Here is a 273311-nt window from a genome sequence, read left to right as displayed (position 1 = left end):
ATATATATATATATCAGAGGATGGCAGATGTGGAGAAACCTCAAATTCAGCCCTGCGCTGTCCAGGCCTCGTCACAGCTCCCTTTCCAGCTCCTTTTGCCTCCCTGCCCCGGGTTGCCCTTCCCAGCCTTGGAAGTCCAAGGTAGCTTTAAAAGAAGGCCTGTTTTTTCCGTAGGGGACTCGAGGTTGAGGCCGCTCCGCAGCTGCAAAGGTCGGACCTCTGGGACTCAGGCCCGCGCACGAGCCGGTAGCCTCCCGTTCGGCCGGCAGGTGGCAGCACCTTCCCGGGCTGGGCCAGCCTCGGCGGCGAGCGCTCACCGAACTGCTCCTAACTTCCCTTCTCTCAGGCCGCGGGCAGCCTCCGACTTCTGCCTAGTGGCTGCCGCGGGAGTTCAGGCCGGGTAGGCGCGGAGGCTCTGCCTGACGCCGGGCGCTAATTTAAAAGCTGCGTTGTTCGCCCAAGTCCTCTGAACCTGAACTGCGGGCCCCGGGTGCCAAGAGGTGTCCCCCACCCTACCTACCGCGACGGTGACCGGCGGGGGACCCTGCAGCCTCCGAATTCCGTTCCCTCACTTTGGGCCTCAGCACCTGGCGGCACGGAGCAGTCACGACACCAGTGAGGGTGCAGACGCGCACGCCTTCTGGTGGGGGACGAAGGGCACTGGCAGGCCTCTAAAACACCCGCACTCCGAGGCCCAGCTGGCCCGAGGGTAATTCGCAGAGTTCAGTTATCTCCTTGAAATCTCCCTGCTGAGTGAGGGAGACAGGTCCAGAATTTTACAGAGGCTCAGAGGTTGAGCCGGGGCCCAAGTAGCCAACAGGTGTAACCATCAAGCTTCTGGACTCCCAGTACAGTGCTCCTCCGGCTATCTTCACTGCTCCTATTAATACACTTTGGCTCTTTAGTACTTGACAACTCTTCTTAAGATGTTCATTCTATCTCTGTCCTCATGGGGGAGTTGGAGAGGTAGGGGAAGGTTTGGGACATTCCTTGATGAGCCTCGTGGCTAGAAATTGAATGGAAGCAGTATGGCAGTATCTGCTGAGCGCCTTTAGTTCTCACAAAGGCACTTTAGGTCAGAAGGAAACAGTCTTAGGGCAGGAGGGGGAATGTGGTGGCAGTGATGACTTCAGGTTAGGTAGGCATATAGCAGTGGGCAGGGAGACCCTCCCCCCAGCGACACAGCGAGAAAGAAGGAGCAAAACGAAGGAGGTGATGCGGTGCTATAGGTTGCTTTCCTTCCAGGAAAGGATAGATGTGGCTGGTGGTTCCTCGTCCCACCTGCAGAGCTGAGGCTGCACCCAGCTGGGACCCAAACCGCCTCTCTTTGCTCCCCACCTTCCCTTCCCCTCCCAGTCACTCAGATTCCAATACAATTTCCAGCTAACCAGCATGTCGATAGAACAAGTCGGGCGGCTGGATTGCTGGCCAATTACAGGAAATCATTCTGCTCCATAGCTCAGCGTTCAGGGAGGGAGGGAGGGTGGGAATTCGAGGGAGCAGGCGCTCAGCTTGCAGGCTGGGAACGGGCTTCAGGCAGAAGGCTGGGAGTGCTGCAGCCCCACCACCCCCGGAGGCGGGGTGGCGGGTGGGGAGGCTCCTGGGGACAGTTCAGCTCTAGGCTTATCCTCAGCCTTCTGTGGAGCTCTGGATCCAACTTCTGTGTGGTGGGGAGATTGGTGCCCCAAGCCACTAAGAGAGAGAGAACTGGGAGCTGAGGGTGGATGAGGAGGGTCTGAGAATCAAGGGATAGAAGGGAATAGATAGGATAGAAAGAGATAGAAGCTAAGATGGTGGTACCACCCTCTCCCAGAGCCCTGTGCACCGAGGAGTGGGCGTCTGAGGGCCTCGAGGCTGGGGCCCACAGGCAAGACCTGTGTTCTCACAGCCGGATGTGGGCCAAGGGGTACCTAGGAGGACAGGGGAAGGGATCGACGGGGTGGGGGTCACAGCCTGCAGCTGAGTGAATTAGCAGCAGCCTTGCCTGGTGAAGGAGTGAGTCTTCCACCCCAGAAGGTGAGACACAGAAATGTGGGAGAGGCCAAGGGCCCCCTTCCTCACCTTCTCAGCTCCCACCTCTGGTCCTCAAGAAAATTTCACCCAGATGAAAGAAACTCAACTCCCTTCCTCTTTCCATGGGTCTGAATCTCCCTCAGCCTTCTCTGCCAACCTCAATGCCTCTTCGCCAGCCCCCACCCCTTCCCATCACATCCCTCCCAGAACTGTCCCTGTGCCTCAGACTGAGCTACCCTGGCTGACCAGAGTTGCTCCGCCTCCAGCCCAACGCTGAGCTCTTCTTCCCAGCCCTTCCCCTCTATCTTCAAAGGACTGGAAGATCCTTGAGGAAGAGAAACTTCCCTGTGGGCTAACTTTACCCAGTGAATGGCTATTGCTGTTTGTCTTGAATCCCAAACATTATGCCTATAATCTCAGCAATTTTGGAGGCCTATGCAGGCGGATCACAAGGTTGGGAGTTCAAGACCAGCCTGACCAACAGAGTGAAACCCCATCTCTACTAAAAATACAAAAATTAGCTGGGCATGGTGATGCATGCCTGTAGTCCCAGCTACAGGTGAGGGAGGAGAATCGCTTAAACCCAGGAGTTGGAGGCTGCAGTGAGCTGAGATTGCCCCACTGCACTCCAGCCTAGGCAACAGAGGGACACTTTGTATCAAAAAAAAAAAAGTAATTGTGACCCAATGATCTCCTTCTCTGCTCCAGGCTGTGGCCACCTCCCAGGCCCCCTCTCCAACCCCCCAGGATCTCACTGCCCTTCTCCTAATTCCAAGCCCTCCGTTTCACAACCTCCAGGGTTGGGTTCTGGGATGGATTCACTGGTAGCTCTTTGGCCAACCAAGAGTAGACAGGTGGACAGACATGGGAGAGAAGACGGGCCTCAGTGCCCAGTGCACCCAGCACCCAGCGGCTCTCAGAAAAGACCTGAGTCATTGCACCCAACAGCAAGGCCATCTTCCAAGTTTCTCTGGAGAGGTGCGTGGGGAGAGCAGGATCAGCGCCCCGCGACCCCTCCTTCCCCGGGTTGTCTAGCTGAGTACACAGGCTCACAGTCTGCGTGGAGGTGTTGGGACTGCCCCTGTGTGTGACCCCCGCTTGACACAAGGTGACCGCCCCTCCACTCAGCTGAGCTAGGCTCCCGGGCTCCTAGCGCCGCCTCCGCTGTCCCTCCCTCGGGCGATGCCTCCCGCGGGCCGGGCGCCCAGTGCTCGGCGATCCGGAAGAGGGCGCCCGCCCGGCCCCCATCAGCCGCGTCCCCGCCCGGCGCACCGCTCTCGCCAGCCTGCGGGCTCCGCGACATCGATCGGTCCTCAGGGACCTGGGCGAGCCGCCTCCCCACCCCTCGTTTTTCGCTTTTAATTGAAGTTTGTTTGACCAGAGCGCGGAGCGGGCAAAGGCAGAAACCAAATATTTAGTTGCTGCAAATTGGCACCTCCAGATCAATTACCCGGCCGGTGTCAGGGCCTGCGCCGCCCCCCGCGCCCCGTGGAATCTCAATGCTGCGCTGCCCCCGCCCGGGCCGCCCTCCTCCATTCCGCTGCACGTTTCTCATCAGCTCCTGCCATGCATCACCCGTGGCCGCAAGGGAACAGATTTTCAATGGGAAAAGTTCCCCAGGAGGGTCCTCGTTGCTGATTCCCTCCGCGCCCTGCGCAGTCTGGTCCCCGCTCCCACCTGGCCTGTCTGATGGGGACAGCCGATGAGTGGAGTGAGCAAGCAAGGATTTGGGGTCAGGCAGACCAGGCCCGGTCCTAGGAACTCCCCTTACCCGTTCGGTGACCTTGGCGAAGTTACTTACGTTCCCTGAGCCTCGGAGTACCCCCAAAACATGGGGGCTCAAGCTTCACCTTGTGGGATCAACAGCACGGAGGGACAGCACCCTGCCCAGGGCTGGCACGTAGTGGCTTTCCACAGATATTAGTTCTTACCCTGGTACCGGGTAAAATAGGTTCTAGAATGAAGTGAGGGACAGTGAGTTTGAGGCGACTCAACCAAGCCACTGAAAAATACCAAAGGGAAAGCAGGAGACAGCCAGCGTCCCCTGTGTCCCTGGTAGGGGCAGGACAGATCCCAGGACCCTGGGCGAGCTCCAGCAGGGAGAGTCCTTAGCCCCAGCGCAAGTGCATCTGGGCACAACTAGTAGAGAAGCCACTTTTCCAGTACCGGGGTGGAGAGTGAGAGAGCCATGATCCCAAGGCTTCGGCCAGGGAAGGAGGAGGGAGGGATCTGAAGAAGGTCACCAAGGGCTCCTGATTCCTGCCAAGCTGAGTTCCAGGAGGCCAGCCCTAGGGCAGAGGGCGGGGGCGGGGTGGGGGGGTGGCAATCAGGACAGTTGGGCTGAAACGGAGGCTTTGCCTTCTCCTGGCTACATGTTGCTAGTAAAGTACTTAATCTCAGTTTTCCCATGTGTAAAATGGGGCTGACACCCTCTACCTCCCAGAGCATTTGTGAGGAGTAAATGATGTCTGGGAGAGGGGTGGAAACTCACAACCCGCATGAAGAAGATGGGGACAAGTTTGTGTGGGAGGTGTCTCCTTTTCCAGGCTCAAGACCGCTCCCAGCCCAAGAGCCCCCTAGGGAACTGGCATCAGATGCTCAGCCTGGCATTTTTAATTGGCTGCTCTGCCAGAGTGACAAGACCTCTGGGAGGGAGGAGAGGTTAGGGGAAGACTGTGAACCTCAGGCTTCGTGCTTTGAGAGCCCTTTTTAAAGAACGAGGCTCCTCCCCGACCAGCACCACCCCGCTGCTATCCCACTTGCAGCCTCTCAGTGCTGAGTCGGCCCCACCTGGAGGAAAGTTCTTTTCCCATCAAATCCTGAGTCCAGGTGGAAAGGCAAGGTTGACGTGGAATCCAGAGCCTCAGTTCCCTGCCAATAGGAAGCAAACTCACTCCTTGATTTTCCCACCTATGAAATGGGACCACAGCCAGTAATTATGAGGTGCTATTTGAACTAGTGGTAATCTCTTTTTTTCTTATTATTTTTATTATTTTTAGAGATAAGGTCTCACTCTGTTGCCCAAAGGGGAGTGCAGCAGAGCCATCAGAGCTCACTGTAACCTTCAACTTCTAGGCTCAAGTGACTCTCCTGAATAGCTAGGACTACAGATGAGTACCACCATGCTTGGCTAATTTTTTTTTAGAGACAGGATCTTGCCTTGTTGCCCGGGCTGGTTTCAAACTCCTGGACTCAAGTGATCATCCTGCCTCAACCTCCCAAAATGCTGGGATTACAGGCATGAGCCACCACACCCAGCCTGACGGGTGACCTTAGAGGCTGCTGAATCCATTGCCTTGCCTTCTACACTCACTTCTACCCACTTCACCCCCACCTGCAACAGGATTAGCTCTGCTGGCAAAACAACCCCACCAGCCTCTTTGGGGATGGCAGCCCACCATTTATCAAGCCAGGAAGTTCTTCTGACAGTCTACCTTAAATCTCTCATGGCTTCCCTCAGGGAAAATTGAAAGAACGAATAGCAAAAAGATAAATGCTTATAGATAGGCAATGCCACACTATTTAAAAAAATACCTCCAAAGAGGGTGGGGGGGCGGGAATTACCTTCGGACACAATGCTCTTTACACTAAACATCTTGGCGATAAATATAGCTGTGTAATTCTTTTTTCTCCTTGGCAGAGAGAAAGGCTGAGCCTGGGCAAAAAGGCAGAGGGACCCAGAAATATAAATCAATATGTGACTTTAATATATGTGCTCTCAGTGTCTGTGTGTGCTGGGGGATTATTAGTAACCTTGATTTTAGCTCAGTGTCCATGTGAGGCGGGGAGATGTGTGGCCCCCAGGGAGGAGAAGAGAAATTAGGAAGCCAAATTCTTCTCCTGATTGACACCTGGGTAAACATTATCCTGGCAGAAGGGGAAGAAAAGAAGATCAATGCTGGGTATTTTTATCACGTTCCAGGGACAGATTGGGGGGGGGAATTAAAGAAACAGTCCCCTACCATCACTGAATATATCTGTCTTCAAAGAGTAGGTAGATGCGGTGGAACCCAGGAGGAGGAGCATCGGTGGGAGAGAAACAGACATGTCCCAGGGAGCAGTGGCCGTTGCTTCTTCTGCCCTAATGTGTGTGAGTGGCAGCAGGTACAAAGGAGCCTTGCTTTGGTGGCAAGGCGAAGGCACCAGCTTTGAGGGAGACTCATAGATCACAGAATCTAACTCAGATCAGACTCCAGCTTCAACAGAGGCCCAAGAGGCATTTGTCTTCATGGGATTTGTCAGGGGGCTGTTTCTAGTGGAAGATTCCTAGAGTGTGGGGAGGGGGTAGTGGCTGCAGCAGGGGCTGGGGGTGGTGAGTGACTGAGGCTGGGTCAGTGCCCATGGGGCAGCCGCAACACCTCAGATCTAGATTGTCTCAGATCTAGAATCAGGAATATCTGGCCTCCACCCGTTCCTGGCTGTATGACCTTGACCAAGTCATCTGACCTCATAGAGTCTCACCTTCCTTATCTGTAAAATAAAAGCAGGCACCCCCTATCGCACTGGTCTCAGAGTTTCTTAATGCGATTATAAAAAATGCTGGACAGGGAGGGCTGAGCGGCTATTACTATCTGGGGCAACACTGCCCTTAGAAATATACTGTGAGCCACATATGCACTTAAAAATGTTTTTTTCGGCCAGGTGCGGTGGCTCACGCCTATAATCCCAGCACTTTGGGAGGCCGAGGCAGGTGGATCACGAGGTCAAGAGATCGAGACCATCCTGGTCAACAAGGTGAAACCCCATCTCTACTAAGAAAAAAAAAATACAAAAATTAGCTGGGCATGGTGGTGCGTACCTGTAGTCCCAGCTACTTGGGAGGCTGAGGCAGAATTGCTTGAACCCAGAAGACAGAGGTTGCAGTGAGCCGAGATCGTGCCATTGCACTCCAGTCTGGGTAACAACAGCGAAACTCCATCTCAAAAAAAAAAAAATTTTTTTTTTTTTAATTAATTTGTTTTAGAGACAAGTTCTCCCTCTGCGGCCCAGGCCACAGTGCAGTGGCACAATCATAGCTCATTGCGGCCTCAGCCTCCTGGGCTCAAGCAATCCTTTCACCTTAGCCTCCTGAGCGCCTGGCTAGTTTTTGGTTTTTGGTTTTGTTTCTGTTTTTTTGAGACAGAGTCTTGCTCTGTAGCCCAGCTGGAGTGTAGTGGTGCAATCTTGGCTCACTGCAACCTCTGCCTCCCAGGGTCAAGCCATTCTCCTGCCTCAGCCTCCCAAGTAGCCAGGATTACAGGTGCCTGCCACCATACCTGGCTAAGTTTTGTATTTTTAGTAGAGATGGGGTTTCACCATGTTGCCCAGGCTGGTCTTGAACTCCTGACCTCATGATCCACCTGCCTTGGCCTCCCAAAGTGTTGAGATTACAAGAATGAGCCACTGCACTCAGCCCATATATGTACTGTTAAATGTTCTAATGGCCACTTTTAAAAAGTAAAAACAGGCCAGGAATGGTCTTCACACCTGTAATCCTAATACTTTGGGAGGCTGAGGCAGGAGGATCAGTTCAAGACCAGCCTGGGCAACATAAGGATATGTCATGTCTATGGAAAAATTATCCAGGAGTGGTGGCACATCTGTAGTCTCAGCTACATGAGAGGCTGAGCTGAGCTGAGAGTATCACTTGAGCCCAGGAGGCTGAAGCTGTAGTGAGCTGTGACCTTACCACTGCACTCTGGGCAACAGAGTGAGACCCTGTCTGAAAAAAAAAAGGGTCACCAGGCATGGTGGCTCACACCTGTAATCCCAGCACTTTGGGAGACCGAGGTGGATGGATCACAAGGTCAGGAGTTCAAGACCAGCCTAGCCTGGCCAATATGGTAAAACCCTGTCTCTACTAAAAATACAAAAATTAGCTGGGCATGGTTGTGCAAACCTGTAGTCCCAGCTACACAGGAAGCTGAGGAAGGAGAATTGCTTGAACCCGGGAGGTGGCAGTGAGCTGAAATTGTGCCACTGCACTCCAGCCTGGCAACAAAGCGAGACTCCGTCTCGAAAACAAAACAAAAAGGTAAAAAGAAACACTTCAAATTAATTCAAATTATATATATTATATATATATATATTTTTTTTTAGACGGAGTTTCGCTCTTGTTACCCAGGCTGGAGTACAATGGCATGATCTTGGCTCACTGCAACCTCCGCCTCCTGGGTTCAAGCAATTCTCCTGCCTCAGCCTCCCGAGTAGCTGGGACTACAGGTGCACACCACCATGCCCGGCTAATTTTTTGCTAATTTTTGTATTTTTAGTAGAGATGGTGTTTTACCATGTTGGTCAGGTTGGTCTCGAACTCCTGACCTCGTGATCTACCCGCCTCAGCCTCCCAAAGTGCTAGGATTACAGGCATGAGCCACTACACCCAGCCTATTATTATTATTATTATTATTATTATTATTTTGAGACAGAGTTTCACTCTTGTTGCCCAGGTTGGAGTCAAACCTCAGCTCATCGCAACCTCCGCCTCCTGGGTTCAAGCGATTCTCCTGCCTCAGCCTCCCGAGTAGCTGGGATTACAGGCATGCACCACCATGCCCGGCTAATTTTGTATTTTTAGTAGAGATGGGCTTTTTCCATGATGGTCAGGCTGGTCTGGAACTCCCGACCTCAGGTGATCCACCCGCCTCGGCCTCTCAAAGTGCTGGGATTACAGGTGTGAGGCACCACGCCCAGCCTCAAATATTTTTCAACTTAACCCAGTATATCTAAAATATCATCATTTCAGCATGTGGCACTAGCCACATTCCAAGTGCCCTGAAGCCACACGTTTGGGCCAGCACAGATCTGGAATGAGAAGCCCACAGGATAGGAGCTTCTGCCCAGACCTCTGCCCACCGCCCCACTCCGTGACAGTGAGGAGGGACCTCTGGAGGCAGAAGGTGAAGTGAGCCCCTGAGAAATACAAGGCAGAGCCCCCGTTTTGCTGTGGGCGGGGGCAACTAACTTTCTGGTATCTCAGGTATTACAGTGCCCAAGCAGGGGCTCTCTCCGGAGGGCAGAATAAATAACGGCCAGTTCACCAGCGTAGGGGCGGGGCTGGGGTATATACTGAGCTCCCCTTTCTGGAGCCCCCTGACAAAGTCCCCTAGAACAGTTGGTTTGGAGGGAGGAGCCTGACAGCTGGGCTTAGGAACTTCTCATTCCATCAGCGCCCAGTCTTCTGGCTGAAGCATCTAAGGTAAGGCCCCTCTCAGAGATGCACCATCTCTGCAATGGGAATAGCTGTGATCAAAGGCTGTAAAGAGGTTTCTTACACAAAAACATTAAAAGCCATGAACGCATGTGAGGAAAAGAGAAAGTGAGGAGCGGGGGAGGGAGAGGATTCCCTTCCAAAGCCACCCCTCCCTTGGTTGGCTATTGCTGGCTGTGCCCCCAGGGTCTGCAGAGGCCCTCCAACTTCGGGAGGAGGCTGGAGAAAGAGGGTACGAGGGGAGGCCCAGAAAGGATGTGATTTTCTGAGAGCCACACAGCACACCCAGCAGTGAGTGAGCTGGACATGCTGGGGTGGGGCCAGGATACCCAGGCCCTCCTACTCAGCTGCTCTAGGCGCGAGGATTTGTGGGAAGGAGTGGACGGGGCTATGTCAGGGCAATGTGAAGGCAGCCCAGGGCTGGCAGGGAGGCCCTCTGGGTCTAGCCTGACATTTTCTGCTGAAGCCAGAGAAGGGGACCCAGAAACCTGGATCTCTCACACCTAAGCCAGATGATCCTGTGCCCAAGTGGCCTCAGACCCTACTTCCCACTGGTCTTCCCTGAACTAGCTGCACAATTGCCCTGCCTGGGGGAGAATGTGGAGAGAAGCACCAGGCTACCCCAGGACCAAGCCCCCAGCCCACCTGCCAGGTCCTGAGAGCCACAGTGAGCCCTCAATTCTTTTAATTTTTTAATTTTTTTAGATTCATTCTTTCCAGGCTGGTGTAAAGCAGCTAGATCTAGGCTCACTGCAACCTCCACCCATCCCCCCAGGTTCAAGCAATTCTCCTGCCTCAGCCTCCCAGGTAGCTGGGATTCCAGGCACCCCTCACTATAACTGGCTAATTTTTGTCTTTTTAGTAGAAACCGCATTTTGTCATGTTGGCCAGACTGATCTTGAACACCTGACCTCAGATGATCCACTTGCCTCAATCTCCCAAAGCGCTTGGATTACAGACATGAGCCACTGTCGAGCCCGAGCTATATCTTTTGTGGTCTCTGCAACTAAGGGATAGATCTGGGATTTAATTTTTTTTTTTTTTTTTTTTTGAAGACAGGGTTTCCCTCTGTCACCCAGGCTGGAGTGCAGTGGCATGAACATGGCTCACTGCAGCCTCAATCTCCTGGGCTCAAGAGATCCTTCTACCTCAGCCTCCAAAGTAGCTGGGACCACAGGCACGCACCACCACACCCAGCTAATTTTTTGTATCTTTGGTAGAGATCAGATTTTGCCATGTTCCCCAGGCTGGTCTCGAACTCCTGGGCTCAAATGATCTTGCCTCCGCCTCTCAAAGGGCTGGTGTGAGCCACCTCGGCCTCTTCGTTTATTCATTTATTTATTTACACAGGCTCTTGCTCTGTCATCCAGGATGGAATGCAGTGGCATGATCATAGCTCACTGCAGTCTGCAACTGCTGAGCTCAAGTGAGCCTCCCTCCTCAGCCTCGAGAGCAACTAGGACTACAGGCGCATGCCACCACACCAGCTCATTTTTTTATGTTTTTGTACAGATGGGGCCTTGCAATGTTGCCCAGGCTGATCTCGAACTCCTGGCCTCAAGTAATTCTCCCACCTCAGCCTCCCAAAGTGCTGGGATGAGCGGCGTGAGGCACTGCTCCTGGCCTTTCTTCTTGTTTCAGATTTCTCCCTTCTTGGTTCCATCCTACAAAGAACTATTTCCACAGACTTCCTCTCTGTACAGCTGTTTTCAGCCTATTCCTCTCAGATAGAGACTCCCCAGATACAGTGGTTCCTACTGTCTACCAAATTCCCTTTCTTTCTCTATTTTGTTTTGTTTTGCTTTTTTGAGTTGGAGTCTCACTCTATTGCCCAGGCTGGAGTGCAGTGGCGAGATCTTGGTTCACTGCAACCTCCACCTCCCAGGTGCAAGTGATTCTCCTGCCCGAGACTCCCAGGTAGCTGGGATTACAGGCGCCCGCCACCATGCTCGGCTGATTTTTGTATTTTTAGTAGTGATGGAGTTTCACCATGTTGGCAAGTCTGGCCTCAGACTCCTAACCTGAAGTGATCTGCCCACCTCAGCCTCCCAAAGTGCTAGGATTAGAGGCTCGAGCCACCACGTCCGGCCCAAATTGCCTTCAAACTCCTTGGTTCAGCATTCCAAGAGCCTTTCACCATCAAGCCCTTTCCCCCAGACACAAACAGGAACCTTGCTTCCAGCCCAACTTGCTGTGCCAACTGGCCCTGCCTAAGGCAGCCCAGCCTCCCTGCCTTTGCCTGGGCATTTTCTCCTCCTGCAACATGCTTCTTCCTCTCCATACCTACTTCTACTGATTGAAATCCATCCATTCTGCAAGGCCTGGCTCAAATGCCACCTCTTTTGGGAACCCTTACCAGGTAACCTCAACAGAAATGCCTGCCCTCCTCTGATCCATCTCCCATAGCTCCTTGCATGTCCCAGGCCCTGGATCTTTCTCTCTCACAGCCTCAGACTTCCGGTCAGCCTCTGGAGATGGAAGCCCTTGGAGGGCAGAGCTATCCGGGCTGTCTGTGAGTTCTCTCAGAATCCATTTCCCACCATCACACTTTCTGTCCTGAGCACTCCCCACCCCAAGGTAACGCCAAGGTGGGAAATGAGAAAAAAATAGATGAAACAACATTTTGTGCACCACATTGTAAACCCCGCTCAGGCACTCCCCTCCTCCCAATATACTTACTGGTCTCCCGCCCACCCTTGACTCTGTTCCTTCTGGCTCCTCCCCATACACCCAGTCCAGATGTCTAAGCCTGAGCAGCTCACCTGGAAAGACCCTGTGTCTGTCTCCACCTCTGAGGCTGGGTCTCTGTCTGTGCTGCCAGTAGACCTCTGGCCTCCCCCATCAGACTGGGACCACTGGGAATATGAGGATCTACCTTTTTTTGTCTTTGTCTCCTTTTCACAATCCATTCAGTGAAGGATTTCAAACAGCTTTGGAGACACATGTGACAAGATAAAAAATGAGAGAGGAAGCTGGAGGTGGGAGAGGTCCTACTTCCTCCTCCCCCAGGCTCTGTCTCTGGCACCTTGCCAAGGGCACCTTTCAGAGCAACCCATCACAGGACTTTGTTGGGATCATTCATCCTCCTTTCCAGCGCCCTCCTCCCTTGCCGACCCACCAGGCTCTGCTGCCAGCTCAGGCCCTGCCAGCCCAGGCCCTGCCAGCCCCAGCTCACCTTCCAGTGCCTCTCGCTCCAGCTCTCTCCTTCTCCCACGCCATCTGCAAGCACAGCACATCACAGCTGTCTGATTAACTCAATTGATTAATTAAGCTCTAATGAGAGCCATGGCTCACCCCTACAGCTGCTGACCGGGAGGCCAGCCGTGCCCGGAAGGGCACTGAGGCTGCAGGCATGGTCTTATGAGGGCCCAGGGAAGGCAGCTCAGTGGCTGGTGCCACTGAGCCAGTTGGGGGGCACAAAGCTTGCCTATGGCTAGGTCTCCCCAAAAGCCCCCATAGTGAGGCGTGGGCAGAAGGGTTACCCCCTCAGCCAATCAGTCAGTTCCAGGATGGCACATCTGGCACCAACCCTGCTGAAGGCAGGGAGGGCAGAGCGGATATTGATTAGCTGAGAGGTGCAGGAAGGGGACTAGATTCCTTCAAAGCCCCACCTTGACTCCCAGGGCTTAGAGTGCCCCAGGCCCAAGAGTAGTGACTGTGGGGAAGCTGGGCACTGGCCAGAGGAGCCAAACTTAGCCCTGTCAGCAGCCACCAGCCCTGTGGTTTCTTCCATCCCAACTTCCAGCCACGTGGTGACGATACCCCCACCCAGCTTCTGGCTTCCAATCCAGATAGTCACAAGGACTCTGCAGAGCAGGTCCTCACTTCCCGTTCCTCCCACCTCCAGCCTTCCTCACCACCTGCCCACCGACCCACCCCGCCCCCAAGCTCTGTCCCTTGTCTGGGATAGGGGACAAATGCCCTCCACTAGCAACAATCATTGGCTGGACACAATGGCTCGTGCCTGTAATTCCAGCACTTAATCATGCCTTAATCCTTGGCCTCAGGAGGCTGAGGTGGGAGGATCAGTCGAGGCCAGGAGTTCAAGACCAGCCTAGGCAACACAGCAAGGCCTCCGTCTCTACACAAAATTAAAAAAAAAAAAATTAGCTGGTAAGGTTGTTCACACTTGTAATCCCAGCTACTCAGGAGACTGTGCCTAGGAGTTTGAGGCTGCAGTGAGCTGTGATTATAGCACTGCACTCCAGCCTGGGCAAGGGTGGAATCTTGTCTCAAAAAAATTAAAAAAACAGGCCAGATGTGGTGGCTCATGCCTATAATTGCAGCACTTTGGGAGGCCGAGGCAGGAAGATCGCACAGTCAAGAGATTGAGACCATCCTGGCCAACTCTACTAAACCCATCTCTACTAAAATACAAAAACAGCCGATCGTGGTGGCACACACCTATAGTCCCAGCTACTTGGGAGGCTGAGGAAGGAGAATCGCTTGAACCCGGGAGGTGGAGGTTGCAGTGAGCGGAGACATCTCCACTGCACTCCAGCCTGGCGACAGAGCAAGACTCCGTTTCAAAAACCAAAAAAACAAAAACAACAACAAAAAAAAACACGAAAAGAACAATCATCAGTTAAGTGGGATTTTCCATCTTACAAACACCCCCATGTCCATTCTTCCCCAGAATCTCACCAGGCAAACTGAGCCAGTAGCTCATGCTAGAGGTGAGGAAACTGAGACCTCAACTTGCCCAAGATCACACCCAGGAGCTTCCTGCTTCCCAGACTTTGCATTTGTCTTGAGTCCCGCACTCCTGTTCAGCTTTGAGACGTCAGCTTAGCGCTCACTTCAGCCAGATGCCCCGTCCCCCAGCCACAGGTGAGGGCCCACTCTTGTGTTCACTTGCTCAAACCTGCCATGGGCCCATGAGTGGGCTCCGTCTATACCTCCTGATCCCAGCACCCTGCTCAGGGCCTCACAAGCAATAGGGACATAAAGAATATTTAGGCCGGGTGCAGTGGCTCACGCCTGTAATCCCAGCACTTTGAGAGGCCAAGGCAGGCGGATCACAAGGTCAGGAGTTCGAGACCAGCATGGCCAATATGGTGAAACCCTGTCTCTACTAAAAATACAAAACTTAGCCAGGCATGGTGGTAGGCACCTGTAGTTCCCAGCTACTTGGGAGGCTGAGGGAGGAGAATTGCTTGAACCTGTAGACAGAGGTTTCAGTGAGCTGAGATTGCATCACTGCACTCCAGCTTGAGCAACAGAGCCAGACTCCGTCTCAGAAAAAAGAGAATATAAAAAAGAATAGAGTGGAGGAAAGAAAGGAAGGAGGGAAGAAATGAATGAGTCACACATGGCAGATATTCTGAGCCCCAGTTGAATGCTGCGAGGAAGGACATGGAGGAGGACCCGGCAGGGCTGCCCAGTCTGGGCATGTCAGCTGTTGATGTACGGGGAGCCCCTGCTGCACAGCCCGCTGGTCCAGGGATCACACAGATAGTCCCATCCCCTCCCTGCTGCAGAGAGGATAGGGTGGCAGCAGGAAACCTAGGAGATGGCTGAGGAAGATGGGCAGAGCAGGATAGGGTGGGGAGGGCCCGGGAGTCAGGAAACTTGTAGGAGAGATGACAGCAGTGGCTGGGCCAGGCACAGTGGCTCACGCCTATAATCCCAGAACTTTGGGAGACTGAGGCTGGTGAATCACCTGAGATCAGGAGTTTGAGACCAGCCTGCCAACATGGTGAAACCCTGTCTCTGCTAAAAATACAAAAATTAGCCAGGTGCGGTGGCATGCGCCTGTAGTCCCAGCTACTCAGGAGGCTGAGACAGAAGAATCGCTTGAACCGGCGAGGCAGAGGTTGCAGTGAGCCGAGATCGTGCCACTGTACTCCAGCCTGGGCAACAAAGCAAAACTCTGTCTCAGGGGGAAAAAAAAAAAAAGCAGTGGCTGGAGACCTGGGTAGGAGTCCTGGCCTTGCTTGACCTCTCTGGGGGACTACGAGCATGTGGCCTCCCAGTCTGGCCCGTGAATCGAAAGTCTGATGGCATGGACTCTGGCCTGTTGTCCTGTTGAAGCCTGGGAGTTCTATAACCCCAAGAGAGGCCTGTGACTAGAGGGAGGCAGTGAGATGGTGATGGACAGTAGGAAGGGGTTGCAACATCCCCTATTGCTGGTGGTGAGAGGGGTGATCACAGCCAGTAGCCTCTGGGCCCCACAAAGAGCCCCCACCACTCCCCCCAGCTCCTCTTCTGTCGCTGCCCCTCAGATTCAATTACCAGCTCAGCTTTCAAATCGGGCTCCAGCCAGTAACTTTACTGGAGAAAATGATTATGTGATTATTTCAACCTTGCTCCAAACACTGTTTTAATTGGATCTGGGAAAAGGCGATTTGGGCAGCAGGGGAGTCGCGCGGGGGTGGGAGAAGCATGGGAATGTCAGGCAGGAGCCCTGCCCGCCCATGAGGTCCAGAGGGCGGACAGGACTGCTTCCCAGTCCCCTACCTCTCCCCAGGCCCTCCACGCTCATCCTATATCCAGGGTAAGCCTTAGCCAGAAAGAGAAAATGGGTGTGGGGGGAAAGGCTTCCAGGTAAGTGGGTTGTGGGGGGGTTGGAGGGGACAGGTTCCTAGCAGCCTGTCTCCTGCCCAAAGCAGCCCTCAGCCACTTTGAAAACTACTTTTCTGCCAATCTCCCTCCCTTCTCTGCCCCCAGTCCCAGCCCACCTGGAGTAGACTTTTGCTGCAGCACTAGCTCGAGGAAGCAGAGTTGGAAAGAACATTTTATTTTCCAGGATTCAGGAGGGCCTTCAAAAAGGATTTGGGTTTATCTGCTTCTGGGATCACCCTTTCTTTCTGCTAGACACATGATTGGCATTTGTTTGAACATATGCTAACCTTTCTGAGCTTTGGTTTTCCCATCTGTCAAACAGAGGGTCCTAGGTGACCCCCAAGACCCCTCCCGGGAAGGAAGGAAGCCAGCTGTGCTGGTGGGCCCCGTGCCCTGGCTTGCCATGAGACTAGACAAGTCCAACTCCTTGGTGGCGAGTTCTGCAGGGGCTTGTAGGCGCCAAGCCTTGTAGAGCCCATCTGCCTGGCAGCCAAAGATGTCCCTCCCCACCCCGAGCCAGAGCTCGGCCAGGTGCCAGGGGTGAGAGTGGGCCTGGAACTGGGGCAGGAAGGGAGGGGTGGGGTGTGCCTGAAAGGTTGAGGGGTGAGGAGGAAGGACACAACTTCATGGTCTTGAGGTCTGGTTTTCTCAGGGCTCTCTCTAACTCCTTTCTCCACACCTTAACAAACACCACGTCAACACTTTTTTAAAAATTATTTTGTTTAGAGATGAGGTCTTGCTCTCTTACCCAGGCTGGAGTGCATTGGCTTTGTCATAGCTCACTGCAGCCTCTACCTCCTGGGCTCAAGCAACTCTCCTGCCTCAGCCTCCTGAGAAGCTGAGACTACAGGTACACACCACCATGCCTAGCTAATATTTTTAATTTTTTGTAGAAATGGGGTCTTACCCATTTCTTGGTGGTTGGAGGGGTGGTGAGGGAGCCACATTCCTGCTATGAGTAGCACATTTTCCAAAATGGCACCTTTTAAGGCATTAAACCTTACAACCATCTACATGATGGGAACCAACCCAAATGCCCATCGATGATAGACTGGACAGGGAAATGTGGCACATATACACCATGGAATATTATGCAGCAATCAAAAGCGATGAGTTCCTGTCCTTTGTGGGGACATGGATGAACCTGGAGAACATCATTCTCAGCAAACTGACACAAGAACAGAAAATGAAATACCACATGTTCTCACTCATAAGCGGGTGATGAACAATGAGAACACATGGACACAGGGAAGGGAGTACTACACACAAGGGTCGGTTGGGGGGAATAGGGGAGGGACAGCGGTGGGTGGGAAGTTGGGGAGAGATAGCATGGGGAGAAATGCCAGATATAGGTGAAGGGGAGGAAGGCAGCAAATCACACTGCCACATGTGTACCTATGCAACTATCTTGCATGTTCTTCACATGTACCCCAAAACCTAAAATGCAATTAAAAAAAAAAAGAAATGGAGTCTTACTATGTTGCCCAGGCTGGTCTTGACCTCCTGAGCGCAAGTGATCCTCCCACCTTGGCCTTATAAAATGCTGGAATTACAAGTATATGCCACGGTGCCCAACCAACACTTTTTAAATATTTCTTATTTTTTGAGAGATAGAGTCTTGCTCTGTAACTCAGGGTGGAGTGCAGTAGCCCAGTCATGGCTCACTGTGACTTCGAACTCCTGGGCTTAAGTGATCCACTTGCCTCAGTCAACACTTTTTTAAAAAATCGCTTAGGTGGCTCATGTCCCTAATCTCAGGACTTTGGGAGGTTGAGGCTGAGGCTGATGGATCACTTGAGCGCAGGAGTTTGATACCAGCCTGGGCAAGGTTAGGAGACCTAGTCTCTACAAAAAGTTAAGAAATTTAAAAATGTAGCTGGGTGGATGGCCATGGTGGCTCATGCCTGTAATCCCAGAACTTTGGGAGGCAGAGGCAGGCAGATCCCGAGGTCAGGAGATTGAGATCAGCCTGGCTAACACAGGGAAACCCCCTCTCTACTAAAAATACAAAAAAAAAAAAAAAAATTAGCCAGGCATGGTTGTGTATGCCTGTAGTCCCAGCTACTCAGGGGACTGGTGCAGAAGAATCACTTGAATCTGGGAGGCAGAAGTTGCAGTGAGCCGAGATTGTGCCACTGCACTCCAGCCTGGGAGACAGAGCGAGGTTCAAAAAAAAAAAAAAAAAATTTAGCTGGGCATGGTGGTGCATGCCTGTAGTCCCAGCTACTCAGGAGGCTAAGATAGGAGGATCACTTGAGCCTGGGAGGTCAAGGCTGCAGTGAGCTGTGATGGTACCACTATACTCCAGCCTGGGCAACAGACTGAGAACATATATATATATATATGTGTGTGTGTGTGTGTGTGTGTGTATGTACGTATGTTTTAATGCCTTAAAAGGTGCCATTTTGGAAAATGTGCTACTCATAGCAGGAATGTGGCTCCCTCACCACCCCCCCAACCACCAAGACATGGGCACTGAGACTGCAGGGAAGACTGGGAAGACCCCAGCCTCAGCACCCACCCACCATCAACAAGCATCACTGGGCACGGGTGAAGAGACAGCCAGGCAGGCGCAAAGAGGACAGAAGGTGTTGGTTAAATTCGCTTGCCAGGTATTGAGCATTTATTGGGTTTGTGGCACAGGGCCAGTGCCTCTCCAATCTGGTTTGGGAGACGGGACACCCTCTTCTTAGAAGTCATTTAAAACCCTGAGACAGCAGTAGAGATGGCTCAGAAACGAAGCCCTCATTCTCAATAGAATGGAGCCCGGGCAGACTTCCTGAAGGAGGCAGTTTCAAGGAAGTCTCAACGTGGTTTGGCTGAGGGGAGGTTGGTGGGCATTCTGAAGAACCAAACAGCAGAGATGCCCAGGGAGAAAGGGGAGTGGGGAGAGAGGAGAGGAGGAGAGAAGGTAGCTGTGAGATGCTTGCCTCTGCCTCTGACATCCCCTAACGCGGGGAATTATAATTTCCATTTTACAGACAGGTTCAGACTTTTGTCAGGGTCACATGCAGCCAGGCGGGGACTGAAAGCAAGCTCTGCCAGTGCCCTGACCCTGTCCTTTCTCCAGCATCACCTTGCCTCTCCGGGATCCAGCCGGCCTCATGCTGAGGCACCAGCAGGCAGAAGCAGAGGGCTCAGCTGGGGATGAGAAGGCCAGTTCCTGAGAATTTCTGGGACCCACGAATAAGATCTGAGACAAACAGGACCCCAGCCCTTCAGGCGAGCACCTGCCTGAAGGGCAGGGGTCTCAAAGGCGTGGATCACGGGAAAATTATATTGTCAAAGAAGAAAACCAGTTCTGCCATCCCTCCTTCACTCATTAATTTCTGGGGAAGTATTAGCTGTCAGCAAGCAGCAGCCCTCCAATTCAAATTACAGAGTTTGAATTCTTAATTTCTCCTAATCCATCAGTGAGCTGCCTTCCTGGGCTAATATTAGCAGCATTGGTGAGGCTTATAACAGTCATTGATGTCTCCAGTCATCTGAAAAAAGCGCTAATCAACAGGCCTGGGCCTGGGGCATGGGCCCCCTAGAGGCAGGGACCCCATCTCCACTCCCCAGCTGCCCCCAGTCTTCAGGAAGAGAGTGTGGAGTTTTACAAAGGTCCCTGGAGAGACAGAAAGAGAGAGAGCAACGGAGAGGTGGGGCAGAAGGAATCAGAGCCTGTGAGAGGTTTGGAACAAGGACGAGAGGGAGGGAGAGGGGAAAGACAAAATTAGTGAGACCAAAAGAGGTGGAGGCAGAGTGATGGAGAGACTGAGCCAGAGGCCCAAAGAAATGGATGGAGCCCGAGCTGGAGAAGAGGGAAGGACCTTTGACCTAGAGTCAAAGCAACCCTCATGCAGACTCTGTGCAGGGAGAAAACACAGTGAAGCAAAACCAAAATGCTATGGGACTCCCAGGGTGTCATGGGAACTGTGGTGTTCCATGGATAACATGGCCCCCATACCACTGGGCCCACCAGTCCACACTGCCTCTAGGAGTTCTGGATCAGGCACCTTGTCTCAAATCACAGCTCAAAGACCTCCTCCACCAGGAAGACTTCTTGCTTTCTGTCCACCAGCACTAATTTTTTTTTTTTTTTGAGTTGGAGTCTCATTCTGTCACCCAGCCTGGAGTGCAGTGGCGAGATCTCAGTTCACTGCAACCTCCACCTGCCAGGATCAAGTGATCCTCGTGCCTCAGCCTCCTGAATAGCTGGGATTACAGGCGCATGCCAGAACACCCAGTTAATTTTTGTATTTTTAGGTAGAGGGAGGTTTTGCCATATTGGCCAGGCTGGTCTCGAACTCCTGGCCTCAAATGATCCTTCGGCCTCAGCCCACTGGCGCTATCTCTTCACTGTTGGGCAGTAACACTCTCTCCTGGTCCTGAAGACACTCTGTGCTTCTCTCTCCATGCAGGTGGGAAGAATGTGGGAGACGAGGCTAGGCTGAGCACTGTATGTGCACTTTATTTTTCTGAGACGGAGTCTCACTCTGTCACCCAGGCTGGAGTGCAGTGGCACGATCTTGGCTCACTGCAACCTCCGTCCGCCTCCTGGGTTCAAGCAATTCTCCTGCCTCAGGCTCCCGAGTAGCTGGAATTACAGACATCCACCACCACGCAGCTAATTTTTATATTTTTGGTAGAGACGGGGTCTTACCGTATTGGCCAGGCTTGTCTCGAACTCCTAATCTCAAGTGATTCACCCGCCTTGGCCTCCCAAAGTGCTAGGATTACAGGTGTGAGCCACTGCACCTGGCCAGTACAGACTATTATTACCCCCATTTAATGCATGAGGAAACACACCTTAAGTCACTTACCCAAAGTCATTGAATCCCAGCCAGGTGACTCCAAAGCAAAGCACTTAACACCACATTGGAGAATCTTGGAAAACCCCAGTGAGTGGTGTAGGTGCAGTCCTCATCCTTGTTGAACTACCAAAGGCTGAAGGACATGCCAGCTCTGCCCTATGACTTCTTCACATGACTCCAGTTCCATCAGCCAGTCTTCTTACTAACATCCAAGTAGCCTCAGACCCTCCGCCCCCATCCAACCTATCCTGTCCATCCACCTGCCTTTCCATCTCACTGAATCCAGGCCTTCACCTGGGCAGGCCCAGCTCAAGTCAGGCTTTCAGCTGGAAGCCTTCCCCTGCCCGCTAGCTCCATGGCCTGTCCCTCCCCGACCCAGTCTTTGTCCTTTCTGTGAATTTCCTGCCTCCTCAGCAAGTTCTGAGCCTCTCCATGCACAGCGAGGTGCCCTCTGATGTCCTAGGACCCAGCTTTGCCCGGGTGTGTGCTCAGTAAATATTTGTGGACTTATCAACTGATTGATTAGTGAAGACAGGAGACCTGGGACAAAGATGCCTGAGAACTCAGCAGTGTCCACCTCTCAGCATGGGCCCTGGGGAGGTGTTGGGGAGTCTGACACACACAGGTGGGGACTCCATGTCCCAGCAGTGTGAATGGCCAGGTGTCAGCACTCCCCACTGCCTGCAGGTGACCCTGTCTCCCCAGGGCGGGAGGATTTGAGGATGTGCATGGAGGAGAGGGAATTTGGGAAGGGAATTTGCCAGGCTCTGCCCAGGCACCAGGGTGGGAGGTAGATTCTAGGGTCTTCTCCGAGTTGAGATATCTCTCCCCACTCCCTTTGCTGTGCCTTCTTCTCCCCCAACCCTGATTTGAGAAGCTGGGCCTGAATAGAACTATTTTGGGCCAAACCTCTGAATTATGCATGGTCTGGCCAGTAAGCCGGCTCTTCCTGACCAGTGGCAGTGGGGGTTGGGGAGTAGAGTGATCACTGCATTTCACTTTCCATGTAAGTGTCTGAGTTTGTGCAGGTGCCAGGCCGAGTGTGATGGGGTAGCATACATATGTGTGTGTAGATTTTACGACTAAGGGACTGTGAATGTGCATGGGTCCACAGGAAGGAGCTATGGAGTCCCAGAGACATCTTCCTTCTCTTGGAGGCTCTAGGATGGTGGGTCCCTGGGCTCAGTACCCTGTGGTTCCCAAATTTGTGTGTCTGGGCAGGATGGGAACAGGACGACTTGGGTCATCATCCTGTTCCCATCCTGCCCCTGCCTTGGCTGCCCATGGGATCCTCAGGAGCTAGAGGTACAGAAAAGAGATATCAACCCATTAGGGCCAGATCCAGGAGAGGTGAAAGAGAGGCCATTAACTGCCTGAAAATATTAGGTTGATGCAAAAGTTATTGCAGTTTTTGTCATTGAAACTAATGACAAATTACTTTTGCACCAGCCTAATAATAGCAGTAATGACCACCATGAGTTGAGGACCTCCTCTGGGTCTAGGCATTTTAGATATATTAATTGAGTTAAATGTCACAATGCCTCTACATGCTAGGTACTTTTACCCCCATTTTATTGATAAGGAAACTAAGGGTCAGAAAGACTAAGTAACTTGTTCAAGAGTGCACGACATGGAACTAATAGAATCAAGATATTTTTTCTTTTTTATTGAGACGGAGTCTTGCACTTATTGCCCAGACTGGAGTGCAGTGGTGCAATCTTGGCTCACTGCAAACCCCACCTCCCAGGCTCAAGCAATTCTCCTTCTCAGCCTCCCAAGTAGCTGGAATTACAGGAGCTTGCCACCATGCTAATTTTTGTATTTTTTGTAGAGACAGGGTTTCATCATGTTGGCCAAGCTGGTCCTGAACTCCTGAGGTCCTCAGGCCTCCCAAAATGCTGGGATTATAGACATGAGCCACTGTGCCTGGCCTAGAATCAAGATTTAAACAGCTAAGAAAATAAGGTAAGCCTTATCCTGGGAGAAACTATTTGCAATACATATATCTGACAAAGAAATTGTATCCAGCAAACTCTTACAATTCAATAGGAACAAGACAAACAATCCCATTGTAAAAGGGTCAGAAGAAGAGATACAATGGCCAGTATGTGCATAAAAATATTCAATATTATTCGTTATCAGGGAAATGCAAATTAAATCCACAATGAGATACATTGCACAGCCTTTGGAATACTGACCATGGTAAGTGTTGATGAGGTTGTGGAGCAACTGGAACTCTCACATGATGATAATGGAAATATACAATAGTGCAACTACTTCAGAAAACAATTTGTCAGTTTCTTGAAATGTTAAGCATACAATAACCACATGATTCAGTTATTCCACTCTTAGGTGTTTAATCAAGAAAAAGGAAAATATATACAAAGACTTGTATGACACATGCTCATGGTAGCTTTATTCACAACAACTGAAAACCTGGAAACAAGACAAATGTGCATCAACAAGCGGCCAGATTGCTATATGTGCAAACAATGGGATACTTCTGAGCAACAAAAAAGAGTAAACTACTGCCATAAAAACAAGGATGAATCTCATCAACATTCTGCTCAGTTAAAGCAGCCAGAAACCAAGAGTGCATATTACATAATTCCATTTGTATGAAACTCCAGAAAAGACAAATCTAATCCATAGTGACAGAAAGCAGATCAGTGGTTGCCGAGAGCTGGGGGAAGGGTGGGTAACTACTGGGAAGAGGCACAGGGGAGCTTTTTGGGATGATGCAGATGCTCTATATCTTTATTTTAGTGGGAGTTATATGTGTCTATAAATTTGTCAAAACTCATCAAACTGAACACTTAAAATGTGTACATTTTATTCTATGTAAATTATACTCAATAACGTTGAAAAAAGAAACCAAGCAAACTGAGCTGAACTCCACATCTGTAACTTATGCCCTGTGTATCTCAAGATAGTGGGAAGGGAGTCTTGGGCATCTAGGGCCCCTTTGAAGAAGAGAAAGCTTTACCGTACATATAGGCAAGGAAACAAAGAGAGAGAGAGAATGAGATAAAAGAAGAGAAATGGTTGTGGTTATTTGGAATTAACTACCCACCCCCAGTGGGAAGGAAGCATCCAGCTCCCCAGTGCCTTACTGGCCCACACTGCCCCAGGCTCTCTATGACTTTCCTTGCAACCTGAGGGACTGACCACCCCAGGAAGTGTCTAGCCTTCTGCTGGGACCCCTCCCTAAACCCTCCTAAAGGTGACACCTTACAGCTTCCTCAAACAGCATCCTGACTGGCAGATCAGGAATTCCTAGGGAGTCAAAGTTTTGTTTCCCTTCACCGGGCCAAGCCTACCCCTGCTCATCCTTCTGGGAGCCTCTCCCACTCATCACCCAGGGGACTAATGTGGGCCCCCAGTGCAGCATGGGCACACTGCTCTGGGACAGGTACCAGGCTTACCCACCCAGGGACCCCAAGCATGTCCAGGAGGGGCTGGCTGGCCAGGCAGAAGGCCAGCGTGCTGGTGCTCCTGGCCCTTGGTCTTACTTGCTGTTATCAATCATTGATGAATGCCTGTTAAGTGCTCAGCTTTGAGCCTGCAATTCCTCTGTTAACCCACCAGGCAAAGGCCCAACGAGGCCAGAGCTCTTACTGCCCTCACTTCACAGATGAGGATGCTGTGGCACAGAGAAGGTAAGTAAAGTCACACAGCAGGTGGAAGGGAAGCTGACAGTAGCCAGTGCTGTTCATTTCCTAGCAATTCTTGTACCAGCTTCCCTTGAATCCCTTGGAGGGTTTTTTTAACAATTCAGATTCCTAACCAACATGGAGAAACCCCATCTCTACTAAAAATACAAAATTAGCTGGGCCTGGTGGTGTATGCATGTAATCCCAGCTACTCAGCAGGCTGAGGCAGGAGAATTGCTTGAACCCAGGAGGCGGAGGTTGCAGTGAGCTGAGATCGCACCATTGCACTCCACCCTGGACAACAAGAATGAAACTCCATCTCAGAAAAAAAAGAAATTCAGATTCCTGAGTCTGTGCTTTGTCCCTATCTCCTCTAGGCTCTCAGGGGTCCATACCCTCTATTCCCAGCTAGAGGATAAGCCTGCCCCCTGCAGGGGCCTCTGGGCTTCGGCTCCCCTAGACCAGCCCCTGTACTGAGCACTGGGCTCTGAGTGGCTGGGCAGTGCCAGTGCATCTAACTGAGAAGGGGGGACAGGGCTGAACTTAGTCAGGACCAGTTAGGGTTAGGGGACCAGCTGGGAAATGAGATCTACAAATAGCAGCAAATCATTCATTGATTTCCATCCTGTTCCGAGGAGGCCCAGGACCAGCAGGAACAGGATTGGTTTTGAACTAAAGTAGGAAGGGCAGCTTAGTTTAGGGCAGACAGGCAAAGTCAGGAAGCAGGACACCCAGGACCCTGAGTCTCATGTAGGTATGAGGGCCTTGGCTGTGTCCTGTGGAAATGGTACCCCTCCTCTGTCCACCCTGGGGATGCAGGTTCCTGGAAGATAGTGGCCCCCAGCTTCACCTGGTTGACCAGCAAGTCAGGAAGGGCTGGGAAAATGCAAAAGAAAAAGGTTTCACTGCCAAAATTGCCTGCTTTTCCAAAATGGTCCATATTTCAAACCTCTTGCCCCATCTCTCCCTTAAGCACACACAATCCCATACCATATGCTCATATGGGGATCAGAAAGAATCTTCATGCCTTAAAAGGGCATTTGAGGCCAGGTGCAGTGACTCATGCCTATAATCCCAGCACTTTGGGAGGCAGAAGCAAGTGGACCATTTGAGGTCAGGAATTCGAGACCAGCCTGACTAAGATGGTGAAATCCTGTCTCTACTAAAAATACAAAAATCAGCCAGGTGTGGTGGTGCGCACCGGTAGTCCCAGCTACTCAGGAGGCTGATGCAGGAGAGTCACTTGAACCTGTGAGGAGGAGGCTGCAGTGAGCCAAGATCCTGCCATTGCACTCCAGCCTGGGCAACGAAGGGAGACTCCATCTCAAAAAAATAAAATACAAAAATAACAGGAAAGGGCATTTTAGAGGTCCCTCAACCACCACTCCTCTTGAGCTTCTTCCATTTCCTCCCTGTACTTTGGCTCCTGGGAGTTGGTTCTGTTGCCCACGTTCCCACCATCCCTGCTCTGCCTTTGCTGTTCCCTCTGCCTGGAATGCCTTCCCTCCTCTCCATGAAGCCGTGTCCTGGGGAGTCCTGAAGACCCAAAGTAACTGCTGCCTCCTGCTGAAGCCTTCTGAGCTGTCTGAAGCCTCCTGAGTTCTACCTCCCTTAAACTCCGTGGTCTATACCATGCAACCTCACTCCTGCTGTCTTTGAGAGTGTGTGTGTGTGTCGGGGGGGCGGGTGTGTGTCTACACATAGAGGATCAGTGAATGCTGCACTCCTGTGATTTCTTGGACAATGGTTCCATCTCCTTCACTGGATAGAAAGGACCTGGCCATCATGATCCACATCTTACCCATCCCCCTCACCCCCACCCCTGCAAGAGACAGCAGAGCAGGCAGCTGCTGCCTGGTCAGCATTAGACTCTGAGCATCAGAGACTCTGGCAGCCAGAGGAACCACTGGGGCATCTCATCTCCTTCCCACCAACTCAGAACGTTCTCATGATAGAGGATAGTCCTTGCATCACTCTAGGAGTTTCTGTCCTATCATCTGGAAGTAGCTAGCGGAAGAGGATGGGCATTTGATGTCTGGCCTGCTTCCAGTTTACTCATCTCCCCAAGCTCTTTGTGCTTCTCCCATCTGCCCTCTTTCCTGAGCCAGTGGCCCTGAGCAGCCTTCCAGGTCCTGAGCCCTGCTGGCTTCAGGCCACGATATGAGTCCAGAACCCAAGCAGACAGTGACTCTCCCTGGGTCTCCAAGGCAGGCTGAAGAGCAGAAAAAGGACCCAGAATCCAGAAGTCATTGCCACTGGGCTCAGCCTTGTTTCAGCTCCAGACAAGCCTGGGGGCCTGTGGTGGTGCCCTCGAGAGGACAAAGGGAGCCCAAAGATCACCCCGTAGGGCAACTGATGGCAGCACCATTCCTCAGAGGAAGAACTGAGCCTCCTTATTGAATGATGGGGAAACTGAGGCCTGGGGAAGGGACATGACTTAGCCATGGCATGTCAGAGTCAATCCAGCAGCCAGTTTCTCCCTGAACATATGGAGTCTCCTGGGCCTGGCTCCAAGGTCGGCAGCAGGCAGGGATTACAGTTAGCACATGAAGATCCCCAGGTTGGCCCCACAGAGGACAAGGGTGGACAGAGAGTCTCCCAACCCTGAGGCCAGGGCCAGGCCACAGCTTCCAGAGACAGAGTGATTTCCTGCCACTCAGCCCCTGGGCCCAGAGCAGCTACTGCCTCATCTAATGAATGGCTCTGGTCTGCGTCTTTGATGAAGGGGGATCAGGAGCTGCTCTGCTTGAGCCTCCAAGTCTCTGTGGAGCTCTCCATTAAGCAGGGGCAGCCAGGAGGGGTCAGGAGGGGCCGAGGCAGCACAGAGGGCCAATGTGCTGAGAACTGCAACCGCTTCCCACCTCTCAGCCTCCTTTCTGCCCTAACCATTTCTTTTCTTTTCTTTCTTTTTTTTTTGAGATGGAGTTTTGCTCTTGTTACCCAGGCTGGAGTGCAATAGCACAATCTTGGCTCACTGCAACCTCCACCTCCTGGGTTCAAGCAATTCTCCTGCCTCAGCCTCCTGAGTAGCTGGGGTTACAGGCATGCACCACCACACCCAGCTAATTTTTGTATTTTTAGTAGAGACGGGGTTTCACCACGTTGGCCAGGTTGGTCTTGAACTCCTGACCTCAGGTGATCTGCCTGCTTTGGCCTCCCAAAATGATGGGATTACAGGCATGAGCCACCGCACTTGGCCTGCCCTGGCCATTTCTTAACTCTTTGTTCCCTCCTCCCCTTGCTCCCAGGCTCTCCTTCCTCTTTGCCTTTCCAGGCCTCCTCTGCCTCCCCTTTCTCCTCCAGCCTGCCCCATCCTCTGCAGTGAAGAAAATTCTTCCCACCCCAACTCTGGGGCAGCTGTGCAGTACTGGCTGGTAGGAGTTGATAGGGCCTGGTGATAAGGAGAGGGACAGATCTAGACACCGGACAGCTCCACCACTAGCCAACTGGACAAGTCCCAGGAGCTGAAGGAGGTTCACATTAGCTCCAGCCAGTGCCAGGGAAATCCAGCTGTAGCCAACAGCCATCTGAAGAGTTTCTGGCAACACACAGGGGTCCAACAGGAAGTGACAGATGATGATGATCAGTGATTAGGGGATCCTTTTTGGATAGATGGGCCGGGAGAGTGGTTAGGGACAGGTGATTTGGGGTGGTCCATGAGAGGACGTCTGTAATGAAGGTCATCATTGGATGTTGGTTATAGTGATGTCAGTGATGGGTGGTCGTGTCAGGCAGTTGGTGCTGGTTGTGCTTCCATATTACTGTTGGGCCATCAAGCTGATCAGTGGATGGTTGAGGAGACATTAGACACTTGGCTGGGCCTGAACCATCAGTGTTAGGAGGTTGGATTGGGTCAGTGGGTGGTCAGTACTTTGGAGGATGATCAGTCTTGGCTAGACAGTGGTAAGAGGTTGATGTTGGGTCATCAGTATTTGGAGGCTGGGATAAGGGTTTCAGTCCCACATCCCTATGGCATGACACTCCCTCTCCCACTCTGAATGGGGCCTGAACAGCCTAAGCAGCTCTGTGCTCAGCCCCAGTTTCCCTGCCCTCATGTCTTCCTCCAGCCCCAGGCTATCCTCCTGGCTTAGCCAAAGTAAAGCTGTCTGGAGGCAGAGGTGGAGGCTTGGTCTCCTGGGATCCTGGCAGGCTGGAAGGCAGGGCCAGGTCCCTGGAAGTGCTGCATGGGACATGGGGGATGGACTGGGCAAGAAGTCGAAGTACTTAGGGATGCAGCAAAGCTCCGCAGGGGGGATGGGGCCTGCGAGGCCAGGATGCTTATTGATGAATTGATTCCCATTATTGATGCTGCTTGGAGAAGTTTGGAAAGACGGAGCTGAGGGAGAGGACACGGTGCTCCTGGAGAAAGCCATGGCACAGCTAGGCCACTCAGAATACAAATGAGACCGCCTGCTCGTCTGCGAGGCCCTTCACAGCTGGGGCCTGCACCAAGGCATGCGGTGAGCTGCAGATGTGGGAGTACCCTAGCGCTGGGCAAGCAGCAGTGTTGCAGGCAGATGAGCGGGAGCATTGGGTTTCCATGGCACAGTCACAGGGAGACGAATTTTGTCTTCCTCTGAGGATGGTTTCTCCAAAAGCAGGTCATTCTCCATAAGAGAGAGCTTCCCTACTTCAGGAGGCAGAGTGTCCCAGCAGAGTCTAGAAGACCTCCCTCTCAAGAAAGATGGCCTTTGAGGTACCCCTCTCCCACAGCCCTGACACTGTATTGTCAGGAGGGTCCCGTTCATTGTGTGAGTGGTGGGAAAGGGCCATACCCAGCCAGGGGCTTATGGATGCTCACCACAAAGATACAGAGGGTAGCTGCTCTGATGACCATTGCTCTGATGACCAGACTGCTAAGGGGCCAGGCAGAGGGAAGGGGGCCGCTTGGGCAGAGCTGAACCCATCTGATAGCACATCACTACAAGGGAAGTCTCATGGGTCCCCAGGCAGGAGCCAGGAAGGGACAGAGTAACTCATTGCTGAGAGATGGGGTTGGGGTTGGAGTCAGGGGGATGTTTTAGGATGGAGCCAGTGCTGGGGCTGCTGTGGTCATCTGATCCCAGGGGTAGAGGCTGGAGGGGGACAATCTGATGGCAATCTCAGCCTTAGGTGAATGTCCACTCTGATGGAGAAGACTCAATCCCTGCCCTGGACGCTCCAGTGTGATAAGAGTAATTGCTTTGGGAAACCCTCAAATCTAAAGTGGGAGGCAGTACCTGCCTTGAGAGTGTCCATTGCTTGGAGGACAAGAGGCAGGCTGTCCTGAATGGAGCAGATGTGCCAGGGAGATGGGCCTGAAATGTGAGGCAGGAATGTGGAGGCCAGCACTGCCCCAAGTCTGCAGTTGAGATGGACTGAGACCCAGGCATGCTGACTTCCTGATCCAGCTTCCCAAGGCTGACCTAAATTCACTCCCATTGGTGATGACATAGCCTGACCCACCTTCTGTGTGTGCCACTCTGGGCTCCACTAGGTTCCTGATGAATTACTGAAGATACTCAGCCCAGCAGGAGGCCAGGGCTGCTGCTGCCTGGCAGAGAGGTGGAGTCTCCAGGTGGGCCTCCCCTCTACTGTGCACATGTGCACACCACATACACCATGACCTCCTCCAGGTGGGACTGGCCTTGTCTACATCACCGCCCTCCACCCCAGCACCCATCCACAGGAAGTCTCCAGGGGAACTTAGCCTCAGAAGATGGACAACTCCCTCTGTGTCAGGCCTGGGTCTTCTGTGCAGCTGTGTCAAAAACTTGCTGTGTGAAAATAGACAAGTCCCTTTCCCTCTGTCCCTCTGGACAATGAATGGGTTGGACCCAATGGCCTCTCAGGTCCCTGCAAGCACTGAACCTCTCTGAGCAGGAGTGATGAAGAGCAGTCTCTGCTTGAGGCTCTACCGTTTGGCAACACATGACTTCAGGCAATGATTTAGCCTCCTGGAGCCTCAGTTTCCTGTAAAATGGGCACAAGAAAAAAAATAATGCTCACAAGAGCTGAACCTGCCTCCTGGGACTGCTGGGACGATTCAGTGAGACAAAGCCAGTCAAGTGATTGATACAGTGCCTGGCAAATAATATGTGCCTGGCAAATAGTATGTGCCTGATAAATGCCACTTATGGCCACTGTTATGGCTATTTTCCTCCCTTTATAGCCCCTCTCTGGACCCCACTCCCCCTTCTCCAGGCAGCTATGCCGCAGCTGGCCTTCTGCCTGATTCTTGTCCCATTGGATCAAGCTCCCACACAGCCCACCACCCATTTCTGTAAGTACCACCTTCCCCCAGCCCCGCTTCCCAGGGACAAGGCTGCAAAGCCCCCTCCCTATGCCTCGTAAGCACTGAGAGGGCCCTCCCATCTCAGCCCCCTTCTCCTGCAATTATGTAGAGTAAACAAGAGCAGCTGATGGGGAAGGAGTTGCTATTAGCTTAACCTTTCGGGACTGGAGCTGCTGGGATGAGATGGGGAGGCCATGGGGAGGGGGCTCCTGAAGCAGGTGGAGCTGGGGGAGGGAGGCAGAGGAAAGGAGGTGGAGGGGGCTGCTCCCTATGAGCCACTAATGGATAGGATGCAGGCCCAGAAAAAGCAGGAAAAGGAACAGAATGAAAGGAAGTCATTAAAATGGAATTAAGGAGACTAGAACAAAAAAAAGGCATGAAAGAAGTGGGAGACAGAGGAAAGGCTGGGAAAACAAAGCTCCAGACAGCTGTGCAGAGAGCTCCTTGTCCTGTTCCTCACACCACCCAGCCCCTCGCACCCAGTGGGGTGGGACATGAAAAGCATTAGAAAGGAGTACTCTGCCTGACACTGTAGAGAATTATAGACTGAAGATTACCTGAGCTGCAAGAGATCTCAGCTCTCAGACACCTCCTGGTCTAGCTCTCCCATTTTACAGATGGAGAAACCAAGGCCTAGAGAGAGCTTTGCCTTTCCCAAGTCCCAGTCAATGTTGGCGGGAACTGGGTGAACATTCAGGGCCCTCACTTGGGACCCTGAGCTCCTCCACCTACACCACCTCCCATCTGTCTATCCATGAATCCATCCATCTGTCCCTCCAACTGCTTGGGGCACACAAGTTGTCACTCAGCCAGAGCTGGGTGGGTCACTGAGGTCCCCAGCTTGGAGGGACTCAGATATGGTGAGAGTGACCCACATAAATAAGGAAATGACACACAGGGGCAAGAGTCCTACAAAGAGAGTTCCCACCAGGTATCACATGATTGCCTCAGTAGGTAAATTTATTTATTTATTTAGATGGAATCTCACTCTGTTGCCTAGGCTGGAGTGCAGTGGCACTATCTTGGCTCACTGCAACCTCTACCTCCCCAGTTTAAGTGATTCTCCTGCCTCAGCCTCCCCAGTAGATGGGACTACAGTCAGGCACCACCAGGCCCAGCTAATTTTTGTATTTTTAGCAGAGATGGGGTTTCACCATGTTTGCCACAGTGGTCTCGAACTCCTGACCCCAGGCAACTGCTCTCCTTGGCCTCCCAAAGTGCTGGGATTACAGGTGTGAGCCACTGCGCCTGGCTGGTTAATTTATTATTATTAAAGTGTGTTGATATCTGCAGTGAACAAATATCTCCTTCTGTGTGAATCAGAAAGGCTTCGGGGAGGAGGTGACTTCGATCTGGGGCTTAAAGGACGAACTGGAGGAACGTGAGCACTGCAATTTTCCCAGCAGAGCCAAGCTAAGGTTCTGGGAGAAGCTGGGGGTTCAGAGGGGCTCTGACTGTCCCTCCTTCTCCCCTTCTCTTTGAGTTCTGGGAGGGAGGATGAAGCAGGTGTGCAAGAGGGTGGAGAGGGACCTTTTCCTTGAGGTGGAAGGGGTGATAGGTAAGGTTGGTCGGTCCTGTGCAGTTGGTCAGGCACTGCAGAGGGGGTGACCAGGAGTGGTCAGATACTGAATGGAGGTTTGTGCCTACCTTTCTCCCCCCATGTCTCTGTTTCTCTCATCCCCAGCTCTTGTGGGCTAGCCAAGGCAGGGACAAGCGGGACTCCCAGATCTTCAGGAGGCCTGGGTGAGAGCCCCTCGGCCTGACCTCCAGTGGGCCAACCACCAGGACTCACTGTGCCCCTTCATCCCCCATCCCACTCAGGGGGGTGAGGGAGGCAACAGGGATGGAGATGGTTGTGGGCGGGGGAGGCCCGACTCACACTTAGCCCAGAGCCTCGGCAAGACAGCAAGGAATATTTTTAGGAGCTCATTAAATAGGGAAGAAAGAAAAGGAAGGGAAGGAAGGAAGACAAGGATTATGCATTATTTTTCATCCAAGTGACAGCTCTGAGCATCTCCACTGGAACTGTCATGCAAAAGAAATGGCATGTCTAATATTATGGAACCAGTGTGAGTGTGTACGTGTGTGTGCCCATATGTGTGTGCCACCCATGTGCAACTGTGGGGCAGGGCCCACGGGTGAGCCCGTGCGGGTGGCACTGGGTGAGGGTGCTTGTGTGCGCAGCTGCATGTGAGCACAAGGAGGCCGGGACTGCAACTGTGGGAGAAAGTGCGAAACTGTGTGTAATGGGCCGTGTAGACCGCGTCCAACTCTGTGTAATTGGGTGTATGTAACTCTGGGTGCGTGAGACATCACTGGAAAGCCTTATCCCCGGAGCTGTGGGGCGGGAGGGGCACAGTCACAGGTGAGGGAGCAGCCAGCGTGTGTGGCTGTGGGGAGTGCACAAACAGGAGGTGGAGAGTAGGTGCAGAGGGGATTCTGGGTCAACCCCCAGGAGGCAGTGAGGAAACAGAGAGAGGGCAAAGGGGGACACCAGGCCCACCTGTCCTTGTCCTGAAGGGAAGCAGTGGCTGGAGGCCTCCCTTCCCACTCCCATGCACACTGTCCTCTCGTCTGCCCTGGCTGACTGTGGGGTGGGAAGGGCATGGCCCCACTGATGTAAATTCAAAGTTCTCTTCAATTGAGCTTGATTTGGTAGGAGCTTCATAAAGATGATGGCATTGAATTTCCAGGACACCCTGGTGAGGTAGGTAACTATTATTATTACCATTTGATGAGCAAAGTATGCCTGAGAGTCAAGCTCAAAACTTCACTGATATCACGGAAGCCAGTGGGAAGCAAAGCTGAGGTTTGTGTTTATTTTGTATAATTATATGTTATTTATTTATTTTTGAGACAGGGTTTTGCTTTGCTGCCTAGACTGGAGTGCAGGGACTCAATGATGGCTCACTGTGGCCTGGACCTTCTGGGCTCAGCAATCCCTCCTCCCCTAGTGCTCACTCCCCTCCCCCAGTGTCTGGGACTACAGGTGTGCAACATCACCGCCATATAATTTTTTTTTTTTTTTTTGAGACAGAGTCTTGCTCTGTCGCCCAGGCTGGAGTGCAATGGCCCGATCTCCGCTCACTGCAACCTCACCTTCTGGTTTCAAGCAATTCTCGTGCCTCAGCCTCCCGAGTAGCTGGGATTACAGGATTATTAGTCACACCTGGCTAATTTTTTTGAATTGATTTTCTGTGGGGGTGGGCAGGAGGTAGCGGGGGCAGGGAGGCGGGGGGTGGTTCACCATGTTGGCCAAGCTGGTCTCAAACTCCTGACTTCAAGCAATCTGCCAGATTTGGCCTTCCAAAGTGCTGAGATTACTGGCACCAGTCTCCGCGTTCTGCAGGCCAGCTGAGATTTGCATCTGAGTCTCCAGGTGGCTTCTCAGGACTGGCGGAATTGAGCACAGGAAGGGAGGTTAGTGAAGGAGGCTAGGGGGTTGGGAGCCTTCCCAGGGGTTCTGTGGGGCGGGTCTAGGGGGCCTGTCTGGATGGCAGGTACCGGTGTGTGGGAAAGAGACGGCGAGGGCCCTGGAGAGCTGTGGGGACGGGCCGGCGCTGGCCAGCCCAGCACGTTGAGATTCGCTTCTGTCAGCGTCGAACTGCGGCGCAGGCCCTGCCGACTCGGTAACTAAAGCCAGCCTCGTAAGTGGCTAATTGATTTCTGTTCCCTGATTAAATGTGCAGCACTTTACATGGCAGCAGAAGGAGGTCAGCGCTCCCCCCCCACTTCTCCAGCGCCGCGTGCGGAGAGACAAAGAAATTGATTTTCCAATCGATGCTCTGAGCAATGATTAAATGTTCTCTGCACAGCGGGCCTAATGAGTCCCCAAGGGGCGTGCCGGCCCTTTAATTAGAGACTCCCACGGGGACCTGGGATGTGGGCTGCCCCGGAGTGAGCCAGGGAGTAGGACTCGCCCCCAGGGATCGGTGGCCTGGGCCTCTGAGAGATGCTGTCTGGGGCCCCTGGGCATAGAGACCCCATGGAGACCGCTGGGCAGGGGGACCCCATAGAGTAGCTCCTGGGCTGAGAGGCCCCATGGAGGGGCTCCTGAGCTGAGCCCTCAAGGAAGAACCTGGCTACAAAGGTTAGAGGCTGGAGGCCCCCCGAGTGAATGCACAGACCCACCCATGTGAGCATGAGCCAGGCACGCATCGCCCCCCACCCCAACCAGAAAACAGTCCCAGGCCAAGGCCTCCCTGTCCTCTGACCCCGAGCATCCAAGCAACCAGCAGCCCCTGCCGTCACTTCAGCTCCCCCATCGGCGGCGGTGGCGGAGACTCACTCAGACAGGAAATGAATCCCCTCTAAGCCGCTGCTGCGTTCTCCTCACCCAGCTGCCCCATTGGAGGAGCCGACTGAAGACTTTAGAAATTCAAATGAGGCTCTCGGGGGAAAGCTGGGCTTAAACATTCCCCTGCGCAGGCGGCTTTATTGAAGGAATAAACTATATTTGCAAAGTAAGATATTGAGGCTGTCAGTTTCTCTTAGGGATATAATGAGATCCTGGGAAGGTGGGAGGCCGGCAGGATGGAGCTCCCAAGGGCGGGAGCCCCAGCCAGGAGCTGGAGTAAGCGGGCCCACCCGGCCAGGCAGAGCCCCGCCCCACTGTTACCAGCGCCACCGGGAGCCTAACATCCTCCCCCAGGCCACCATCCCACCTCTGCTGTCAGAGCTCCTAAGAGATGGTGGCCTGTGCGGAGAAGGCAGGAAGATAGAATGGCTTTGCCAATCCCTGGAAACCCCAGGACAGTGGAGCCTCCGGAGGTCTCCTGCCCAATTTACCAGCTGTGCCCCATGGAGAGAGCTCGGCTCAGGAGACAGGAAGAGAGAGCAAGGATGGAACTAAGACTATAATGTGGGGCTGTGGCTGAACCTAGGCTCTCCTCATTTTTAAGTTGTTTTTTTTTTTTTTTTTTTTCCCAGAGTGGAGTGCTGGAGAGTTCAGGAAGGCCAAGAGGAATTTTCAGGGCACTAGAGAGGAGAGCTGAAGGTTGGGGTCACCTGTCCCTGCTTACCATTAAAAAGTGAGGCAACAGAGTCTGTGCCTAGTCTGCCTTCTTTTTTTTTTTTAAGAGAAAAAGAAGGGAAAAAAAGAAAAAGAGGGAAAAAGGAATATTACTTCATTCCTAAAATGGGTTTCAATAATGGCCGATCAATATTTTGAGTGTTTAAAGTGGTTAATGCATATTTTATGTAATGGAGACCTCTATTGTGTTTATTTGTTCTGGCTCTGAGTTCAAGTCCTGGATATCGTTATCAATTTGTTGTCTCGTTGAATCTAAATCTCATTATGTGTCTTATGTATCTGGGTGTTAAGATCTCTTATTGTTACATTAATCCTTTTACCCTTGCATCCTTGTAGCTTTGAAATCTATTTTATTAAGTGTGAGAATTGCAACTCCTGCTTTTTATTTATTTATTTTTGCTCTCCATTTGGTTGGTGAGTTTTTTTCCATCCCCTTGTTTTGAGTCTTTGTATATCTTTAGATATATCGTTAGATTTTGTGGATAATGTATATTTTGTGTGTTTAAAATGGAGAGCTCTATTGAGTTTATTTGTTCTGGATCCATTTTTAAGTTTTTAAAATAGAGATGGGGAGAAGAGGGTGGGGCAATAAAAATAAAATAGAGATGGGTTCTTGCTATGTTGCCCAGGCTGGTCTCGAACTCCTGGGCTCAAGCGATCTTCCCACCTCAGCCTCCCAAAGTGCTGGGATTACAGGTGTGACCCACCGTGCCTGGCCAAGCCTCTGCTATTTTGTGAGCTGTGTGACCTTGGGCACATTACTCAATCTCTCTGTGGCTCTGCTATCTCTAAAATATTATTGGAAGGATTAAATGAGTTATTACACAGAAGGTGCTTAGCATGTACCTATTTTATGGGTGATGCTCAATAAATAGCTTTTATTAAAGAGTTGGGGGCAGGAGACAGACATGGTGACTCACATCTGTAATCCCAGCAATTTGAGAGGCTGAGGTGGGAAGATCACTTGAGCCCAGGAGTTTGATACAAGCCTGAGTAACCAGCAAGACCCCATCTCTACAAAAAATTAAAACATTAGCCAGATATGGTGGCATGTGCCTATAGTCCTAGCTACTTGGGATGTTGAGGTGGGACAATCACCTGAGCCCAGGAGTTTAAGACTATAGTGGGCTGTCATCATGCCCCTCCACTCCAGCCTGGGTAACAGAATGAGACCCTGTCTCTTTAAAAAAAAGAAAAGAAAAAACCCAAAGAGTTGGTGGGGAGACACAAAGGAAGGTAGTAATCAGTCAACCTCCCCTCCATCCAGGAGTTCCTATCCAACTCTGACCATCCCAGAGTACTGAAATGGGAAAAGATCCCTCGTCCCTCTCACAGGGCGAGCAACAGGATTGGCTGGCTTCTTCAGTGCCCTGCCTGCCACTACTCAAACCTCTAGGGAAACACACAGATGGGCTTCGACCCCATGGCAGTGTCTAGGGGTGAATGCTTACAGCTCCTAAAGCCCCAGTGGGCATGTGCTATCGTGTGCTCTTTTAGTTTTGCCATTTAAGACAGCTTGTGTTACCAGCTCAATTAGACGCTCTACCTTGTCGAAAGGAGGGAGGGCTTTCTGTATCTCAGGGTTCTTGCCCTGGTGTACCAGAGGAGTCAGATCACCCATGGGCTTGGAGAGCAAGTGCAAGATTTTATTGAGTGGAAATAGTTCTCAGCAGATGGGGAAGCCAGAAGGGAGATGGTTTTCTCCTGGAGTTAGGCTGCTTCCTTCTGGCTGCCTCAGCCAAACTCTGCCTCGTTCCACTGGTCAATGCTCGATGGCCTGCCATCGTGCCAGAACCTGTCAGCGCATTCCTTTCAAAGTCCAGCAGCCCGTGTGGTCTTCCTCTGACATGCTCCTCTCAATATCCAACCCCCTGTGTGTGTGCCTGCCAGGATTTGGGAATTTTTATAGGCACAGGATGGGGGTGTGACAGGCTGGGGTGGTCTTGGGAAATGCAACATTTGGGAAGGAAATGTCTATCCTCGCCTAGATCCATGGGTGTGGAGCCCTAGCCAGGAACCATGCCTTCCTGTACCCAGCACTTCCCTTACCCATTTCTGTATCATTTTAAGGGCCCATGCTCTTCCCTTCCCAGCATTTTCCTTCTGTATCAGTATCACTACCCCTCTACCATTTCTTCTATCACCACCACCACCATCACCACAACCACCACCACCATTGCCACAACCAATACGCCCACCTCCATCACTACTACCAACATCACCACCTCCATCACCACAATCACCACCACCATCTCCATCACAACCAATACCACGACATTCATCACCACTACCAATATTACCACCACCATCACCACAACCAATACCACCACCTCCATCACCACTCCATTACCCAGACTTAGATACGAGCCAGACACATAGCTTTGAGATAGGAGAAATGGTGCAGAGGGCTCAGAGGGAGTGGAACTAGGTGAGATGAGTCCCAGAAGGCTTCCTGCAGGAGGGAGCCTTTGGACAATGCGGAGCCTGGGCACAATTCTTACTCTTTCTTCCCTTTTTCACTAACTGCTAGTGGGTCAAGGTAGAGCTACTCATTCTTTTTTTTTAAGCAGGAAACTAAGGTCTGAGACCAGAAAAGGAATGGGAAAACAATATGCCTGGATCCCCAAGCTCACCACCTCAGAGCTCAGCCAGAGAGGAGACAGTGGAGGAATGCCAGCCCCCATCACCCCGCTTCAGCGCCAGTCAGAGCTGCCGCAGCAAGGTGCTCAGGCCAGGGGAGACCCACAGCCAGATCTGGGAGAGGAGGTGTCAGGTTTAATGAGCTGGCCAGGGCTGGGCTGTCTGTCACTCTCACTCTGAGGCTGGAGGGGAGATTGGAGTTGACAGTGTGCAGGGCCAGAGGACAGCAGATCCAGAGCCTACCCTAGGGACCTGAGAAGGTCTGGCTCTGGGCCTCTTTCATGGCTGTGAGCCTCTGCAATGTACTGTGGTCTTTGCAGCCTTCTCAGTGAGACCCTAGCCCTTGGTGATGAGAAGGCTGCTGAGACCTCTGGGTGCAGTTGAAATGTCTAGGTTCTGCTTCTAACTGCTGCATGACCTTTGGCAAATTACCTGACCTCTCTGGATCTCCATTTCTCCTACCGTGAAATCTGGGTGGCAGCATGATGGCATAGAAAAGAAAGGTGGATTAGAAGTTAAAGGACCCAGGTTTTAAATATCTCTCCATAGGCCAGGTGCAGTGGCTCATGCCCATAATCCCAGCACTTTGGGAGGCTGAGATGGGCAGATCACTTGAGGTCAGGAGTTCGAGACCAACATGGCAAAACCTCATCTCTACTAAAAGTACAAAAATTAGCTGGGTATGGTGGCGGGTGTCTGTAATCCCAGCTACTTGGGAGGCTGAGGTAGGAGAATCACTTGAACCCAGGAGGCAGAGGTTGCAATGAGCTGAGCTGAGATCACACCACTGCATTCCAGCCTGGGTGACAGAGTGAGACTCACTCTCAAAAAAAATAAAAAAAGAAAAACTCTCCTTGCCTCTGACCAGGTCATTTGATATTTGGTCTCAGTGTCCTTATCTGCAAAAGGAGATAGTAGCCTCAGGGCATTGCTGTGAAAAGGAGGTGAGCACCATGGCCCTGGCATATAGCTGGCCTTCGGGGATTCACTGAAACGGAGCTCTCTTCTAGCTCTCAAACTCTGAGCATGGGATTTTGAAATGAACTCCCAGCACCATCACCACCTCCTCCACCATCTCTACCACCACTATCACCTCCATGGCTACCATCATTATCACCAATGCTACCAACTCCATCACCACCACCACCACAATTACCACCTCCATTATCTCTACCTCCACCATCACCTCCATCATCACCACCAATGCCATCATTACCAACACCACTCCATCACCACCACCATCACCTCCATCACTACCACCACCACCACCTCCATCACCACCATTACCACCTCCACCATTACCACCTTCACCATCTCTACCACCACCATTACTTCCATCACCTCCATCACCACCACCAATACCCTCATAATCAACACCACCTCCATTACCACCACCTTCACCACCACCTCCATCACCACCACCATCACTACCACCACCATCACCACCTCCACCATCTCTACCACCACCATCACCTCCATCAGTACTACCAATATTATGACCACCACCATCACTATCCCCCCACCACCTCTATCACCATCACCATCATTACTACCACCACCTCCATCACCATCAACACTACCAGTACCATCATTACCACCACCACCTCCTCCATCACGACCACCAATATCATCATCACCACCACCACTTCCATCACCACCACCATTTTCGTAACCACCAGACTCACAATATGCTTTTACGAACTTGAATGCCAGAGAAAGAAGATACTGAGTAAAGAAAGGGGCTGTTTCTCTGGAGTGTTCAGGTGGTTCAGTGGCAAAGCCAGGCCTCTTAACCCTCTACCCCTCAAATAAATGCAGGGAAGCCTGCATAAAACATGTGCTGGGAAGACAGCATAAAACATAGATTAATGGCGCATGGAATGCTGGGTCCTCCTGCACCCTCCACACTCCCTAAGCTTCCTCTTCCTGCCTGTGAGGAGAAACACAGCATATAGCACTGGCAAAGGGGCAGGGAAAGGTGCCAGCACTGGTCGAGGCCCTACTGTGTACCAGGCACCTTCTTTGGTGATATATATACTTACAAAGCCAATGGTACCCTGGTGATGGGTATTATTTACTGCATTTTACAGAAAAGTAAACTGTGACTCAGAGAGATGAAGCAATTTGCCTAAGGTCACCTGGCCAGCGAGTGTCCAAGCTGAGATTCAGTTTCACATTCATACTTCTCCCGTTACCAGATGGCCTGATTTTTAGGGAAAGCAAACCTGCAGAGGCAGGAGAGGGATGGGAAGATGTTGATCCTGGAACGTGAGAAGGCTTTTGGGTGATTTCCAAGTGTTCTGTTGGAAGAGCCCCATGTCTGGATCCCCAGGCTGGGCACTCTGATGCTGCTCTCTGGCCGCTTGGGGGAATCACATTTTGCTGTGCATTCGTTTGGTTTTGATCAACTCTAAACACTATGTACGCAAGAACCTTGTCTGGGTTTTTTACCGGCTCCCAGGACACAGCTCAGAACCTGGCACTCCGATGAGCAATGGTTGTTGAGTAAATACATGAATGAACCTGTGAAAGCATGAATCAATCAGGACGTCAAAACCTGGATGGAAAGCTGCACTGCTGATTAAAAAAGCAGGAAAACAGCAGTCAAGGCAATTTTCCCTGCTTTGTATTATGATTCTTTCTTCGCCTTACTGATTTTATAGAAATGGTTGTTCTCAGATTGCAGAGCACAAACTGGCTGACTGATGCCCCAAAACGAATACCCTGAGACCAACCCAAGGTGAGAAGGATGATTATTTAACACAGCACCCAGGGGCATGGGATGTGAGGTCATTATTCTCGTGCATGGTAAAGCAGATGAAATAAAAATGTATGCCCAAAACAAGCTGGGCTCCTCATAGTGGCTTCTTTCCCCAACTCCCTCAAGTCCCTGTCTCATTCACCAGTTCCTGTCCCTGTCTAGCAGGTCCTGGATGCTTGGGAGCAGAGAGTTGGCCCATTCTCCCCAAGCCCAACTTCAAGGTCCAGGGACCTGCGCAAGATCTGGTTAACACTGCTCGCCTTTTCGGGAGCGGGGCAATGGCTCCCCTGCTCTCTACTGTGACACTGAGAGGCAAGAGCTGCCAGGCAGATCCCTGGTTTCATCTGGGCCCCTGTGGGTGATGAGATGGGCAGTGATGGGTGAGCTGGCAGCCTGGCTGGAGTGGCATGGCCAGCCGCCCTGGGCACTGTCTTCCCTGCTTGTCACCACTCCTGGCTGCCCAAGCAGCAGAGCAAAGCCACAGTGACAAGATCCAGAAGGGAAAGGCTCCAGCTGGGGGCGGTGCTGGTCTCATGGCCACTAGAACAGCAATGTGACAGCTTCTCATCTGGGTGGAGGGGCCTCAATCCCCACCCCCACCCCCTCTGGCTCGACCCTTGTCTGTCTCGATTTCTTTGCCTTGCCCTTGTCTCTGCCTTGCTTCTATCAGCTTTGAATGGCCCTTGGTCCATGCCTCTCTCCCTCTCTCCTCTCTCTTCCTCACTCCCTGACTTCAGGACCTATTCCCTCTTGCTCCCTACAAGCACACCCACACACACACACATACACATGCTCATACCCCACCTCAGACAGGAAACACAACTTTCCCTCTCAGGATGTGTGTTAAGATGTATGGGGAGTGGCTGGGATCTGGGCCCCCAAGTGGGTCTGTGAGCATGAGCTGGTGTGTGTGCAAAGGTGTGAGCCTATGAGAGAGTTGATACTGGACGTGGGAGTTGGAGAGCGTGTGTGTACATGTGTGAGTGTGACAGTAAAGTGTTGAAAGAGTGGGGGTGGGGGTCAATGTGGCCTTGGCCATGTGAGCACACAGGTGAGCTGTGGCGAGGGTGGAAGGATGTGAGTGACGGAGTGTGGAAGCGGAGCCCAGGGCAGATGGACACACGCATCCTTCAAGCTCGTGTTCCTGGATATAGTGGCTGTGGGCCCCATACCCTGCTTGATCACCCGCTCTTTGTCATCCTGGGCTCCCTCAAATCAGGCCAGGGTGTGGGAAGCAGGAGTGAAGCTGCTGAGCTCCGGGCAGGGCCCTGCCCGCTCCCTGGGCCTGTCAGCCACTGATCTGTTCCATGTTCCTATAAATATTTACAAATCCCAGCTGCTGAGGAGCAAGACATCCTCTGCCAGCTGGGGCTCCCAGCCTGGAAACTGGCGGGGAGGGAGCTAGCAAGCGAGAAGCACGGGGGAGGGGAGGTGGGACTGCACTGGAGACTGGAGAGGCAGGCGTCCAGGACTCCTGAGTTCTGCTCCTAGTTTTGCCAAAGGTTGGCCTGGGTGCCTGAGTATGTCTTCATCAGGAAATGTAGAGCCAGAAATACCTTCCCAGATAATGTCCAAAACCTGCCCCACCACTACAGACAGCCAACCTCCTGCCTTCTAGTCATGTCTCTCAATGAGGGGCAAAGAGAGGGATCTTCTCATTTTCTTTTGTTTTGTTGAGACAAGGTCTTGCCATGTTGCCCAGGCTGTGATCTCAAACTCCCGGCTTCAAACAATCCTGCCTCTGCCTCCCAAAGCACTGGGATTACAGGGATGAGCCACCACACCTGGCCTCTTCTTACTTTTAACATGACACAGGAAATTTTCCTGGAGTCCCTGGAGGGTGTTACCTCTTTGAACTCAAAATCCCTGGACCCACAATCAATCCATCAGGCTCTTTCTAGATTGGAAGCTGGAGAACCTGCAGCTCAGTGACCCCCATCACAAGAGCCCCCTCTGTAGCCCCTGATGGGAACTAACATATTTTTTTCTGGCCTCACCCCCACCCCCAGCCAGCTCTGACACTTCTGGAACTGGGCTGGTTGTGAGAATCTGGAGGAGAGTGAGATGGGACCTGTGGGGAGGACTCAGTCACCCCAGCCTGTCAACACTTGGCCCAGGCTGGTGGTCAGACACCTGGAGAACCAGCCCCAGAGAGCTTCCTTTCTCAGGCAGAGAATGATTCTTGATTATTGGTCCTCTATCCCCAGTGCCCAGGAAGGTGCCAGGCACACCACAGGTCTTTGGGCATTTATGTGGCATCATCAGCCATATGCCTGGATTTCCAAATCGAGCTTTCCCAATAGCACTTGGTGGCAAACTCCAACTCCTAGTTTCTGAAGGCATGTGCCTGAGGAATGGCACCACAATGCCCAGATGTCCTGGGCCTCCCAGTTCAGGCAAGCCCAGCCTGGATGCAGAAACTCCTGACGGTGAGAGCCGAGATCTCTTTCTCTGCCTTGGCTGGAATTTCAGTTATTAATGTTGAGCCCTCCTTGTCCCCAGTGGGACATCCCTTTGCCTTGCCCAGGTAGTGCCTATATCCTGGTCTAGATTTTCCCCAAGAAGTGAGACCCTGGGAAGGACCTAAAGTGGGAGATAAATCAGGCAAAGGAAACCCCATGACAAAGGGGCTCTGGCTGCTGTGTGGGACACCCCCTGGAAACTCGCCCCTAATGGGGCATCAAAGTCAGGCAGGCAGGGGCTGCTGCTCTGCCAGAGGCTAGAAGCTGGGACTGTGCTTCCTATCTTACTCTCAGGATCCAGGTCAGCTGTTTTCCCTCGGGTGGGGGAGACTAACCCTTCCAATTTTATAAAATGAGAAGAGCTGAGGCCATGCTCAGTCTGCCACTTTTGAGTCCAGAGCTATGATGAGGTGGAGAGGGAGAAGGCACGGGCAGTTGGGGACAAAGAAGGGGGCTCAGGGGCTGGGCATTTTCCTTGGCAAAAGTCAACTGGCCCCACCACTGAGAAAACTCTGACCTTCTCAGCTGCCAGGGAGGAAAAGCAGGGACTCGAGAGGAGGGAACAGGAAGAGGGGACAGCCTGATGTTCTGTGCTCTGGAAGAGAAGTCTGATGATGGCAGTGGCATGCGAAGGGTTAAGAATATTCCTAAAATAGCCAAGCCAGAGCCTAAGCCAGCCGGCTAGTGCCTCTCCCAGAGAGCAGATCTATAGCGGGAAAAGTCAGCCCGATCTGCGTGCCCCCACTACCCTGCCTAATGCCTGGCTCGGGTTGCTAATTAAGCCTCCCACCCTACCACCTCCACCAACCCCTCCCGTCCTAGTGGGGGCAGGGTAGGAGTGAGCAGAGGGGCCAAGTCTTCCCAAATGACAGGGAATTCCCCCTGGGACCAGGAGCCCTGTGGCCCAGCAGCCCTCCATCCACACCCCTGGCCAGGGTCAGGGATGGGGGTACACAGATGGACAGACAGGCAAGCTGCAGGCCTGTGCATAGGAGCAAGACTGCTAGGACACAGCAGCCAAGTTTTCCTGCCCCCACACATGCTTGGTCAGCCCTGACTAGGGGGAACCTCCAAGAAGCTCATAAAACATCAGCTTCTCCTAGCTGTGTCCCCTCTGCTTGGGGCATCTTGGGATGAGGTTGGGGCAGGAATGGGGCAGGAGAGCCCCTCTAAAGAACAAACCACATCTCTGTTTCAGGGGCAGGACCAGCTACATAACTTGTCGGACCCGGTCAGAACTGAAAATGTGGTCTGTTGTTCAAAAAGCATTAAGAATCTCAAGGCGGTGAGGGCAGAGCATTAAACCAAGTTCAGGTCCCTTTTGTGTGTGGGGCCCTTGCCACCAGCAGGGGGCGGATCTATGAAGCTGGCCCTGTACAGGAGTTTGGTTTAATCAACATTTACTAAGCACCAACTGCTCAGCTCTTCTGGCTCTGCTGCACCAGAGACCCCCCTCTCTGACCCTGTCCCCAAATGTATGGAAATGAGGTATTCAAAGATCCCTCTCTCAACATGGAAGAGAGCTGGGTCACCCCCAACCCTGGCTGATTGGGGCTCTGCAAGGGTACTGCTGCAGCCATAGTTCCAACCACACACACCCAGCTGTTAGACCCCCTGAGCCTCACCCTCCATGCCCACCCTCAGAGGCTCTGTGGGGATCCTGCCCCAAGCACAGAGGCCAGCAATCAGCTCTCCTCCTCTCACCCTGGGGTCTCACCCATCCTGGAAAGAGCCCTTGGGATTCCCACTTAGCTCTGCCTCAGTTGCCTCTATCACCTTAGGCGAGCTATTTCCCTTCTCAGGGCCTCAGTTTCCCTGTCTGTCGAGGGAGGTATCTCTAAGACCTCTTCAGATCTTAAGTCCTATGACCTCCTGAAGTGGGAAGAAGGGACATTTTTCCTAGAAGGGACAGGACTTCCAAAGAGGAAGCTTTCTGGGGAGTAGGAGGCTTTCTCCCTGATGCCCCCCCACCTCCTCAGACTCAGAAATCAGGAAGACCAGCTGCTCCTGACTAGCCCTGGATCCTCTGCCTCCCTGCACCTTACCTTGGAGGGGGGCTGGGGGCTGGTGGGTGTGGAGAGTCCAGGCCTGTGGGAGGGGGCGGGGAGGCTGCGGACCATGCTGGCCAGGAGGGGCTTTCTCTGCCGACTTTGCAGGAGGCTTAGCATAATTGCACCGCCTGTCACTCCTGCGTCCTGCTATCTGTCTCTCCAGCTGACCCGGCACACCTGCCATTATATTGGTTCCTGTTGGAACTGCTAAGCCTCATCACTTATACATGCAGCTGGGAACCTCAGGCTGGGCTGAGGGGAGATGGCCCCTCCCATTAGGTCTCTGCCTCCCTCCCATGGGATCTTTTCAGAGCTGTGTCCCTGGAACTGAATTTGGAATGGGCAGCAGAGAGCCGCCAATCAGAATGGGTAAGGAGGACCCCTAGGACTGGGCAGGGCCTCAAAACCCCCAGACATAAGGCTCAGATTTCTCTGGTGAGAGAGCCATAAGAAAACCTGCCTGTGACCTGGGTACTTGGGCTCTGCCACCTGAACCCCACTCTGTCCTCCTCAGGAGATGGGGCTGGGAAGAGAGGCCCCTGGACAAGGTCCCCTCATCAACTTCTGAGACTTGGTCCAGACTCAGGAGTTCTGAGACCCAGCCTAGTTTACGCCATTGAGGTATACCCTGACCCCCACCCCAAATGCAACTCAACTTCCATTCTCCCACACTTTCTGACCAAAGGCCCCCTCTCCAAAAGGATGCTGAAATGATGGAGGGTTTTCACAAGAAGCATCTGGAAATGTCTGAATTCAAAAGTCATGTTGGGGTTTGAAATATTTTAATGGGCCGGGCGCGGTGGCTCACGCCTGTAATCGCAGCACTTTGGGAGGTTGAGGTGGGAGATTGAGACCATCCTGGCCAGCATGGTGAAACCCCATCTCTACTAAAATACCAAAAATTTGCCCGTGTGGTGGCTGGCGCCTTAGTCCCAGCTACTCAGGAGGCAGAGACAAGAGAATCACTTGAACCCAAGAAGCGGAGGTTGCAGTGAGCTGAGCTTGTGCCACTGCACTCCAGCCTGGACAAGAGAGTGAGACTATGTCTAAAAAAAAAATTTAATGAATGCCAGTGGTGAGCTGTCTTTTATGTAAGAAACACAGCCTCTCAGAGCTGCCCCAGAAAATTACACAGCCCAGAGAAAGAAATGGATGAGCGTGATGAGACATCCCTGAACACGAATGGCAAACTGGTAGCCTCACTGGGCCTTGAGAGCTAGTCTCTGCCTCCTGGTGCCCAGCTCCTCATCCTGCCCATGCCAGGGCTGTAGCAGAGTGACTTCAACCAGAAAACAAAAATGTGCCTTTTATACTCCTGGGCCTTGACCCTTTCCTTGTCTTCCCACCAGCTGTGTGCCTGCTGACCCAGGTAGAATGGAGATGGGAAGAGACTCCATCTGCGGTCAAAGTGACCTCAGTTCTAATCCTGCTCTCCCTCTTACCAGCTGTTTGATCTTGGGCAAGTCACCGAAACTCTCTTAGCCTCAGCATCCTTGTCTCCCATGTGGAGATTATGCTTATTCCTTAGACTTCTGGTGAGGGGTAAGTGAAAGAGAGTATGTAAAGCACCTGGCACATATCAGTACCCAGGCAACAGCAGCAGCACCCATCCATCCTTCATTCAATAAACATCTCAAGATCCTTCCAGAAGCCTGGAAGTCTCCTGCCCCCTACCCCATCCTCAACCCCATCCCCATCCAATTTGTCAATAAGTCAGGCAATTCCACCTCCTACCTTCCCAAGTCAGGCCACCATCAGCTCTCACCTGAACCACTGCAGCTGCCTGGTACTAAGTCTCCCTACCAGCACACGATTTTAAGCCTTCCTCCTCACAGTAGCCAGAGTGATCATTCTAATCTGAAAAACCTAATTATATTACTCATCACTTAACACCTGCCAGTAATTTCTTTTTCTTTTCTTTTTTTTTTTTTTTTTGAGACAGAGTCTCACTCTATCACCCATGCTGGAGTGCAATGGTGTGATCTCGGTTCAATGCAACCTCCACCTCCCAGGTTCAAACAATTCTCTTGCCTCAGCCTCCTCAGTAGCTGAGATTGCAGGCATGCAACACCACATGCAGCTAATTTTTGTATTTTTAGTAGAGACAGGGTTTTGCCATGTTGGCCAGGCTAGTCTCAAACTCCTGACCTCAGGTGATCCGTCCTCCTTGGCCTCCCAAAGTGCTAGTGATTACAGGTGTGAACCATCATGTCTGGCCCCTCCAGTAATTTCCAATTGCCCTTAGGACAAATTATAAACTCCTTGTCCCAGCCCACGAGGCTCTGCAAGCTTGGTCCTTAGCACATGCTGTTCCCTCTACCCAGAATTCTTTTCTTTCTCTCCCTCATCCACCTCCAGTGGCCATATTCTTCACCTTGATGATTCCCTTCAGGGCTTACCTTAAATGTCACCTCCTCTAGAAAGTTTCCCATTATTTCCTGCTCCCAGATGAATTTAGGTGACACTGCCAAGTGTTCCCAAAGTACTCCACACATTCTCAGTAAATGAGCTTGTCAGGCTAGATAGCAATTGCTTAATTGTCCAGGTTTCAGCAATACACTGTAAGCTACATGAGGTCAGAAGCCTTTTCTCTTTTTCCCCCAACCTTTACCAGCTGAACAGAAGCCTTTCTTGCTCATCTTTGTGTCCTCTGATAACAAGAGATAGAGTGGGCAGTCAGCTAATATGGTTTAGAGAATGGATAGAGGATGGATGAATGGATGGATAAATGGAAAAAATGATACGTCCTCTGTAAAGTGTTGGACTCCTCTGGGCAGGGCATTATTATTATTATTATTATTATTGAGATGGAGCTTTGCTCTGTCACCCAGGCTAGAGTACAGTTGTGGGATTTCAGCTCACTGCAACCTCCACCTCCTTGGTTCAAGTGACTCTTCCTGCCTCAGCCTTCAGAGTAGCTGAGATTACAAGTGCATGCCATCCTGCTCAGCTAATTTTTGTATTTTTAGTTAGTCAGGGTTTCGCCATGTTGGCTGGGCTGGTCTTGAACTCCTGGCCTCAAGTGGTCTACCTGCCTCGGACTCCCAAAGTGCTGGGATTACAGGCGTGAGGCACCATGCCCAGCAGGACAATATTTTTATTTTTTATTTTTGAGACAGGGTCTCGCTCTGTTGCCTAGGCTGAAGTGTGGTGGCACCAAACATGGCTCACTGCAGCCTCAAACTCCTGAGCTCAAGCGATCCTCTCACTTCAGCCTCCCAAGTTGCTGGGACTACAGGCCCGACTAATTTTTTATTTTTTGTAGAGATGAGGGTCTCTCTATGTTGCCTGGGCTGGTCTCAAACTCCTGGACTCAAGCCATCCTCCCACCTTTTGGCCTCCCAAAGTGCTAGGATTATAGGAGTGAGCCTCTGTGTCCAATCTGGACAGGGCATTCTTCATCTTTGCTTCATTTGAACTTCATAACGCCTCCTACAAACCTCTACCCAAGCCTTGGATTCCTCAGCCATAAAATGGGGAAGATGATAGTACCTACCTCAGGAGGTTAACACTATTACATGACATAAGCCGTGTAATAGTTTAAATCCATGACAATAGGTTAAGTGTAAATTAGATAATCCACAAAAGTGCTTAAGAACAGGATCTTGCACTTAGTAAGTGCCCAAAAATTACTTAGCTACAGTAATTATTGTGACAATGTATCTTTTCTTTCTGCACGTGTCCCCCAACAAACAGTGAATTCCTCAGGGGCACCGCTCAGCCTGCCAGTCCTTCTCATCTTGGGATACACCATCACTGCCTCACTAGGTGTTTTCACCCAGGCAGGGCCTAGCTAGGCGTTTTCAGTAAATGTAAAAACAAGTCAATGAAGATCCGGCAGCTGATGAGTTAGGGCATGGCACCCCCCTTCTTCATTCTCAAACCCAGACACACAGCAACACCAACAGCCTCTTACACATTCACACCCACTCACATTCTTTCAAAGAACCCCAAAATGCCACAGAACAGTCACTCAGTTCCTAAAGTCAGTGTCAGCCACACCTGGGTAAAGAGCCTTACCTACACCCTTCCCTGCCCCCTCCATGATCTACCTCAATGGCTGGAATGACTGCTGCTGTCAGAGTGACCCCTCTCACTGCAGGAGTTCCTACAGTAGGGTCATTCCAAAGGGGGGCTGTGGGAGTGACCCTCAACACTCACAGAAGGGGAAGCAAAGCCTGACCTTCAGCCCCCAGCTGGCAGCATCCTAGCTAGAGAGTGCTGCCTGCCCTCTTTACCTGGAAACCCTCCCTCCCTTTCCACTTCTGAAAACCTGAGTCCGGTGGTGAGTCCCATGGTGGCTCATGCCTGTAATCCCAGCACTTTGGGAGGCCGAGGTGGGAGGATCACCTGAGGTCAGGAGTTTGAGACCAGCCTGGCCAACATGGTGAAATCCTGACTGTACCCAAAATACAAAAATTAGCGGGATGTGATAGCACGTGCCTGTAATAGCTAGTTGGGAGGCTGAGGCAGGAGAATCGCTCAAACCTGGGAGGCAGAGGTCACAGTGAGCCGAGATTGCATCATTGCACTCCAGCCTGGGTGACAAGAGTGAAACTCCGTCTCAAAAAGAAAAAAAAAAAATTAAGAAAACCTGAGTCCCTGTTCTTAGCAGGTGGTTGAAGAAGAAGAGGCCTGGGAGCTGGAACTTCAGGGTTCTTCCCTCACTCATCCAGTTCCATCTCTGAACCTGGGAGCCTAGGTCCATTGTCCCCCTCTCCTAGTGCCAAGCACAGCAATCAGTAGGAAGGTGGCAGGACCATGGAGGCCTGGGATGATGAGAGGGCCTTCTTGGCCTTGAGGTGAAATAGTCATATTAGCTAGCATTTATGAGGTGCATAATAAGGGTCAGATACTGAGCCCAGGGCTTTACAACATAATATCTCCTTTAATCCTCACAACCACCCTTTTATTCCAGAGGACACCAGGCGCTGCTGGGTAGGCGGTTTACCTAAAATCACCGGGTGGGATTGTCACACAAGACTTTTTAGTTGTTTTTTGTTTTTTATAGAGACGAGGTTTCACCATGTTGGCCAGGCTGGTCTCGAACTCTTGACCGCAAGCAATTCACCCGCCTCAGCCTCGCAAAGTGCTGGGATTACACGCATGAGACAGGATCTTGCTCTGTCACCTGGCTGGAGTGCAGTGGCGCGATCTTGGCTTATTGTAGCCTTGACCTCCCGGGCTCAAGCGATCCTCCCGCCTCAGCCTCTTGAGTAACTGGGACTACAGGTACGCGCCACCGCGCCCGGCTAATTTTGTGTAGAGCCAGGTTCTCCCTAAGTTGCCCAGGCTCCTTCCGAACTCCTGAGCTCAAGCGATCCTCGGGCCTCAGCCTCCCAAAGTGCTGGGATTACAGGCATGAGTCACCGCGCCTGGCCCGTAGCCAGGTCTTTAATTTCAGAATCTTCAACAGTCCGGCTTTAAAGAATGGGAGGGGCAGCACGACGGATAGGGGGTGCGATTGTCTTCAGGGTTAGGCTGGGAGATGTCCCTCAGGGCAGCACTCGCTCCCCATCAGTCAAGCCCTCATCTCCGGGAAAGAGGGGCGCTGAGAGCAGGGGATGGGGGTGGAGGGGAGGGTGAGGGGGTGGGAGGTGCCTCTTTCAGGGGGCCTAGGCGGAACCGGGGTGGGGCTTGGCGAGCCCAGGGGAGGCGCCGAGCCGGTGGCCCCGGCTCACAGGCCGAGATGGCTGTTAATTAAAGTGCTGGCACCAGCTCCTCTCTGCAAAGTTTGAAGCCGTTATTTTCCACTCCAGCGAAGCGGGGAGAATCCGGCTGGGCTGACGGAGACGCCACACCGCGCCAGGGGAACAGGCGCTCTTTCAGAGCGGGAGGCGGGGCGCCGTTCGGCTGCGAGCGCGCCTCTCGGATGCCCCCGGCCAGGGCGGGGATGGGTGGGCGCTCCCGCCCCTTCCTCGGCCCCGGGCAGCCAGCCTTGGTGTCCCGGGAGGGTTCTGCGAGGGCTGCGGGTGGCGGCGTAGCGGAGGGGGCGGGGCGCGTGCTAGCCTACTAGGGAGAAGGGTGTCCGTGGAAATCCTAGGCTGACGACCGCGCGCGCGCGGCCCTCGGGTCACCAGCCATGTCGCCTCTCTGTGGGGCACACCGAGGAGACCGCCATGGGGAACCGGGAGGCCGGACTGCCTGACAACCGAGCGCTGAAGACTACTCTTCCCGAGCCTAGGGAGGTCTGGCTGCCCTGAGCCCCCTACCTGCGCTTTGGGCAGTAAACGGTACCTAGAGACATCGGGCTGAGGTTGGAAGAGCCTAGAACCAGGCTACGAGTTTGAATCCCGGCTCTCCTACTTAATAGTTGTGTGACTTTGAGCAAATCACTTAACGTCCCAGAGCCTCAGTTCTCCATCTGTAAAATTAAAATAATGTTGGACTTTACATCTTTGGATTGATGTGAAGATCAAGGGGGCCTAGCAGAGTAAACCCTGAATAAATGCTACTTACTGAATTTTTTTAGCTCCCTCCTTGGTGGTGGTGGGGACACTCTAACCTGGCCTCAGCCATCAGTGCTTGGAGGATCCTCCCTCACAGCCCCCCAACTGGATGTCCCCGTGTCCCCCTCTCCTCCCTGCCTGGATGAGGTTAGCGACCTCAACCTTGGGTAGGGAAGTCCAGGGAATCATTTTGCCCATGGTGACAGATCAGTGTGAGCTGAGAGGGACCTCTCAGGAGAGGAGAAGATGGGATGTCATTCTTTAGCGGCAGGCCAGGAGCCTCCCCGGTGGGCCGGATAAAGAAGGGTGAAGGAGGAGCAGTGGTGCGAACTGAGCTGGGCCTCAGATAATGTGACAAATATTTTGATGGAAGCAGACACGTTTCGGTTTATGCAACCTAAACACTTTGCTGCACTTGAGGAAGAGGAGAGCCTCCCACAGCCTGACAGGGAGAAGAGTTAGGGGACGGCAGAGGAGGCCGAGGGGTGAGGGAGGAGGAGCTGAGGGGCTGGATGAGATCCACCCCTCCTCCTGGAGGCTGGAAAAGGGGGGGTCACCTTCCAGGGACGTATTTGCATCTGTCAGCATGGAGAAATAACATGGGGTGCCCAACTTTTTAGGATCCCCTTTTTCTCCCTGGTCTAGAGGCAGAGAGAAAGAAATTGAGCAGAGGGAGATGGAAGAAAAGGGCCTAGGAAAAAGCAGCCTGGGGACAGTTCGGTGAGGAAAGGGCAGAGGCGAGGAGGGGGTTGAAGCGACTACCACTTGCCTGGGAAAGCGGGACCCAGAACAGTCAGAGCCAGAGAAGAGGAGGCGGCTGCCCTCAGGACTCGGGCTCCGCTGGGCCCCTGGACAGGTATTCATCCGATCCCGGATCACCCAGACGGGTGGTCTGCGAGGCCTGAGTGCCAAATGGTCCCTCCATATCCTCTTCCCGTCATAACCCCTTTCTCATCTTACCTTCCCGCTACCCGCTCCGTCCTCCCCTCAATCGCTCTCTTTGAGCCCTGCAGGCCGGGGAGCTACCCTTTCGGTTCCGCCCCCTGCGAGTCTTGGCCTGTGGCGACCCCCGTCCCTCAGTTTTCCTAGTGACCGACCCTCGAGGCCTCTCCTCTCTGGATCCCCCTCGGCGCTCTCTAGCTCTCCCCGTGGCCTTCTCTCCCGTTCGCTCTTTGGTCCCCACTCTCCCTTTCCCTCGGAACGTCTCTCGGGTCTCTCGGACTTCAGCCCCCACCCCATTTCCAAGTCTCCGTCTCCGCGTCCTCAGTCTACCGTTTCCTATCCCAGCTCCCGCCGGTGGCCCCGCGGCCCCGCCCCCTTCTTCCCCGCCCACCTCGAGGCGCCCGCGGCCCAATTAGGCGCCGGCCCCGCCCTCAGCCCCACCCCTCGTGCGCCCGGAGCCTCGCGGAGCGGCCGGGGCGGGGCCCGTCCGAGGGGGCGGTGGCCCGCGCGCGAGGAGGCGGGAGGAGCCAGGCGGGAGGCGGGAGGCTGGAGGCGGGAGGCGGCTGCCGCGGCGCTCAGTCCGGCAGCGCAGCAGGAGGGAGGCACGAGGCCAGAGCCGGCGGCTGGGCTCCGCAGCGCAACCAGCGCAGCGCGGCGCCCCGGGCCTGGCCCCATGCCCGCAGCCTCGCCGGACCGCCCTTGAGCGCGGGCGCCTAGCTCGCGCCCCCCGCCCGCCGGCACCATTGCCCCGACGGCGCGGCCGGGCGGCCCGGCGCTCCCCAGGCTCCGCGCGGGCCGGAAGACGCTGCTAGCGGCCGCCGCGGGCGTGGTGATGCTGCTGGTGCTGGTGGTGCTCATCCCGGTCCTGGTGAGCTCGGGCGGCCCGGACGGCCACTATGAGATGCTGGGCACCTGCCGCATGGTGTGCGACCCCTACCCCGCGCGGGGCCCCGGCGCCGGCGCGCGGCCCGACGGCGGCGACGCCCTGAGCGAGCAGGGCGGCGCACCCCCGCCTTCCACGCTGGTGCAGGGCCCCCAGGGGAAGCCGGGCCGCACCGGCAAGCCCGGCCCTCCGGGGCCCCCCGGGGACCCAGGCCCTCCTGGCCCTGTGGGGCCGCCGGGGGAGAAAGGTGAGCCAGGCAAGCCGGGCCCTCCGGGGCTGCCGGGAGCGGGGGGCAGCGGCGCCATCAGCACAGCCACCTACACCACGGTGCCGCGCGTGGCCTTCTACGCCGGCCTCAAGAACCCCCACGAGGGTTACGAGGTGCTGAAATTTGACGACGTGGTCACCAACCTAGGCAACAACTACGACGCTGCCAGCGGCAAGTTTACGTGCAACATTCCCGGCACCTACTTTTTCACCTACCATGTCCTCATGCGCGGCGGCGACGGCACCAGTATGTGGGCGGATCTCTGCAAGAACGGCCAGGTGGGCCAGGCGGGGCATGGGGCTGGCCTGGGGGCAGGGTACCCAGGGAGCCCGGGGCAAATGGGTACCTGATCGGAGTTGTCGGGGGGCACCAGGCGGATGCAGGTGGAGACCCCACCCCACAGCGTCGGGCTTAGGCGTCACGTGTGGGAATGATCGGAGCCAGCGGACACCTCCGATCCTCAGTTCCTGGGTCCCCGCTCCGAGACAGACGCTGCTGGGCACCTTCTGGAACGTTGCTGGAAATTCAGGAAATAAACCCAACTAGACAGCGCGCAGGGCTCCCAGGTGCACCGACTTGCCCTTGGGGGCTTGCCCCTTGGGAAGTAAATTCAGGCCGACACCAACCTGCGATAAGGGAGGGCAAGGATGGGCTCTGGCGCATGGAATAGGGAGCAACAGCATCCTCGCCTGCACCCGCGGGAGCCTAGGCGCGTGGCCTTGCGTGCACGCGAAGGAGGCCGGCTGCAGGAAATGTTTAGGGTACAAAGGCAAAGAGAGCCCGGTACTTAGAGCCTTGGCTGCAGTGCGTCCCCTGTCCCCTGCCCTCGAGAAGGGACCACTGTGGGGATTGACATCCTTGGCAAAATCCGGCAGTTGGGGAGCTCTTTCCCTCTGTGGCAGAGCTACCCAGAACAAGAAGGCAGCCTTGGGGGCACGGGGGTTTTTACCTCTGAGGCTGGCGGAAGAGATGGAAACTCACCCTCCTCTTGGTCTCCCAGTTCCAGCCCCTCCTGACTCTGGAGTCCGTGAGATCTTCTCCATTCCCTGTTCCCATCCCAGACGCTGGAGCTGGAAAGCACAGAGTGTGCCAGGGACTCTAGTACAACAGGGACTCTGGTACCGGGACTTGCATGTGCACATAGCTCTCCTTAGAATGGCCAACCCCAGGACTAACCTCCACCCAGCCCTGCCCCAGGGTTACAACTTTAGGCAGCTCTCTTGATAATACCTCCCTCCCCAGTAGTGGCCTGGTGCCTGGAAGTGTGGTCGGGCTGAGCATTGTCTTGGAAGAAGGGGACCCCTGGTCTGAACTAAAGCTGAGCTAGTGGAAGTTGAGAAGGGATCTCCCACGATTGAGAAGCAAGACCTTGTTGGAACCCTTCCCAAGGCAGCACTGCCCTGAGGCTCTGCCAGCCTGTGGGTCTGCAAGTCTTGGGGGCAGGGCAGGCAGGAAAAGTGAGCAGAAAGTCTGCCATGTGCTTATAAGGCAGCCCCTCTTCTCTTTCCTCTGCCTGGCTGCTCCCCTCCCCACCCCCCAACACCTTTCCTCTGGTTTCTGCCTCTCCCCTGCCTCTTCTATTTTTCTGTTTCTTGTTCATCTCTCTCCTGTGTCTGCCTTTTCCATCTGTCCCTGGATTTCTGGCCTCTTCTCCCTGGGTCTAACCCCACTCCCCTATTTCTTGTATGTCTCTCTCTCCCACTTTTGTCTATCAGGCATCCCTGTGTCTTTCCTCTTTGTCCTTGGTTTCTGATCAAATGGGAGGCCCCAGTATCCAGCAAAGGCTTATTCTGCAGACAGCCCCATGATTCCCCCTATTAATCACCAATAAGGGATGCAGCAATGTCACCTTCATCAGTGGAATGTCTTCCTTCCCCAAAGAAGTTTGGGCTGACACAGAACTGAGATTTCAGGGGGTTAGGGGCTTGCCTGGATAGGGAGACAGTCACTGGGCTACAAGTTGGCTCTAGACCCTGCACCACCTCAGGAGGTCCCAACATGTCCCCAGAGATGAGGCAAGAGGAGGCCTCAGAGATGCTGCGTGCTTAGAGTGGGGAACTTGCTTCAGTCGCTGGGAGGTAAAACCATCTAAAAAGCGCCTTTTCCCTCCAGCAGGGGCAGGATGTTGACAGAATCTGATGAAAGGGTGCTCACTGGAGATGGGACCACAGGCTAGTAGGAAAAAAGGAGGTGGCTTTAACTACAGGTTTCAAAGACTCAGCAGTTTGATAGTTACTCAGACCAGCCCCCTCTAAAGAAAACCAGGAGAGGCCAGGTGCAGTGGCTCATGTTTGTAATCCCAGCACTTTGGGAGGCCAAAATAGGCAGATCAACTGAGGTCAGGGGTTCAAGACCAGACTGGCCAACATGGTGAAACCCTGACTCTACTAAAAATACAAAAATTAGCCGGGTGTAATGGCACGTGCCTGTAATCTCAGCTATTCGGGAGACTGAGGCAAGAGAATCACTTGAACCCAGGAGGTGGCAGTTGCAACGAGCTGAGATCTCACCATGGCACTCCAGCCTGGGCAACAGAGTGAGACTCTCTCAAAAAAAAAAAAAAAAAAAGAAAGAAAGAAAGGAAAGAAAACCAGGAGAAATAGTGGGGCCTATAGCCCCCTCCCCCATGGCCTTTATGACTTCTTTCAAATTGCCCAAGAGACTCATTTGATCTCACTAGCCATCCCACTTGTTAGTTTTGAGCCCCTACTAGGAGCCAGGTTTGAGGCTTCGTGGTTCAATCCACTTGCCCTCCAAGACCTCACGGCCTATGCAGGGGGAACAGTTGCAACATACAAGGAACAGTTGCAACATACAACCACACACCCCAACGAATACTGTCTTAAAGGTGGGCTGGGAGCCCAACTGATGACTTCGGTCCCCAAATGTATTGGCTGGGAGGGAGTGTATCAGTAGGGCCTACCCTGCCACAGACCAACCTGATATGTGGGAGAAGATGGTGAACCTTGGTCCCCAAGGTGAGGAGATACTTAGGGAGAAAATAAAAGGTCAAGTGTAGGAAAAAGTGGCTCAGAGGTGGACAAGGACATTTAAATAAGCAGAGAAAAAAATGGCAGGACCAGCCAAAGGATGGGAACAAAAGAGAGAAGCTTGTACCTCCCATGACTTCAGAACCAGGGGCCACCCTGAGCACTGTGCTTTTCCTTCCTGGCTTCCTACCTACAGAGAGGATTCCAGAATTTCTTTGGGGAGGCAGAGCTGAATCTGGGCTCTGTCTCTACTCCGGGCAAGTTCAGGATGGAGATCACCATCTTCAAGCCTGGCACTGAGGCTCCCTCAGTCCTTATCTGAGGTCCACTGACCCCTGTCCTTAGGGGTAGCCTTGAGTCAACACCCCTGATGGCACCAAGCCCTGGCTGTTAGGATACAAGGAGCCTGGGGAAGGGCTCCGAGTTGGTGGTGGAGCCCTGGGTGTAGTGAGTTGCCTGCAGCTGCCTGCAAGATCCACAGTTCAGGTGGGTCAGAGAAGACACAAAATTAATAAACTGGGCAGGAGGGCTTTGTGAGGAGGTGCCAGGGCTTGTGGTCATGGTGTTGCTTATCCAAGGGAGGAGGGTGTGAGTATCCCCAATGCACAAGGGGTTTGACAACAGAGTCTGACTGCAGGGAGAAGAGTTGGTGTATATAAATTGAAGGTGGCGGTATAAAGACCTAAGGAGGCATGGTGCCTCATGCCTATAATCTCAGCACTTTGGGAGGCCAAGGCAGGCAGATTATAGGAGGTCAGAAGTTCAAGACCAGCCTATCCAATATGGTGAAACCCTGTCTCTACTAAAAATACAAAAACAAAAAAAAAAAGCCAGATGTGATGGTGGGTGCCTGTACTTTCAGCTATTCAGGAGGCTGAGGTAAACCTCTGGGAAGCAGAGGTTGCAGTGAGCCAAGATCGTGCCACTGTACTCTATCCTGGGCAACAGAGCGAGACCCTATCTCAAAAAAGAAAACCCCTGGTGGTGGCAGATGGCCCCCTGGCTATCCTCTCTGGCCCCCTAATACCTTTCACAACACAGAGCAGAGTGCCTGGCACAGTGCCAGCACAGTAAATATGTGAACCCAAGTGTCCTCCATGGGCCAGGCTGGCTCCCCTGTGGGAGCCACATCTGCACACCTAAGTCCCCAGCATTGATCTGAGGGCAGATCAATGTTTCCTGGATACCCCCTCACCCAGTTCCCTTGGTCAGACCATTGCCTCAGTTTCCTCTTCTGGCAGCCATAAGGAACTCATTCTACAGCGCTCCCTCATGACAAGGCCCAGACCTGCTTTCCTGCTTCCTTGGCACCCTCAATTCCCCACACTTCCCCTTGGATCCCAGGAGGAGCTGCAGGCCTCAACTTTCTCAGGCAGAGAATTGGGACCCCTGGGTTCCATTCCTGGATCCCTTACCATTTGAGGATGGAAGGGCATAAATTCTCTCTGCCTCCATGGATAATTAGGATAATTACGGCAACAGTCATGGTGATGAATAAATAATAAACATAAGCATAACAGTTCTGATGCAGTCACATCACCAGGAGATTCCTGATGACAGATGACTCTGTTCCAGTGGATTTGGCTATTAAGGAGCACGCTGTTTTAATGAGTTAAGGCTAAATTAATCTGGGCAATAAAAATAATTGTTATTAGTAGTAATTTATTAGCAAAGATAATGAAATGCATGTGTAATAATAAATACTACCAGGATTAGTGCTCAGGGAACAATACAGAAGTTGGCTGCTTGCTTTCAGCTCTTCCCTAATAGCTCAAAGCACCATCAAGAACAAAACTTTTTTTTCTACACCATCAAAAGACTTTACAGAGGTGGCAGTGGTGAGGCAACATCTTCTCATCCATTTTCTAGACAGAGAAACTGAGCTCCTTTGCAGACAGCACCTCACTTATCCCCCCCAACCTTGAACTAGACCAGTGTTCTCAGCTAAGCACACACACAGTTTCTTCTCAAGTTGGGGAACAAGAGGCTGAGGGAAGAGAAGGGGCTGGAGATGGGTTTTAAACGGAGGCCCACATGCAAATATGTCCAGTCCTCTTCATTGCAGCATTGTGGCTGAGTCAGCAGCTCTGGCATAGCTGACCTGAAGTGCTGCCTCCAGCCCAGGAGAGAGGATGGGTCCCTCCCCTAATTTGGCTGGATTCTACCAGACTTCAGCCCTGGGGGTTGGGATGGTAAGCTGCCTTCAGAGAAGGGACAGGATAGAGAGGAGCCGTGGAGAAACCTGGCTGAGAGGACCCCACTCAGTGCAGCCTCCCCTTACCACAACCCATGGTCCTGGAGAGGGCTCTTCTCTTCCAGGTCTCTACCCAGGATACCCTGGAGAGGCCCCATCTTCCCACTCAGGCCTTGTGTTTCCATAGCTGTTAGAAGAATGTCTGTAGATCATTTGTTCACCACCATACAATCTTTTTTTCTCTCTCTCTCTCTCTTTCTCTCTCTCTCTCTCTCTCTCTCTCTTCTCTCTCTCTCTCTCCCTCTCCTCTCTCTCTCTCCTCTCTCTCTCCTCTCTCTCTCTCTCCTCTCTCTCTCTCTCTCCTCTCTCTCTCTCTCCTCTCTCTCTCTCTCCTCTCTCTCTCTCTCCTCTCTCTCTCTCCTCTCTCTTTTTTTGAGACTGAGTCTCCCTCTGTCTCCCTGGCTGTAGTGCAATGGTGCGGTCTTGGCTCACTGCAGCCTCTGTCTCCTGGGTTCAAGTGATTCTCCTGCCTCAGCCTCCCGAGAAGCTGGGATTACAGGTGTGTGCCACTATGCCTGGCTAATTTATGTATTTTTAGTAGAGACAGGGGTCTCATCAAGTTGGCCAGGCTGGTGTCGAACTCCTGAGCTCAAATGATCCACTCTCCCAAAGTGCTGGGATTACAGGCGTGAGCCACCACACAATCTCTTATGATTACAGTCAGAGCCCCCAATAGTGACAGCAGGCTCCAAGCCCAAATACTGGTACTCCCTTGACCCATTATCCTGCCTGTCCCTCCCCATCTCCCATCCAGGCAGGGACTAGCAAGGATGTCACATCAGACTGAGAATCCCAGAGAGAAGTAAGGCCTGGATTCCCTTTTTCCCACCCACTTCCTTTCTACCACCCTGGGGTGAGGCAGGAGGGGCTACAAGTCCTCTTTGGGTAGGTAGTGACAGTATCTAGCTACAGCTTCATGGAGGCTGGCACCCAGGCCCCTTCTAAATGCTGGGAGGCCTTCTGTCTGGCCATGCTTTTCCATCTGGCACTGCTGCAGCATGAGAGACTCCACGATGCACCTCAGACCAAAGACCTGGCCCTGGTTCCAGGGTGGTTGCTGACTGGCAGCCTGGCATTGGTCCAGCCGCCTCACCTGTGGGGCCAAGGTGTGCCCTTGTGTCCATCCACTGGCATAAGATCCAGTAGGTGTGGCTGAAGCGATGGCATCATAATGAAAGCAGAGAGAAAGGAATGATGAGAGAAGGGAAGGCCCTCCATCCCCTGGAGGTCTAGAGAATTCCTCTTTTCAAGGAAAGGCTTCCAGGCTTCCTGGAGGTATTGAGGTTCTTGCCAGCGGGATGGAAAGCCCCACAGGAGTTAAGGAGGAAGACTCTGCCTTGACTCCCATTCAGGCCCAGATCAGACCTGCCCTAGAAATCCAGGGCTCCTCTCTGCTCCTCTCCTGAAACAAGTTATGTATGATTGGAAGGGAGCCAGGTTTCAGGGTCCGCTGATCCTCCCCATGGGACTGCCTCACCTCCCTCCCTTCTCCTCCTCCTTCCCCTCGCCATCCCTCCTGTGTCCCTGACCCGCAGGTGCGGGCCAGTGCTATTGCCCAGGACGCAGACCAGAACTACGACTATGCCAGCAACAGCGTGATCCTGCACCTGGACGCCGGCGACGAGGTTTTTATCAAGCTCGACGGAGGCAAAGCGCACGGCGGCAACAGCAACAAATACAGCACGTTCTCCGGCTTCATCATCTACTCCGACTGAGCCCCCCACATCTCCCTCCACCCACGTCCCTCACCCCCTGGGGTCCCCTCCGGGTGGGGCAGGGGATGACCTGTCCACCCCCCCGCCCACCCGCTCGCCGCCTGGCCCTCCCCAGCTATGACGCCCCTGGCCCGTGCTCACCACCGCCTGGGCCACAGCTAGGCCCTCCCGCCGGCTTGCTGCTGAGCTGGGTCCAGCGCATAACGCACCCGGTCCCAGTCCCGCGGGAGCCAGGGTTGACCGCACCCGCCCGGCCCGCACTGTATATTTGTACAATAGGACTGTTTACTGCCCACCCCGCCTGCCAGCCCGCCCCTGCCTGGGGAGAGTTCTCAGCGGCGGCGGGGTTGCTTCCTGCGCTCTGAGGTGAGCTGCCCTTGGCCCCCTCCGGGGTGGAGAGCCCGGGGAAGCGGGGAGTTGGGGGCTGGATAGCTTCCCAGCACCTCAGAGCCCCCGCCCGGCTGTGCCCCGTCTGACCAAAGCTATAATAAAAACATTTCCACCCTGCGGGGGTTTCAGTCTGTGCCCTGGGGTGGGCTGCAGGTGGGGCCGAGGACCGTGCCCTCCTGCAGATTGGGAAGGGGTCTGGTGGAAGTTTCTAGGGGAAACCAGGTGCCAGAGCCAGAGTTGCTCCAGGAGGACGTTGCCAAAGGGCTCGATGCCCACCACAGCCCAAGTGGGTCTGGGCAGCTGGGAGGGGAAGCAGCCCAGTTACTTCACCATCTTCCATGGTGGACAAGTACCATTTTTGCCTTGCTGAAAGTGGCATCCGCATTCCACAGGTACAGGTGATCTTTAAACTAGGAGACCTGGGTCCTGCCCTGGGCCACCGTGTATGATCCTGGGCAAGTCACTTCTCTCAACTCAAGTTGGGATTAGTGACAGCCATAGAAAGGAACATTCTTTGGACTAAAGGCTGGTTGACCTTGGTCTATGCACTTGACCTCTGTGCCTCAGTTTTCTCATCAATAAACATTGGTAAGGAGACCTACTTCACTTGACTGAGAATTAGAGGTACATTTTTATGTGCTCAACAAACATAGCTTTTACTATTTATATATAACTGTTGCAAAAGGCTTTCAAGTATGTCATCTCAAGTTTTCCAAACAGCCCTGAGAGGTTGGACATAGATTTTGTTTTTGCAGGGAGATTAAATATGTTGCTTACACAGTTTCTAAGTTCTGTGATTGCACTTGAAAATCCAAGACATGACCAGGCACAGTGGCTCACACTTGTAATCCCAGCACTTTGAGAGGCTGAGGCAGGAAGATCACTCGAGGTTAGGAGTTTGAGAACAGCCTAGCCAAGATGGTGAAACCCTGTCTGTACTAAAAATACAAAAATTAGCTGGGCATGGTGGCAGGTGCCTGTAATCCCAGCCACTTGGGAGGCTGAGGCAAGAGAATCGTTGGAACCTGGGAGGTGGAGGTTGCAGTGAGCCGAGATCTCACCATTGCACTCCAGCCTGGGTGACAGAACAAGACTCCAGCAAGCAAACAAAGGGAAAGAAAGAAAGAAGAATGAAAGAGAAAGAGAAAGAAAGAGGAAGGAAGGAAGAAAGAAAAGAGAGAGAGGGAGGAAGGAAGGAGAGGAAGGAAGGAAGGAGAGAGAAAGAAAATCCAAGACATAACCAAGTCCCCTTACCCCACCACTGCTATCCCCACTTCCTGTAACTGGGGGCTGTGTCACACGGCATTTCTGGATAACAACAGCTAATATTGAGAGAGCACCCACTATATGTCAGGTACTATGTAGGAACTTTATAAATATTATCTCGTGGATATGTGTGCGGGGCTGGTCAGTAGATCTATAGGAAATGATCTCATGCCCTTTAAAATTATGCTGTTATTTTATCCATTTTAGGTGGGGAAACTGAGGCTCAGAGAGGCTAAGCAGCTTGCCAAGATCACAGTTAAAAACAGCTAAATGCTAGTTTTAAACCAAAGACCATACTCTTACCAGGTACACCATATTTCATAGGGTTGGGATCTTGAAAGCAGTTCTGAGGATGGCACCGGGGCAGCCTGAACCCAGCCCTTCCACTCCCACCCCAGCCCTGCAGGGGCCTGATGGATTTACAAGCATCTGCCCTGGGCAGCAGCCATGGGGTGAGCCTCTTGGAGAATCCCAAGGCTCTACATTGAGGAAAGGTCCCATCTGGCCTCCCCTCCCCAGTCTAGCTCAGCTGGAGAGACAGGAAGGAGGGGTGGCCTCCCTCCCAGCCAGGCTTCATGTATAGACCCTTGTCATGGCTGGCAGACTTGAATGACTTTCTTTATCTTCCCTACTTCCCCCACTGCCAGCTGTGGCCATTTAATAAAATTAGCTTAATGCTTGTTCCTTCCCTGTGGGGTCTGGAGATTAAAATCTGCGGGTCCCCACAAACCCAATAAAACCCCTGGCAGGTCTGGCTGGAATGAGAGTCTCGGTGGGGAAAGTGATTAGATTAGAAGGCACTCCTCTGGCCCCCCAGTGCTGCCCACAGCCCAGGGTTCTCTAATGACCATTCAGGCCTGGAATTACTCAGCCACCACACCTTAGGGGCTCCCCGCCCTTCCCAGAGGCCACCGGACTGATCCATGACCTCCGTTACAAGAAAAGGCATGTTAATCTTTTCTGTAGTACGTGCTGTCTTGCTGGCTGGCCAGCCTGCTTTCTTTCCTTTCTGGCGATTTGACAATCCTCATGTTATTTTGAGAGTTGGGGCTAACATCTTCATTTTGTAGGTGAGGAAACCATAGTCTGAAGAAGATTTGTGACTTGCCCACGGTCATGCAGTAAGGTGGTGGCACAGCTGGGGCTGGACTGAAGCCAAGGACTTTTTTGAGCTTTGAAGGGCACCAGAAGTGTCCTGCAGTGCCAGCTTGCCAGCTGCTTGTCACTCAGCCCACATCCCAGCTGCAGGGGAACCTTGTAGGGAAATGCTTCCCATCAAACTGGGGCTCCTCAAGGGCAAAGTCTATCTTTTTTCCTCAGACGTGGGACCCCTGAGGGCAAGGATTGTCTCCACCATCAATTTGGGAAGTGTCCTAAAGGTAGGACAAATATCTCCTCCATCAGACTAGAGGGCCTCAAAGACAAAGATTGTGTTTTCTCTTCAAATTATCAGCTCCTTGAGCCTGGGGTGTGTATCTCCATCAAGACCAGGGATTTGGGGATTTCTAGATGCAAAGACTGGTTTCCATGTGCAGTTCTGAGGGGTAGACATTGCTTTTTCTTTTTCTTTTCTTTCTTTCTTTTTTTATTTTTTTGAGACAGAGTCTCACTCTGTTGCCTGGCTTGAGTACAGTGGCAAGGCCTCCCAAGTAGCTGGGACTACAGGCACACACCACCGCACCCAGCTAATTTTTGTATTTTTAGTAGAATTGGGGATTCACTGTGTTGGCCAGGATGGTCTTGATCTCTTGCCCTTGTGATGTGCCCACCCTGGCCTCTGAAACTGCTGTGATTACAGGCGTGAGCCACCGCGCCCAGCCCCCCCTTCTTCTATTAAACTAGAACTTTCTGAGAAAGGGACAGTCTCCACCCCTAGACTGGGGGTTGCCTGAAGGAGAGACTGTCTTCTTATCTAACTGTGGGCTCTCTGAGAGCAGAGGCTGTGTCTGTCTTTTCTAGTGGGGTTCCCTGAAAGCAGGGCATGTGTCTCCCCCTTTTTCAGTCAGGGTTTTTTCTGGCACAGGAACATTCCAGGAAGCAGGGCTGTGTGGGTGGTGAGAAGAAGCTGGACAGTCAGAATGGCATGTCCACTTTGGAGGAGAAGCAACAAACCTCCCCCGGCTGCCTCCCCTTTCGGAAGATGTGTGATTAATTAATGAATAATGTCCCTGCCAGGAGGAGTGTGAGGATGGAGGTGCCCCTGGAGTTCTCCCACACAAGAAATGGCAGGTCATCCTGTGCCCAGGCAGCTACCAGCCCTAGGAGCTGGTGCTGCTCTGGTTTCTAGGGTTATGGGACCAGAGGGGGGGGCAGTGGACCCACTGCTGGGGGCTGCCCTAATTGGATGACTTTGCAGGAAGGCCAGGCAGGTGTGCCCGGCTCTCCACTTCAGCTTGCTACAGACACATCTGCCATGGTGAGGTCTGAGGGTTAATTGCCTCCCGCCTCACTCTTGGTAACCAATATTTCATTTACCGCTTAGAGGGGGAGCTGCCCAGAGAATCAATCGTGGACAAGCATCCAGGAGACAGGGGAGCTGGGGAAACCCAGGAGCTGTTTTCTGGAGAAGCTCTGAGCACCAGAGGAGGAGGCAGGAGGTGGAGACCCAGAGAAGGCGGCCAATTGCTGAAAGCTGCTCTAGGCCTTGTCTGAGTTCTGCTGACCCTGACAGCAGCTCCAGGACCCCTAAGGGCTAGGAGAAAGTTCCAGGGGTCCAGAGGCCACACCACCCCAGCTAGCTGTGTTGTTGCCCATGCCCTGGTTCCTTCTGCAATTATTTATGTGGGTGCCCCCCAGACAAAACTGTAGAAGGTTAGATGCTGTTAATAAGGTTATTTTCACACGTGATGATGGTATATTTGAAAAGCGGAACTGGAGGTGTGAGTTCTTAGAATCCTACAAATGAGGTGATAATAAAGTGGAAGTGAAAAGTCTACACGTTTGGAACCGAAAGGGGTTGGAAGGGATACTGAGAAGGGGCAGCTAGGACTGGGGGACGAAGGGGCCAGAGGGCTACCTACCCCATGCTCTCCATTCATTTGTGCCATCTGCCAAAATTGCGAATCAACGCCACAGAATGGCCACTCCCATTACGCAGCTAGAAACACTAAGACCCAGAGAGGAAGCCAAAGTTGACTTGGTTGGCTCAGGGCAGAGCTAAAAAAGGAGTTAGCAGGACCCAGTGGACACACAGGAAGTGAAGACAGAAGAACTGGGTTCAGCCAGGCACAGTGGCTCACACCCGTAATCCCAGAACTTTGGGAGGCCAAGGCGGGTGGATCACTTGAGGTCAGGAGTTTGAGACCAGACTGGCCAACATGGTGAAACCCCCGTCTCTACTAAAAAGACAAAAATTAGCCAGACATGGTGGTGCATGCCTGTGATTCCAGCTACTCAGGAGGCTGAGGCAGGAGAATCACTTGAACTTGGGAGGTGGAGGTTACAGTGAGCCAAGATTGCACCACTGTCCTCCAGCCTGGACAACAGAGTGAGACTCCATCTCAAGAAAAAAAAGAATTGAGTTCAAGCCCTCATCATGCTCAGTGTTTCAGGAAAAGACACTTTAATCTCTGTGAGCCTCAGTTTCCCCTTCTACAAAATGGGGATGGATAATTAAATTATCTACTTGAAGGCCTGCTTGTGGGGCAGCAGATGAGAACCTGTTTTGGAAGTAACCAAGCACAATGCAACTGCATTTCATTAGTACAACCTAAGTTTCCTGAGCCCCAGGATTTAAAGTTCTTTTGACTGCACTTCAATGCTGGGATGGAGATGATGATCATAGAACACACCTAGGTTGTTCTCCTACTCTGAATCTCATCCCAAAGTGAGTGTAGGGCACTAGGGGAGGTTTGGATTGGGATACCCAGGAGATGGAGCTAAGTACTGAGAATGGAGAGCTCTGAGTCCTCTTGTCTCCAGTGTGGATCTGCTCACTCTTCTGCTCTGTGGCCTCCAATTTGGGGTGAGAGTACAGAGAGAGCCGTGAGGCCCTGGCCTACCCATCTGTTCCTGTCTCAACTCATCTCATTTCAACAAATGTTACTGAACATCTCACTCATCTAGAGTGAGGCGCAGTGGCTCTGTAATCCCAGCACTTTGGGAGGCCAAGGCGGGTGGATCTCTGGAGCCCAGGAGTTCAAAACCAGCCTGGGCAAGATGGTGAAACCCCATTTCTACAAAAAAATACAAAAACAATAAATTAGCCAGGTGTGGTGGTGCACACCTGTAGTCCCAGCTACTCAGGAGGCCGAGGTGGGAGGATCACTTGAGTCTGGGAGGCTGAGGTTGTAGTGAGGCATGATTGCAGCACTACACTGCAGCCTGGGCAACAGAGTGAGATCTTTAAAGAAAAAAAAAAAAAACAGAGTTTTGTTCTCTCACCCAGGCTGGAGTACAGTGTTGTAATCTTGGCTCACTACAACCTCTGCCTCCTGGGTTCAAGTGATTCTCCCATTTCAGCCTCCCGAGTAGCTAGGATTACAGGTGCCCACCACCACGCCCAGCTAATTTTTTTGTTTTTAGGAGAGATGGGGTTTTACCATGTTGGCCAGTTTGATCTTGAACTCCTGACCTCAGGTGATCCACTTGCCTCGGCCTCCCAAAGTGCTGGAATTACAGGTGTGAGTCACCACACCCAGCCAAAGTGAGATCTTATCCTTAAAACACAGAAAAAGAAAAGAAAAGGAAAAAGAGGCTGGACATGGTGGCTCACACCTGTAATCCCAGCACTTTGGGAGGCTGAGGTGGGTGGATCACCAGAGCTCAGGAGTTTGTGACCAGCCTGGCCAACATGGTGAAACCCCGTCTCTACTAAATATACAAAATTAACCAGGCATAGTGCTGCACACCTGTAATCCCAGCCACTCGGGAGGCTGAGGCAGAAGAATCGCTTGAACCCAGGAGGCAGAGGTTGCAGTGAGTGGAGATCATGCCACTGCACTCCAGCCTAGGCAGCAGAGAGAGACTGTGTCTCAAAAAAAAAAAAAAAAAAAGAAAGAAAGAAAGAAAGAAAGAAAAGAAAAAAGAAACCACCCAGATTGGGAATGGTTGTATGTAGAATTTTAAAAAGAAAGAAAGCTAAGTGTGGTGGCTCACGCCTATAATCCCAGCACTTCATAAGGCTAAGGCGGGAGGATCACTTAAGCCAGGAATTTGAGACTAGCCTGGGTAGCAAAGAAAGACCTTGTCTCTACAAAAAAAAATTGTTTAAATTAGCCAGGCATGGTAGCGAAAGCCTGTAGTCTCAGCTCCTCAGGAGTCTGAGTGGGAGGATAACTTAAGTCCAGGAGTTCGAGGCTGCAGTGAGCTATAATAGTGCCACTGCACCCCAACCTGGGTGACAGCTAGACTCCATTTAAAAAAATAAAAATAATAAAGAAAGGAAGAAACCACCCAGAGAACAGCTTCTTCACAGGATGGGGCTCCTGCCTTTTCCCAGATGATGAAAGGAAAATTTAAGGGCTCCTTCCCAGGCCTTGAGGGTTCTTCAAAAAACAGAAAAAGAAAATATTTGTTGTTTTTGTGTTTTTTGTAGAAATGGGGTTTCACCATGTTGCCCAGGCTGGTTTTGAACTCCAGGCTCAAGAGACTCCCCCCAGCTTGGTCTCCCAAAGCGCTGGGATTACAGGTGTGAGCCACCACACCTCACTCTAGATGGTTTCTTACCCATCTAAGGCCTTGCTCCCTGAGTGTTTAAGCACTGGCCTGGACTAGGAAAACTGCCTGGGCTAGAATAGTTACAGACCACTCCCTGCCTGAACAGAGTGCTAGGCCCTTTGCTACTCTGATGCCTACAGAACACCTGCTCATTCTTTTTTTTAGACGGAGTTTCGCTGCTCTTGTTGCCCAGGCTGGAGTGCAATGGCACAATTTTGGCTCACCGCAACCTCTGCCTCCTGGGTTCAAGTGATTCTCCTGCCTCAGCCTTCCGAGTAGCTGGGATTACAGGCTTGTGCCACCACACCTGGCTAATTTTGTATTTTTAGTAGAGGCAGGGTTTCTCCATGTTGGTCAGGCTGGTTTCAAACTCCCGAACTCAGGTGATCCGCCCGCCTCGGCCTCCAAATATGCTGGGATTATAGGCGTGAGCCACTGTACCTGGCCACACCGCTCATTCTTAAAGCCCAGGCCCATTGCCTGCTCTTTCATGAAGCCTTCCTGGACTCCCCAGCAGGTCTCTCTCCAAAGGTTTCAAAGCCTCCAAGGCTGGACTGAGAGCATATTCCAAGCAGGGCTGTCTCACTCAGGACTGTAACGCTGTGCCTGCCACATAATGGCCATTCTACCATAATAGCAGTTGTTTCACCATCTTTCACTCTCCTTAAACTTTCATCTTTCTCTGTTGGATGGATGCTGTGGTGCACTGCCCAGGTATCCTTCAGGACTGAAGGATCTAGTCCCCCAGCTCCAGAGATTGCTGCCAGCAGATGGCTGTCAGCTACCAGCCCCCTTTCAGGATTTCCCCTGCTGATGAACTGCCTTCCTCAATGTCCTGCACCCTTCTCAGAGAAGCCTGCTTCCCATAACTGACCAGCATGGGGTTTGACCTGCCTGCCCTCCATCCCCTACACAGGATAACTCTGAAACATCTTCTCCAATTCAAAGTTCTCAGTTTAACTTCTCCCTCTGCCTAACCCTGTTTCCTTCTCTTCTACGTCTGTAATCTCAACACTTTGGGAGGCCAAGGTGAGAGGATTGCTTGAGCCCAGGAGTTTGATACCAGCCTCGGCAACATAGTGAGCCTCTATCTCTTAAAAAAAAAAAAAAAAAAACCCAGCCAGGCATGATAGTGTGTGCCTGTGCTCCCAGCTATTCAGGAGACTGAGGTGGGAGGATAAGTTGAACTTGCTCCTGGGAGTTCAAGGTTACAGTGAGCTATAACCACTGCACTCCAGCCTGGGCGACAGAGCGAGACCCTGGCACAAAACAAAACACAGGTGTTAATTCCAAGAGCACTCGATAATAAACTTCCTGCACACTGATCTCTGTTCCAGGGTCTCTCTATAGAGGACTCAACCTGTGAGATCTACCCCAGTCTCATTCAGTCACTGATGCCTTCAGCCAATATCTATTGAGTACCTGCAGATAGATCTGCAGCCCCAGGAGCAAGGGCAGGAGATAGATTGTAAAGATAACTACCCAATGGGTGTAGTACCCCACACAGGAGCCAGAAGTCACAAGAGGGAGCCTCACTCCATCAACTTTCCGCCATAAAATCACAAACTTCCCTGCACCTGTGCCCCTCCTCTTCTCCTTTCTTGCTTTCATGGAAGATGCTCTGTCTGCATCCTATGCCCTCCTGCCAGGGTGACAAGCCTGTCTTTGTTTGTCCAGTTCCCAGTTTTTTTGTTTGTTTGTTTGTTTTGAGACAGAGTCTCACTCTGTTGCCAGACTGGAGTGCAGTGGTGCAATCTTGGCTCACTGCAACTTCCACCTCCTGGATTCAAGTGATTCTCCTGCCTCAGCCTCCCAAATAGCTGGGACTACAGGCGCCCACCACCACATCTGGCTAATTTTTGTATTTTAGTAGAGACGGGGTTTCACCATGTTAGCCAGGATGGTCTCGATCTCCCAACCTCATGATCCACCCACCTCGGCCTCCCAAAGTGCTGGGATTACAGGTGTGAGCCACTGTGCCTGGCCCTATATATATATATATTTGAGACAGGGTCTTGCTCTGTTGCCCAGGCTGGAGTGCAGTGGCATGATTATAGCTTACCGAAGCCTCCAATTCCTGGGCTAAGTGATCCTCCTGCCTCAGCCTCCCAAGTAGCTGGGACTGCAGGGCATATGTCACCACACCAGGCTAATTTTTCTTTAAAAAAAAAATTTTTTTTCCCTCAACCAAGGCATAACATACAATATTTGTTTTTCCCTAGTGATGGGGTCTCACTATATTGCCCAGGCTGGTCTCTGTCTCCTGGCCTCAAGCAAGCCTCCGGCCTTGGCCTCCCAAAGTGCTAGAATTATAGGCACGAACCACCACACTCAGCCTAGCTGCTCATTCTATACTGGCTCCTTCCCATCATCATTTAAAACTCTCTTATCCTTAAAAATCCTCCCTTAACCCCATACCCCCCTACAGCTGCTACTTCATTTCTTTGCTCGCTTTGACAACCAAATTACCTTAAAAGTTGTTACAACTTCCTCATATCCCACTGTCATCTGGCTGTTGCCACTCCTCTGAAACTGCTCCTGTCAAGGCCACCCTAGGCCAGGCATAGTGGCTCATGTCTGTAATCCCAGCACCTTGGGAAGCAGAGGTGGGTGGATGGCTTATACTTAGGAGTTCAAGACCAGCCTGGGAAACACGGCAAAACCCTCATCTCTGAAAAAAAAAAATTAGCCAGGCATGGTGGTGTGCACCTATGGTCCCAGCTACTTGGGAGGCTCAAGCGGGAGAATCACTTGAGTCCAGGAGGTGGAGATTTCAGTGAGCTGAGATCACGACCCTACACTCCAGCCTGGGTAACAGAGTGAGACCTTGTCTTAAAAAAAAAAAAAAAAAAAAAAAAGGCCACCCATGACCTCTTGTTAAACCAAGTGACCAAGTGGATACTTGATTTAAGAAACTTTTAAAATTGATCTATATCCAAAGTAGGCTGGGCATGGTGGCTCACACCTATAATCCCAGCATTTTGGGAGGCCGAGGTGGGTGGGTCACTTGAGGTTAGAAATTCAATACCACCCTGGTCAATATCTACTAAAAATACAAAAAGCCGGATGTGGTGGTTTGCGCCTGTAGTCTCAGCTATTTGGGAGGCTGAAGCAGGAGAATCACTTGAACCCAGGAGGTGGAGGTTGCAGTGAGCCAAAATTGTGCCATCGCACTCTAGCCTGGGCAAAAGAGCAAGACTCCATTTCAAAACAAAACGAAACAAAAAATCACAAAGTAGTTAATGCCACACCTTGGTGCAAAGGCTATGCAATGATAAGAGTACAGGTGGGAGAATGTACATTCCCTCTGCTTTCTTTTGAGCACCTGGGGTCGGTGGTCTCAGAAATCAGATGGTGAGATGTTCGCACACCTCATAAGAACACAGAGCCTGTTGATTTTCACAATTCTAGTCACATCAGCCTAGAATCACTTTCTGCCTCCACACAAGAAAAAAATTCTGCACCCAGAGCTCAAATTAGGGTTCTAGGCCTTGAAATTCTTGTTGGGCCAATTCCAAACCAATCTCCTTTTATCAGCATCTGTGCTGATTTTATAGATGAGGAATCTGTGCCCCAGATATTTTCCATTTGTGTTCATTAAGGTGGACCTGCCCAGACCCTACCATGACCTCTCAGCACTGTTCAGCAAGGTTGACTCTCTGACCTGTGGGATTGTCTTCCCTTGTCTTCTGAGATCCAGAGCTCCCCTGCAAGACAAGCTCCCAATGTCCCTTCAGCCCTCAGCTAGCATGCCACTCCCCAGCCCCACTTCCCCCTGCATGTTCTCATTATAGTCTGCATCTCCCATTATTGTTCATACTTAATTGTCTAATTTCTCCCATAGGCTGGAAGCTCAAGGGTAGGGGGAGGGTGTTGATCACTGACCACCCTATTCTCTGAGCCCACCTGTCTCATATTAGCAAGTAGTTGTTGAATAAATGAATATGAGAACACCCATTACCATTTTATTGAATGTCAGCAAGGTGCTTTACCTACATTTTTTTTCTAATCTTTGTAACAAGCTAAGTATTCTTTTGTTCCCTATTTTATAACTTCAGAAACTGAGGCTCCAATAGACTTGGTGAGTTATCCAGGATTATCCAGCAAGTAAGTGTCCCTTGTCCACTGCCTGCAGCAGGGCCAGACTCTGCCCCTTGCCTTATCCTGACTCACCTAACCTCCAGCTAATTGTCTCAACCAGAAGAGGACCAGGACAAGCCCTGGCTTATAGGACACAAGAGGCTCCCCTGATGACTCCTGGGGACCCAAAACCTGTTAAAATACACATCTCATTAAGACAGGAGACCCTTATGCTGTGAGTCCTCCTTTACTTTTTGTTTTTACTTATCATGGGTAGTGGAGATGGTAAGATTACTCCAAATTTCTTGTAGCTTTACAATGACAGCACCTCCACATAATTTTCTGGTTTTAACCTCACCAAACCAGCAATGCTATTCTATTGTATAGGGGTCATTTGGGGTCCAAGGAGGTGAATGAGTTTGGGCCAAGTCATCCAGGTGTTGAATAGTGACTATCAGCCTGATGGCAAGTCTGATGAGGGAGTTTTGCCTCCCCCTTGTATTACATGCCTCAAACCTGCTCAAGGTCCCAGTGTGGGGACAGATGTACTGAAGGTTTACTGAAAGTAATGAGCACCTGGCTCTTTGCAGTCTTCACCTATTTGGTTTTAATCAAATGTATAAAAGCTGCCGGGTGCGGTGGTTCTCACCTATAATCCCAGCACTTTGGGAGGCCGAGGAGGTTGGATCACGAGGTCAAGAGATCGAGACCATCCTGGTCAACAAGGTGAAACCCCGACTCTACTAAAAATACAAAAATTAGCTGGGCATGGTGGTGCGCGCCTGTAGTTCCAGCTACTCGAGAGGCTGAGGCAGGAGAATTGCTTGAGCCCAGGAGGTGGAGGTTGTGGTGAGCCGAGATCGTGCCATTGCACTCCAGTCTGGGTAACAACAGCGAAACTCCGTCTCAACAACAACAAAAAATGTATAAAAGCTATCCCCTAAATATGCTGGGGACGTTGGAGGGCCTTCGTACCCACGCTCTCCTAGGTGAACGGGAAGGGCAGGATATTGGCCCCATTTTATAGATGAGAAAACTGACACTCAGAGAGCTGAAGTGCCTCGCAGTCTCAGCACTAGTTAGTGACTGAGCCACAACTGGAAACTCTTCGACTCCCACAACCTCCGGTGCTGGAGATCAGCACGAGGTGGGCCCACCAGGATGCAAGCAGCGGGCAGCCGTGGACGATGGAGGCAGTGCCCCCACCGCTGCCGACCGTCACACACAATCATCAGTCATCATGCCTCTGACACTGTCAAAGCCAAGCGATTGAACTTGCCATTCTTGGCGTCTGCTGGCTTTGCCACATCAAGGCTGTTCTTGAAGTTCATTCTTGGGATGGTCCAGAAGAAGAAAGAGACGCTGGAGAGGGATTGACAATCCCCTCTTGACAAACGGATGTGAATTTGGTCTACAGAAAAAGCAGGTTTAAACACCTGTTGGAAGTCTGGTTGCTGCAACTGCTGTTAAGCCCAGCCCCGGGACAACAGAGACTGGCTGTGGTCCCAGGTATTCCAACCCTGGGCTGGCTTCTGCCTGCCGCTCTTGTGTATCCAGCCCCGGAGACACCGCCTGGGAAAATCCAGCCGACCGGAAGAGGAAGTGCGCAAGCGCACTCTGAGCAGCTCCCGCCGTAGTTTGTTACTTAGGAAACAGCCAATCAGCGATCCGGACGCTGACCAATGGGAAGCACGGCCTGGCCGGCCCTGCTAGTTTGAACGCTAGGCGCCGGGTGGAGGTTGGCGCGGGTAGGGGAGGGTGTGGGGTGCGCTCTCGTCGGGTGGGTGCTCCTGTCTGTGTTGTGGCTGTGGGACCTGCGAGCGAGCAGCGACGCCAGCGGCGGAGAACCGACGAAGGGTAAGCCCTGGCCCACAGCGGAGACGACTCCGCGGCGCTTGCTCTTAGTCTCCGACGCGCGGACCCAGCGGCTCCAGACGGGGACCTGAGCCAGGCCTCTTGTGCTGGACGTGAAGGTGCGGCGCGGAGACCGAGCTACCGAGCTCTGCTGCTGCCCCGGCAGGCTCTGCGTGGACCCCTTTAAACAGGGCAGGGAGCGGGGCGTTTCCTTACCCACCCGTACGGGTGGTCGGGACCCCTCTGCTCATCTATGCTGAACCTAGACGGGGCCCGCACGTCTGCCACTGGGGCCTGGCCCTCTGTACCTCGGCCCCGTGAAAGGTCCTCCTGCTCGCATGTGAGGAAAAATGGTGTTCTTCTGCACACCAGAACTGAAGACCTGGGACTCCTTGCATGTCAATGTGGAGTAGCTAAGCCCCTCTCTACCCATCTTTACCAAACCGATTGTAGAGCTTCACATGCCGGTGGCTGTAACTTAGTTACTGGGGCAGGCAGTAAACTTTTTTCTTTTCTTTCTTTTTTTTTTTTTTTGGAAGGAGTCTCGCTCTGTCTTCCAGGCTGGAGTGCAGTGGCACAATCTTGGTTCACTGCAACGGCCGCCTCCTGAGTTCAAGCAATTCTCCTACCTCAGCCTCCTGAGTAGCTGGGATTACAGGCATCCGCTACTACACCCGGCTAATTTTTGTATTTTTAGTAGAGACAGGGTTGGCCAGGATGGTGTCGAACTCCTGACCTCAGATGCTTTGGGAGGCCCACCCCTGCTTCCCAAAGTGCTGGGAATGCAGGCGTGAGCCACCGCGCCTGGTTGAATATTTGATTGAATGAAGGAACAAGTGAAAGAACGTTTGTATGACAGAAGTCCAGGCCTCTGTTACTACTCCTAGGATGCATCTTCCCTTAGCTTTGGCCTTTTAGGAAACTGAAGTGACATGGAAAAGATTAAGCCTGGTCTGTGCAACAAACTTAGGGGATTTTACTGAACACATTGGTTCCTCCAGCATTATTGGGAAAATGCCATGTGTCATATAATTCTAACAGTAATGCTAATATTTTTTGAGCACTTCTCAGGTTTGAATGAACTCATTTAATCTTCACAAATATATGGGGTAGACACTAGTATTATTTACAATTTACAGGTTGGAAAACTGAGGCTCAGAGAAGTTAAGGCTATTTTAGAGGAGAACGGCTCAATGTTATATTGCTTTCTCCAATCTTCTCCCTATTCTATTTCTTCCCCAATCACTGTATCTCATGCTTCAACAAGGACAAAGGTATCCAGTCATCCTCTGCCTATTTCAGTTATTTTAAGATGTTGGTCTTTATATTATTTAACCCAATTACACTTTTTTTTTTTCTTTGAGATGGAGTCTCGCTCTGTCGGGCTGGAGTGCAGTGGCGTGATCTTGGCTTACTGCAACCTCCACCTCCTGGGTTCAAGCCATTGAACCCTCATCTTCCTAAGTAGCTGGGACTACAGGTACCCACCACGACACCCAGCTAATTTTTGTATTTTTTTAATAGTAGAGATGGGGTTTCACCATGTTGGCAATGATGGGCTCATAACCTCGTGATCCCCCACCTTGGCCTCCCAAAGTGCTGGGATTACAGGCATGAGCCATCTCAGCTGGCCCCAATTATACCTTTTTTTTTAAAAAAAAAAGTATACATGTATACTGTCAAAAAAAAAGAAGTAAACAAAAGTATACATGTAACATATTTTTAGACATTTATAAATTGCTTTTCTACTTGGCCACAAAACAAATCTAAACAATATCAGAGTATTGTATAAAACATGTTCTTTTACACAAGCAATTAAGTTATAAATACCATGTTTACAATTTTTTTTTTGGAATTAGAGACAAGTTCTCCCTATGTTGCCCAGACTGGTCTTTAACTCCTGACCTCAAGCGATCCTCCCACCTCAACCTCCTACAGTGCTGAGATTACAGGCATGAACCACTGTGTTCAGCCCATGTTAGGATTTTTTTTTGGTCTGAGACAGAGTTTTGCTCCTCAGCTCACCGCAACCTCTGCCTTCCAGGTTCAAGTGATTCTCCTGCCTCAGCCTCTAGAGTAGCCAGGATTACAGGCACCTGCCACCATGCCTGGCTAATTTTTTGTATTTTTAGTACAGACAGGGTTTCACCATGTTGGCCAGGCTGGTCTCACACTCCTGACATCAGGTGAGCCACCACACTGGGCCTGAAATTTTGTAACAATAGACTTAAGTCAGTCAAATAGGAAAGCATAATTGTAATTAAAAGATAATTAGCATGGAGCAATTTAAAAAATACTATTTATAAAACTTATAAGATGCAGTTAAAGGAATACTTAGAGGGCAATTTTATAGTCTTAAATGCTTATATTAGAATATTTTGTTTAAGAAGCTGAAAGTTAATGAGGCAAATATCAAACTTTAATAAGATAGAACAGCAGAGAACATATGTAGACTATAAAAGAAGATAAGATTGGGCGTGGAGGCTCACATCTATAATCCTAGCATGTTAGGAGACCAAGGCTAGTGGACAGCTTGAGCCCAGGGATTCAAGACTAGCCTGGACCACATGGTGAAACTCCATCTCTACAAAAAATTTAAAATTAGGGGGGTGTGGTGGTGTGTGCCTGTGATCCCAGCTACTCAGGAGGCTGAGGTGGGAGGATCCTTTGAGCCTTAGGAGGTTGAGGCTGCAGTGAGCTGTGATTGCGCCACTGCACTCCAGCCTAGGCATCAGAGCGACACTTTCTCAATAAATAAGTTAAAAGCAGAATCAATCAAATTGAGTTTTAATCATATAATAGAGATGATTATTTTAGTCAAAAGCCATATCTTATAAAAAACTAATTAAAAAAACCAAACTTCTGGCAATACTGATAGAGAAATAAAGAAATAAGACACAAAAAGATCTTAGGGCCGGGCAAAGTGGCTCAGGCCTGTAATCCCAGCACTTTGGGAGGCTGAGGCGGGTGGATCACAAGGTCAAGAGATCGAGACCATCCTGGTCAACATTGTGAAACCCCGTCTCTACTGAAAATACAAAAAATTAGCTGGGCATGGTGGTGCGTGCCTGTAATCCCAGCTACCCAGGAGGCTGAGGCAGGAGAATTGTCTGAACCCAGGAGGCAGAGGTTGTGGTGAGCCGAGATCACGCCATTGCACTCCAGCCTGGGTAACAAGAGCGAAACTCCGCCTCAAAAAAAAAAAAAAAGATCTTAGGAGCAAAAATAGGGACATATTTCAGTTACAGAGATTAAGAGAGAGAAACAGCAATGGAACATTCTTTTTGACAATGCTTTTGAAAACTTTTCTAGGAAAAAACAACTTGCCAAAACTGACTCAAGAAGTTATGGAGCCGAGTGCAGTGGCTCACGCCTGTAATCCTAGCACTTTGGGAGGCCGAGGTGGGTGGATCACCTGAGGTCAGGAGTTCAAGACCAGCCTGGCCATCATGGAGAAACCCCATCTTTAAAAAAAAAAAAAAGAAGAAGTAGTTATGGAAATTTTGTCTAGATTTAGGACTATTCCATTGAGGAATTCAATTTTCCCTAGAGGAAATTGAATTAGTTTAAAGTGTATCTTCACAGGCATGAAAAACCTATACCAAATTCCACCAGAAACTTACAGGCAATTGAAAAAGATGATTCTAATCTTATACAAACTCTCCCTATAAAAAAGAGAAAACATGTTCAGTTTATTTTCTGATATAAAAAATGACACAAAGAAAATTACAAGTCAGGGCAGGCACGGTGGCTTATGCTTGTAATCCCAGCACTTTGGGAGGCCAAGGCAGGTGGATCACCTGAGGTCAGAAGTTCGAGACCAGCCTGATCAACGTGGTGAAACCCTGTCTCTACTAAAAATACAAAAAATAGCCAAGTGTGGTGGCAGGCACCTGTAATACCACCTACTCAGGAGACAGGCAGAAGAATTGCCTGAACCCAGGAGGTGGAGGTTGCAGTGAGCTGAGACAGCACCATTGCACTCCAGCCTGGGCAGCAAGAGAGAAACTCCATCTCAAAAAAAAAGGAAGAAAGAAAAAAAGTTATAAGTCAATCTGTTTTATTAATGTAGTTGTAAACATCTTAATAAAATATTAACAATCAGAAATCAGTTATGTATTTAATAAATAAATTATGACCAAATTGAATTTATCCCAATAATGCAAGAATGGTTTAACATTGGAAAATCTATTAATACAATTTACACATTTACAGATTTAAAGAGCAAACATACCCCATTAGGCACAGAAAATTCAATAGGAGCAGGTGTGGTGGTTCACACCTATAATCTCAGCACTTTGGGAGGTTGAGGTGGGAGGATCGCATGAGCCCAGAAGTTAGAGACCTGCCTGGGCAACATAGACACCATTTCTACAAAAAAATTTAAGAATTAGGGCCAGGTGCAGTGGCTCACGCCTGTAATCCCAGAACTTTGGGAGGCCAAGGCGGGTAGATCACAAGGTCAGGAGTTCAAGACCAGCCTGGCCACCATGGTGAAACCCTGTCTCTATTAAAAATTCAAAAATTAGCTGGCTGTGGTGGCGTATGCCTGTAATCTCAGCTACACAAGAGGCTGAGGCAGGAGAATCACTTGAACCCAGAAGGCGGAGGTTGCAGTGAGATGATATCATACCACTGCACTCCAGTCTGGGCGAGTGAGATTGTCTCAAAAAAAAAGCAAAGCATGGTGGCACACTGTGGTCCCAGCTACTGAGGAGGTGGGTGACGTGCTGAAGTGGAAGGATGACTTGAGCCCAGGAGTTCCAGGCTGCTGTGAGTGGTGATCACGCCACTGCACTCCAGCCTGGGCAATAATTCGAGACCCTATCTAAAAAAAAAAAAAAGAAAGAAAGAGAATTCAATAAAATTCAATATCCATTCATGATTTTAAAATATATGTAGGTAAACTAGAAATGGAGATAAATTTTCTTAAACCAATAATGTATAAAATAGTAGATGCATTCTTTATAAAATCAGCAAAGAGACGAGGATACTCACTATTACTGCTTTTATTCAATATTGTGCTGGAGGGCCTAACCGAAAATGTAAGACAAGAAACATAAATAAAAATAAGATTAGGAAAAAACTAACAGCACTATCAATTACAGCCTTATGATTGTCTATTTAAAAAACAAAAGAACCGAATTTCTTCCTCTTCATGACCGCATGTAGGAAGAACCAGTGGACCTGGGGTGCTCTTTTGTAGGTACCAAAGTGAGGGGGAGATGGGAGCTGCCCGAGCCCAGCTGCAGGACAGAGTGGCCTAAGGATGGAATAGTGCCCCCAGTGACAAAGAAGAAGGTCAAGTTCTGGCCTTGCTGTTTTACATTTGGGATACAAGTTCCTGTGCCTCCTGTTCCTTTTGTAGCGCGGGGAGATAATAATTGTTGTGAAAGTTAAACACCATTTGTAAAGCACTTAGCATAGTGTCTAATACATAGTAGGCACTGAGTAAATGTTAGCTATAATAATGATTATTTTTAGACTTTTGGATCCAGAATCTGTTCTTCTCTGGCCCTTATTTATTCATAGGACAAAATTCACCATCTGCTGCATGCTGGGCTGGGTGCCGAGGCACCTGGGGTACACAGACTATGTCAGAAGAAGGTCCTGCTCTTGGAGCTTAAGGACAAAAAAACAAGTGTATGAGGGTTGTGAAGGAGAGATTAAGGTGGCTACAGCATCATCTGTAAACCTAGGACATCCAGGGGCTGGACATCCAGGGCCCGACACCCTCACCCCCACTACCTTCTTCAGCTCCAAGTGTCTGCAGGGAGATTCCCTCAAGTCCTCTGAACTTCTTCTTCAGGGTTTTCTGAGGAGCTTGGGCTCACTGGGCCTGTCTCTGTCTCAACTAGGGTGGGCAGAGCAGGCCATCCCCTAAACAACAGTCTTGGCTTCCCAGCCCCAGCCTGGCAGAGCACTAGCCTCTGGGTTTTAATGAGCTGCCCTGGGTTAGAAACAGGACGTGACTGTGGCTGGCTGAGAATCCCGAAGATCTTATTAAAGAATCATCTCCCTTGTACTTTGGGCTGAAATGCTCTTTCCAACCAAGGATCAAAGCAAACTTGACACACGTTCTCTCATTAATCTCCCCATCCCCTGGGGCAGGAGCAGACCGGTAGCTGTTTTCTCTCGATCTCAAAGGGGGAAGCTGATGCGACATCGACCTGGTATGGCTTGTGGAAAGACCTCCTCTTCAGTCAGATGCTGAATAGGGACCAGGACCCAGGCATCCTAGCAGCAGCTGTGCCAAATGTCACCCACACTTGTGCCCCATGCCCCCAGCACCATCTCAGGAAGAAGGAAAATATCTCATTAGGCAAACAGACTCAGCCACACTGGCCCTCAGGAGGCAGGAGGAAAGAACTGTAAAGGTTACGCTCACTCCTTTGCCAGTGCCCTTTTTAATTTCCTGCTTAGAATGTTAGACTGCTCTGTGGCTCCTCCTCAGCTAAAGCACTCCCCATGGGGAGCTGGGACTGCTGAGAAATGTGGACCCAGGCACCCTCTGCCTTCACTTCCCCAGGTCCCAAAGTGGGGTTTCCTGGGGGTGGGCCTGCAAGAATAGGAGACAGAAACCTTCTCTGTTGAAAATTAGGTATAGCCAGATGTAGTGGCTCACCCCTGTAATCCCAGCACTTTGGGAGGCCAAGGCAGATGGATCACCTGAGGTGAGGAGTTCACAACCTCCTGGCCAACGTGACCTACTAAAAGTACAAAAATTAGCCAGCCATGGTGGTGGGCGCCTGTAATCCCAGCTACTGGGGAGGCTGAGGTAGGAGAATTGCTTGAACCCGGGAGGCGGAGTTTGCAGTGAGCCGAAATCACACCACTGCACTCCAGCCTCAGTGACAGAGCAAGACTCCATCTCAAAAAAAGAAAAAAGAAAATTAGGTACAGTCCATGTATTTGAAAGTGTTTTCAGAATACAGAATGCTAATTCCATAAAAGGGATTATAATTATACAAACTAAGGGACTATTACAACGATGCAATCATTGTAGCATAATATATAATATCACTATAAGGCAGTATAGCCGGCTGTGTAGTCAGACTGCCTGGATTGGAATGGGGCTCCATCACTCACTAGCATTGAGACCTTGGGCAAATTGCTTAACCCTCTCTGTCTCAATTTCTTCACTGAAAAATGAGTATAATAATAGTATCCATCTTGTGAGATCGCAATGGGGATAAAAGGATATGATATGTGTAAGGCGCTTTGAACAGTTTCTGACATAGTGAGCACTTAGATAATATGCTTACTATGGCAATCTGATTGCTGGGACAGGAATAGAATTACATACATGTAAAAGGATTATGGTTGGTTGATCTTTTTTCTTCTTTTGTATGGGGAAGAAGTTTAGGGATGAGGGGATAGGAGTTTCAAATCAGCTCAATTCTGTCTGATTCCCCAAGGAAAACCTTAGTTATTCACTAGAGTGTCAGGTAGAAACCCTGCTTTTCTTTGCTGAATGACCTTGGTCTTTGTGATCCATAAGTGGAATCTCGTCATTACCTGGAAGGCATCCATCTATTCATAATGCCCAGGAACAGCCCCTGATCCTCACCCCTGTCAATATGTCCCTAGAGTTGGGCTGAACTTTTCCAGCATGACTTCTGCATTCCAAAAATTCTGTCCCCGCCCTTGGTACACTGTTTCGAAAAAGAAATGAAAAACCAGGGAGAGAGGTCTGGGGCAGATATAAGAGAAAATGAGTAAATCTGTGTTTGGAATTATTACCAGGTCAACATTAGGAAATCTGTTGTGTCACCCTCTACATTAATAGATTAAAGGAGAACTATGTGTGATCATTTCAGCAAGTGCCAAAAAGCATTTGATAAAATTCAACACCCATTCCTACCTTCCTAATGGGCAGTGGAGGTGGGGAACTAAATATAGAAGAGCTAAAAATAGAAAGTAACTGTCATTATTTGCAAACGATGTTATCATTTAATTGAAAGACTTAAGAGAATCGATGACAATCTATTAGAACCAATAAGGGAGTTCAGCAATGTACCCAAATACAAGATCTGCATGCAGAAATCAGTAGCTTTCCTATATTCTGGAAAAAAGGAGTTTGAAAATATAATTTTAAAAGGAACAGGTGTACGCAATGGCTCACTCCTGTAATCCCAGCTATTTGGGAGGCCAAGGCGGGTGGATTGCTTGAGGTCAGGAGTTCGAGACCCTGTCTCTACTAAAAATGTAAAAATTAGCTGGGTGTGATGGTGCTCACCTGTAATGCTAGCTACTAAGGAGGCTGAGGCAAGAGACCCTGGGAGGCAGAGGTTGTAGTGAGCTAAGATTGCACCACTGCACTCCAGCCTGGTCAACAGCAAGATTCAATCTCAAAAAAATAAAAATAAAAAAGAAGCCTATTAATAATATAGCAAAGATCATGTAATAACTAGTAATAAACTTATCAAGAAATGTATAATACCCATGTGAGGAAAATTGTAAAATTTTACTAAAGACTGTAGAGGTGTGAATAAATGGAAAGAGATATCAGTTCCTAGGTGGGAACATGATACTGTAAAGATGCCAGCTTTCCTCATATTAATCTATAAATTCAAAATAATCCAAATTAAAATCTTAGCAGGATTTTTCATAAAACTTCATAAGCTGATTCTAAAATCATATGTAAGATTGGGTGCCTAAAAATAGCCAAGAAAAAGAGCAATGGGTTGATCTATGATAAAACCACAGTAATTACAACAGTGAGGTACTGGAAAAGGAATGGACATAATGAAACAGAAGGGAGAATCCAGAAACAAATTCATATTCCTTTTTTTTTTTCAGACAGACTCTCTCTGCCACCCAGGCTGGAGTACAATGGAGCCATCTTGGCTCACTGTAACCTCCACCTCCCAAGTTCAAGTGATTCTCCTGCCTCAGCCTCCCGAGTAGCTGGGATTACAGGCGCCCACCACCATGCCTGATTAATTTTTATATTTTTAGTAGAGTTGGGGTTTCACCATGTTGGCCAGGCTGGTCTCAAACTCCTGACCTCAGGCAACCTGCCCACCTCAGCCTTCCAAAGTGCTGGGATTACAGGAGTGAGCCACCATGCCGGGCACAAATTCATGTTTCTATGAGACTTTAGTTATGTTAAATTTGGCATTTCAAATTGGGGAAGGAGGAATGCACTATTCAATAAATGACCGTGAGGATAATTGCTTACCAATTAGAAAGAAAAGATATTAAACCTCCTCACACAGTTTACACACAAAAAAATTCCATCTCCATGATGACCTAAATGTGAGAAATAAAAAGTATTAGACAGAAATAAGAATGTTTATTACCTAGGAGAAGAAACATCTTCTTAAGTATGATATAAAAGCTGTAAAAGAAAAGATTGACATGTCTGAACATTTAAGTATTGAAAACTTCACTATGGCCAGGGTAGGATTTTTTTTCCAGGAATGCATGGTTGGTTTGATACCAGGAATAATATTAAATAAATTACCGTGGCAACAAAATAAGGGAGAAAAAAAGGGCATAAATATATTGGGAGTTGCTGAAAGGGCGTTGATAAAATTCTAGACTTTCCTAATAATAACCCCAAGTAAAACGAGAATAGAAGAAATTGCTAATGTGATAAAGACTACTTATATAAAACTAATGTCTAAATAGTGAAGCACTAAAGCCATTTCCTTTAGAATCAGAAACAAAACAGGAATGTACATTATCATCATCATTATTCAACATTTTTTTAGAAGTTCTAGACTGCAGGCCGGGCATGGTGGCTCATGCCTATAATCCCAGTACTTTGGGAGGCTGAGATGGGTGGATCACCTGATTGGGAGTTCAAGACCATCCTGACCAACGTGGTGAAACCCGTCTCTACTAAAAATACAAAAAATTAGCCGGGCATGGTGGCAGATGCCTGTAATCCCAGCTACTCAGGAGGCTGAGGCAGGAGAATTACTTGAACCCAAGAGACAGAGGTTGCAGTGAGCCGAGATCGCACCATTGCACTCAAGCCTGGATGACAAGAGCGAAACTCTGTCTTGGAAAAAAAAAGTTCTAGACTGCAATAGACAAATGAAATATTTGGTATGAGTATGAAGAAGAAAAGGTAAAAAATTTTTCCTCTTCTAATACATAATTGTATACTTAGAAAACCCAGTAAGTTCTAATAAAAATAAATGAAATTAATAAGAGAGTTTGGGGGTGGTAGATTTTTTTTATTATTATTTCAAATTTAAAATCTTTAATTATATAATGGAACACTTCACGAATTTGCGTATCATCCTTGTGCAGGGGCCATGCTAATCTTCTCTGTATAGTTCCAGTTTTAGTATATGTGCTGCCGAAGCCAGCACTGGGGGTGGTAGATATAGGGTGAATACATAAAATTGGTAGTGTTACTCCATACTAGCAATTATCAGCTGGAAATGTAAATCGGGAAAAGTGTTCCATCCACAAGAACAATTAAGTACATAAAATACCTGAGAATTATATTAAAAGGACAATTAACAAATAACTGAAGAGATAGAAAACTATAAAATCTTATTGAGGGACATAAAAAAATATCTAAGCAAATAGAAAGGCAGTAGCCACAATCTTGCCTGAAAGGGTTTAATACACTTGGCTGCTAAAAGCTTATGTAAAGTAAAAAATAAAATAATAGGCTCAGTATAATAAATATGCAAATGTAATGCAATTCAAACTGGAGTCCCAATAGGATTGTTGTGGGAAGAGGGAGTTCTGGGTAAAGTAGCATAATACATGCCTGAAAATAGCTAAGAAAGCTATAGAAAAGAAAGAGTAATGGGCCAGGCGCGGTGGCTCAAGCCTGTAATCCCAGCACTTTGGGAGGCTGAGGCAGGTGGATCACGAAGTCAAGAGATCAAGATCATCCTGGTCAACAAGGTGAAATACCATCTCTACTAAAAATACAAAAATTAGCTGGCATGGTGGCGCGCTCCTGTAGTCCCAACTACTCGGGAGGCTGAGGCAGGAGAATTGCTTGAACCCAGGAGGTGGAGGTTACGGTGAGCCAAGATTGTTCCATTGCACTCCAGCCTGGGTAACAAGAGCGAAACTCCGTCTCAAAAAAAAAGAAAGTGTAATGAAGAAGTTGTTGCCTTACTATCTTGAAAGCATACTGTAAAGTAATATCATGGAAACAGTGTGGCACTGGCCCAAGAATAGACAGAGACACTTACAGGCCATAAATGGTAAGAAAAAAAAAGGATAAACAAATGGATTCATGGAACATACTATAAAGCCCAGTGAGTGACCTCTAAAAATATAGTCATTTGAGTATGACAAAGATAGTATTTCAAATGAGAAAGAGAAAAATTGGTCATGGCACAAATATTTTTACTCTTGAGGGATAAAACAGAAACCAGCCATTGGGAGTGGGTGGAGGGGGCCTTGGAGTGCTGGGGGGGCACTTGGTCAGGCCTGGGGTGGAATTGGTTCTCAACTCCGCCATGTCTCGCCCAGGTATCACCACAGTGATGGCAGTGGAGGACAGTACACTGCAGGTGGTGGTGCGGGTGCGGCCCCCCACCCCTTGGGAGCTGGACAGTCAGCGGCGGCCGGTGGTGCAGGTGGTGGATGAACGGGTACTGGTGTTTAACCCTGAGGAGCCCGACAGAGGGTTCCCTGGCCTGAAATGGGGCAGTACCCATGATGGCCCCAAGAAGAAGAGCAAAGACCTGACGTTTGTCTTTGACCGGGTTTTTGGTGAGGCGGCCAGCCAACAGGATGTGTTCCAGCACACCACACACAGCATCCTGGACAGCTTCCTCCAAGGCTACAACTGCTCAGGTGAGAACCTCAGCCCTACCTGGCAGCAGCCTGGCCTCCCTGCCTCAGGAGAGGGAAGGGTTTCATGTGTCTTCTGGCATGTGTCCAGTTCCCCCTAGCTGGGCACGATTTACTGAGGAGTTTTGTACGGATGTCCCATCATGCTCTGTGGGCCCCCCATTCATTCATTCAATCATTCTATGTGGGAGGCACTCTACTGGGCCCAGGGCTGCAACAGCAAATCAGACAGGATGGTCCCTGGAGGAGTGAAGACACCTCTCATATCACACCCACAGTGTCTGGGGTAAGTGGTGAGAGGGAGATGACTGTGGGCCTTCACCGAAAGCAGCCTCGCCTGCAGAAGGAAAGCATAGCCCGCACCCATAGTGGAGATCCAGTCCTCCCAAATCCACTGGCCTAGCAGGGAGCAGAACAAACACACAGAGAATACCAACCCTGCAGCAGGAACATGGAAGGTTGGATTAGTGGGAGCAGCGGAGCAGGGAACACAGGCGGCCTAGTGGGGAGGAGGGAAAGGCTGAGCTGGGTGGCCAGGCACTGGGGTCCTCCCAATTCTGGGGTCCTCTGCAGTGTTTGCCTACGGGGCCACCGGGGCTGGGAAGACACACACCATGCTTGGAAGGGAGGAGGACCCCGGCATCATGTACCTGACCACTGTGGAACTGTACAAGCGCCTGGAGGCCCGCCAGCAGGAGAAGGACTTCAAGGTGCTCATCAGCTACCAGGAGGTCAGCTGCTCCTGCCCTAGGCCTCGTTCTCACAACTACCTGCGGGGAAGTGAGCCCATGGGGTGGAGTGAGCTGGTGTCGGACAGAGTGGCAGGAAATGGAGAGCTGGGGCCCCTCAAGGGGATAGATATAGCTCAGTGAGATATTGCACTAGAGACACCCGCCCACTCACCCTGCTGTGGTCATGTAACGCAGTCCTGGGAAGCGCCACTCTTATGGGTGTCTCAGACACACCCTGGCCTCAGCTCCCCCGTTCAGCCGCTAGGGAGAGGTTTCCTTATGGGCCACTCCCCCTCAGGCCTCTTCCTTGCTTCCTTTCCCAGGTGTACAATGAGCAGATCCACGACCTCCTGGAGCCCAAGGGGCCCCTTGCCATCCGCGAGGACCCCGACAAGGGAGTGGTGGTGCAAGGACTTTCTTTCCACCAGGTGTGGGATTGGGCTGGGGTAGGATGATCGGCCCCATGGGTCCTTGGGGTTCCCTCACAAAACCGTTTGGGGATGCCCTGGGTCCTGTAGTGGTGGGGGCAGTGGTGGGGGCAGTGGTGGTGGTAGCAAGTGGGTGACATAGGTTCTGAAGAGCAGCCCTTCCTGTTAGGGGAAAGGTCCTGGTCAGAGAACCCACAGCCCTGTTCCTGGGCCTCTCCTCTGTAGCCAGCCTCAGCCGAGCAGCTGCTGGGAATGCTGACCAGGGGGAACTGTAACCGTACGCAGCACCCCACTGATGCCAACGCAACTTCCTCCCGCTCCCATGCCATCTTCCAGGTGAGGAGCCACGGGTCAGAGCCTGAAGCCAGGGCTCCTGATGCCCAGCTCCTCCTCACCCCTGCCATCTGCCTTCAGATCTTCGTGAAGCAGCAGGACCGGGTTCCAGGACTGACCCAGGCCGTCCAGGTGGCCAAGTTGAGCCTGATTGACCTGGCTGGCTCAGAGCGGGCATCCAGCACCCATGCGAAGGGGGAGCGACTGCGGGAGGGCGCCAACATCAACCGCTCTTTGCTGGCGCTCATCAACGTCCTCAACGCCCTGGCCGACGCAAAGGTAAAGCAGCACAGACCAGTGTTTTCTCCAGGATAGCAACCAAGCTCCTGATCCCAGGGCCCAAAGGCCACAGGGCCCCATCCTGGGTCAGTGCCATCAGCCGCCTGACCCCACACCCGCTTACTGACCCCCAGGGCCGCAAGACCCATGTGCCCTACAGGGACAGCAAACTAACGCGTCTGCTCAAAGACTCCCTTGGTGGCAACTGCCGCACAGTGATGATCGCTGCCATCAGCCCCTCCAGCCTGGCCTACGAGGACACGTACAACACCCTCAAGTATGCTGACCGGGCCAAGGAGATCAGGCTCTCGGTGCGTGCCAGGCAGGGCCGGCTTGGGTGCGGGGCAGCTCCAGTCCTGGAGTGGGAAGGTGCGGGACCCAGGCAGCTCCCACAGATCCTTGGGCCAAGTGTCCCCAAAGCAGAAAAAAAGTTCTGGGCCAGGCGTGGTGGCTCACACCTTAATCCCAGTACTTTGGGAGGCTAAAGCGGGCAGATCACCTGGCTGGGCAACATGATGAAACCCTGCCTCTACTAAAAATACAAAAATTAGCCGGGCATGATGGTGGTGCCTATAATCCCAGCTATTCCAGAGGCTGAGGCAGAAGAATCACTTGAACCCAGGAGTTGGAAGTTGCAATGAGCTGAGATCTGAGATACCGCCACTGCACCCCAGTCTGGGTGACAGAACTAGACTCTGTCTGAAAAAGAAGAGAAGTTTCTCAGTCTTCGGAGTCTTTGTGATAGAAGTGACACAGTCCCCATCCCTGAGTGGGAAGCCACCAGCTAAGAGAGGCAAGATGGTCTCCAAAACCAACGGCGACGGCAGGAGGGTGGCCTCTCATTGGCCAGTGATCTAGTTCAGACTTGTTTTTAGCAGCAGGAGCATATTTTCAGCAAAACATAAACATCAATATGTGCTTCTGCCACATCTGCTCGACCCCTCCCTCTGGCCCTCCCCCCAGTGAGCCCTGGCTGTCCTGGGACCACTGCAAGAACACACTAACCATGGCAAGACGGTCTTAGTCATGGAGTCAGGGGTCTTCTGCCCCTTGCTGTGGTCTCAGGCACAGTACTGACCTTCGCTGTGTCTCTCTACTTGCGAGGGTGGGTCATGGGGACGTGGCTGAGACCTAGTGCAGTTCCTGTCCGTTGGAGGTGGCTGATAAAAGCTGCTTTGAATGAACAAATAAATCTCTCTCCTGTGCCCCATCTCAGCTGAAGAGCAACGTGACCAGCCTGGACTGTCATATCAGCCAGTATGCTACCATCTGCCAACAGCTCCAGGACGAGGTGAGGTGCCCGCCTTGGGGGCTGGCTGGGGGCGGGCAGAGAGCCAGAGGTAGGAGCTTGAGGGTGCGGCGGGGGCTCTGTCTGCCCCTCCCCTCCTGTGCTTAGCTGGGGCTCTCAGGGGCTGGGCTGCTTCTGTTCTAGGTAGCCGCTCTAAGGAAGAAGCTAAAAGTATATGAAGGGGGAGGCTGGCCCCCACAGGACCTCCCAGGAGCCCCCAAGTCAGAACTACCACCACAACAGTGAGTTCTACTGCCCGTTCCTTCCCCCACCCTGCAGCTCAACCAGGACGGGGAGCCAGTCCCCCTTGTCTAGTTTCTAGAGGACTAGGGCTCCTTGCTTCTGCTCCAGTCCCTAGGGCTAAGGGTTTGCACCCAGTGCCTGCCCAGCAACTGATTGTCACCTAGAATGCTCTGTGTCAAATGAGTAAATGGCACCCCAGCCCCTATGAGTGGGATCTACTATTCGAGAGAAGGTGAACTTAGGGGTGTGTGTAATTGTCTCTCAAACCAGAAAATCCTGACTTTTCCTACCCTCAGCTACTGCCCATTTGTCACATAAGCATCTGTCCCTTATGGACTCTATATGATCTGGGTGCCACAGAGATCCCACCTGCTCCCTGCTCTCCCACCTGCCCCACATCCTGCCTCTCAAACCCTCCTTTCTCACTTAGCCTTCCCAGCTCCCTCTTTCCACCCCACCCTTCCAGCCAGCCCTGCACGTCAGAGCTCCCTGCAGGGCCTGGAGCCCTTCAAGAGGAGAGTTTGGGGACAGAGTCCCAGGTGGAGAGGGTCATGGAAGGGACCTCTTCAGACCAGGAACAGTGCCCAAAGGACCAGGATGAAGGCCCAGCTGAGGAGGTAGGGCTTGTGGGTGTGAGGCCTGGGTATCAGCAGGGCTTGGAGCTGGCCGGATATTGGAAGAAATGCCTCTCTCAGACTCAGAGTCCCTTCAGTCCCATCTCTCTACGTGGTTGTCTTTGCACCTTAGTCAGGAGGCTTTCAGATCCTGTGCAGGAAAGAGAAATAGTCTATGGGATCCTTGTGTGTTTGGAAGTGACCAGGACCTAGTCATTCTAGGAGCTGTCATTTCCACTCTTGGAGGAGGGAAGGATTTTAGAAGCTGTTTATAAAGGTGGGGAGGCCATCCTGGTTCCTCTACCTGTGCCTTCTCCTTCCTCTTTAGGTTCCAACCCAGATGCCGGAGCAGAACCCCACACATGCATTGCCAGAGTCCTCTGGCCTGACCCTGCAGCCCAAGCTAGTCATGGGCCACCTCTCAGCACAGGAACTGGACAAGGACCGTTCTAAGCAGTAGGTATCTTCTTGCTATACTCTGGAATCCAGGTGGGAAGCGATGGGTTCAGCCTCCCTGGGGGTGGGAATTGGTGTTAAGCACATCACAAAAGCTCTGTCTCTTCATCAGCACTGTCCTTTACGTGGTTTCACCTCCTTGATGTTATTATCACCTACTCGATTAACTTATCATCACCTCTACTTACTCCTCTACATAGCTGGCCGCCCAGCAGGAGAGGGAAGCAAAATGCCAGAGTCCATCCAGGCAGCCAGCAGGCCCCAGGTCAGGGCAGCGTGGCTGGGGTAGTGTTTTGCTTTGCAGTCTGAGGCCAGGCTGCCTGTCCACAGTGAGAAGGGGGCCACCAAGGGAAGATAAAACGTCAGTCTGGGGCAGGGACAGCCTTCCTGAGCCAATGTTTATCGTGTGTCTTCATCAACGGATTGACTGTGGCTATTTTTTCTCAAAAGTAAATACAAATCATGACTCAAAGCGAAAGAAAAATGGATTTTGGACCATTCTTTCTATGCTTCATAGAAAGATGCTGCTAATATTTTTCTCCTTGGCCCCCAGTTCCTAAATCTCCTGCCACTTAGCTCTGCTACTGCCATCCTGCTCTTCCCTCCCCAACACGCTTCACGCTAGGCAGTGTATTTAAAGCTTCCGGACAGAAGGGCCTGTTTAATTTTATTTCTTGTTGGGGAGTGTCTGTTCCCGACTCAGCAAAAATGCTGCAGTCTGAATAATCGGCAGCTCATTATCTGTCTCCTGCTATCGGGGCCTGCCTGGGGCCCTGGAGAGGCAAGGATGTGCTGGTGGGACATCCCTCTGATCTCCCAGGGAACAACCATGAGTTCCTACTGATGACCCAGAGTCACTCTGCTAGTGGTCCCCTGTTATGAGGAGAGAGGACACCAGGGTCCTTATTTCTGCTCTGGCTTTGTGGTCTCCAACAAATTGCTTCAACCTTGGCCTTGACTTGGGGATCATAGCCCCCAGTCTTCCTACTTCTTGGGGATGAAGTACTAGTAAAATGTGACAAATCTCCATGTTTGGAAACGTCCTAACAATCAGATAGTTGAAAATAATTTCCCTTTGATTTTAGAATTTAGAATCTTAGACCACTAGGGCACCGAGTAGATCTTAGATTTTCCGGTTCAGTAGTTTCTTCAGATTTTTTTTTAATTGTTTTTAGCTACAAAATTCTTTCTTCAAATGAAATCTTATGCTGAAGTCTAATATGTAGAACAGACAAAACAGAATTATGATGGGTTTTTGAAACCTAATTGGAAAGTTCCTGATGTAGAGCAGCTCCCCATTTGTCTGATCGGGCACTGAGGCCTTTGCCCAGACTTACATAGCAAGAGGGACAGGGTCTGACATCCAGGCCTGAGCATTTCCCCCAAACGCCCACTCTTCGCAATTGTCTAATCTTCCCTGTGATGTGTGGCTCGTGTAGATATAGAATGAGTTTCTGCTGTGTCCATTTTAATTTATATCTGAGGCTGCTTTATAAAATGATTCTGTGTTCCCTGAGCACACCCTGACTGAGGGCGGTGGAGGAGGGTTCAGAGATGTCCTCCGTCTCAAAAAAGAAAGAATTACCTGAGGATAAATCATTTTCCATGGATAATTCCCACTGAGATAATTGTGTTTATTCTTTTATCATAGGTTTGGCTTACAGAAAGAGAATGTGCTCTATTAGAATCTAAATTTACAATATCAATAATTGCATTACCCTCATAATTTCCTTTAACTAGCCCCCTTAGTGCCTATGAAGTATGCCTTGATTCACACAGACTTTTTCAGGATCCCAATCATTTAATAGAAAGCATAGACTGAATGTGTTTTTGAAGGCCGTCTTAGAACCACAATGAACACAGCCTATCTTACATAATCTCCTCTTATCCTAACCAGAAAGAAGGTATTACTTCCAATTAACAGGAAACAATAGTTAGCTAGACCTACAATGCTTATTACATGCCTGGTATTCCATAAACATTTTGTATGTAAAACAACTCATTCAGTCTTTCAAATAACCCTATGAGGTGGGTGCATTTGTTATCCCCATTCTAAGGGTTGCGGAGACTTAGGTTAACCAGTGCATACAAGATCACACAGCTGGGAGATGTTGGAGCCAGGATGTGAGTGGGAAGCTGTCAGTCTGACTTGAGCCAGGTTCTTAACTGCCCACTTGCACTGCCTTAGGGTAGATGAATTCATGATCACAGCATTAGTAAGTGGCAGAGCCAAGAAGAGACTCAGACCTTCCAAGTCCAAGGCCACCTAGTGGCCTCTGCCTACTTCTCAGATTACTGTCTTTGTCATGGGGTGTGTTTAGTGGAAGACACCTCCCACCATTACCTGTGGCCATCCTGGCTGGCCTTGGCCTTCAGCAAAGGTATAGCAGAGCCAGAGCTGTGGCTGGGAGAGTGTTGAGTCTGGCCAGCCTTTCTGAAGCGAGTCAGGAGGGAGCCAGGGGACCAGTTCAGGCTCAACTACAGTTGGAGGGATGGGGACAGGTGCATGGCATAGAGGCTCCTGGTCAGGCTGGGTCTGTGTCAGGGCTAGGAATCCCCTTCCTTCTGTTCCAGGTTGGCCCTAAAAATGCTGTGCCTGGCCCAGCGGCAATACTCCCTGCTCCAAACAGCCAACCTCCTGACCCCCGACATGATCACAGAGTTTGAGACCCTACAGCAGCTGGTGCAAGAAGAAAACATTGAGCTCGGGGCAGAGGCCTCTAGAACTTCGGGCCTGGCCGGAGGGTCACCTCTAGCTCAAGAGCTGTGTTCAGAGTCAAGTGAGTCTCACCCTGCTCTGCCCTGCCTATGGGTGCTGTCTCTTAAGTCCCCACTGGGGCCAAGGGGTATCCAGGGGCCTCAGTTGCTAGGTTTTGCTGCTATAGGAGGCTGATCCCCGGGATCCAGACTTGTGCACACAGAGAGGTGCCAGGAGACCTGAGGGGTTATGGGCTCCTTCATGTCTCCAGTGTCTGGCTCTCCAAGTTCTACAAATTCTCCGTCCTTCTGTGCAGTCCCTGATCTTCCCTCAGCAGCCTCCTCCTCTTTGCCCAGAGCCTTTGGGATATACTGGCCCTGTGACCCGGACCATGGCGAGGCAGCTGAGTGGCCCCCTACACACGTTGGGGATTCCACCTGGACCTAACTGCTCCCCAGCCCAGGGATCCCGATGGCCCATGGAGAAGAAGAAGAGGAGGAGACCACGCCCCTTGGAACCAGACAGTCCCACGGCCCTAAAGCGGGGCACCAAGCGCCAGCGCCAGTCCTTTCTGCCCTGCCTGAGGAGAGGGTCTCTGCCTGATGCCCAACCTTCACTGGGGCCCAGCACCCCCAAAGGAGAAAGGGGCTCCTCCCCCTGTTCTTCCCCCCACTTCTGCCCAGCCACAGTCATCAAAAGCCGGGTGCCCCTTGGTTCTTCGGCCATGCAGAACTGTTCCACCCCTCTGGCCCTACCCACTCGAGACCTCAATGCCACCTTCGATCTCTCTGAGGAGCCTCCCTCAAAGCCCAGTTTCCATGGGTGCATTGGCTGGGACAGAGTCCCCCAGGAGCTGAACAGGCTAGACCAACCCTTCATCCCCAGGTGGGTCTCCCAGTCTCATTCCCACCCCTCCTGTCAGGGGTCAGTGGTCAGCAACGGACTTCTTGGTGCTGCCAAGAAGTATGGAGGGCAGCCTGACTCTTGGAGCTGGGATGGTTCCTATCTGTTCCCCTTTGTTTGTGATCCGCTTTGCTCCCCAGGCCCAGGAGAGCAGGACATACAGTTGCCAGGAGGCATGACTTCTCTTGGGGCCCCTGCCTGGTCTGTCCATGCTGCAAAGCCACGTGCTCTGTGCTGGTTTGTGGCATGCTCATGAGTAGCTAACGGGAGCCCAACTTGGAAAGAATCAGCAGGGAACAAGAATGAAAGAGGGGAGCCCGCCCCTACTGTTCCTCTCTTTACTTGGGCTCTTTGACCTGGGCTACATTCTATGTTCCACTGGGAAATACCTCTTTCTGCCACTTCTGCTACAGATTTTGGCCTCTGACTCAGCATCTGGAACAGGAAAGAGGGTCCTCAGAAAACTCAGTTCAGTATTTTCTAGTGAGAAGATGAAGCTCTCACTTCCCCTTCCCACACACATGGCAGGCAGGGTAGGGGAACGGCAGCCAGCTCAGGACAGTCCAAGGCCAAGAACCAGTGGCAGACTGATATGCACCTGTGGGGCAGAGGCTGGCAGGCTGCCCGCCTGTGCCCCCCTCCCCTTCCACAGCCCAAGAAGCAGCTCAGTAACAACTGTGGAGCCAGGCAGGTGGAAGGGTGAAATTGTTTGAACTCCAGTTCCCTGGGTGCACTAGAAACTGGTATCTGGATGTCCTCCCAGAGCAGGCCTGTCACTCAGCTGTCAGCCAGGCCGAGTGAGGCAAGGAGAAGAATCCACTTCTTTGTATAAGAAACCTCAGAGGTCATCTTGTCCAACCACCCTCCCTCACATCCAAGCTGGGGGCTGGAGGGAGGAAGCGGCTGGCTCCGCTTCTGGTTCCCAGCTGATCAGCCTCCTTCCCCTTCCTCCCTCCCCAGGGGACCCATGCTCCTGTTCACCACAAAGGGCCCCAAACCAACATCTTCCCTCCCTGGGACCTCTGCCTGCAAGAAGAGGCGTGTTGTGAGGTAAGTTTGGGAGGTGTCGGCTGTTGGGGGGAAGGAGCTCTCACCAGGGCAGTGGACACCTGGGTTGACTCTGGGCCCCCAGTGTCTCTGTCTCTGGATCCCCGGAGCAAGCAGCTGAGGTCCTGTGAGCAGGGCCAGCATCTAGTTCTCCAACTGAGTTTCCTTGGTCCTTGCTATCTCAGGATCACCCCACAGCTGATTCATGAGGATGGCACTCAGCACCCATTGATCCATGAGGGAGGCAGTGCACACCATTCATCCAGTGAAGGGACTCTCCACCCTCCCTACTACTTCCCTCCCATGGTCCCAGCCCCACGGACTGCCTCTACCGCCCTCAGATCCTGTCCTGGAAGCTCCCACTGGTGCCCAGCATCCTTTGATCTCAGGGCTTAGTGTCAAATACTTAAACCCCCAACTCAATGCACACCCATAGACCAGAGATGGCTGTAACCTTCCACCTTCCTTTCTTTCCTCAGTTCCTCCGTCTCCTGTGGCCGCAGCCGCATTGCCCGCCTCCCCAGCAGCACCTTGAAGAGACCAGCTGGACCCCTTGCACTCCCAGGTGACTGGCACTGGGGAGAGGGATAGCCTGGGCCATGGAGGCCAATGAAGACAGAAAGCAGGAGGAGACAGGGTGGGCTGGGACCCAGAAGAAAGGAGGGTCTGGGTATTGCCAAGCATCTCAGCTGCTGCTGAGAGGTGGAAGGTAGGCTGGAGGACAGCGGGACAGAGCTTTACTTTCCTTCCTCCCTGCACTCCCGCTACCCATCCCACCGGCCTGCAGAGCTGCCCTTGAGTCCCAGGTGCCCTAGCAACCAGAGGAGTGGAAAGGACCTCGTCAGGGTGGGGAGAGTGCTGTCAGCGGGGAACGGTGTCACCAAGGTGTCCTGACCACCAGGATGTCGGGACCCCCCCAACCCCACTATGCTGGACACCCCTCTTGGACCTGGAACCACCTGCACCAGGAGCCCAGACCTGCTTTCCTTACCTGGGAGCAATTAGTGCCAACACACCTTCGCTGTATTACCATCCCTCCGCAGCCATCTGTCCTGCTATTCACCCTTGTTAATCCCCTGTTATACTCAGCTTCTTGCCATCTACATATTCATTTGAGTGTTAACATGTTGCTGGGTTTTTTTGTTTGTTTTGGTGTTTCACTCTATCGCCTAGGCTAGAGTATAGTGGTGCAATCTCGGCTCACTGCAACCTCCACCTCCTGGGTTCAAGTAATTCTCCTGCCTCAGCCTCCCAAGTAGCTGAGATTACAAGTGCCCGCCACCACACCCATCTAATTTTCAAATTTTTAGTAGAAACAGTGGTTTCACCATGTTGGCCAGGCTGGTCTTGAACTCCTGACCTTGCCCAAAGTGCTGAGATTACAGGTGTGAGCCACCGTGCCCAGCCTGTGTTGCAGTTTTAAAGGTGCTGCCATGTTCCCCCCTCATTTTTTGTTTTAATTTAATTTAATTTTATGAGACAGAGTCTCACTGTCGCCCTGGTTTGAGTGCAGTGGTGTGATCTCAGCTCACTGTAACCTCCACCTCCTGGGTTCAAGTGATTCTCCTGCCTCAACCTCCTGAGTAGTTGGGATTAAAGGCAAGTGCCACCACACCCAGCTTCTTTTTTTTTTTTTATTTTTTTTTTATTTTTAGTAGAGATAGGTTTTCATTGTGTTAGCAAGGATGATCTGGATCTCCTGACCCCCTGATGGCCACGGGCAGTGGAGGAGGAATAAGGATGAGTTGGGGAGTGGGGAGTCACAGCTTGGCTCTTCCTGGTTTCTGAGAGAGGGACATCTTCATCCCTCCTCCCCTGAGTCCCCAACTACAGTCCTGGTGAAGATGTGGATGATAATGGTGCCTTGATTTCCAAATGAAGACAGCTTTATTGTTTTACTCTATTGTAAATAGGATACACATTCAGTGTAAAATAAAGTGTAAAGAAAGGGGAATTCAGCCTTGATGCTGCACCTAGATATAAATGCTAATGATACTTGGGTTTATGGCCTTCTGATCCTTTATTTCTGCACACACACACATATATATACACACACACACACACGCACACACACACACACACACACACGCACATTTTTGGTATAACAATAAACTGTCTCCATCCTTAGTGTGTGTGTTTCTCTGTGCACCTAGATAGGATAGCAGCACCTTTCCTTTCTCACCTCCCTACTCTTAAAACCTCAGGAAACTTCTGAGTGTATAGAGAAAGCAGTTTCCACTCTGCCTCCTCCTGGAGCCTGAGGTCTGGGCCTAGGTCTGAGCCCCGATCTTCACTCCACAGCTCAATCTGCCCTGAAGGGCTTCCTCTTCTCCAAGGTTTGGGAATAATTGCACCTGGAGGTCTACTCCAGCCTTCTACAGCCTTGGGGGTGGGGTGCTAGTGTTCCCCAGGTTTTAGGTGAGGTTCCAAGCTAAGCCCCCACAGGCTGAGTCCAGTGTAGTCGTCTTTGCCACCACCCCCCACCTGGTCGGTGGCTTCCATCTCCACTCCCTTGGATTGTTTGACAGTGCCACGTAAGTTTCCAGCCACTCTCCCCATGAAGACATGGTTGGCTGAATGAATTAATAGTGTAAACAAAATTACAGGAGGCTGTGTTTAACCTGATTCTAAAAATAAACATGTTAAAGATATTTAGTGCATTGTGAGTAGCATGTAAATAATGCTGCTAATTTCAAGTGAGTACTGGCTGTTCGAGGGGAGCAGCCCCTCAGCTCTGAGCCCTTTTGGTTTTTATTCGGTTTGGTTTTGAGATGAAGTTTCACTGCGATACCCAGGTTGTAGTGCAATAGCACAATCTTGGCTCACTGCAAGCTCTGCTTCCCAGGTTCAAGCGATTCTCCTGCCTCAGCCTCCTGAGTAGCTGTGATTACAGGTGCAGGCCACCACGCCCAGCTAAATTTTGTATTTTTAGTAGTGACGAGGGTTTCACCATCTTGGCCAGGCTGGTCTCGAACTCCTGACCTCAAGTGATCCACCTGCCTCAGCTTCCCAAAGTGCTGGGATTACAGGCATGAGCCACCGGGCCTGGCCCCTGAACCCTTTTTGGAGCAGAGGAGAGAACACAGCCAGGAGCATCGTGCACCCACTGGCTGCCAGGCCCTTCACTGAGCTGCACCACCTCATAATGGAGATAATGACAGGCTCTGAAAGGGTCACAAAGCTTGTCCAGGGTTAGACACAAGTGTTCTGGATCTGAGGTCTGCTTCTCTGCATCACACCAAGCTGCTTTCCTCTGGAAGTGACCCACGTCTGTTCACTTCCCTCTGGAAGTGAAGAGGACAGACATTTCATGTGCTTCAGGTTCCCTCCTTTCCAATTACTCTTAATGAGATTTTCCCCTACTGTGTACCATGATTTCTGAAGAAGCAGTCACAGATTCACATAATCCTAGCCCCCAGCAGCCTGGCATGGTGCCTCGACCTCAGGAGGCCTCTCTCAGTGTTGGCTGGATTCAAATTGAATAACATCCCCCATTTCCTGGGGTCTTCACTTATAATCTTATTTGATCATCACCATCACCCCTGCAAGTGCAGAGGTAGCAGGCACAGGGCAAGGCAGCTGGTAATGAGGGCCAGGAGGGCAGCCATCACCCAACAGGGCTCGTTGCACAAGGCAGAATTTTGCCTGGGCCAAGGGTGGCTCAAGTGGAAGAGGTCACTCTTGACAAGCATGTTCTACAGCCGGTCATTCACTCGGCAAACATTTGTGGCTCTGTGGTGCAAAATGTGTTCCCAGGTGACCCATTAAATGCACGAAGACTGTGCTGATGGAGTCAAGCACATGAGGCTCCTGCCCTCAATCACAGGAGGTCGGGCTGAGAGCGCTTGCTCTTGGTTGGCATCTCCACGCCGGGAGGCAGCCTGGCTGGTCTGAGCTTTGAGCTTCACGGGGAGCTGGCAGGGGCTCCGGGGGCAGTGAGCTGACAGCCAGCTCCCAGCTGACCTCTGTGGGTGGCGATGAGACTCTGGATTGTTCTTACATAAAAAGAGTCATCCATGACACGTGGCAATCGATAGCTCCCCATCTGCTGAGGGCCCAGCCTGGTCTCACGCCCCCCTCTCCCTGCCTCAGCCTGCCTCTTCCACCCTGAAGGCTCTGGCAGAGCCTCTCACTCCACCTCTGAGTTGAGAAATCCTTGTGCCCCAGGCCTTCTACGCCCACCTCCTTTCTTGACTCAGTCCCCACAGCTCATGCCTGGGCCCCCAGCCTAGGGTGCAAATCCTGCTCAGTTCAGAGAACCAGGCTCAGTGCCAAAGGCTGAAACAGAACAAGATATGGTCCCTTCACGCAGGGAATCAGGATGGCACCTGTCCCTATCACTTGAGTCTAAGCCAAAATCTCCATCAGTGTTGGTATCTGCCAAGGAGAAGGGATTGGGTTTTGTCTCTGGGTCCCCCTTACACAAGGCCATTAGCTTGGCCCACAAAGGAGATTTTCTCACCACCTGGGGAGCCTCCTTGGCGGCTACTAACTCAGGAGTCCTGCCTCCCAGAGCCCCAGATTCCCCCAGAAATGTCCCCTGACTCTTGGTCATGCCTGGGGGATCCTGGCTCCCAGCCAGAATTTGGTTCATGGTCATCTTTTTTTCTTCCATGGTTCTTTTGTGAAGAAGGATTCCGGAGGGCTTGAGATAAAGAATGTGGGGCAGGGGAATCACCCCAGGGGCCAGAGATGGCAGCTATGTTTTCCAGCTCATCCCGAGGGCTTCCCAAGCTCACATGCAGCCCTCCTGCCTCCTTTCTCTGGCTCACCCTGTCCATTTGGAGGACTGCTGGGTTGGAAATAACAGGCCACCCGCCAGCCCTCTCCTCCCACCAGGGCCACATCTGCTCCCTGCCTTTCACCCTCCAGAGGCAGCCAATCAGGGTGACAGAGGGGAGCAGGGAGCAGAGCAGATCAGGGAAAGCAATTAAAAAGCTGCTCCCAGGGTTAGAGGCTGGAAGGTAGGGGGCAGGCTTCAGCGGGTCCTGGCTGGGGTGGGGAGAAGCAAGGGAGAACAGCCGGAGCTTATTAACCCCAGCTTGGCAACCTGGGGTCTGTGAAGGTGAGTGAACCGATGCTGATAAAGCCAGCGAAAAGCAAAGGGAAGGGGCCCAGGGTTCCTCCAGGAACCATTCTGCAGCCACAGGAATCAGTTCTAGACAGCAGAGCCTGGCTGGGCACAGGCTGAGGATGGGGGGAAGGAATGGGTCCTACCCTGAGGCAGCCCCCTCTCCAAGGAACAGGAGACAGCCCCTGCCCTCAAGGAGCTCCCTTCTGATAATGAACCATGGGTTCTAGCATTGGGGAGCCGACCATCCAAGGGAAGAGGAGACTCCCATCCTGTGGATGCTTTAGCCCGGAGTTGGGAGAAATACTTTCCTTGGAGAGACTCCAGTTTGCTGGGAAGACATAGGTCCTAGCATTCAGAAGTCCCCACCTGTTGGGGGAAAGGCATGGTCCTTCTCCTTTTAAAGCTTCAGGCTGAGATGCAGATGAGACCCACACCTGAGAGGAGGTGACAGACAGAGGGTTTTTTTTTGTTTTTTTTTTTTGAGATGGAATTTAGCTCTTGTTGCCCAGGCTGGAGTGCAATGGCACTATCTCAGCTCACTGCAACCTCTGCCTCCCAGGTGCAAGTGATTCTCCCGCCTCAGCCTCCTGAGTAGCTGGTATTACAGGCACGCACTGCCATGCCTGGCTACTTTTTTGTATTTTTAGTAGAAACAGGTTTTCACCATGTTAGCCAGGCTAGTCTCAAACTCTCAAACTCAAGTGATTCGCCCTCCTCAGCCTCCCAAAATTCTGGGATTACAGGTGTGTGCCACCGCACCCGGCCAAGAGCTTTTCAAACTGGATGAGTTAGTGGGGCTCAAGTCTAGGGATAGGGCAGGGTGAGGATGGAGAAAACAGCACCCACTGGGGGAGCCAGGGAGGCAAGAAAGCAGGTGGAAAGCAGTCTCTACTCTGAGTCTCCAGGCCTGGAGGAGATAACTTGCCTGTGTCCCCTGGGAGATGAAGCCACCAACAACTTGTGGCCTGGAGGTAGACAGTGCTGGCTCTCACCCGTGCTTCACCAGCTGCTGCCCTCTGTCCCATCCACATTGCCAAGTAACTGCCCTTGGGGGAGAGCTGTCCACATACTCCCAACGGAGTTAACAGGACATAGGGGCCCCTTCATCGGACCTAGCTCCCGCCCCTCCGCCAACCGCATCCAGATCCACTAACATGTCAATAGGTGAAGCCCCTGGTAGGTGTTATGTAACGGAAGCTGCAATTTGTCAAGCACCTGCTGTGTCCAGCTTTCACTGATTTCATTCTTACAACTACATGGGGAGCAGGCATGGCTGAATCCCCATTTTACAAAGCCATTGAAGACTGCACAGCTACTGAGTGGCCGAGGCTTTGCTCTCTCTCTTTGAGGACAGTGCTGTCGCAGTCAGAGTCAAGTCTAGAGAATAAAGGGGGTGATGCCTCTGGGTGAAACAAATTTGGGTTTTAGAAAACCCCTACAGGATCGGCTTGGAGTCCCTTTAAACTGCTGTGGCTGTGGCCGCTCACATCTGTGGCCAGCTGAGCACCGCCATCTAGTGGCCACCAGGCTCAGTTCCCTTCCTCTGGGACCAGCCATGGATGAACTTGCTGGTCACCAAGGCTCAGCCAGAGAGACTGTGTTCTCATCACCCAGCTTGCTGACCACCATGCCATGACAAGCACTGGGCCAGGGCCAGGGGCCCAATCAGAGTCAGTGGACAGCAGTCACGTGGCAAAACTGCTGCTTTAATTAGAGGCTGGCCTATTTGGCAAACACCAGGCACCTTGTGTGTGGGTTGAGGCCACATGTGGGGTTGGTCTGTCCCAGAAGGCATCTGGGTTTTACCCTGTATGCAGAAGCTCATCTAGCAGATTCTGATGTGAGGGAGGGGCACGAGGAGGTCATCTTTTCCCCACCTCAGCTTGAAGCAGGCACAGCTTGGCTGTAGGCTCCTTGAAAGGGCACCCAGGCATCTCTCTCCACAGCTGGTACTATTCTGCTGTGCAATCTAGAAGTCAGTCTAGGGTTTGGCCTGAGGTTTTAGATGTTGGGGACTTCCATTTGGGGAAGCAGGAGAGGAGGCACCCCAGAGAATGGAGCCTGAGCCAGGCCAGGAGGATGGGGTTTGGGTGGAGGCTGGAAGGGCTGAGGGCTTACCTTTCTCTGTTTTCTGTGTTTGCCTGGGGCAGATGCAAACCTGAGTGTGGTTTAGAACAGAGAAAGGACAGGCACAGCAGCTCACACCTGTAATCCTAGCACTTTGGAAGGCTGAGGCTGGAGGATCACTTGAGGCCAGGAGTTCAAGACCAGCCTGGGCAACATAACACGACTTGGTCTCTTAAAAAAAAAAAAAAGTTATTTGGGTGCAGTGGCATGTTCCTGTAGTCCAAGCTACTTAGGTGTCTGAGGCAGGAGGACTGCTTGAGCTCAGGAGTCTGAGGCTGCAGTGAGCTATGATGGTGCCAGTACACTCTGGCCCTGGGTGGCAGAGTGAGACCATGTCTCTAAAAAAAAGAGAGAGGGCTGGGCACAGTGGCTCACGCCTGTAATCCCAGCACTTTGGTGGGAGGCTAAGGCTGGTGGATCACGAGGTCAAGAGATGGAGACTATCCCGGCCAACACTGTGAAACCCCATCTCTAATAAAAATACAAAAATTAGCTGGGCATGGTGGCACACACCTGTGGTCCCAGCTACCCGGGAAGCTGAGGCAGCAGAATCTCTTGAATCCAGGAAGTGGAGATTGCAGTGAGCTGAGATGGCAGCACTGCACTCCAGCCTGGCAACAGAGCAAGACTCCATTAAAAAAAGAGAGAGAGAGAGAGAGAGAGAGAGAGAGAGAGAGAGAGAGAGAGAGAGAGCGAGCATACCGTCATACTGTCCAACACTAAGACTTGGTACGTAAATGCATATAGTGGAAAATCATGCAGCTGTTAAATGATGATGCAGGCAAGTATTTATTGATATAGAAAGATGTTCACAACATATTGTTGGGTGAGAAAAGCAAATTACAAAATAATTTGTACAGTACGAGCCCATTTTGAAAAAAATGAGTTTATTTGTGTGGAAAAAATCTGGTAGTGTTTATCTCCAGGTGGCAAAATGATGGCTAATCACATTTTTTGTGTGTTGCTTATCTATAGTTTCTGACTTTTCTACAATGAATATTTAATTTAAAAAGACAATGAAAGTTTAGAAAACTTGACCAAATCTGTCTTCTCCTTGGTTCTCTGTGCAGACACCTTTAGATAGTTAAGGGTTGGTCAGGCGTGATTGATGTGTACCAGTTGTACAGGTCATGCCTGTAATCAGAGCACTTCAAGAGGAAGAGGTGGGAGGGCTGCTTGAGCCCAGGAGTTCGAGACCAACCTGGGCAACATGGTGAAACTTCGTCTTTACTAAAACACAAAAATGAGTTGGGCACAGGGGTACATGCCTGTGGTCCCAGCTACTTGGGAGGCTGAGGTGGATGGGTCGCTTGAGCCAGAGAAGTCAAGGCTGCAGTGAACTGTGATGCCACCACTGCACTCTGGCTTGGGCAACAGGCCAAGATCCTGTCTCAAAAAACAAAAATAAGATAGTTAAGGGTTCAGTGTGAGGACGGTTCTGAGGGTTGAGAGAGGGTGGAGGATGCACCTGGGCCTGTGACGGGGGCCCACAGAGGTGGCTGACGGCGCAGGCCAGGGGACTCCAACTGCTGAAACAAGCTTGTGTCTCACATACACAGTGACAATTCGCTGAGCTTTGATGACAAGCACCTCCTGCTTGCCACATCTTTTCTCTCCAGGACAGCTTTGCCCTCATTTTAACAAGACTTCCCTTGAACCAAAAGGGAAGGCTGCACACTGTGACTTGCTAGGCAGCCTGGGAAGGCGTGCCACTCCCAGCCACAGAGATGAGAGTTGAGATAGGAGCTCATCCCCAGTCTTGCTCTTCCTTTTCTATTTTGTTTGTTTATTCATTTGTTTATCGAGACAGAGCCTCACTCTGTCACCCAGGCCAGAGAAAATGATGTGATCTTGGCTCACTGCAGTCTCTACCTCCTGGGCTCAGGTGATTCTCCCACCTCAACCGCCTGAATAGCTGGGACCACAGGAGTGCACCACCACACCTAGCTAACTTCTTTATATTTTTTGCACAGATGAGTTTTCACCACATTACCTAGGCTGGTGTCAAACTCCTGGGCTCCAGAAATCTGCCCACCTCGGCCTCCCAAAGTGCTTGGATTACAGTCGTGAGCCACTGTGCCCAGCCTTGCTCTTCCTTTAAAGCCTCTTGTCCTTCCTCAGGTCCCCAGTTCATAGCAGGATCATAGGTCATTGGGCGCCCCGCCCCCTCGTCTTCAAGATTCCCCTCCCTGTGTCAGTGCTCAGGCCCAGGGTCAGATGTGACTAGAGCCTAAGGGGCTGTCACCGTCCTCTCTTGCTGGGACTCACAGAGGGAGATCTCAGCAAGCCGTCTGTCCATCACATGGGCAAACGAAGAGCATACCGTGGGCTGGATGCAGCGGCACAATCCCAGTAATTTGGGAGGCTGATGTGGGAAGATTGCTTGAGCCTAGAAGTTCTAGACCAGCCTGAGCAACATGGCAAGACCCTATCTCTACAAAAAAGTTTAAAAATTAGCCAGGTATGGTGATGCATGCCTGTAGTCCCAGCTACTCGGGAGGCTGAGGCGGGAGGATCACTTGAACCTGGGAGGGTGAAGCTACAGTGAGTCGTGGTTTCCCCACTGCACTCCAGCCTTGGTGACAGTGAGATCCTGTCTCAAAAGGACAACAAAAAAGAACATATTCTGATGCAGAGTAGGGGACATTGCTCTGACAGAGGCTCAGGGGCCTGAGCTGGCTCTGTGAACTGGGGAAGAGGCGGACAGCCAGGCCTTGTCTGCAAGCAGGAGACCTGGCAGCGCTGGGTTGGCCGCCCCCCAGGGCCTCCTCTTCGTGCCCACTGAATGACTCACCTTGGCACAGACACAATGGTCAGGGGTGGGCACACTGCCTGCTTCCCGCCGCACCCCAGCCCCCCTCAGATGCTTTCCGAGAAGCCCATTGAGAGGGGGCTTGCCTTGCACACCAGCCTGACAGCCTGGCATCTTGGGATAAAGGCAGCACAGCCCCCTAGGGGCTGCCCTTGCTGTGTGGCGCCACCGGCGGTGGAGAACAAGGCTCTATTCAGCAAGTGCCCGGGAAAGGGGATCAGAGGAGGTCCAGGCATGGACAGTGGGTGGCAGGGGGGAGAGGAGGGTTGTCTGCTTCCCAGAAGTCCAAGGACACAAATGGGTGAGGGGCCTCGGCAGGGTTCTGACCCTGTAAGACCAGAGTGGAAAGCATAGATGGACCTGAAGTCTCCAGGGACAACAGGGCCCAAGTCTCAGGCTCCCAGTTGGACCCAGTGGCTCCTGAGTTCCCAAACCCATCCATCCCCAGAGGTCCTTCTCATCTCCACAGCCTGATGTGTGGTAACTTGAGGAGATAAATCTCCAGTGGGAGATGGAGGAGTGGCCAGGGAAACAGGAGCAAAGAAGCAAAGATTCGAGCCGGCACAGCCAGCTGATGCATAACTGCTTTGCGGAGCTGTCAAGGCCCAGGCTCTGGGAGGGGGGCGCAGGGAGGCAGGCAAGGAAGGGGTGACCCGGAGGGACAGACCCAGGGGCTGAAGTGCAGCCATGGACTGGGCCAGAGAGCACCAGCCCCTTCTTGCCCTATCAGGACCTCCACTGCCATACAGAGACCATGACTGACCTGAGACAAAGGGCTGGTGTCCAATCCCAGCCCCCAGCCCCAGAACTCCAGGGAATGAATGGGCAGAGAGCAGGAATGTGGGACATCTGTGTTCGACGGGAGGAGTCCAGGGGTCTGCTGGGAATGGGGCCTAGTCGGAAACTATGATATAGACGCCCCTTGAGGAGATGGAACAGGTTTGTTCGTCACCAAATTCCCAGCACCTTGCAGGCACTTACAGCTGAGTGACAGAAGGCCTGGGTTATCAAAAAGCTGGAAGGCAGGTCAGAGGTCATCTGGTACAGCCCTTCCTTTTTTTTTTGAGACAGGGTCTCTGTTGCCCAGGCTGAAGTGGTGCAAAGACAGCTCACTGTAGCCTCAACCTACTGGGCTCAAGTAATCCTCCCACCTCAGCCTCCCAAAGTGCTGGGATTGCAAGTATGACCCACCCCACCCTGCCCTTCCCTTCCTTTTTAATTGATGCATAATAATCGTAATATTCATTGTGGTCCAACCAACCCTTCTTGACCCACCTTCCTAGAGAGAGGGTCCTCTTGCCTCAGTGGTCAGGGCCCCGGACCCATGGTCTGGCTCCAGGCACCACCTGCCTCATGCAGGAGTTGGCGTGTCCAGGAAGCTCTGCCTCTGGGCACAATGACCTCAATGGGGTGAGAGGAGCTCTCCCCATAGCTGGGCTGCAGCCCAACCCCACCCCCTCAGGCTATGCCGGGGGCGTTGCCAGGGGCAGCAAGCATTGCCAGCCCAGCCCACTCCTTCATAAAGCCCTCATGTCTCAGGAGCAAGCAGAGCCAGGGCAGGATGGAGAGGAGACGCATCACCTCCGCTGCTCGCCGCTCCTACGTCTCCCAGGGGGAGATGATGGTGGGGGGTCTGGCTTCCCGTCGTCTGGGTCCTGGCAGCCGCCTCTCCCTGGCTCGAATGCCTCCTCCACTCACGACTCGAGTGGACTTCTCCCTGGCTGGGGCACTCAATGCTGGCTTCAAGGAGACCCGGGCCAGTGAGCGGGCAGAGATGATGGAGCTCAATGACCGCTTTGCCAGCTACATCGAGAAGGTTCGCTTCCTGGAACAGCAAAACAAGGCGCTGGCTGCTGAGCTGAACCAGCTGCGGGCCAAGGAGCCCACCAAGCTGGCCGACGTCTACCAGGCTGAGCTTCGAGAGCTGCGGCTGCGGCTCGATCAACTCACTGCCAACAGCGCCCGGCTGGAGGTCGAGAGGGACAATCTGGCACAGGACCTGGGCACTGTGAGGCAGAAGTGAGAAGGAGATGGGGAAGGGGGGGGCCTTGTGAGCAGAGGGGGCTGAACCCCCAAGAGGGAGTCCCCGAGAAGTCTCAGGCAGGGGCTGAGCCTCCCTGCTCCCTGGGTCTCCCTACCTCTTGATGGGGCCTTATCCTTGCCCCTACAGCATGATGAGAGGGACCAGAAAGAGGCCAGGGCCCCGGGGATCTGATTCCCAAACACCTTCTGCCAGGGAACCAGGGTCCCCTCAGCACCTCCTCACTGAGGAAAGCAGTGCAGGAGCAGCCGGGCCCCCAGCAGCCGGGCCCTTGCGTTTTCACTCATGGCTGGGCCTTGTGACTGTGGGCAGCGAGCTCACCTATTCTGAGCCTGGGTCTGTATAAAGGAGTTGGAAGTGGAGAAGGTTGGCATCCAGGAGGGAGATTGGATTCTGGGGTAAAGGAAGTGGGGGAAAGCGCAGGCAGGCCTGGGTGTAGAGCACAGGTGACAGCCTGACACCAACTTGTGACCCCCGTCAAGTCACTCTGACTTGCACAACTATGAAGCAAAGCTCATAATAAAATTCATTTCAGAAGGTGGTTACCTGGGATCAGAGGAATCCCCAGGGGCATGGCGCTTCACTGAGCTGGCAAGGCGCCTGTGTGCCTTCAAGTGCAGGAGGGTGTGTGTGTGTGTGTGTGTGTGTGTGTGTAGCAGTGAGTATATGTCAGTGGATGCGCCTCTGTGAGCAGGAACAGGTGCACCAACCCTGATAAGGCACCTTGGTAATGAGTTAAGGCAAAAGCGCGCATCTGCTCATCCTCCAGATGAGGCCTCTGTCTAAAGCCCCCCAACCCTTACTCCTCCTGCTGCTCTGCTGGTCCTGGGTGCGGGTGGTCTCTATGACAGTTGCCTCCAGGGAGATTGGGGCAGAGACCCAAGTGTCCTCATAAGAGCCTGGACCCAGGAATGTGTCCCCCAACTCCAGGCTCCAGGATGAAACCAACCTGAGGCTGGAAGCGGAGAACAACCTGGCTGCCTATAGACAGGTCAGGGAGGTGGAGGGAGGGGCTAGGGAGGGAGGAAAGGGGTTGATGGCAACCCACCCAAACACAGCCCCCAAGCTCAGCCCTCCAGAGCAATGTGCTGCTCCCCACTGCCCCAGAAGGAGGGGTAAGGCAAGGCTGAGGCATGGGGAGGAAGAGCCTGAGGCCCAAGTGGCCCTCTGCTCCTCACCACTCCTGCCACTCCAGGAAGCAGATGAAGCCACCTTGGCCCGTCTGGATCTGGAGAGAAAGATCGAGTCACTGGAGGAGGAGATCCGGTTCTTGAGGAAGATCCATGAGGAGGTGAGGCCAGGGAAGAGGGAGGAAAGCTCAACACAGAGATTGCAACTGAGAGAAGGAGAGGCAGAGACAGAGAGGCTGAGAGTGAGAGAGACACTCAGAGAGAGGAGAGAAACAGAGACTGGCAGATAGAGACAGAACATGAGAGAGAGAAAGGCAATAAGGGAAACAGACAAGAGAGCGTTCTAACCCCTGGCTGAGGGGCAGGCAGAAGAGGACATGATGCTGTGGGGAGCCCCAGCTGTGGCCTGTACCCTGAGCCCTGGTTCCCCTTCTCTCACCCCGGCCAGGAGGTTCGGGAACTCCAGGAGCAGCTGGCCCGACAGCAGGTCCACGTGGAGTTGGACGTGGCCAAGCCAGACCTTACTGCAGCCCTGAAAGAGATCCGCACGCAGTACGAGGCAATGGCGTCCAGCAACATGCATGAAGCCGAGGAGTGGTACCGCTCCAAGGTAGCCTGTGTGGGCCAGCCTGCCTCCTCCAGGCAGCTCTCCTTGATCCATATGAGACAGTGGGAGAAGCAGGGTGGAGGAAGCTGGGAGAATAGTCTCTCTGGGTGACTGACCTTCACCAGAGAAGTGAGATGGCTTGCCCAGGGTCACACAGGCACTATGGCTTCCAAAAGTACCCATTACTATTACCGCTACTATTGCTGTTACTTTATTAGTAGCTGATATTGTTCCTTGCCAAGTCCTGTGCTTTTCATGGATTACCTCACTATGAAGTAGGTGCTGTTCTTTGACAGATGAGAAAACTGAAGTGCAGAGAGGTTAACTAATTTGCTCAAAGCCACACAGCTCCTAAGTAGTACAGTTGGATTTCCAACTCTAGCCCATCTCACTTGGGAGCCTGCATTCCATGCCTCTGCCAGTCTGTTTTGGGTGATTGAACCTCTATTGCATGCCAGGCACCTCCCAGGACACAGAGAGGTGTCTGACCTGGAAGGTGTGATGTTGACGTGCACCGAACCACAGCTCGGAGCTTCTATGCAGTGTGGCATTTGGGCTAGGCAGGACAGGCAGGCTGTGGCCAGGAAGAGAAGAAAAGGACCATTCCTGGTGGTGGACAGAGCCTGGAGGCAGAAAAGCACAGAAGGCAGGGACCCAAGATGCTGGCCCAACCAGGGCACCTAGCTGAGGAGAGTGAGAAGCAGAGGCCACAGGCGTGTGAGCAGGGCGAAGGTCCAATGGAGCTGGGAGGATCTCCCTGCAGGTGGGGGAGAAAGGGCTATTAGAGCCCAGGGTGAGGCCGGGCACAGTGGCTCATGCCTGTAATCCCAACACTTTGGGAGCCCATGGCAGGCAGATCACCTGAGGTCAGGAGTTCACGACCAGTCTGGCCAACATGGTGAAACCCCATCTCTACTAAAAATACAAATTTAGTCTGGCATGGTGACGGGCACGTGTAATCCCAGCTACTTGGGAGACCAGCCTGAACAACATGGTGAAACCCCGTCTCTACTAAAAATACAAAAAATTAGCTGGGCATGGTGGCGCGTGCCTGTAATCCCAGCTACTCAGGAGACTACGCCATTGCACTCCAGCCTGGGTAACAAGAGTGAAATTCTGTCTCAAAAAAAAAAAAAGAAACCCAGGGCTCCGCTTGCTGGAACCCACTGTCCACTGTAGCAGATGACAGATATTCAGTCCCGCAGATGCAGCTGTCAGTGTGGAAGGTTCTGGATTCTGTGGCACTGTTCATGCGTTTGCTGACCAGGTGTTGTGCTAGGTGCCCCCGTCCATGGGTCACAGTTGCTGGGAAAAGTTCCAGCCAGGGCCAACGTCCTGGGGTTGACTGGAGTCTTGGTCACCTCCCTGATTTCCCAGAGCCTGTGCCTGCCCATGGGCCCACACAGCTCCGCTATATGTGTCCGCCAGCCGCCCTCAGCCTGTGGCTCCTATCCCCATCTAGTTTGCAGACCTGACAGACGCTGCTGCCCGCAACGCGGAGCTGCTCCGCCAGGCCAAGCACGAGGCTAACGACTACCGGCGTCAGTTGCAGTCCTTGACCTGCGACCTGGAGTCTCTGCGCGGCACAGTGAGCGCGGCCAGGACAGGACGGGGGTGGGGGGAGAGGGGATGGCCACCCCAGGAGATGCTAGGGTAGAAGGGCCAGGGGCGCGGACCTGGGGCGAGGGCGGGGCTCGAACGTCACCCCCGGGCTAGAGGCGGAGCCTGGGGCTGGGGACCGGGCCTCGAAGCCTCACCGAGTCAAGTCGGGGCCCCGCGGGACCGGACGGCTCCATCCAACAGAACGAGTCCCTGGAGAGGCAGATGCGCGAGCAGGAGGAGCGCCACGCGCGGGAGGCGGCCAGTTACCAGGAGGCGCTGGAGCGGCTGGAGGAAGAGGGGCAGAGCCTCAAGGACGAGATGGCCCGCCACTTGCAGGAGTACCAGGACCTGCTCAACGTCAAGCTGGCCCTGGACATCGAGATCGCCACCTACAGGAAACTGCTGGAGGGCGAGGAGAACCGGTGAGCCCTGATAACAGCCCTGGGGAAGTCTCCCTGCCGCCTCTCGGTAGAGCCCACCTTACCCGCTTCAGGGCCTGAGGCTTTTTCAGACTTTTGTCCAGCCCCCTTCCCACCTCAAAGCCCAGCACAGCGCCTGCCTCACACACAGCAGCCAGTCACTAGATGTCTGATGAATGAATGGATGGATGGATTTAACCAGTATTGATTAGGCCTCAAGGCCAAGGACAAGAGTCACCCTCCAAACTAAGAGGCTCACTCCCCACCCTCCCAGCAAAGACTGGACTCCTCACCTCACCCATCTTTTCTGTCTCCTTGGAACTTTCTTCACCACTTTCCCCTCCCTCTTCCATCTTCCTTCAGATGAACATGAAACCCTCACAGATAACACTCAAGCCCCTTGCAGACTTTTGGAGCTCCAGTTAGCATGTTGGCTACCGGGCAAAGCTAGGAGATAGAGTCAGACCTCCCTGGCAAGAAAAAGGGTGTTGAAGTTGTCATGATGGCCCTGGACCAGGACCCAGCCTAGGGTTGTCCCAGCCAGCCTGGGCATCCCTTTCCCTCTGCTTTCTTTCAGCATCACCATTCCTGTGCAGACCTTCTCCAACCTGCAGATCCGAGGTCAGTAGAGCAGGGCCTCATGGTAAGGGCACTGGAGTCCTGCCCCCTCCTCCAGGGCCTGTAGGCTACTTCAGCCTGGGACGGAGGACCAGGGCAAAGGGATCCAGGTTCTCCCTGGGGCCCTTCATGACTCACTGAGACGCTCTTGCCAGAGCCTACCATCCCAGGGCACTTCCAGGCGGGGCTGGCAGCCGCCCCTGTCCTGCTGGGCCCTGGGTCCCTCTTCTCCTCCCTGCACCCCATTCCACAGCCAAACTGGGTGAGATTTCAACGTCTGCCCTGTCTGCAGATCCCTGAGCAAGCACTGCCCTTCTGAGTGTTTTTTGTTTTTGTTTTTTTAACTGCTTGTCACTACAGGGGGCAAAAGCACCAAAGACGGGGAAAATCACAAGGTCACAAGACATCTCAAAAGCCTCACAATACGAGTTATACCAATACAGGCTCACCAGATTGTAAATGGAGCGCCGCCAGCTCGCGGTTAGCTGCCTGCCTCTCAGACACAGCGCTTTGCCCAGCTTGACAGGGAGTGAACCTCACCATCCCATTCTCCCAGTCTTCCTGGGCTCCCTCCTTGCAGGCTTCCCCTAAAGGGCCGGGACTGCATCATTTTCCCAGGAACCGCAGTGCCCAGCCCAGGATAACCGTAGATTAAAGCGGCAGAGCTGGTTAGTGGTAAAGGTGGTGGGTCCTTGGGTGCGCAGCTGAGCTACACCGGGGCCTCTGAGTAAGGAGCAGCCTCTGTCTCACCTCTTCCCGTCACTGGGAGGGCCTCGTTGAGCCTAGAGGCCAGGCTCTCTGCTTTGTTCTTTCACCCCTGAGGCTACATCGCTCAGCTCAGTGCTGACACAGTCCAGAGGATTCTGCCCTCAGGACCACTGCTCTTGCAGTGAATAAAGTTCCATGTTCCCTGCTCTTGATGTTAAATATTAGTGAATGTGACATGTTAAATTTTTCTCTAGGGGGTGAAGCGAAATTACTTTTTACTTGTATGTGGCCCTCAAATGATTCCTAGCTAAGGAACGAAATTCCTCTTCTGGGCTAGAATATTTAGGACCATTAGATATGCATGTCCCAGGGCTTAATTCAGCATCAGAAAGCTTAACCAGGCTGACTAGTAGAGGTAATACCGCCAAGTCCTAGATAGTCACAGGTCACTAGGGTACAGATAAGTGGCAGAGAGAAGTAGGAAAGGGGAAAGGGGATGGGAAAGGGACCTACATGTATTAAGCACTAATATGTGCCACATGTTTAACAGCCTTTATTTTAATTAATTGTCTCCTCTCTCCCACCTAGAGAAATAGGCCCCATCATCCTCATTTTACAGATGAGGAAACTGAGGCTGGGAGAGGTCAATTAACTTGCCCAGAGTTGCATAGCTAAGTTGGGACTTCTTTAGCTCTGGTCTCTTTCTTTCCTCATTTCTCTCTTTCTCTCTTTCCTTCTTTCTTTCTTTCGATGGAGTCTCGCTCCTGTTGCCCAGGCTGAAGTGCAGTGGCATGATCTCAGCTCACTGCAACCTCCGCCTCCCGGTTTCAGGCGATTCTCCTGCCTTAGCCTCCCAAGTAACTGGGATTACAGGCACTGCCGCCATACCTGGCTAATTTTTTGTATTTTTAGTAGAGATGGGATTTCACCAAGTTGGCCAGGCTGGTCTCAAACTCCTGACCTCAGGTAATCTACCTGCCTTGGCCTCCCAAAGTGCTGGGATTATAGGTGTGAGTCACTACAGCCAGCTGTCTTTTTTTTTTTTTTTTTTTTTTGAGGCAGAGCATCCTTTTGTCACCTAGGATGGAATGCAGTGGTGCAATCTTGGCTCACTGCAACCTCCACCTCCCAGGTTAAAGTGATTCTCCTGTCTCAGCCTCCTGAGTAGCTGGGACTTTGGGTGCCTGTCACCATGTCTGGCTAATTTTTGTATTTTTAGTAGAGACAACGTTTCACCATATTGGTCAGGCTGGTATTGAACTCCTGACCTCAGGTGATCCACCTGCCTCGGCCTCCCAAAGTGCAGGGATTACAGGTGTGAGGAAGCCACCATGCCCCACCTGGTCTCCTGATTTCAAAGCCTGCATGTCCTTCCTTGATGCCTTGCTGGGTTGTCAGAAAGCCAGGTGCCAGGCCAGGGCTTGCAAAGGGGCTGAAATGAAGCCAGACCTGAAGACAGAGCAGCCAGGACTTGGGCTGCAGCACCGTTGGGATATGGGGGCTCTCCAGCCCATCTGGAAGAGCCTAGGCTCTCTCTGCCCGGTTGCATAGGTTCTCATATTATGATCTGGGGGCGTGATGGGGAAGCCGGGGGTGGGAGAGGATGACTCATGCCCCGAGAGTCCATGGGAGGCCTCTTCTCCTCACACCTGCAGAAACCAGCCTGGACACCAAGTCTGTGTCAGAAGGCCACCTCAAGAGGAACATCGTGGTGAAGACTGTGGAGATGCGGGATGGAGAGGTAAGGAGGGATCTGGGCCATCAGGCGCTGCCTGGCCCCCAGGATTCTCAAGGCCAGGCTGTGGATGAGAGCCTGGGGTTGGCACAATAACTCCCAGGAGCTCTCCAGTGAATTCTGGAGGACAGCAAGTAACCTGGATGTAATTCCATTTCCCCAGCCCCTCCATAGGCTGTTCTAAGAGAAGCCTTGGTACCAAAGCTACTAGATGGGGTTCTAACTCAAACGCTATCTCTTTCTCACCCTCACACTCAGGGGCCTGGCTTGCCAGGGACAGAAAGAGAGTTAAAGTTAGCAGCTTTCACTCCCAACTCTAGCAGAGACAGTCGGAGATGGGGAGGGCTTTCAATTTCCAGCTTAGAAAAAGGAAACTACCGGGGGATGGGAAGAGGGGATTTAGTGTATCCCCCACACCACTCCAGCTACAGCGGAAGCTCATCTTACTCGAGCAGCTTGCCCCGCACCAGGCACGAGGCTAAACACTTTCCCAGAGTTATCTCTCCACCCTCTCTGAGCACTGTGCGAGGCAGTTGTGGTTATTGTCAAGAAAAGAAAGACCTGGGAAGCGTGGGGACTTGCCCAAGGTTACACAGCCTTGCAGTGGTGGACCTGGGGTCTGTGTGCACCTCTAATTGTCACACTGTGCATGTTCCCTGCCCCTGCAGGTCATTAAGGAGTCCAAGCAGGAGCACAAGGATGTGATGTGAGGTGGGACCCAGCTGGTGGCCTCTGCCCCAATGAATGAAGGGCTCAAGCAGGAGCAGGATAGTTGCTCCTCCTCTGCTGGCACCTTTCCCCAGACCTGAGCTCCCGCTGCCCCAGCTGCTCCCCTCCCTCCTTGTCTCTAGGCCAGCTAACTGCCCTAGGCTCCGTCTGCATTAGGCCTGCCAGACAGTACCCACCCAGCACCCAGCAACTCCAACTAACAAGGCACTCACCCCCAAGGGGCAGTCTTGAGGGGCATGGCCAGCAGCTTGGGTTAGAATGAGGAGGAAGAAGAGAAGGGGAGGAGGGCGGGGGGATCAAATCCATTGCCCTCCACATCCCTGATCCCTGTTGTTATGGCAACTGTTGCCAGAGTTGGAGGTTCTCTCTGGGTATCTGAGAACTGTGCCTTTGAGTTTCCTCAGACTGCTGGAGGAAAACTGAGACTAAGACAGGAAAGGGAAGTCCCCACAGACAAGGTAGTCCTGGCCAGAGGCTTTTTTTATTTTTTGTTGTTTTTGAGGCGGGGTCTCCCTATCCTGCCCAGGCTGGCCTTGAACTCCTGGGCTCAAGCAGTCTTCCCACCTCAGCCTCCTGTGTAGCTGGGATTACAGCCTTGAGCCACCATGCCCAGCTCAGAGGGTTATTCTTCTAAACTGACACTGACCAGTCTAAGATGGGTGGGGATGTCCTGCCATCTGGGGCAGGCACCTGCCCAAATCCCAGAGGAACCTCCTGAGCCATGACTCAAGTGTCTCAGTCCCCCTGAGCTGCCATCCAGGGACCCCGTCTGTGGGCACACTGTGCGCTCGTGGGAGCTTGATTCTCAGCACTTGGGGGATCTGTAGTGTATGTGGAGAGGGATGGGGTGCTGGGAGGGATAGAGGGGGGCTGCCTGGCCCCCAGCTGTGGGTACAGAGAGGTCAAGCCCAGGAGGACTGCCCCGTGCAGACTGGAGGGGACGCTGGTAGAGATGGTGGAGGAGGCAATTAGGTCGGCGCTAGACATCCAAGTGGGGGTTGTGGGCGACCAGTTACATTTAGCCTCTGAGTTGTGGGAATTAAGAAAGTGACTCATCCTCTTGAAGATGCTGAAACAGGAGAGAAAGGGGATGTATCCATGGGGGCAGGGCATGACTTTGTCCCAGTTCTAAGGCCTCTTCCTTGCTGTGTCATCCCAGGCCACCCCAGCCTCTGAGCCCCTGGGACTGCTGCTTATTTACCCCAGTAAGCCACTGCCACACGCCTGACTGTCTCCACCCCAGAGTGACCAGCTGCTTTTCCCTAAGCCAAGGACCTCTTGTGGTCCCCTTACTCACATGCAAAATGTATCCAGTATTTTAGGTAACGCCCTATTTTAGAATTTGTAAAACAGAGGCATGAGCAAAGTGAAGATACTGGCTCATATTTCTGCAGCCTGGAGGCCAGGTGCTCAGGGCTGACACGTCCCCACCCCAGTGCACCTACTCTGCTTTAACTGGGCAGACTGGTGGGCAGACTGGTGGGCAGACTGGTGGGATCTGTGCCCAGAAATGGGACTTAGAGGGCCCACTTCAGGGTTCTCCTCTCCCCTAAGGATGAAGAAGGGTCTTTCTCTCTCCACAAGACTTGGTGTCCTTTCCCTCCACTCCTTCCTGCCACCTGCTGCTGTCTTTAGTCACTGAGGAAAAATAAAGACAAATGCTATGCCCTTCCCCAGAGTGTACTCTGATCTGTTCATGAGAGGGCGGGACTGGGGCCGAGACTTAGCCTTCGACAAGACCAACTCACTTCTTATTAGTGATCGTCTCTGGACACCCTCACCAAACCCCACACCCAGCCAAAGAGGACTTAACACTAGCTCCCTCCACTCTTTTCTTCCTTCCTCTCCCTGCTACCAGCAACTCAACCAGCACGATCCTCAAAAGCAAGAAAGTAAAACAGCTCCAAGATGATTCAGCACTGGTCAGTGTTTACCACTGGACAAATATGAGTTCACTCCTTCTTTCTCTGACCTAAGTGTGAAGTCAGAAAACATGCACGCCCTGGCTACTTCCATCCTGACCTCAGTCCCCAATCTCCTACCAGCCTCAGACCCCTCCACTTCTCAGCTCAGGCTCCAGACCTGCCCATGAAAATGGGGAGCAGGCTGTAACTAACAGATTTGTCCACATGTCCCTACCACAAGTCCCAGCCCAGAGTACCCACCAGAGACATCTGGTATCATTTAACAAACAAATTGAAGGACAACGGGTCTTCAGAACTGGGGAAAGAAAAATCCTAGGGGGAGAAGTTGGGACAACAGCTAAATAAGTAACAGCAGCAATGACAGAGGTGAACGGTGACAAAGACTGCCGTGATGAGCAAGTAGCCTATCAGAGTGACCTCCACGGCCGAGCGAGTCTCGGGATCCGAGAACGAGGCTGGGTAGCGCCCACGAGATGTCACGCCCAGCCGGAAGCCAGCAACCCGCACACCCTGCCTCCAGCAATAGTAGATTCCCCGGTCACCCAGCTGGGTGAAGCGGATGTGGAGCTGGTTGCCATGGTCAATGAATACCCTCATGGACCTGCTGACGCCCTTCAGGTACTGTGTGCGGTAGAGGCGCTGGTGGTCTTTGTCCCAGGCCACCGCATGCTCTGGCCGGGCCCCGGGACAGGAGATGATGAGCCCATGGCCCAGTCTCTGCTGGTGGAACTGAATGGGCACCTGGGGCACCCAGGGCCGGCTGCCCACCTTGGACACATAGTTAACGATGGCCAGGATGCTTCCCCGGATGGTCTTCGTCTTCTCACAGGGGACTATGCAGCTCCGAACCAGCAGCTCAGGCATGTGGTCTCTGGCCTTGGTCCGCAGCTTCCTCGGCACAGCCCTTGAGCCACAGGACACCACGTCAGGCACCGCCTTGAGGTAGCGTGGGGAGAGGTCCGGGCTCTGCAGGTAGCAGAGGCCGATGCGCCACTGCTCCCCACGTACCCCACAGCGGTCACAGGGGGTCCACTCCCAGAAGGTGGTGAAGACATGGAGGCGCCCATAGTACTCATCTGCGAAGGGTTCCTGGCCCTTGTCCCGGAAAGTGGCCACCATTCCCTTGCTGCTCTGGATGTCCACATCGTAGGCGTAAAAGTAGTCCCCTTTGCGGGTGCCGCAAAAGTACAGGCCTGAGTCCTCAGGCTGGGCCCTGAAAACCAACAGGCTGAACATGCGGATGCTGAAGCGGGTCAGCATGTCACTGCCTACATGCACCTGGCCCGCCTCCGTCAGCACCCGCCCATCAAAGTCCGTCAGCACTTTGGTGTGGCCGCTACCCAGGTGCTTTTGATAGAACCAGACTACAGCCAGCACCTCCTCAGGCTTGCAGTGGCAGGGAAGCTCAAAGCTCATGTCGGCCAGGTAGGCTGCATTTTCAAACATCAGGAAAGCAGGGCAGGGGGTCTTCTGAAAAATGTTTTCCTTCTCCACAATTTCAAAGGCCTGGAGACTCCCCCATGCCCACAGGAGCACAGTGGTGAGGGTCAGGTGCATGTCTGAAGGAGGGAGGGGTCAGAGGTACAGGGCAAAACCAATGCATTAAAGGCTCATGGGGCTCCTAGAGAGCACTGCTGCGCTGAGGCCCCTGGATGAGGAAAGGATTATGCAGCCAGGAAAAGAAGCAACAATCTGCAGAGGAGGCAGCCAAGTACAAGGCAATTTATGCCCAGTGGATACATAATACATCCTTCTAACATTCCAGACCCTATCTGGGTGGGGGGACCATTCTAGAACTTGGCCTTCACTCCCCGTTCTAGAACACTGGCACTCATCCAAGAATGGGTCAAAGGAAACCGGAATGAGAAGGGCAGGCCTAAGTGCACAGGCAGGGAAATCTCTGCCTCTGTGCTCCAGGCCCTGTCCTGTGGGCCTGGTGGAAAAGTCTTCCCTTTCATCAAACTGGAGGATGAAGGAAACCCACCCTCCTGCATATCTGGCCATCCAAGAGGCTGGCTGGACCTGAGCTGATGGCTTAGGGCCTTCCCAGGCTCAACCTGCACAAGAACTGAGCCTCTAGGGGAAAATTCAACACCTCAAATGAAGTAGCATTTGATCATTTGTTGATTAAATGTTCATTTATTGGTTCGGAGCCGTACACATTCTTGATAAGAGCTGTGGTGATCAATGTTTGTTTACTGTAAAGATTTTGCTTTTTTCTTTTTCTGAGTGGAGGCTGTGACAGGTACAGCCAGCATTTGGTTGGGTACACACTCATCTCTCAGGGCCAGGGGCTTGGCAGACTCTATGGATGGGAAACAAAACTGCTTTCAACTTCCTGAACTCTTGATTGTCCCGTGGATACACACAGTTCAAAATATCGAGACAGTGAGAGGCTAGAGAAGTGGGAAAATTGATTCCTGTTTTTACTTTGAAAATTCCAAGTTGAGACAGGAACTAAGTGTGGGTTTCTTACTACGGTCCTGCAGACCCCAAGACAACAACCAAAAAACTGCCTCCCGTGACCACCAGGACCTCTGAGGGGACCTGGTCACATCAGTTAACCTGGTACAGGCCCAGCAGCTCCTGCAGGAGCCTCTCCTCCTCCTGAAGCCTACCAGAATGCTCCTCCGGACCCTGCTCCTCCCAGCTGAGCCCCTCCTTCATGGGTCTGGGGGTGCCCATGGTTTGCAGCTTCTGAAACAAGCCCTTGCATTTCTCTCTCTCCACGTGGCTCAGCAGGCTCAGGTTCAGGGTGAAGCGCCCGGTGGTCGCCAGGCTGCGTAGGATCCCCAGCACTGCTGCCCGATCAGCTGGTCCCATGTGATCAGCCAGTGCCACCAGCAGCTCCCCGAGAAGCCCAAACCCCACATCTGCCTGGAAGAGGCGGCCCAGCTTTGGACCCCCGAGCTGCAGCAGAGCCTGGTAGCGCTCTGGCCCGCTCCGTAAACGTTGTCGCCAATCACGGTAGAAGTCAGCAGAGGTCTCGGGCTGGAGGGGGGTTTTCTCCTGCATCACAAGGGAAGGAAAAGGAGTCAGGAGCTCTTCCAGCTGCTCTGCAACAGTGAGAGTGAGGGGAGCCTGTAGGTCTCCATCTTAGTTCGGTTACTCTCTGAGTACTGGGAAGATTTTGGTCCTTAAAAGCCTCATTTTCAGCTGAGGGAACTGGGGATGAGACGGGGTTGGGGTGGCAAGGAATCCACATCATGATTTGAGATTCTCATTTATACTGGAATTTCCTACTCATGAATGGAGACATAGCTCTAGTCTTCAAGAGTAAGTCAGGGTTTACTGTAAACCGTGTGGATGGGTTGATTGGAAATCTCAGGAAGAGAAAGGAACTCAAGTGAGTGTGAAGGATCTGAATGTCAGGATCTCTCTCTCAACACTGCACAGGATCGTTACACTAGACACCATGCAACTCAGAGGCAGAGCTACCCAAACGTGATCTGAGAGTGAAAGTCAAAGAACTAAGGGAAGGTCCCCTTCCCTAGCCCACCTTTCTGACTCATTCTGCCCAGTTCACCTCAGCTTCACCATCTGCTGTTTTTCTTTCGGGGACTGGAGGCAGAAACCTGTCTCTGTTGGTTTAACATGATAAATAAAGAAGAGGTATGTGTGGTTAAAAAACAAACAAACAAACAAAAAACAGGGTCTGGGTGTGGTGGCTCATGTCTGTAATCCCAGCACTTTGGGAGGCCGAGGCAGGAGAATCACAAGGTCCAGAGATTGAGACCATCCTGGCCAACATGGTCGAACCCCATCTCTACTAAAAATACAAAAATTAGCTGGGCATGGTAGTTTGCCCCTGTAGTCCCGGCTACTCAGGAGGCTGAGGCAGGAGAATCACTTGAACCTGGGAGGTAGAGGTTGCAGTGAGCTGCAATCGCACCACTGCACTCCAGCCTGGAGACAGGGCGAGACTCCGTCTCAAAAAAACAAACAAACAGGATTGAAGCTTTAGGGCAGAGAATCCTCTTGGACTAAAGAGGCAGGGCCTCACCTACCGGGGAGATTTCAGTGGCCACATCCTGGAAAGTCCTTCCCTGAATAGTGTGACAGTTCCAGGGCACAGTTCTCTTTCCTCCCATCTTATCCTTCCGCTCCAGTGGCTTCAGATGGGATGCAAGGACAATACCCCTGGGGGCAAAAGACAGAAATTAGGTAATGGACTTAATGCTGTGTCTGTGGGTGTAAGGCAGCTAGACTTTGCATGGTATAGGATGAACTTGTTGACAGACCAGTATGACCATAATGATAATAACAGTAGTAACAGCAGTGATAGTTGACTGCTCTCAGGCACTTCACACGTGTCAGACACTTGCTCAGTATTATGTGCAAGAACTCATTTAATTATAATAACACTTACTGTTTTACAGATAAATAATTGAGGTTCAGAGAGGTTAAGGAAATTACGTAAGATCAAACAGTAGAGGGTGGGGCCAGGACCGAAGTAGGACTGATCAAACAGAATGGTTTGATTTCAGAGTTAACTACTATAGTCCACTATAACGGGAAGGCCTGAGAAAAATGGCGGTGACCCAACCTGAACTCCTCATAGGAAGCCACCCTCTGTTCCACTGCGCGTAACTTGGCAGCATTCTCCCGTTTGTACTTCTCATCAGCAGTGAGTGCAGCCTGCAGCTCTTTCTCCAGAGCCTTGAAGTCGATGGTGTCGTTCCTTTCCATGGCCTGTGCCTGGGAAGACAAATGGAATGCACATCAGTGGAGGATCAATATCAGGGGAAAGAGGGTGTCTCTGGATTATTCACCAGAATACAAAATGACCTCAAAGCCCTCTGGACATCTTGTCACTCATATCGGGAGGTGTTACAAAGGTGTTACTTTACAAAGACAAGCTGAATTTCACAGTGAGGACTTACACAAGACTTGCCCCTTAAAACAGAATAGAGTCCTGACTTTGAATTTGGAGCTCTGTCTTGATTTTGCTCTCTGCCACTAAAAATACTTTTAATTTTGGTCCTTCAGTCAAGGAGGCATTTGGATCTCAGGATTCAGTTCCTCCACTCTTCCACACAGACTTGCTCTGCAGCAAGTTGTTTAGACAGGGGACCTCACACAAAAGCAGAACTCTTGTTAGTTACCCTGGAGCTGAGGATAACGTTTCATTCTCATTAAATCTCCTTAATGGGGAAGGAGACTTTCACCCAAACCAAATGCAATGACTGAGCAGGAAATCAAGTAGAAGGAGCAGAGGAAGGAGCTCAATGACCCAATCCCCAAATCCCTTTGTCCAGCCCAGGGCTCACTGTGTTGCCCAGGATAAAGTGCAGTGGCACGATCTCGGCTCACTGCAACCTCTGCCTCCCGGGTTCACGCAATTTTCGTGCTTCAGCCTAGGACTGGGACTACTAGCTGGGACTACAGGCATGCGCCACCACGCCCGGTCAATTTTTGTATTTTTAGTAGAGACGGGGTTTCACCATGTTGCCCAGGTTGGCCTCGAACTCCTGACCTCAAGTGATCTGCGCGGTTCAGCCTCCCAAAGTGCTGAAATTACAGGCGTGAGCCACCGCGCCCGGCCTGCAGAGAGATTCTCTACGTGGGTTCTAGTCAGGGTTCTGACATTTACTTGTGGGACCTCTCTGAACTGCAGATTCCTGGTGAGTTGAGCTAGATTTTGTGGCAGTCATCACGAACAGTTCCAGCGCAAGGAAGCAGGAGGTCCTCAACTAATCCCATAGCCACCCTACCCCAAAGTGAGGAATCTGAACGCCAAGAAGGGGCTGGGCTGGTCAGTAACCGAACTCAGGTGTCCAGTTCTCAACCCTTCCCAGACATTTAATAAGTAAAACTAACCCTTCCGCCCCCTTACTCAGCCTCCCGGACCTTCACCCCAACAGCCCCGGCCTTGGTCGCCCTGCTTTGTTTGGGGATTCCCTGATAAGCCAGAACAGTAGAGCAGCCCAGCACAGACCACGCCCCGCAGCTGTGGCTGCCCAGCAACTTCTCTAACAGCCTAACCACGTGATCTGCCTGAAGGCCCCCCCTTTCCGGGTGGTCCCGAGGCGCCTGATCAGATTCGTGTGTCCTCAGTTCTCACCCTCTTTAAAGCAGCCCACGTCTTAGGCTTCTCGTCTTGGGGACCCTCTGCTCCGCTGTGCCAATTCTTGTCTGCGCGGCAGGCATACCTCGAAACTGGTCCTCAGGCAGAGGGTTGTCCTCCCGGGCAGAAAGGCGACCGCGGCGTCTTCGGGGTCCTTTCTGGCGGCGGGCGCAGACGTTTCCTTGGCGTGGGGCGGAAGCGCGGTCTTCGGCGGCGGCCTAGGAACTCTCAGCTGAGCAGGCGGGAGGTAGGTTGAAGCAGATCTGCGGTACGGAAGGGTTGCTCCAGGTGGGACAGGAATTAAAGAGCGTCAGATCTGGAAGAGGCCTTATATACTGTCTGCCCCTTTCGCTTTACGGATGGGTAAATTGAGGCCTGGAGCGGGAAAAAGAATGGAAGACCCTCTCCTCCGCGTGTCTCCCCCAGGCTTCCGAAGCGCACACACCTCGATTCTGGGGATACCTCTATAGCCTCCGTCCGTAAAATCGCATCCCTAGGAAGGAGCGGTGCTCTAACTGTCCAGTCCCCTCGCTCACTCCCTCTTCCATTTGTGCCGCCTTCAGCCCTTCTATGCCAGGTTCCCTCCGACGTTCCCTTTGAGCTCCTGTATCGGAGCGGGAAGCCGCAGTGAGGTTTGTTTCCATGAGTCGCTAGTTTTGTGTAACTAGCTTGGCTTATTCCATGAACAGCTTTCTACAAAAATGTCTTCAATCGGCCAGGCACGGTGGCTCACGGCTGTAATCCCGGCACTTTGGAGGCCGATGCAGGCAGATAACCTGAGGTCAGGAGTTCGAGACCAGCCTGACCAAAACGGTGAAACACCCCCCCCCCTACTAAAAATACAAAAAAAATTAGTCGGGTGTAGTGAGTGGTGCACGCCTGTAGTCGCAGCTACTCTGGAGGCTGAGGCAGGAGAATCGCTTGAATCCAGAAGGCAGAGGTTGCAGTAAACCGAGATAGTGCCATTGTACTTCAGCCTGGGCAACGAGAAGGAAACTCTGTCTCAATCAATCAATCAATCAATCAATAACTAACTAACTAATTAACTAACTAACTTTCTTCAGTTACTTGATTGGGGTCTTGGGAGAATGAGATAAGCATAAATGCAACAGTAGCTTTTTGGAAGTAAAAAGAATCACTATATAGGTGAAAGTTTCCATAATAATTTACATTTAATTATTGGTCCTTAGAGCTTTAATTATCTATCTACATTGAGCACCCAGCAGGTGGCATTGAGGGAGATGGAGGTATCAGTCTAATGCAAGAAATATCAGCATCTTAAATTTTTCTTTTTTAAAATTTAGAGATGCGGTCTCCATGTTGGCCAGACTGGTCTCAAACCCCTGACTTCAGGGGATCTGCCCACCTTGGCCTCCCAAAGTGCTGGGATCACAGGCGTGAGCCGCTGCGCCCGGCCCAGCATCTTAAAATTAAACATCCCATTCAGTTAACATTTATCCAGTTCCTACTTACACAAGGTGCCGTCTTGGCCATTGGCTGTATTAACATTGGTACTTTTTGCTCAACTATTTAAAAATGTAAAATGCGGCCAGGTGTGGTGGCTCACACCTGTAATCCAAGCTCTTTGAGAGTCCAAGGCAGACGGATCACCTGAGGTCAGGAGTTCAAGACCAGCCTGGCCAACATAGTGAAATCCCGTCTCTACTAAAAACAAAAATTAGCCAAGTGTGGTGGCACACACCTGTAATCCCAGCTACTTGGGAGGCTGAGGCAGGAGAATTGCTTGAACTTGGGAAGTGAAGGTTGCAGTGAGCTGAGATCATGCCACTGCACTCCAGCCTGGGCAACAGAGTGAGACTCTGTCTCAAAAAAATAAAAAAGTAAAATGCATTCTTAGCTGCAAAAACAGGTGGAGGGGCCAGATTTGGCCACAGGTCAGAGTTTGCCAACTCTTGCACTAAAGTATTAGGAGGTGAAAAGGCATTGTGTCAGCAGCTTACTGTCAAATCATTTGGGAAAAAGAAAGCTATTTGTACTGTTCTTGCCACCTTTTGGTATTATTTTAATAAAATTAAATTTAGTATCATAAAAGAAGTGAAGGGAAGAAGTGGGTACATGGAACACAGGGCTCTAATGTTCAAGAATGACAAAAAATGGTGCTAGCTAACGTTTGTTGAGTCTGGGACTCTGCCACATTCTTTACACAGTGTGATTTATTTAATTCTCAACCATTTATGCAGTGAGGATTGTTCATTCTATTTTCCAGTTGAGGGATCATGTTCGGAGAGATGCACTAATTTACCTGAAGTCACGTAGTTTTTAGTGACAAAGTTGGGATTTGAATCTTAAGTCTTCTGACTCCAGATCCCTAATGCTCTAGTCTGTTATTTATTGCTTGTAAACTATAGTTGGTGATGGTAATTAGTACAGTCACCTACTATTTAAGACAAAATTAAATACTGATAAAAGTGGAAAAGGTTCTACAGGATAGGGGAATGAGAAATTGAAGAGCTAGGAAAGCTTGAAGGAGGTGGCATTTGAACTGTTTCTTTTTGTTGTTGTTGTTTTGAGACGGAGTTTCACTATTGTTACCCAGACTGGAGTGCAGTGGCATGATCTCGGCTCACCGCAACCTCTGCCTCCTGGGTTCAAGCAATTCTCCTGCCTCAGCCTCCCGAGTAGCTGGGACTATAGGCGCACACCACCATGCCCAGCTAATTTTTGTATTTTTAGTAGAGACAGGGTTTCACCTTATTGACCAGGATGGTCTCGATCTCTTGACCTCGTGATCCACCCGCCTTGGCCTCCCAAAGTGCTGGGATTATAGGCGTGAGCCACAGTGCCTGGCTGAACTGTTTCTTTGAATAGAATTTTAATACTTGAGGTTGAGAAAACCCACAAAACTCTACTTAATTACAAAGGGAAAATGAGTAACTTTACAATGGCGCACCTGGTAAACATTACCTTAATGAAGTGATCAAAGTTACCATTACCACTAATGGGGCAAATTGAAATCGTGTATCACCTGATAGGAAATGCACTGAGAAGAGCACAGCATCACTTCTATTATATTCCTATCCAAAACACATAACCTGAATTCATCATAAGGTAACATCAGACAACCCCAAATCAAGGGACATCCTTAAGGATGTCAAGTCATGACAGTCCTTGGAAGGAAAGACTGAAGAACTGTTGGAGATTGAAAGGGACTGAAGACATGGGCTGGGTGCGGTGGCTCACGCCTGTAATCCCAACATTTTGGGAACACTTTGGGAGGCCGAGGCAAGTGGATCACCTGAGGTTAGGAGTTTGAGACCAGCCTGGCCAACATGGTAAAACGTTATTTCTACTAATAATACAAAAATTAGCTGGGTGTGGTAGCGCACGCCTGTGATCCCAGCTAATCCAGAGGCTGAGATGGAGAATCACTTGAACCCGGGAGGCGGAGGTTGCAGTGAGCCGAGATCTCGCCATTGCACTCCAGCCTGGGCAACAAGAACAAAACTCCATCTCAAAAAAAAAAAACATGACAACCAAATGCAAACATGATGATCCTGGATTGGATCCTTGGGCATGTAAGGTATTGGAACAATTTGTAAAACTTGAATGGGATCTGTAAATTAGGCGGTAGTAACGTGTGAATATTAATTTTCTGATTTGGATGATTGTATTGTGGTTATGTAGGAGAATATTCTTGTGTGTAGCAATCACACATGCTGAGGGAGAGGTTGGCAAACTTTTTCTATTAAGGACTGGATAATATTTTAGGCTTTGTGAGCCATATGGTTTCAGTCCCAACTACTCAGCTCTGCTGTTACAGTGTGAAGGCAACTGTAGATGATGTAAATAAATATGCATGGCTGTTTTCCAGTGATTTTTTTTTTTTTTTTTTTTTGAGATGGAGTCTCATTCTGTTTCCCAGGCTGGAGTGCAGCAACACGATCTCAGCTCACTGCAGCCTCCACCTCCTGGGTTCAAGGAGTTCTACATCAGCTTCCAGAGTAGCTGGGATTACAGGCACGTGCCACCGTACCCAGCTAATTTTTGTATTTTTAGTAGAGATGGGGTGTCACCATGTTGGCCAGGCTGTCTCGAACTCCTCAGATGATCCGCCCACCTTGGCCTCCCAAAGTGCTGGGATTACAGGAGTGAGCCACCGTGTCTGGCCTCCCAGTGAAACTTTTTTAATAGACACTGACATTGAAATTCTTTATAATTAATTTTCATGCATCATGAAATATTTTTGTTTTTTTCTTTGAGATATTTTTTGTTTGAAATATTTTTCTTTGATTCTTAGCCTGAGGACCATGCAAAAACAGGTGGAGGGCCAGATTTGGCCACAGGCCAGAGTTTGCCCACTCTTACACGAAATATTAGGAGGTGATGAGACATTGTGTCAGCAGCTTTTAAATAATTTAGGAAAAAGTAAGTTATTTGTACTATTCTTGCCACTTTTTGATAATCAGTTATTTTAAAATTAAATTTAGTATTAAAAAAGTTGGGGGGGGCCTCTTTCAGCTTTGGAGCCCTCCCTCCCTCTTCCTTCTGTCTTCTTCCTTCTTGCCTATTAAACTCTCCGCTCCTTAAACCTAAAAAAAGAAAAAAGAAAAAAAAAGTAGAGGAAAGACTACATAAGTAGAGACAAGTAGAGCAGAGACTTGAGGAAACTACTGAAGTACTGGGCTTTGGAAGGAGCATTCAGTAGGTTGACGTCACTGGAAGGAGGTGTGTGAAAGGGGTGTGGCCTACCATAAGACTAGAGTGGTGGGGCCATCACATGGATGTCTTGATTACCTTGCCAGAATCTAACTCTTCTCTCCTTGCATTTTAGAATCATGGATACCGACTTATATGATGAGTTTGGGAATTATATTGGACCAGAGCTTGATTCTGATGAAGATGATGATGAATTGGGTAGAGAGACCAAAGATCTTGATGAGGTAAAACAAATATATTGCTCTTTTCATCTCGCTCACTAATTATTTGTTTATTTAAAACGAGGTCTCTGTTGCCAGGCTGGAGTGCAGTGTGGCAGTCTCAGCTCACTTCACCCTCCCACCACCTGGGCTTAAGTGATCCTCCCACCTCAACCTCCCGAGTAGCTTAGACTATAGGCACATACTACTTAACTTTTTTTATTTTTTATAGAGACAAAATGTTGCCCAGGCTGGTCTTGAACTCCTGAGCTCAAGCAGTCCACTTGCCTTGGCCTCCCAAAGTGCTAGGATTACAGGCATGAGCCACCATGCCCAGCCCCCTCTTTTTTTTTTTTTTTTTTTTTTTCTTTCTTTCTTCAGAATCTCACCCTGTTTCCCAGGCAGGAGCACGGTGGCACCATCTCGGCTCACTGCAGCCCCCGCCTCCTGGGTCCAAGCGATTCTTATGCTTCAGCCTCCTGAGGGATTACAGGCATATGCCACCATGCCTGGCTAATGTATTTTGTACTTTTAGTAGAGACAGGGTTTCACTATGTTCTCCAACTCCTGGAGAGTCTTGAACTCCTGACTTAAAGTGATCCACCTGCCTCGGCCTGCCAAAGTGGTGGGATTACAGGTGTGAGCCACTGCCCTCCATGCCCAACCCCCAACTTTTTTTTAAAAAGCAATGAAATTCTGAATTCTCTGTGTTCCTGTAATACCCTGTGTGCGTCTCTTGATATTGCCCCTTTAGTAACATGACTAGGTGAGGTCTTATACTGCCCCAGCAAAGCTTAGCTGCTAAGGTTACAAAAGAGAATATGTAGTTTCATTGATGAGATGATTTTGTATGTAATCTGAGCTCTAGCTCATCTGGTAGTAGTACTTCCATTTCCCTGAAGTGTCTTTTAACAGTCATGAATAATTCCCACTTGGAAAAGATATTCAACTCTTCCAGCTGCATGCACTGGGAGCTCCCCCACAAGCTCAGGTTTTCAGAGATGCATAAAAACAATAGAAAGGGGCCGGGTGTGGTAGCTCACACCTTTAAACCCAGCACTTTAGGAGGCTGAGGCAGAAGGATCACTTCAGGTCAGGGGTTTGAGACCAGCCTGACCAACGTGGTGAAACCCCATCTCTACTAAAAATACAAAAATTAGCCAGGCATGGTGGCACATGCCTGTATTCTCAGCTACTCGGGAGGCTGAAACAGGAGGATCACTTGAACCCAGGAGGCGGAGGTTGCAGTGAGCCAAGATCGCGCCACTGCACTCCAGCCTGAGCAAGAGTGAGATTCCATCTCAAAAACCAAACAACAACAACAAAATATGACTGTTGAATACTTGGAAGCTAACATGAGTTTTATAAAAATAATTTTCTCTTGATAGGATTACTAGGTTGAGACACAGGTCGGGGCATGTCTTATAAACCAGCTTTTTAATTTTCTTTTTAAAAATAAAGTTTTATGACCTGGCATGGTGGCTCATGCCTGTAATCCCAGCACTTTGGGAGACTGAGGCAGGTAGATCACCTGAGGTCAGGAGTTTGAGACTAGCCTAGCCAACATGGTGAAACCCTGTCTCTTCTCTGCCTTGGCCTCCCAAAGTGCTGGGATTACAGTTGTGAGCCACTGCGCCCAGCCCAAAAAAATTTTTTTAAAAGGCAATGGTAAAAAAAAATGTTTGTTTAGTTTTATTTTAGACTTGTTGAATTGAGCTACTATAGACTCAGGCAGTCAGAATTACAGGCAGTCAGAAATTATTATATAAAATCCTGCAGTTAGATTCATAATCTATTCAGCAGTATGAGGCAGGAGAAAACTGGCTTGATAGCTATTTTGGAGCCACCACCAGTAGGATATATGTGGCTACCAGAAGAGCTAATATAATCTTAGGCCAATTTAGTAGAAGTGAGAGTGTAAGATGGTAGGAGGTAGCCAGTCTCACCACTGGAGGGTTTTGTGTTCTTAAGGAAGTGGTTGGCATGCTGGAATTTGTGTGAAGGAAAACAAGCACCCACCAGTCCCTCTACCCACCTGCCTACATCTGTACTCATATACAATGCCTTCTCTTCTGTTCGTATGAATGATTAGTTCATGTTTCTGTCTGCTACAAACTAATCCCATTCCTCCTCACCACTCAAGACCTTTGTCTGGCAATTCTCCCCCCTCTCCTGTGCCACCACCAGTTTTCCCTGTCTACTGGATTATCCCTGTCAGCATACACAGATGAATGTTTTCGTTTCTTTTTTCTTTTTCTTTTTCTTTTCTTTTTTTTTTTTTTGCAACGCAGTCTCGCTCTTGTCGCTCAGGCTGGAGTGCAGTGGTGGGATCTCGGCTCACCACAACCTCCACCTCCCAGGTTCAAGTGATTCTCCTGCCTCAGCCTCCTGAGTAGTAGCTGGGATTACCAGTGCCCACCACCACACCCAGCTAAGTTTTTGTATTTTTAGTAGAGGTGGGGTTTTGACATGTTGACCAGGCTGGTCTCAAACTCCTGACCTCAGGTGATCCACCTACCTCGGCCTCCCAAAGTGCTGGGATTACAGGCGTGAGCCGCTGTGCCTAGCCAAAATGTTGTCATTTCATCCTAAAACTCTGTCTTGACCCCCATATTCCCGTTTATTTACCTCCAGATTTTCACTGCTTTCCAATGCAGCACATCTCAAATTAGTTGTTCATATTTGCTGTTGCCAGATCCTCTCTTCCCATTTTCTTTCAAACCCACTTCCATCCTTTTGCCTCTCCCATTCCACCGACTGCTCTTGTCAAGGTCACAGTGACCTCTGCCTTGCTAAATTCCAGAGTCAGTTCCCAGCCCTCATCCTGCATGACTTGCCAGCGTTACCTGACCCAGCTGATCATTCCCTCCTCTAAAATACTCTCTTCCTTTGGCTTTTAGAGAACCCCTGGTTTTCCTCCGCACTGACCATCCCTTCTTAGCCTTTGCTGCTGCTTCCTCATCATCTCTCTGACCTCCAAATGTCAGCAGGCCCAGAGCTCCATTCCTCAAACCTCTTCTCTGTCTACACTCACTCGAATGGTAATCTTATCCAGCCTATCAAATAACTTATTCACTGTGACTCAGATTTGTATCTCCAATCTGGACTTTCCTCTTGAATGTCGTGTTTGTATGTCCAACTTCCTACATGGCGTCTCTACTTGATGTCTAACAGGGAATCTCAAGCCTGGCATATCTCACACGTAAGGACTGAGCTTTTCCTGCCCCGTTCCCCCAACCTGCTCTTACAGTCTTTCTTCCTCATCTCAATAAAGGCAATGCCATTTTCCAGTGCTCAGATCAAAAACCTTGCTGGTTCTCTCTTTTCTCATACTTCCTTTCAATTCATTAGAAAACATTTTTGACTCTGCCTTTGTAGCGTATCCAGAATTCAGCCTCTCCTCACACCTTCCCAGTTCCTACTCTGTCTAGTCCAAGCCACCACCTGTTACTTCTTTCCTAGATTACTGCAGTAGCCTCCTAACTAATCTCCTTGCTTCTACTGTATTCTCAGTATTGGAGCTGGAGTGGTTCTTTTAAAACAGAAGTCTGATCATATCACTTCTCTGCTCCAAACCCCTGGTGCAGAGTTTCTTCATCTCAGCACCATTGACACTGGGCCCAGATAATTCTTTCTGTGAGGATTCTGTGTGTTATATATAGGCTGTTTAGCAGCATCCATAGCCTCTACCCACTAGGTGCTAATGGCACCTGTCCCCTGACTTTTGCTCTAAAGTAAAAGTAAAGTCCAGTTTCTTAGAGCACTCCAGAAGATCCTGCATATCGCCTCCCATGTGATCGCAGCTTCCTGTTCCCCATCCTTCACTTCATTCTCACCATATCGACTTCCTTGCTAAACCTCAAAGTTGCCACATGCTCTTGGCTCTGGGCCTTTTCATTCACTCTTTCCTTAGCCGTTTAGAATGCTCTTCCTCAGGTACCAGTAGAGCTTACTCTCTGCAGATTTTTCTCTCCAATAGCACCTCTTTTTCCTTCACTGTTTTATTACTAACACCTAGAACAGTGCTTGGCACATATTAAGTGCTCAGTAAGTGTTTACTGAATGAATGAATAAACCAGGATGTTTTAGGGCATATAGGGTGACCTGGTAGCCACCTTAGATTATTTGGAAGACTTTTTAGCAGAAGTGAGATGTCTTCATTAATGTTACATGTGACCATGGATTAATTTGTAAGGAGGTAGATTTGAAGTTCTTTACTTGTAAAGTGTACAATTTAATGGCTTTTCAGGTATTCACAATCATGCAACTGTCATCACAATTTTAGAACATTTTCATTATCTCAGAAAAAAACTCCACGCTCCTTAACCGTTTCCCTCCCACCCACACCTACCCTGCCAGCCTTGGGCAATCTGATTTCTGTCTATGTAGATTTCCTATTCTGGATACTTTCATATAAATGGAATCATATGCAGCTTTTTCAGTCTGGCATCTTTACTCAGCATCATGTTTTCAAGGCTCATCTATATTGTAGCATGTGTATACCTATAGCAAGTGTATATATTTTGTTTTTGTTGCCAATAATCTGTTGTATGAATGTACCACATGTCATTTATCCAGTCATCAGTGGATTGACATTTCGTTGTTCCACTTTTTGGCTACTATAAATAATGCCCCTATGAACATTGATTTCTAAGTTTTTGTGTGGCCGTAAGTTTTCATTTGTCTTGGGTATATACTTAGGAGTAGACATGCTGGGTCATATGTAACTCTGTGTTGAACATTTTGAGGAACTACCAAACTATTTTCCAAAACAGCTGCACCTTTTCCCCATCAGCAGTGTGTGAGATTTCAGTTTCTCCACATCCTTACCAGCACCTGTTACTATCTATCACAAAGTTATTTTCCAAGAACAATTCTGTGGATATAAGTGAAAATTTTAAAGGTATAGGCTTATCCCCAGTTTTTACCTCTGGCTTCTGGTTTCTGCCCTTGGAGAAAGTTTCTTTTCTTCCCCCTAAAAGGCTGTGTCGTGATTTGTTTTCTTGTCTCAACCTACTTGTGACTAGTGGCCCACATTTAGAAAGGGGCCAACTAGAATGCTCTTCTAAAGCAATTCTCCTGCCTCAGCCTCCCTACTAGCTGGGATTATAGGTGTCCGCCACCATGCCTGGCTAATTTTTGTATTTTTAATAGAGGCAGAGTTTCACCATGTTGGCCAGGCTGGTCTTGATCTCCTGACCTCAAGTGATCCACCGGCCCCGTCTTCCCAAAGAGCTGGCCTTGGCTTAGAGTCTACTCTTTGTGAAGGGTCTCATAGGAGTGGAACCTGACCCATTGGCATAGAACTCAAAATAAGAAGCTGGCCAGCATATACAGTCACTGCTCTTCCTCATGGAAGGTGGTCAGACATCAAAGAGGAAAAGTATGTGCCTCTTCAATTCTTTTCCCTCTTGCTTTCAGATGGATGATGATGATGACGACGATGACATAGGGGATCATGACGATGACCATCCTGGGATGGAGGTGGTGCTGCATGAGGACAAGAAGTATTACCCAACAGCCGAGGAGGTATATGGCCCTGAGGTGGAGACCATAGTTCAAGAGGAAGACACTCAGCCTCTCACAGGTATGCCAGGAGGAGCTGGGCTGTGAGGAGGTGAAATTGAAACCTGGAAACTTCATTTCATAGCTGTCAGCAAATGAATTGATAGTTTTTCTTTACTAGCTTCAGGTACTATTTCTGAGTTAAGAGTCAGTTAATCGTCTTTTAATATTCAGTAAAGCTCTTAACTAGTTACTAAGCAAATAAGAGTTATTTCTTATCTGCTGTCAGTTTAGGTGCATGAAGACTGTCATTTAGTTTATTTACCCTGTGGCCTGATATGTTTTTCCATCCGAATAACCCCAGCCCTTTTAACCAGTTCTCATGTGTATTGTCCATTTCTTTTTCTTTTTTTGAGACAAAATCTTACAGGCAAGAGCCACTGCAACCAGCCCTATTGTCCATTTCTTAATAGTTTTCATAGGCTGGAAGTGGTGGCTCACGCCTGTAATCCCAGCACTTTGGGAGGCTGGAGCAGGAGGATCGCTTGAGCCCAGCAGTTCGAGACCAACCTGGGCGACATGGTGAAACCCCATCTCTATAAAAATTAGAAAACTTAGCCAGGCATGGTGATGGTTGCTTCTCAGCAACTCAGGAGACTCAGGCAGGAGGATCACTTGATTGTGCCATGAATACACTTCAGCCTGGGTAACAGAGTAAAACCCTGTCTCAAAAAAAAAAAGTTTTTATTGATCTTCTGGAACTGACATTGACCTCAGCCTACATCCATTCCCTCTCCCTTCCTCCTGCTCTCCCTCAAAATGAAGTCCACTCCTCTTTCCACAATTCAAGGCCCTTCACTGTCTCATGCCAAACAGTATTTCCAAAACTTTCTCAACATATGAGTGATCCTTGAGAGTAAAATGAATGTTATATGTTATACATTCTGAAATGTCAGTCTAATGGAATAGTGCTTTGTATTTTTATGTTTTATGCCTACCTACACATCACTACCTTTTTTTTTTTCTTCTAGAACCCATTATTAAGCCAGTAAAAACCAAGAAATTCACTCTGATGGAGCAGACATTACCTGTTACGGTATATGAGATGGAGTAAGTTATAAGGTTGCTCACCCTCTGTGCAGGAATGCTGTGGGTTCACATTTATTTTTGTTTTTTGAGACAGAGTCTTGTTTTGTCGCCAGACGCCAGGCTGGAGTACAGTGGCATGATCTCAGCTCACTGCAACCTCCACCTTCCGGGTTCAAGCAATTCTCCTGCCTCAGCCTCCCGAGTAGCTGGGACTACAGATGTGCGCCACCACGCCCAGCTAATTTTTGTATTTTTTTAGTAGAGACGGGTTTCACCATGTTGGCCAGGATGGTCTCGATCTCTTGACCTCGTGATCCGCGCACCTCGGCCTCCCAAAGTGCTGGGATTACAGGCGTAAGCCACCATGCCCAGCTGACTGGGTTCATGTTTTTATAGAGACAGGAGGTGGTTTGTGGCTGAAATTGCCAGTAAATTATGGCAGCAGGTATCTCCATGTCTCTCAAATTATCCTTCTGCTAATGTGGCTGCTGGGATATTTGGGCTTAGTCCCTCATCCAGATGTTAGCTGTCTCGTCTTCTTCCAGATCTTTAGTTTGATATTGAAAACCAGCCCTTAGGACAGACCTGGGTATTATAGTTAACACTGTTGGGTCCACCAGAGTCAACAGTTGGGTCTACCAGAGTCAAAACAGCCTGTTTGACTCAGTAAGACTGATGAGTATTTTAGGAACATATTAGCTCTTTATTTCGTTTTTGTTGTTAATTTAAGACAATGTCTCATTTTGTTGCCCAGGCTGGAGTGCAGTGGCACGATCATGGCTCATTGCAGCCTTGACCTCCTAGGCTCAATAGATCTGTCAGCCACAGCCTCCTAAGTAGCTGGGACTACAGGAACACACCACCACACCTGGCTAATTTTTGTGTTTTTTATAGAGTTTCACTGTGTTGCCCAGGCTGGTCTCAAACTCCTGGGCTCAAATGATTCTCCTGCCTTAGCTTCTCACAGTGCTGAGATTATGGGCGTGAGCCAACTGTGCCCGGCCCTCAACTCTCTATTTTGAAAAGGAGAGCAGAAGCAGGTAGATATATGTGTAGGATCATGTACGTGCTCGTGTGCATGTGCTTTCTCTCTCTCTCTCTTTTTTTTTTTTGGTTGAGACAGAGTCTCATTCTTTTGCCCAAGCTGGAGTGCAGTGGTGTGATCTTGACTCACTGCAACCTCCACTTCCCAGGTTCAGATGATTCTCCTTCCTCAGCCTCCCCGGTAGCTGGGATTACAGGCACGTGCCACCATGCCTGGCTAATTTTTGTATTTCTAGTAGAGACAGGGTTATATCACGTTAGCCAGGCTGGTCTCGAACTTCTGACCTCAGGTGATCCGCTCACCTTAGCCTCCCAAAGTGCTGGGATTGCAGGCATGAGCTGCTGTACCTGGCTTCTTTTTCTTTTTTTTTTTTGAGAGACAGAATCTCACTCTGTCACCCAGGCTGGTGTGCAGTGGTGCAGTCTAGTCACTGCAGCCTTGGGCTTAGGCGGTTCTCCCACCTCAGCCTTTTGAGTAGCTGGGATTACCAGTGTGCCCCACTGTGCCTGGCTAATTTTTAAATTTGTTGTAGCAATGGAGTCTTGCTAGGTTGCCCAAGCTAGTCATGAACTTTTGGCCTCAAGCAGTTCTTCCACTTTGGTCCCCAAAGTGCTGGGATTGCAGGTGTAAGCCACTATGCCCAGCCATTTAGGCTCTAATTTATACTCTAAACTATTATGGAAAACAGTTTCACTAGCAAAATATACTTGTAAGCTCCTCATATAATGAAGTGCTTATGACTTCCTAGATAACAAAGCTTTTTTTTTTTTTGAGATGGAGTTTTCATTTCTTGTTGCTCAGGCTCGATCTCAGCTCACTGCAACCTCTGCCTCCCATGTTCCAATGATTATCCTGCCTCAGCCCCTCGAGTAGCTGGGAATTGCAGATTCCTGCCACCATGCCCAGATGATTTTTTGTATTTTTAGTAGAGATGGGGTTTCGCCATGTTGGCCAGGCTGGTCTCAGACTCCTGACCTCAGGTGACCCACCCACCTTGGCCCCCCAAAGTGCTGGGATTACAGGCATGAGCCACTGCGTCCAGCCTGATAACGAAACTTTTTTTTTTTGTTTGTGTTTAAAACATACTGGAGCTGGGCACAGTGGCTCATGCCTGTAATCCCAGCCATTTGGGAAGCCAAGGCAGGTGGATCACTTGAGCCCACAAGTTCGAAACCAGCCTGGGTAACATGGTGAAACCCCATCTCTACTGAAAATACAAAAAATTATCTGGTCTTGGTGGCATGCACCTGTAGCCCCACCTGTAGCCTTAGGAGGCTGCAGGAGAATCTTCTGAGCCCAGGGAAGTTGAGGCTGTGATAAGCCATGCTGTGCCAATGTGCTCCAGCCTGGGCAATGAGAGTGAGACCCTGTCTAAAAAAAAAACATACTGACCTCTTGTATGTTCAAAACATTAGAGTCCCTTCTGAAATAAATTATCTACCATCGTGCAGACATTTTTAATTTTGTATTTATTTATTTATTAGACAGAGTCTTGCTGGGTTGCCAGGCTGGAGTGCAGTCACGTAGCCTTGGCTCCCTGCAACCTCAGCTTCCTGGGTTCAAACGATTCTCCTGGTTCAGCCTCCCGAGTAGCTGGGACTATGGGCATGCACCACCATGCCCAGCTAATTTTTGTATTTTTATTAAGACGGGGTTTCACTATGTAGGCCAGGATGGCTTGATCTCTTGACCTGTGATCCGCCTGTCTTGGCCTCCCAAAGTGCTGGGATTATAGGCATGAGCCATTGCTCTGCAGACATTTTTGAACCAAATTTTCAGTTGTCTTTAGAACTTGCTTCATATTCCTTTGCATTCTCAATGGTGACTTTTAAAGTCTTCAGTCTTGACTGGGCACAGTGGCTCACACCAGTAATCCCTGCACTTTGGGAGGCTGGAACAGATGGATCACCTAAGGTCAGGTGTTCAAGACCAGCCTGACCAACATGTTGAAACCCCATCTGTACTGAAAATCGAAAAATTAGCTGGGCGTTGTGGTCTCGGCCTCCCAATGTGCTGGGATTACAGGTGTGAGCCACTGTACCCGGCCTGACTTTTGTATTTTTAGTAGAGATAGGGTTTCACCATATTAGCCTGGCTGGTGTCGAACTCCTGACGTCAGGTGATTCGCCCACCTCAGCCTCCCAAAGTGCTGGAATTACAGGCGTAAGCCACCATGCCCAGCCTCTTCTTTCATTTTCAGTCTTGCTATATTACTATTAAAATTCCTGTGGGCTGGGCGTGGTGGCTCACGCCTGTAATCCTAGCACTTTGGGAGGCAGAGATGGACGGATCATTTGAGGTCAGGAGTTCTAGACCAGCCTGACCAACATGGCAAAACCCCATCACTACAAAAAAAAAATACAAAGAAATTAGGCGGGTGTGGTAGTACATGCCTGTAGTTCCAACTACTTGGGAGGCTGAGGCAGGAGAATCGCTTGAACCTGTGAGGTGGAGGTTGCAGTGAGCTGAGATTACGCCATTGCACTCCAGGCTGGGTGACGGAGCTAGGAAAAAAAAAAAATTCCCATGATAGTCCATTCACAGATTGTGTTACCTCATGGATAAGTTTCTTGCATTCGTAAAGCCAGAGCTGTATAAGTATAGACATTCACATCTGTCTGCCTGAGTGCTCTCCAGTTGGTCTGAAAGTTGTTCCTGGCCAAAAATACCTGAAACACCTTTACACCCCTCCTCATTTGGAAACTTTTGCCAAAGTCTCTTTTCTCTTTTCCTTTGTCCTTTCAGTTTCTTGGCAGATCTGATGGATAACTCAGAGCTCATCAGAAATGTGACCCTTTGTGGACATCTCCACCACGGCAAGGTATGAGAGAACTTTCAGTTTCTTGGAACAGGATTTCTCTTTTGTTCCTCCTCAGAATCACAGTGATTGAGGTTCCAGGTCACAAGACTCAACTCTTGACGAGGGGCACTGCATGCCTGTTATGAAACCATGCTGTGAAATTCTGGCTTTTCCCAAGCAGCAGGTGGAGCCTGTTCCTAAGCCACTTGCATGCCTGAGCCTTGTGTCTATATCTGGACAGAAGATGGGAAATTGAGCCTTACTCTGATTTTTATAAGTTTTCATTTCCTGGGGGATGCCTGTCTAAGAAAGATTTCATCTTTTATTTGACAGTAATCCTGTGGCTTCAGTGTTAATTCTTTGCTGTCCCATAATCCTCCTTGCCCTCCTTTCTTCTCCTTATCCCTAAATTATGTGATGTATTAGGAGATGGGGGAAGGGCACAGTAAATTCTCCTCTGTGGTTGGCAGGTATTAACTGTCTCTTTCCTTTTAGACATGTTTCGTAGATTGTTTAATTGAGCAGACTCACCCGGAAATCAGAAAGCGCTATGACCAAGATGTAAGTAGAAGTTCTGTTGAGGGTTTAGGATGAACCATTCAGAACAGGTAGAGATGTCTCACCCTTCCTGTTCTCTATAAATAATGATGCCTCCAAAGTGCAGCTTTATAATTGTAATCTCTATTAATAGGCTGTAAAAAAATAATTTCAGTTTCAACTTACTCAGGAGCATAGAGAATATTAAGCTGCAGTATTTTTGGATGATCCATTTTGCACTCGGGATCCCTCCTCTGTTATGATATATCCTGACTTTTATAGTCTATTCTTTCCTGTCATAGTATTAATAGCCTGCTCTATAAATATGATACAATTGTACTTGGTTTTCATGGTAAATTTAAATGCCTGTGAATGAGGCCAACTGTGGCTATAAGTCTCAGTGCAATAAATGTTCAATGCCTGCCATATTGGTTGTTTTTAACACTCTAGCATGAAGGTTGACATGTCTCTCTTTACCACACTAAGAATTCCATGTATTTGATATAAATCAGCTCTTAGCTATACCTGGTCTTCAGTGACCTCCCCCAACTCAGAAAGACGAAAACAGCTCGGCATGGTGGCTCATGCCTGCAATCCCAGCACTTTGGGAGGCCAGGGTGGGAGGATTACTTGAAGTCAGGAGTTTCAGATCAGCCTGTCCAATACGGCGAGAGCCCAACTCTATTAAAAAGGCAAAATGTAGCTGGGCACAGTGGCGTGCACCTGTGGTCCCAGCTACTTGAGGGACTGAGGCAGGAGAATCGCTTGAACCTGGGAGGCAGAGGTTGCAGTGAGCCAAGATCACACCATTGCACTCCAGCCTGGGCAACAGAGAAGACTCCATCTGAAGAAGAAAAAAAAAAAAAAAGACAGAAACTGCAACCAAAAAAAAAATCCCTTGCCTGGTGTAGTGGTTCATGCCTTTAATCCCAGCACTTTGGGAGGCCAACACGGGTGGATCACTTGAGGTCAGGAGTTCGAGAGCAGCCTGACAAACATAGTGAAACCCCATGTTTACTAAAAATACAAAATTAGCTGGGCATGGTGGTGCATGCCTATAATCCCAGCTACTTGGGAGGCTGAGGCAGGAGAATCACTTGAACCCCAAGGTGGAGGTTGCAACGAACCGAAATCTCACTATTGCACTCCAACCTGGGCAACAAGAGCAAAACTCTGTCTCAAAAAAAAAAACCCTCCACACACCCAGGAGGATTTCCAGCTGGGCGGGCACTGGTCTCATTGTCTGGAATTGCTGTGGGGACACCCTGCTCTCTCTCTAATCTCAAAGAAACCCTTGAGCTGGGAGGTGATGAGGAAAAGTGATTGATGGTTCATTTTTGGGAGATGAGTCTGAATTTAGGTGGTAACAACTGTTAATTTTTTTTCAGCTGTGCTATACTGACATCCTCTTCACAGAGCAAGAGGTAAGCATGCCTTGGGGAGTCTGATTGTTGCCTCCACCACATCTACCAGTAATAGTTTTGTAAGGAATGTAGGGGAGCCTTTATGATAGCATTTTAGTTCATACCCTACTCCTCTCTTTCCACTTCTCACACCCCATCTCCTCCTTCCTCCAGTCACTCCAGGGTTATAATTTGAAAGAGAACTGGGTAGGCAAGCTGCAGGTTGGGTGGGGGGACCCTCCTGTTCTTGACTAGATTAAAGTTGGCCTAATCCGGTCAAATGCTAAGAGACGATGCCTGCATTTGTGCTATAGTTATACAGAAGCTCAATGTGATTTTTTTTAAATGACATCATCCTTGAAAAATCTGCAGGATGACTTCATCCATATGATGACCTCTTTCTAGGAGTAGCTTTTTTAAACTGGGTTCCTATATCTTTGTGCTTTTCTTTTTGTCTTTGCATTGAATCTTTCTCCTCTCTGACCCCTTCTCTTTCCCCGCCTCTTATTTCTGTCCCTTTTTCCTAATGGAAGTTTTAAGTATAAATAAGTATGGCTGATTAAAGACACTGGAATTAGTTAAGATAGATTAGCAATCAGTGCATGTTAGTTGTTATTGTTTTAAAATTGTTACTGTTTTATAATGTATTTATGTGTTTGTTTGGCTGGAGTTTTTAAAAATGTTTATTATAGCTTTTATATTTCTTTAAAAAAACAAACAAACAAACTACCCCAGATTATACCTTTTTACTTTCAAAGTGCTCAGCTTGTTTTTGTTTCTAATGTATAAAGAGGATGAGATTCTAGGACCCTGGAGTCTCTGATGAGGCTTAATAGTGCTTTGTTTGCAGTAATTCATTTTCATCTTTTCATATTTGAAAACAAGCCCCCCAGAATGCTATCTAACACCAAGATACTTCGTCTTCAAGGTCATGCTGGTTAGAGACCTAGAGAAAAATCATACCCACTACAATCAGAGGCATCAGTGTAATTTACTAGCAACTGGGGAGCCCCAAGAATGAAATGAACCCCTCTTGCATAGGAAGAGGTCTTGACTACTCTTTGTTCCTTTCAGAGAGGTGTTGGCATCAAAAGCACTCCTGTGACAGTGGTCTTGCCAGACACCAAAGGAAAATCTTATCTCTTCAATATCATGGACACCCCAGGTAGGACATCCTTTGGCTTTTAATTATTAGAACCTTGTCCTGTTTTGTGTGTGTCCTCTCACTGAGCAGAACAGAGCAGTGAATCTTTGTTTTTACATTTCCTCACCTTCATTGAAACCATTTTCAGTTTTGACTCTCCTTTGTTTCTGACTTGTTAGTTTAGCAGGCATCATACTCCAGGCCTCCTATTCATGTCTTTACTCTTTAGAATATTTAACCATCTTAGAGAATCTTACTTATTTCAGCCTGTCAGGCCCCATGCTAGCTGCTGGGGAGCTAAAGGTGAGCCAGATCCAGTGCCTGGCCTAGAGTGCTCTCAGTGTTTTGAAGGAGACTGGTGAACATACAGATGACCTCGAGAGCAGAGCACCTTGGCTGACTCTTCCTCTTTGGCAAAGGAGCAACTGGGGCAGAGTTTTTAAAAACTAGAAGGTTTTAAGTTTTGGCTGATTTGCCCTCTTGGCACCATCAGATGCCCAGTGCCCTGAAACCTCTCAGACCCTGCTCCCATAGTACCTCGCCAGGAACTGCCCTCCTTGAACAGTACACTGTGCTCCAGGCAGGCCCTCCTTTGCCCTTTCTCCTGCCTCCAGATTGTCTCGAGTCTCTCAGAATTCTGCTTACTGCTGATCAGGCTAAGCTGGTGTGTGAGTGTGGACTCATGCTCTCCTAGGGAAGGCACTTCTTCTTTTTATGTAGGGAGTCTCCTGTAGAAAAGCTTAGTGCAAGGATATGACTCTAATGGGGGAAATTTTTACTGTGTAGGCGGTTATGGCGTGGAGAGAAAGGGGATATTTGGAGGTTCTTGGGCTTTGCAGTGCCCCTCAGTTCACCCTACCTATTAATTGTGCTTTATTTTGTACCACGTCATAACTGACTTAGAATTTGCTTTTCAGGACATGTGAATTTCTCTGATGAGGTCACAGCTGGCTTGCGTATCTCAGATGGAGTGGTCCTTTTCATTGATGCCGCGGAGGGGGTGAGTTGGACTTAGCTCTCAGAATCTCATCCACCCTGTTATGTTTGTCCCCACACGATACCCAGAGCACTGAGTGACCTGGGAGCCAGAGAACTTGAAACTCTCTGGGATTAAGGCTCAAATTTGCTCTAAAATTAAAGCAGCAAATAAAGTTCAAAATTAATTCTCACCAGACTCGGTAATCCCAGCACTTTCGGAGGCTGAGGTGGGTGGATCACCTGAGGTCAGGAGTTTGAGACCAGTCTGGCCAACATGGCGAAATACAAAAATACAAAAATTAGCCAGGGGTGGTGACCCATGCCTGTAATCCCAGCTACTCATTAGGCTGAAGCAGGACAATCACTTGAGCCTGGGAGTTGGAGGTTGCAGTGAGCTGAGATTGTGCCACTACACTCCAGCCTGGGTGACAGAGTGAACACTCTCAAAAAAAGAAGAAAAAAAATTATCAGTGTGGGTCCCCTTGCTTCCTGCTCAGTGAAGCTCAAAATGAAAACTCGTCGTTATTCAGAAAACACAAAAGATAAAATGACAAATGTAAATAAAAGAAAGTAAGTGGATTTTTAATATTAGTTGAGTTTTTCCAAGAGATTGGAGTTAAAAGACCAGGGTGTCTTCTGTATTCCTGAATTGAGAGATTGAACACTTTGGCCAAGCTCATTCGTGTTGTCATTGGTGAAACAGCCAGCAGAGGGAGCCAGAATTGTCTTTTTTTAACTGACTTCATTTTGGAATAATATCACAGTGAAAATTTGCAAGAATTGTACACAGAACCCACCCTCATTTACTTTGTAATTCTCTCTGTACACGTTCAGTAACACACACACACACACACACACACACACACACACACACACAGAGGTGTATATATTTTCCTCTTGAACCATTTGAATATTTCAGAATGTATTTTCTAATAAGGACATTCACCTACATAACCACAAAACAGTTACCAAAACCAGAAAATTTGACATTGGCACAATCCTCTTGTATAGATCTTTTTCTACAGACTTTATTCAATTTTACTAACAATACCAGCAATTTCCATTGTAGAATTTTTTCCCCGTAATCCAGAGTGATGCATAGCGTTTAGTTTTCATGATTTTCAAGTCTCTGAATTGAAGCTGTTCTTTAGCCTCCCTTGGTCTTTTATGACATTGACACTTTTGAAAAGTACAGGGCACTTATTTTGGATTTGTCTAATATTTCCTCGTGATTAGGCTCTGGTTATTAGAATCTGGTTATTCTGCTTTTTAAAAGAAAAAAAAAATGGGGTTTCACCATGTTGGTTAGACTGGTCTTGAACTCCCAACCTCAGGTGATCCGCCCACCTTGGCCTCCAAAGTGCTTGGATAACAGGCGTGAGCCACCACGCCCGGCCCTTATTCTGCTTCTTACCAAACTTGATCAGTTTTGTAATCATTGATGATTCTTGGCTTACACCTACAGTAGTTACAAATGATTAGTCTTCTAACTCTTCTTATTCATTCTGTTTTGTTTTGTTTTTGAGATAGAGTCTTGCTCTGTTGCCCAGGCTGGAGTGAAGTGGTGCAATCTCGGTTCACTGCAACCTCTGCCTTCTGGGTTTAAGTGATTCTCCTGTCTCAGCCTCCTAAATAGCTGGGATTACAAGTGCACACCACCATGCCCAGCTAATTTTTGTATTTTTAGTAGAGATGGGGTTTCTCCATATTGGGGCCAGGCTGGTCTCGATCTCCTGACCTCAGATGGTCCTCCCACCTCTGCCTCCCAAAGTGCTGGGGTTATAGGTGTGAACCACTGCACCAGGCCATTGTTTCTTGTTGTTGTTGTTTTATTTTGTATTTTTTTGAGATGGAGTCTCTCTCTGTCACTCAGGCTGGAGTGCAGTGGCACGATCTTGGCTCACTGCAACCTCTGCCTCCAGGATTCAAGTGATTCTCCTGCTTCAGCCTCCCAGGCAACCGGGACTATGGGCACCCGCCACCACTCCCAGCTCACTTTTATATTTTTGGATTTCACCATGTTGGTCAGGCTGGTCTTGAACTCCTGACCTCAAGCAGTCCACCAGCTTCAGCCTCCCAAAGTGCTGGGATTACAGGCGTGAGCCACTGCACCTGGCCTATTGGTGGAATCCTATTGTAAAGAAGTGCTTTTGCTTCTCCCCCATTTGCTTATTATCAATATGGATGTATGTTTGTATTTTATTCAGTGAGTTATAATCTGTTGCTGTCCTTACACATTCTGGTGCTCTAGTGCTCTCATCCCAGATTTGGCCAGTGAGAGCTGTTGGCTGGCTCCATTATCCTTTTGATGTCTCATCGTTTTTTGAACTCTTCCTTACTTTCAAGCACAAAAAGGTATTCTAGACATATCTTTCCCTGACCCAATCTTGGAATCAGCCATTTCTTCAAGGAGCTCTGGCTTTTTTTTTCCCTTCAAAGAGATGGGGTCTTCCTCTCTGGCCCAGGCAGGAGTGCAATGGTGCATTTATACCTCACAGCAGACTTCAGCTCCTGAGCTCAAGTGATTCTCCCACTTCGGCCTCCCAAATAAATGGACCATAGATAGGTATGTGCCTCCATGCTCAGCTTATTTTAAAATATTTTTTAGAGAGACGGGTTCTCGCTCTGTAGCCCAGGATGGTCTCGAACTTCTGGCTTCAAGCAGTCCTCCTGCCTTGGCCTCCCAAAATGCTGGGATTACAGGTGTGAGCCACTGCACCCAGCCTAGCAGCTCTGGCTTATAGTGGGGACTAGTATTTAGAAACAAAGGTTTGGGTGTGCTGATTGCTAACTGGGGTACATTGCTTCTAGGCCCTCATTGAGCACAGCTAGGTTATATACATTCATACACATCTATAACTATTTCTGCACACATATATTAAAAATCATGCATTAATCCTAATACCCCCAATTCCATTTCAGCACCACAGGGTTTTCCCAGCCTTCTTAGTTCCTTCTCTGAGAAGGAAACCTGGCTCCCAGCATCATCATTCATGGGTTTATTCATTTCTCAATCCTGCAAGGTGCCCTCTTAAAGTTCCTGTGTCTGTCTTCGGATGGGACATTATCTGCTTCCACCCAGTTATATTTCCCCAGGTCTTTTTTTCTCCCCAGGCTTCACGGTTTGAAGTAGTGCTTTCTTTGGTTCTGCTATGAACTTTCTGCCCTCCTTGTTCTCCTTACCACCTTCTGAGCCTTGTGTTTCTCAGGTGATGCTGAACACAGAGCGGCTGATCAAGCACGCGGTACAGGAGAGGCTGGCGGTCACTGTGTGCATCAACAAGATTGACCGGCTGATCCTGGAGCTGAAGCTGCCTCCAACTGATGCGTATTACAAGCTGCGCCACATTGTGGATGAGGTCAATGGATTAATAAGGTAGAAGACCCCTAGGAGTGGATTTCCTGTCCTCAGAGACTCTGGGTTTTAACCCTGAATACCTCTGAGAACAACTCTGATTTATTTCTTGGCATGTATTGATGAGTTTGTTGGGCAAGACTAGAGGCACATTCTGTGTCTCTGCAGGAGTTGGCTCCACTGTTACCTCTGTGCCTTAGCCACCTGTGCTGCTTAACACACCTTCAGTTTACTAAAATGATCAATACTTAGGCTCTGTTGAATTTCTTCTTCTCTTTCTAGAGATAGGATCTCTGTTGCCCAAGTTAGAGTGCAGTGTCACAATCACAGCTCACTGTAGCCTTGAACTTTGGGCTGAAGCAACCACATCATTCTCCTGAGTAGCTGGGACCACAGGCATGCGCCACCATACCTGGCTAATTGTTTTATTTTTATTTTTCATTAAAAAAAATTTTTTTTTGTAGAGATGGAGTCTTGCTGTGTTGCCCAGGCTGGTCTTGAACTCCTGGCCTCAAGCAGTTCTTCCACCTTGGCCTTCCAAAACGCTAGCATTACGGATGTGAGCTACTGCACCCAGCCTGGGCTCTAGAATCAGCCTCATCTTCAGCATATACTAACCATGTAAAGTTAGGCAAAGGACTTAAGTTCAGTTTCTGCTTCAGTAAAAAAGGAATATTTGCCTAATAGCAATTATGGCAAATATTATTAGGCATTTACAGTATAAGTTAACATAATAACTTATAAATGATGTTATAAGAAATTAAATAGGTATTTGATGGATCACACTTAGCACAGTGCTTGCCATATAGCAGCTGATGTGCTGAATAATGTTAGCTGCTGTTATCTTATAATTAACACAGTCTAAATAAATTAAGGAACTATTTTCTTTGTTTCTGTGGATATACCATATACCTGCTTGTCAACAAGATGGATTTAGGGCTTGTATTAATACATATGAGTGATGGTTATGACACTCTTTTTGAGATGGAGTCTTGCTCTGTCGCCCAGGCTAGAGTGCAGTGGCCTGATCTCACTGCAACCTCTGCCTCCCGGGTTCAAGCAATTCTCCTATCTCAGCCTTCTGAGTAGCTGGGACTACAGGTGCGCACCACTACACCCAGCTATTTTTTGTATTTTTAGTAGAGATGGGGTTTCACCATGCTGGCTAGGATGGTCTCGATCTCTTGACTTGTGATCCACCCGCCTCGGCCTCCCAAAGTGCTGCGATTACAGGCGTGAGCCACTGGTTATGATACTTTATAATATCAAAGGGCCTTTGAAACAGATTAGATGTATCTTAAAGACAGTCTTACTACAGGCTAAGTAGTGCGCTGGATGACTTTCTGTGACCTCTCACATGGGCCTGTGAGGAGGCCATCCTACTGAAAGAATGCCTCTCCATTTGAGGATTGGGAATGGGACCTGAGTGACTAGAGACAGTTACCTTCAGGAGCTTTCCCAGTGCATAGCACTACTTTTCAAAAGGAATATCTTCACCCATCTCTGTAAGTACTAGAATGACTAGAGCCCAATGTGACATCATGAGTCCAAAGGATGAAATGACAAATGTCTTTTAAGAAAAAGACCAGGTGTGATAGCTTATGCCTGTAATTTCAACACTTTGAGAGGTCAAGGAGGAAGGATCACTTAAGGCTAGGAGTTCAAGACCAGCCTGGGCAACATAGCTAGACTCTGTGTCTACAAAAAATTTTTAAATTTGCTTTGCATGGTGGCACGTGTTTGAAGTCCTAGCTACTCAGGAAGTAGAGGCAAGAGTATCACTTGAGCCAAGGAGTTCAGGGTTATAGTGAGCTATGATTGTGCTGTTGCACTCTATGTGGGTGACAGAGTGAGATCCTGTCTCTTTTAGAAAAAAAAAAAAAAGGTAGTTAAAAAAAAGATAGGAGGTGGGATAGGGCTAAATTTAATCTGATTTACTAAAATAGGAAGTCAAGTTTCAAACCTCTAAACCAGAGGCCAGGCACAGTGGTTATACCTATAATCCTAGCATTTTGAGAGGCCAAGGCAGGAGATTGCTTGAGCCCAGGAGTTCAAGACCAGCCTGGGCAACATGGCTTTTGTATCTCATCTCTACAAAAATTAGTCAGGCTTGGTGGTTCATGCCTGCAGTCCCAGCTGCTTGGGAGGCTGAGGAGGGAGGATCTCGTGAGCTTGAGAGATCGAGGGTACAGTGAGTTGTGATCGTGCCACCGTGCCCCAGCCTGGGCAACAAGGCAAGACCCCGTCTCAAAAACAAAAGAACCTCTAGGCAAGAAAAAGCAATGTGAACATATTACTTAGAAATCTGAAGGTAAATACTCTAAAAGCAGCTTTAAAAGTGTTGAAGGCTGGGCATGGTAGCTCATGCCAATAATCCCAGTACTTTGGGAGGCTGAGGCGAGCAGATCACAAAGACAGGAGTTTGGGACCAGCCTGACCAACATGGTGAAACCCTGTCTCTACTAAAAATACAAAAAAATTAGCTGGGGCCGGGCGCGGTGGCTCACGCCTATAATCCCAGCACTTTGGGAGACCGAGGCGGGTGGATCACGAGGTCAAAAGATCGAGACCATCCTGGTCAACAAGGTGAAACCCCTTCTCTACTAAAAATACAAAAATTAGCTGGGTATGGTGGTATGTGCCTGTAGTCCAAGCTACTCAGGAGGCTGAGGCAGGAGAATTGCTTGAACCCAGGAGGCAGAAGTTGCCGTGAGCCGAGATCGTGCCATTGCGCTCCAGCCTGGGTAACAAGAGTGAAACTCCATCTCAAAAAAAAAAAACTAATTAGCCGGGTGTGGTGGCGTGCACCTGTAATCCCAGCTACTCAGGAGGCTGAGGTACCAGAATTGCTTGAACCCAGAAGGCGGAGGTTGCAGTGAGCCAAGATCGTGCCACTGCACTCCACTCCAGCCTGGGTGACAGAGTGAGACTTTGTCTCAAAAAAAAAAAAAAAGTATTGAAAGCAGTGTCTCTGGGGAGTATAACTTGGAGGTAGAGTAGAGTGTGGTAGAGGGTTGTTCTTTATAAGCCATACCTTTATTTGTATATTGGAAAATTCCATAAGATAATGTGCCAGTAAGGCTGGGGTTGTGGATTTCATCCCCCTGTACAACCGGTTTTCTTATAAATGTTAGTGAACTCGGATGCTCGTGGTTTCTGCATGGCTTTTAAGATTGAAAGTTTTCACACTGTAAAATAAAGCCAAACACAACAGTATGGCAGTGAGGGTAAAGAACAGAGTTGCTTTTCTTCTTTTCCTTTCTTTTCTCTTTTTTAAATGATGTTTATGTCTGCTTGTATTTGTGAAGTTGAGGTTTTTCTCAAATGTACTTCTCTGCATTTCTGTCTTATCACATTAGATTCATTTCCTGTGTTCCGAGGATTTTGTCTCTGTCCTCCAGGTTTCCCCTTGTCTGTCTGGTGCAGTTAACTTTTCCAAGATTGTGCAAAATGTTCCCAGCTCTGGGAAATCAGCTTGTTACTGGGAATTAGGGAACAACTTCATCATGTCACTTTCTTGGATCAGGCTGTTGGCAAAACTGAGTGTCTTGCGCAAGTCCCTTCCGATGGCTGGAAGCAGCTACGCTATTGAGTTCCTGCCTTTCCCCTTGGCAGTGTGTCCAGGGCTGCTGAGCCTGGCACTACACTCACCACTGTCTCTGTTTCAGCATGTATTCCACTGATGAGAACCTGATCCTTTCCCCACTCCTGGGTAACGTCTGCTTCTCCAGCTCCCAGTACAGCATCTGCTTCACACTGGGCTCCTTTGCCAAGATCTACGCTGACACCTTTGGTAAGCATTGGCTGGCAGTCTGTCTCACCAGCTTCCCCTGAGTCCCATGTGCCTTTCCTGCTGAATGGCTCAGGAATTGGCTTCGTATCAGAGCACCCTGCTGGGGGAACATTTTATCACCTGTTATTATCACATTTGGGGGTCTTTCTGGCCTTGAGATCCTTATTTCAGGTTAAGTATTTCTAAACAATGGAAAAATAAAAGTGAATAGGAGGAAATGGGAGAAGAGGGAGCTCATTTTAGGAATAAAAGTCTCTCCTAGAGTGAGACAGGTTTTGTAAAACAGGAATAATCCATGCCCACAGGCACTTTCAGACCTCCTCCTCACAGGTGGCATCTCCCTCACTGTTAGTGCTTCTAGTCAGCCATATGGAGGTGCACATCAATTTGATAGGTCTAATTGAGAACTCACGGTGTCCCTGCAGCCAGCATGTATAGGCCTCTGCTGCCATGCCCAGCTGCATAATATCATGGGTTTCTGGAGCCTCAACACCAGATCCCTGAGACCACATTCCTGCTGTGAGAGACTCCCTGGCTCTGCATCTTTGCACCTCCCCAGTGACCTCAGATTCAAATAGGAATCGTGCACTGAGAGTCTTCTGCGTTCAATGTTACAGTTCCTTAGGGGGAAGTCACTGTTAGCCCGTTTTTAGAGTCAAGCAGACAGGCTCTGTGAGAGGTCTCATGACTGGCAGGCAGTGGAGCATCAGCGTTTCTGTTCTCGCCAGTCAGTTGTCCTGCCACACTCTGAGCATGGAGCCCCTTGCGCTCGTGAAGAAAAATGGAAAATTAAAATTCAGTCTTTTTTGACCAGGTGCAGTGGCTCACACCTGTAATCACAGCACTTTGGGAAGCTGAGGCAGACAGATCAGTTGAGCCCAGTAGTTTGAAACCAGCCTGGGCAACACGGCGAAACCCCATCTGTACAAAAAAATACAAAAAATTAGTTGGGCATGGTGCCACTGGCCTGTAGTCCCAACTCAGGAGGATGGCTTGAGCCCAGGGGATTGAGGCTGCAGTGAGCCGTGATCGAACCATTGCACTGCAGCCCAGGGAACAGGACAAGACCCTGTCTCAAAAAGCAAGAAAAGAAAAATTTAGTTCTTTAAAATAATATGTATAAATTTAATACATGTCTATTGTGGAAGTTCAACAAAATCTTGTCAAGAAACCAAAATTCATTCATAATTTCATTACCATAAGCACTGTTAACATTTTGTTATAGTTCTGTTTTTGTTTATTATTTTACATGAATAAATCATATTATATACATACAGTTGATTCTTGAACAGTGTGAGAGTTGGGGTGTTGACCGCTTCTCAGTGTCAACAATTTACATATAACTTTTGTGTTCCCCAAATCTTAATTTCTTGGGTCGTTTGTTTGTTTTTAAGATGGAGTCTTATATGAACAGACACTTTACAAAAGAAGACATAAAAAAAAAAAAATAAGATGGAGTCTTGCTCTGTCACTCAGGCTGGAGCACAGTGGTGCAATCTCAACTCACTGTAACCTCTGGCTCCTGGGTTCAAGCAATTCTCCTGCCTCAGCCTCCTGAATAGCTGGGATTATAGGTGCGTGCCACCACGCCTGGCTAATTTTTGTATATTTGGTAGAGACGGTGTTTTACCATGTTGGTCAGGCTGGTCTTGAACTCCTGACTCATGATCCGCCCACCTCGGCCTCCCAGAGTGCTGGGGTTACAGGCGTGAGCCACCACATCTGAGCCACCACGCCTGGCCTGTTTTTTCATTTTATTTTTTTTGAGACAAGGTCTGTTTTGCCCAGGCTGGAGTACAGTGATACAATTTTAGCTCACTGCAACCTCCACCTCGTGGATTCAAGCCACTCTCCTGCCTCAGCCTTCCAAGTAGCTGGGATTACAGGCGTGCACCACTACACGCAGCTATTTTTTAGTAGAGATGGGTTTTACCATGTTGGCAGGCTGATCTTAAACTCCTGACCTCAGATGATCCACCTACCTTGGCCTCCCAAATTCTGGGACTACAGGAATGAGCCACCAAGTCCCAAAATCTTAATTTCTAGTAGCCTACTGTTAACCAGAAGGCTTAACCAATAGCATACACAGTTGGTTAACACGTACTTTGTTTATGTATTACATATACTGTATTCTTATAATAAAGTAAGCTGAAGAAGACATTACCAAGAAAATCATAAGGAAGAAAAAATATATTTACTGTTCGTTAAATAGAAGTGGATTTTTATAAAGATCTTCATCTTCATCATCTTCATGTTGAGCAGGCTGAGGAAGAGGCATTGGTCTTGCTGTCCTCGGTGGCAGAGGCAGGAGAAAAAATCTGTATAATTTGGACCTGAGACATTCAAACCCATGTTGTTCAAGAGTCAACAATATGTATATATATTATATATATAATCTGTGCTTTTCACACAGCATTGGACCATTGGCCATTTTCTTGTTATTAGATGTGTATATCAGTTGTTCCCAGGTGTCTCTTTTTAAAAAATGGGTAGATGAACAATAAATGAAATGAAACTGAACAGGGTTCCAGTAAAGTGTATGTGTTTCTAAATGTCCATTGTGTGAGCCTGTGAAGCAAAATCCAAGACCCTTTTGTAATTATAATGCAGAGATGATTTCATTTCTGATGGAAAATGGTCCTCAGCCTTGGGCGAGATTGTTGCTCGTCCTTTGAACCCACTGTTAGTTTATGCCGGAGCTAGCTGTGGGCTTGGCTACAGCAGCATTATCATGAAAAGCCATGTATAGACTTCTGGAAAGTCAGCGCTGAATGGAATATGGAAGAGATCATTGAGTCCTTCCTCTTCATTTTACATGGGGGGAACCTATGCTCATGGTCATTAGAACTTACCGATAAGTTGGAACTAGAGTCCATTTACACCTTACTGCCAAAACTGATACCACTGATACCATACGTTCCTGCTAGGAATATTATACAACAAGGCATGATGAACAACTTCTGGCTTCTAGAAACTTTATCCGGTGGGCGGACAGACTCCCAAAGAGTGATGAATGGCAATGTGAGGTGGTAGTGTGAGCTGAGTGCCAAGTATCTGCTATAGGCAGATAGAGCTGAGGGAATTTAAGGATGGGGTAAGGGGCAGCCTCAGTGGCTTGGAGTCAGGCAAAGCTGTGGGAAGGAGATGGGGCTTGGACAAATGGAGAGTAGAAAGCCAAGATTTCCAGACTTCCAGGGTTGGAAGAAGAGGCATGGAGGTAGGTGGTGTTAGTCATGGCTTGTTCAGTTAACAGTGGAATGTTTCACCAACAAGGAGATTCAAGTTCAGGCCAGTTACAGTGGCTCTTGCCTCTAATCCCAGCACTTTGGGAGGCCAAGGTAGGAGGATCACTTGAGGCCAGGAGTTGCTAACCTGAGGCCTAGGACTAGCCAGAGCCTTGGGGTGACACTACAGTTGGAAGGTGGCCCACATTGACAGCAGAGTAGAACTTGTCTAGATCAGGAAAGGGTGAAAGAACCATTAAGTTCCACTTCTAGAAGGGACAGAGTTTAGATGCAAATAGGGGATGCCATGCAGACAGGTGACCCTGTTCTATTAGAGGAAAATGTGTAACACATGCCCTTGTCCATAGTTCAGTCCTAGTGCTTGGTGGAGAGGGAGAGGCTTGGGTTCTCATTTTGGCTCCAGCATAGTCTTGTCAATTTTGGCCACTCTGTCCTTCTTTGTGCTTCAGTGTCCCTGTTTTCTTGTCTGGTTAGAAGGCAATACCTGTACCCTGGAAAGGAAAGTGCTAGAAGTTCTTAGCTATGAACCATTTGTGGTACCTGAAATAGAATTTTGACCAACACTGCTAGGTAGATTATAACTGTGTGACTTCTCCCATAGGTGACATTAATTACCAAGAATTTGCTAAAAGGCTCTGGGGTGACATCTACTTCAACCCTAAGACGTAAGTAGAGTATGGGATGTGACTTTCCAGAGGGGTGATCCATTTTCCCAGTAGGTGAGAACAGATAGAGAAAGAGTACAAAGATTAAATGCCTACTTTTTTCTTAAACGTAAGCTGCTGTCTTTCCTCCCCTAAATGGGTTGACTTCCTAAACTCTGATCTGGTGAGAGGCTGTTTTTCCTGAAATCTTTACAGCTCAGCTCAGGCATGCAGGAGAGTCATAACCATGTATCCTTCCAGGAATCTGCCTTTGTAAACTTTACAGTCACACACACATTCTTCCCCTGGGCTCCTGTTCAGATTTAGCACCTAGACAATTCCTCTTGGGATCAGCGAATGCCTTTCCTTCACCGGGTCATTCAGAACTCTTATTTTTCCTTTTAGGCGAAAGTTCACCAAAAAGGCCCCAACTAGCAGCTCCCAGAGAAGTTTCGTGGAGTTTATCTTGGAGCCCCTTTATAAGATCCTTGCCCAGGTGAGTGTGTCAGGCCACACTGGGTTCATATCTGCTCTTCTAAGCGCAGTGTGGAAGAGCTGGTGAACTCACACTTCACTCTGTCCCTAAACCTACCCAGTTTTACGTTAAGTATAAAGGGTGGCCATTGGTTACCAATTGTTCAAGAAGTAATCTTCTGGATCCAGAACACTACGGTACTCCAAGTGCTATTAAAATAAAAGGAAAGGGGCTGGGCACAGTGGCTTATGCTTGTAATCCTAGCATTTTGGGAGGCTGAGGTGGGCAAATTGCCTGAGCTCAGGAGTTTGAGACCAGCCTGGGCAACATGGTGAAACCCCATCTCTACTAAAATACAGAAAGTTAGCTGGGTGTGGTGGCGGGTGCCTGTAGTCCCAGCTATTCAGGAGGCTGAGGGAAGAGAATTGCTTGAACCTGGGAGGTGGAGGTTGCAGTGAGCTGAGATTGCACCACTGCACTCCAGCCTGGGCAACAGGGCAAGACCTGTATCTCCAAAAAAAAGGGAAAAAAAAATCAAAGGGAGAAGGTATAAAAGAAAAGGCTTCTCCTAGGCCAGGCACAGTGACTCATGCCTGTAATCCCAGCACTTTGGGAGGCCGAATCGAGCACCTCATGAGGTCAAGAGATTGAGACCATCCTGGCCAACATTGTGAAACCCCATCTCTACTAAAAATACAAAAATTAGCTGGGTATGGTTGTGCGTGCCTGTAGTCCCAGCTATTTGGGAGGCTGAGGCAGGAGAGTCTCTTGAACCAAGGAGGTGGAGGTTGCAGTGAGCCAAGATCATGCTACTGCACTCCACACTCCAGCCTGGCAACAGAGTGAGACTCTGTCTCTAAAAAGAAAAGAAAAGTCTTCTCCTAGAGCAGGTTTGTGAACAGATCTTGACTGTTGAGAACAATGTGACGCTTAGAATTAATCATTTCAGTTACGGGTTTTTTTTTTTTTTAAGACGAAGTCTTCCTCTTCTCCCCTAGGCTGGAGTGCAATGACTCAATTTCGGCCCACTGCAACCTCTGTCTCCTGGGTTCAAGTGATTCTCCTGCCTCAGCCTTCTGAGTAGCTGGGATTACTGGCACCTGCCACCACACCCAGCTAATTCTTGTGTTTTTAGTAGTGATGGGGTTTCACCATGTTGGCTAGGCTGGTCTTGAACTCCCAACCTCAGGTGATCCGCCCACCTCTGCCTCCCAAAGTGCTGGGATTGCAGGCATGAGCCACCATGCCCAGCCCTCAGTTATGGGAATTTAACTTACAGTTATAATTGTGAAAGACCTTGTTATTTATATAAATCAAAGTGTTTTTTACAGCATTTTTGGTTGTTTGTTTTTGTCTTTTAGAGATAGAATCCTGCTCTGTCATCCAGGCTGGAGTGCAATAGCACTATCATAGCTCACTGCCACTTCAGACTCCTAGGTTTGAGCAATCCTCCCACCCCAGCCTCCTGAGAAGCCAGGGCAGCAGGTGCAAGCTACCATGCCTGGCTAACTTTTTAAAAATTTTTTGTAGAGATAGGTCTCACCATGATGCCCAAGCTGGTCTCAAACTTCTGGCCTCAAGTGATCCTCCTGCCTCTGCCTCCCAAAAAGCTGGGATTACAGGCAGGAGTCCACCACCCCAGTTTATAGCATTGTTTGTAAGAGCAGGAAAAGAAGAAAACTGGAAATAAGTTAAATGTTTGTCAGTTAATTATGCTCATTAATCTGATTAAATGAATGATGGTACATCCCATAAAATGAAGTACTTTGCAGCCACTAAATGCATGTTTGAACTGGGCACAGTGGCTCAGGCCTGTAATCCAGACACTTTGGGAGGCTGAGGCTGGAGGATCACTTGAGCCCAGGAGCTCAAGACCAACCCGGGCAACATAGTGAGAACTTCTCTCTACTGACAATAAACATCAGTCCAGGCTCAGTGGCTCATGCCTGTAGTCCCAGTACTTTGGGAGTCTGAAGCAGGTGGATCATCTGAGGTCAGGAGTTCAAGACCAATCTGGCCAGTGTGGCAAGACCCCCATCCCTACTGAAAACAGAAAAATTAGCCAGGCGTGGTGGCTCATGCCTGGAATCCCAGCTACTTGGGAGGCAGAGGCTACAGTGAGCTGAGATCGTGCCCCTGTACTACAGCCTGGGTGAACAAGCAAGACTCCGTCTCAAAAAAAAAAAAAAAAAGAGTTGGGAGTGGTGGTGTGTACCTGTGGTCCCAGCTACTCAGGAGGCTGAGGCCAAACGATCGCTTGAACCCTGGAGGTCAACGCTGCGGTGATCCATGATCACACCACTGCATTCCATCCTGAGTGACAGAGGGAAAACCTTTCTCAGGAAAAAAAAAAACTGTGTTCGTGTGTTTGTACAATATGTGATGTTTGTCAGATTGAAATAATTTGTCAGGAAATGGTAAGGATTTAGTTAAGCACGCAGAATGCTGTGAGGCAAAGAATATAACGTGACCAGATGTGGTGGCTCACTCACACTTGCAGTCCCAGCACTTTGGGAGGTCCCGGTGGGCAGATCACTTGAGATCAGGAGTTCAAGACCCGCCTGGACAACATGGCTAAACCCTATATCTCCACACAAAATAGAATTAGCCGGTGTGGTGGTATGTGCCTGTAGTCCCAGCTACTTGAGGGGCTGAGGCAGGAGAATCACTTGAGTCTGGGAGGCGGGGGTTGCAGTGAGTCATGATCACACCATTGCACTACAGCTTGAATGACAGAGTGAGACCCTGTCTCAAAAAAGAAGAACATAACATGACATTTATATGAATTTGTATTGCCTAAAAGTATATAGGACTAAAAGGGTAAAAATTACAGGAATTTTCATACAGACCTTTCTCCCAAGACAGTAATAAAATATACAGGTGTTTAATAAGCACAGTGGACAAAACAGCAAAACCTAGCAACAAGATAAAGAGATTAAAATTTATTCGTGCTGAAAAATACTTGGTATCACATGTCAGACTGGATTGGATTAATAAAAAAAATTTATAGAGCCGGCCTCAGTAGAGACCTTGAGTCTGCTGAGAATGATTTAGCTTGGCCCTGCCCTGACAGGATCCACAGCCAGAGGACTTTTTTAGTTCCTTCCAATGCACAGTGATCCTCCAAATCTGAGAAATCTCAGATAGACTTCTATTTAGTAAGTGAGGGAGTTCCTGAATGGGATGAGATGCTACTTTTTAGACACCAGGGGGCAGCACTTGGTGTAGTCAGTCTGAGTGCTTGGTTTATTGGCTGGGATGGGGATGTAACCAAATTGGCTTTGCCTATGGTTTCAAGGGTAGGTAGCAGAGATGCCGCTGAAACCAAACTTTTGTCCTTGCCAAGAGCTTTCTCTCCATAGAAGAGAGCCTTGTGCAGTAGTTTTTCAGATATTCCTTTGGCCTTCCTTTGTCTCCTTCTAACACCACACTCAGGCTCTCACTACAGCTGACATGGTGTTTTGTATCCTCACAGGTTGTAGGTGATGTGGACACCAGCCTCCCGCGGACCCTGGACGAGCTTGGCATCCACCTGACAAAGGAGGAGCTGAAACTGAACATCCGCCCCCTGCTCAGGCTGGTCTGCAAAAAGTTCTTTGGCGAGTTCACAGGTAATCATGTGCTCATGGCCCCTTAACTCTGTCATCCTTGTGCCCTGCCACAGGTATCACAGCAACTTTTTCTTACCCTGTAGTGGTGGTCAGAGATATGAGGATCTTTTCTTTTTCTTTGGTTTTGTTTTGTTTTGAGACAGAGTCTTGCTCTGTCTCCCTGGCTGGAGTGCAGTGGTGCAATCTTGGCTCACTACAACCTCCGCCTATTGGGTTCAAGGAATTCCCTGCCTCAGCCTCCTCAGTAGCTGGGATTACAGGCACCAGCCACCAGAACCGGCTAATTTTTATATTTTTAGTAGAGATGGGGTTTCACCGTCTTGGCAGGCTGGTCTTGAATTCCTCACCTTGTGAACCACAATCTGAGGATCTTTTCAACAAACCACAGATTGGGATGCAGAACACTGTTGTTCTTTCCTAGCTGCTTTCCTTAGTGGATGGTGGTACACATTCCATCTTGGGACGTAAAAAGAATTATATTTTCCTGCCAGGATGAGTGCTCAAGGAAATGAGATGGGGAGGCAGCCTCTGTGGTTCTGGTATATTTTCCAGGGGGAGGTTGGGAAGGTGGACTTTTGGATGGTATGAAATAGTGCAAAAATCACTAGGACTTGGGAGACTTGGGTCAGTTACAGAGAAGGCAGGTAATACAGCAGAAAGAGCACTGGACTGGTTGAAAAACCACCTGAGTCTGTCTCAATCCTGCCCTGGCCATTCCACGAGATGATCCTGGGCCAGCCATCTAATTATTCTTAACTCTGATTTATTGATTGATTGATTGATTGATTGAGACGGAGTTTCGCTGTTGTGACCCAGACTGAAATGCAATAGCGCGATCTCGGCTCACTGCAACCTCCACCTCCTGGGTTTAAGCAATTCTCCTGCCTCAGCCTCCTGAGTAGCTGGGACTACATGGCGCGCACCACCATGCCCAGCTAATTTTTGTATTTTTAGTAGAGACAGGGTTTCACCTTGTTGACCAGTCGATCTCTTGACCTCATGATCTACCCGCCTCGGCCTCCCAAAGTGCTGGGATTATAGGCGTGAGCCACCGCACCCGGTCTGACTCTGATTTATAATCTATAAAATCAGGGAGATGGAAAGGGTGATGGCTAGGGGTCTTCTCAACTGTCTCTGTCTAAGTCTGGTGGGAATTAGGTGTCTGAACCCCCAGCATGCATGGTTTTAACAGCTTATTCTGGTCTGCCCATCAATCTGACACACTAGATACCAATTGAAGGCGAAGACACCTATCTTACTGTGCTCATAGGGGTTCCCTCTTGTGTGGCTTATTAATGTGTTCAGAAAACAGGGTAACTTATTGAATAGAAATGCATGCAGTGTTTCTCAATCGGAGTCAGATTGGGAATTGTTTTAAGTAGATGTTAGATGGGATGCTTATTTGGTTCCATGTAAATGCATATAGCCAATAAAAGTTCATAGATTCATGTACTTTAAACTTTGTCAACTGAGTTCCAAAGAACCATGTACCACTGATAACTGCTTCTTGCTGTTTTTCGGCATCAGAGTGACTCCAAATCTTTTAGCAGCACACTCCCAGGAACCAGGCTATTACTTCACTCCTGGAATCATAGTGCCAGAGCTTTTAGAGCTAACAATCAGTCCCCGCACTTTTAGCTTTCTGACCATTGTGAATGGTTCAGTAACTCCCACTCGAGGCTCCCTGGGAGAGATGTAATAATGGCTTTCTCGTCTCTATCCACAGGCTTTGTGGACATGTGTGTGCAGCATATCCCTTCTCCAAAGGTGGGCGCCAAGCCCAAGATCGAGCACACCTACACGGGCGGTGTGGACTCCGACCTCGGCGAGGCCATGAGTGACTGTGACCCTGATGTAAGGCCACATGGCTCCCTGGTTCTCTGATTTGTGTTCCCTTCCTTTGTGGGGATACTGATTTCTGGTCACAGGAGTAATGCCCTCTTTCCCACCCTTGCCTCCCCATCCCCATGAGCACAGTCAGGCCTGAATACAAAGCCTGTTGTTGCCACTGCTAGTGCTATGACCTTGAGAATGTTACTCACATTTTCTGAGCCTCAAGCCCTTGGTTTATAACATGAGCATAATAAAATGTGAGTGGTGGTTATGAGAATTAAATAAGATTAAGGAAGTGTTACAGTTGTGTTCAGCATATTGCCTGGTGGATGCTAAAGATTCAACAAATCGTAGCTAATCTTGTCAGTCCTGGCTTTTAAAAACATCCTTCCCAGCCATTTCTTAGGCTGTCTAGTTTCTCATCACGAATACACAGGCAATAGAGAATTGAGTTACATCTTAAGAGGCAATTTGGGCTAGTAAGTAGTCTTGTTAACAGTGCCGGTCTGCCATCCTAAATCTGTGTCTCTTCCTCAATGCCTTTATCCTCCCCAAAAAGGAAGAGAATATTTTTTGCTCTGCTATGTGTTCTTTTCACCCTCCTTAGAGAGATGGGATAGAACATAATTTGAAGATGAGATTGCCTCATCTTTCTCTGTTTCTCATAGAGCTCATGTACTTACTGTCAAGGAAAATGGCGGGGAGTGGTACTTCCCCAGAAGGTAGATGTGGTTGAAGTTGCACTCTGTTTTCTCTTCCAGGGCCCCCTGATGTGCCACACTACTAAGATGTACAGCACAGATGATGGAGTTCAGTTTCACGCCTTTGGCCGGGTACTGAGTGGCACCATTCATGCTGGGCAGCCTGTGAAGGTACTCGGGGAGAACTACACCTTGGAGGATGAGGAAGACTCTCAGATATGCACCGTGGGCCGCCTTTGGATCTCTGTGGCCAGGTACTGCCAACCAGAGCCCCAGCAGTATGCCTTTGTGTCTATCCAGGGATTACCCCCAAGGAGCTGGAAGGGGTGATCCTCCTTGGAAATAGCTGCAAGGCTCTGTGCAACAGGGGGTAAAGTGGCCCTCCCTCCGCAGGTCTATTGACTTCTAGTTCTTCCTACCCAAGATTTGCTGGGGCCAAAGACAGCTACTGTTGGAATCGTGCCAGAATTTTGCCTTTGTACTTCGGGTGGCTTGGGTGAACTTTTTTTTTAAGCCTCATTTGTTTTGAGACAGGGTCTCACTCTATTTCCTAGGCCAGAGTGCAGTGGTACGGTGGCACAATCTCAGCTCACTGCAACTTCCACTCCTGGGCTCACATAATCCTTCTACTTCAGCCTCCCGAGTAGCTGGAACTACAAGCACACACCACCATGTCTAGCTAATTTAAAAAATTTTTTGTAGAGACAGAGTCTCACTATATTGCCCTGGCTGGTCTCAAACTCCTGGGCTCAAGCGATCCTCCCACCTTGGCCTCTCAAAGTGTTGGGATTATAGGCATGAGTCACCACACCTGGCCTTAAAGCCCTTTTGAAAGCATCATGCTTGTATGAATTTTTGTAGCATGATTTCCATTGTTACTCATCTTAATCCTCCTTTTCATTTCCTCTCCTGTGCTCCTTAAGTCATAATCTTTGTGTTGCTTCCCAAAAGAAATTGTTTCCCTGCCTCCACTGTCTACTCTTTGACCAAGAGAGAAGACTTCACTAGATCCCTTGCAGCATCCCACTCTGCAGAGTCAAACTCAGCTTGGGCCTCTGGGCTCCTTGTCAGTTTTTGAGTTTGGTTTCCCAGTTGACAAGTTAGACCCAGGCATTCGTGTTCCCTAAGGTGGCTACTCTGCCTCTGTGATGGCCCCTTTTGCCAAATCCACCCTAAATACCAAAAGGCAGCATATTGAAGAGCTGGGAAAATGAAAGTTTTCTGTGATGCTTTTTTTTTCTTTTTCGAGACAGAGTTTCGCTCTTGTTACCCAGGCTGGAGTGCAACGGCATGATCTCGGCTCACCGCAACCTCCGCTTCCTGGGTTCAGGCAATTCTCCTGCCTCAGCCTCCTGAGTAGCTGGGATTACAGGCACGAGCCACCATGCCCAGCTAATTTTTTTTTTTTTTTTTTTTTTGTATTTTTAGTAGAGACGGGGTTTCACCATGTTGACCAGGATGGTCTCGATCTCTTGACCTTGTGATTACCACCTGCCTCGGCCTCCCAAAGTGCTGGGATTACAGGCTTGAGCCACCTTGTCCAGCCTTTTTTTTTTTTTTAATACAGATTCTCACTCTGTTGCCCAGGCTGGAGTGCAGTGGCATGATCTCAGCTAACTGCAACCTCTGCCTCACAGGTTCAAGAGATTTTCCTGCCTCAGCTTCCCAGGTAGCTGGGATTATAGGCATGCACCACCACGTCTGGCTAATTTTTTATATTATTGATAGATATGGGGTTTCACAATATTGGCCAGGCTGGTCTCCAACTCCTGATCTCAGGTGATTTGCCCGCCTCGGCCTCCCAAAGTGCTGGGATTACAGGTGTGAGCCACCGCTCCCAGTCTTCTGTGATGCTTTTGCTAGCCCCTTACAGTTGACACCTTGGGCAGCAGCTTTTTACCATGAGCCTCCAGTTGGAGTAAGATTTTCCTGTTAGGTCCTCACATAAATACCTTGTCCTTTTTTTTCATTATATTCATCAGTTTGTAACCACATGCATGTGTGGATAATGATAGTTTATTGTATCTCTCCCCTGCTAGAGTGTATCTGTTTTGCTTACCCTTATTCCTGTCATGAGGAAGTACTCAGTAAATTTTTGTAGAATAGGTCAGGTGCGGTGGCTCACACCTGTAATCCTAGCCCTTTGGGAGGCTGAGGCAGGAGGATTGCTTGAGCTCAGGAGTTCAAGACAGCCTAGATAACATGGCAAAACCCTGTCTTTACAATAAATACAAAAAATAGTTGGGCATGGTAGCATGTGCCTGTAGTGCCAGCTACATGAGGGCTGAGGCAGAAGGATCACTGGAACCTTGGAAGTTCGAGGCTGCAGTGAGCCAAGATTGTGCCACTGCACTCCAGCCTGGTAACAAAGTGAGATCCTGTCTCAAAAAAAAAAAAAAAAAAAAGGAATGCATGCTCTGCCTAAGTTTCACCCCTGCTTATTGGACCACAGGTACCACATTGAGGTGAACCGTGTTCCTGCTGGCAACTGGGTTCTGATTGAAGGTGTTGATCAACCAATTGTGAAGACAGCAACCATAACTGAACCCCGAGGCAATGAGGAGGTAGAGTTCCTGAAGAGACCAACTGGGTTGGCTTACGCTAGATGGTCCCATGGACGCACATGAGCAACAAACAGGGGCCTGATCCAGAGTCATTGCCATGTGCTGGTTCTAGGCTTAGCTTTCTTGATATGACCCTGCTGGATGCGCCCTGTACTCGGCTCAGGTGCTAGGAATTAGGACAGGTGCCTTTTATTCTTTTCCTCCTCCCTTTGTTCTGCCAGAATACCTGGGAAGAAATGATCCTTCAGGTTAACCCCATGCAGCCCCAGGCTGCTGGTTAGGGAATACATAGTCTGATCCTAAGCAAGTCCTCTGCTCCTCTCATACCTCTGCACTTTCTGTGCCTGCTCATGCCCGTTGCCCTCAATCCTTTGTGCTTTGGATCTCAGGCTCAGATTTTCCGGCCATTGAAGTTCAATACCACATCTGTTATCAAGATTGCTGTGGAGCCAGTCAACCCCTCAGAGCTGCCCAAGATGCTTGATGGCCTGCGCAAGGTCAACAAGAGCTATCCATCCCTCACCACGAAGGTATGCCCATAGTCTGCAGCAGCTGCTGAGCCCCGCTATCCCCAACTGAGTGGGCGGAGCAGCACACCACTTCGTGTCTGTGACCTGCTGCTTCCAGCAACCTATGTCAGGAGAAATAGCCTGTGGCTGTCATGTGAAGGCAGGACAGGACGTGTGTGTGTGTGTGTGTGTGTGTGTGTGTGTGTGTGTGTGTCAGTGTCATAACCTGCAGCTGTCATGAAGGCAGGACAAGACCCGTGTGTGTGTGTGTGTGTGTGTGTGTGTGCGCATGTGCATGTGGGGGGGTGGTATAGCCTGTGGCTGTCATGTGAAGGCAGGACAAGACCCATGTATGTGTATGTGCATGTGTGGGGTGGGTGGTATAGCCTGTGGCTATCATGTGAAGGCAGGACAAGCCCCGTGTGTGTGTGTATGGTGTAGCCTGTGGCTATCATTTGAAAGCAGGACAAGTCGTGTGTGTGTGCACGTGTGTGTATTTGTGTTCCCCAGATGTCTTTAGCTAGAAAAAAATATATTTCTTAATGAATGTACTTTGAATTGATTCTCTAGAGAAGAGAAGGAAAAGTGAGCTATTACTCTGATCCTTGTACACTATGAGCCTGCCAGTGACCTTTCCAGGTAGCTGGCCAGAAGGACTAAAGAGCTAGCTTTTGTCCATGGATGTAGGGTAGAGTTTGACCTAAATCATTAAGATGGGAATTAAATCATTGATTTCACACCTAGTAGCACTGTGCTGAGTGGTCTGGTATCTTGAGGACCTGCTCATGGGCAGATGCTCCTCACTGAACCTTCTTGAAGAGGCTGGAACAGATGCTAAGTAGTAGCTGTTTCTGATAAGCATCTTCTTGTGGGCTCTGGCCTTGATTTTGTTTGCATGTGCTACTGCTGGCATAAGAGAATCCAGGCTGTGACTGCCAGGACTATTGTGTTGCAGGTGGAGGAGTCTGGCGAGCATGTGATCCTGGGCACCGGGGAGCTCTACCTAGACTGTGTGATGCATGATCTGCGGAAGATGTACTCGGAGATAGACATCAAGGTAGAGCAGTGTCTGGCCAGGAGCTGGGTTTACAATCTAGACTTTCACAAGTGACCAAATCCTTGAATTCCCAGTAAGCTCCCAGGGAAGAGAGTGTACACATCTTTGTGAAAACCATGATCTGTTTCTCCTTATATGGGAAGGTTTTTGAGAACTGGTTTGCTCCCTTCTGCTGTGTTGTTATACATTTAAAATCAAGGCTCAGCCATGCTTGGTGGCTCACTCCTAGCACTTAGGGAGGCCAAGGTGGGGGGATTGCTTGAAGCCAAGAATTCAAGACCAACCTGAGCAATAAAGTGAGACCCTGTCTCTACAAAAATTAAAATAAAAAAATTAGCCAGGCCAGGCATGGTGGCCCATGTTTGTAATCCCAGCACTTTGGGAGGGTGATGTGCGAGAATCACTTGAGCCCAATTTGAGACCAGTCTGGGTACCATAGTGAAACCTCATCTCTACAAACTGGCCCAGTGCAGTGGCATATATCTGTAGCCCAGCTACTCAGGGGCTTAAGTGGGAGGATCACCTGAGCCTAGAAGGTTGAGGCTGCAATGAACTGTGATTGTGCCATTGCTCTCCAGCCTGAGCTTAGGAGATCTTGGCTGCAGTGAGCAATGATTGTTATTGCTCTCCTTTTTTGAAATGGAGTCATACCCTGTCTTAAAAGACTAAAAAGTAGGCCGGGCGCAGTGGCTCATGCCTGTAATACTAGCACTTTGGGAGGCCGAGGTGGGTGGATCACCTGAGGTCAGGAGTTCAAGACCAGTCTGGCCATCATGGTGAAACCCAGTCTTTATTTTAAAAAATAAAAATTAGGCAGGCCGGGCACGGTGGCTCACGCCTATAATCCCAGCACTTTGGGAGGCCGAGGCGGGTGGATCACGAGGTCAAGAGATCGAGACCATCCTGGTCAACATGGTGAAACCCCATCTCTACTAAAAATACAAAAATTAGCTGGGCATGGTGGCGCATGCCTGTAGTCCCAGCTACTCAGGAGGCTAAGGCAGAAGAATTGCTTGAACCCAGGAGGCGGAGGTTGCGGTGAGCCGAGATCGTGCCATTGCACTCCAGCCTGGGTAACAAGAGCGAAACTCTCAAAAAAAGAAAAAAAAATTAGGCGTGGTGGCTTGCACGTGTAGTGCCAGCTACTCCAGAGGCTAAGGCAGGAGGATTGCTTGAGCCCAGCAGTTCGAGGCTGCAATGAGCTATGATCATGCCACTGCACTGTAGCATGGGTGACAGAGTAAGACCCTGTCTCAAAAAATAAATACATTCCCATGTGTATTTTCTTTTTAGGTATTAGAAAAAAAGAGAAAAAATAAATAAATAAATAAATAAATACATTGAAAAGTAATAAAATAGGCCGAGCACGGTGGCCCACACCTGTAATTCCAGCACTTTGGGAGACCAAGGCAGTTGGATTGCTTGAGGTCAGGAGTTCAAGACCAGCCTGAACAACATGGTGAAACCCCGTCTCTACTAAAAACACAAAAATTAGCCAGTCATGGTGGCAGGCACCTGTAATCCCAGCTAGTCAGGAGACTGAGACAGGAGAATTGCCTGAACCTGGGAGGCAGAGGTTGCAGTGAGCTGAGATTGGACCATTGCACTCCAGCCTGGGTGACATGGTGAGATTGTCTCAAAAAAAAAAAAAAAAAAAAAAGAATCTCGGTAGAAAAAAAAAAAGAAAGAAAGAAAAGACTCCCAGGCCAAAGTTATTTTTGGTCCTTTGCTGGGGAAATAATTGCACAATTAACCCATGGGTGGTGATTAGGTCTCAGAGTGGGTGGTTTCAAGGAGAGAGTGCGGACTGGCTCCTGGATTCTTTGTCAAGCCTTGATGTAGCACCTCAAACCATGTGTTGCTTGGCCTCTGTGTCCTAGTTGAGATGTACTTTCTCCAAGACCCTGTGGTGTTGGGGACGACAAGTACCCTCAATACCCCTCTTAGACTCTTCTACTGATGTTCCCAGGAAGGATTGGTGTCGTAGAAAACCCTAGGTTTCCCAGGCAGCACACCACGTGGGGGCTTCCGGGCAGAACTGTGCACTCAGACGTTGTGGGTTGAGAATGTTGAGAATGGCATGGGTGCACACCAGTGGGTCTCTAGCACCAGCTCTGTCAGACACGTGGGGGTTGTTTAGTGAATGGTAGTGGATGGCTGAATGGATGTTGAGAGCTACCTTAGAAGACTAGAATTAAGGCCCTCATGTGATACCCTACTTGCTCTTGGCTCAGGAGTCTAATTTCTTTACTACAGTAAGTTTTCTCAGGCTTTTTGGTGATGGTATGGACAGCTCTTTTAACCTGCTGTTGTACTTGTCACTTGTGCTGATTAAGGCAGTTGGGGTTTTCACAGAGGTAGCTTCAAGGGAGCTTCTGAATTCCCTTAGGTAAAAGGTTATCCTTCTAACAAAATTAGACCTTGCTTCCATAATTTATTTTCTATTTCCCAGGTGGCTGACCCAGTTGTCACGTTTTGTGAGACGGTGGTGGAAACATCCTCCCTCAAGTGCTTTGCCGAAACGCCTAATAAGAAGTAAGCTGGACAGTGTCCCTGGGGCTGTAGCCTCCAGGATACTCTCTTTCCTTTATCTGCCACCTCCACCCCCAACCATGAGCACTGTGCACAGAATGACCTCTATAGCTCGGAATGAGGGGTGCTTAGAATACTTGAGTTACACTCCAGCCCTCTCACTCTTCTGCCTTTGAACAGTGCCATGGGATTATTTGCCTTGGGTATTCCCAAGAGGAGTTTCATAAGTGCCACTTAGCCTCTATAAAATGACCATCTTGAAACTTTACTCCAAACCTTGCTCTTTTTTTGGTTTTTGGTTTTTTTGACACAGGGTGGAGAACAGCCTCAACTTGCTGGGGCTTAAGCAGTCCTCCCAGGCAGCTAGGACTGTGGGTACACACCATGCCACCTGTTTTGTTTTTGCCCAAACTGGTCTTGGACTCTTGGGCTCAAGCATTCCTCCCACTCTGGCCTCCCAAAGTGTTGGGATTATAGGTGTGAGCCACCATGCCCATCTTAAACCTTACTTCTTCTTTTTTTTTTTTTTTTTTTTTGAGACAGTCTTGCTCTTTTGCCCAGGCTGGAGTGCAGTGGCACAATCTTGGCTCACTGCAGCCTCTGCCTCCCAGATTCAAATGAGTCTCATGTCTTAGCCTCCCGAGGAGCTGGGATTACAGGCGCACAGCAGCACACCTGGCTAAGTTTTTGTATTTTTAGTAGAGACAGGGTTTTGCCATGTTGCCCATGCTGATCTCGAACCCCTAACTTGGGCAGTCCACCCATCTCATCCTCCCAAAGTGCTGGGATTACAGGCATGAGCCACTGTGCCCAGCCTAAACTTTTTTTTTTTTTTTGAGACGGAGTCTCGCTGTTGTTACCCAGACTGGAGTGCAATGGTACGATCTCGGCTCACTGCAACCTCCGCCTCCTGGGTTCAAACAATTCTCCTGCCTCAGCCTCCTGAGTAGCTGGGACTACAGGTGCGCACCACCATGCCCAGCTAATTTTTTTTGTATATTTAGTAGAGACGGAGTTTCACCTTGTTGACCAGGATGGTCTCGATCTCTTGACCCCGTGATCCACCTGCCTCGGCCTCCCAAAGTGATGGGATTATAGGCATGAGCCGCCGCACCCAGCCAACTTTTCTTTTTTAAAGACCAGGAGATTCAAATGAAAGAAAGAAGATAAGTGCTTGTCCTTTTTTGCTCTCCCTTGCCCTGATCCTGTGTTGTTTTTTTTTTCCCTTGAGATAGGGTCTCTCTCTCTCTCATCCAGGCTGGATTACAGTAGTGCCATCATGGCTCACTGCAGCCTCAACCTCCCCAGCTCAAGCGATCCTCCCACCTTAGCCCCCCAAGTAGCTAGGACTGCAGGTGTGCTAACCACACCTGACTAATTTTTTATAGAGCTGGGGTCTGTTGCTTTGTTGCCCAGGCTGTTCGTATTTTTGTGTTTGTTTTTAAGAGGCAGTATCTTGCTGTGTCACCCAGGCTGGAATGCAGTGGTGAGAGCCTTAAATTAAATGCTCACTGTAGCCTTAAATTCCTGAGTTTAAGTGATTCTCCCGCCTTGGCTTCTCAAAGTGCTGGGATTACAGGTCTGAGCCACCACACTTGAAACCCATGTTTTCACTGATTTTACTTCCTCAGCTGTCCATCTTGTAACCCTTTTTTTATTAATGCCTCTTCTGCTATTCTGTTAGCCCTCCTCACCACCCATTTCCATTCTGACCAGGAACAAGATCACCATGATTGCTGAGCCTCTTGAGAAGGGCCTGGCAGAGGACATAGAGAATGAGGTGGTCCAGATTACATGGAACAGGTGAGAACAGGACTCTGATGCCAGGGTCAAAAGGAAGCAGGGATGCCACAGCTTACCTGCTGGGTCTCTGAGAGCACACATCTTTCTTGGAAGCATTTATCTTTGCCTTTGCTCTTGTCCTGGGCACAGTGGGTAGAATGAGGTGACTGTCTCCTAGGAAGGGAGGGTCTGTGGCTCCAGGACCAGCAATCACAGAGCTGGCCGACAGCTCCATTGTCTCCTCCTTTCCCCAGGAAGAAGCTAGGAGAGTTCTTCCAGACCAAGTATGATTGGGATCTGCTGGCTGCCCGTTCCATCTGGGCTTTTGGCCCTGATGCCACTGGCCCCAACATTCTAGTGGATGATACTCTACCCTCCGAGGTACAGCAGAACTGATGGGAACTGGGTGGCGGTCTCTTACCTCTTGAGTGGAAGAAACTACAAAGTGTTTATTTCCAAAAAGTATTTTGTGTCCTCTTGTGAAGGACAATATCCTCTTACAGGTTTATCTATCTTCTCCTTCCTCTAAATGCTTCAGCTGTTGTCAAGGTGACTGCTAAGGAGGCCTCATGTTTCTCTGTAGGTTGACAAGGCTCTTCTTGGCTCAGTGAAGGACAGCATCGTTCAAGGTTTCCAGTGGGGAACCAGGGAGGGCCCCCTTTGTGATGAGTGTAAGTCCACCAGCACTCCCCCACCCCAGTCCTCAAGGGTCCTTCAGCCAGGCTTAAGAGTAGGATGGGCTCACCATCTTTAGGACTGGGCAGGAGAAGCAGCCTGGGCTACACAGGATTGTCCCATGTCCTGGGCCAGCTTCTTTCCTTCTCCCTCCTTATCCTGGTACAACCATGTGGTATAGCCTGGGAATTTAAGTCATTTCTAAACTGTTATTTGCTCCTCATTTCTGAGAAGCATTTCGCCCTGGACATATTTGAGGAGAAATATCAAGGAGATGATGAGATTGGAGTGGTTTATAGACCCTGATTGGGCTTTATGGGACCAAATGTACAGGGATTTATTCTACGTCCATAAAAATGTAAAATCTGCAGAAGGAAATAAACTTCCAGGAAAGCTCTGTGTTTGAGCATGGCCTGAAGCAAACCCTAAGAGCATTTGCTTAACTTCTGACCTCTTTGCCATGGGCCTTGCTTATTCAGTTAGAGCAGCTACCTCCCGTGTGTTTTCTGTACCATGTCTTTCATGACTGCAAGACAAATGCTACTCTGCCATGGCCCCATGGCGGGCCCAGAACCTCTCTCCATTTAGCTGCCCCACCTCCTTTACAGTGATTCGGAATGTCAAGTTTAAGATTCTGGATGCAGTGGTTGCCCAGGAGCCCCTGCACCGTGGCGGGGGCCAGATCATCCCCACAGCCAGGAGAGTTGTCTACTCTGCCTTCCTCATGGTAAGAGAATGAGGCTATAGGGGACGATCTGCTTCACTGGACAGGACACTAAGAGGAGGAGCAACTGGGACTGCAGGCCCCCAGCCTTCCCCAAGCTGAGGGCCCTTCTCACTCTGCTGCAGGCCACTCCTCGTCTGATGGAGCCTTACTACTTTGTAGAGGTCCAGGCGCCTGCAGATTGCGTCTCTGCTGTTTATACGGTCCTGGCCAGGCGCAGGTGAGCAGCCCCAAGTATATTAGGGAGAGTGCTGAGAGCAAGAGCAGACCACGAGGCACCTTGGCTCCTACAGGGAGAAGGGGTTGGCCTCCCCTTCCCTCTTCACTCTGGAAACCCTGCGAGCTGATTTTCCAGAAGGAAGTAGGAAAAGAGTGAGGCAAACCCCAGCTTTTCTTCAGATTAAAATTTGATGTTTCTTTTGGGAGTCCCCTCCTCAGAGAGCTCTTGGAGGAAGTCCTGAGGCAAGTCAGTGATGGGAATGTCTTTGGACTCGTGTCCCATCACTGTCCCACTCCTGTCCTCTCCGGAGGTTGCTGCCACTTTGACTTCCACAGGGAATTAGGCTGGGCGCAGTCGCTCATGCCAGTAATTCCAGCACTTTGGGAACCTGAGGTGGGTGGATCACCTGAGGTCAGGCGTTCAAGACCAGCCTGACCAACATGGAGAAACCCCATCTCTACTAAAAATAAAAAATTAGCCGGGTGTGGTGGCACATGCTTGTAATCCCAGCTACTTGGGAGGCTGAGGCAGAAGAATCGCTTGAACCCAGGAGGCAGAGGTTGTGGTGAGCCAAGATCATGCCATTGCACTCCAGCCTGGACAACAAGAGCAAAACTGCTTCTCCAAAATAAAAATAAAAAAAAAAAACAACAACTCAAGACCACAGGAAATTACACTGAGAGCCCCGAGCTTTTTCTGCTCTGTATAACATTCTTGGTTACTCTTTCTTTGATGGTAACTCTGGGCTGGGATGCATTTGGGAACAGCCAATGGCAGATTGCTTCTTGTCTTTTGGCCTTTGTATAACTAGAGACTCGGCCTTTATTTTTTTGTCGCAGGGGGCACGTGACTCAGGATGCACCCATTCCAGGCTCCCCTCTGTACACCATCAAAGCCTTTATCCCAGCCATCGACTCTTTTGGCTTTGAAACTGATCTCCGGACTCACACCCAGGGACAAGCCTTTTCTCTGTCTGTCTTCCACCATTGGCAGGTGAGAAAACATCGCAGGCTGGCTGGCTGCGTTGGCCTCACACCTCTGCAAGCCTCATCCCCTTCTGTCCTGATCCCCCTCCAAGCCCTAAGTGAGATGTACAGCATCCTAGAGAAGAGTCCTCTTCTGGGGAGCATATATTCAGGGCAACTTGAATCTGTGTCTCTCAGTTTAAAAAAAAAAAAAAAAATAGAGGACCAGCACAGTGGTTCACACCTGTAATCCCAGTACTTTGGGAAGCCAAGGCGGGCAGATCACGAGGTCAGGTGTTCAAGACTAGCCTGGCTACCATGGTAAAACCCTGTCTCTACTAAAAATACAAAAAAAATTTAGCTGGGCACAGTGGTGGGTACCTGTAATCCCAGCTACTCAGGAGGCTGAGGCAGGAGAATCACTTGAACCCAGGAGGCAGAGGTTGCAGTGAGCCAAGATCGCACCACTGCACTCTAGCCTGGGCGACAGAGCAAGAGTCCGTCTCAAAAAATAATAATAATAATAAATTTAAAAATAAAATAGGGACTAACACAGAGAAACCCTGTCTCTACTAAAAATACAAAATTAGCCGGGCATGGTGGTGCATGCCTGTAATCCCAGCTACTCAGGAGGCTGAGGCAGGAGAATTGCCTGAACCCAGGAGGCAGAGGTTGCAGTGAGCCGAGATCATGCCATTGCACTCCAGCCTGGGCAACAAGAGCGAAACTCAGTCTCAAAAAAAATTTTTTTTTTTTCTGTAAAATAAATAAGAATCCTGCTTCTGGGCCCAAATCTTCTGGGGAGTCTGCCTGGGCCATCTGAAATTCCTTTGTCTTTTAGATTGTCCCTGGTGATCCTCTGGACAAGAGCATTGTCATTCGCCCTTTGGAGCCACAGCCGGCTCCTCACCTGGCCCGGGAATTCATGATCAAAACTCGTCGTAGGAAGGTATGTCTTCCTTGGGCCTGTTACCATCCCTCAACCCCCCAGAACTCTCAGAAGTAGGATCTCTATGTCTGTCTTTTGGCCCCTTTTCCTAAAGGACCCTTTTCCAATGTAAACATGTGATCTGTATACTCTTGAGGCAACTAGACCTGGGCCCTAGTCTTGCTGTGGAAGGAGAGCTTTATCCTCCTATATGATAGTACCCTGAAAGCAGGGCTGCTGAAACAACACCACCTACATTCCTGCTACCACTAGCCTCACTGAGCGCAGGTCTTGGGTGGCCTCCCCACTCAGTCTGCCACCACCTCGGGCTTTCTTGTATTTTTCTTGTATTTTTCTGCAGGGCCTCAGTGAAGATGTGAGCATAAGCAAATTCTTCGATGATCCTATGTTGCTGGAACTCGCCAAACAGGATGTTGTGCTCAATTACCCCATGTGAGTGCACGGACTCCTGGCAGCTCCTGCTCCCTACAGTGAGTTGCAACTCCTGCACTTGAAGCTGAGACCTGGTATGACATGGCCTTCGTGTTGTTAGAGTGTCTGGAAGCTGCTGTTGGTGTCTTGAACAACTCACCAACCTCTAACCCAGAGCGCCAGTGAGAGAGGAGCATTTGGCCTCCTGCTTCCTTCTGTGCCCTCTGCCAGGCTCCATTTCCAAGGAAAGAGAGGAGTTTGCTTGGACTCACAGAAAGAGAAGCGGGGATGGAACCCCCCCATCTTTGGTATTTACATGGAATTTTATTTTCTACAAGTTTGACCTTCGCCATGGTTTGCAAGTGAACAGAACATTTTGACCTCTGTCTTGCTCTGTTCCTTTCATCCCCGTCTCCCCTGCCCCATCTGGTCCTGGTGCTTACATTCTGAATATATGTCATCTCCCAAGAGGCTTCACTGCCTCTGCTTCCAGCTGCAGCCTCCTTCCTGCCTGAGTCCCCAGGGAAGCAGCCTGCCTTTTAATTCAGTGTTCTCATGAGTATCAAGGCCCTGTTTTTGCCCCCTTGCTCCCACTCCATGCTGCTTCAGGGTGGGACCTAAGATGGCTTGGGAGTTGTTGGTTCCTGGGATCAGAGGTCTACCCCAGCACCTCAGGAAATTGCTGTCCCGCCCCCCAAGAATCTCCCTTGCCCTAGGGTATGGGGCCAGAGCACTGATTTCCAGCCATTTGCTCTAAGTCCTCTCCCCAGCCACCACCAGTCCCTTACTCTGTTCTCCCCAGTGAAAAAGAGTCTGTTGATTTTCCTCAAAACTGCTTTATTAGAAACATACCAGGGATTGATTTAGGGAAGTCGGACTGCCTTGGCTCCTATAGGAGTCCTACTTCTCTCCAACGTCCTGTGCCATCCTTTTGACATAATCGCTATACATTGTGTACACAGTCCCTGTGTGAGGGAAAAGAAGTCATGCCCCTTGGCATTGAACCCTTCACCCATCCTCTGTCTCTCTCAGGTGTCCCAGGGGTTCACCTCTAACTGCTCCCTTCAGAGTCCAGCTTCCTGCTCAGCCCCAGGTCCCAACACCTACTCCAAGCATCTGACTACACAGCCTGAGGAAACCACCCATCTGACAGTTTACAAAGCAATTTCACTTGTGTATCTGAGAAACCTTATAGCAACCTGTGAGGTAGGCAGGCCAGGGGTGGTTATTGTTATACATCAGGAATCTGAGGCTCAGTGAGAAGGATTTATCCACTGTCACTGCAAGTGGCTGCTTTTTAATCTCAAAAGGAAGAGAAATTCAACATGTGTTCTGTTGCATGATTTTTCTCACCCTAGGGCAAACTGTCATGAGACACTGTGCACCATCCCCACTGGCCTGGACAGGAGCCTAAACAGGGAAGATGGCTCAGTATAGGGGCTTCACCAAGGATGTGATGTGGAGCCCAGAATAGGGAACAGGGACTTAGGTCCTTTTTTTTATTCTTTTTTTTTTTTTTTTTTTTTGAGATGGAGTCTTACTCTGTTGCCTAGGCTGTAGTCCAGTGGCGCAGTCTTGGCTCACTGCAGCCTCTGCCTCCCAGGTTCAAGCAATTCTCCTGCCTCAGCCTCTTGAGTAGCTGGGACTACAGGCACACACCACCACACCTGGCTAATTTTTGTATCTATAGTAGAGATGGTGTTTCACGAGGTCCTCCAGGATGGTCTTGATATCCTGACCCTGTGATCCACCCACCTAGGCCTCCCAAAGTGCTGGGATCACAGGTACGAACCACTGTACCCAGCCAAGTCATGGTCCTTTTAACTGTTGGGACTTACAGATGTATAGACTCTGCCCAATTGGTTTTGTCTCATTCTGTGACCCCACGAAGCTACTCACCTAGCATGATTGCACCCACTACACAGGCCTGTGCTGCCACTCGCGTGTGAATCAAGTGTATGGACATCTTAGTGGAACCACGAGCCCTCAGCCAGTAAATCCTGTATGCTGCTACCACCAAGCAGCCTCCTAAGCCTGTGGGCAGAGAACATGGCCACAATGCACAGCACTCCCCTAATGAGAGACACCTCACCAGGCAGGTTGGACACCTGGATAAACAGCTGTTTTTATGTAGCATCTGGTTGGGGGGGATGCAGGGGGGCCTAGGGGGATCATTAGAATATTGAGTTTTGCCCTTCAATGGCATTTTCCAAGTGGCTGTCTCCCTCTAGTGATGCCCCTCGCCCATATACAAATAGCTGATCACCGTGACACAGCCCCTCCTCACCAATTTGCTCTGCTTTGGGACCTTCTCCAGCCACACTGCTGGCTCCCACCTCCTTGGTACAGCTGTTTTCCTACTTTACCAGGGCCATCAGGAAGGAAGCCCTGGGGGACCCCAAAGTGTTCCTCTGACCCTATTTGGGTGTTGGTGCTCAACCTCCTCATAACCCATGTACTCGGTTGGCCGCCACCTCCACCCATCCACACGTCCTTATTTCATTGTAAGGGTTTACCCCTTGGCATCTTTGCTGTTAGTTCCCTTGTTCTGTTAGTAGGACCACTTGGGTTCCCTGACCTCTACTTTATTCTTCTTGGAAGGTACTAGAAGACATGATTGCTCAGAGAAGGCCCCCTACTTGCACCCCATTCCTTCACTTACCTATAGGCACCAGGGGAGATTCCCGAGTCTTCCTCAGGAGCTTCTTACACACACTGTCTTCATCCTCAGGTGACACCCACCAGCGTCTGTTAGCAGACATAATCCTGGACCTGGATGTAAGCAGCTGGGACACCTAGGCTGCAGCTCAGTTCTAGAGAGAGGCACTCCACAATTAGAACTCTGATTCCTCAGTCTGGAGAGGAAAAGAGGGTTACCCGCTAAGCCCTCTCTCACCATGCCCAACACAGCCTCTCCTTGAAAAGCTGTCCCTCCCAGGTATCCCATCTCAGGTGGCTGGGCCACTAGTGCCATTTCTTCATCTCCGTTTCCTACCATCTGCCTCTTGCCCAGCTCATTCTAACTTCACTGTTTTCTCAGCTTCCCCTTCCCCCATCTGCATCCCTGTGGGTGTGATCCTTGGGCCAAGAAAAACAGCTGGAAAAATCCACGGATCAGGGTGGAGAAACAGTCCTTGAGCGTTGGGGCCCTGCTGGCCTTAGGTCTGTGATAGTTGGTCCTGAGGGAGCTACAGAGCAGGATCTGACCCCAGGGAGCCAGAACCATCCTAGACCAGACAGTGTTACAGCACTGGTTACCAAATTGCCAGAGATTGTAATGTCACACATCGATTTGCATGTAATTTAGCATATATTTTGCATATGAGTACTAAAGAAAGACATGGTTCCTGAGCTGCCCCTGTTTTTCCAGGTCCATCTCTCCAGGCAGGTTCTTCACAATTACCAACTGGCTACCTTCATCTCTGGGCTGGAAATCTTGTCACTCTACTGGCTGACCCCTGTAAATGTCTTCTGTGATCAGAGTCTCAGAGTCCTGATCCTCAGACCAGGGGTTCTACCAATAGGATGCCTTTTTCTTTTTTCTTTTTTTTTTTTGGGTGGGGGGGCAGCATCTCACTTTGTCACTCAGGCTGGAGCGCAGTGCCAGTCACCACAACCTTAACCCTCCAGACTCATGCAATCCTTCCACCTCAGCCCCTCAAGTAGCTGGGACTACAGGTGCGTGCCACCACACCCAGCTAATTTTTGTATTTTTTGTAGAGACAGTTTTGCCATGTCACCCCGCCAATCTTGAACTCCTGGGCTCAGGCAATTTGCCCACCTCAGCCTCCGAAAGTGTTGGCATTACAGGCATGAGCCACTGTGCCTGCCCTGAGTCAGCTTCTATCCCAGTTAGAAGATAGAACTCCTCTCCTGGAGGAGCAAGGACTCGTGGCCCCCCAGGTTCTTGGCATTTTGGTGCTTACCCCAGGAGATGGCTAGAACGTGGAGAGTGAGCAGCCAGTCCAGGGCTCTGCGTCTGCTGTTTTGAACTGACCAAAAGCAGTTGGTGGAGCTGCCACTATGGGGTCAGGGAAGCAATGACTTGGGCTTTATGAAGACTTTGAAGTCAGGGATGGAGAGGGGAGGGGAAAGGACAAGGCATTGGTCTTAACCCCCCATCCGCTGAGTCCCAGGCCAGAGCTCCAGGCGCGGGAAAGTAAGGAAAAACCAGATGGAGAGGAGCCCCTAACTAGATTCAGTCTTCTAGTTCCCATGGAATTAAGTGATTGGATCAGATAGGCTTGATGTGGAAAACGGAGATGGAAATGCAGGAACAAGGATGAGCAGAAAGCCTGGTCCTGCAAGCAACACTGCCTCGGATTCTCTTAGGAACGATGTGGAATATAAATAAAATGCCCTAGCTGGGAGAGGCACCCTCTCTGGACTGCCTTTTGGTTTTGAGCTGTGTTTTAGTTTTTTTTTCCCCCGAGACCGAGTCTTGATCTGTTGCCCAGGTTGGAGTACAGTGGCACAACCTTGGCTCACTGTAACCTCCACCTCCCAGGTTCAGGTGATTCTCCTGCCTTAGCCTCCCAAGTAGCTGGGATTAAGGCGCGTGCCACCATGCCTGGCTAATTTTTGTATTTTTAGTAGAGACGGGGTTTCACCATGTTGGTCAGGCTGGTCTCAAAATCCTGACCTCATGATCCACCCACCTCGGCCTCCCAAAGTGCTGGGATTATAAGCATGAGCCACCATGCCCGGCCGGTTTGGGCATTTTTGTTTGTTTTTTGTTTTGAGAGGGAAGCTCTGTCGCCAGGCTGGAGTGCAGTGACATGATCTCGGCTCACTGCAACCTCCACCTCCTGGGTTCAAGTGATTCTCCTGTTTCAGCCTCCCAAGTAGCTGCGACTACAGGTACATACCACCACGCCCACCTAATTTTTGCATTTTTAGTAGAGACGAGGTTTCACCATATTGACCAGAATGGTCTCTATCTCTTGACCTCGTAATCCACCTGTCTCAGCCTCCCAAAGTGCTGGGATTAGAGGCGTGAGACACTGCACCTGGCCGTGTTTTGTTTTTTTTCTCAAGACAGGATCTCCCTCTGTTGCCCAGGCTATATGTTCTTAGCTCACTGCAGCCTCAAGCTAAACTCGAGGCTCAAGCAACCCTCCCATCCCAGCCTCCTAAGTAGCTGGGACCACAGGTACACACCACCACCATGCTTGGCTCATTTTTGTGTTTTTGGTAGAGATAGTTTTATCATGTTGCCCTGACTGGTCTCAGAACTGGCCTCCCAAAGTGCTGGGATTACAGGTGGGAGCTACAGGGCCCAGCTTCTAGAACTCTATACTACCTATGGGGTGATGCTCACTCAGGTTACAGGGATGACAGTAATTGGGATTAGGGCTCTTCTGTACTCAGTGTATTTCTTTTTTTGAGATGGAGTTTCACTCTTGTTGCCCAGGCTGGAGTGCAGTGGTGTGATCTCAGATCACTGCAACCTCTGCCTCCTAGGTTCAAGTGATTCTCCTGCCTCAGCCTCCTGAGTAGCTGGGATTACAGGTATCTGCCACCACACCCGACTAATTTTGATATTTTCAGTAGAGATGGGGTTTCGCCATGTTGGCCAGGCTGGTCTCAAACTCCTGACCTCAGGTAAAATGCCCGTCTTGGCCTCCTGAAGTGCTGGGATTACAGGCGTGAGCCACTGCACCCTGCCCTATTCTCAGTATATTTCAAAACTCTCAGCTATGCTATATGATAAGTAGCAGTTTGTTCATAAAGGAATGGAGCTTCAGAGAGGCTGAATGACTTATCCAAGGATACACAGCTAGTATATGGCAGTTTTGTCATCTGAACCCAGGTCAGCTTGGCTCCAGTGTTTGCACTCCTAATTGCAATGCTAACCTCTAGGGGGCTGGTTAAACGGAAATTCTTTCCAGATAGATACTGAAGCTTAGGAATGCTAGTCAATCCTGGCATCCTTGTTTAGGAGAAGAAAAAGTACTTGCTAAGTAAATGGAAAAAGATAGGGTGTGCTAGGGAGATCCCACTCCATCCCAGGCCTTTGTTCCTTCCCTAGATTACTCAGCCCTGCGTGTTTATCCTAAAGGGGCTTTGCAGCACTGGAAATTTGTACAGCAGCTGATGTCCTTTTCTCCCCCCAGCATTCACTGCTCTAGGCAGAGACCTGGGGTCACAGCAATTCCCCAGGGCCTTCACATGTCCCCAGCATCCATGGGAACTCTCCTCCCAGTCTTTCACATACACCCTCCTGTGCTGCCTCTCCAGGTTCCAGCAGTGGCCTGAATTCTCAGGAGATGGACACTATATTCCCTTTGAAGTCCTTTGAAGAACAGAAGCCAAACCATGGATAGTGAAGTTCAGCTTCTCCCTATTGAAATGATGGTGATGTTCCCACAGTGTCTCAGCCCAGAGCTGAGAAATAACTGCTGTGATTACTGAGCACCTTCTATGGGCCAAGCAGTGTGCTAATTGCTTTGTTTTTGTTTTATTTTGAGACAGAATCTCACTCTGTCACCCAGGCTGGAGTGCAATGGTAATCATAGCTCACTGCAGCCTTGAACTCCTGGGCTTAAGGCATCCTCTAGCCTCAGCCTCCTGAGTAGCTGGGATTACAGGTGCATGCCACCACACCTAATTTTTGTATTTTTAATAGAGTTGGGGTTTCACCCAATAGGCTGGTGGCTAGGCTGGTGTCAAACTCCTGCCCTCAAAGTGATCCACCCACCTCGGACTCCCAAAGTGCTGGGATTATCCTCCTGAGCTGCCATGCCTGGCCTCCTTTGTGTAGATTAATCCTCACAATAGCAATGAGGTAGCTGCTATTATTATCTCCACTTCACAGACAAAAAACTGGGGCTCCATTAAGTGTTTTGCCCAATAGTAAGGGACAGAAAAAAGGCCAGATTTCTAACTCACTACTCAGGACTAACTTGAGAGAATGTAAAGTGGAGAAGTCTTGAAATAGAAGAAGCAAAATTGCTTTGTATTTCAAAAACTTCTGAGAACATACAGTAACTAAAAAAAACTTGAAGGAACAGATTTTTGTAGAGTCCTGCTTTAGTAAACAGATAAGATAAAATTATGATGGCATCATTTTTGTGAACATGCCGAGTCTTTAATGTTTTCCATTTATGCATTGCTACATTAGTGATTTGTTTAGTAGACCTCTTTTCCTTCCAAATCAGGTCACATCAATAGAAATTCTGATTTAGAGGGGCCTAAATCAATGATGCAGACAGACTTAGTGTAGGCCAAAGCCAGACGTGGGATCAATTTGCCCACAAATCAACCACTCTAAATATTGGGTTCTGCCACTCAGTCTCTTAGAGTCTATGGCTTCGTCGGTAAAAGCAAGGTAGCACCTGCCCAGAGGATGATCCTAAGGGTTAAAAGAGAATTACTGTTAGAATTCCCCGTGCACTGCTGCTCTTCTTCCTCCAGGAGCAAGTGGCAGGGGATGGGTAGCAGGCTGGGGGGAAAGTGGAGAGTCCCTGACAACAGATGGCAAAGTTACCATATTCTGTGTGGTTCCAAATTCAGCACAGCTTTTCTCATTCCCTTCCCCCAGACCCCCTCCTTCCTGGGCTTGCCCACCCTAATTGGAAACTTCAGGCTTGTTCTCCCTGTTGTGTTAAACGGGAAGGGATGGGAGGAAGGGGGACTAAGTCTTGAAGCTCTCAACACGATCTAAGGCACAGCTGTGCTATTTATAGCCCAAGGGAGCAAGTGACTGGGAGGGGAGGGACATGCAGCTTTTGCCTTGAGCTAATGGGAGCTGTGAGTGAGGGCATGATGGAGAATGAACTAGACTAGGGACAGAGGATGCTTGCAGTTGGGGTTGAAAAGGGAAGAAATGGGGTTGAAGGGCCGGGAGAATCAAAGGGGAGAACGCATCAGGCTATGTAGTTGTGTCTGGGGAACTTGGGTAAGGAGTGGAGTAACAGGAACAGGCAGTGAAAGTTTGCAGACAATACGGCTAGGCTGAGGCTGCTTCCTGGTGGAGGCAGGCTGTAACATCCGCTCTCGCCCCACCCTTTTAAAAACAGACATTGCCAAGGACCTCCTAGCATTTGTCCAAGGCCAGCTCCAAGGGCCACAGGCCTGAAGCCAGAAAGTGCCTTTGCTGTCCACTCATCTTGCTGAGAAGAATTCACATTTTTCTTTTCTTTTTTTTTTTAATTGAGACGGAGTTTCATTCTTGTTACCCAGGCTGGAGTGCAATGGTGCGATGTCGGCTCACCACAACCTCCGCCTCCTGGGTTCAAGCAATTCTCCCACCTGAGCCTCCCGAGTATCTGGGATTATAGGTGCGCGTCACCATGCCCAGCTAATTTTTGTATTTTTAGTAGAGACGGGGTTTCACCATGTGGCCAGAATGGTCTTGATTTCTTGACCTCGTGGTCCACCCACCTGGGCCTCCCAAAGTGCTGGGAATACAGGCATGAGCCACTGTGCCCGGACTCCCTGTTCCCAATAGACAGCATTCTCAAAACTTACCTCTCTGGGCCTCTGTTTCCATCTTCCAAGACAGAAGAATCTGCTCTGAGTTTACCGGCCAAGTGGGGACCCTGGAAAGTGTGTAATGGAAATAGTGACACAATGCAGCCTTCAGATTGACACTACTATTCCCAAACCACAGAGCCCCAGGGCAACTCTCAAGTTCTCAAATTGGGTTTTGATCCTTTCCTGCCTGAGCCCCATGTGAATTAAAAGTGATGTGGTTCTCACAGCACCCGGCTGTTCCACTCCCTGCCAATGGCTGGAAATTAGACCCATTTCCCCGTTTGAAACTTACGACTTTTTTCCCCTTCTCTCCAGCAGGCAGCCTTTCTTGTTCTAGGAATGGCAAGCCTTCATTTGCTTATTCACTCAGCATATGCTTCCTAAGTACCTACTATTTGCTGGGCTCTGTTCTAGGAGCTGGGACACAGTGCCCTGCCCTCGGAGAGCTCACATTGTAGCAGACACTCTGGTTTGCTCCATATCCTGGCAAATTCCTGGGCCCAAGAGTCTCTAGCATGGAATTCTGACCTCAGTTTCCCCACCTGTAATGGGAATAAAGGAAATCACTAGCTGGTAAGGTGATAGAGGAAAGAAAGAAGTCTTGACTAGGCTGGGTACGGTGGCTCACGCCTGTAATCTCACAGCTTTGGGAGGCCAAGGCAGGCAAATCATGAGGTCAGGAGTTCAAGAATAGCCTGGCCAACAGTGAAATCCCATCTCTACTAAAAATACAAAAATTCACCAGATGTGGTGGCACACGCCTGTAGGCCCAGCTACTGGGAGGTTGAGGTGGAGGTTGCAGTGAGCCAAGACCACACCATTGCACTCCAGCCTGGCCTGGGTGATAGAGTGAGACTCCATGTAAAAAAAAAAAAAGTCTTGGCAGGGCGCGGTGGCTCACGCCTATAATCCCAGCACTTTGGGAGGCCGAGGCGGGTGGATCACGAGGTCAAGAGATCAAGACCATCCTGGTCAACATGGTGAAACCCCGTCTCTACTAAAACTACAAAAAATTAGCTGGGCATGGTGGCGCGTGCCTGTATTCCCAGCTACTCGGGAGGCTGAGGCAGGAGAATTGCTTGAACCCAGGAGGGTTGTGGTGAGCCGAGATCGTGCCATTGTACTCCAGTCTGGGTAACAACAGCGAAACTCTGTCTCAAAAAAAAAAAAAGTCTTGACTGGAAGACAAGAGCCTTGGGTTATATTTTTGGTTTTGGGGTTTTGTTTTGTTTTTTGTTTTTGTTTTTTTGGGGTGGTTTTATTTTGAGACAGAGCCTTGCTGTGTTGCCTGGACTAGAGTACAGCCTCAACTTCCTGGGCTCAAGCGATCCTTCCAAGTAGCTGGGACTACAGGTGCAGGCCACCACACATGTTCATTTTTACATTTTTTGTAGAGACAGGGTCTCACTATTTCCCAGGCTGGTCTCAAACTCCTGGGTTTAAGCAGTCCTACCATTTGGCCTCCCAAAGTGCTGAAATTATAAGCATGAGCCACCATGCCCAGCCTATTTTTGTTTTTTAAAGTATCTACAGGTGGCTGGGCACCCTGGATCATGCCTGTAATCCCAGTACTTTGGGAGGCCGAAGCAGGTGGATCACCTGAGGTCAGGAGTTCGAAACCAGCCTGGCCAACATGGTGAAACCCTGTCTCTACAAAAATACAAAAATTAGCTGGGTATGGTGGCACACACCTGTAGTCCTTGCTGCTTGGGAGGTTGAAGCAGGAGAATCGCTTGAACCTGGGAGATGGAGCTTATAGTGAGCCAAAATTGTGCCACTACACTCCAGTCTGGGCAACAGTGTGAGACTCCATCTCAAAAACAAAAAGGTATCTACAGGTATCCAGGCGTGGTGATTCATGCCTCTAATCCCAACTACTCAGGAGGCCAAGATGGAAGGATTGCTTGAGGCCAGGAGTTGGAGGCTTCTGTGAACTATGATGGGACTACTGCACTCCAGCTTGGGCAACAGAGAAAGACCCTGTGTCTAAAAAAAAAAAATACTAAAACTAAAACAACTGTCTACAGGTAAAACAACTCAGCTTCCTTAGGTCTTATTTTTACCAACTTTAAAAGGTTGCTCTACCAGAATTACTACCAAGGCTGCAGGCTTGGTAATAAGGTAACAAATTAGACAGTAAATGTATTGTCCCCAATCTCCAGAAAGAAAGAATAGGCAATGCATTTTGGGAGGGAGAAACAGGAGGATTGATTGAGCTCAGGAGCTGGAGACCAGCCTGGGCAACATAGGGAGACCTCATCTCTATTAAAAATCGAAAAAATTAGCTGGGCATGCTGGTACATGCTTGTAGTCCCAGCTACTCAGAAGGCTGTGGTGAGAAGATTGCTTAAGCCTGGGAGGTCGAGGCTGCGGTCAGCCGTGATCATACCACTGCACTCCAGCCCAGGTGACAGAGTGAGACCTTGTCTCAAAGAAGACGAAAAGAAAAAGGCTGGGCAAGGTGGCTCACACCTGTAATCCCAGCACTTTAGGAGACTGAGGCGGGTGGATTGCTTGAGGTCAGGAGTTCGAGACCAGCCTGGCCAACATGGTGAAACCCCGTCTCTAAAAATAAAAAAAATAAAAAAAGAAAGAAAGAAAAAGAAAAAAAAGAAATAGGCAGTGATAAAAGATGGGGAGTTTTCCCTTCCAGATTCATTCATTAATTTATAGGAAAATAATACCTAATGAACATTTGCTCATATAAAAATACATTTATATACTTATGATTATATACATATATAATCAAAGGGTTTTTTTTTTTTTTTTTGAAAAGGAGTCTTGTTCTGTTGCCAGGCTGGAGTGCAGTGGCACAACCTCGGCTCACTGCAACCTCTGCCTCCCAGGTTCAAGCGATTCTTCCACCTCAGCCTCCCGAGTAGCTGGGACTACAGGTGCATGCCACCACGCCTGGCTAATTTTTGTATTTTTAGTAGAGACACAGTTTCACCATGTTGGCCAGGATGGTCTTGATCTCTTGACCTTGTGATCCGCCCGCCTCAGCCTCCCAAAGTGTTGGGATTACAGGAGCCACCGTGCCCAGTCAGGTTTTTTTTTTTTTTTTTTTTTTTTTTTGAGACAGAGCCTCACTCTGTTGCCCAGGCTAGAGTACAGTGGTAGGATCTCAGCTCACTGCAACCTATGCCTCCCAGGTTCAAGCTATTCTCCTGCCTCCACCTCCCGAGTAGCTGGGAATACAGGCATGTGCCACCATGCCTGGCTACTTTTTAAATTATTTTTAGGAGAGACAGGGTTTTGCCATGTTGGCCAGGCTGGTCTGGAACGCCTAAGCTCATGTGATTCACCTGCCTTGGCCCTCCCAAAGTGCTGGGATTACATGCATGAGTTACTGCACCAGGCCTAAGGTTTTCATTGGTCTTAAAATGCCACAGAAAAGTATATTAAGTATGCAGCTCAGCCGGGCGTGGTGGCTTATGCATGTCATCCAAGCACTATGGGAGCAAGGGTGTCGGTGGTGGGGCAGGGGAGAGATCACTTCTGGCCAACATGGTGAAACCCTGTCTCTACTAAAAATACAAAAATTGACCGGGCATGGTGGTGCACATGGGAGGCTAAGACAGGAGAATCACTTGAACCCAGGAAGTGGAGGTTGCAGTGATCCAAGATGGTGCCACTGCACTCCAGCCTGGGTGACAGAGTGAGACTGTCTCAAGAAAACAAACAGGCCAGGCACGGTGACTCACACCTGTAATCCATGACTTTGGGAGGCTGAGAACGGTGGATCACCTGAGGTCAGGAGTTCGAGACCAGCCGGGCCAACATGGTAAATACCGATCTCTACTAAAAATACAAAAATTAGCTGGGTGTGATGGTATGCACCTATAGTCCCCAGCTACTCAGGAAGCCGAGGCAGGAGAATCCCTTGAACCCAGGAGGCGGAGGTTGCAGTGAGCTGAGATTGTGACACTGCACTCCAGCCTGGGTGATAGAGTGAGACTCCATCTTTAAAAAGAAAGAAAACAAAGAAACAAGAAAAGAAAGTATGCAGCTCAGTGTACTAACTGAACACACCTGTGTATCCAGCACCCAGCATCAAGAACAGGGAACTGCCAGAAGAGTTCATTTGGCCATTACCCAGAAAAGCTGAGACACTGCAAACAGCAGGTTTTCCCAATAGAGAAAGAGTTTGATGAATGTAGAGGTGGCTACACAAGAGACTTGAGTTTATTACTCAAATCAGTCTCCCCAAAAATTCAGAGACTGGGGTTTTTTGCAGATAATTTGGTGGGCAGGGGGCTAGGGAGTGGCGAATGCTGATGGTTGGGTTGGGGATTAAATCATAGCGGGTCGAATCTGTCTTCTTGCTGTCTTTCATTCCTGGGCAGGATCCAGAACTAGTTAAGCCAGTTTACTGATCTGGGTGGCACCAGCTGGTGCCTCAGAATGCAGGATCTGAAAAAGTATATCAATCTCGGGATTTTTTTTTTTTTTTTTTTGAGACAGGCTGTCACTCTGCCACCCAGGCTGGAGTACAGTGATGCTATCACAGCTCACCGCAGCCTCAACCTCCCTGGATTTAGGAGATTCTCCCTGCTCAGCCTCCCAAGTAGCTGAGTCTGCAGATTCATGCCGTGACACCTGGCTAATTTTTGTGTTTTTGTTTTTGTTTTGTAAAAACAGGGTTTCACCATATTGCCCAAGCTTGTCTTGAACTCCTGGGCCCATGTGATCCATTAACTCTGGCCTCTCAGTGTTGAGATTACAGGCATGAGCCACTGTGCTGGCCAATCTCAGGTTTTATAATAGTAACATCATCCATAGGAGCAATTGAGGAGGTTAGGAATCTTATGGTCTCTGGCTGTATGACTCCTGAGCCATAATTTCTTTTTCTTTTTTTTTGAGATGGAGTAGTGTTCTGTTGCCCAGGCTGGAGTGCAATGGCATGATCTCGACTCACTGCAACCTCTGCCTCCCAGGTTTAAGTGATTCTCCTGCCCCAGTCTCCCGAGTAGCTGGAATTACAGGCACCCGACACCATGCCCAGCTAATCTTGCATTTTTTAGTAGAGACGGTGTTTCATTATGTTGGTCAGGCTGGTCTTGAACTCCTGACCTCCAGTGATCCACCAGCCTCAGCCTCCCAAAGTGCTGAGATTACAGGCGTGAGCCACCTTGCCTGGCCCATAATTTCTAATCGTGTGGCTGATTTGCTAGTTTTAGAAAGACAGTCTGGTCCCCAGGCAAAGAGGGGATTTATTTTGGGAAGGGACTGTTATCATCTTTGTTCCCAAATTAAACTATAAAGTAAATTCCTCCCATGGAGAACTCAGCCTATTCCCAGGAATGAATAGGGCAGCTTGGAGGTTAAAAATAAGATGGAATTGATGAAATCAGATCTCTTTCACTGTTGTAATTTTCCTGTGTCAGAGTTTTCTTTTTGTTGTTGTTGTTTGTTTGTTTGTTTGTTTCTGAGACAGAGTTTTGCTCTTGTTACCCAGGCTGGAGTGCAATGGCGGGATCTCGGCTCACCGCAACCTCCGCCTCCTGGGTTCAGGCAATTCTCCTGCCTCAGCCTCCGGAGTAGCTGGGATTCCAGGCACGCGCAACGATGCCCAGCTAATTTATTGTATTTTTAGTAGAGACGGGGTTTCACCATGTTGACCAGGTTGGTCTCGATCTCTCGACCTCGTGATCCACCCGCCTCGGCCTCCCAAAGTGCTGGGATTACAGGCTTGAGCCACCGCGCCCGGCCTGTTGTTGTTGTTTTATTTTGCTTTTTGAGACGGTCTCTCTCTGTTGCCCAGGCTAGAGTGCAGTGGCGAGAAATTTCCTCACTGTAACCTCCACCTCCTGGGTTCAAGTGATTCTCGTGCCTCAGCCTCCCAAGTAGCTGGGACTACAGGTGTGTGCAACCACTTCCAGCTACTTGTATTTTTTTTTGAGAGAGTTTTGCTCTTGTTACCCAGGCTGGAGTGCAATGGCGCGATCTCGGCTCACCGAAACCTCCACTTCCTCGGTTCAGGCAATTCTCCTGCCTCAGCCTCCTGAGTAGCTGGGATTACAGGCACGCGCCACCATGCCCAGCTAATTTTTTGCATTTTTAGTAGAGACGGGGTTTCACCATGTTGACCAGGATGGTCTTGATCTCTTGACCTCGTGATCTGCCCGCCTCGGCCTCCCAAAGTGCTGGGATTACAGGCATGAGCCACCGTGCCCGGCCAAGATCCATCTTGTATGTAAATGTAGATTGTTCATTTTCATTGCTGCGTAATGTACTATTATGTAAACATAACACAATTTAGCCATTCTACGGTTGACAGGCATTTTGGGTAGTTTCTAGTTTTCTGGCCTATTGTAAATAGTGCTGCTTTGAATACTCTAGTACAAGTATTTTGGTGAACATTTGTATACATTATGGAATTTCCATGGAATTCTAAAGTCATAGTGTATTCAGCTTTAGTAGTGTAGTGGCGGAAAGGTGTGATACCTTTCCTCATCCATCATAAGGGTCACAGCTGACGCTCCTATAACAAAAGCCAGATTAACAAGAGAAGGGTATAAACAAGTTATTTAACCAAAGTTTTATGTAACACAAGAGCCTTCAGAAATGAAGACCTCAAAGGGCTGGGCTCAGTGACTCATACCTGTAATCCCAGCACTTTGTGAGGCTGAGACAGATGAATCACGAGGTCAGGAGTTCCAGACCAGCCTACATAGTGAAATAGCGAAACCCCATCTCTACTAAAAATACAAAAAAATTAGCCCGGTATGGTGTGGATGCTTGTAGTCCCAGCTACTTGGGAGGCTGAGGCAGGAGAATTGCTTGAATCCAGGAGGTGGAAGTTGCAGTGAGCCGAGATGGCACCACTGCACTCCAGCCTGGGTGTCACAATGAGACTCTGTCTCAAAAAAAAAAAAAAAAAGAAAAAAAAGAAAAGAAAAGAAATGAAGACCTCAAGAGCCAATCGCGGTGGCTCATGCCTGTAATCTCAGGCATGAGATTGGGAGGTGGAGGCAAGGCAGGTCACCTAAGGTCAGGAGTTCAAGACCAGCCTGGCCAACAGGGGGAAACCCCATCTCTACTAAAAATACAAGAAATTATCCAGGTGTGGTGGTGCAAGCCTGTAGTCCCAGCTGCTTGGGAGGCTGAGGCACAAGAATCACTTGAACCTGGGAGGCAGAGGTTGCAGTAAGCCAAGATCACGCCACTGCACCACTCCAGCCTGGGCTATGGAGAGAGATCCTGCCTAAAAACAAAAAACAAAAAAACCTCAAGACCCAAGGACAACTGTCTGTTTTTATGCTTAGGTTCAATGCAGAATGGACAAGCCATGTAGAAATGTGACCAGACAAAAGGGGGATGATCTAATGTAACAGACTGACCGGGAAACCCAACAAGGCTTGTCTGTTCATATTCTTCTTGGTCTCCCAGTGTAACATGCCTTCCTCCAGGGTATTCCTTCCTGCTTCCTCCGGAATGAGGGTCTTTAAGGGGGAAGAGAGAGGGGGAGAGTGACCTTTCTGGTTTTATGGCTTGCTTTACGGGAGAGGGGTTCTGGTTTCTACGACCTGCCTTGGGGAAGATAAATTTTTATTTCATGACTGGCTTCAGGGGAGAAAGGGCGGGAGACAGGAGGGCAGGAGAAGGTCAGAGAAAGACTTTGCTTCTGAGGCCTTCCAATCTCCTTTAGTTCAAAGCACTCAGTATGCCAAAGCTCCATACTTTGGAATATTGTTTTCTTTCTTTCTTTTTTAAAGAGATGGGGTCTCGCTCTGTCTTTCAGGCTGGAGTGTAGTGGCGTAATCATAGCTCACTGCAGTCTCCTGAGCAGCTGGGACTATAGCCAACATGTCCTGGGATATCATTTTCTGAACCCCAACAGTAGATATTGCCAGACAGTTTTCCAAAGTCAGTCGGGCATGGTAGTTCACGCCTGTAATCCCAGCGCTTTGGGAGGCCAAGGCGGGCAGATAAGCACTTGAGGTCAGGAGTTAGAGACCAGCCTGGCCAACATGGTGAAACCCCACTTATACTAAAAATACAAAAATTAGTCAGGTGCAGTGGCTCACACCTGTAACTCCAGCTACTCGGGAGGCTGAGGTAGGAGAATCACTTGAACCTGGGAGGCGGAGGTTGCAGTGAGCCAAGATCATGCCACTGCACTCGTGCCTGGGTGACAGAGACTCCGTCTCAAAAAACAAGAACAAAGTGATTTGTACCAGTTTGCAGTTGCAGGCTGAGAGTTTTCATATTTTAGTCAACAGGCACAATGATGTTTCCTGTGTTTAGTTACATGTTCTTATTTCCATGTATTTTCAGAGTTTTCACACGTGTCATTTTATTTTTTTGATACAGGGTCTCACTGTCACTCAGGCTGGAGTGCAGTGGTGCGATCTCAGCTTACTGCAGCCTTGACCTCCCGGGCTCAAGCGATCCTCCCACCTCATGCTCCCAGTAGCTAGGACCACAGGTGTGCATCACCACACCCAGCTATTTTTTGTACTTTTTGTAGAGATGGGGGTTTCGCCGTATTGCCCAGGCTGGTCTGGAACCTCTGGGCTCAAGCAATCAGTCTGTCTAGTCCTCCCAAAGTGCTGGAATTACAGGCGTGAACAACCGTGCCAACCCCACGCTTGTCAGTTTAAATACATCCCTAGAGAGGCATTTTAAATACATCCGTAGAGAGGCAATGTGATAAGGGGTGGGGACAGACTGCAGCAATCACTGGGAGAAGTCCTTAAATGCTGAGGCCAAGCAGGTCATGAAATGATTTAAGCAGCTGAGTGGGGACATTGCCTACCCAGACAAGGTGACTCTGGAGGAGCTGCCATGTGAAAAGAGAAGCTCAAAGTAAGCACGTTTTGACTCTTTAGGAAGGATAGAAATCTGGATTTTAATATTTTGGCAATTAATCCATATTTTTGGAAAACACCGTACTGACCAAACAAAACTGGTCAGTGCATCAGATGCCTAGCCTTCAAGTTTTCCACTCTGGGGCTACCTCTTAAGGTTTGGCTTTGGGTGGGGGAGTTTGACCTGCAGCAAGTAACCTCACTTGTTAGCAATTAATTTCCCCTCTGGTCAAAAGGGCTAAATTAAAGACTATCCTTCCGCATTCTGATGCTCGTTTGAGATAATTCTAGAGTTCGCCCATCTCTTTACTAAGCCTTCCGATACTACCCAAGGTCCCACTCTTCTTAAAGCATTTGGAGAATTTTCGGTTTCCTACTGGACATTTTAAAACTGGGGTTCCTATGCATGAAAAATTTTCCCAGGTTCTCTGAATGGGATCCTGCTGGGATGCAAAGAGTTAAGAGGAAATAGCCAATTAGGGTCTAGCTAATCTGAGAAGTTCAGGACCTCAAAAGTATCTAGAGCACTTCTAAGAGGCCTGACTCAAAGACGCTAGGGTGGCTTATCCACCCAGCGCCCGCGAAATCCTCGAGGAACTGCAGAGCAGAACCTACGAGGAGACATTAGCATTCCGTGCTACACTGGACCAAGGCCTCGGCGGAGCGCGCAGAAGACAACTCTGGGCCGGTTAAACCAACCCAGGACACCCAGGTAAGACGAGAGCCCACGACGCCCTTAGCTACCCAATCTAACTGAGGCATGGCTGGCTGGGGACTCCCGCCCGAGGATCAGCCTGGAGGAATGAACTGCCCCGAGCGAAGTCTGAGCCCACCCGGGTTCCAGACTCCGCGCGGGTGACTCCCACGCGCGCCGCGCCTCCGCCGCGTCCGGGACTATACGGGAGCGTGCGCTAACTCATCCGCGGAAAGTTGGCGCTAGCGCTGCTTCCCGCGCGTTCCGGGGCGCCCCCTCCCACCCGAGCGCCACGTGCCGCTCGACCCCCGCTCCCCGGCCGCGGTGGGACGCCCCTGCCCCCACCGCAGCGCGCAGTGCGCAGGCGCCTTCCCGCAGGTCCCAACGGCGGGAGCGGGAGGCGGCGGCGGCGGCGGCGGGAGCGGCTTCTGCCTCGGCTGGAGACCGAGGCGAAGGCGGCAACGGCGGAGGAGGTGGAGGAGAGGCGAGGGTGAAGGCGAAGACGATGGCGACGCAGAGCACATGAGGCGGCGGCCGGCGGGACCGGCCGAGGCCCGGCGGAGGAGGCGGCTCCCGGGGAACCCGCCGCCGGGGTGAGGGGCGGCCGCAGGGCCGGCTGAGGAGAAGCGGGCCAGGGGCAGGGTCCCGGGGGAGGCGGGAGAACTCGTGGGGAGCCCGGAGAGGGGCCGAGGAGAACCCCAGGAGGTGCGGGGAGGAGCGCGGCCGGAGCGGGGGCGAGCAGGGGGGCGCCGCCGAGGGGTTCCCGCCGAGTCTGGAGGGGCGTCGCCGGCCCGCGTCCTGCCGCTGCCCCCGGCGCACCCTTCCTCTTTGTCCCCGGGCGTGCGGCTCCCAAATCGTGAGGGAAACAGCTCCGGGGCGGCCCGGGTAGAGGTGGCGCGCACTTGGCGGCGCCGCGGCGGTGCCGACCACTACCCGGGCGGTTAGGGGCGCAGGGCGGAGCCGGGCCGCCCCTCGCCGCCCGGCCGCTTCGCGGGCTGCTCTTTGTCTCCCCTACCTCGGCCCCTGGGTCTCCGGCGGCGTGCGGGCTGGTCTGAGGCTTTCCGCATCTCCCCGCCAGAACTCCTGGCTCCGGGGGGTTAGAGGAGGGTTCGTTTGAGGGCTGGAAGCGGGAAAGCGGGGCCGAAGGACTGGGCTCGTCGCCTCTTGATTAAATCGTTGTGTTTACATAAAATGACTTTTCCCCCACTTTGTCAAACTTTGGAGAACTGTTTGTGTTTGTGTGTGTGTCTGTGTGTGTGTGTGTGTGTGTTTTAAGTCTCTAGCTTCAAAATTAAGAGTAGGCGCTACCACTGTGATTGTGATTGTGGGCAGTTGTGTGGTTGGTGGCTGCGTTTGGAGCTCTGAGTTGAAAAGATTTAGGTGAATGTATGGTTTAGTTTTTTTTTTTTCTTTTGCGATTGTCTGATTGTGAGTACTTTTCCTTTGCGAAATGGGCGAGTTTGGTTTTCTTCATTGAGAACTGGCAGTGGTACCGATTTCTTTGTGCTCCTGCCTAATTTTGTTAGCATCAAGACGATGTGAAATCGAGTAAGTTAAGTTTGAGAAAGTTCTGGCTGAGGGTCATCTTATATGATAAGTCTAAATTTGTTAGTGTTTGTGTCGTGTACACGTTCAAGTGAATATGAACGCGGTATAAAAAAGCTATGTAAATGAAAGGGATTTTAATTTCCTGATGAGCAGGAAACAGCATATCTCCAGTACGTTAATATCTGTAGAAAAATGCGTTAATGTAATTTAGTAATAAAATATCTGTCTCCCTAGAGAGGGTTTAGGTGTTCAGAGTAAGAGTGCAAACACATTTCAATCTCAGAGGGTATGGAAAAGACAATATCCTTACTTCCAGAGCTCCTGACTAAAAATATTGTGAGTTGTGAGTTAAGTTTACTGATTTTTTTTTTTTAAACGTAGCATAGAGTTGTATTACTGCACTTGCTTTGGATGTCTTTAACTACTGTGTAATGGCAGAATTAAAGAAACACTAACTCTTCTGGGTAGAAGGTAAAAAGCTCCGATAAAACAGATCCTAGTTTTCCCCAGATCGTGTGCCCAGAGTGCTGTAGGCAAAGGGCGTTTTGAAGTTTGAAGACATACATAGAAGTTACATAGATGGTCTGTTAATATTTGTCCTGATTTATAATGGCTTAATATTATTTATTAAACTGTTGTGCATTTTCCCAAAGCATTTCAAACATCCTTTTCAAGGGTCAGCACTTTTTAATTTCTTTTGAGGTTTGTGTGACTTAAGAATTGTTTTCTACCAGGTAGCCACCACAGTTCTCTTAAAAAAGACCAAAGGACCCAGTAATTAATTTTCTCTCTAATCAATTCATGAAGGTAAAATTGAGTTTTAGCCTTTAATCCAAAGGACTTAACGTATCTCCAACATAACAGTCTTACTTATAAATGCTGTTATCCTTTATCAGTTAAATTTTATTCCTGTATTTGCATAAGTCAGCCAAAGGGAAGGAATGCAGGGTTCAGTTTTCTGATTAGTCCCCTTCCCCCCAGGTCCAGGCTTACCTATCAATTCAGTAACTAGGATCTTAGAATATAGGATATATAACTTAAATCCAGAGCATCATCATCTTAAGAAATGCATAGTGTTTGTTTCATGCTTAATTCAGTGCAAAGTGATGACTTCCAAAAAACTATTGCTTTATTTGCAGTTTGTTCACATTTCAAAATTGGTGAGGTGTGTTCTTTTTTCTCTCTTTTTTTTTTCTTCTTCTTTTTAAAGATGGAGTTTCACCATGTTGGTCAGGCTGGTTTCGAACTCCTGACCTCAGGTGATCCACCCACCTCAGCCCCCCAAAGTGCTGGGATTACAGGCGTGAGCCACCACACCCAGCCTCTTTTTTCTTTTTTTCTTTCTTTTCTCTCTTTCTTTCTTTCTTTCTTTCTTTCTTTCTTTCTTTCTTTCTTTCTTTCTTTCTTTCTTTCTTTCTCTCTCTTTCTTCTTTCTTTCTTTTTTTTTTTTTTTTTCAGAGACAAGACCTCACTTTGTTGCCCTGGCTGTCATAGTTTACTGCAGTCTGAAACTCGGGCTCAAGCTGTCCTCCTGCCTCAGCCTCTCAAATAGCTGGGACTGTAGACAGGTGCCACCACGCCCAGCTAATTTCTTTTCCCTCCCTTCCTTCTTACCAATCAAGATAGTTAAATTTGACTAGTGGGTATGATTACTTATTTCTATGCTTTTCTTCTAGCATAGAAACACGTGGCTCCTGTTCAAAATATTTGATAAAAATTTAGACAAAAGTAAAAGTAGGGTTGTTATTATTATTATTTTGAGATGGAGTTTAGCTGTTGTTGCCCAGGCTGGAGTGCAGTGGCGCCGTCTTGGCTCACTGCAACCTCTGCCTCCCGGGATCAAGCAATTCACCTACCTCAGCTTCCTGAGTAGCTGGGATTACAGGCATGTACCACCATGCTTGGCTAATTTTGTATTTTTAATAGAGGTGGGGTTTCACCATGTTGGTCAGGCTGGTCTTGAACTCTTGACTTTAGGTGATCCGCCCACCTCTGCCTCTCAAAGTGCTGGGATTACAGGTGTAAACCTGAGCTCAGCTAGGTTATTCTTTTTATAAGACCATTTCTTTGAGAACAGATAGGAGAACATAGATTTTGGCTGATACTATTAATCTGAAAAAAAAAAAAAAACACATAGAAAACAGTTCTGAGGCTGAGCTCGGTGGCTCACGCCTTTATTCCCAGCACTTTGGGAGGCTGAGGTGGGCGGATCATGAGCTCAGGAGTTCAAGTTTCCAACATGGTGAAACCCTACCTCTACTAAAAATAACAAAAATTAGCTGGGCGTGAAGGCACGTGCCTGTAATCCCAGCTACTCAGGACACTGAGGCAGGAGAATCACTTGAATCTGGGAGGCAGAGGTTGCAGTGAGCTGAGATCTCGCCATTGCACTCCAGCCTGGGAGACAGAGTGAGACTCCATCTAAAAAGACAAAAAACAAAACACAGTTCTGAACTGTTAATGTCCACTGAGTGGCAACAGTTTTTTTTTTTTTTTGAGATGGAGTTTTGCTCTTGTTACCCAGGCTGGAGTGCAATGGCGCAATCTTGGCTCACTGCAACCTCTGCCTCCTGGGTTCAGGCAATTCTGCCTCAGCCTCCTGAGTAGCTGGGATTACAGGCACGCGCCTCCACGCTCAGCTAATTTTTTTGTATTTTTAGTAGGGACGGGGTTTCACCATGTTGACCAGGATGGTCTCGATCTCTTGACCTTGATCCACCCGCCTCGGCCTCCCAAAGTGCTGGGATTACAGGCTTGAGCCACTGCACCCGGCCAACGCTTGTTTTTCAAACATCTTACTACAGCTGATCAGTTCAGCTTCTGTTGAAGTAAGGACCTATTAAAATGTATTTTTAAAAATCTTATTCTCTTAAGTCTGAGCATTGCTATTTTCTACATCTCAAAAGAATGAATTACTTGTTAGTCAATACTGGCTGGCATACAGTCATACATACTTGAATTTTGCAAGTGCTCTAGTTGGCTGACAGCACTCCTTGGCAATAAAAGTTAGTCTTTCAGACCTGTGGAATGTGTTGCCCAAAGGGTTTCCCTAAAACAAGGATAAGATGATCTCTTTGCAGATAGCATTTTACTTCTATAGCAATGGGGCCAGAAGTGGTGGCTCATGCCTGTATTCCCAGTACTTTGGGAGGCGGAGGCGGGCGAATCACCTGAGGTCAGGAGTTCAAGACCAGCCTGGCCAACATGGTGAAATCCTGTCTCTACTAAAAATACAAAAAAATAGGTAGGCGTGGTGGCACATGCCTGTAATCCCAGCTACTCAGGAGGCTGAGGCAGGAGAATGGCTTGAAGCTGGGATGTGGAAGTTGCAGTGAGACTCCCATCTAAAGGAGAAAAAAAAAATGAAGTATTCTGGGAAATGAATTATTCTCCAGCTCTCAGTTGAAACATTGTTTTTGAGGCTATATTGCTTGTAACACCAGTACGATTTGGACAAAAGCATTCTGGTGCCCATTAAGTCATTTAACTTTTATTTTTAAAGATGGAATCTTACTCTTCACCCAGGCTGGAGTGCAGTGGCTTGATCTTGGCTCAGTGCAACCTCCGCCTCCTGGATTCAAGCCATTCTCCTGCCTCAGCCTCCTGAGAAGCTGGAATTACAGGCATGCACCATCATACCTGGCTACTATTTTTAGTAGAGAAGGGGTTTCACCATGTTGGCTAGACTGGTCTGGAACTCCTGACCTCAGGTGATCCTCTCATCTCAGCCTCACAAAAGTGCTGGGATTATAGGCATGAGGCGCCGTGCCTAGCCTTTCTTTTTCTTCTTTTTTTTTTTTTTTTTGAGAAAAAGATTCGCTCTTGTTGTCAAGGCTGAAGTGCAGTGGCACCATCTCAGCTCACCAAACCCAAGTGGCAAATTCTGCCCTTCAGGTTCAACTGATTCTCCTACCTCAGCCTCCTGAGTAGCTGGGATTACAGGCATGCACTACCTCGCCTGGCTAATTTTGTATTTTTGGTAAGGGATAGGGTTTCTCCATGTTGGTCAGGCTGGTTTCAAACTCCCAACCTCAGATGATCTGCCTGCCTTGGCCTCCCAAAGTGCTGGAATTACAGGCGTGAGCCATTACACCTGACTTTTTTTTTTTTTTTTAAATTGAGACAGGGTCTTATTTTGTAGCCCAGGCTGAAGTACAGTAGTGCTCTCAAATGGTCCTTCCATCTCAGCATTCCTAGCAGCTGGGGCCACAGGCCCATGCCACCACTATACCCAGTTAATTACTTTTTTTTTTTTTTTTTTTTTTTTTAGAAACAGGGTCTTGCTTTGTTGCCCAGGCTGATCTTGAACTTCTGAGCTCAAACAGTCCTCTTGGCCTCTCAAATACTGGGATTATAGGCCGAGACACCTGGCTCCCAACTTTTTTTTTTTTTCCAAGACTTGTAAGCACTTGGTTTTAAAAAAAAATAGTTGGTCGGGAGGCCAAGGTGGGTGGATCACGAGGTCAGGAGTTCAAGAGCAGCCTGGCCAACACAGTGGCCTAAAAAAATACAAAAGTTAGCTGCGCATGGTGGCTGGTGCCTGTAATCCCAGCTACTTGGGAGGCTGAGGCAGGAGAATCTCTTGAACCTAAGAGGCACAACAAGTTGCACTGAACTGAGACCACACTATTGCACTTCATCCTGGACGAAGAAGAGCAACAGAGTGCGACTCTGTCTCAAAAAAAAAAAAAAGTGGGACTCTTTCTTTCCCCCTTCTCACTACTGTACTTGACTAATTATTCTTTTTTTTGAGACAGAGTCTCCCTCTGTCACCCAGTCTGGAGTACAGTGGCACACATGTAATCCCAGTACTTTTGGAGACTGAGGCTGGAGGTTAGCTTAAGCCCAGGAGTTTGAGACCAGCCTGGGCAACATAGTGAGGGCAGTCTCTGCAAAAACTAATTTAAAAATTACCTGGATGTGGTGGTGCACACCTATGGTTTCAGCTACTCAGGAGGATGAGGCAGGAGGATCTTTTGAGCACAGGAGTTGGCAGCTACAGTAAATTGTGATCACACCACTGTACTCTAGCCTGGTTGACAGAGTAGGGCAGTCTATTTGAAAAAAGAAAAGAAAGGGCAGGCTTGGTGCCTCACAACAGTAATCACAGCACTTTGGAAGGTCGAGGCAGGAGGATTGTTTGAGCCTAGGAGTTCAAGACCAACCTGAGCAGCATGAGACTTTGTCTCTACAAAAATAAGAAATTTTTTTAAAAAGGAGGAAAGAAATGCATAGGGTTTCAGAGTAAGTTTTGATGTTTTTCCTGTATATAAATGGGATGAACTTCACACACCCCTATTTTTTTTTTTTTTTTTTTTAGACGGAGTTTTGCTCTTGTTACCCAGGCTGGAGTGCAATGGCACCATCTCGGCTCACTGCAACCTCCACCTCCCGGGTTCAGGCAATTCTCTTGCCTCAGCCTCCTGAGTAGTTGGGATTACAGGCACGCGCCACCACGCCCAGCTAATTTTTTGTATTTTTAGTAGAGATGGAGTTTCATCATGTTGACCAGGATGGTCTCGATCTCTTGACCTCGTGATCCACCCATCTCGGCCTCCCAAAGTGCTGGGATTACAGGCTTGAGCCACCCAGCCCGGCCTCACACACCCCTATTTTTATCCTTTAATCTCTGAACTATATTCAACTCCCAAATAGTTACAGAGATTATTTTCATCCACATCTTTGTAGTATTTATCAGTTTTGGCTGAATTTATTATTACTTAACTAATGAGTTATAACATTCCTTTTGGGAATGTTGAGAGTAAATTGGAGCTGGACTCTATTTTTAGGAACTCCCCTTGAGTCATTCTTAGACCTGGAATTCCTAATTGCCCATCCAGAGTAGGTGTTTATTTGAATTCAAAATTTTCCTTCCTGAAATTATCCATTCTGTGGCTTCAGTTACCATATATATTTTGAATACTGCCACATTTTTATCTGTAGCCAGACCTCTTTTTTTATCTTGGCTGCTTGTTCAATGTCTCTCTCTCTCTCTTTTTTTTTTTTGAGACAGAGTTTTGCTCTTGTTACCCAGTCTTGGAGTGCAATGACGCGACCTCGGCTCACCGCAGCCTCCGCCTCCTGGGTTCAAGCAATTCTCCTGCCTCAGCCTCCCGAGTAGCTGGGACTACAGGCGTGTACCACCACGCCCAGCTAATTTTTGTATTTTTAGTAGAGACGGGGGTTTCACCATGTTGACCAGAATGGTCTCGATCTCTTGACCTCGTGATCCACCCGCCTCGGCCTCCCAAAGTGCTGGGATTACAGGCGTGAGCCACTGCGCCCAGCCTTGTTCAACACCTCTACAGAGATATTCAGAGGAGACAATTTGAATTGCGTTGTCCAAAGTGAACTCTTGATCTTGACCCCATACCTAGACTTCCTTCAGTGTATTCTGTTTTGTTAACAGTGTTCTCTGTTTCGTTAAGAGCCTTTTGTAAGATGCTATCACACAATTTACTGAGGCCAGACTTTTTTTTTTTTTTGAGACGGAGTTTTGCTCTTGTTGCCCAGGCTGGAGTGCAACCTCACTGCAACCTTCACCTCCCAGGTTTAAGCGATTCTCCTGCCTCAACCTTTCAGGTAGCTGGGATTACAGGCGCCCACCACCACGCCCAGCTAATTTTTATATTTTTAGTAGAGACGGGATTTCACCATGTTGGCCAGGCTGGTCTCAAACTCCTAACCTCAGGTGAGCCACCGTGCCTGGCCTAATTTTAGAATATTTTTATTCCATCAATGATACCCATTAGCAGTTACTCCTTATTCCCCCCATAATGGTTGTACAATATTTCATTATGGAAGTTATACCATAAGTTGTATACCTTTTTTTATAATAATGCCCTCCATTTGTTTAGGGTAGATTACTAATTGTGGAATTATTGATCAAAGGATTTAAGCACTTTAAAGTTCTTGATAACTATTGCCAAGATGCCTTCTAGAAAAGTTGTACCAGATGACGCTTATCATCAAACTATGATATTATGGGTTTTTTTTTTTTTTTTTAATAAATTTTGTAATTTGGCTGGGCGTGGTGGCTCATGTCTGTAATTAATCCGAGCACTTTGGAGTCCAAGGCAGGTGGATCACCAGAGGTCGGGAGTTCAAGACCAGCCTGACCAACATGGTGAAACCCTGTCTTAAAAAAAATAAAAGAAAAAGAAATAGAAATTTTGTATTGTAAACGTAGTCATATTGAAAAATCATACATTACTTTTATTTTGTCTTAGGCATGTTCATTTTTCTAGACTGAGCATTGTTCACAACAGTTGGTTTGACCTAATCTTAGGCTGTTTTGGACAAATGTTCCAATGTTGTACTTTTTGCATGAAGACAGTTCCACTTAGAATGTGTTGCGAATGAATGTATTATCCCTATCCCAGGTTCCCCATACTTCTCCAGCTGGTTCTCGAAGGTTCTTACATTCAAATAGAATGGCTTTTTGCCAGTGAAAATTGGCACTTCAGCCCACAATGGTGCCTTTTGTTTCCTCATTGGTTGATTCAGCCAAGATCTCAAACTGCTCTCCGTGAGGCTTTATAATTTGATTCAGCACAAATTATATTTTAGGTTTTTCATATATTGTTCATAGCCAAGAGCTCTTTTGAAAACAAGTTGTTTTCATGTTTGTAACACATGGATTACTGTTTGCTACTTAGCTGCCATAATGCTTTTGCTTAGAAATTGTCACTAGCTAGTTATTAAACAACTATTATCACTCATGTGGAATTAAGTTCCACTTAAAACGTTCTAGTTAAACAACACTTCATTTTAAACCCTTTAATTGATTCCTTGTCTCTGCACATAAAGCAGTCTCATTCAGGGATATGAGTCATTAGCATGATTCTTAGTGGATTGCTCAGCTCATGATCTGGGATGACTAGGTAGTTAATACCAGCTTTGGAATTATAGCGAGTCAATATTGAAATTTTTAGTTTAATCCAACCACAAATTCTCTGAAATGATTGTTTGGGAAATGCCTTTTTAAAATTTTGACATCTTGTTATATTGTTTAATTTCACTGCTCTTACTTTGCTTTTTTCCTGTCCCTAGAGTTTTGAATTCCACATAATTTGTCAGTTTGGTGGATTTTACTCTGAGATAGTTTTCATCAAATGTTAATGGAAGTGATTTTAGAAATCATCTAACTTGATATGGTTCAGTTATTTCAGAAATTAGGATATGGGAAAAACTTATGCCTGAAGTGCGTGGATTCCATTCTGGGATTAGAATCTCTTGCCTCCTAGTCCATTGCTTGCTTAGTTTCACAAAATTCAAGGTTAAGAATAATTTTTCACCAGGCGTGGTGACTCATGCCTGTGATCTCAGTGCTTTGGGAGGCTGAGGCCAGCAGATCACCTGAGATCAGGAATTCGAGACCATCCTGGCCAACATGGTGAAATGCTGTTGTAAAAATACAAAACTTAGTCGGGCATGGTGGTGCACACCTGTAATCCCAGCTATTCTAGAGGTTGAGACAGGAGAATCACTTGAACCTTGGAGGTGGAGGTTGCAGTGAGCCAAGATTGCACCACTGCACTTCAGCCTGGGTGACAGCGAGACTCTGTCTTTAAAAAGTCACTTTTCTAGAATGTTAATTTTATTTAGTTCATCTGGATTTTGTTTTTTGTTTAGGAAAGAAATTAAGATTTTAAAATATGGACTACTTGTGAGGTTTTTTTTAATTATTATTATGAGATTAAAACTTTGCTCTAATTCATTTGCACTTAGTTGCTGCTTTTGTTTTGCTTTGTCTTGAGATAATGTCTCACTTTGTTGCCTATGTTGGAATACAGTGGCACCATCCCAGCTCACTACAACCTCTACCTCCTGGTTCAAGCGATTCTCTTGCCTCAGCCTCTGGAGTAGCTGGGATTACAGTCATGCACCACCATGCCTGGCTAATTTTGTACTTTTTGTAGAGTCAGGGTTTCACCATGTTAGCCAGGCTGGTCTCAAACTCCTGGCCTCAACTGATCTGCCCACCTTGGCCTCGCAATTACAGGCATGAGGCACTGTGCCCAGACTACTTGTTTCATTTGTGAAACATGTAGAACAGCACTAATTTTAATTTTTTAAATTACCTGATTTTTATAATTTTGTGAGCATTAAAAGTTGACAGGACCCAGAGATTTGGGGGACTGAGGTGGGAGGATGGCTTGAGTTCTGGACGTGGAGGTTGCAGTGAGCCTAGATTATAACACTGCACTCCATCCTGAGAGACAGTGAGACCTGATCTTTTAAAAAAATTAAAAAATAAAAAGTTGACAGGAGCCAAGTGCCGTGGTCAAACCTGTAATCCCAGCATTTTGGTAGACTGAGGCAGATCGTTTGAGGCCAGGAGTTCCAGACCAGCCTGGGCAACATAGTGAGACCCTGTCCCTACAAAAAAATTTTTTTTTTTAAATTAGCCAGGTCTGGTGGTACATGTCCATGGTTCCTGTTATTCAGGAGGCCGAGACTGGAAGGTCAAAGCTGCAATAAGTTGTGATTACACCAATGCACTCTGGCTAACACAGTGAGACCCTGTCTCAACAAAAATAAAAAGGTTAACAGGCATTCAGAACCATTTCATGGCCCCATCCTCCCCCAAATTTGACAAGACAGTAATGTAGGAAGTGAGAGACCACTAAAGTTATAAGGCATATAGAAAACAAATAGCAAAATGACAGAAGTTACTCCTCCTTTATGAATAATTCCTTTAGATGTAATGGAGTAAACTCTCCAACCAAAAGATAAAGATTATCACAATGGCTAAGAAAAGGTAGCCAGCTGTGGTGGTGCATGCCTGTGGTCCCAGCTACATAAGAGACTTGCTTGAGCTCGGGTGGGCAAGACTGCAGTGAGCCATGATTGCACCACTGCATCGCACTCCAGTCCCTGGGTGACAGTGAGACCCTGCCTCAAAAAAAAAAAAAAAAAAAAAAAAAAAAGGTGGTGTGCGCCTGTAGTCCCATCTTCTCAGGAGGCTGAAGTGAGAGAATTGCTTGAGTCCAGGAGTTTAAGACCAGCAACATAACAAGAAGCCTGTCTCTGGCTCACGCCTATAATCCCAGCACTTTGGGAGGCCAAGGCAGGTGGATCAGGAGGTCAACAGATCGAGACCATCTGGGTCAACATGGTGAAACCCCGTCTCTACTAAAAATACAAAACATTAGCTGGGCATGGTGGCGCGTGCCTGTAATCCCAGCTACTCAGGAGGCTGAGGCAGGAAAATTGCCTGAACCTGGGAGGCAGAGGTTGCGGTAAGCTGAGATCGCGCCATTGCACTCCAACCTGGGTAATGAGTGAAACTCCGTCTCAAAAAAAAAAAAAAAAGAAAGAAGCCTGTCTCACAAAGAAAGAAAAAGAAAATTAATAAGATCCGAAATGGATTCTTTGTAAAGATCAACAAAATTGTCAAACCTTAACCTAGATGGACTAAGAAAAAAGACTCAAATTACTAAAATTAGAAATATAGGGGGGTCATTACTATGAATTCTACAGAAATAAAAAGGGTTATAAAAGAGTACTATTGGCCAGTCACAGTGGCTCACACTTGCAATCCCCAAGCACTTTGGAAGGCCTAGGCCAGCAAATCACCTGAGATCAGGAGGTTTGAGACCAACCTGCCCAACATGGTGAAACCTCATCTCTACTAAAAATCCAAAAAAAGAGCTGCATGTGGTGGCGTGCACCTGTAGTCCCAGCTACTTGGGAGACTGAGTTGGGAGAATTTCTTAAACCTGGGAGGCAGAGGTTGCAGTGAGCTGAGGTCACACCACTGTACTCTAGCCTGAGTAACAGAGTGACTCTGCCTAAAAAAAAAGAGTGAGTGTACTATCAACAATTGTATGTCATCACATTGATGTGATTTTCTGCCAGACATTTAAAATAACTAATACGCAGCTGGCGCAGTGGCTCACGCCTGTAATCCCAGAGCTTTGGGAGGCTGGGGTGGGTACATCACAAGGTCAGGAGTTCGAGACCAGCCTGACCAACATGGTGAAACCCGATCTCTACTAAAAATTCAAAAATTAGCCAGGCATGATGACATGCACCTGTAATCCCAGCTGCTCAGGAGGCTGAGGCAAGAGAATCACTTGAACCTGGGAGGTGGAGATTGCAGTGAGCTGAGATTGTGCCACTGCACTCCAGCCCGGGCAACAGAGTGAGACTATCTCAATCAATCAATCAATACTACCAATCCTCAAGCTTTGCAAAAACAAAACTGAACTTTTTTTTGAGACGGAGTTTCGCTCTTGTTATTCAGGCTGGAGTGCAATAGCGCGATCTCGGCTCACTGCAACCTCCACCTCCTGGGTTCAGGTAATTCTCCTGCCTCAGCCTCCTGAGTAGCTGGGATTACAGGCACGCGCCACCGTGTCCAGCTATTTTTTTTATATTTTTAGTGGAGATGGAGTTTCACCGTGTTGACCAGGATGGTCTCGATCTCTTGATCTTGTGATCCACCCGCCTCGGTCTCCCAAAGTGCTCGGATTACAGGCTTGAGCCACCGTGCCCGGCTGAACTTCTTAACTTATTCAGTGAGGGCAGTGTTACCCTGATACCAAGGAAGGACAAAGACATTACAAGGAAAGAAAACTACAGACCAATATCTTTTATGAACATGGATGCAAAAATCCCCAAAATACTAGCAAACCAATTTCAGCAGCATATTAAAGAGAGTATACGTTATGACCTAGTGAAATTTATTTCTGGAATGCAAGGATGGTTCAACATACTAAATTAATGTAACGTAACACATTAACAAGATGAAGGGGAAACAAATGACATGATTATCTCAACTAATGCAGAAGAACCATTTGACAAAACAACACACTTTCATGATAAAACACTCAAGAAACTAGGAATAGAAGGTAACTGCCTCAATATAATAAAAGCCATATATTAAAACCAAGAGCAGAGATCATACTCAATGGTGAAAAACCAAAAGGTTTTCCTATAAGATGAGGAGCAAGACAAGGATGCTTGCTTTCTCCACATCTTTTCGACATAGTCCTAGTGGTTCTAACTAGAGCAATTAGGCAAGAAAAAGAAATGAAAAGCATCCAGATTTGAAAGGACTAAGTAAAATTTTCTGTTCATAGATGATATGATCTTATATAGAAAACCTTAATGATTCCACCTAATGAACCTGTTAGCACTAATAAAATAATTCAGCAGCCAGGTGTGGTGGCTCACACTGTAATCCCAGCACTCTGGGGGGTCGAAGTGGGCAGATAATGGGGTCAAGAGATCAAGACCATCCTGGCCAATGTAGTAAAACCTTATCCCTACTAAAAATACAAAATTGCCGGACGCAGTAGCTCATGCCTATAATCCCAGCACTTTGGAAGGCCGAGGTGGGTGGATCACAAGGTCAAGAGATTGAGACCATCCTGGTGAACATGGTGAAACCCTGTCTCTACTAAAAATACAGAAATTAACTGGGCATGGTGGCGTGCCCCTGTAGTCCCAGCTACTTGGGAGGCTGAGGCAGGAGAATTGTTTGAACCCAGGAGGCAGGGGTTGCAGTGAGCTTAGATCGCGCCATTGCACTACAGCCTGGGTAACAAGAGCGAAACTCCATCTCAAAAAAAAAAAAAGAAAAAATTTAGCTGGGCGTGGTGGCACACGCCTGTAGTCTCAGCTACTCAGGAGGCTGAGGCAGGAGAATCGCTTGAATCCCGGAGGCAGAGGTTGCAGTGAGCCAAGATCACGCCACTGCACTCCACCCTACACAACAGAGTGAGACTCTGTCTCAAAAAAAAAAAAATTCAGCAAAGTAGCAGGATACAAAGCCAACACACAAATATTAGTTGCAGTTCTACATACTAACAATAGCCTTACAAGGAAATTACAAAAACAATTCTATTATGATAGCATCAAAAAGAATGAAATACTTTGGAATTAACCAAGGAAGTAAAAGATTTGTGTTGTGAAAACTATAAAATATTGCTGAAGGAAATTAAAGATAACAGGAATAAATGGAAATAACATCCCATGATAATGGATTAGAAGACAGTACTATTAAGATGTTACTACTACCCAACGTGATCTACAGGTTCAGTGCAATCCCTCTGAAAATCCCAGTAACTTTTTTTTTTTTAAAAGACAGAGTCTTGCTCTGTCACTGCAAACTCTGCCTTCTGGGTTCAAGCAAGTCTCCTGCCTCAGCCTCCTGGCTAGCTGAGACTACAGGCTCATGCCACCACACCCGGCTAATTTTTTTTTTTTTTTTTTTTTTTGAGATGTAGCCTTACTCTGTCACCCAAGGTGGAGTGCAATGGCATGATCTCAGCTTATTCAACCTTCGCCTCCCGGGTTCAAGCAATTCTCCTGCGTCAGCTTCCTGAGTAGCTGGGATTACAGGTGCCTGCCACCATGCCCAGTTAATTTTGTGTTTTTAGTAGAGATGGGGTTTCACCATGCTTGCCAGACTGGTCTCAAACTCCCGACGTCAGGTAATCCACCTGCCTTGGCCTCCCAAAGTGCTGGGATTATAGGCCTGAGCCACTGTACCTGACAATTTTTTATATTTTTAGTAGAGACGGAATTTCACTGTGTTAACCAGGATAGTCTTGGTCTCCTGACCTTGTGATCCACCCCCCTTGGCCTCCCAGAGTGCTGGGGTTACAGGTGTGAGCCACCATGCCCAGCCCCCAGTGACATTTTTTGCAGAAATAGAAAAACCTATCTTAAAATTCATGTGGAATTGTAGGGGACCTGCAGTAGCCAAAACAGTCTTCAAAAAATAGGCCAAAATTTGAATAGAGTTTTTTTCATAGACAACAAATGGCCAGTAAGCACATGAAAAGATGCTTAACATCACTAATTATTAGAGAAATGGAAATTAAAACTACAGTAAGGTACCCCATCACATCCATTAGGATAACTACTCTCAAACCAAAAGAAAATAACTAATGTTATCAAGGATGGAGAGAAGTTGTAACCCTTGTGCAGTGTTGGTGGAAATGTAAAATGGGTTAGCCACTGTGGAGAACAGGATAACGTTCCTCAACCAATTAAAAATAAAATTGCCATTTGATGGAGCAGTTCCACTTCTGGATTTTTTTTTTTTGAGACAGAGTCTCGTTCTATGGTAGGCTGGAGTGTAGTGGCATGATCTCAGCTCACTGGAACTTCTGCCTCCCAAGTTCAAGCGATTCTCCTGCCTCAGCCTCCCGAGTAGTTGGGACTACAGGCACGCCCTACCATGCCCAGCTAATTTTTGTATGTTTAGTAGAGATGGGGTTTCATCATGTTAGCCAGGATGGTCTCCATCCTTTGACCTTGTGATCCACCCACCTCGGACTCCCAAAGTGCTGGGATTACAGGCGTGAGGCACTGCAACCAGCCTCTTAAATAGAGATGGGGTCTCATCATGTTGCTCAGACTGGTCTTGAACTCCTGAGCTAAAGTGATCCGCCCAGCTTTGTCTCCCAAAGTACTAGGATTACAGGCCAGATGCAAGCTGCCACCCCTAGCCAAGAGTTTTTTTTTTGAGATAGGATCTTGCTCTGTTGCCCAGGCTGGAGTGCACTGGTGATCTTGGCTTACTGCAACCTCTACCTCCTTGGTTCAAGCAGCTTTTTTGCCTCAGCCCCCACCAGTAGCTGGGATTACAGGCATGTGACACCATGTCTGGCTGATTTTTGTGTTTTTAGTAGAGATGGGGTTTCACCATGTTAGCCAGGCTGGTCTTGAACTCACCTCGTGATCTGCTTGCCTTGACTTCCCAAAGTGCTGGGATTACAGGAGTGAGCCACCATGCCCAGCTTTTTTTTTTTTTTTTTGAGACGGAGTTTCTCTCTTGTTACCCAGGCTGGAGTGCAATGGCGTGATCTCGGCTCACCGCAACCTCCGCCTCCTGGGTTCAGGCAATTCACCTGCCTCAGCCTCCCGAGTAGCTGGGATTACAGGCACGCGCCACCATGCCCAGCTAATGTTTGGTATTTTTAGTAGAGACGGGGTTTCACCATGTTGACCAGGACGGTCTCGACCTCTTGATCTCGTGATCCACCCGCCTCGGCCTCCCAAAGTGCTGGGATTACAGGCGTGAGCCACTGCGCCCGGCCCCAATCTTCTAATTTTTTAAAGAATTGATATTATTCTATAAAAATAATACAATTTGGGTTGGCTGTGGTGGCTCATGCCTGTGATCCCAGCACTTTGGGAGGCCAAGGCGGGTGGATCATGAGGTCAGGAGATTGAGACCATCCTAGCTAACATGGGGAAACCCTGTCTCTACTGAAAATACAAAAAAGTACTTGGGCACGGTGGCACGTGCCTGTAGTCCCAGCTACTTGAGAGGCTGAGTCAGGAGAATCGCTTGAACCCAAGAGATGGAGGTTGCAGTGAGCTAAGATCACGACATTGCACTCCAGCCTGGGTGACAGTGAGATCCAGTCTCAATAATAATAAATTGGGGCTTTCCTAATTAGCAAAAGACTTTGAGGTATTTGGCCTCCACCCATCTCTACCATTTGACATGTGCTTCCATGTCATTTTCTATTTGTAGATGGAGTATAGCAATGATTTTTTATTCATGAGAGCCATTCACAGCTAAATTGCGCACACTCAGCCCTTACACTGTAACTGAGTCCATTTGCAGAAGCAAGGAAGTCAGAGAAAACTATGTCCCGAAGTTTTTTTCTTTTTTGAGATGGAGTCTCTCTCTTTCTTCCAGGCTGGTGTGAAGTAGGGCAATCTCAGCTCACTGCAACCTCCACCCCAGGTTCAAGCAATTCTCCTGCCTCAGCCTTGCAAAAAGCAGGGATTAAAGGCACAGACCATCATGTCTGGCTAATTTTTGTATTTTTAGTAGAGATGGGATTTTGCCATGTTGGCCAGGCTGGTCTTGAACTCCTGACCTCAGGTGAGCCACCATGCCCAGCCCTATGTCCTGAATTTTAGGCACCTATTTAGGTCCCTTATATAGACCATTTCCTCACACGTGCACTGATCAATGCTGAAGACTGAGGGGCCCCTCTGCAGATGACCAGGTTTTTTTTTTTCTGTGTGAGTGAATGAATCTTTTTGAATTATGGGCCTCTATGAATTGGAGTTTTTGTTGTTTTTTGTTTGTTTGTGACAGAGTCTCGCTCTGTCAGGCTGGAGTGCAATGGTATGATCTCGGCTCACTGCAACCTTCGCCTCCCAGGTTCAAGCGATTCTTCTGCCTCAGCCTCCCGAGTAGCTGGGGCTACAGGAGGAGCCTGCCACCGTGCCCAGCTAATTTTTGTATTTTTAGTAGAGACAGGGTTTCACCATGTTGGCCAGGATGGTCTCGATCTCTTGACCTGGTGATCTGCCCGCCTCAGCCTCCCAAAGTGCTGGGATTACAGATGTGAGCCACCATGCCCAGCCTCCCTTTTTTTTTTTTTTTGAGACGGAGTCTTGTTCTGTCGCCTAGGCTGGAGTGCAGTGTTGCAGTCTCGGCTCACTGCAACCTCCACCTCCTGGGTTCAAGCGAGTCTTCTGCCTCAGCCTCCGGAGTAGCTGGGACTACAGGCACCTGCCACCGCGCCCGACTAATTTTTGTATTTTTAGTAGAGATGTGGTTTCACTTTGTTGGCCAGACTGATTTCAAACCCCTGACCTTGTGATTCCCCCACTTTGGCCTCCCAAAGTGTTGGGATTACAAGCACGAGTATTCTTTTTTTAAAAAATTTAAGATGCCATTCAAGGAAAAATAGATATAAATAATGGTTCAGGAGAAAGGAAACTGGAGCAAGAACATACTTTTCTCCACAGTGAGACCACAATTGGCAGTGACATATTCTGCTTAGAAATGTTAATTCCGAGGCTGGGCGCGGTGGCTCACACCTGTAATCCCAGCACTTTGGGAGGCTGAGGCGGGTGGATCACGAGGTCAAGAGATCGAGACCATCCTGGTCAACATGGTGAAACCCTGTCTCTACTAAAAATACAAAAAAATTAGCTGGACATGGTGGCGCGTGCCTGTAATCCCAGCTACTCAGGAGGCTGAGGCAGGAGAATTGCCTGAACCCAGTAGGCATAGGTTGCAGTGAGCCGAGATCATGCCATTGCACTCCAGCCTGGGTAACAAGAGCGAAACTCCGTCTCAAAAAAAAAAAAAAAAAAGAAATGTTAATTCCAGGGGCTGGGCGCGGTGGCACACGCCTGTAATCCAAGCACTTTGGAGGCCAAGGTGGGCGGATCACCTGAGGTCGGGAGTTCAAGACCAGCTTGACCAATATGGTGGAACCCTGTCTTTAAAAAAATAAAAAAATTATATAAAAAGAAAAAAAGTAAATTTTAATAAATTAAAAAAAAAAAAAAGAAATGTTAATTCCAGAACCTGCCTTCTACTCATTCTACTTCTTGAAATGATCTTGGCCAGGCGCGGTGGCTCACGCCTATAATCCCAACATTTTGGGAGGCCGAGGCAGGTGGATCATGAGGTCAAGAGATCAAGACCATCCTGGTCAATGAGGTGAAACCCCATCTCTACTAAAAATACAAAAATTAGCTGGGCATGGTGGTGTATGCCTATAGTCCCAGCTACTTGGGAGGCTGAGGCAGGAGAATTGCTTGAACCCAGAAGGTGGAGGTTGCGGTGAGCTGAGATTGTGCCATTGCACTCCAGTCTGGGTAACAACAGCAAAATTCCATCTCAAAAAAAAAAAAAAAAAGAAATGATCTTAATTTCTCTGGTGGAGTATTGTACTCTGTAACATTGTAAGCCAATCCTTAGTGCTTTGCTAATGCATAGCTGCTGGGAGTAGGCTTGCCTAGAGAATGAATGATCATTATAGAAATGAGACTAATGATTTCAAAATGTTTCCCAGACCACACTCATCACCCAGGAATTATTTGACATTTCGCTGAGAGTAAGAATTCGTAACTTGTGGCTGGGCATGGTGGCTCACGCCTGTAATCTTAGCACTTTGGGAGGCCCAGGTGGTCAGGTCGCCTGAGGTCAGGAGTTGGAGACCAGCCTGGCCAACATGATGAAACCTCATCTCTCCTAAAAATACAGAAATTAGCTGGCCATGGTGGTATGCGGGAGACTGAGGCAGGAGAATTGCTTGAACTCAGAAGGTGGAGGTTGCAGTGAGCCGACGTCTCGGCACTGCACTCCATCCTGGGTGACAGAGACGTTGTCTCAAAAAAAAAAAAATAATAACTTGGAAGGAGAGGAAAGGGAAGAGTATCAAAGAAAAACTTACTGACATGATAGATAAAAACAGTGGTGATACTGCCATTCATTTTAGGAAGCCCACGGTTATTTTAGAAAGAAAATTGCTCATCACCCATTTTGTGAGATGTTGGAGTTAAGTTGGTAAACACATTTACACAAAAAGAAATACAAATAGTAAACAAGTATAAGAGAAGTTCATTTTTACTGCTAGACCCCTTTGTAAATTAGTGTTATTTTACACTTGGAAAGAGTATTCATTTAGGCAATGACTAGAAGGAAATATGGAAAAGTAGCTATGATTGTGGGTTTTTTGTATGTTTCTTTTAACCCATTTATGCCTGAGGTTGCAATTTTTTGAATTTGAAAAAATTAGACCTTCGTGATGATCTTGAGCAGTAGGATAACTCCCACATGCTTAGTATTCCAATAATGGAACACTAGGCATAAATGGCTTTCATATTACAGGATTTTTTATGTGTTTTTTTGTTTTTGTTTTTTTTTGGAGACAGAGTCTCACTCTGTTGCCAGGCACCAGGCTGGAGTGCAGTGGTGTGATTTCTGCTCACTGCAACCTCTGCCTCCTGGGTTTAAGCAGTTCTCCTGCCTCAGCCTCCTGAGTGGATGGGACTACAGGCACGTGCCACCATGCCCAGCTAATTTTTGTATTTTAGTGGAGACAGGGTTTCACTTTGTTGGCCAGGATGGTCTCTATCTCTTGACCTTGTGATGCACCTGCCTCAGCCTCCCAAAGTGCTGGGATTACAAGTGTGAGCCACCGCGCCCAGTGGTTGGTTGGTTGGTTTTTAAGATGGAGTCTCACTCTGTAGCCCAGTTTGGAGTGCAGTGGTGCAATCTCGGCTCACTGCAGTCTTTGCCTCCCAGGTCCCAGTTCAAGCAATTCTCCTCAGTAGGTGGGATTACAGGCATGCACCACCATGCCCAAGTACAACTAATTTTTGTATTTTTAGTAGAGACGGGGTTTCACCATGTTGGCCAGGCTGGTCTTGAACTCCTCAGCTCATGATCTACCTGCCTTGGCAGAGTAGCTGGGATTACAGGCACACACCCCCATGTCCAACTAATTTTTGAGTTTTTACTAGAGATGGGGTTTCACCATGTTGGCCAGACTAGTCTTGAACTCGACCTCGTTATCTGCCTGCCTTGGCCTCCCAAAGTACTGAGCTTACAGGCGACCACGCCTGGCCTTTTTTTTGGTTTCCTTTTTTGTTTTTGAGACAGTCTTGCTCTGTTGCCAGGCTGGAGTGCAGTGGTGGGGTTCACTGCAGCCTCTGCCTCAGCCTCCCGAGTAGCTGGGAGTACAGGTGTGTGCCACTACACCTGGAAATTTTTTTTTTTTGTATTTTTAGTAGAGACGAGGTTTCACTGTGTTGGCCAGGATGGTCTCGATTTCCTGACCTTGTGATCTGCCCACCTTGGCCTCCTAAAATTCTGGGATTACAGGCATGAGCCACTGTGCCCAGCTGGGTTTATTTTTTTTATCCACAGAATTATATTAAGAGAAAGAGGCTCAGCACAGTGACTCATGCTCGTAATCCTAGTAGTTTGGGAGGCTGAGCCAGGCAGATCACTTGAGCCTAGGAGTTCAGGACCAGCCTGGGCAACCTGGCAAAACCTCCTTTTTACAAAAAATACAAAAGTTAGCCAAGCATGGTGGCATGCAACTGTAGTCTCAGCTGTTCGGGAGGCTGAGGTCAGAGGATCACCTGAACCTGGGGAGGTTGAGCCTATAGTGAGCCGAGATCATGCCACTGCACTCCAGTCTGGATAACAAAGCAAGAACTTGTCTCAAAAAAAAAAAAAAAAGGAATTATATTGGCTGAGTGTAGTGGCTCACACCTGTTATCCCAACATTTTGGGAGGCAGAGGCGGGCAGATTAATTGAGCTCTGCGGTGTAAGACCAGCCTGGACAACATGGCGAAACCTCATCTCTACAACAGTTAGCCGGGCATGGTGGTGTACACCTGTAGCCCTAGCTACTGCAGGGGGCCGAGGTGGAAGGATCACATGAGCACAGGAGGTCAGGGCTGCAGTGAGCCGTGTCTGCACCACCGTACTCCAGTGTGGGCAACAGAGCGAGAGACCCTGTCTCAAAAAAAAGAAAAGAAAAGAAAATGACTTAATTGATGTACATTCAATATAGAGAGGATTAGGTATCCAGATTTCCCCTCCCCCCCACACATGCACTGATCAGTACCTGGGGTTGGAGGGAGTTCCTCTGCAGATCTCCAGGGAGTTTTGTGGGGAAAACCCGTGGTTGTTTTGGATCTCCCCAACATTTTGTGGTCAAGAGCGTAGACTATAGCAATACTCATTCCAAAGACTTCAGAGTGTTGGTATAGAGTATCCATACTCTGTGGCCCTTATGAATGTTCATGGAAAACCAGGCTGTAAGGGTTCAGCATTTCCTACATCTTCAGCTTAACCAGTATACAATACTTACTAGTGGATGTGTTAAAATGGCTGCTTTAGAACTTATATAAGCTCTGAAGGATTTATCACCAGTTTTTCCCACCAAGAAAATGTTATTCTATTGAAAAGCTCAACTGTGGAGGAATTCTTGCATAACAATAATTGTTTAAAATACACACATTTATCTTTGTGGATGGAGAGAGAGCAGATGAGTTTTCTAACTAATTGTATTTTCATAATTTTGGTTTATTGGAACAGATAGAAATTTCAGGCTTTGGGGAGAATCTGAACCTGCTGAGAATTTATGAATGAGAATCATTATGGAGTTCTGTGTTGAAAACCTGGCTTATATTACCATTTAAAGATTTTATATTATTGACTGGGCACAGTGGCTCACACCTGTAGTAATCCCAGCACTTTGGGAGGCCGAGGCAGGCAGATCACTTGAGGTCAGGAGTTCGTAATCAGCCTGGCCAACACGGTGAAACCCTGTCTCTATGAAAAATAGAAAAATTAGCTGGGTGTGGTGGCAGGTGCCTGTAATCCCAGCTACTTGGGAGGTTGAGGCAAGAGAATCGCTTGAACTAGGGAGGCAGAGCCGAGATCACGGCACTGCACTCCAGCCTGGGCGACAGAGTGAGTCTGTCTTAAAGAAAAAAAAAAAAAACCAAAGATTTTATATTATTTACTTGTTTTGAGATTTTATAACTTGTGTATTCAATGAGAAAAGTGGTCGTATGGTGAGCTCAGTTGGAAAACATGGCTAGATATGGAAGCTGCACTTGAAATCCTATTGTTAGAGACAGGATCTCCCTCTCTCGCCCAGGCTGGAATGCAGTGGTATGATCATAGCTCACTGCAGCCTCAAGCTCCCAGGTTCAAGTTATCCTCCTGCCTTGGCCTCCCAAAGTGCTGAGATTACAGGTGTGAGCCACCATGCCCAGCTGGATTCTTTTTTTTTTTTTTTTTTTTGAGACAGAGTCTGTCTCTGTCACCAAGGCTGAAGTACACTAGCATGATCTCAGCTCACTGCAACCTCCAACTCCCAGGCTGTGTGTGTGTGTGTGTGTGTACACACAGATGTTGCTCTCTACCAGGTTGGACTGCAGTGGCTACCACTGCCACCACACCTGGCTAATTTTTTAAATTTGGAAAGATAAGATCTCACTATATTGCCCAGGCTTATGTGTAAATCTTTATGCAGCTTCATGCCTGCATGTTTTGTAGATGCCTGTACTTTTTTTTTTTTCCTCCGTTGGTCCTTTGGAAATTGTTCAGTTTTTTTTTTTCTGTATCTTTCAACAACAAAACAAAGCATCTTTTTAATTAAGTTACTGTAAACACATAACATTCAGGAATTGTTTTAAATTTATTTGCTAAATGTTGGCACCTTATGGATGACATTTGGCCATAGCTATGCAGAGTTGCCAGAACTTGATAATGAGCAGTAATTCATCTTGAAAATTTTTCTGTTTTGCTGTTGAATCCAGTACAGATGCAGGTGTTTTCTTTCTATGACTTTTTGTGAGCAGTTGTATCTGTAAATCACCTCCTATGGAGACGGGTGTTCTGTAACTGAGAGCCAGCTGTTGGGTGTTTCAGCTAAACAGCTTGCTCCTAGTTAGCTGCTCAAATCCCCCTGAGAGGTGTATTGGCTGCCTTAGGGAATAGAGCAGACAGGGTGAAGATTCTTGCAAGGCCTTTAGTGACCCAGTTGGTTACAATTTGCTGAGATTCTCTTGCTTTGGCTTTTTCCTATGGGTGCCAGAGTTCGTCTGCTTCATATTTTTACTAATGACTCATCTTCCTGTCATATTTTCTTAGACTGGTGACTTAAGAATCTTTGGGTCATGGTTACATAGTTTCTCCTGCCACCTGTATGGAGAGGAGAAAACTGGTATTCAAACTCAAGCCTGTTATCATTTTATTTTCATTGATTTTTATGGTACATAGAAAACTTACTTTCTGAAAATGGCATTTTAGTGATTCATTGTTTTCTGTGGGAGGAAGCTTATGACCTGCTCTTTTCTTTTTCTTTTCCAGAGGGGATCTGGAAAAATTGCAAGGAAAACATCATTTCTCTAAGAAAATTTTGGGTAACAGAAATTCTGGACAACAGGTAAAGTGTATTTAAACTTTGGTGGTACTGACGAATCATCTGTAATCTTCAGTAGTAAACTGGCAGAGGGAGGAGGACAAGTTAAAAGTTAAGTCTACTTTGTAAAGCTGGGGCTCTATTGGGCATTTTACGTACAATTTAGGTGATTTTTACCTGGATCCTGGCTATAGATCTGGGAATCTCAGAATGAAACTATCCTTTAAAATGCTGTTTTAAGTGGATTTGCTGTTGATTGGATTTAATGTCCTCAAAGTTCAGTTTAGCAATCTTTTCTCTTTTTTTTTGAGATGGAATCTCACTCTTGTTGCATAGGCTGGAGTGTGGTGGTGCGATCTCAGCTCACTGCAACTTCCACCTCCGGGATTCAAGCGATTCTCCTGCCTCCCAAGTAGTTGGAATTACAGGCATGTGCCACCATGCCCAGCTAATTTTTTGTATTTTTAGTAGAGACATGCTTTCTCCATGTTGGTCAGGTTGGTCTCAAACTCCCAACCTCAGATGATCTACCTGCCTTGGCCTCCCAGAGTGCTGAGATTACAGGCGTGAGCCACCGCGCCTGGCTAGCAATCATTTTTTAATGTCTACTATAAATAAGATACAGAAGTATATTTTGTAGATTCTGTTTTATAGTAAAGAGGTATAATACTTGTTGCAAGACCATTCACTGTGGGCTTCTAAGTAAACCCAGAATCTGCTATGCTGTTCAGCCTAGCTAGGGAATGTCTTCCTAGTTCCCTTCTGTCTTTTGTTTTATTTCTTAATGATTGCCAGCAGTTTATAGCTGTACCATCTTCTTAATTCCTTTTAGTACTTGGTCAAAAATTTAAGTGTCCTAGTAAGTCACCCCTTCACAGTGGAGTTCAGCCTAGGTGTCCCTGTTTTTCTTCTCACTGGTGGTCTTTCTGTGATTGGGCCAAATAACTATCCTGTGGGTTTTTTTGTTTGTTTGTTTTTAGACAGAATCTCGCTCTGTTGCCCAGGCTGGAGTGCATTGGCACCATCTCAGCTCACTGCAACCTCTGCCTCCTGGGCTTAAGCAAGTCTCTGCCTCAGCCTCCCAAATAGCTGGGATTACAGGTGCCCACCACCATGCCTGACTAATTTTTATATTTTTAGTAGAGATGGGGTTTTACCATCTTGGCTAGGCTGGTCTTGAACTCCTGACCTTGTAATCCACCCACCTTGGCCTCGCAAAGTGCTGGGATTGCAGGCATGAGCCACTATACCCAGCCATTTTTTTAAAATCTCTATCTCACAAAATTCTGAAGGTCTCATGAAATAATAGTATGCGTAAAGAACCTGGGTCTGGCCAGGAGTGGTGGCTCACGCCTGTAATCCCAGCATTTTGGGAGGCCAAGGTGTGAGGATCACCTGAGATCAGGAGTTAGAGACCAGCCTGGCCAACATGGTGAAACCCCATCTCTACTAAAAAAATTAAAAATGGTGGCACATGCCTGTAATCTCAGCCACTTGGGAGGCTGAGGCACAAGAATCACTTGAGCCCAGGAGGCAAAGGTTGCAGTGAGCCAAGATCACGCCACTGCACTACAGCCTGGGCAAAAGAGGGAAACTGTCTCAAAAAAAAAAAAAAATAAGGTCTGAGAAATATATCTCAATAAATAGTAGCTACAAGTTTACCTTTTAAACCCTAAAAGACATGACAACAATCCATACATTTTCAGACCTTGTAGGGCCAACAGGTGTTGTCTGAGGTGAACTGACCTGTCTAAATGTAGTAGAGAGTGAGATGCTGTTTTTTTTTTGAGACAAAGTCCTGCTCTGTTTAAGCAATTCTCCTGCCTCAGCCTCCTGAGCAGCTGGGATTACAGGCACACACCACGGTACCTGGCTAATTTTTGTATTTTTGTAGAGATGGAGTTTCACCATGTTCACGAGGCTGGTCTTGAACTCCTGGCTTCAAGTAATCCACCCACCTCAGCCTCCCAAAGTCCTGGGATTACAGGTGTGAGCCATCGCACCTGATAGAGATGCTGTTTGTTCTAACATTTGTTCCACTGTGAACCTTGAAGTTAGATTTCAGGTATTCAAAGTAGTAGTTCCTAGAGATATCGTAAATGAACAGTTAACTTAAGATTTAATATTTGTTGATTTTCTTTTGGTATTTTTTCACTTTTATCAGGGCATACCAATTCAATCACCATGAGTTGGAGCTTCCTGACTCGCCTGCTAGAGGAGATTCACAACCATTCCACATTTGTGGGGAAGATCTGGCTCACTGTTCTGATTGTCTTCCGGATTGTCCTTACAGCTGTAGGAGGAGAATCCATCTATTACGATGAACAAAGCAAATTTGTGTGCAACACAGAACAGCCGGGCTGTGAGAATGTCTGCTATGATGCATTTGCACCCCTCTCCCATGTACGCTTCTGGGTGTTCCAGATCATCCTGGTGGCAACTCCCTCCGTGATGTACCTGGGCTATGCTATTCACAAGATTGCCAAAATGGAGCACGGTGAAGCAGACAAGAAGGCAGCTCGGAGCAAGCCCTATGCCATGCGTTGGAAACAACACCGGGCTCTGGAAGAAACGGAGGAGGACAACGAAGAGGATCCTATGATGTATCCAGAGATGGAGTTAGAAAGTGATAAGGAAAATAAAGAGCAGAACCAACCCAAACCCAAGCATGATGGCCGACGACGGATTCGGGAAGATGGGCTCATGAAAATCTATGTGCTGCAGTTGCTGGCAAGGACCGTGTTTGAGGTGGGTTTTCTGATAGGGCAGTATTTTCTATATGGCTTCCAAGTCCACCCGTTTTACGTGTGCAGCAGACTTCCTTGCCCTCATAAGATAGACTGCTTTATTTCTAGACCCACTGAAAAGACCATCTTCCTTCTGATAATGTATGGTGTTACAGGCCTTTGCCTCTTGCTTAACATTTGGGAGATGCTTCACTTAGGGTTTGGGACCATTCGAGACTCACTAAACAGTAAAAGGAGGGAACTTGAGGATCCGGGTGCTTATAATTATCCTTTCACTTGGAATACACCATCTGCTCCCCCTGGCTATAACATTGCTGTCAAACCAGATCAAATCCAGTACACCGAACTGTCCAATGCTAAGATTGCCTACAAGCAAAACAAGGCCAACACAGCCCAGGAACAGCAGTATGGCAGCCATGAGGAGAACCTCCCAGCTGACCTGGAGGCTCTGCAGCGGGAAATCAGGATGGCTCAGGAACGCCTGGATCTGGCAATTCAGGCCTACAGTCACCAAAACAAACCTCACGGTCCCCGGGAGAAGAAGGCCAAAGTGGGGTCCAAAGCTGGGTCCAACAAAAGCACTGCCAGTAGCAAATCAGGGGATGGGAAGACCTCAGTCTGGATTTAATCCTGGCGGGCTTAAAACCTCAGCTTTTCATAGTTTATGGTAAGCAGCAGCTCACTGAATAATGACTTCCATTGAGTAAACATTTGGCTCTGGTTATCTTCAGGGATGCTGTTGGCTCATGATCCAAGCTCAGGGGACTCCAAAGGCGGGGCTGAGCTGAGGGGGAGAAGGAAACACAGAGTTCCCGGGCACATGTTCTCAGCAATAATACAGTTGCAGAACTTTACATTCGTGTCAGGTGGTGGATATTTTCTTTGTTAACATTAGAAATGCAAAAATTCCCTTGTCGACCAAGAGGAACAGACATATTTAAATCATTCTTGTTGAACAGTTTTTGTATGTACAGTATTATGGTACTTTTTTTCAGTATGAAAACTTTTTTGTATTTGTACATTGAACTGGTGTAGTTAAACTTTTATATTAAAGGGGAAAAGGTCCTCATAAGTAATGCCTATTAGGCTAGTGTTACTACTTTGTTCAGCAAATTCTGCCCTGGCTATAGAGTTTTTAATAGATGCTACACCTAATAAAAGTGCCTCTCATATTGCAGGAAAGATTTCAGATGTATAAAGAGACTGAAGAGGAGATAGCAGTTTTTAGTCTTAGAAAGTAAGTTCACAGTAGAAAGGAGGTTGACATCTTTCTTTTACATGAGAAATTTTTGAATCTCATTCATGTGACCAGAGTTGTGGCCAATTTTTGAAAACCTATTCTTGTTTTCCAAGGAAATAAATGATTCACTGTAGGACTTCTTTAAATATCAAGCATCACCAGTATATCTTTGATGGTGTGTGTATATAACTTAAAGTTCTTTCAAAAGCCTGATACAGAAATGTGTCCCCAGTTTGGTAACAATATGGAAAACCTGGCTAGAGATGATGTGGAGCTGTCTCTCAGAAAGGAAACCATGCCTGGAAAATGGGCCCTAATAGGATGCTTAGTTGTGAACCTGTTGGATTTGCCTTAAGCCTCTATCCAGAAACCTGCCTGCCTCCCTCTGGTTAAGAAGCCAGTGGTGGATATTTTCTTTGTTAACATTAGAAATACAAAAATTCCCTTGTCGACCAAGAATACTCAAAGCTACTTGTATTGGAAATGGCAGAAGGCCTAAATCCAAATTCCTTATTTTTGATTATTTACCAATGAACTTTTGTGATTAAACATCTTCTGCCACTGGAGGTTTATGCCTGAAAGGTCATGAGGTTCTGTCTATAAAAAGAGAAGTGCACTATTTATTCTTTGTAGGCATAATGTGTTTGTCACTGACAAGCATTAATGTTCACCCACTAGTCTTTTATTTATTTATTTATTTATTGTATTTCAAATAGTTTAATTTTAAAAATATTCTATTCAGTGCTAAAGTATGTCTTCACTCACTGTTGCCCATTTCCATTTTCTTAAACCTTTTTGAAACAAAAAATAAAATCACAAAGTTCAACATGCAGATTTCAAAGAAAAGGGAGCTTTCTAGAAACCGAGCTGAAGGAGTACTGTGGGGGATGGGTACCGTTGTCAGAACCTCAAATTCTTGCTGGGGCAGTTTGTGGCAGGAGGCAGGGATGCTGGAATGACAGTACAGGTAAGAACAAAGAAAGCTGCATGTGTGCGGACGTATGTGCTGAGGGCAGGGCACGAAGGACTGTCAGCAGCTAGGGTGCCCATGAGAGGCAGGACCACCTCAGGCATGGGCGGAATTGCCAGGACAGCAAGAATCTTGACAGGCTGCCCTCCTGTGGAGAAAAGTCTTTCCCTTCCCTCCATCGTCTCTACACAGTCCTCCTCCAGCAGCAGTCTACAGGGCCCCCAGCCCTAGGGGAAAGTCCGGGAGTCTACAGTCTTCATTCAAGTTCAAGTAACCTTAGGCACTCTCTCTTCTGGAGCATGCCTTCCACATCTCTCTTCTCGAGGAAGTTGCCAGCAGCTCAGTCCAGAGGTTCTGGAGCAGAGACTGCTGCCTGGAGGTGACAGAGGAATCTTGGGGTTGCCAATGCTACAGCTAACTTCTGGTGCAAAAAAGACGCTCCTCTTCTCGGGAGCAAGGAGACACAGGTGCGAGGGACAGGAAGATGACGCGACAGCCCCAAGTCCTGTGCCAGCCTTCCAACCCGGAAGGTTCATGTGTGCCAGGCTCTCGACCCCGATGCTTGCCCTTCCCCCAGCACACAGCGCAGCCAGAACCAGAATGCAATAAATAGAGGCAGGGCCAGGAGGCGGAGGGCTGGGACGGTGCTAGCTTTCTGACGCCGTCTGCGGCACTGTGGGTTGGTCCACACAGAAGCGCTTCAGGAGTGGGGCACCTGAGTCTTCCTCCTCTTCGGAGACCTGTGTCTCTAGTGGAACTGGTTCTTCCTTGGTGAGGGTGGGAGGTTCGTTAGCAACTTCCGAAGAGGGCAGGGAGGGCTTCTGCTGCGGGCTGGGGCTTGAGTTGGTGCTGCTGTCCCCCTTGAGCTGGTAGGCGTCAGACACGGAACTCTGGTTGCTGTTTTCATCCTGAAATTCAAGGAGAGAGGAATTGGCTGAGGCATCAGAGGGAAAGCCATTAGGTTCTCGGGCTGCTGAACTGTTCGATTTTGACTTTTCTTTCTCCTTGCTGTCACAGGAACCCACTTAAATATCCTCAGGGAAGTGTCACCCACTTTTTCTCCCATTTTCGCACTTTCTCCATGGCCACCATCACCTTCTCGATGTCGTCCTTGGCCCGGCTGCGGGTTTCCGCCCGGCCTGACATGGCGGCGGCGGAAGCGGCGGGGGCCAGGACACTGCTCCCAAAACACCGGGGATCGCGTGCCGCCGCCCCACCGACTAGTCTTTTATTGTCATTTTCAACCTTATGTTGGAGAACTTTGCTTTCTCTTCCCGTTTGCATTGTCTTAAATTTTGTGAGCTTCTGACAAAGAGCTTGGTAAAGGTTTAAAGGGGCCTTTGTTCCAACAGGGAGCATTTTATTATGGCGGGGGGGGTCTCACTCTTTTCAAACGAAAGCTATTGTAAGCCACCTCTGACTTGGAAATTCTAAAAGTATTAATATTTTTTATATCTTAATTGTAAAATGTCAGTTCTCCATTATTTAGATGAATCGTAGAACAACACCCTTTGTGCAGTGTTTTTCTTTGTTTCTCCATTGCATTCCTTCCCCCACCAAAAAAAAGAAACAAGGAAATTTTTTTTGAGACAGGGTTTCCCCCCGTCATCCAGGCTGGAATGCAGGAGCATGATCTCGGCTCACTGCAGCCTCTTTCTCCCAGGCTCAAGCGATCATTCCACCTCAGCCTCCTGATTAGCTGGGACTACAGACATGTGCCACCATACTCAGCAAATTCTTTTCTTAAAAACAAATTTTTGTAGAGATGAGGTCTCACTATGTTGCCCAGGCTGGTCTCAAACCTTCGGGTTCAAGTGATCCTCCTACCTCAGCCTTCCAGAGTGTTAGTATTATAGGCATGAGCCACTATGCCCAGCCTACAAAATGTAGCCTTATCTTTTATCCATTCGTTTACTTTTATTTGCTTTAAAATAAAAAAATTCAAATTTTAGCCTAGAGAAGTGCCTCAGGAACTCTAAACATCTAAAGCAAAAATTAAACTCAGGTGAGACTGAAGGAGAAATTTCAGAAAGTAATACACATGGATATTTATCACGGATAATTAATAGACATGCACAGTTTCCTTCAAATCAAACATTTAATAAGGAAATTCGTATAATTCCAAGAAAACAGGCAAAATTTTGAACACATAAACCTAAGATAAAGAACTACCAGTTAAACCAGTTAATTCTTAGGTCACTGGAGCCTCAAGCAGGTTTTTTAATTGAAGGACAAAAAGTCTGCATACATTCACGTTATCTATTCAGAGCCTGAGGGAAAAGACAGTGGCTTTGCCAGTGGAAAGGTTGGGGATTTGAGAATGATACAGAGGGAAGAAGTCAAGCAGAAAGGCCAAGAAGAACCAGGCCAAAGACATTTGGCGCCAGAAGCATCCACTTAGTTTCTATGAAGAGTGCCCCTGGTGTTTCATCTTGGCTTATTCTGATGAGAATGTTATCTTTTGTGTCTGGATAACTCGTCAACTTCTTAAAGTACACATAAGATATTCTGTCACCTCCCCACATGCACACACTTTTAAAATCTATTTTTATTCTCTTGCTGTGTAATTATGTCAAGAATTTTCCAGCTCTGTCTTCTTAGTACATGTCTTCCTGCCTTTGAAGCATATGAGTTTGTCAAAGTCATTTTCCCCTAATGACATATTGTGGACTTATATTAAGAAAATGGGCCGAGCGCAGTGGCTCACGCCTGTAATCCCAGCACTTTGGGAGGCCTAGGCAGGTGGATTACCTGAGGCCAGGAGTTCAAGACCAGCCTGGCCACCATGGTGAAACCCCATCTCTACTGAAAACACAAAAATTAGCTGGGCATGGTAGGCGAATGCCTGTAATCCCAGCTACTCAGGAGGCTGAGGCAGGAGAATCACTTGAACCCAGGAGACAGAGGTTGCAGTGAGCCAAGATTGTGCCATTGCACTCCAGCCTGAACAACGGAGTGAGACTCTGTCTCAAAAAAAAAAAAAAAAAAGAAAATGACCCTATTGATGTCTAGCTAACCCATTAGTGGGATCTGCATTGAATCTGTAAGGATATTGTTCTGGAACATACCAGGTGGGTTTTGTATAAAGAGCCTGGCCAACATTTGGTTCCCCCAGTCAGAATCAGATTGTTTTGAATTGCCATGTAAGAGGTGCTCCATCATGACACTTGCTTCTCCTCCAATCAGAAGTTGAGTGCTTAGTTCTCACCTAGAATCAGGATACAATCAACATGCTTATGTTTCTTAACACACTTGAGTTTATACAGATGTGGTGTGTCCTTTGCTCTTCTTAAAACCTGTTATTCAGAAGAGATTTGTAAAATAGGCTTTTGCTTTTTTGTTGTTGTTTAATTCAAGTTTGAGGGGGAAATTAGATAACATTTTCCTCTAAAGAAATGTTAATGTTCATTTTGTGGCTTTGTTTTTGCTTAGGATTTAGTTTTGCCTGTTTCTATATTTGTTCATTTAAAGCCACAAGTATGTTACATCATTTGAAGTCAGTTTTCCTGGGGGGATTTTCCTTGACTAATGTCTGTAGAATTTATTCTTGATAAAGATGAACTTTGTGGCCAACTGCAGTGGCTCACACTTGTAATCCCAGCACTTTGGGAGGCTGAGGCAGGTGGATCACGAGGTCAGGAGTTCAAGACCAGCCTCGCCAAGATGGTGAAACCCTGTCTGTACTAAAAATACAAGTATTAGCTGGGCATAGTGGCGTGTGCCTGTAATCCCAGCTACTGGGGAGGCTGAGGCAGGAGAATTGCTTGAACTGGGGCCTTGGAAGTGGAGGTTGTAGTGAGCCAGGATCGTGCCACTGCACTCCAGCCTGGGCTACAGAGCGAGACTCTGTCTCAAAAAGAAAAAAAGAACTTTACAATCCAGAATGATTCTCACAGTTTAGGACTTCCACATATGTGTTTTTTTGGGAAGGACATCTGTATTTTTAAAGGGGGAAAAAATCAGGAACTTTATTAACTCTTTCATTACATGAAATTAGGCAGATTGCTTTACTTTTCCAAGTTTCAGGAGCCACATACCTCTCAGAAGTGTTAGAAAGTGGTTACAAAGAAAGGTGTTCAAGGACTAACCATTATTATTGGTCATTGTTTAAACTTGGAGCTTAAAAGTTGGACTGTGATGATAGTGCATACTTTGGTGCTCTTTATCACAGACATCAGTGATAGTCTGAAACACTCTTAAGCAGTTTATACCAAGAATGGACTTACATGTTATCAGTCACACCCATGATTTATTCATTCACTTTTTTTTTTTTTTTTTAAATAAAGACGGGGTTTCACCATGTTGGTCAGGCTGGTCTTGAACTCCCGACCTCAGGTGATCCGCCCGCCTTGACCTCCAAAGTGCTTGGATTATAGGCATGAGCTACCACACCCAGCCTACTCGTTCAGCTTCTACAAGTCCATGCTTTATGCTTTCTGTTTCATTTAAGAGACAGTCCACTTCTAAAAATAACATCTGTAGTTGATGATACAGTTTTGGCTGGCCAGCTTTCTGTAAAAGGCAAGTATGTTAGACATGCACAGTTTCCTTCAAATTAAATGTTTAATAAGATACTTCAAGAAACACCTTTTTAAAAAGCAAAGGTTTTGGCTGGGCACAGTGGCTCATGCCTGTAATCCCAGAACTTTGGGATGCTGAGGTGGGTGGGTCACAAGGTTAGGAGTTCGAGACAAGCCTGACCAACATGGTGAAACCTCCTCGCTACTGAAAATACAAAAATTAACCAGGTGTGGTGGCAGGTGCCCATAATCCCAGCTACTCAGGAGGCTGAGGCAGAAGAATCACTTGAACCCAGGAGGTGGAGGTTACAGTAAGCCAAGATTATGCCACTGCACTCCAGCCCAGGCAATAGAGCGAGAATCCTGTCTCCAAAAAAAAAAAGAAATCTTTCCTGGCTGTGAAGAAAATACCTGAAGTCAATCATAGATACAGTTGCTCATTATTTTGATTGGGATGTTTCAGATTTTAGGTTAGTCTTTATAAAATTATGCAATCTCAACAGTTTCTCTACTTGAAAATAAAGTCCCCCCAAAAAAAAAACAAAAAAAAGAAAAAGAAAATAAAGTCCCTGCATGCAGTTTGGAAACAAAATTTAAACTTGCCTATATATAATAAATATGTAGTAATTGACAGTCACCATCAAATGTTGGGATCATTGAATTGCATACTTGTACTCATTCCGGCCACATCGTGAAAAGTGTAAAGATTTTTTATTTTAAAATATTTAGGCCGGGCGCAGTGGCTCAAGCCTGTAATCCCAGCACTTTGGGAGGCCAAGGCGGGTGGATCACGAGGTCAAGAGATCGAGACCATCCTGGTCAACAAGGTGAAACCCCGTCTGTACTAAAAATACAAAAATTAGCTGGGCGTCGTGGTGCGCGCCTGTAGTCCCAGCTACTCGGGAGGCTGAGGCAGGAGAATCGCTTGAACCCAGAAGGCGGAGGTTGCGGTGAGCCGAGATCGTGCCATTGCACTCCAGTCTGGGTAACAACAGCAAAACTCTATCTCAAAAAAAAAAAAAAAATTAATATTTAAAAATTTTATTTTAAAAAAGTAATAATATAGGTAACAAAATAACAGTGGCTCAAGCCTCTAATCCGAGCACTTTGGGAGACTGAGGCAGGTGGATCACCTGGGGTCATGAGTTTTGAGACAAGCCTGGCCAACATGGAGAAACCCCATCCCTACTAAAAATTCAAAATTAGCTGGGCATGGTGGCACATACCTGTAACCCCAGCTACTCGGGAGGCTAAAGCAGAAGAATCGCTTTAACCCAGGAGGTGGAGGTTGCAGTGAGCCGAGATTGCACCATTGCACTCAAGTCTGGGCAACAAGAGTGAAACTCCGTCTCAAAAAAAAAAAAGAGGACTTTTATTTGCTGTTGTCCCTATGCAGTTCTATTGAGGTTTGATTTTGTTTTTTGGGGGTTTGCTTTGTTTTGAGACAGGGTCTGTTGGCCAAGCTGAAGTGTAGTAGCATAATCTCAGCTCGCTACATCCTGGACCTCCTGGGCTCAAGCAGTCCTCCCACTTTAGCCTCCCAAATAGTTGGGCTGCAAGTGCTCACCAGCACAACTGGCTAAGTTGTATATTTTTTGTAGAGACAGGAATTTCACTATGTTGCCCAGACTGGTCTCAGACTCCTGGGCCCAAGCAATCCTCCTGTCATAGGCTCCTAAAGTGCCGGGATTACAGGCTTAAGCCACTATACCCAGCCTGTTTTTAATAATCACATTAAGTGGGTTTGGTTCCTGCATTTTTAATCAACGTTAATAATTGTACTTTTTTTTTAAACCATGGTATTCTAAAATCCTGGAGTCCAAATGGGCTGGGCGCAGTGGCTCATGCCTGTAATCCTAGCACTTTGGGAGGCCGAGGTGGGTGGATCACCTGAGGTCAGGAGTTCAAGACCAGCCTGGCCATCAGGGTGAAACCCCATCTTAAAAAAAAAAAAGTAAAAACAAAAAATAAAATCCCAGAGTCCAAATAAAAGGAAAGTTCTTGGCTGGGCATGGTGGCTCACGCCTGTAATCCCCTAGCACTTTAAGAGGCTGAGGTGGGTTGATCACTTGAGACCAGGAGTTTGAGACAAGCCTGGCCAACATGGTGAAACCCTGTCTCTACTAAAAATACAAAAATTAGCAGGGCATGGTGCACACCGGTAATCCCAGCTACTTGGGATGTTGAGGCATGAGAATTGCTTGAACTTAGAATGCAGAGGTTGCTGTGAGCTGAGATCGCAGCACTGCACTCCAGCCTGGGCAACAGAGTAAGACTCTGTCTCCAAGAAAAAAAAAAAAAAGTTCTCCAGTGCAGAAAAGTAATAGTTCTGACTGGGCATGGTGGCTCATGCTTGTAATCCCAGCATATTGGGAGCCTGAGGCAGGTGGATCACATGAGGTCAGGAGTTCAAGACCAGCCTGGCCAATGTGGCAAAACTCTCTCCACTAAAAATATAAAAATTAGCTGGGTATGGTGACATGTGCCTGTAATTCCAACTACTTGGAGGCTGAGGCATGAGATGAGAATCTCTTGAACCCAGGAGGCAGAGGTTGCAGTGAGCTGAGATTGCACCACTGCACTCCAGCCTGGGTGACAGAGTGAGACTGAAAAAGTACTAGTTCTGCATTTCAGAGTTGGCTTGTCGAACCAGGCTGTATGCTTCCAAGATTGAAAATGTTTTTCTGTATTATACTCTCAATTGTGTTTTTAAAAATCTCTTACAGAAATCTCTACCTCAGGCACTAAGTGTTATAACATGGGTAGCATATTGATATCAAAAACTTAGCTAGGACTCTCAGACTTTTAAGATAATTTAAATGTAAAATTCAGCTGTTAACCAGCAATCTAATGTCATATAGTGTGCAGTTTGGGTATTGCATGAACAGCAAAGGAATCACCTGTTCTAGTGCCAAAGATCACTCATTGCTGATTTTGTTCTGTACAGTTTATGTAAAACTTTTATGGTGGAGACAGACTCTGTGTGCTCAGGGCCTTGTCTCTAGGAAGACTTTGTCAGTTCCAAATACAGTTTAGAAGATTCATTTGTGGTCTGTGCTTCCTTTTTCAAAATTCGAAACCAGCTGAAAATCAGCTGCCAGCAAATGTCATATTGAGGATTTTACCCTATTTGTATAATTCCCACGAGCTTAGTGATATACACAGAAAACCTAATACAAAAATCTCTTCCTCACACATTCACCTGTAAGTTGATCTTGGTGGGAATACTTGAGCAGAGAAATTTCCAACTAAAGATTTGGGCTTAAAAGATGTCCTTTTTCATAGCTGATTTGAAGCACTTCTGGGACAACTGTGGCTAAATGGGTCAGCATATTTGTGGTGTTGCAATCTGGGGAATGTGGGTAACCTGGTGGTGGTGGGGCAGTAGAATCTAAGCTCAAAAGTTGGGAATGCACCCTTGACTTCTTTCAGTTCTGGAGGCCTTTCTTGGAGTGCCTTCTGCAAAGGACGCTTTGCTGTGGCGGACTCAGCAGTGTCGTTGGAAAGCCTAATCCACCTCCTGAGAAGACAGCGTGTATCACAGCAATGCCCTCTTGTTCCCTCAGACACGAAGAGCTCACCCTCAGCAGCACAGATTGTAAACTGGTCAGCCAACCATATTTGGTAATGAACTTGTGAGCTATTTGAAAGCTATTGGAGCAGTTAAATCACTCTGGATCTGTTAGTTTTGAAAGTGGATTCCTTGGCAGATTTGCCATGAGAACAGAGCCTAATACCTGAAAAAGATATTGGCATCAAATCTGTTTTCTTTGCTACATAGAGTTTGAAAACTATTTTTAAGGTTTTAAGGGCTTATACGGTACTTTAAGGGTTTGTTTCCTTTAGATATCTCCCATCGGAAGCAGGGGCATGAAGAATATGGAAGTGGAGGCAAAGTTGGAAACAGAATCCAGGCCTGTGCAATCCAGTATCCTTTGTTCTTGCAAGCAGAGGATCCAGAAGCAGCTGTTAGCGGGAGCTCACAAGGGCTTGGGGGCATCTTTGCTGGGTGGACCTTGTGTCTATTACACTTTTTCAAAAGGTAACCATTGGACTACTTGTTAGAAGTAACAGGAATTCTATTAAAATATAGGTTCCTAGCCTGGGCAGCAGAGTGAGACCCTGTCTCTACAAAAAAATTAAAAAATTAGCCAGGCATCGTAGTACTCACCTGTAGTCCGAGCCCCTTGGGAGGCTGAGGCAGGAAGATTACTTGACTCTGGGGTGGTGGCTACAGTGAGCTGAGGTTGCACCACTGCACGCCAGCCTGGAGGTTCCTTAGATCCACGGCAGACCTACATAATCAGAACTAACAAGTTATCTGGATGATTCATTTTTAAAAAATCTTTTATTAAAGTATAATTTACATGGAGTGAAACTGGTGTATAGTTAGGAATGCATACAATTAAGTAACCACTCCAGAAAGATGCAGAATAGTTTCATTACCCCCAAAGTATCTGGTAATTCTTAAGTACATTATAGTTTGAAAACCACTCATCTTAAGAAAAAAAAAATTGAAGTAGCTAAAATAAAAGGGGAAAAAGAATTGTTTTGAATTACTTCCTCTGTTCAAAAAGGTTTAGACCTGGCATAGCATGTGAGTTTCATCTCATCAGTCGGCTCAGAATGACTGCTGGCTGCCTGGAGGGGAGGCCTATGTAGAGAATCCAGAGACTCCTCTGGGTTCAGCCAAATAATTTATCAGTGATTTTGAGGTTGGGGCAGGGTTGCTGGAAAAGTGTGCCATCCCTGACTAGATGTTAAACATATGTTTCAAAATGTCACTGATACTGCGGTGCTGGGAAGGGAAGAGGTGGTCCCTTTAAATTATATGAAAGAGGGGAAAGGAAGTGCTGGATAGAGGAGGTCATGGTCCCTGGCTGGGGCTCCACCCTCACGGATCTAGGTGAGGACAGCATTTCCTGCCCAAATACCACATCCCCATCCTGTGCCTATAACTCACTCACCCCTCATCCCCTAGACCCTAGTAGACAGACACAGGCAGCTGGATGTTGAGAGGAACACTGACAGACACCAGCATACTGGCAGGCCATGGACCTGCAGAACCAGAACCATGTGGGTGGGACAGTCAGAGGAGAGCCGGGGCTGCCAAGTGGCCAACTCCAGAGGACAACCATCTCCCTTCTGGCTCCCCCATCTGCTGAGAGCTACTTCTACTCAATAAAACTTTGCACTCATTCTCCAATCCCACATGTGATCTGATGATTCTTCCAGTACACTAAGGCAAGAACCTCAGGATACAGAAAGCCCTCTGTCCTTACAGTAAGTCAGAGGTCTCATTGAGCTGACTAACACAAGCCGCCTATAGATGGCTAAACTAAAAGAGCAAAACTAAAAGCACACTCTGTAACATACACCCACTGGGGCTTCAGCTGTAAACATCCACCCCTAGACACTGCCTTGGGGTCGGATTCTTATAGCCTGCCCATCTGTATGCTCCCCTAGAAGTCGGAGATTTAAGCAGTGGGGCACTAAGAAGCAAGCCACTCTCCCCATCACACGCCCTGCAAGGGGGACAAGGCAACTTTTCCTGTTTCATCATGAAATATGGATTTAGCGGCTGTGCACAGTGGCTCACGCCTATAATCCTAGCACTTTGGGAGGCTGAGGCGGGAAGATCACCTGAGGTCGGGCCTGACCAACATGGAAAAATTCTGTCTCTGCTAAAACAACAAAATTAGCTGGGCATGGTGGTGCATGCCTGTAATCCTAGCTACTCAGGAGGCTGAAGCAGGAGAATCGCTTGAACCTGGGAGGCAGAGGTTGCAGTGAGCCAAGATTGTGCCATGGCATTCCAGCCTGGACAACAAGAGCGAAACTCCGTCTCAAAAAGAAAAAAAAAAAATACGGATATAGAACTTCTGGATCATGACTGACTAGGTCTATGTGAAAAGAACCGTCTCACCTTGTATGTACCCGAGAGTTGGTGTCATTACTTAGAAATTTCTCCTCCCTACAGTTAATGACATCTCGGAGGAACTTAGAAACAGGAAGCGACTCAGGATTGGGAAGCACCAGGAAAAGGGCTGCTGACATGACACGGTGACAAGCATTCTTTGTCAATTGACTTTTTCTCCCGCCCCCTCGATCCTGAGGAAATGGCACAGCATTTCCTTGCCCTGCCCTTGACACACTACGCCTTCTCTAAACTAGATTAGGGGCTTGTGAGAGAAAAACCTAAGGAAGCCCCCTGCTTGTGCCTGGAGGAAAGAACTGACGAGTTGGTCTTTACCCTCAGCCAAACTGCCACAAGTATCCTTGTCTGCCTGGCTCTCCTGGGGCCATCACAGAGGGCCGGCGATGCTGACAGCCTTAAATTCCAGGCAAGGCAGAACCAAGCAGCTGTTCATAAGCGATTTCCGTGCATGTCCAGTGACCCGAATGGGACCTGACCATGGGGAAAATGATACAGAACTAGATAGCTTTCTCTAAATTTTATTTTTAGTTTGTGTACTCCTGTGGAAGTGTAATTTTATCTTTGTGCTGGGAACACTGAAAAACACTGACAGGGAGCTCCTTTGGCCTGGCCCATTTTTCCGAAAGCGTGTTGCAGCTGTGGCTTCTGCCCAGCAGGCAGAGGCTGATGTTAGATCCTGTACCCAGCTGCTGCTGGGAGAAAGGACAGCCTCAGCCCCTGACTGCAGGGGGTCTGCAGGAAGATTGGGGAACCTGAAGACACGTTTAACTACAAAAGTCCTGGAAACACTAAGTGCAAATTGTCCATGGACTGTTGACTTCGCATTCAAACAACCGGGAAGCGATCGAGACCAGAAGCCTCAACAAGGATCTCAGGGTCTGGGCCAGTCCAATCAGAGACCAGCTAGTGCTCATGCTGTGAAGTGCTGGAGGTCTGCTCTGGGGAGGGGGCTTTGGCCTAGAAGAGACATGGTATAGGGTGGGGACTGTTATAATCATGCAACACTTCACAACAGGTGATTCTGTCATTGTGCAAATATCACAGAGTGAACTCACATAAACCGAGACAGCATAGCCTGCTGCACACATAGGCTCTGTGGTGTAGCCAATTGCTCCTAGACTACAGACCCATAGAGCACATTTCTATACTGAATGCTGTAGACAATGTAACACAGTGGTATTTGTATATCGGACATATCTAAACAAAAGCTACAGTAAAAGATAAAATATATACAGTATAAAAAATTTTTTTTTGAGATGGAGTCTTGCACTGTTGCCTGGGCTGGAGTACAGTGGCCCGATCTCAGCTCATTGCAGCCTCTGCCTCCTGGGTTCAAGCGATTCTCCTGCCTCAGCCTCTCGATTAGCTGGGATTACAGGCACCTGCCACCATGCCCGGCTAATTTTTGTATTTTTAGTAGAGATGGGGTTTCACCATCTTGGCCACGCTGGTCTTGAAATCCTGATCTCATGATCCACCCACCTTAGCTTCCCAAAGTGCTGGGATTATAGGCATGAGCCACTGCGCCTGGCCAGTATAAAACATTTTTTAAAAACGCTGGGCATGGTGGCACACTCCTATAATCCCAGCACTTTGGGAGGCCCAAGGCAGGAGGATCACTTGATCCCAGGACTTTGAGACTAGCCTGGGTAACATGGCAAATCCCCATCTTGACAAAAAATACAAAAATTAGCCCGGTGTGGTGGCAGGCGCCTCTAATCCCAGCTACTCAGGAGGCCGAGGCACGAGAATCACTTGAACCTGGGAGGCAGAGGTTGCAGTGAGCCGAGATGTCCCCACTTCACCCCAGCCTAGGCGACAGAGCAAGATTCTATCTCAAACAAAAAAGAAAATAAAATGTGGTCCATCCGTACAATAGAAAGCTATTCAGCCTTGAAAGAAGGAAATCCTGACATCTGCTACAACAGGAATGAGACTTGAGGACATTATGCCGAGTGGATTAAGCCAGCCACAAAAAGACAGATACTGTGTGACTCCGCTTAAGAACAGTCAAAATCATACAATGCAGAGTGGTGGTTGCCAGGTACTGGAGGGCATGGGGAATAGGCAGCTGTCAATGGGTGTGGAGTTTTAGTTTTGTAAGATTAAAAATTTCTGGAGATCTGCTACACAACCATTGCATATAGGTACGCCACTGAATTGTACTATTTTTGTTTGTTTTTGAGACAGAGTCTCGCTCTTTCACCCAGGCTGGAGTGCAGTGGCACTATCTTGGCTCACTGCAACCTCCGCCTCCCGGGTTCAAGCGATTCTCCCTGCCTTAGCCTCCCAAGTAGCTGGGATAAGAGGCATCTGCCACAATGCCCGGCTAATTTTTTTTTTTGAGACGGAGTATCGCTCTTGTTACCCAGGCTGGAGTGCAATGGCGAGATCTCGGCTCACCGCAACCTCCGCCTCCTGGGTTCAGGCAATCCTCCTGCCTCAGTCTCCTGAGTAGCTGAGATTACAGGCATGCGCCACCATGCCCAGCTAATTTTTTGTATTTTTAGTAGAGACGGGGTTTCACCTTGTTGACCAGGATGATCTAGATCTCTAGACCTTGTGATCCACCCGCCTCGGCCTCCCAAAGTCCTAGGATGACAGGCGTGAGCCACCTTGCCTGGCCTAAACTGTACTCTTAAACATTGAGAGGGTAAGTTTTCTACTATGTGTCTTTTTACCACAATTTAAAAATTTTTAAAACATGGCTTGGGCTGTGCCAGGTGGCTCATGCCTGTAATCCCAGCACTTTGGGAGGCTGAGGCGGGCAGATCATAAGGTCAGGAGATCAAGACCATCCTGGCCAACATGGTGAAACCCCGTCTCTACTAAAAATACAAAAATCAGTTGGGCATGGTGGTGCATGCTTATAGTCCCAGCTACTTGGGAGGCTAAGGCAAGAGAATCCCTTGAACCCGGGAGACAGAGGTTGCAGTGAGCCAAGATTGTGCCACTGCACTCTATCTAGCCTGGCAACAGAGTGAGACTTTGTCTCAAAAAACACATGGCTTGGCACAGTAGCTCATACCTGTAATCTTAGGACTTTGGGAGGCTGAGGCAGGTGTATCACCTGAAGTTGGGAGTGCAAGACCAGCCTGGCCAACATGGTAAAACCCCAATTCTACCAAAAATATAAAAAATTAGCTGGGTGCAGTGTCAAATACCTGTAATCTCAGCTACTTCGGCGGTTAAGGCAGAAGAATCACTTGAACCTGGGAGTCAGAGGTTGCAGTAAGCTAAGATCACGCCACTGCACTCCAACCTGGGCTACAGAGCGAGACTTTGCCTAAAAAAAAAAAAGGTATTAAAACAAAAGAAATTTGAAGCCAAATGCAGTGGTTCACGCCTGTAATCCCAGCACTTTGGGAGGCCGAGGCGGGTGGATCACCTGAGGTCAGGAGTTCAAGACCAGCCTGGCCAACGTGGTAAAACCCCAACTCTACCAAAAATATAAAAAATTAGCTGGGTACAGTGTCAAACACCTGTAATCTCAGCTACCTGGGAGGCTGAGGCAGAAGAATCACTTGAACCCAGGAGGCAGAGGTTGCAGTGAGCTGAGATTGTACCACTGCACTCCAGCCTGGGCGACAGAGCGAGACTTTGTCTCAAAAAAAAAAAAATTGTGGATACAGGGGTCTTACTATGTTGCCCAGGCTGGTCTTGAACTCCTGGGTTCAAGTGATTCTCTTGCCTCAGCCTCCCAATGTGTGTGTGTGTGTGTGTGTGTGTTTGAGACAGAGTTTTGCTCTTGTGCAGGCTGGAGTGCAATGGCTGAATCTCAGCTCACTGCAACCTCCGCCTCGCGGGTTCAAGCGATTCTCCTGCCTCAGCCTCCTGAGTATGAGATTACAGGCATGTGTCACCACACCCGGCTAATTTTGTATTTTAGTAGGGATGGGGTTTCTCCATGTTGGTTAGGCTGGTCTCAAACTCCCAACCTCAGGTGATCCGTCTGCCTCGGCCTCTCAAAGTGCTGGGATTACAGGCGTCAACCACCTTGCTTGGCCCCCAATGTGTTGACATTACAAGTGTGAGCCACTGCACCCAGCTGACTCTTTTTTTTTTTTTTTTTTTGAGACAGAATCTCAATCTTTCGCCAGGCGCAAGGCTGGAGTGCAGTGGCACAATCTTGGCTCACTGTAACCTCCGCCTCCCAGCTTCAAGCAATTCTCCTGCCTCAGCCTCCCGAGTAGCTGGGACTATAGGCATATGCCACCACACCCAGCTAATTTTTGTAGTTTAGTAGAGACGGGGTTTGACAATGTTGGCCAGGATGGTCTCGATCTCTTGGCCTTGTGATCTGCCTGCCTCGGCCTTCCAAAGTGCTGGGATTACAGGCATGAGCCACCATGCCCAGCATTTTTTTTTTTTTTTACTATAAATACCATTGCCTCCTTTTGGGGGGTTATTCTCAGTTTTAATGACTTACTGTTTTATAGTTATGAAGATATTACAAGCACTTTATTTATTTCTTTTTAATCTGGTCTAAAACATACTGTTATAGCAACAAGCTCTTTATTTTAAAAATAGACAATTCAGAAAATAGAGAAAACAAAAGATCAATAATTACCCTATCCCTCAAAAAAAATATTTTGGCATTATTAGCATTGTCTTTTTCAAAGCATACACTTGGTCAGACACGGTGGCTAATGCCTGTAATCCCAACATGTTGGGAGGCTGAAGCAGGAGGATAGATTAAATCCAGGAGTTTCTGCTGGGCGCGGTGGCTCACGCCTATAATCCCAGCACTTTGGGAGGCCGAGGCGGGTGGATCACGAGGTCAAGAGATCAAGACCATCCTGGTCAACATGGTGAAACCCCGTCTCTACTAAAAATACAAAAAATTAGCTGGGCATGGTGGCACGTGCCTGTAATCCCAGCTACTCAGGAGGCTGAGGCAGGAGAATTGCTTGAACCCAGGAGGTGGAGGTTGCGGTGAGCCGAGATCATGCCATTGCACTCCAGCTTGGGTAACAAGAGCGAAACACCATCTCAAAAAAAAAACCAAAAAAGTCCAGGAGTTCAAGGCTAGCCTGGGCAACAGAGCAATACCCTTGTTTCCACAAACAAAATAAAATTAAATAAAAATTTAGGCTGGGCGCATTGGCTCATGTCTATAATCACAGCACCTTGGGACACCAAAGGGGGTGAATCACCTGAATTCAGGATTTCAAGACCAGCCTGACCAACATGGCGAAATGCCATCTCTACTAAAAATACAACAATTAACTGGTGTGGTGGCGCGCAACTGTCATCCCAGCTACTTGGGAGACTGAGGCAGGAGAATTGCTTTAACTCAGGAGGCAGAGGTTGCAGTGAGCCAAGATTGCACCACTGCACTCCAGCCTGGGTGATAAAGCAAGACGGTCTCAAAAAAATAAAAATTCATCTGGGTTTACTGGTGGGCACCTTCAGTTCCAGCTACTTGGGAGGCTGAGGTGGGAGGATTGCTTGAGCCCAGGAAGTCTAGGCTGCAATGAGCTATGATCATGCCAATACACTGTAGCCTGGGCAACAGAGTGGGATCCTGTGTCTAAAAAATAAAAACAAAACATAAATGCACACATGCACTTATTCATCTGTAAACACGGATAATAATTTCAAGTGTCCTCATATAGTAAATTCTCTGAACAAGGACTGATACACAGTTTTTAGTTTCAGAAAAACTAAAAGCCATGTTAAATTTAGCCCAAATAACTATCAGATTACCTCAAATCAGGATCTTGCTCTGTTGCCCAGGCTGGAGTACAGTGACACAATCTCAGCTCACTGCAGGCTCGACCTCCTGGGCTCAAGTGATCCTCCCACTTCAGCTTCCCAAGTAGCTGGGACCACAGGTGCAAACCACCACAGCCAGCTAATTTTTTATATTTTATGTAGAGATGGGGTTTTGCTACGTGACCCATACTCATCTCGAACTTTGCTCAAGCGATCTTCCCACCTTGGCCTCCAAAGTGTTGGAATTACAGGTCTGAGCCACTGCACCCAGCCCAAATACACATTCTTTTTTTTTTTTTTTTTTGAGGCAGAATCTGGCTCTGTCTCCCAGGCTGGAGTGCAATGACTCAATCTTGGCTAGCTGCAACCTCCACCTCCCAGGGTCAAGTGCTTCTCCTGCCTCAGCCTCCTGAGTAGCTGGGATTACAGGCATGTGCCACCATGCTGGGCTAATTTCTGTATTTTTCTTTTCCAGGAACACGTGCACTTTATTGAACATGAATGTAGAAAAGTGTGTGAGGGTAAAAGGCTGATACAGGATTGGCTGGGGGCAGGGCGAGGAACAGAAGCTGGAGCACGTGCGAGACAGGTCACGGGCAGAGCCCCTGGCCGGGATGATTCCTCTGGATCTACTGATAGGCTTGCAGAATCAGTATTGGGATGATGATCAGCAGAATGGTCATGATGATACCCCAAGTCAGGGCCCAGATGTTCAGGCACTTGGCGGTGGAGGCGTAGGCCTGGGCCCCGGTCAGGTCGCCTACCATCTTCCTGTCCCTAGACTTCACGGAGTAGGTGAACTCTATGAAACCCAGGCAGCAGGAGTTCATGAAGAGGGTGTTGAACAGGGACCAGACGACGTGGTTGGGCATGGAGGTCTCGCTTCAGATGTGGATCACGGTGGATGTCGGGGGAGCAGGGTTGTGGGGTGCCCCCAGCGCAGCCACCTCATGTTCCTCCTTCAGCATCTCATAGTTCCGGGGATGGTGGGTGCTGGCGAGAGTGAAGAACGTTTGGACAGTGTGGTTCATGGTGTCCACGGAAGGCCCAATTTCTGTATTTTTAATAGAGATAGGGTTTTGCCATGTTGGCCAGGCTGGTTACCAAATACACAATCTTAATGTGGTCTAATCAGAGCACAGTTATTAGCATTGTCTTTTTAAAGAAATAAGATACCCTCATCAAGGAGGGTAAGGGGCTCTTTGTTTCTGTGCAAGGTACTTTAGGAGGAAGTGAGTGGGTTGGAGCCTGTCCAGATGGCAGGGCAGGGCAGGGCAGGGTTGGGTCGGGATGGGGAGGGCAGAGCAGCGGAACTGTGAGGAGCAGTTAGGGAACCTGAAAGGATTCTTAGCTTGAGAAAGAGAAGACGTGCATTGGGGAAACAGCATCTTTACATACCTAAAGGACTGGCCTAGGGAGAGGACTCTGTGCATAGAAATTGCAGGGAGGCCAAACTTGGACACCATTTGAGTTTTCTGAGAAAGAATCCGTTACTTTTGGGGGGGCTGTGTTTCCCTTTATGGTAAGGATTTGCATAAAGCTCATGAGTTGCAGAATTCTTTCTTACGTCATTCTCATCTTCAGATTACGCAATGCTGTCTGAATAAACAGAATTTTAGTCTCCACCCGCTTTTCAACAACACCAATTATTGGGATTTTTTTTTTTTAGATGGTGTTTCACTCTTGTCGCCAGGGCTGGAGTGTAGTGGCACAGTCTCAGCTCACTGCAATCTCCACCTCCAAGGTTCAAGCAATTCTCCTGCCTCGGCCTTTGGAGTAGCTGGGAATACAGGCACACGCCACCACGCCCAGCTAATTTTTTTTTTGTATTTTCAATAGAGATGGAATTTTGCCATGTTGGCCAGGCTGGTCTTGAACTCCTGACCTCAGGTAATTCATCTGCCTCAGCCTCCCAAAGTGCTGGGATTACAGGTGTGAGCCACCATGCCCAGCCAGGATTTTAAAAATTTACATTTTCATTCTTTCCCTGTGTCTGTAGTTGCTGGGCAAGTATTTCAGTTGGTAAACATGATAAATCTTTGACATTTATAAAATAAGAAAGGGAAGAGCATGTACAAGTCCCTGCAAGGGAGCAGTTGGCTAGTGTGTGGGGGCAGCAGGCCTCTTCTAGCTCTGAGTTCTGTTGTGTCTGCTCTGGGCCACATCCGTGTCCTCACCAACAAGGATGTGTCAGGTGGTGCTATGTGAAGGCTCTGGGAAGATGTGGAGAGGTAAAATGAGACTCGCTCGGTGCCTTTACAGAGTTGCAAAAAATAGGACCTTTGCACAAAAGTAACAGGCAGTGTAAAGGGTGAGCTCGAGCAGGTGTGTCCTCTACGGCCAGCGTCATGATCTGTGGCGTGGGGACCTGCCCTGGTCGGTGATGGTGTGGGTCACCTGAGATGCTGTGTGGGACCCGGTCCATAGTAAACACCTGACACCCAGGGGCCGGGACTTCTGAGGCTTCCTGGTGTGGAAGAATGGTTTCCACTGATGACTCTAGGAAGGCTATGAGGAAGACAGTTGAGGGGGTGGGAGGAAGGATTGGGAACAGAATCTCAATTCTTTCTTTACAGCAACAGATCAGTTATTCTTTCATTTCTATTGTTCGATGAAAAAGACATTTCTACAGTGTGCACGTGCCATGAGGTATGTCTCAAATGAAACTGTTTAGCCTCCACATCCCAACGATCATTGACATTTCAGATTAAACTCCAGTTAGAGAGAATGTTGTCAGCCAAATGCAGTGGCTCATACCTGTAATCCCAGCATTTTGCAAGTCTGAGGAGGGAGGATTGCCTAAACCAGGAGTTCAAGACCAGCCTGAACAAATTAAAATTAACTGGGGCTGGGCACGGTGGCTCATGCCTGTAACTCCAACATTTTGGGAGGCTGAGGCAGGCGGATCACCTAAGATTAGGAGTTCCAGAAACCCCATCTCTACGAAAAATACAAAAATTAGGCGGATATGGTGGCACACATCTGTAATCCCAGCTATTCAGGAGACTGAGGCAGGAGAATTGCTTAAACCTGAGAGATGGAGGTTGCAGTGAATCAAGATTACCCCACTGCACTCCAGCCTGGGGGCAACAGAGCAAGACTCCATCTCAAAAAAAAAAAAAAAAAATAGGCCAGGCAAAGTGGCTCACGCCTGTAATCTCAACACTTTGGGAGGCCAAGGTAGACGAATCACAAGGTCAGGAGTTTGAGACCAGCTTGGCCAACCCAGGAGGTGGAGGTTGCAGTGAGCCAATGTTGCACTACTGCACTCCAGCCTGGGCGACAGTGCAAGACTCTGTCTCAAATAAATAAATAAAATAGATTTTAAAAATAACGAAAATTAACTGGGTATGGTGGCACATGCCTGTAAGCCCTAGCTATGCAGGAAGTTGAGGTCGAAGGATCACTTGAGCCTGGGAGGTTGAGGCTGCAGTGAGCCATGTTGGCATCAATGCACTCCAGCCTGGCCAACAAAGCAAGACCCCATCTCAAAAAAAAAAGAAAATAAAAATAAAAGAACCAATAAAAGTAAAAACAGCAGGGCACAGTGGCTCACACCTGTAATCCCAGCACTTTGGGAGGCTGAGGTGGGTGGATCACGAGGTCAACAGATTGAGACCATCCTGGCCAACATGGTGAAACCCTGTCTCTACTAAAAATATAAAAATTAGCTGGGCATGGTGGTGGCATGCGCCTGTAGTCCCAGCTACTCAGGAGGCTGAGGCAGGAGAATTGCTTGAAGCTGGGAGGCGGAGGTTGCAGTGAGCCGAGACTGTGCCACTGCACTCCAGCCTGGTGCCTGGCGACAGAGCAAGACTCTGTCTCAAAAAAAAAAAAAGTAAAAACAATTGTGAGCCAGTCTGGATTTTCAGGTACCATTTTACATTTGCCCATTTGTTCTATTGTGTAGCACGGAGTAGCTCACTCCATGAACATTTATTAAGCACTGCTAATGTTGCAGGCACCAGATTCCATACAGGGACCATGACTCTGTAACAGGGCGACACCGGCTGCCGTGGGGAGTAGACAGGCTGTCAGGGTTCAGGGTGCTGCATGCTTGGACGCAGGGAGCCGACCAGCAAGTGCTCCAGGTGCCTCACCCAGGCTGGCTTTCTGGATAAATTGTGACCTAATGAATGAGTAGGAGTTAGTCACATAAAGTAGGCTGGAGGCTGGGAGTGCTGACTCACACCTGTAATCCAGCACTTTGGGAGGCCGAATGGCTTTAGTCTAGGAGTTCAAGACCAGCCTGGGCAACATGGCAAAACCCCATCTCTACAAAAAATACAAAAATTAGCAAGGTGTTGGTGGCACATGCCTGTAGTCTAAACTACTCAGTGGGCATGAGGTGGGAGAATCCCTTGAGGCTGGAGGGCAAAGGCTGCAGTGAGATGAGATTATGCCAATATACTCCAGCCTGGGTGACAGAGAAAGACTGTCTCAAAAATATAAATAAAATGGGAGGAAGTCATAAATGAGGGGCAAGGTCTGAGGGTGACAGCTTTCAAGGAACAGGGACAGAGAAATTCCCAAGGCAGGAGCCTAGAAGGGAAGATGGACTGAAACAGGCTAGAGAGGCCAGCAGGGAAGGGACAGGTGAGCCAGAGCTCTGGCCACAGCCACTCCGGGAGGAGGGTCTGCAGTGCTCAGCCTGTAAGACAGGAGCAGGTGGTGGGATGAGCAGGAGGCTGGTTTGGAGTTGGCAGCCCCCATTGTTTGCTCCAAGGACTGGTTGGCAGTGGGAACTGTGGCAGTGAGAGTGGCAAGGCCACAGGCAGCTAGCTGCGAAGGCGCTGGGGCTGGGGATGGGGTGGGGCTGCAAAGGTGCTGGGGCTGGGGCTGGGGCTGGATTTGGGGGTGGTTGTGATTTGTGTTTAAGGATGAAAAGGCCTGGGCTGGCCGGCATGGGGTGGCTCACACCTGTAATCCCAGCACTTTGGGAGGCTGAGGTGGGCGGATCACAAGGTCAGGAGTTCAAGACCAATCTGGCTAATATGGTGAAACCCCATCTCTACTAAAAATACAAAAATTAGCCAGGCATGATGGCAGGTGTCTGTAATCCCAGGTACTCAGGAGGCTGAGGCAGGAGAATCGCTTGAACCCAGGGGGCGGAGGTTGCAGTGAGCCAAGATCGTGCCACTGCACTCCAGCCTGGGCAACAGAGTGAGACTCTGTCTCAAAAAAAAAAAAAAAAAAAAAGAAAAGAAAGAAAGAAAAAGAAAAGTCCTGGGTTGTGGGAGGAGCAGGAGGCCTGTGGGAGAGGACTGGTAAATGGCAGGACCACGGTCTGACATGTAGGAGGGGCTGGAGCTCGAAGTGAAGTGGGAGGGCCCCTTCTCTTGGGAAAGGGCCTGGGGCTCTGGGGAGAAGCACACTGGAGCCGGGAACTGGCCTTTCTCCTGGGGGCATGAGGGGAGTGGCCATCTGGGAGAGACGGGGTGGGACAGGGTGAGTTCTGAAGAGAGCAGACAAGGGCAAATTAATTGGCGGGGAAAAGGGCAGGGAACCCCAGGCACTGCAGGTGTGAAGGCTGCCTGGTGCCCCGCTGAGGCTAGAGATGCTGGTTTTGTGGGGTCCCCGTCTGCGCCATCCTGGGACCCCCATACTCCTTAGGAGCAGCCCTCCACCTCCACACTGCTCCTGCACTTAAATCCTCCACAAATGACCCTCAGATGGGAGCAGTGACAAGTGCTCTACGATAAAATGGAGTTTTCTGCAGCCAGGTCCCTGCAGGGGAGTCGCAGAATGAGTTCCTCACAGTGGCCGCTGAGAGGAGGTGACACGGCGCTTTTGGATCGGAGGCGGCTGGGATCCAGCACCACATGGAAGTGCCTGGGATTCAGCTGGGGGAAAGGCAGATAGCGAGTTTATTTTTAAACCCAAGTGGGCACTGAGGCTGCCAGAGAGAAGCAGACGGCTCTTGGGGAGAGTGGAGATTGGCAGCCAGTCAGACACTTGTCAGGAAGCCTGAGACTGCCAAGTGGGCAGGGGTTCAGGTGGCGGAGGGCCAGGGCTGAACAGAGGGGTCTGTGGGGGTGAGGGGAGCAGCAATCAACCCTTCAGGGCCCAACACCAGGGCCTAAGGAGGCAGCTGGGCCTGGAGGACTGAGTACAGCAAGTGGGGAACTCAGGGTGGGCTACCCCTGGGACCACATGGAGCCAGGGTAAGTGATAACTGTCCTAGTCCCCGCACCCGCGGTGGCCCAGGCTCGGTCTCCATCTGTGGTCAGATGGACCACGTGGATAGCCTTGTGCAAAGCAAATGACTCTGTTGGGGGCCCCTTGCCACTCTCCATGCTCTGAAGGCCCCTAGGCCCCTTGCATTGGGGTGTTCTTTTTTTTTTTTTTTGAGACAGTCTCCCTCTGTTGCCCAGGCTGGAGTGCAGTGGCATGATCTTGGCTCACTGCAAGCTCTCCCTCCCAGGTTCAAGCAATTCCCCTCCCTCAGCCTCTCGAGTAGCTAGAATTACAGGCACCTGCCACCACGCTCAGCTAATTCTTGTACTTTTAGTAGTAGTAGTAATTTTAGTTTCACCATGTTGGCCAGGCTGGTCTCGAACCCCTAACCCCAGGTGATTCACCGGCCTCGGCCTCCCAAAGTGCTGGAATTACAGGCATGAGCCACTGCGCCTGGCCACATTGGGGTGTTCTGTCAGCATTCTTGGGAACCAAGTGGCACTTAGTCCCAAAAGTTGATCTGGAATGTGGCCTGTGGCTGGGTGGGAGACCCGGGCTTCATGGCTTAATGAACCACAGGGGGCTCCGCCGAGGGCTCGGTGGTAAACAGGCCCTCAGGGACTCCTGAGAACCGCGAGACTGTCAGGGCACGTTTCAGGAGCTGTCGCAAGGGATGGTCTCCAGGTTGTAACAGCTTTGGCCTCTTAGAGGACACGATCCACTGACCAGCGTTTACTTCCCACCTTTGCTTTCAACACCAAGGGCCTGAAGAGCCCAGGCCGCAGGCGCTGGGTTTCTGGGCGCAGCTGGAAGTCTTCAGGAATCTTCCTCGGCACTAAGCCTCTGGCTGGGGCTGCTTCTCTTTCCTGCTGATCTTCTGGAAAGATTGACAGCAATCTTATTTTTGCCTACAGTAAGTTCCTGGGGGCCAGAGCCCCTTTTGGGGCAGCAGAAATCTAGGTCTCTCACTCTAGATTAAGTTAAAATTCCTTGATCCTGCCAACATCAGCCTGACTGGTCTCTTGCCTTCTAGAAAGACTGTATACACAGGTTCCCTCTGACCTTTAAAGAGGCAGTGTCTGCTGCTCCTGACCTTTCACTCGTAGTTGTCTGTTTCCTCTTCCGTCCTTGCCTTCTTTCAAAGCTTCCAGGGTTTAAATATTGCTACTTAACAGCATCAGTAATAGCCACATGTAGCTGCTGAGTGTGAAATTGGGCAAACCAAGATGTGCTTTAAGGGCAAAATGCATCCTTGATTTCAAAGACTCTGTACACAGAAAAAAAAAAAAAAGATGTACCATCTCAATAATTATTTTATGTTGATTATATGTTGACATGAGACTATTTTGGCTGCATTAATTAGATTTATTTATTTGACATGGAGTCTTGCTCTGTTGCCCAGGCTGGAGTGCATGATCTTGGCTCACTGCAACCTCCCCCTCCCAGGTTCAAGCCAACCTCCTGCTTCAGCCTTTGGAGTAGCTTTGAATGCACACCACCACGCATGGCTATTTTTGGTATTTTTAGTAGAGATGGGGTTTCACCCTGCTGACCAGGATGGTCTCAAACTCCTGACCTTAGATGGTCTACCAGCCTCAGTCTCCCAAAGTGTTAGGATTACAGGCGTGAGCTACTGCACTCCGGCCCCCCCAAAAATAGCCAGGAATAAGCCGGGCATGGTGGTGTAATCCTGGCTACTTGGAGGCTGAGGTGGGAGGATGGCTGGGACCTTGGAGGTGGAGGCTGCAGTAAGCCAAGATGCTGCCACTCCACTAGGGTGACAGAGCAAGACTTAGTCTCAAAAAAAAAAAAAAAAAATTAGCTAGGCATGATGGCCGGCACCTGTGATCCCAATTACTCGGGAGGCTGATGTGGGAAGATTGAGTCCCACTATTCAATGCTGCAGTGAGCTGTGCTGGTGTCACTACACTCCAGACTGGGTGACAGACTCAAAAAAGAAAAAAAAAGTGAGGGGTAAGGGGGGATGATTCAGAGGCAACCTGGGATGGTGATCTTATCAAAGGCTTCTTTTTTTTTTGAGATGGAGTCTTGCTCTGTCACTCGGGCTGGAGTGCAGTGGCGCGGTGTCGGCTTACGCCAAGCTTTGTCTCCTGGAGTCCAGTGACTCTCCTGCCTCAGCCTCCCAAGTAGCTGGGACCACAGGTGAGCATCATCACATCCAGCTAATTTTTATATTTTTAGTAGAGACAGGGTTTCACCATGTTGGCCAGCCTGGTCTTCAACTCCTGACCTCATGATCTGCCCACCTCAGCCTCCCAAAGTGCTGGGATTACAGGCATGAGCCACCTCACCCAGCTGGCTAATTTTTTTTTTTTGACACAGAGTCTTGCCCTGTCACCCAGGCTGGAGTGCAATGGCATGATCTCAGCTCACTGCAACCTCCACCTCCCGGGTTCAAGAGATTCTTCTGTCTCAGCCTCCCAAGTGGCTGGGATTGCAGCCTCATGCTACCATGCCCAGCTAATTTTTTTGTATCTTTAGTAGAGATGGGGTTTCACCAAGTTGGCCAGGCTGGTCTTGAACTTCTCACCTCATGATCTGCCCACCTCAGCCTCCCAAAGTGCTGGGATTACAGGTGCAAGCCACCACGCCTGGCCCAAGCTGGCTAATTTTTTTAAAGTTTTTTTTTTTGCGACGGAGTTTCGCTCTTGTTACCCAGGCTGGAGTGCAATGGCACGATCTCGGCTCACCGCAACCTCCGCCTCCTGGGTTCAGGCAATTCTTCTGCCTCAGCCTCCTGAGTAGCTGGGATTACAGGAATGCACTACCACGCCCAGCTAATTTTTTTTTTGCATTTTTAGTAGAGACGGGGTTTCACCATGTTGACCAGGATGGTCTTGATCTCTTGACCTCGTGATCCACCTGCCTTGGCCTCCCAAAGTGCTGGGATTAAAGGCATGAGCCACTGCGCCCAGCCTAAAAGTTTTTTTTTTGTAGAGACAGGGTCTCAGTATATTGCTCAGGCAGGTCTTGAACTTCTGGGCTCAAGTGATCCTCCCCACTCAGCCTCCTAAAGTGCTAAAATTATAGGTGTGAGCTACCATGTCTGGCCAAAGGAATTTCTACTTTTTTTTTTTGAGACGGAGTTTTGCTCTTGTTACCCAGGCTGGAGTGCAATGGCGTGATGTTGGCTCAACGCAACCTCCGCCTCCTGGGTTCAGGCAATTCTCCTGCCTCAGCCTCCTGAGTAGCTGGGATTACAGGCACGTGCACCATGCCCAGCTAATTTTTTGTATTTTTAGTAGAGACGGGGTTTCACCATGTTGAGCAGGATGGTCTCGATCTCTTGACCTTGTGATCCACCTGCTTTGGCCTCCCAAAGTGCTGGGATTACAGGCGTGAGCCACCACGCCCGGCCAGAATTTCTACTTTTGAAAAATAAGGGTTCCTGGGAATTGCTTGCAATAGGTGGCCTTCACTGAAAATTTCAAATTTCTTGTGCCACTCCATGTTATTTAGGAATCACTCTACCAGAGTTGCCAGTAACCAAAGTCAGTCTTTTTCTTTTTTTGAGATGGAGTCTCGCTCTGTTGCCCAGGCTGGAGTATAGTAACACGGCTCACTGCAACCTCCGCTCCCAGGTTCAAGTGACTCCTGCCTCAGCCTCCCGAGTAGCTGGGACTACAGGCATGCGCCACCACGCCCGGCTAATTTTTGTATTTTTAATAGAGACTGGGTTTCACCATATTGGCCAGGCTGGTCTTGAACTCCTGACCTCATGATCTGCCCGCCTCTGCCTCCCAAAGTGCTGGGATTAAAGGCGTGAGCCACTGCACCCAGCCCAAACTCAGTCTTTTCAGATGTTCTGTTTGGGCCAGATATGATTCTCCACTCCACCCCGTGGAGATTTATCCTCTTGGCCAGTTGGGGGAAGGTGAGCTGGCATCCCTAGGCAGGCAAGACAGGGCAGAGAGCTCAGTGCCTCCCTGGCATCCCCTTGCCTACCCATGCAGGTGACACTTAGGGCTCCAGGGTTTGGTGTGAGCAAGGCTGAGAGCCTTCCCGTGACTCTGCAATGACCTATGACCTGTTTTAAATTTTTCTTGAGACCGAGTCTTGCTCTATCACCCAGGCTGGAGTGCCGTGGTGTGACCTTAGCTCACTGAAACCTCCGCCTCTGGGGCTTAAGTGATTCTCTGCTTCAGCCTCCCAAGTAATTGTGACTACATATGAGTGCCACCACATCTGGTTAATTTTTATCTTTAGTAGAGTCAGGGTTTCACCATGTTGGCCAGGCTGGTCTAAACTCCCGACCTCAAGTGATCCACCTGCCTTGGTGTCCCAATGTGTTGGGATTAGAGGTGTGAGCCACCATGCTCAGCCAGCACTGACATTTGAAAGTCACAAAGGCTGAGTGTCACCTGTGCCCTCTCTGCCTTCCTGCCGTTCACCTGCCAGAAGCCACCCTTTTCCTGTCTGGAGCGTCAGCTGAAGCACACATCAGACCTGGATAGACTGGGAACTGGGAACTGAGAAAGGGTTAAACATGGGCATGGAGGAGTTGAGAGGCAGAAGCAATGGAGAAAGTTAAAAATAGTATTCGGCCGAGAGCAAGGAAGACAAGGGCACAGCTAGACTTCAGTTCATGACTGATGGGTTTGAGAATGATTCTCGCTTTTTCCCCCTGCAACTGAATAGGAAGAGGCTGACCTTCTGCCTTGGGAGAGACCGGAGTTGGATGTTACCCTGTGTCCTGGGGGGACCAGATGCCAGAGTAGGATGGGGACCAGGAATCTAAGCTGAATGTGACTCTGGGTCCTCCTCTCTCGGCACCTGATCCAAGGTGGCCTTGGGAATCCTACCTGTTTGGGAATGGGGCTATGATCCCAAAGCTTCTAGCTGCCAGTTCTCCCTAGGCCCCCACTTGGTGCTGTTATTTCTTTCTCAATTTTTTCTAGCTTTTCATTTTTTTTGTTTCCCTGCCCCCCACCTCCTCCTTTTTATCTTTTCCCTGAACAAGCAGGACTTCCAGAGCCCGATGGATCGGCCCCCAGTCTGTGAACACCTCCAGGCCCCTCCACTCTGCAGGGGAAGACAGGAATAACCAGCTCGGGCTCCTGGCTCAGACCCAGCCTACACCCGGGGGAGGGGCTCCCAGCACTGACCTTGCTTAGTCCCCTCATGCCCCAGGCTTGGCCAGAGGGCACAGGGATGGAAAAAGAGCACATTCTCTGCTGCCCAGGAACATGGTGCCCTGGGACTGGACAGGCTAATGGTTTTGTCCAGCGTTTTGGAATCTCTTGGGAGGTGAGGAGAGGCTTCTCTGGCTTCAGCCATAAAAGGGAAGTTGGGTCTCCTAACTTTCGGGAAAATGCTTTCCTACTCGCCTCGCCTCCTGCTTTGCTGGAGCCAGAGGAGGGGCACTGCTGTCTTTGTTGGAAGAGCTAAGAAATTGGGAGGGCCAGGCCTCCACCCTGTTTCCTCATGAATGGGAAGCAACACCCCTTCCTCCCAGCTCCTGGAGCTGGTGGGCGCTCCCTTCCCCTCTCCAGTATCCCAGTTGTCATGCTCCCTCCAGAGCCAGAGGGGACAAGTCACAGTGGCCATTCAGACAGGAGAGAGACGCAAGGTTAGTGTGAGCTCCCTGGAAGCCCCAGGATGTGATCTTTAATTGATTCTCCTGTCCCTGCCTCCCCACCCCCCACCCCAGGTGATGTATGTACAGGATGCTGTGTGAAGGCCCAGGCAGAGGCAGCCTCCACTCCTCCCTGGGCTCTGCCAGGGCAGGCACTCACTAGGGTGGGGTAGGGAGATGCAGACAACTGGGAGCCAGGGTGGCTGGTCACAGGAAGTCTCATGTTCCCCACCCCTATGTACACGTGCACACACAGACATGCCCATGTGTGCAGAGGTATTCACACTTGTGCAGAGATGTGGATCCAGATGCTGTGCCCAGACGCACTGTGCCTGTGCACGGGTGCACACCCGAGGACGGATGCCTTCAGGTAGCGCAGCAACAGGGAACACCCAGCCCTTCCCTGCCCCGCCTCAGCTTGCAGGGCTGGTGGAGCAGAGCTGGCCCAAGGGGTGCCTCCACTCAGCCCTTGAGTGGGCAGTGCCAGCTGGAGCATGGTATTTGGACCCCACTGCTGTCAGGTACATCCAGCCACCCAAATGGGGTCAGCCAGTCCCAGGCCTGTTTTCCCCTGAGGGTGGTGTGAATTAACAGGGAATGATTCCCTCTGCAACTCCTCCTCAAAGGTGCCCCAGAAACAGAAGGGGCTCAAACAAACAGCTCATGGGCCTGGGGGTTTCAGAGCTCCCTGCCAGGGTGCCCCTGGCGACAGGAACTGCATTCACTTGTGGCTTTCATCCATCCGGTAGCTGGCCCCCATCTGGCCCCTACCAGCTATCTTTCAGGGTCAAGGAGCCAGAGCTCCTTCCTCTGAAGCCAGGGTCGTGAGGGAAGGCCACCAGCAGGACTGTGTGAAGACTGAGGAGCTCCACTTGGCTCTCAGGCTCAGCTGCAGCAGGGACGGATGGACGGGGCATATAATGGGGGAATCTTCTGTAAACTTACTACTCGGCCCTGGAATTGGGGAGGGAGTGGAATGGACTTGATGGGGCAGCCTGGGATCATCTCCCTATCCTACCTCCTCCTGCTTGTCCTAGGCAGAGCCCTAACCCTGCAGGCACAGGGCCACCTAGGCCTCACCTCCAGAGTCCTCCCTGGAAAGACGGCCCAGGTGGGGGCATCTAGGCCACACCAGGGGGCACCTAAACCCTGAGTTGGCCCCAGAATCACCCTTCTTGAAAGGGGGAAGGTGCCATTTTATTTCAAGGACTATATTTTCTAGATTCCCCTCTCCCCAGATCCCTGCATCCTGACAGGGACAGGATGGTTGTTTTGGAATTGAAGACGATCTGGGACATGTGGTCGCCGTACCCATAACCTAGGCCTTGGGCACGGCACAGGCAGCTTTGGTTTGAATCAGCACTCATACTTCCTCCAAGCTCAGTGGGGCTGGGTGGGGGCAAGCTGGGATGCCCGGCCCCTGCCCATGCTCAGTGACAGGACTTCAGGTGTGGTCATCCTGGGTGAGGGTCTGGGGAACAGCCACACCTCAGTTCCTCCGGGCCCTCCTGTCAGTGTCAGAACATCCCAACTGCCCTGGCCCCAGCACCCCCAAGTTTACATTCATCTATTAAGGTTCAGTTTAAAAATATGTAGATGTCAGCCCCTTCCCCCTAGGTCCCAGAGAGGTAAGACCCTGGTCTCAGCTGCCTGGTTGCAAGGAGGGGCCATCCAGGCCAGGTCCACTGGCGGCTGCCTGGGGGCATCCCTCCAGGCCCCCGAGTTAGCTGTGGCAATCCGTGAAATGGAAGCTACATTCACACCGGGGAGTGGTGTGCAAGGCTGAGCCACAGGAGGTGGGAGGGGGACTGTGGAGGAAGCGCCCTCCAGGCCTGGTCCACCCTGATGGTGCCAAGAGCAGGGCCACAGCCCCCGCCCAAACCCCTGCGGGGCCAGGAGTTGAACGGTTTGGAACTGGAAGACATTTGCATGGTGCCTCCCTCCGTGGCTGAATGGGGGCAGCCTCGCGGTTCAGGGCCAAGACGGTGGGTGCCAGGCTTGGAGGGAGGGGGGTGGCACCTAGGCCCCTCCGGACCTGGAACGGAGAGGGGGCATCAGGGGAGGACATGAGCAGGGGCCACGGGGTAGAACCCCCCCAGCAGGGCCCTGGAGCTCAGCGCTAGGCTCTGGAGGCAGGCGGCAAGTCACAGGCTGGCCGGGGAGGGGATCTGCAGGTCAGACAGTGGTGACATGGAAGACAAAACAGATGGGACGCACAGGGAGGCCCCTCCCAGGGATGGGGACTGCCAGAGGCACAGCTCCAGGTCTAGGGTCCACCTGGTGGCGGGGGAAGGTCTGGCCCAGGCCAGGCACATGAGAAGGACGCGAGGCCTGAGTGGGTGGCGGGCGAGGATGAGGGCAGGCTGGGACCTTCTTCCCCGAGCGAGGCTCTCCCACCCCTGCCGGGACAGCTTGGCAGCAGGAGTGGGGGAATCAGCTCCCACTCCCCATCCACAGAACGCGGGGTGACGAATGAGATGGAGGAGACAAGGACAGCGGGAGGAATGACGTGGCCGGCATCACACTGCCCCCTGCTGGGTCGGGTCATACCTTCCTCGGCGGATGTTTCTGGAGGGGGAGGATAGTGGAGGGGGAGGAAAAGGAGACGTCTGACCTTCTGCTCCTCTCAGGAAGGGGCCTTCAGCTGCCATGCAACCCCTTGCCCCAGATCCCCCAGAGAGGGGCCAGGGTTCCTGGGGCCTGGACTCTAATGTAAGGGCCAGGGAGAATTACCCAGGACACCCACCAAAAATGCATCCCAGCTTCTAGTTCTGATGCTGCCACTAACTCAATTATATGACCTTGGGCCTCGGGTTCCTCCTCTGCACATTAAGGGGGTTAGACCAGCGCAAAGACCCCAGACTTAGAAATGCACAAAGCATCGTAGGCTGGGTGGGGATGAGGGACTGGAGGGGACATGCCTGGCTTGACCGGCCCCTGCCCAGCTCCACTCTACAGCTATGTGGGGATGCCTGGACGATGGGGCGCCTTGTCATGTTTCCAGAAAAGCTGGAAATCCAGATTGCTAATGTAGAATCTCCAGGGTTCATTCTTTCTTTTTTTTTTTTTGAGATGGAGTCTCACTCTGTCACCCAGGCTGGAGTGCCGTGGTGTGATATTGGCTCATTACAACCTCCACCTCTTGAGTTCAAGAGATTCTCTTGTTTGAGCCTCCCAAGTAGCTGGGATTATAGTTGTGCACAAACACGCCTGGCTGATTTTTTGTATTTTTAATAGAGACGGGGTTTCACCATGTTGGCCAGGCTGATCTTAAACTCCTGATCTCAGGTGATCCACCCACCTTGGACTCCCAAAGTGCTGGGATTATAGGTGTGAGCCACTGCATCCAGCCTAAAATTTCGTGGTTTCTTTTTTCTTTTTTTTGAGACAGAGTCTCACTCTGTCGCCAGGCACCAGGCTGGAGTGCAGTGGCACGATCTCGGCTCACTGCAACCTCCCCCTCCCTGGTTCAAGCAATTCTCCTGCCTCAGCCTCCCGAGTAGCTGGGACTACAGGTACACTCCACTAAGCCCAGCTAATTTTTGTATTTTTAGTAGAGATGGGGTTTCACCATATTGGCCAGGATGATCTCGATCTCTTGACCTCGTGATCCACCCGACTCGGCCTCCCAAAGTGCTGGGATTACAGGCGTGAGCCACCAAGCCTAGCCCAAATTTCCTGGTTTCTAAATGTTAAGCCCTGCAGGCTGCTTGGTGTGTGACCTATGATGTGTGAGCTCTGGTTTAGCTAAGCTCTCGGGGAGGACCCTCAGCTCTACCAGTCAGGGATTCTGACCCCCCTCAAGGGCACCAGGGGGCACAGGCACAGGGTGTGTGTGTCTCTTACTTAAATCCCCAGCCCGTGCCGCCCAGGACGATGGCTGCAACCAGGACAGCCCCGGCGATGGAGCCAATTATGATGTTGGTGCCGCTGGGACCTGGGGAGGAGGGCAGGGCTCAGTCGTCGGGGACAGGCACAGAGAACGGGACAGACAGCCCCACCTCGGCCAGCTTCAGCCTCACCTTTGTATCTCTCTGTCTCCCCCGTGGGTGGGGATGTGGGCAGGGGGTTGTGGATACTGCAGTCTTTGCCTGTCCAGTCTGGCTGACAGATGCACTTCCCTTCATTGCTGCAGACCTAGAGGTGGGGCAAGGCCAGAAGATGTGAGCAGGGGCCTGGCCCCTCCTGTAAGCCTCTCCTGCCATCCCGGCCTCCAGGCAGTCACCCCATGGTGGGAGCAAATCCGGCGCTCCCCACTGCCGGGGCAGGTGCTGAAGTTGAAGGCAGAGGCTGGCAGGCAGCGATGGTCCAGGCATAGCATGTTGGGTCCGCAGGCTGTGCCATCCTCCACGTAGCTCAGGTCGGAGCCATCTGCCAGCTGCACGTGGCCTCCCCTAGGGATGCGACACAGCCAGTCTCAGCCCCCTGTCTCCTAACCCCTAGCACAGCTGCAACCTGCCCTCCCTAGCCTTGGTCCTAGCCAGCACCTGCAGTCCAGCTCCTTGCCCTGGTGGTAGAAAGTGACACTACTGATGTCTCCTACCAGGTCCCCTAGCCGAGGAGCTCCAGAGATGTTGACACAGAGGAGGAAGCCACACAGCACGTCCCTGTTGGGGCACATGGAGACAGTGAGCCCCAAGTTTGACCTCAGACTCAACTACTGAACTCTAATCTGCCCTCAGCCTGCACCCTACCACCTGATTTGCCAAGTGCCTGCCCATTGGGACTGACAGGCTCCTCCTAGGAGAACCTGCTGCCCATCTCTTTAAGGTCTCACACCCGCTGAGGAGCTGGGAGGCCCTCTGGGAGCCTCAGTACTCACTGCTTACTGCACTGCACCCAGCCTGATCCCTTTCGCCCACAGCTCCCACGCTCCGTCCCCTCCACATTCAACTTCTCGTAGCAGAAGCGATCAGCAGCCACTGTGGGGAGAGGATGCCAAGTGTCACCCCCACACACCCCAGGATCCACCCCAGGATCTCAGGCCTGCATCTCCCACACTTTGGCCTGAACCCCAGGCTGCCTGCCTGGGTCCCTGAGATCCTGGGGAGCTACACACTTAGGGGCCTGCTCAGCTGGAACCCACCCTCCCCAGTCTCTGAGCTCCGGATCCTCCAGAGTCCCCACTCCCAGCCCTAGCTGGACTCACCTTGGCCCCAAAGGGCCTGGCATTGCCGGTCCCGGGTTTTACAGCGACCTCCGTAGCAGCGGCCCTAAGGGACCACGAATTAAGAGGAAACAAGGGATGGAGATGCTGAGTGGTTAGAGTGAGACAAGAGACTGCCCTGAACCCCAGGCTAGGGGAGCAGCCATCAGCCATCATACCTGCTCATGATCACAGTAGTAACCGTCCAGCTTGTGCAGGTTAGGGGGGCACTGTGGAGAGAGGAGTGAGGTTGAGCAGAGCAGCCCCAGGACTGGAGCTGAGGCCTGCCCCAGGGAGGAATGCTTGGTGCCAAGTGCCCCCCCATGTGGAGGCTCAGGCTACAGGGCTCTTCCACGCCCAGGACAAGGGGTCTGTCTGGCTCTGGACCCAGACCACAAGGATTTGCAAGCCCCAGAGCCGCTCCAGCCTCCCTCCCTCGTAGGGCTGGGAGAATGAAATGCCTGACATGTAATTAGGTTTTAATAGATGTTAACTAATATCATCATCCACTCTGATCTCTAACCTACACCAGGCACCCGGCCAGGCGCTGGGAATACCAGCCAGACGATAAATTTTGGTTTAATGACGGAAGGAACAAAGCCAGGAGGCATGAAGAACCCCTTCCTCAGATAAGAAAACTGAGTCTGATCCGTGGGGGTCGACGCCAGCTGTGGAGAGGAGGGGAGTGGAGAGCGCACACCGGGAAAACCAAATCCACAAGGGTAGGGGTTCCCTCGCCCAGGGCTCCACAGGACGGCGGGGCTGGGTGGACCTGGCTCGAGTCCCCAGTGCAGGTCTCCGCGATGTCGCACTCGTTCACGGCCTCTCTGCAGGACACACCCCGTGGCTCGTACTAGGGAAGAGACGCGGTCCCCAGGTCAGGCAGGATGGATGCCTCGGCCCGGGCCCCACATCCTCGGGCCCTCTAGCTTCACGGGCCCCCGTTCAGGTCTGTTCTTATTTCCCTGCTCCCACCACCTCTCCGCCGCTTCCCACCTCGCACCGCCCCCAAGCCCGCCCACATTCCCGCCCCTCCCTGCTTCAGGGCAGCCTTCCCTTCCCGCTCCTCGTAGCCCCGCCTTCAACATCCTTCAGCCCCGCCCCTTGCTGCTCATTGGCGCTGTTTTCGCATCAAGCCCCGCCCAAGAGGGAATACGCCCCTGAAGGCCCCGCCTCCCTCTGCCCGCCCCTTATCTGAAGGCCTCCAATCGCTCCTCCTGCGTCCTGGCCCCACTCCCGGCGGGTCCTCCTTACCTTGCAGCGGCGACAGCAGAGCCCGTCGCTGCACATGGCATCATGAGTCAGGGTACATTTCTTGCAGCAGTTGCCACCCGCGCGGCTGCACTCCTGAGGGACGCGGGAGAAGGGGAGGGAGGCGGGCGAGCCCTAATCCTCCCCACTCGGACGCTCCCTTGTGCCCACCCCCGCATCCCGGCCCCCCACCTGGCGTCCGCACTACCGCTTACCTGCACGGAGCCGCAGTCGCACTCCTCCCCTGCCTCCACGAAGCCGTTCCCGCACTCTGGGGGGTCCAGGAGCTGGACCGGGAGGACAGGTCGGGAGTCTGGCCCAGACCCCGCCCAGGCCCCACTCCCAGGCTCCCCGCTGCGGGGCTGGTACCTTGAGGGGCTTATTGAAGAGGCAGCTCCCACCACCCTCCTGCAGAAACTGGTTATACTCGTCGATGCTGCAGCGCGAGAACTTGCGGGGCAGATAGAACCTGGGCAGGGTGAGGGGAGGTGCCGCTGGCTGCTCCCCTCCAACCCACCCTCTCACCCTCTCAAGACTGGAGAGGAGGCGCTCTGGGGAACTCGGTCACCATCGCGAGGAGGCGGAGGATCTGCCCGCGATTGCACCAGAATCCTCCCTCTTGTCGCAGTCGTTCCCGTTCCCTCCGCGGAACCTGGGGACTCCCAGCAGCTCTGGAGGGAAGGTGCCTCCACGCGAGGCTGGGGCGGCACCCAGTGGCCGCGGTGCGCACTGCAGCCTGGCCGGTTTTGGTGTCCCAGCAGGGGAATCTGGGTCTCCCCGGACAGTGTTTGCGGGGAAAACTGGGTTTCTTGGATACTGAGAGGTTCTGTGAGCTGGGCCTCTTGAGCCCCCTGGTCCAGACTGCCAAGGAGTGCTCGCTCTAGGACGACCCTCACCCAAGACCTTCCCCCGGTTTGTCCCCGAGAACTCACCCAGTGTCCTCCATGATGCAGCCCAGCCAGATGTCGGGACACTTGCAGTCCCCTGAGGGGTGAGCCAGGCGGAGATGAGATGAAGGAGGCCAAGGACCACCCTCCCACTTACACCCTCCGCATCCCAGAGCTGCTGGGCAAGGGCCACACGGGGACCTCCGGGGCGGATACCTGCTGAGCTCCGGTGTTTGTTCCACATCATGCCCAGGTTCTGCCCCAGCGTCTGAGCCAGGGTCACGGCCATCGCCCCCATGTTGCCGTACTGGGAGTGGGGAAGATGGGGCACAGATGTCTACATCTTCCCACAGGCACATAGTGCCCTTGAAGCCCCTCTCCCCCAGCCATGGCCCTCACTGCTCACCTCATTCACACCCCCACCCCGGGACAGGGAGCAGATGCCCCCCACGTAGGCTGCCCCACTGCTGGTGCTCTGGAAGGTCCTGCCCCTGGAAGGGAGAGCGCTGTCAGGATGGCCTCCTGCCCTCCCCTGTGGCTTCCTGGGTGGTGGTGGGGCCTTGGGGATCCCCTGACACAAGGGCCCTTCCTCGGGAGGTGGCCCTTGCCCTTCACACCAGCCTTGGTGACCCCAGGCAAGACCCTTCCCCTCCTTCGGTTCCTATTTCTTTTTATTTTTTTTTTTGAGACAGTTTCACTCTCGTAGTCCAGGCTGGAATGCAGTGGCATCATCTCCGCTCACTGCAACCTCCACCTCCTGGGTTCAAGCAATTCTCCTGCCTCAGCCTCCCAAGTAGCTGACTACAGGCACCCACCACCACACCAGCTAATTTTTGTATTTTTAGTAGAGATAGCATTACACCATGTTGGCCAGGCTGGTCTTAAACTCCTGACATCAAATGATCCACCCACCTTGGCCTCCCAAAATGCTGGGATTGCAGGCATGGGCCACCACGCCTGGCCTCTCCTTGGGTTCTTTTGCCCATAAGGCAAAGGAGACGCTCCTAGTAGACCATCTCTAGTTGCAAGGCCCTTTTATTAGATTTTTTTTTCCCTACCAGGGCACTGGGTCCCTGAGGAAGGGATGCTGGGACAGTTTGAAAGGGGAAAGATGGAACTAAGGGGACGTGAGGAAGAGGACGACCAGGGCTAAGACAAGGGCATCAACCTCAGGTTCAGGGGAAGATGCCCAGCCTGTTGCCCATGGCTGGGGGGAGGTGACAAGGTGCAAGGTGAGCCCAGTCCCCAGACTCTAGGAAGAGCACCTGGCACAGGGCAGGTGTTAAGTAACCCTAAGCACTGTAGCAACTAGCAGAGGCTGGCAGGAGGCACATGGTGGGGGACTCACGAGAAGAGGTGGGTGGCATCGCTGGGCTCAGGAAGACCTTCCCGTCGGTAGACCATGAGCCGGGCCAGGGTCTCCAGGAGGTCATCCTGCACCTGGATCTTGTCCCCATCTGCCCATGTTTCCATGGCAACCAGGACGATGCGAGTGTTGAGCTGCTCCTTGTATATCTGGGCCCAGAGGGGAGAAGATGAGAGGGCTGGAGGGTGGGAGTGAGTGTTCGGGCCAGGGCTGGAGGAGCGCCTGTCTGTTTCTCCAGGAGGTGAGAGCCAGAGGCTGACAGTGCCCCCTGTTGTGTGTGGTGGGGTGGGGAGCCTGAGTGGGGTGGGGAAGGGAGGGAGGGATAGCTGCTTACCACATCGGCCAGGTTCACCACGGACTTGGCAAAGTTGCTGGTGAGGACCACCGACTGTCGCATCTGCTCGAACTGGGAGAGAGAGGAGAGGGAGGAGGGCCAGGCTCCTTGGGGGCTTCCTCCCAGTGCCACCCGCCTTCCTCGGCCCGGGAACTCACCAGCTGGTGGTCATTGATCACAATTAGCTCCACGTACTTGGTCTCACTGTGCACTGTAGGGTGGCCCCGGCGGACCTGGGGGGCGGGTGGGCACTTGGAATCAGTCCCTTCCATGTCTGACTGATCTCATGGCCAAGCCAGGAACAGACGCGGTGGGGATGGGGGGTCTGGACTCCAGCCAGGGACAGTGCCAGCTCCCCCTGGCAGAGGGTCCTGTCCCTCCTCAGCTTTGGAATGAGGGCAGACAGCCTTGATTTGCCCAGGATGGAGCTCTGTAGATGCCAGCATTAGGGAAGGGGTGGGGGCTTCTCCCAGACACAGTCCCTGGCCCCCAGCCACATCCGTCTGAGCCCTCCTTCGCCCCAGCCATGGATGGGGGTGCCCTCCTGCTCTGGGCCACAGCCCAAGGTCTCTGCAGCTTGAGGTCTCTGCAGCCCGAGGTCTGTGCGGGCCCCCGTACCTGCCTTTTCCTTCTCAGCCTTGGATGATTTGGAGGAGCCGACTGGGCAGGCACAGTGAACAGGCAGCCTGTGGGGAGGGGTGGTGAGGGGGGCACAGCCAGCCCCTGCCCACCCCCCTTCCCTCCCTTACCTGGTTCCCTGCATCTGAGGGGATCTGGAAGGAGAGGGGTCCGGTAGATGAGGTGGGGAAGGGGTCCCTGCAATGAGGGTAAATTAGTTCTTGGTGTGCCAACCGGGTCTCCTCCAGGCCCACTTGAGGGGGCCAGATCCAGACCTCCCCCGATCCCATCCTGAGGTGACCCAGAACTGGCCAGAGCTCCCATGTTGGATCTGATCTCCCAGATGCTCAGATTCCGGGGTCAAGACCTGGGAGCACCCTGAGAGACAGGGCAAAGGACATTGGAGCCCAATGGGAGGTCACTTAGGGGACAGAGGGGACATTGGAGCTGGGAACACAGGGGGAGCTGGGAACACGGGAGGGAGGGAACCAGAGCTGGGGTCACTGAAGAGGGCAGTGAGGCTGGGGTTACTGAGGGAAGAGCACGAGGAGGAAGAGGTGGCAGCAACAGCTGTTGGGACAGGCTTGGCAGGGCCACCAGAGAGGACAGCGAGGGGCCTACCTGGGGGGCTCCCCAAGGTCCAGCCACCTCTTGGGGCTCCACGATGTAAGTCACGTTCCCATCAGAGAAGACCCCACTGTGGAGAGAGAGGCACAGCTCCTCACTGTCCCTGGGTGCAGGCCGGAGGCTTCTCCCAGCTGCCTGGCCCCTCCCCATACTCACTGCAGCCCCTGGCAGGTAGAGAGGGCGGCGAAGGAGTGCGTGTTCCCCCGGAGCTTCCCCTGGTAGTAGCAGTGGTCTCCAGCCCCCTGGAGGAGCAGAACTCTGGCAAGGGGTAGGGGGTGGCCGACGGGCCTCAAGGCTTTTTGGGGGCCACTGAAGCTGCCCTGTGTTCAGGTCACACAATCTCTGGGTACACCTGGGGCTCTGGAGCCTGTTTCTAAATGGGCGGTGCTCCTAATTTGCTGTGCCACCCCGGGCAAATTCCTACCCCTCTCTGGGCCTCCTTCACCTCATGTATAAAATAAGGAAGCTGGACTACAGCAATGGTTCTTTTTGTTTGTTTGTTTTTGAGGCAGGGTCTCGCTCTGTCACCCAGGCTGGAGTGCAGTGGCACAATCTCGGCTCACTACAACCTCCACCTCCCGGGTTCAAGCTATTCTCATGTATTTTTAGTGGAGACAGGTTTTCACCATTTTGGCCAGGCTGGTCTCAAACTCCTAGCCTCAGGTGGTCTGCCTGCTTTGGCCTCCCAAAGTGCTGGGATTATAGGTGCCTGGCCTACAGCAAGGGTTCTTAGTCATTTGCTGGGGCTGGAGAAGGGATCAGACTCCTTTGAGAATAACAGGCAATGTACATTTAGCACCTACCGTGGGCCCAGCACTGTTCTGTGCACTAACCATGTATTATCTCATTTAATCATGTACATCACACACAACCTCATGCACTGCCTCCCGGGATGACCCTGGGTCCGTGGTTGGCTGAGGAGTGCTGGGCAGCATGTGTCCTCCTGGCCAGCCTCGTGGGTTGGGGCGGGATGGGGGGAATGACCAGCGGCACCCTCCCCCTCCAGCTCTGCCTCCTACAGAATTACTTGTGCTCCAGTTACTGAACAGACGGGGGTGTGGCGGGGAGGTGGAGGGGTGGGGGGAGACAGACTATTTATAGACACTCATTCATTTTCAGGCTCTAGGGCCTGCAGGGTTGAGACCCTGGTGTCCCAGGCAGCTGGGATTTCCCGGGGCCTTGGTACTGAAGGGCCTTTCCTCAGCTGCCCCTGTCAGAAGAATCTGAAGAGGGGATTCGTGGCAGCCAGCACGGAACAATGAGGGTCCCCGTAGGCCCCATGCAAGGCAGGTGGGCTGGCTGGGAGTCAGAGCTCTGGGGCCAAGTGAGGGGAGCTCAGGGCCCCATGCACTCAAGCTGCCCACCGTCCACCCTCAGAGCCTCCTGGGTGGGGAGAGAGGGAAGGTGCTGAGGGGCCAGGCCAGGACCCCATCTCCAGCAGTCACCTGTCCCTACACCTGTGACCTCAGAACCACAGAAACAGCACCTCCCTTTCACCCTGGCCCAGGCCCCTGCAGAGGCACTCACGGTGCTGTGCTGGGTTGTCCCCTCCCGGCTGAAGTGACGCTCCACATATTGTGAGGAGAGGAGGTGGCTGAGACAGAGGGAGCAGCAGGAAGGCGGGTCACGGGCGAGGTGAGGTCGGGCATGGGGCCCACCCCAGCTCAGGGTCCCAGTCCTCCCTGCCCTGGCCCAACCCCCAAACCCCCAGCAGCGAAGCCCTGCCATGCCTCCCTGGCCCCAGCACCGGTTTTCCTCCTGGGCTCAAGGCCACACTCACTGGTTCAGCTCCAGGTCCAGGGTGAAGTTTGAGTTGAAGGCTGGGATGACGAAACTCACCTGGGCCAGATGGACAGGCTGGCATGGGGGAAGAGCAAAGTGGGAGTCAATCCAAGGAGGCCTGAAGGTGGGAGTCAGGGGGACTCTGGGACAGGCAGGAGTCCTGGGGAGGGGGCAGCCAGCCCTAGAAGCTGAGGGCACCATTGATTTGGGGACAAAATGCTTTGTCCCCTTTACTAGTGGGCAGGGGCAGGAGTGTTCTCCCCTTCTGCCCTTTGGGCCTGGGCACCTGCTCACCCTCTCTGAGGCTGGGCTGGAGAGGGGTGCAGCTGGGATGGAGAGGGTCAGCCCAGCCGGCCCGTGCGTCATCATGCCCTCCTGGCCGGTGAGGGGCACCCCACCCTTGGGTGGAGTAACAGGAGGTCCCCAGGAGTATCATGGGAAAGGGACAAACAGGAAGTGGGAGGAGGGCACTCGCTGCCTGTCCCCCTACCCTGGCCCCAGCCTCCATCTACATAGGAGGCCTTGGACAGGGATGCGTGGGAGGGAATGGATGGCTGGGCCCCCCAAAGCTGGGGTGACGGGCAGGTGCCATCCTATTGGGAGGAAGGACTTTGCTACTCTACCCCCAAATCCATTGCCCTCTGCCTCGCCCAAAGCAGCTCATCTTTAATATTTCAATCCCATGGTTAATTTTTAAACATGGAAGTTTTCCTGATAAATTTTTCAGAGTGCAGTGCAGCTGGAGGCTCCAGGTTGCCATGGCAACGCACCAGGCCTGAGCAAGATGGTGGCCCCCCAGGCCTGCACACAAGGACACCTGGATCCCAGCAACCCTAAGGCCCAGGAAGGGCTGAGAGAACTCAGGGCTGGGGCCTTCTCCCGACCCCTAGTTCATTCCAGAAGACTGATTCCAGACCCCCATAGGAGGGTCACCCACTCTGCCTGAAGACAGAAGGCTTGTGTTGGCTGCCTGGCCTTTGTAGTGGGGACAGCAGGTGGCAGGAAGGAAGAGAGCCCCAAGGTCATGGTCATGAAATCCACAGCCTGGGCCTTGTCAGTTTCCTCCTCAACCACCTCTCACGGCTAATCTTTACCAAGCAATTCTTGTGTGCCAGGCTCTGGTCTAAACACTACGGGTATCGCCCCGTGTGATCTTCACAGCAGTCCTCTGGGATAGATGCTACTGCCATTCCCATCTGAAAGACGGGGACAGGCACGGGGGCTGATTAACTTGCCCAAGGTCACACAGCTAAAAAGTGGTGAGCTCGGGAGTCAGCTTCCAGGCCTGTCTCAAACCAAAGGTGGGGTAAAATGGAAGTGGGCCCAGTGGCCATGAGAGGTCCTGGGAGAGGGGCAAGGTGGGGCCAAGGGCAGGGCCTGGGTGGGCAGACCTCTGCACCCCAAGGACACTGACTCACCCCATCCCAAGCTAACCAAGGCTCCTGCTCCATCCTGAGCCCCTAGAGCATCGATCGGCCCGGAAATAGAAAGTCAAGGACAAGGAGTCGCCACATCCTCCTCCCGACCCACGGCCTGAACCATCCGGCCTTCCCCTGCCCTCAGGACTGTTCCTGCTGGTACTATCTGCCCCCGGCCGACAAGCCCCTATGCCAGCCCCCTCCGCGGCTTCCTAGAGGAGCAGCCTGCCAGACCCCTTGCCCTGATGCCGCTCTCTCACCATGCAGCCCCAGGGATGACCCAGAAACTTCTCTGAGCCTCAGATTTTCCCAATGAAAATGGTCAGATGAGCCCAGGTGTAAGGCCGGGAGGTTGGCTGCATGGTGGGGCCATCCTGGGCCTGGAGGATTCCGGCAGAGTCTGCTCTGGCACCAGCAGAATCTCCCTGACTTCTGGGAGATGGGGAGGTCCTCGAGCCACCCCATCTCGCCTGCATCCTCTCTGCAGAGGCCAAGCCAGCCCCAGAACCCTCCTTGTCCACCACCTCCTGCTGCCTGCTGCTCACCCCTTCCCCACCTGGAGCTGCAGAACTTCGGGGGTGGGCTCTCTGCCACCCCAGCAGGACACAGGGCTCAGACCAGATAAGCCCCTGTTGCAGTGCCAGGGCAGCTGGAGTAGGGGCTGGGCCTGGCTGGAGGTAGCCCAGAGGAGGGCTGTGGGAGCCCCCAGAAGGCGGTGGTGGGGAGAGAGAAAGAGACAGAGAGAGAGAGACTGAGAGACCACATACCAAGGCATGTTTGCCTGGCCTGGCCCCATGTGGGGACACAACTCTGTCCCCAGTCTGAGGGAAGAGATGGGTCAGATAAGCCTATCTCAGCCCCAGAATCTCTGTGGCCCTGGGGAGTGGGGAGGGGACTCCTGCTGGCACACAGTCCCAAGAACCACCCCAAGCCCAGCTTTAGGCCAATGTTCTTTTTTTTTTTTTTTTTTGAGACAGTCTCACTCTGTAGCCCAGGCTGGAGTGCAATGGTGTGATCTCAGCTCACTGCAACCTCCACCTCCCAGGTTTAAGCAATTCTTTGCCTCAGCCTCCCAAGTAGCTGGGATTACAGACATTTGCCACAACAACAGCTGATTTTTGTATTTTTAGTAGAGACAAGGGTTTCACCATTTTGGCCAGAATGGTCTTGAACTCCTGACCTCAGGTGATCCACCCGCCTCGGCCTCCCAAAGTGCTGGGATTACATGCGTGAGCCACCATGCTTGGCGAATGTTCTTTTTTTAAAATGAATTAATAAGTTTTTTTAGAGATGGGATCTCACTTTGTTGCCCAGGCTGGTCTTTAATTCCTGGGCTTAAGCCATCCTCCTGCCTCAGCCCCCCAAAGTGCTAGGATTACAGGCTTGAGCCTCTGCATCCAGCCTAGGCCAATGCTCGATCAAAGGCAAACTGCTCTCCCTGCCTGGCCCTTCTTCCTGCCCCTGCCCTGCCTCTGACCTCATCCCATTGTCCCTCCATCCTAGGGGGAGGGGCCTTGGGTCTGGAGGTCAGGCCAGTCCTCAGCCAGCCCTGTGCCCTGCACTTGTCCCTACCAGGCTCTCACATGCTCCAGCTCATTTGATCTCAACCTGCCCAGGCCGTCTGGTCCTCATTTTACAAACACCAGGATGAGGCTCAGGGACACACGTGACTGGTCCGGGGTCAGGGCTGTGTGGCCAGGGAGGTGTGGGGTCAGACCTCACCCTGGGGCTGGAGATCGTGTTCCCACAGCAGCTGTGGCCACCTGGCAGGTGTGATCACCCTTCCACCCGAAGCTCCCCTCTGGCTGGCCCACCCACTCTCCCAGACACCTTGTTCAGAGGGACTGTGTCTTGTCCTCTCTGTACCAGATGTGGGGTGCAGAGAGAAGAAGGCAAAGATTCAGTCGAAGACCCAGAAGCACAAATACAGGTGCCTGGGCTCTGCCCCAGACCTACAGACTCACAGTCTTAGGAAGCGGGAGACTAAGGAGCCTTAGGATTCACAAATGCCCCAGGAAATCCGAGCAAGGAGACTATTGTGCCCCACCACCTCCAGGCATAGCCCCTCAGGTGCTGACCCTGAACTTCTGCCCCAAGCTTGCTCTCCTCCCCACCCTCATCTGTACAGCCTGCACCTGCCAATCCCTGCAGGGCTCTGGACACCTTCCCCCGGGCCTTTAAGCTCACAGTAGACATATGCTTCTTTGATCACTGATTTGGCTTTTCAGGTGGGCGACCTTTACTCCCCTGGAGCCAGGGCTATGCCTGCCTTTTTCCCTGCCCACTGGCTCCACACTCACATTGAATGGAAAGGCACTGCAAGGCCTCAGATAAGCTGCTTCACGCCCCTGGCCTCAGTATCCCCCCGCGGTACAACAGGATTGTTGTGAGGATTCAATAAAAGCCCCTTTAAATGTGTTATCATAAGGGTCAGTAATAATAATAAGAAGAAGAAAGAAGTGTCCTCAAATGAACAGGGCTTTGAGGAACTAGATAAACGACTCCCTTGGATCACCTACTGTGACAGGGATAAGATAGAATGGTGGCCTTATGCTCCAAATCTGGGTGGATGGTGTGATTTACCTGTCAGGTGTCTCACCTGAGGACATCTTTCCGGAATACTCTCCCTCAAGGAGATACCACCACCTTGTGGGCCGGGTGGCTGCAGATGGGGGAGGAGCCAGACAGGCAGGAGCACTGCCTGGGAGTATGTCCCGGCTGGGAGAAACCTCCCACCCACCCACCCACCCCCGGCCATGTGCTGGTGCTCCATTTATCAAAAGGGCAGCAGGATTCCCAGACAATGAGAACAGCCAGATGAATTTCCGATGATGGGATCTGACCTACATTTTTGAGAACAGAGCCACCTCCTTATGGGGTCATCAGTCCCTCTGGGGACAGACTCTGGACAGCTGGGTTCCTCTAGGCAGCCAGGAGGGTGCTTGGGTGAGGCCAAGCCTACAGGCCAGAGTCCTGCTCTTGTAGTTTCTCCCCTGGACCCCACCCTGAGCCTGACAGGTAACCCCTAAATGCCCTGGCTCCTGTTTCTGACACCCAGCCCTCATGCTAGCACCAGGGACCCAGCACCCTGCCTGGACACTCAGAGATGCTGTTTTGCCAGATCCTGTGCTGGACACCTGACATTCGGTGTCTCCTTGAGTCCTTGCAGCAGCCTAAGAGGTGGAGACTGAGCATCCTCATTCATAAAATGGGGGATTCGGGGGCTCTGTGGCTGGCTCAGGTCACACAGTCAGAAGCAGGGGAGCAGGCCACCCAAGGCCACAGCATGCAGCCCTTCTCTTCTTTCTTTTTTTTTTTAAGACAAAGTCTTGCTCTGTCACCCAGGCTGTAGTGCAGTGGCGCAATCTCAGCTCATTGCAACCTCTACCTCCCGGGTTCAAGTGATTTTCCTGTCTCAGCCTCCCTAGTAGCTGGGATTACAGGTGCGCACCACCACGCCCAGATAATTTTTGTATTTTTAGTAGAGATGGGGTTTCACCATGCTGGTCAGGATGGTCTTGATCTCTTGCCTTGGCCTCCCAAAATGCTGGGATTACAGGCGTGAGCCACCACTGCATGCAGCCTTTCACGCCAAAACTGAGCCTGTTGAACTCTCTGGCGTGGCAGGGCTCAGTTCATGCCCCCACCTCGTAACAAGCTGGGCCCAGCACAAATCCTACCCCTGGTGTCGAGCCACCTGCCCCATCCCAGGAGAGAGCTGCAAGTTTGGCCACACAGACCATAGCGTGGCCTTGGCTCTAGTGGGATACTAGGGCCAGGCACAGAGCTGGTCCCCCTGTGGCACCCTGCCTGTGACTCCCGTCTTCAAGAGCTGGGGGCAAGCCTTCCTCAAATGCCCTCCACCCTTCTGCAGGAAGAAAATGCAAACACTATCACATCACATGCCCACTGTGGGGGGCTTCTGGGGTGGCGTTTCCAGTAAATGCTGGCCTGGGCAGCCCTTGCAAGAACATAGCCCAGAGACTGAGGTGCCCCACTGCCAGCTGGCTCAGATGAGCATCTAAGTACCAGGTCTGCGACCTCCTCACCCTGACCCTAGTCACCTCCCCCTGTCTTGCTCTCTCCTTTGTTCCCAAGGAGGCTGGGTCTCCCCAAGGGCAGGCATAACCCACACAGCAGCTTCATGCTAATCAGAAAAAGGGGTCCCAAGACCAGGTGAGGTGGCTCATGCCTGTAATTCCAGAACTTTGGGAGGCTGAGGCAGGTGGATCATTTGAGGTCAGGAGTTCGAGATCAGCTTGGCCAACATGGTGAAACCCCATCTCTACGAAAAATACAAAAAGTAGCCAGGCATGATGGCGTGCGCCTGTGATCCCAGCTACTCAGGAGACTTAGGCACAAGAATTGTTTGAACCCAGGTGGTGGAGGCTGCAGTGAGCCAAGATTGTGCTGCTGCACTTCAGCCTGGGCAACAGAGCGAGACTCTGTCTGAAAAAAAAAAAAAAAAAGAAAGAAAAAGGGATCCCTCTGCAAATCAGAATGCATGTGGCCCCATAAGCTCATGGATTGCATTCAGCTCACTTACCCCTTGCCCAGGCACCCTAGTGCAGTGAACAACCAGTCCAAGTGTGCACGCTAGCCTTGGCTGACCTGCACCACCCCGCAGCTGCAGGCTTTCTGGGAGCACAGGGTTCCGCACTTCCGGAAACTCCCCCTCTTCTTTGGGCCTCGGGCATAGGCTGCTTCTAGGCTGCACAAAGGTGAGGGGGCTGGCCGGGCATGGTGGCTCACACCTGTAATCCCAACGCTTTGGGAGGCTGAGGCAGGCAGATCATGAGGTCAGGAGTTTGAGACCAGCCTGGCCAACACGGTGAAACCCCGTCTCTACCAAAAAAGTAAAAATATAAAAATTTGCTGGGTGTGGTGGCAGGTGCCTGTAATCCCAGCTACTTGGGAGGCTGAGGCAGGAGAATCCTTTGAACCTAGGAGATGGAGGTTGCAATGAGCAGAGATTGCGCCATTGCACTCCAGACTTGGTGAAAGGGCAAGACTTCTGTCTCAAAAAAAAAAAAGAAAAAGAAGAAATGAGGGGGCTGAATGCAGTGGCAGAGAGGGGGCAAGCATGTGTCTGTCTCTTTCTTCCCTTCAGCCCTGAGCAAGAGGCGGCATCGTGCTGGGTGAGGATGCCCCTTTGGGGATGAGTCTTGACTCTGTGCTGAAGTGCTGTGTCTCTTTGGAAAGTTACATTGCCTCTCTGTGCCTGTTTCTCCACCTGTGAGATGGGAATAACAGCCCCACCTCCTGGAACTGTGATGAGGATTAAATAAATTAATATTTGTAAAGGAGTGCCTGCTCCAAAATAATTGTGATTTCTCTACCTTGTTGTTGTATTGTGTGAGACAGGCTCTCACGCCGTAGCCCAGGACCAACCACAGCTCACTGCAGCCTTGAACTCTTGGACTCAAGCGATCCTGCAGCCTCAGCCTCCCGAGTAGCTGGGATTACAGGTGCATGCCACCATACTTGGCTAATTTTCTTGGTTTTGTTTTTGGTAGAGACAGGGGTCTCATTATGTTGCCTAGGCTAGTCTCAAACTCCTGGCATCAAGCAATCCCCTGACATTGGCCACTGTGAACCACTGCACCCAGCCTAATTTCTCCAGCTTCTAATTCCTTCCTGGCCACTGTACCTCTTCCCCTGTCCCAGACACACCTGCACCCTCACCCCCCATCAAGCCAGGAGTCCTCAGCACGCAAAGCGCTTTCCCATCGCCACCTCCTAGTAGTAGGTGGGACTGAGATATGTTACCATCCTGATTTTAGGGAACAGGAAATGGGCTCAGAAGGGTCAAGCCACCAGCCCAAAGCCACAGCAGCTCAGTGTCCCAGGCCCTGCCAGCCAGCATGTGCCCCTGGACTTGCCACATGGCCGGAGATCTTGCTGCTGGCTCAACACCTGCTGGGCCTGAAGTTCCAAACCAGGGCAGTGACTTAGGGCAAAACCCAAGTAGCACCCAGTTGGCCTACTTCCAGCTGGGGCAGACACAAGCTCAAGTCTGCACCAGCTCCACCATCAGAGCCAGTGGCTCTGAGGTCAAAAGGGCTCTAACCCCAGGGAGAAATGCCAGGCAGGGGATTCAGGGTTTGCAATATCTCCTTCCCGTCCTGTCGGCGAAAATATTCTGGATGTGTCTTTTTTTTTTTGAAAGGGAGTCTTGCTCTTGTCACCCAGGCTGGAGTGCAGTGTCTCGATCTCGGCTCACCACAACCTCTGCCTCCCCGGTTCAAGCGATTCTCCTGCCTCAGCCTCCTGAGAAGCTGGGATTATAGACATGCACCACCACACCTGGCTAATTTTGTATTTTTAGTAGAGACGGAGTTTCTCCATGCTGGTCTCAAACTCCCAACCTCAGGTCACCCACCTGCCTCTGCCTCCCAAAGTGCTGAGATTACAGGCATGAGCCACTGAACCCGGCCTGCATGTGTCTTTTTGTCTCCTTTGGAATCTTCCATCCTCCTTGCTCTGGGCGGGGTTGGGAGATTGCCTCCTGGACCCAAATCTAGAGAGCTCTGGAGGCAGAACAGCACTGTGGGAAGTGCCCTGATGTGGAGAAAACTCCCAGCTCTGCTGCTTAAGATCTGATTGACTTTGGGCAATTTACTTCATCCCTCTGAGCCTCAGTTTGCTCATCTGCAAAATGGGGCTGACAAAAATTACCAGTCTTCCAGAGTCAGAGAAATAAGTGATGTGAAGTGCATACAAAGCTTGGGTGAGTGGGCCAGAGAAGTCCACAGCTTTGGTACCTCAGGGGAAACTGAGGCACAGATAAGACAGGGCCCTGAACAAGTCTCTTGAGGAGGTTGCCATAAGGACCCTAGGAAGTCTCAGTCCCAGAGAGACCCCAAAATTGGAGATAATCACTGCCCCGAAGATCCACAGAACTCTATTTCCTCCCCGAAGGCTCTCAGACACCCCTCAGAAGTATCTGGAATCGGTGGGTCACATACACAACTCACATGTGCCCACTCACCTGCAGAACAACACAGTGACCCCAACCCGAGCAGTTCAACTGCACCCACCCTGACCTTCCCACACAGCCACAGACACTACCGCAGCCCAGAACCTTCTACCTTTGCTGCCTCTGTCTCTGCTCAGAAAGGGTCAGGCTGAAGGAGCGGCCTGCCCAGTTGGAATACCTGACTTTTCATCCCTACCTGACTCCAGGCTTTCCCTCAGCTCTGTCCCCTGACCCTGAGGTGGCATCCCTCCATGACTCAGTCTGCACATCCCCTAAAGCACAAGCCAGAGTCCCAGCAGTTGGGCAGTCATCAGTTCCCCCGCAGTGTAACCACAGGGTGCACAGTTCACAGGTAGGGAGTGACACCAGGCAAGACAGCCAGACTCAGCAGCCAGGACACCCCATCCCAGCCCTGGGACCATGCACCTCCCAGGGAGCCTGGGCAGGCACTGAAGGCTGCTTCCACCTCCCCACCCCCAGTACCCGCCAGCCTAGGATCATTAGCCCCCTCCCCCTGGCCCTCTGCATGGCCCTGAGTGATGGTCCATCTATTATGCATGCTCCCTTCCTGCTCCATCCATATCATCAGTATTCCCCACCCCTGCACCACCCCACATCCCCCTCTGCCCCCCTCCCTTAAGGGCTTTTAACCAAGTACATTAGGCAGGGCCAGATGCCAGTCTGACAGATGCCCGTAATGTTAGCCTCCGTTTCTCTCCTTCCTCCCTCTGCCCAGCCCAATTTACCTCCCACCACTCCCAGCTGCCAAAACTTCCCAGGCCTCAGTTGTCTCCCTCCTCTGGGTCTCTCCCCTGCACCTCCTGTTTGCGCTGGCCCTTCACCGGCCATCCCGCCCTCTGCTGCCCTGTTGGCCTGGCTCACTTTCAGCTCCAGCTCTTGGAGCGCTGGGGTGTGCTGAATGAATATTCCATCTGGGTGATTATTATTCACATATTAATTAATTATTAATTGCAATTAATCTTCTTCATTCCCAACCTTCCTCTGGGAGGCAGGAGGGGCCTGGCAGCTGAAAGGGACAGTGGGCAGGCAGGTAGAGCTGGCTTGGGACCTCGAGTTATTTTCCAAGTCCCCCGCTTCAGCCAGGATAGGAAGGAGAACGGCAAGCCTATTTCAGCACTGTGTGGAAACTGAGGCAGGAGCAAGCACTAAGCTGTTCCAAGAAAGCCCACTGAGGTGGCTGCAGTGAGAACCTGGGAGCCCTAATCCCTGACTGGATCTGGGCTGCCTCTCCCTGCCCCATCCAAGCCCTGTTTTGAGCAGAACCACTAGCTTTGGCCAGAGCGGAGCAGGAGGGCATCGGAAGGCTGACCCAAAGCAGGCCGGAGACCTAGGCATCTGGGATCCCTGAAGACTGAGGACAGGGGACCCTGCAATAGTGGGAGGGGGACCCCCCAGTGGGCTCCAGCACCCACCTGATATCCCTCTGTACAGAAGGGGAGCCTGCGGGGCAGCTGCTGAGGAGGCTCCAGCCCTGTCTACCCCGTGGCCTCCCCGGGGCTCTGAGGCCTGCTTCAGTCCCTGGCCTCACCACCCAGCCCCACTCACCGGGCCCCCTGGTGGCTCCTGGCGGACCCTGGTGTCCAGCTGCTGCTTTCGGACCTCTCCCCCGGAGCTCTTCCTTACCAGACGGCTGGGTTCCGTGACCTCAGGGGCTTCTGGGCCTCCCAGCTGGGATAAGCTCCCCCATCGCAGAGCTCCAGCAGGACCCCGGGTTCCAAGACCTGGGGAAACAAGGCCATGGCTACAGGCAGCTGCCCACCCTGGACAGGAGACTTGGAATTGGGGTGGGCATGCTGCATCTCCCACTCTGCTGTGGCCCCTGGAGCCCTGGGGCGATCCGGGTGGGAGGATCTGGCTGCCCTGCAGAGGGAAGAGCCCGCGGGGAGGGGGCCAGGAGCTTCAATCCCGCCTAACTGTCACGACTGCCCCCCCATCCGCCCAAACCCGCAGAGACCTGCAGAGCCGGCCGGTCGGTGGCAGGGGCAGGGACGCGGTGGGGCCAGCCAGCTGGGGACAGGTGGGTGAATGCACCTTTCCTCTTCTCCCACTCCCCCACCCTCCGGCGCTCCGGACCGGCAGTCACTCCGAGCACTGCAGGAAAAGGCGGCTGCAGCAGCAAGCGCCGCACACCCTGGGGCGGGGGCAGGGAGGGGTCGCCGGGGCCGGGTGGGGGTCACTCACCGGGTGTGGGGAGCAGCGGCAGCAGCAGAGCCGCGAACGCCCAGCGCTGCAGCAGCCTCATGGCTCGCTCATTCCTCCCGGTCCGGGGGCTGCGGCTGCGAGCGGCGCGGGGAGGGCGGGAGCAGGGACGGGGGTGGGGAGGCGCCGGCTGCGGAGCCGGGGCGGGGGCACAGGGCCGGGCGGGGGTCGCGGAGCGGTGGGGGCGGAGGGGACGGCGCCGGGGCTCAGTGCTCTCCGACCGCGGCCATCCCGGCTGGGCGGCGGGGCCGGGTTAAGAGCGGAGCGGCGAGCACGTGAGCCCAGGGCCCGCCCTCCGCTCCCCCGCCGCCCCCGTCCCCCCAAGCCCCGCAGGGCCCGGGCTGCCGCCGCGGGAGGACAAAAGAGGCGCCGCCCCGGGGTCCCTTCCCGCACCTCGGCGGCCCCTCGGCAGGTGCGGGGCGGCGGCGCTCCGCGTCCTCATCCCGCGGCTTCTCCTCTGCCACCTCTGCCTGAGCATCTACCGAGGACCCGTAGATTTGTAGGGGAGGGAGGCAGGCAGGGGACAGGGGGACCCCCGGGGCCGAACCTGCGACCTCCCGTCTGGGGCTGGGTCGCGGGGCGTGTGGCTGCTGCGCCTTCGTTCGCCCTCGATAGTGGTACCCAGAGAGGCTGCCCCAGCGCCGGCCCCAGCCCTGAGTGCCCCGATTGACCCCGGGCCCTGGGAGCTGGGGTTGGGGTGGGCAGAGGCTCTTGGCGAACGCCCCGCTCCAGGATTTCTTGCCCTTTCCCCACGGGTCGTGTCACTGCGGAGTCCTCCCACGCCCGCCGTCCAGACCCCTTCCCATCGGCTCCTTCTCCCAGCCAAAGACGCCGGTCCTCCAGGAGGGCTTCAGGGATCGCTGTCACTCCAACCATCAGGAAGGGCGGCATCTCCTTCTAGGCTCCTGAGTCTCTCACAGGCACCCTGTCCTTCTCCCTAGACAAAATATAAACTGGCCAGGTCACTTACATGCTGCTAGCATGGCCCATGGCTCCTCCTCCCTTGCTAGTCCCAATCCTTATGAGCAGAAGACATCTCTAGAGTCCCCCAGCCTCCCATCTCTTGTCAGACTAGGCTGCCCTGTTTGCAAAATACTGGACCTCCCAACCTACATCCCCAGCTGTGCCCTCCACCCAGCTCCTGGGGACGATAGGTCCCAATACTAGGACTGGGACCTCAGACTTCTGCTAGAGGTGCTGAGGGTCAGGTATGTGAGATAGTGTGGGGTGTGGCAGGGCAAGGTGGGTGGGCTGCTGATGAGGCCCCACCTTGACATTTTTGGTACCCATACTAGGGGACCACAGGTTGCTGAAGAACAAGATTGGAGGCAGGGAACCCCTTCCTGGGTCCTCTGCTTCCCCAAGGATCCAGGGCCTCTACTGGGGATGAGGGAGCTGCCTCTGGCTTGTGACACCCCCCCCCCCCCCCGCCACCCCCTGCTCTATTTTAGGCCCTGGAGAGGTGAGAAGGCGATTTCCCAGGAGGCGCTGACATCAATGCAGGGAACGAAGTGACTCCCCCCATCCCCAACCACCTGCCATGCCAGACCCAGATGCTCAGCAAGGCTGAGCCAATTCTTCCTTCGCTCTGGAGACATCTCAAGAACCTCCTCCAAGATGTAGGCGCGAAGAGGCTCCTGAGAATGAGGGCCTACTACGTGGTAGTCCCTGGAAACTCACAATGAGTCCAGAGGGAGAGATTGTGCTCCCCATTTTACAGATGGGGAAACTGAGGCTCTGAGAGGTTATGTGAGCTTCCCAAAGTCACAAGGCTGGTCAGTGAGAGGCACCTCCCATGCTCCAGGCCCACTCTTCTTAGCTATCCCTAGTCCTACTTCCTCTGTCTGAAACCAGAGAGGACTGGTATATCTGGTCCCTTGCACATCACCACACACATCAGACACCAAGGTGGCTGTTCTGCCCCAGCCTGCCCATGTCCCAGGGCCACATCAGCAAGTCCTGATCAGGAGTGCCCCCCAGAAGCCTGGATGAGATTTGTCATTTCACAGTAGAGGCCTGGGGCTGGGAGAGTCTGGGTCCTCCGACATGTTCAAGACCACAGAGCAAGCCCAGTTCGTGGTCCAGGCCCCTTCACCAGACACACGTTCCTACCACATCAGTGGCCCTGGGACCCTAACTTCCTGTTGGGGAGAACTGATGGGCCCTAAGAGTGACTCTCCCTGGTGACACTCTGGGCTAGTTCCAGTGGGGACTCAGTCATATGACTCCCTGGCCCCCATAGCCACTTATATTCCTGGGTTCCCCAGCTCCCAGCAGATCTGGCTATAACTTATTTTTTTTTAACTTGTTTAATTTTTTTGGAGAGAGTTTTGCTCTGTCGCCCAGGCTGGAGTGAAGTAGTGTGATCTTGGCTCACTGCAACCTCTACCTCTGTGGTCAAGTGATTCTCCTGCCTCAGCCTATCAAGTAGCTGGGACAACAGGCATGTGCTGCCACCATGCCCGGTTAATTTTTTTGTATTTTTAATAGAGATGGGGTCTCACCATGTTGCCCAGGCTGTTCTCAAACTCTTAAATTTGGGAGTTTGTCCTCCCAAAGTACTAGGATTACAGGTGTGAGCCACTGTGCCTGGCCTAGACCTTTTTTCTTTTTTTTTTCTTTTTTATTTATTTGAGACAGAGTCTCACTCTGTTGCCCAGGCTGGAATGCAGTGGTGCAATCTCGGCTCACTGCAACCTCCACCACCTGGGTTCAAGTGAATCTCCTGCCTCAGCCTCCCAGCTAGCTAGGATTACAGGTGTGCACCACCATGCCTGGCTAATTTTTGTATTTTTAGTAGAGATGGGTTCTTGCCATGTTGGCCAGGCTGGTCTTGAACTCCTGACTTCAAGTGATCTGCCCGCCTCAGCCTCCCAGTGTTGGGATTACAGGCGTGAGCCACTGTGCCCATTTTTGTATTTTTGGAGAGATTGAGTTTTATCATATTGTCCTGGCTGGTCTCAACTCCTGGACTCAAGAGATCCACTCATCTCAACCTCTCAAAGTGCTAGGATTACAGGCATGAGGCCAGTGCTTGGCTATTTCAAAAAATTTTTTTGTAGAGATGGGGTTCTTGCTATGTTGCCCGGGCTAGTCTTGAACTCCTGGACTCAAGTGATCCTCCAGCCTCAGCCTCCCAAAGTACTGGGATTACAGCACTTTGGCAAGACCTCTTGCCTCTCCCTTGACCGCAGTCCCCAGCCCCTGAGGTTCTACCTCCCCTGTCTTGTGCTTGCCTCAGTTCTCTTAGGGGCCGTGGGTTCCCCACACAGAAAGCTTGCTTCACATTCCCTCACCTACCTTCCCTCCTGAGGTCAGGGCTGTCTGTCTTCTCATTGGTGGCCCCTCATCAGACTGGGACTTCAGAAGCAGGGCTGTCTCCCTATCAGACCTGACCCTGATAGCAAGGGCTGTTTTCTGCTTAGATTGGAGCAGGCCTGTGTCTTCTCTTAAAACATAGGGTTCCCTAGGGGGAACCACTCCAACTCCACAGCTATGGCTGGCTCCTTTGGTCCCTATGCCCATCCCTTGAGGCTAAGGCCACTGTTTCTGCTGCCTGATGCCA

At 50.0% G+C, this 273311-nt stretch overlaps 10 protein-coding genes, 1 non-coding gene and 2 pseudogenes across 41 annotated transcripts; 5 read left to right on the top strand and 8 right to left on the bottom strand.

Moving 5' to 3' along the window:
• Positions 1-47125: 47125 nt before the first annotated feature.
• Positions 47126-60630, bottom strand: LOC144582598 (uncharacterized). Of its 2 annotated transcripts, XR_013535627.1 has the most exons (4): positions 60318-60630; positions 54962-55050; positions 52657-54497; positions 47126-51802 (listed from the first exon to the last, which is right to left on the bottom strand). XR_013535627.1 is itself a non-coding variant. In XM_078373328.1 (3 exons), the coding sequence occupies exon 2, from the start codon at positions 53685-53687 to the stop codon at positions 53166-53168; it is 522 nt and encodes a 173-aa protein (XP_078229454.1). In that variant the 5' UTR covers positions 53688-54497; positions 54962-55068; the 3' UTR covers positions 47126-51802; positions 52657-53165. The 2 variants fall into 2 exon arrangements, 1 of the variants encoding a protein (XP_078229454.1); XM_078373328.1 differs by lacking the exon at positions 60318-60630 and having other exon boundaries at positions 54962-55068.
• Positions 53407-61446, top strand: C1QL1 (complement C1q like 1). 3 transcript variants are annotated; one of them, XM_054255918.2, is made up of 4 exons: positions 53407-53959; positions 54128-54258; positions 59633-59723; positions 60760-61446. In XM_054255918.2, exons 1-4 carry the CDS (start codon positions 53662-53664, stop codon positions 61302-61304), a joined length of 1065 nt encoding a protein of 354 aa, XP_054111893.2. In that variant the 5' UTR covers positions 53407-53661; the 3' UTR covers positions 61305-61446. The 3 variants fall into 3 exon arrangements, with proteins under 3 accessions (XP_054111893.2, XP_054111892.2, XP_035159111.1); XM_054255917.2 differs by having other exon boundaries at positions 53407-54258; XM_035303220.3 differs by lacking the exon at positions 59633-59723 and having other exon boundaries at positions 53407-54258.
• Positions 61447-74074: 12628 nt separating this feature from the next.
• Positions 74075-96988, top strand: KIF18B (kinesin family member 18B). 4 transcript variants are annotated; one of them, XM_078373327.1, is made up of 16 exons: positions 74075-74190; positions 85645-85971; positions 86542-86678; positions 87023-87127; positions 87353-87463; positions 87542-87739; positions 87874-88050; positions 88956-89030; positions 89172-89269; positions 89701-89887; positions 90213-90340; positions 92915-93120; positions 93395-93923; positions 94902-94991; positions 95468-95553; positions 95776-96988. In XM_078373327.1, the coding sequence occupies exons 2-16, from the start codon at positions 85659-85661 to the stop codon at positions 95880-95882; spliced, it is 2547 nt and encodes an 848-aa protein (XP_078229453.1). In that variant the 5' UTR covers positions 74075-74190; positions 85645-85658; the 3' UTR covers positions 95883-96988. The 4 variants fall into 4 exon arrangements, with proteins under 4 accessions (XP_078229453.1, XP_017827916.3, XP_035159084.2 ...); XM_017972427.4 differs by having other exon boundaries at positions 86542-86699; positions 89737-89887; XM_035303193.3 differs by having other exon boundaries at positions 86542-86699.
• On the bottom strand, positions 84409-84515 carry LOC118154206 (U6 spliceosomal RNA). The gene has a single exon (XR_004744098.1). It is a non-coding gene; the product is annotated as a U6 spliceosomal RNA (small nuclear RNA).
• An 8534-nt stretch (positions 96989-105522) lies between the features above and the next one.
• On the top strand, positions 105523-116262 carry GFAP (glial fibrillary acidic protein). Of its 3 annotated transcripts, XM_035303207.3 has the most exons (10): positions 105523-107020; positions 107973-108033; positions 108238-108333; positions 108621-108782; positions 110242-110367; positions 110583-110803; positions 111378-111421; positions 111779-111898; positions 113782-113867; positions 114530-116262. In XM_035303207.3, exons 1-10 carry the CDS (start codon positions 106467-106469, stop codon positions 114569-114571), a joined length of 1512 nt encoding a protein of 503 aa, XP_035159098.1. In that variant the 5' UTR covers positions 105523-106466; the 3' UTR covers positions 114572-116262. The 3 variants fall into 3 exon arrangements, with proteins under 3 accessions (XP_035159098.1, XP_035159099.1, XP_078229447.1); XM_035303208.3 differs by lacking the exon at positions 111779-111898; XM_078373321.1 differs by lacking the exons at positions 113782-113867; positions 114530-116262 and having other exon boundaries at positions 111779-111903.
• On the bottom strand, positions 115154-118262 carry FAM187A (family with sequence similarity 187 member A). The gene has a single exon (XM_008996801.5). The coding sequence runs from the start codon at positions 118070-118072 to the stop codon at positions 116828-116830; it is 1245 nt and encodes a 414-aa protein (XP_008995049.1). The 5' UTR covers positions 118073-118262; the 3' UTR covers positions 115154-116827.
• Positions 118263-118634: 372 nt separating this feature from the next.
• Positions 118635-122730, bottom strand: DNAAF19 (dynein axonemal assembly factor 19). 9 transcript variants are annotated; one of them, XM_008996798.5, is made up of 5 exons: positions 122580-122730; positions 121062-121213; positions 120523-120655; positions 119134-119524; positions 118635-118820 (listed from the first exon to the last, which is right to left on the bottom strand). In XM_008996798.5, exons 2-5 carry the CDS (start codon positions 121202-121204, stop codon positions 118711-118713), a joined length of 777 nt encoding a protein of 258 aa, XP_008995046.3. In that variant the 5' UTR covers positions 121205-121213; positions 122580-122730; the 3' UTR covers positions 118635-118710. The 9 variants fall into 9 exon arrangements, with proteins under 9 accessions (XP_008995046.3, XP_008995047.3, XP_035159112.3 ...); XM_008996799.5 differs by having other exon boundaries at positions 122668-122730; XM_035303221.3 differs by lacking the exon at positions 122580-122730 and adding an exon at positions 121992-122489.
• Positions 122731-122754: 24 nt separating this feature from the next.
• EFTUD2 (elongation factor Tu GTP binding domain containing 2) lies at positions 122755-172389 on the top strand. 2 transcript variants are annotated; one of them, XM_002748082.6, is made up of 28 exons: positions 122755-122829; positions 127375-127483; positions 132881-133046; positions 133996-134074; positions 137844-137919; positions 138394-138459; positions 139824-139859; positions 140913-141003; positions 141900-141982; positions 145170-145336; positions 148984-149108; positions 152955-153018; positions 153403-153493; positions 156948-157083; positions 158810-158937; positions 159678-159871; positions 162070-162181; positions 162571-162711; positions 163646-163747; positions 166200-166282; positions 167996-168082; positions 168316-168442; positions 168645-168732; positions 169345-169463; positions 169586-169680; positions 170520-170673; positions 171487-171594; positions 171935-172389. In XM_002748082.6, exons 2-28 carry the CDS (start codon positions 127379-127381, stop codon positions 172028-172030), a joined length of 2919 nt encoding a protein of 972 aa, XP_002748128.1. In that variant the 5' UTR covers positions 122755-122829; positions 127375-127378; the 3' UTR covers positions 172031-172389. The 2 variants fall into 2 exon arrangements, with proteins under 2 accessions (XP_002748128.1, XP_008995048.1); XM_008996800.5 differs by lacking the exon at positions 163646-163747.
• A 436-nt stretch (positions 172390-172825) lies between these two features.
• Positions 172826-191174, bottom strand: HIGD1B (HIG1 hypoxia inducible domain family member 1B). 6 transcript variants are annotated; one of them, XM_078373326.1, is made up of 5 exons: positions 191006-191174; positions 180478-181025; positions 174668-174818; positions 173905-174039; positions 172826-172970 (listed from the first exon to the last, which is right to left on the bottom strand). In XM_078373326.1, exons 3-5 carry the CDS (start codon positions 174765-174767, stop codon positions 172906-172908), a joined length of 300 nt encoding a protein of 99 aa, XP_078229452.1. In that variant the 5' UTR covers positions 174768-174818; positions 180478-181025; positions 191006-191174; the 3' UTR covers positions 172826-172905. The 6 variants fall into 6 exon arrangements, with proteins under 6 accessions (XP_078229452.1, XP_035159124.1, XP_035159123.1 ...); XM_035303233.3 differs by having other exon boundaries at positions 180478-180548; XM_035303232.3 differs by lacking the exons at positions 180478-181025; positions 191006-191174 and adding an exon at positions 175932-176030 and having other exon boundaries at positions 174668-174860.
• GJC1 (gap junction protein gamma 1) lies at positions 189213-220676 on the top strand. 4 transcript variants are annotated; one of them, XM_078373322.1, is made up of 4 exons: positions 189213-189294; positions 189872-190008; positions 214161-214236; positions 216377-220676. In XM_078373322.1, exon 4 carries the CDS (start codon positions 216397-216399, stop codon positions 217585-217587), a length of 1191 nt encoding a protein of 396 aa, XP_078229448.1. In that variant the 5' UTR covers positions 189213-189294; positions 189872-190008; positions 214161-214236; positions 216377-216396; the 3' UTR covers positions 217588-220676. The 4 variants fall into 4 exon arrangements, with proteins under 4 accessions (XP_078229448.1, XP_035159103.1, XP_054111890.1 ...); XM_054255915.2 differs by lacking the exons at positions 189213-189294; positions 189872-190008 and adding exons at positions 190380-190583; positions 216107-216277 and having other exon boundaries at positions 216377-218041; XM_035303212.3 differs by lacking the exon at positions 189213-189294 and having other exon boundaries at positions 189838-190008.
• Positions 219817-220327, bottom strand: LOC103793113 (B-cell CLL/lymphoma 7 protein family member B pseudogene; annotated as a pseudogene).
• A 15190-nt stretch (positions 220677-235866) lies between the features above and the next one.
• Positions 235867-236404, bottom strand: LOC100398577 (interferon-induced transmembrane protein 3 pseudogene; annotated as a pseudogene).
• A 10709-nt stretch (positions 236405-247113) lies between these two features.
• ADAM11 (ADAM metallopeptidase domain 11) lies at positions 247114-270007 on the bottom strand. 6 transcript variants are annotated; one of them, XM_035303195.3, is made up of 27 exons: positions 269729-270007; positions 269093-269268; positions 259128-259204; positions 258875-258941; positions 257504-257589; positions 257342-257417; positions 256852-256918; positions 256721-256788; positions 256261-256335; positions 256103-256174; positions 255751-255917; positions 254809-254893; positions 254619-254709; positions 254448-254499; positions 253885-253984; positions 253731-253802; positions 253519-253611; positions 253037-253117; positions 252444-252494; positions 252268-252331; positions 251941-252040; positions 251606-251725; positions 251344-251512; positions 251141-251255; positions 250965-251055; positions 249669-249686; positions 247114-249153 (listed from the first exon to the last, which is right to left on the bottom strand). In XM_035303195.3, exons 1-27 carry the CDS (start codon positions 269787-269789, stop codon positions 249138-249140), a joined length of 2310 nt encoding a protein of 769 aa, XP_035159086.2. In that variant the 5' UTR covers positions 269790-270007; the 3' UTR covers positions 247114-249137. The 6 variants fall into 6 exon arrangements, with proteins under 6 accessions (XP_035159086.2, XP_078229436.1, XP_035159085.2 ...); XM_078373310.1 differs by having other exon boundaries at positions 256725-256788; XM_035303194.3 differs by having other exon boundaries at positions 247114-249686.
• Between the last annotated feature and the right edge of the window lie 3304 nt (positions 270008-273311).

The sequence above is a fragment of the Callithrix jacchus genome, chromosome 5 (assembly GCF_049354715.1).
Source record: "Callithrix jacchus isolate 240 chromosome 5, calJac240_pri, whole genome shotgun sequence".
Lineage (NCBI taxonomy): Eukaryota > Metazoa > Chordata > Mammalia > Primates > Cebidae > Callithrix > Callithrix jacchus.
This window is presented reverse-complemented; position numbering and strand designations above follow the sequence as displayed.

Bases quoted from the DNA above. Each gene is read 5' to 3' on its own strand.
- EFTUD2 (XM_002748082.6), top strand. From the start codon at position 127,379: ATGGATACCGACTTATATGATGAGTTTGGGAATTATATTGGACCAGAG. The intron at 145,337-148,983 runs GTAGAAGACCCC...TCTCTGTTTCAG, and splicing joins GAGGTCAATGGATTAATAAG to CATGTATTCCACTGATGAGA. The intron at 153,494-156,947 runs GTGAGTGTGTCA...GTATCCTCACAG, and splicing joins TTTATAAGATCCTTGCCCAG to GTTGTAGGTGATGTGGACAC.
- FAM187A (XM_008996801.5), bottom strand. From the start codon at position 118,072: ATGCACCTGACCCTCACCACTGTGCTCCTGTGGGCATGGGGGAGTCTC.
- ADAM11 (XM_035303194.3), bottom strand. From the start codon at position 269,789: ATGAGGCTGCTGCAGCGCTGGGCGTTCGCGGCTCTGCTGCTGCCGCTG. The intron at 255,918-256,102 runs GTAAGCAGCTAT...CTCTGGGCCCAG, and splicing joins TGGTGAACCTGGCCGATGTG to ATATACAAGGAGCAGCTCAA. The intron at 253,803-253,884 runs GTACCAGCCCCG...CTCCCGGTCCAG, and splicing joins TCTTCAATAAGCCCCTCAAG to CTCCTGGACCCCCCAGAGTG.
- C1QL1 (XM_054255917.2), top strand. From the start codon at position 53,662: ATGCTGCTGGTGCTGGTGGTGCTCATCCCGGTCCTGGTGAGCTCGGGC. The intron at 54,259-59,632 runs GTGGGCCAGGCG...CCCTGGCTGTAG, and splicing joins ATCTCTGCAAGAACGGCCAG to TGCAATGGTGCGGTCTTGGC. The intron at 59,724-60,759 runs GTGTGTGCCACT...CCTGACCCGCAG, and splicing joins CCGAGAAGCTGGGATTACAG to GTGCGGGCCAGTGCTATTGC.
- LOC144582598 (XM_078373328.1), bottom strand. From the start codon at position 53,687: ATGAGCACCACCAGCACCAGCAGCATCACCACGCCCGCGGCGGCCGCT.
- GJC1 (XM_078373322.1), top strand. From the start codon at position 216,397: ATGAGTTGGAGCTTCCTGACTCGCCTGCTAGAGGAGATTCACAACCAT.
- HIGD1B (XM_078373326.1), bottom strand. From the start codon at position 174,767: ATGTCTGCTAACAGACGCTGGTGGGTGTCACCTGAGGATGAAGACAGT. The intron at 174,040-174,667 runs GTAAGTGAAGGA...CTCTGCCCACAG, and splicing joins ATCTCCCCTGGTGCCTATAG to GCTTAGGAGGCTGCTTGGTG. The intron at 172,971-173,904 runs GTGAGTAGCTTC...TCCCTCACACAG, and splicing joins AGTGGGTGCAATCATGCTAG to GGACTGTGTACACAATGTAT.
- KIF18B (XM_035303189.3), top strand. From the start codon at position 85,632: ATGTCTCGCCCAGGTATCACCACAGTGATGGCAGTGGAGGACAGTACA. The intron at 85,972-86,541 runs GTGAGAACCTCA...GGTCCTCTGCAG, and splicing joins CCAAGGCTACAACTGCTCAG to TGTTTGCCTACGGGGCCACC. The intron at 87,464-87,541 runs GTGAGGAGCCAC...ATCTGCCTTCAG, and splicing joins GCTCCCATGCCATCTTCCAG to ATCTTCGTGAAGCAGCAGGA.
- GFAP (XM_035303207.3), top strand. From the start codon at position 106,467: ATGCCGGGGGCGTTGCCAGGGGCAGCAAGCATTGCCAGCCCAGCCCAC. The intron at 108,034-108,237 runs GTCAGGGAGGTG...CTGCCACTCCAG, and splicing joins ACCTGGCTGCCTATAGACAG to GAAGCAGATGAAGCCACCTT. The intron at 110,804-111,377 runs GTGAGCCCTGAT...GCTTTCTTTCAG, and splicing joins CTGGAGGGCGAGGAGAACCG to CATCACCATTCCTGTGCAGA.
- DNAAF19 (XM_008996798.5), bottom strand. From the start codon at position 121,204: ATGGAAAGGAACGACACCATCGACTTCAAGGCTCTGGAGAAAGAGCTG. The intron at 119,525-120,522 runs GTAGGTGAGGCC...CTTGTGATGCAG, and splicing joins TGGCCACTGAAATCTCCCCG to GAGAAAACCCCCCTCCAGCC. The intron at 118,821-119,133 runs GTAGGCTTCAGG...TCCCATCCATAG, and splicing joins GGGTCCGGAGGAGCATTCTG to AGTCTGCCAAGCCCCTGGCC.